The following is a 288,358-nucleotide window of genomic DNA, read 5'->3' on the forward strand; positions in this document are numbered from 1 at the left end:
CAATGAGTCAAATTCTGACCCCGTCTAACCAATAACGAGGTTAATGACTGTACACTAAATATTTTTAAATTTACACTTTTTAGATTGGAACAGGAGACGTACTTTCGCAAAATAATTTTAAGTCGATTATTTTGCACTCAAGTGTATATATATATATATATATATATATATATATATATATATATATATATACATATATATATATATATATATATATATATATATATATATATATATATATATATATACATATATATATATATATATATATATATATATATATATATATATATATATATATATATATGTATATATATATATATATATATATATATATATATATATATATATATATATATATATATATATATATATATATATATATATATATATATATATATATATATATATATATATATATATATATATATTATTTATCTATGGGAAACACTTTGGGAGACTCCCACGATCTCAGCTACGTCAATTTGCCGTATGCAGTTATAAAGAAGGCCTAGAACCCGATTCATTTCGTCCCTTTGGAAGTTAAATGGTAAAGCACAGTATTTTATCGCACATTCTTAACAAGAACTATATAATGTGAATAAAATCGAAACTACCTGACATTTATTAAAGCATAAAAATTTATCTCTTGTAAATAAATTGGTAAAACTTTTGTTGTGAGTTCTGTGTTTTTTCAACCTATAAAAATATATAGGATCAGTATAACAATAGAATATTAATTAGACATCCGTGAAAATTCATTTTTAGTAATTTTATAAAAATATCACTAGACTTTTCCAATATGTACTAACATTATTCATATAGGATAACAATAAATTATTAAAGATGAATTTTAGAAAAAAGTTGATATGTTAAATGTGTTGTCTGCTGTCCTCCAATTGAATTTATCAATCTTAAAATGTCAAATGTCAACTAAATCGTGAACTAAATGACATATAAGTGACAGTGAAGTGACATTTACGTTCAAAATTAAATAACAAATCAAAACTCAAAACATCTAAATATTCCATATAGGAATGGAAAAACAAAGAGATGGAAAGATCTAATAGAAATGGATTTCATCGAAATGATAAAGACGCCGAAATTGGACGGTGTGATCTTACATAGCCCCTTTCAAGATCCCGTGGATGGGAGGATATGCATAACAGGACATCATTTGATAGTTTCTTCTATGAAAGAGGATGTACAAGAACTGTGGGTAAGTTTATAACTATACTAAACTAATAAAAATGTAACTACATTTAATATTGGTTTCAGTTGTTACATCAATGTATTGATGCTGTAGAGAAGAAAGTATCCAGCAACAACAATGCTCAAAGCGGGGGCTCAATACTTCTCAAATGTAAAGATTTTAGGATTCTACAGTTGGACATAGCTCACCCAGAACATTTCCAAAACGTATACTTGTCCATTCAGCGTTTGTCTAACTTGGAAAAACCGGAATTACTGTATCCTTTCTTCTACAGGCCTATGTATACCATTTTAGAAGATGGTTATACTCTCTTTGATTTAGAAGTAGAATTTACTAAGCTTATTGCCAGTGATGAATGGAGGGTCTCAAATGTGAATAAGAATTTTAGTGTTTGCAGTACTTATGGAAGCACATTGGTAGTTCCAAAGGCAATAGATGATGAAACCATTGTGGCATCTGCTCATTTTAGAGATGGGGGGCGTTTCCCATGTCTCAGTTACAGGTATGTAATTTCAAGTATTGCTGTAATTATCACAATTAAGTGATAAAAATTTTTGATCTTAACATTTTTCTAGAAAAAAATATTGTTTTAATAGCTTGTAAAACTACAGAGATAAAACTCATTCTTTAGTATTAAAAATGTTAGAAATATCTCTTATATAAGATTTGTGTTTTATGCTTAAAAATAAAATTGTGGTTTGTGGTTTCAAATTTGTTATAGAATGACTACCAGATGAGATAAAATGAGACATATTCATTATAATATTTTGAAATTGTCGAAATAATTATCTGATTTTACTTTAAACAAATAAAATATCAATGTTAATATGGGGTTACAGAACCTCTTAAAATAATTTTTTGGGTAAAGATAAGGAGAAATGTCATTGAATTCTGATACTAAATAAATTGGGAAAGATAATGTTAATTTCAAGATTTCTTTAATAGTTTGTTCTTAAACTAAACCAACCATGAAACCAAATATTTTTTTAAACGATATTTCCCCAATCACATATTTCTATATTTAAAACTTATGCCTACATTGCTTTTAATTGTGGTTTGTTCTAAAATACCAAAAAAATCATCAACAGCTTTTGCTTAAAGATTTTAACTGTTAGATATATTTACATGAAACAATATAAAAAAAATCTGTATTGTAAAACTAACAAATATGATCAAGAATAGCTTAACAGATCTTTCAGAGTGAATATTTTCTACAGCATATGAGAAAAAACTAATACAATATAGAAAAGACAATTAGAAAGGAAAATGTACTATTAATGACATCCTTTAGTTAAAAATAGAATAAAGTAGCAATTTTTTTAAAGTCTCCAGTTTTTTGAAATAATCAATTTATTCCTTTCATATGCACCACATTGTATATAGTCTGTAAATTGTGAAAACCAGGTAAATGTCGGAACACCAAAATCGAGAAAAAATGTTTTTAAAGTTTAGTTTTTTATTGTGAATCAAGCAGTCAGCTTGTTTTTGATATTAGGTATTCTAGTGAAAGTTGCATATATCTGAATTGATATTCTATCATTAGTCTGAAAAAGTTGAGACACTTATCTGACTAATCCTAAATTTAAGTTGGAAATGCTATCACTTACCTGGTTTTACCTGTAAATCTAAATAAATCAGTTACTCATATTTACAATACATATTTACAATGACATATTTAACACAAATATAATAAACCAAGTATAATATTTCAAAGTAGACGAAAGAAGCTCTGATTTTCTAAACATTTTGTCAGGGTACGTCAGGGCTCAATTTTAGGTCCAATCTTTATACACCAATTTACTTTATACACCACCAATATTGGTACTTCCTTGAATACCTGTAAATTTCATCTCTATGCAGATGATACACAAATTTACTACTCATTTTACCCAGTTGACAGAGCAAGTGCTATTGAGATTGTTAATCAAGATATTAAATCATTGATTGCTTGGGCAAGAAATCATGCATTAAATATAAACTCTAAAAAAACTAATCTGGTGGTTTTTGTTCCAAACGGGTGTGTTTGGAGATGAGTAACATCATTCAAATAGTTGTTGATAATGAAATCATTAAACCTGTAACTAGTGCAAAAAATCTAGGTTTAACTTTAGATAATCACCTCAAATTTACAAAACATATTAACATCTGTGTGAGTAAAGCATTTCTCAGTCTAAGAACAATTTACCATAATCACCACTGTATGTCATACAAAGTAAAAAGAATATTGTGCGAAAGTTTAGTATTATCAAAATTTAACTATGGAGATGTTGTGTATGGGCCTTGTATTAGTTCAGATTGATAGGAGAAGAATTCAGGTGGTTCAAAATTCGTGTCTTCGTCTGATCTGTGGTGTAAGAAGACACCAGCCTATTTCTGCTTGTCTTTTCCACAAAATTATCAAAAATTGTCTACCAGCATATCTTTTTAAAAAAATTATATACAGAACTGACATACATAATGTCAATACAAGATACAAAAATACAATTACAGCTCCGCCACATTGTACAGAACAATTCAAAAATTCATTTACATATCAAATATTAAAAGTATATAATGGATTAACTAAAGAATTAAAATTAAAATCGATTATATCTTTTAAGAAATCTCTTAAATCTAAATTGCTAAGTGAGTAACACATGTGCAACTATTTGATGACCTGTTATGAAGTATGTATAAACTGTGTGATAGTTTTTGGACAATATTTAAATGTTAAATGTTTCTATTGGTTATGGTTTTTAATTGATTGTTACAGAACATGCAAAAAAATATATTACATATATTTTTATTCTCTTGCTTAAGATGAAAAGCAGAGGTACTGATTTCTTGAAATCAGTACCAACTGATCTTCGGCATTTCTTATTGTATTTTATGCATATATAATTTATATATTTTGTGTATTATATGAATTTGAAGGAAAAATAAAGACCTTTATTATTATTATTATTTTCCAGTTTTGTGATCGAGATATGAGGCTATTACTAGGTAGTAGCAATGTTTTAAGGTATTAGTCAATATTTATGACATTTAACTGGTTTTCCCTGAAAATTTTATTAACAGCTGTTTGTAGTTATAGCTATTATTTATATGAATGATATGCAGTTTTATAGAAAAACAAATTTATTTCGAATATAATAATAACAATATTACATATTATAATAATAACAATATTATTATTATGAGTCTTCCTCGTCTGATTCTTCACTGAAAGCAGGCTCTGGCAAGATGTCTGTTACATCATTTCTCTGGTATCTTTCTCTATGATGTCTATTACTGGTATCACTCCCTTATCACATAGCTGTACCAAATCTCTCTTTTTTACTATGCTAATTGGCAAATGTGCATCATAAAGTTGCTTAAGTTCTTCAAGATTGTTTGTATTAGTTGATAACTGGATATGTTTTTTCTTGTTAACTGCCATGCAGTATCAGTAAGGAAATAATTGAAGCTTGTTAACATGTCATAATTAAAATAGATTCTGTTTGTCTCTCCTTTCACGAATCTCATTCTTTTTATCTCCAACCACATTATTTTTTCGTTGTTTTGGTCTTTTGTCCGGTTTTTAATTAAAGTGTGTGACAAATTTTTTAAATCATAAAAGTTGTAGTATTTAAATTCTTTATATTTGTATGGTTCTATACATACTTTTTTATCATCAATGTTGATATTTTTAGTTCCTCTTGCATTTTGAAAAACAGACAAGTAATCTGGCATCCCATAGATAGATCTGTGCTTTTTAGCAGATTCGATACTACTATGCACACAGTCAACTTCCATATAGGAATGTCCAGACTCTAAAAATTTGTGTTCAATAATTTTTAAATGGTGTATGTTTTGAACAGCCCATAACAGTAAGACTGCAATATGCTGATTAAGATTCTGTCCTCCGCAGGTATCAGAAGATAAACTTATTTCACTTACATATTCTAGAACACATTTTGATAAGTATATATATATATATATATAATTTAGCTCTCCAGGCCTAGAAGGCCCATGGCTTGGGTTACTATTCTTTTCCATTCTTTTCTGTTTGTTGCTTTATTTTTCCAGTTTGGTATTTTAAGTTTTTCTATGTCTTTTTCAACATCCTTCTTCCACCTGGTTTTCGGTCTGCCTTTCTTCCTTTTCCCTCCTATTCCTCCCATTAGCATTCTTTTTGGCAGTCTCGTGTTTTCCATCCTTTGGATGTGTCCCAACCATCTCAGTCTTTGTGACTTTATGATCCCTACGATATTCGGCTCTCCATACATCTCCTCTAATTCCATATTTGGTCTTTTTATCCATATACCATTCCATAATTTACCTCCAAATATTTTCCTGAGGACTTTTCTTTCCCAGACTTGCAGCAAGACTTGCTCGGATTTGTTCATTGTCCATGTTTCACTGGCATATAATACAATAGGTCTTATTACTGTCTTATATATTCTTATCTTAGCCCTTCTAGATATGTTTTTGCTTCTTAATAAATTGTTTAGTGCAAAAATACAACGGTTACCGGCCATAATTCTCGCTTGGATTTCTTCCTTCATATTTGGTCTTCTCGTGAATGTCGCTCCTAAATACTGGAATATTTCTACTTCTTCGAATTTATATGTTTTTTCATCTGTTATTACTGTCAGATATTGTTCTTGTAGGTAATCTCTTTCTGTCCATTCCATATATTTGGTCTTTTCTTCATTTATGTACATCCCTTTCTTTCTCGCTTTCATTTCTAATCTTTTTATTATTTCTTTTAATTCTTGCTTACTTCTGGCTATCAGTACAATGTCGTCAGCGAATGCTAAGCATTGGTGTTTTCTTTGATATATAAGTCCTGACCTGTTGATTCCAGCTTCTCTGATGGTAACTTCGAGGACGATACTTAACAACAGCGATGACAGTGGGTCTCCTTGTCGCACCCCCTCACTAACCTCAAACTTATCTGTTTCTTCGCCATTTATTTTAACCCTATTCTCTGTTTTTCGGAGTGTCATTTTTACCATTCTTATCAGTTTTTCACTAATTCCCATTTCACGTAGTGCTTTGTATATTTCTTTGCGCTTTATCCTATCGAACGCTTGTTTAAAGTCGATGAATAGGGCCATTGTATCTTTCCCATATTCGTAGCTTTCTGCTTGTATTTCGCGCAGTAGGAAAATTTGATCCACTGTGCTGCGCCCTCTTCTGAATCCACATTGATATTCCCCTATGTCATTATCTATATTTTGAGATAGCTTGTCTTTTATATATACTGCAAGTATTTTATATGCAACATTTAGTAGGGCTATTCCCCTGTAATTGTAGCATAAACTTTTGTCGCCTTTTTTGTGAAAAGGGCACAGTGTCGCTTCGGTCCATTCCTTCGGTAATTTTTCTTGTTCCCATATGTCTTTTAGCAACTTTGCCAAATGCTTAATTAGTACTGGTCCTCCATATTTAAACATTTCAGCTGTTACTTCATCTCTTCCTGGGCTCTTATTATTCTTTAGTTTCTCTATTATTTCTTTTATTTCTTTTTCGTTAGGTGGTCTTTCCTCTATTCGTTCTTGATCGACATTTTCATACACTTCTTCTTCCTCTTCATATTCTGTTGTGGGAATTTCATTTAAAAGTTCTTCAAAGTATTCTTTCCATCTGCTCAATATTTCTTCGTCACTTACTAAATTTCTTCTATTTTTGTTTTTGTAGTGTACAGGTTTTCCTTGGTACCCCTTTCTCTCATTTTTCACCCCTTGATATAAGTTTCTAATTTCTCTATTTTTATAGCTCTGTTCTATACATTTTAATTTATCTTCATTGTATTTTCTTTTCTTAGATCTTATTATTCTTTTGGCTCTTTTCCTTTGTTCATTGTATTTTCTCTCTATCTCTGTTGTTTTTTCTTGCATCATTTTCATTCTTAATTTATTTCGTTCATCTAGTTCTATTTTACATTCATCGTCGAACCATTCTTTGTATTCGTGTTTTATATTTCTATTACTGGCCTGAGCTGCTTTGGTCATACATACTTTTATTTGCATCCATGTTTGTTCAATATCCCCACTTTCTGCAATATTATCTAATCCTCTACTGACTATTCTTTCATATTTATTTTGTTCCTCTTCTGTCAGTAGTCTCACAGGTTTAGTTGCTTTATACTTTTTCTTCCGCTGGTTTCTAAGCACTGGAATAAGTTGTTTCATTTGTATTCCAACTATAAAGTGATCTGAATCTGCATCTGGACCTCTATATGTTCTTATGTTCTTTATACATTTTTGCATATCTTTTTCGACAAGCACATGATCAATTTGGTTTATGGTTTTCCCATCCGGTGATCTCCACGTTCCTTGGTGTATTCTTTTGTGTTGGAAGTATGTGCTCGTAATGATCATATTTCTTTCTTTCGCGAAATCAATTATTAAGTGACCATTTTCGTTCGTTGTTTCATGCAAGCTGTATTTTCCTATGGTGGGTACATATATTTCTTCTTTTCCTATTTTTGCATTACTATCACCTAGCACTATTTTTACATCGTATTTGGGGATATTTTCGAATACTGTATCTATTTGATTATAAAAGTCTTCTTTTATTTCTATACTTTTGTCTTCAGTCGGTGCATGTATATTTATAAATGTTATTTTTTGGTATTTTCCTCTTATTCTTAATACACATATTCTCTCTGAAATTGGTTTGAAGTCAACGATTAGATCTTTCAGCTTTTTATTTACCACAAAGCCTGTGCCTAACATTCTATTTTCTCCCCCGCTGTTGAAAAATAAATAGTCGTTTATTTCCATTGAGTTTTGCTCTAATTGTTTTGTTTCTTGTAGTGCTACTATTTCGAACTTGTATTTTTTGCATTCGTCGATTATGTGTTTTAGTTTTCCTTCCTCGTATGTTCCTCTTACATTCCATGTCCCTACTAATATGCATTCGTTTATTACTTTGTTTCCAGTAATGATCTCTACATTTTGTTCATCTCTTGTACCTTTATCTTGCCAAGTCGTCTTCGTTATTTTAGCCTGTTTAAATTTTGCTGTTAGTTTTTTGGTTTTACATTTTTATCTTTTACTAATTGTCGTTGGCTGTTATTCCATGTCCATATTTCTCCATCTATGATTAGCTTCTGGAATCCTATTTTTACATTTTTTCCATTATATCTCTCTGCCATAGCCTTACTTCTAATTTCTTTCTGGATAATTCTTTCCTCCTTTGACATATCATCATTTATGTAGATTCGCTCGTCTGTTTTGTTTTTTAGTTTATTTTTATTTTTCATTACTTCAATTTTGTTCTTCACGCTGTTAAGTTCTACTAAGGTAGTATTTTCTCCTATTTTTCTCGCTCCATTTACATCTACTGACACTTGTAGTTCTTTTTCTAGAAAGTTCTCTACGGCCTCTTGCAATAGTTTTTGATCATTTGTGTCAATGTTTAGTCCTTGTATTACTACATTTTTCCTCTTTTTTCCTCTCCAGTTTCTCTATTTTTTCGTTTGCTGCGGTAATTTCTTTCTCTAATTGGCCTATTTGTTTAATAGCTTTTTCGTTTGTTTCTCGCATCTTTCTTATTTTATCTTTGTAGTCGCTTTGTTGATCTTTTAGTTCTGTAATTTCCCTCTTTAGTTGCGTAATTTCGTCTCGTGATCTATATTGTTCTTTTTTTATGTCTTTTACATCCATTGCTAATTCTTTCATCATTTTCATCATTTGGTCGATTCCACTTGTGTTTTCTTCTTCTCTTTTTTGTGGGGTTCTCGGTGTTTTTTTTGATCTCCTGGAGTAATATTCATCATCTTCTCTCCTCCTTTTTCCTTCATCAGTTAACTCCTCATCTGAATTCATTGTTCTTTATTTATAGTAATTTTCTGTGCTAGGGTTATTAGTCACTGCGTCACGGGTGCAGTTGTGCGAAAACTCTACTCAATTCAAATTTCCGCCCACACCCGCGCTGGCTGCGTCCAATACTCCAACACTTTTATTCCTAAAACTCAGAAGCCGGCCCTGACTATATGTTTATATTGTTTGTATCAAAGCTACTATTATTACTATTAAAACTAAAATTCTGCTTACTTACGATATCCTGTTGTATTGTTTACTTAATTATCTGGCTAATGATCTTAAAAACCAACCGATAAATATTTCTTATCTTTTTGTCACTTTGCCGAAACCTAATTTATTTATCAATGCTACTTTCACTATTTTAATTAAATTACGTTTTTTTTTCAATGTAGACGAATCGAAAGTTCTTTTTTATAAACACTTATTATCTATATTTTACTTTAATCACTTGTATTTATTATTTGACTTCCGACACCGTGAAAAGGTCCGATCCGATATGCGAATTTATTTTCGTCGATGTCGTTGTCTGCACGTGTGTTCGCTTTGGCTGCTAAACCCAAACTCCTCCCATTTTGATAAGTAGTGGAGAATAATGCTTCCTATTTCAGAACTTCCTCGTCTACCGTTAATTTCTGACTAGGCAAAACAGTAAGCTGCATTTGGTAATGCTGCTTCATATACACACAAATTGTAGACACATAATTTTCGAGAATAATATAGTTGTCCAGTCAATCCACTTGGAATCTGTAGTATGGCCTGTAGATCGAAAGTAATTGAAACAAAATCCTGTTATTTATTAGATCTTTTTTTATCATTTTGTTTTTCAAGATTACATACTTCTTTTCTTTTCTGATGTTCTCTGTAACTGTCTTCTAAATCAGATTTGTCAGTTGGATTAGTTAGATTAGGATCATATTTATTATAAACTTAACATTGATCTTTTTTAGGAACAAAAAAGCTTAAATTATAGTCATTAGAAAATATTCTTCGATATGTAATTTCGCTACTACCTTCAAAGTTTCTTCTGCTCACAGCCATTTATGTAAAGTTGGTACATTTTTCTTATATCTAAATTTTTGTCCAAATATGTACGCTTTGAACTTTGGCGAATATAATGTGGGCCCATGGTTGGAAAAGACTCAATATGAGCCTTCAAAATTTTTCGGGTTTCACTGCTTGTTTTATTTGGCGGTGTATGCTTGCCTCTTTTATCCGTATCTACATAACAGCCTAGAATATCAGTTTTTCTTACATCTTGTATTAACGACGCTGATATACAAAGTGTTTACAAAAAAATTTCTCACATACCTGTATGTCTTGACCATTCAAAGAAAAGTAACACTTTTTGATAAATGCATGTGGTATTTTTAAACTTCGACGAACTGCAACGACTTTCTTTGGTGGCTTCGTTTTAATAGGCGCAATAAAAATTTTTTTCTAGCCTATATATTCTAACTTCCAATAATCACGACATACAGTCTTTGTCTGTAATCTTCGCTGAAATAACGGGAACATTTTTAAAAGCACTCTGAACAATTAACTGGTTTTGGCAATTTTGCTGGTCTATTCTTTTTTTTTATCTCATGAGGCAAACCCTCAGCTCCTTTTTGCGACATCTATTACCCAATCTTTAGAGTTAACTTTTCTCCAACGTTGTAGTAGAGTTTTCCATACTTTGTCAAGAAGTAGATTTAATATCCAATTAGCTATTTCCTATCTTTTTACGCATAAATTTTATTAAAAATAGGTGCAAATACATGTTGCATATTCAATTGTGCTAATAATAGCATAAAATAGTAAGTCTAGTTTTTATAGGTTTCCAAAGATTACATATAAATTAGAGAAAAGAAAAATATGGATTCGTGCTATTCATATGAAAAAGTAAATATGAAATGGCAAAAATTTAAATAATATACCTTAAATGATTTTTCATAACGCTTCAAGCTAACTGTAGCATGCCTGATGACTTTAGCTTTTATATAATAACTTTTAACTATTATTATTTTTAATTACATGCTCTTCCACATGACAAACATCATTTGCCAGTACTAGATTTTTTCCTTTCTTTTCCGTTTGGGATTGAAAAGATAAATTATGATGAATTTCTAGAAACCCAGTTCTTAATACTACATTCATTTTGTACATAAACGGAAAAAATATAATTTAAAAACTAATTATTAATAATTATTGTCAATTTCGTGTGTATTTAACATATGTTAAATTGGGAGGTCCAAAACTGTCAGCTAAAGGCGGTAGGTGTCGCGTCAGTCACGCACGGAGCGGATACAAACACGTATCTGTTGAATCCTAAAATAAATCTGCACAGCAGATATTAGCAGATAAATTATATCATAAACACCATTAAGATCATTTATGGTTTTAGCTTAGTAATTATGTCTAAATTTTAACTCAACTTGTTTTCAGGTGGAATGAAGTAAGTGTACTTAAGGTTTTTACTAGTCGATATGAAAGAGAAATTTTAATAAATTATACACGTAAAATGTATTAATGTATTCTATGAATAACTTTTTAATGAAAATGGAACGAGAACTTAATAGAGCAAGTCATAGAAAACAACAGAGGCTTAAAATATCTCTAAACTAAAATTCGATATTCGAAAAATTATCAAAATCAAAGACACCAATAATAAGAAAGAGAAGGATAAATATAAAATAACAAAGATATTTGAAGACTTCTACAAATTCTTGTACATCCCGCGAAGCCAGTCTAATGAAACAACAAAAGAGAACATAAAAAAATAAAAAACGTCGATGCAAAACAAACAATTATATACTACACCTGCATAAATTAGACCCTTTTTTTATTTACGCAATACCCAAAGTGCAAACTCTAGTCGTTACTTAATTTGAGTCAAGTTTTATAAAAAAGACAATCAATTGACCCTCCATGTACACACCTGCATCTTGTATTGTCACTAAAAGATTTTAATAGCTAGTCATAAAATATTTTATTGCTTTGAATTTACCAAAAATAATTTAAACCACACACCTGTATTTTTTGTCGTTCTATTTTTATTAAAAGGTTTTAATAGTCGATCATAAAAAACATTTGATTGCTTTGAATTTAAAAATTAGAAGGCCATAAAAAATCGTTAATTTTCCCCTTGTTAAGAAACCCTATAAATTGCTGGTTCTTTGCCGGTAAAAATACACTCTCTAGTCATCAGTCTGACAATACATCACGCGCTCTACGTACAATTATTCAACATACAAGTTCATATTCATACAAGTTCAAAGTCAGACGATTACCTCGACTCTCAGGCATAGCAAAATGGTCAGTTTAAACTTAGTTATTTTCAACACAAATTGTAAAATAACAGTGTTTGTAAAATTAACTGTGCGCGAATAAAATAAAAATATTTAAACTCACAATCTACTATTACTTCAACGTCGAATTGTACCTGTTTCGACGAAGACTAATTAATCAGAATCGTTTATTTCACTTAGAAGGTCTCGTCTTATGTTGAGAGCAAGGGACATCCAGAACAGAAAGTATTTTGAGAAATATAAAGTTAATTTTCTAAAAAACAAATAAGTATTCCCTATTTAAAAGAGGATAAATATCTATTTGTTTATATTTGAATTTCTCAAAAATTAAATACAACCTTTTGTATTGTTAAGCGATCGTACTGAAACACAAATTAATGATGTAAAATCTATTTTTTAAAGTTTGCTTCTGTAGTATTATTCTCACTAGAAATTGTGATTTACTTATTTTGCCTGTGTTTAGTAATTTTAGATCTAAAGTAGATTATATCAATAGTTGCTCCATCTTTCTGTTGCCTTTTTCACAATTGATGATATTGTTAATAAAATATTTCCTTTTCAGGCATGAAAATGGCACAGTACTTCTCCGCAGCAGTCAACCTATGCTGAACAACGCCAACAGAAGGTGTAAGGCCGACGAAAAGATATTGAACTCAGTTTTGGGACCCTACAAGAAAGGTTACATTATAGATATGAGAAGTGCAAACTATATCAATTATTGCAAGAGTAAAGGTGGGGGTACTGAACCAGGCGGGTATTACAATCAATGGAAGAAAGTTTTCAAACCTTTGGATAAGATATCTAAATGTGACGGATCTGTTTTGGATCATTTAGCTAAGTTTATTGAAGGTAATTGTATGTTTACGGAAAGAGTTACCAGACAGTTAAATAGAGCTATATTTGTTTTTGTTTGGGCGGATACAACACTTGGATTCTTTTGGCATGCTCTGTTTGTTCGTCTCTCTTTTCACCATACGTGCCTTTCATCTTGAAAACATCAACTTTTAAAACGAAAATTTAAATTTAAAAAATTACGGCACAATTTTAGCGTTTTATTCCATAGCTTATTGACGAGTGTGAAACATTGTAGATTGTACAAACAATCTAATATATGGATAAAGAGGTCGTTTTTTTTTATTCCCCGTTTGCCGAAAGAAGACTAATGCAACTGTATGTCGTCTGATACCAAGAGTTAAGCCGTTCTTAGCTTCTAATCTCTTGTGCTGATTTCACAGACTGGGCAAACATAATATTCTTCTTCTTATTCTTCTTTTTATATAGACATGACTCTGTCTGTTTTTCAATGTGCCTCCAGTAAGTTGTCGTTCCATCGTTTTCGTGGTCTTCCTACTGATTGTTTTCTTATTGGGGAACCGACCCTTGACGTCTTTACTACTCTATTTGTTGTCATTCGGCTTATATGATCGTTCCCTTCTACTCTTTTATTTCTTAACCAGTTCTTGATGTTCGCCACCTTGCATCTACGTCGTATATCTGTACTAGCTCTGTCCCATAGTGTCTTACCATAAATTTTTTTAAGTGTTTTTATCTTTGCTGTTTCTAACATCCTTTTTGTCTTCTCTGTGTCAGGTCTTGTTTCTGCCGCGTATGTCATTGTTGGTTTGATGACTGTTTTGTAAATTCTGCCTTTTGTTTCTTTCCCGATACGTTTATATCTCCATATTGTTTCATTTAGGCAGCCTGCGGCTCTGTTTGCTCTATTCACTTGATCTTCCACTTTATTTTCAAGCTTTCCGTAGCTAGATAATGCGATGCCTAGATATTTAAACTCCATCACTTGTTCTATTATCTGATCTTCCAGCTCCAATTTACATCATAGTAAATTTGCTGTTGTAACCATACATTTTGTCTTTTTTGGGGAAATTAACATGTTAAATTTTCTGGCGGTTATATTAAATTGGTACAGCATACGTTGTAAATCATCTTCACTTTGAGAGAGTACTATCGCGTCGTCTGCATCGCAGATTATTTTAAGTTGTTTTTCTCCCATTTGGTATTCTTTTTTAATTCTTACTTTTTGTATTATTTCATCCATAATCAGGTTGAACAATAAAGGACTCAGGGAGTCTCCCTGTCTTATACCGTTGCCAGCTTCAACAGGAGCAGTTAGTTCTTCTACTTTTACTTTTATTGTGTTGTTTTGGTAGATATTTTCGATCGTTTTGATTATTCCTAGAGGTATCTCCCTTGTGTACAGTAAGTGGATAACGTCTTTTAATTTGACCCGGTCAAATGCCTTCTTAAGGTCCACGAAACATAGATATGCCGGTTTGTTGTATTCTAATGATTTCTCTTGTACTTGCCTCATTATAAATAAAGCGCCTTTGCATGATCTTCCCAAACTAATACCTTGTTGTTCTTCTGCTAGTGTTATAATTTCATTCAGTTTATTTGTTATCACTTTGGTTGTTAATTTTTCAGTGTTGTGTTTAATAAATTAATTCCTTTGTAATTTTCCGGGCCCGATTTGTTTCCCTTTTTGAAGAGAGGTATTAGGATGCTTGATCTCCATTCTTGAGGAATTCTGTTTTGTTCTATTATTTTTTGGATTAGTCTTAATAGTTGTTTGGTCAGATCTGGTCCTCCGTACTCATAATCAAGTATGACAATACTTTCCCCCTAGGTTACGGTGGTTACTTAAGTGATGGACGATTTTGTATAAGCAAAACCATTTACTTTATATTAATATGACCCCATGATAATAAGATTTTTTTGGAGAATCTTTTATTTTTCTAAACTAGTAAAGCAACATAACTAACTGACTGGGTTACTATTTTGTTACGTGTCTAAGCGTGACCAGTATCGGGCACAGTTTATTACCTTGGTGTTGGCCTTCTACACTGGCATTTGTTGCACTGGAGCAGGTGGTCCATGTCCTTTCGTTGGCCGAATGTACATAAGAAGTCGTTTTTATTGAGCTGGCTCCATCTTTATTCTTTTGGTCTTCACTGCAGCCACTGAGGTTACGCCAGCGGCTTTTCTTCCCCTCAAAAGAGACATACAGTCTCCTGTTTTCAAGCAATGATTTTACGACGCTTATGAATTTTTTATCTCCTGTTAATACTCTAACTTTTTCAAGGAGTAGTCTATGGCCGATAGTGTTATACGCTGCGGTTAGGTCTACGAATGGCACACCTGTAATTAGTTTGTCTTGATGTCCCTGTTCTATGTGTTCAGTGAGCTGTAGGACTTAGTTAGTACAGTTCTTTCCCAGTCTAAACCCAGCCTGTTCGGGAATCAGACGAGGCTCGAACATTGACTTCACCCTCTCTAGTAGAATTCTTTCCTAAAGTTTGTACAGGTGGCATAATAAAGAGATTGGTCTGTAACTACTGACAACATCGGCAGATTTACCTGGTTTCAGCAAGGTAATCATTTTTGTTGTCCTTCAGATAGGTTGTCCTCGTCTGCTGCCTTACCGTTCTTCATGCATCCGATACCAACGTTTAGTTCTTTCAATGGGAAAAAAGCACACTTTGGGGTTAGTTGTCAGCACGGCACCATTTTTTGGTCTTTCTGGATGTGATCTCCGGCTGGTTTTCCATTGACTAGTATTTGATGGGCTATTTGGTCTGGTATAACTTGACTAGAGGTTGTCACAGCTTTTTCATCGCAGTTTCATTTCTTGACAAGGTTTCATGAGATCTTACTGCTAAGTGTCATATCCATATTATCCAGCACCTCTATTAACGTTCGCTGCCTCCCCTAATGTCACATTTAGAAGTTTTACACATGCGCGAAAGTAGAACTTCTTTGTCATCAGTAATTCCCTCGATATTGATCGAGATTATTATCAGAAATGGCTCTGAATAAAACCGTGTTTGATGCGGATCGTTCATTTTGAGCTCTTTCTTTCTGGTTCACGCTTGGTATTGGGAGGATTGGCCGTTATTTTTATAACGTTCCCAGGAACTGCCGGACTGCTTTATTGCTTATGATGAATGGCAAAAAAAGCAGTACTCAAGAAGACTCCTTCCGTGTCCACTATTTTGTTAGAGATAAGTATCTAGAAGTAATAAGTACGTACAGTTGTTTGCTATAAATTACACTTCTTGACCTTTTTTTAGCTTGCAATGATCCATCTTCAACATCGGATAAATGGATATCTCGAAGCAGTAACTGGATGGGACACATTCAAAACACATTAAATGCTTCTTGTTTGGTGGCCCAATGCTTGGATAAAGATGGAGCTTCAGTACTTGTCCACGGTACTAATGGACAAGACAGTACCTTAATTGTAAGTTCGATAGCTCAGGTGATTCTGAATCCAGATTGCAGGACAGTTAGAGGTAAATAAAAATGAATTTTGTTCTTTTAGTTTCGTAATATTGCTACAAAAGCTGGGAAAATCAAGAGGAACAAGAGAGGGAGTAGGTCAAATCAATGATTAAAATGTATTTCTGAAGTTTTAAAATTTATGTTAAAGAACAATTTGACAAGTGAGAAGTGAGAACTGGCACTTTATGTGCTCACAAATAGGAAAGAAAGAAACCCTTCAGGGAAAAGTCAAACTATATTTTCTCAAGTTTATTACCGCTTAATTATTTATAAACATATAAGCTTATGAATAAATAATATCGTGTACGTGAGAACATTATGAATTATTGTTCTAGGTCTTCAAGCCCTAATAGAGCGTGAGTGGATTCAGGCAGGTCATCCTTTTCAAACGAGACACCAGAAGTTTTGTTTTACAAACTCTAGATCGAAGGGTATCCAGCCGACATTTTTGATATTTTTAGACTGTATCCATCAATTGCATTATCAATTTCCAAGTAGTTTCGAATTCAAGACTGATATGCTATTCTTGCTTTTTGAGCATTCCTATTTTAGTCAATTTGGTAAGTTTGTAGTATCCACATCATAGAATTATATATTATTTTAAAAAGAGATAAATAAAAGCCATTCTTTGGTAATTTATGCGGAATATATAAACTGGCGGTGGCCTTATAAATATAAAAGAAGTATTCTAATCTAATCTGTACTTCTTTCTACCAGTGCAGATTGTAAAGCATAGATAGATATATTTTGCAAAAAAAAATGTACAAGCTAGTAGTAGGCAAAATCAACGAAATATTTGTTGATTTTAACAACTCACATATCAACCCTCTCAACGAAAATAGTCGTAACTCAAAATCAGTCATGCCGAGATAATTGAGTTTAAAAATTGTAATGAAATTTATTTAACTGCTATGTCTTTATTTAATTTATAATGTCTTTATTAAAAGGTTCTTATTTTAATTTATTAAAAAGCACAATAATTTATATAAGTTTATTCACCACTAAGAATACATAATTTATTTTAGGCGAACGTAACAATTAAAATCGCGAGCGCGTCCTCTTCAAAATTAACCGATCCCCTTCAATTACAGTTCCGTTATTATATATGAAGTCCTGTTATTCGAGAACGGCGGCGATCTCCCCAGAAGCTCAGACCGGTTTTATTTCGGTCTACCTGGACACCTCGAATCGGATGATTCATCATAATTTGGGTCTAGATCCTTCGCCGAAATTTCTACAACAAAACAGAATTAGTCATAATATATTTACAGTTATTTTAGGCCATGATATTTATCGTAACAAAATTATTGTGAAAATTGATGTTCTGTAATCTTCTAATTATCACTACCACGTTTCTCATTTTTTCACCTAGTAAATATGTGTGCAATTAGAATTATTGTAAATGAATAAAGATTTTGGATTTTGAATGAGTTACTACAGTCTTCGTTGACAAAAATTTCATTTATAAACAACATACTATAATAATTAGAGAATTAAAACTAATAAATATTTTATTTTTTTCAATTTTTTATAATTGTATTATGTAACTTATAATAAGAATTAGCAACTAATTGCTTAGTAAAATAAATCGCTAATATTCAGATTCGGAACCAGTTTCGTGATCTATAGAACACTGCAGGTCGCAGCGAGTTCACCATCATCCCATGGTACATTGCTGGTATAAATTGGGTTTACATAAACTTAACAGACCATTTAATTTTTTAATATCAATTGGTAAAAGTCCTTAGTATAAACGGGCTACTTTTTATTCTTTGGGTTTACGTAACTTTGATGTTGTGATGTCGAGCTCTGTGTAATATTCTACAAAACTGTAGGTAAAATAAACTTTATAAGGATTCTTTAGATCAAAGTGAAGTTCCCTAATTTTGCCTATCTTTAACACCTCCGTAGTTTTAGTTTTCTTCCAGTTCTGTTTCTGAACTATTGGTTTAAAACTAAAAAAGTCTTCATCAAAATCCACAAGGAAAATAATTCCTGCAGCTGGCTGTATACCACGTATAACAAAAAGAGGTTAGTCTTTGTATGTGGGTATATTTTGTTTTATAAAAACCCTTAAAAGGGCAACATTAAAAGCACGAACGTTTTCGGAACAACTGTTCCATCATCAGGTTAAAATACCTAAAATAAGTATAAACCATTTAATTACAGCAATTTTAAACCACGTTTGCTGTAATTAAATGGTTTATACTTATTTTAGGTATTTTATCCTGATGATGGAACAGTTGTTCCGAAAACGTTCGTGCTTTTAATGTTGCCCTTTTAAGGGTTTTTATAAAACAAAATATACCCACATACAAAGACTAACCTCTTTTTCATCAAAATGGCAAAAGTAACTTCTGCCATTTTGATGAGGCTAATCCACTGGTCAGGAGTATAAATAGTCGAATGTCGTTCATTTTAATTTCTATCTCAGCGTGCATGCTGTCATTTTCGTTCTGAGTGTGGTCAATCTCAAGGAAACGGTGTGATATTTCCAGATCCAAAGTCACCGATGCATGATCAAACATCGAAAACATAAAACAATTATGGTTTTGCCCTCCGCAATTGTCAAAATATAATAGGACTTTTCGAATGCCATCTTGTTTTGCACTTTTTAAAAAATTCCATAAACAGCTTGCAATTTCATTTGGTGTTCTTTTTGATATTTGTTCAGGCCATACGTAGCAATATCCTTGATTATTGCCCAAGTCGTAAATAGTAAAATTATACATTGCCATCTCACTGTTGTAATAAAAGTTACTTACTTTTGACTTGGACATTACTAATGCCTTCTTTAATCATTACCTTCTGCAAATCAATGAATATTGTTAAAAACGATATATTACTTTTTGACAGTTCTTTATTAGTATCTTTTAGATATATAACAAGTCATATAAAACATGGCTACTGTAAATTTCTTTTATTGTTTTAGTTCTTTTCTCGGGTTCTGTATTGTCATAAGCAGTATATACTGAATACTGATCTTTCTTATGTTGAATTTTTGTGAGTTTAGAGTATCTCTGTATTATCAAACTGTAGCTACGGCCTTCCATTTTTTGATGCAATGCTAACAAAAGATTCAGAAATTGCAAGCGTAATCAAGAACATTTTCTTGCAAATTGTTTACGACAGTTTTCGTTGGGAGGGTCGATATCAATCTTTAAATTTCCCAGAGGACAGTGGTTTGCATTGGCACGCAATTTGACTTCCGCATTTTTGTAAAACTAGCGCTGTTGTCATTGTTCATTTGCTGCATACTATGTATTTCATAACTATGGCTCAGTAATGCTAGGAACAATGCATTATTTGTGAGCAGGTGCGTTCTTTTCAATGTTAAGTAGTTAAGGGAGAATAACGATACACCTTTACTCGTTTATTCTGATTTGTTAATCGAATGTTAAATGGATTATTCAAATCACCCTACTGCTTATCCAGTAGAAGCGTGGCTTTAATAATCAGTACACTGTAGTGTAATCTTGACTCAAATAAGTATTAAATATTTTATATTATTTAATTCTAATCTACTATTTACTGACTTTTCCAATATTATGTAAGACTCGAAATACTACTCCTCATCACACTAATATTAATATTTGAAAACGTTTTTATAGTCAATAAAACGTTAAAGTGTTACAAACACAAAACGTTCTTAAATATTATACACGTCAGAATTGTTAAAACTCTGGAATATAATATTTTCTTCTTTTGGTACCGTGTCCGATTATCAAACGTTCGATCAAATTGGCTATAATAATTTAATATGATATTAGTAGCATACAGTTCAGGTTTAGACACGTTATGGATACAAGAGAAAGATAGTAGACACGAATACCCTAAATGAGATACAACATGGTGTTCCTATCTGAAAATATCTTAGAAAATGTCGCCCGTTTGCCATTTTTAAGAAATATACCTAGCCCAAGACAACGAAGAGCCGCGAAGTGCACAGATGATATAAAAGGAAGTACATGTCGGAGATGCACATATTTATCAAATTAATAACATTTTTGTCAAGTGTTGTCCGATAGTTTGTTGCAATAATTTTATTTTCAATTAGAATACAGTTTCTGATTACTCATTGTTTGTTATGAACTTTTAACTTTCATTTTATAAAGTACATTGAAGGAAAAGATGGACCCAAAGACAATTGGAAAATGAAAAAAAAAAAAATCGGTCTTTCACCATCTTTTATTCTAATCTTTTCTTTAAATCACTGATTTTCTCATGTAATTATCGTTAAAATTCACGTTAAACAAAGTACCTACCTGACCCACGAAATTCAACTAATTCAAATATTAAATTGCATTGAATAATATAAAGTTTTGAATTTTTCAGCCGATTTTGTCCTTGTCGTTATCAATTTTATGAACTCCTTAATGGCACTTAATGATATGAGTATTGACCGCTTCGGTAATCAGGTAATAATAAAAATATTGATTTTGTAGAATGCTTTTATTAAATTACAGAAAATATGTAAGAAATTTTGTACATATGTATCAATCAGGTTCTTTATCCGTTGTTTCATTGTAAGGTTCATTATCAGTTATCGGAATCTTCATCAAGATTTATTAATATCTGATAAAAGACTTCATCAAACAAAGATTGTTTATTGATAAATTCGTCTACAATTTGGATTGTTTTCTCACATAAATTTTTCATTCTTCAGATGAAAATTTATAAAAAAGTTAATCACGTAGTCCCATCACATCGTTTAATTTAAACGTTACATTTCTTGATCTCAAATAATTTTTTAATGCAGCCTAAAGCAATATTTATTAAAATTCAAAAAAATAAACAAATACATACTAATATAAAAAAAAATGTATAGACACATATTGTCGTCAATAAACTTATACTTACACAGATTACTGTCTTAAAACAACTGAAATAAAAGATTATAAACTCTGCAAGCAAATGATAAATAAAATACTTAAGACTAATCTTTTGTGAAACCAAAAACTTCTAGTTTCTTTTAAGATACAATACATCAAAGAATGACGAAAAACATTCTTTTAATAACATAAAAAAAAATGCTTTACTTTTCAATTTATATAAAATGAACCCTATAATTTAACTAATTAAGTCACAAGACGTAATATATAAATACGTCTGTAATAAACGGTGAAAAGACAAATAGTCAATAAAATTTATTTACACTCACTGTGTTACGTGTTGACGACCTCTGGAGGTCAGAATCGACGAAGTGTTACAAGCAGATACAAGGCTCAGATGAAGACAGAAATTAAGGATACATTTACCCCGTCAGCAGAAATGAAATGGTAGAACAGAAGGTGTGAAGAAGTAATGACTGGGATGGTTCGGTTCGGTATGGAGCCTAGCCTTGAAACTCTAGGATGATAAAAATCTTTTTGTATAACTAGTTCAGCTAAATTAACAAGGAATAATTAAACTTACCTAAGAAAATACGGGTTTCACCATAACTAAACTTACGTCTGCTGCCATATCGGAACTAAAAGTGAACGAATTTGTTGCGTTCGCTTCCTTATATAACCTCTCAGTCTAATTAGAACTTTGAGCGACGATATAGATATCTTTATTAGGTTCTTGAGGGAAGGAATAAACAGCTGTGTTCATAATAACAATTGGTTTAGTGAGAAAATCCTAATTTTTATTTTAATTACATCCAGAAATAATGTATTACATAGGGAGGTTGAAATACAGCATACTAGACGTATTCAGAGCCATAAAATAGGCTTATTAATTTGGGATTTAACCTTGGAAATACGCATGCCCGAAAAAAGTGAAGCCTAAAAACATTAACTACTTTAATCTCAGACTGAATTCAATATAAAATATTAAAAACAACTGTTAGAAGAAAAACTATACATACTGAAACTATTTACTAATGAGTGTTTTGCTATGATAATGCACTGAAGACAATTAAATGTTTTCAGTAATGTCGGATTTCATAGTTTCGTTCTTAAATTGTCGTCACCAAATGACTGAATCAAGTTCATGAAATTTAAGACCAATAAATTTACATGTTTCTATCAACCTCTTCTTATGAGTTTTCAGAATTTATTTCATCGTAATAATCTCCAATTTTCGTTTTGTTTGTGAATTGTTGGTGCTGTTTTCTCCGTTATGTGAAAATTCACGACACTGAAACCTTAAAATTAGTTTAGGTTAAAACTAATAATTATTGAGTGATACCTACACAAATACCTGTCATAGCAGCAACACGTTCCTGCACTTTCCTGAAATTTATTAACAATTGCCCATTTTCTGCTTGATTCTTTGTATATTTTAAAACGTTATGAATTACTTCTTGCGTCTGATGATTTAGAACTTTTCCGCAAATTTTCCATATTTATATCATAACATTACAACACTGCACACATCGTTTAGAATTTTGCCACAGCGTACCCAGAACTCGCTTCTCTTCACTATTTTGGGCTAGTGTACGGGAAAACAACGGACAGGTGCCTTAGTCTAGTTACTCAAAAATTTATCAATTTAAGTATTACGGTTTAGGAAATATGTTAAAGGGAATATACCTTAAGCGAGCTCCATATTTATACGGGGTTTGTTTAAAAAAGGCGACTTTTCAAATTTGGCGGGCTGCGTAATTCAATTTTCTCTATATTTTTTGTTATGTTGCTACACATGTTCTCAATTTATGTAGATATTGTTAGCCATTCTGCATTTTTATTTTGTTTTTGACAGATACATATTAATTATAACTTAGTGTTAATAATTATTAATTTGATTAATATTAATTTGTATGAAATTTTGTGTGACAATTAAAATTGTGTGCTCCGAAAAATTTAAAATGTCGACTGTGGTATTTTGCGAGACTACTTTGAGTAAAAAAAATGTATTTAAGTGATACAAGGTCCCAGCACGCCAATAACCGATAAAAACCGAAGAAGTGGAGAGTTGCTGAGGATGTCTGCATATCGGTTGGTTGATGCCATGCAATTTTGTCGGATGTTTTTGGTGTGAAACGTGTCAGTTAAGCTTATTCTGAAATTATTAAATTTTGACCTTCGCAAAAGTGTCACTGAGTTTTTAAATTGAAAACAGTATCGTCATTGTGCCACAGCCAGCATATTTACCGTACTTGGTTTCCTGCTACTTTTGCATGAGTTACGTCCCTGGATTATCCAATGTGTGACGACATATAGAAAGACTATATATACCAGTGTTTAATTAGATTAAGAGCTTTTTGTTTTGTAGTTGTTACCATACCTGTACGTTCTCTTCTTCTTCATGTACCTTGTCCGTTCCGAACGTTGGCAATCAACATGGCTATTCTGACTTTGTTTACGGCAGATCTGAATAGTTCAGCAGATGATAATCCGAACCATTGCCGCAAGTTTTGGAGCCACGAGTGTCTTCTCCTCCCTGGACCCCTTCTGCTGTCTATTTTCCCTTGAACGATCAGTTGTAGTACTCTATATTTATTATGTCTCATAACGTGACCCAAGTATTCCAACTTTCTTTTCTTTATACTTATTCCTACCTCTCTCTCTTTACATATCCGGCGTAGTACCTCTTCGTTGGTCACGTGCTCAGTCCAGGATATACGTAATATACGTCGGTAAGCCCACATTTCGAAGGCCTCTACTTTTTTCATCAATGTTGCGGTCATTGTCCACGCCTCCATTCCATATAACAAAACCGGGAATACATAACATTTCAGAAGTCGAATTTTGAGAGGTAGGGTGAGGCTTTTAGAGGTGAAAATTTGCTTCATGCTAGTGAACGATGCTCTTGCCTTTTCTACTCTTATACGTATTTCCTTCGCTTGATCCCAATTTGAGTTAACTGTTGTTCCCAAGTAGATGTACGAATCCACGTGTTCAATTCTTTCATTGTCTAATATCAGTTGCTGTGGTGGTTGTTGGGTTTTGCTTACTAACATCCATTTGGTTTTTGTGATATTTAGTCTGAGTCCGTATTGTGCACTTGTTTTTTGTATCTTACTCATTAGGCAACTCAGTTCCTCCATGCTATTTGCTAGAATCACAGTGTCATCAGCATACCTTATGTTATTAATTATTTCTCCATTTATCTTTGTACGTTCTCAATAAATAAATTTTGTTACGAAAATTAATTTTTTAAAAAACCGTTTTCGGCTTTGAACTTCGTAACTGGCGCAGTCATTCGGATTTTTCGAAATTGTACAGTGTTCGTGTTAACCTTGCCGAATTTCGTGTGCAATTTTTCTTTTTAAAGATTAACGGAAAAATCTACATTTCGGGTACGGTAACAGCCAAACGTCCAGGGCTAGGAACAAACATTGTCCACAACCCATTGGAGAAGCCAAGACCAGGGAGAAGGAACCAGCACCGTCCAGAATCCTATTGGTGCAGACGGAAGAACAAAAATAGTCTGAAGTCTATAGAAAATGAAAATATTCATGTAAGTGTTTCCTATTTTACCAAAATCCATATTTTTACCTATATATTATATATTTTTTGATTCACTGTGGAGGACATTTTAGATAATTTAGTAAATTTAACATTTAACGAGATGGCTCAACCTAATTTTCAATTAATCAAATATCAAGCAGATAATATTCCTACTTTTGATGGCAATCCGAAACAATTAAATAGATTTATTAAATCATGTGAAAATTTTTTGAATAATCATAGCAATAGAGATGCAAATAATCCTATAAATGTTTGTCTTTTTGATACTGTTTTAAGTAAATTAACTGACAGAGCAGCAGACCTTATTGCATCAAGAACAGAACTTGATTCTTGGGCAAAAATTAAAGATTCTCGTATAGTAACATTTTCTGATCAGAGATCAATTGATTGTTTAATACAAGATATAATTTCAATGAAACCAGAAAGAAACGAAAATGCACAAAATTTTGGTTTAAGAATCCAGGATGCTAGAAGCATTCTTTGTTCAAAAATAAATATGTCTAATGACCAATTAAATGTAAAAATATTAAAAATTCAACAATATGAAGATCTTTGTCTTAAAACTTTTATAAATGGCCTTAATTATCACATGCAGTTAGTAGTCAGATTAAAGAATCCTGATTCAATAGAACAAGCAATGGCTTTTGCTAAAGAAGAAGAAAATTTTATTACTTTTAAAAATCGAAGTAATAATACGAAACCCTCAAATTTTAATAATTCTCGATCCTATAATAATTCCAATAGAAATTCAAATAATAATTCACAACACTCTTCATTTCCAAATAGAAATAATTTTTCTCGAAATAATAATTTTTCGAATTATAATAATTTTCCAAATCGACATTCTTCCCAAAGTTCTAGTCAATTCAGAAATAATAATTTTTTCAGAAATCCAAATAATAATTTTCAAAATCGTCCAAAGTTTTCGAACAATGGTTTTAATAATAATAATGGTAACCAATTTCAAAGACAATTTCCAAATATACCTAGATATCAGCCATCTATTCCTACCCAAAATCAAAGCAGAAATTCAATGCGACCTGAGCCAATGGATACAAGTTCCAATAACTTTAGTTTACGAAGTAATTTTAGAAATGATAGACGTTCTCCAAATAATTTATTTCATCATAAAATAACGAGTTATAATGACATAAGAGAACGACATAATAATAATTTAAGATACAATGATAGAATTTATAATACTTATGATGTAAGATATAATAAAAATAAAAAAAGGAGATATAACGATAATAGAAGACTATATAATAATTATGATAGAAGATATAATGGGAATAAAAGAAGAATGTATAGAAGATACAATAACAATAAAAGAAGAATATATACAAGATATAATGAAAGAAAAAGATATAACGATGAAACATTTCCAGTTCACACTTTAAGAAACTCAGACTTAATTATTTCGACGACAAAGAATACCAAGCCATAAGTAAATTATGTCATCAATAGACAGATATTTTTTATATAGACGGAACGCCCCTTAGTTTTACGAATGAAATAAAGCATAAAATAGATTTAGTTAATGATACTTCGGTTTACACGAGGAATTATAGATATCCGGAAGTTTATAAAAAAGAAGTTAGTACACAAATAAATGATATGTTAAAAAATGGAATAATACAAGATTCAAACTCGCCTTTTAATTCATCCATCTGGGTAATAGAGAAGAAAATGGATGCAAGTAACCAAAAGAAATATAGAATAGTTATAGATTACCGCAAACTGAATGAAAATACAATAGAAAATAAATTTCCCTTGCCATTAATAGATAATATTCTAGATGGTCTAGGAAGAGCTCAATATTTTACTACTTTAGATTTAGCAAATGGTTTCCACCAGATAGAAATGGAACCAGCCGATGTACCAAAAACAGCATTTTCCACAGAGACAGGACATTATGAATTTTTACGTATGCCGTTTGGATTGAAAAATGCCCCAGCTACTTTTCAGAAAGTTATGAATAATGTATTAAGAGGATCATCATCATAAGTGGCTCGACAATCCGTTGTGGATCTTGGCCTGCTCACAAAGAAGTCGCCACTCCTGTCGATTCCTGGCAACTTCCCTCCATCTTCTAACCCCTAGAATCTGTAGGTCTTCTTCCACATCATCAATCCATCTCATTCGTGGTCGTCCTCTGCTTCTTGTGCCCTCTGGTTGTGAAAATGTATTAAGAGGATATCAGAATGAAATATGCTATATATATTTAGATGATATAATTGTTTTTTCCTCATCATTGCAAGAACATGTTAAAAGACTGAAAGCAATTTTTGAAAGACTAAGAAAATCTAATTTAAAAATACAGCTAGATAAATCAGAATTTTTACGAACAGAAGTGGCATATTTAGGTCGTATTATACCAAAAGACGGAGTACGACCAAATCCAGAAAAAATAAATGCAGTCAAAAACTTTCCTATTCCTACTACACAAAAAGAAATAAAGTCATTTTTAGGATTAGCAGGATATTACAGAAGATTTATCCAAAATTTCGCCAAAATAGCTAAACCTTTAACTATGTGTCTAAAGAAACATGCAAAAGTTATACACACTCCAGAATTTAAGAAATCTTTTAATCATCTTAAAGAACTTTTAATTAATGCTCCAATTTTAAAATATCCAGATTTTTCAAAACCATTTATATTAACTACAGACGCTTCAAATATAGCCTTAGGTGCAATTTTGTCACAAGGAAAAGTCCCAAATGATTTACCCGTAGCATATGCCTCAAGAACTCTTAATCAAACAGAGCAAAAATATTCTACGATAGAAAAAGAACTTTTAGCAATTGTATGGGCTTGTAAAACATTTAGACCTTATTTATACGGCAGATCTTTTGAAATTTTATGCGACCATAGACCCCTAATATGGTTATTTAATTTAAAGGAACCCAACTCCAAATTATTACGATGGAGATTAAAATTAGAAGAATTTAACTATACTATAAAATATAAACCCGGTAAAATGAATATTGCCGATTCTTTAAGTCGAATAAATATTAATGCAATTGAAACAGAATCAAATATAAATAATCCCGGTGACATAGATTTTGATATCGACCAATTTTTAGCTGAATTTAACCCAGACATAGTTGATGAAAATGTAATAAATGAAACTTTGCAAATTCTCGATAACAATGAGGTTACAGAAAACCCACAAGTAAATAAAATTATATCAACAGGAAATAAGAACAATGAAAACGTTGAAATGGATAACTCAGACACAGATACAGCCCATAGTGCTGAATCTTCAAATGAAAATAGATTCTCATTGTTGGATGAAATAATAAACAATAAAGCCTATCAACTTATCGTTAAAAGAGCGCCTTTTGCAAATTATTTAAAACGGGAATGCGAGAATTTTGAAGGACATAAAATAATAAGAGCTACTATTTCAGCTGACGAAGAAAGTGTGACACAATTCCTAAAAGAAAATGCGTGCAAAAATACTTTATACATTTATTTCTTATCTCAAGAATTACGACCAATATTTCAGAATGTATGGCGTAAATATTTTACAAAATTAAAATTGATTGAATGTACAAAATTAGTTAACAATGTATTGCCAGAAGAAAGAAATCAACTAATAAAATATAAGCACGACGGCAAAACAAATCATCGAGGAATTTCAGAGACTCTTAGAGCTTTAAAAATAAATTACTACTGGAAATCAATGAAAAAAGATATAGAAAAATATATAAACGAATGTGAAATATGCCAAAGATCAAAATATAATAGAAATCCACATAAAGAACCTTTAATATTAACCCACACACCCTCCAAGCCTTTTGAGATAATACATATAGATACTTATAAAGTTGGCAATCAAAGATTTTTAACAATTATAGATACATTTTCAAAATATGGCCAAGCTTTACCATATTTTGGCACAGCGATATCAGCGTGTCAACAATTAGTACATTTCTTTTCATTTTTCGGAATACCGAAACAAATTGTTGCAGATAGTGGCGGAGAATTCAAAAATGACGTTGTAGACGAATTACTAAAAACGCATCAAATAAAAATACATTTTACTACTCCATATCATCACGAATCTAATTCTCCGGTAGAAATATTCCATTCTACCTTAACTGAGCACTCAAGATTACTAAAAGAAAAAGATAAAGATGCAGATAATATTTCCATTATGCCTTATGCTCTTATTGCCTATAATAGTACTATACACTCAGCAACTGGCCATACACCTTTCGAATTAGTATCGGGACATACAGACAGTAAAGATCCCATGAGACTTATTCCAGCACAAGCTTATACTCAATATGTTAATGCACATCAAAATAATACTCAAGCTCTATATACAAGTATACAAGAAGAAAATCAAAAACTTAAAGAGAATATAATTGGAAAAAGAAATAAAGATAGAAACTCAAAAGATCCTCGTTTAGGATCACAAGTTTATAGAAAAACAGAAACTCGTGGAGGAAAATTAAGTAGAAAATATACTGGACCTTATATACTTACACAAATATTAGAAAATGGGAAAATAGAAATTGAAAATTCCAAGAATAAAAAGAAAATAATAGTCCACATAAACGAAACTAAAATAATGCCTAATATTTCAGATTTATCGTCGGAATCTTCGGAGCAGTCAACTATATCAACGCAAGAGACAACTTAGTCAAGTTTGAAGATGTAACTACATATCCAGGACTCCTACCTTTTAGATTAGGTACCTCCAAAATAATTTCTACACACTGGACATTTATACAAATTTACAATTTAACTTCTGTCATACAAGAATTTTATTTATTGAAAAATGAAGCTCAAAGACTACATACAAGTTTCAAAAATCAAACAAGTTATTATCCAGAATTAGAAAACTCATTTATCCCTTTGATTACGTTACAAAGTAAAATAGAAGAACAAATATATCAAATTAATCCACCTTTGTATAAGGAAGAAAAAAGAATAAAAAGAGGACTTCTAAATCCTCTAGGAACAATAATAAAATGTATTACAGGAAATATGGACCAAGAAGACGCACAAAGAATAGAAAACGAAATAAAACAATTAAAAGATAATCAAAGTAACTTAAAAGTAAATTCCCTAAGACAAATATCTTTATTGCAAGATTCTATAAATACTTTTAATAATGCTATAAATAATATTTCACATAATCAATTGATTTTGAAATCAAAAATTGAAGCTATAGAGAATAAATTAGCTTTATTTGAAAAAAGTATGTATACACATATTCAGTCATTTATAGTAATAAATCAAATTACTTTACTTTATCAAACAATTTATGATATTTTTGAGAAAGTAGAAACTGCAATCTCATTTGCCAAAATAAATACCTTGCACAATTCTATAGTAAATCCAATTGAACTTTTAAATGAAATAAAGAAAGCAAAATCTCAGACAAAGTCAAAATTAATGCCTTTTGATTCTACACTAGGAAAAATAATTCAGTATGAGAAAATAATAAATATTAAGAGCTATTCAGTAAATTCTATAATTACATTTGTATTAGAGATTCCATTAGTTGAATCGGATATATATAATTATTACCAACTATTCCCTATTCCTATTCCCATGAATAACTCAAATTATCTTATTCATTTACCTTACAAACCTTTCCTTGCACTCAATGAATTTAGCTATATCTACATGGAAGATATATGCACAGAAATAGACTCAGAAGAATACATATGTAAAGGAAGTAATAAACTAACGATAACCGAGGAAGCCCCTTGTGCAGTCCAATTAATAAATTTCAAGAAAAAGGCATTGTCATGTGAATATTTCGAAGTAAAGATAAAGAAGATAGAATCTACAAGAATCAGCGACGGAAAATGGATAGTTACAGTTCCAGAAGAAGAATTAGCAATTATCGAGTGCCCAAACTCAAAAGAAAATTTACCAATACATGGAAGCTACGTTTTAGAATCAGTTCCTGAATGTACCGTGAAAATCAAGAATGAAGTCTTCCAAACAGAAAAAATTAGTAAAAATCACTTTGCTCATATAAATCTTCCAAAAGTTATTCCTTCTATTAATATTTTTCAAAATGAAAGTTCAAATTTTTCACCAATAAATCTTAATACAATTAACCTTAGAAAGACTAAAGATATTTTAGAAAAGTTAACACAAAAATATAATTTAAAAGATAATAATTCAATTTATTTTAAGCAAACAAGTTTTTGGACAATCTGTATATATATATAATAATTTTCATTTTAATTTTATATTATTTAACTAAATATTGTAAAACTGTGCGCCAAAGAAAACAAGAAGAAAGAAAACAAAAAGAAACAAGAAAAGAAGAAACCCAAGGATTTATTGTGTAAAGAAGCACACCCCAAGGATATGCTTCTTTCTAAGGGCGGAGGAGTTACGTCCCTGGATTATCCAATGTGTGACGACATATAGAAAGACTATATATACCAGTGTTTAATTAGATTAAGAGCTTTTTGTTTTGTAGTTGTTACCATACCTGTACGTTCTCAATAAATAAATTTTGTTACGAAAATTAATTTTTTAAAAAACCGTTTTCGGCTTTGAACTTCGTAACTCATGTTCCCAAAACTGAAAAAAAAAAACATGAGGTTCGGAGGTTCAAGGCCATCCCAATATATATCACATGGTCATATCAATATGTACATCACAAGTATATTGCTATTAAGGGGATTTCTTCCCTACATTCCTTTCCCATTGATTAATTGCCTATTTTAATGTATTTCGTTTTAATTAAATAAAATGTTTTTTTTTAATTAATAGGTACTTTTTTGGGTAATTCCGAATTGGAAAGAACCAATATAGAATTATCAAAGAACACAACAAGTCTTTGGTCATATCTAAACCGACCGGATGTCCTAACTTCACTTTTAAACCCCACTTACGAGCCTAATAAAGCACCTATTTGGCCTAGCGTAGCCCCAGTGAGTATTATTGTATGGGCGGATTTATACTTTAGGTAAGTAAATCTATTTATTTATAACAGTTTAGCCATTCGAAGTTTTTTTTTTAATTGGTACTGTTTATAGTAGTAAGATTATACCTGGTCACAAGAGAGGTATGAATCACCTAGATATTCCTATAACCATAAAGTTTTTTATCTCTAGAGTATTAGAAATCTATACCGCAACTATCAATTCTATAAGAAAATACGTTTTTATACTAACTGTTTAATATTATTATATATTTAATTACTTAACAGTTTTATGATGTCATGTTGGTTACACTTTTAATAACAAATTTGAAAATTCAATTTTAAATATGTTTTACCCCAATATTTGTATACTTCTGCAAGATTTTTTTATTTAAACACAAAATCACATCAACCACGTAGGGTTATTAGTGGATATAATAAACACAAGATATATTAAATTAAATAGAACTAAGTAAATTGTGTCTTTTCAATAGGTTAACACTGTTGAGATTTTTTGGTGAGAACTGTTTTGAGGTTATCATCTGTGATTCCGTGCGATCTTCTTTCTTCCATGAATCACGGGTAATTAAGCGGGATATATTTAACGGTCAGTGGATCAGATTGGTAGTGGTTCCTTTGTTATTAAGTATTGGTGTGTTAAGGCAGCATGGCCAATTCTTAGACGGTTAATAACTTCTCACGGTTTCTTCTGTTTGAAGGAGTCGCCAGGACAGCATTTATTTTTGGGCAAATTACGTTTAATTTTGTACCTGATTTTTCCCAATGATTTTGCCCTGTATTAGTACAGTGGATTTTAACCAGGTTCTTTAGATCGGTGTACAGATATAGATCATCTTTATCGTTCGTAAGGATGTAGTGACGTTTTGAAATTGCTGAAGTAAAGTTTTGCTTCAGAAAATAAATAACCAGTTATGTTCTTTATTTGGTCTAAACATTACGATGTAGATCTGCTCCAATCTTTTGAAAGCTTCATTCACTTAAACTATCATTATTTCCAAACCATCACTTCCACTAATGTGTTCAAAGTGTTTCAATATAGTTGGATTAATAATTGTAATGAGCCTATTGGTAAGTGCTAATAGTATTGATTTCTTGATGCGGTGTGCTGTCCACGATAAACACATCAAGAGTCCCACAGTTCAAAAAAGTCATTAGGCGTTTAGAATCTAATTTGATAATGGCAGGCGTAATTTTAAGTTTTTGTAATGTTTTTTTTCTTTTTTTTTTCTATGGATCCCGTCTGTTGATAACTAGTCGTACCAGTTGGCTTACCACTTGGGTTATTGTACATCTTCCGTTCATTCATGATAGCTTATACAGGTCTAGATGATGGTTACCATATGTTTCTGGAGTCATTAGCGACCTAAAGATTCGCCGTCATTTAAGTACGATTGACTGTTTCAGATTCTCTGCTACAAGTCTGCAGTTAAAGTCTCCATGAAACAGCACCATATACATATTGGACAGGTTGGCCCTGAATCAAAGTATCTTATAGCTGATGCTCATTTATCAGCTCTTTCATTGCCGTGTATTCACCGGTTACCAGAAACCGATACCAGTGTGACACTCTTCCGACAATCTGTTTAGTTCCTCTCGGCATACACACTAGCCTAGAGTCCACCTTAGGGCTCATAAGAGCCCCCATGGCTGTTTGACTATCTGTGCATATATTAATCCGCTTCAGTTTAAAAGACTTAATTTTTCCGCACACTGCAGTATTGCAAAAATCTCTGCCTGAAATACAGAGGTATATTCCCCTAGTGGAACAGAAATGAAAATGAATAGAATTGGTTTCTACCACCTCTGAATATTCCTGCATCCGACCCTTTTGCAGTTTTGGACCCGTCTGTGTACCAGTTGTAATACTTTAATTCTGTATCTGGCTACCATATGGTCAGAAATCATCATCCATTCGGTATCGCTTACTTCAATTTATAATGTTACTATGTTACGTCGGATATCTCAGGGGGTATAGTGTCTGACTTTAACGCAGAAGGCCAGGGATCGATCCCCAGCGCCGGCGAAAATAACTAAATATTTTTAAAATATCTAGAGGTCCCAGGTCGACTTTGCCTGAATAAAATGAAGTACCTTGGGTAAAACCAGGGCTAATACTAGGCGGTTGAAGCGTAGCGCCAACCCTGTTATCTTCCTTGCATACCGTAGGCCCAAGAGATAGCCTACTTCTTCTTCTTGTTTCAGTCCTCTGTCCGATTATCGAACGTTGGCGATCATATTTCCAATAATAACTTTGTTTACGGCGGCTCTAAACTTGCCTTGAAATGTGATTTCAAGGCAAGCCAGTCTTTGTACCTTGATTAGTTTGAGAATGGCGCTTTTTGCTGCACCTTTGGCCACCATCCCACTGATACATATGTAATTGTTGGTTTTACCACAATCCTGTATAACATGTCTGGTTTTAAACCCCACATTTTTCATGAGTGCGTGTGGCTACCAGTAACGTAATTATCGCTCCCTTGGGTATTCGTTCTATCTGCTGATTAAAAGTAAACCTCGAGTTAATATTACTCCAAGCTACTTTACTTCACTCACAATATTTAGACCATCACAATATTTGTACCATTTAGACTTAGAGGACCCAATCTCAATAAATTACATCTTGTGATAAATTTCATGATTTTGGACTTCTGTGAGCTTTTATTAAGCTCTTCATATGAAGTCGATTCTGTAGCTAAAGTTAGAGCTTGTTGCATTATATCGCTCACTGTGCCATTAAATTTGCCGTGGGCCAAGATGACCAGGTCGCTCGCATAGCACAGGATGTGATGCCTGTTTTTGCTGAATCTGGCCATCAGCCCATAAATGACCAGGTTACACAAGACAGGTAAAACTCCCGTCTGCGAACAGCCTCTGGCTACTTGTAATGACACTGTATCACTATAACACAGCTTGTTTCCTCTACTTGGTTTAGATGAATCGCCCTTGTCGTTGCTTCGTAGGAGATGTTGTCAAATGCTCCGTCTTTATCTAGAAATGCATCCAACATCACCTCTTGGTTTTTCAGAACGTGCTACACCTTTTGTACGGATGGTGCAGTGCCGTTGCCGTAGGGAGTCTTGCTCGATACGCATACTGTTCCTGATGTATCGGACTTTCAACCAATACACCACCTCTAATATGCCTATAATTTACGAGACTTATTAGCCTCAGGGTCTTAGTGCCATGACACATACGGCGGTTTTGACCGAAGCATTTACCGAAAATAAAATCGAATAGGGAGGTTGTCTATGTTGAGTGAATGGGTAGTGACAGTCCGAGCGGTGTGCGCCTTCTGGCGGTTTTGAAACTGAGTCGGTTGATGGTTAGGACGACTCTCCGGCTCGTTTTTCAAAACAGCCTGACTAGTAGTAGTTGCGATTTATTGCATCACCCGTGCCACACGCTTCGATTTTTTGAAAGCGGTTTGCTAACAATTGTTGGATTTTTATTTGTTTTTTCTTCAATATTTATGTCTGAAAATGACAAAAGTAGCTGTTGATAAATTGATTGGGGAGGTAGAAAAGCTTCCCGCTTTGTGGGACATGAGAACATCAGAATACAGTGATAGAATTATCAAAAAACAATGTTGGAAGGAAATTTGCGACATGTTTGCTTCTGAAGGGATGACGACAGCAGTAAAATTAAAAAATTGCTCCTGATGACTCCTCAACTCAAAGAACAAATTATTGAAGTGTGAAAACTTCTATCATGGTCTCTTCACTATTGTCAGTACATTCACCTGGCTCCTTTTGGAGTGAGGGAATACTTATATGAGGGTCCCTTGGGAGAACTTTATGGAACCTTGACATTTCTACACTTTGTTCTATCTCCTTGCAGTGCCTTCTCCACGATTCTCTTTTTACCCTCCTCAGTTCCTTATTATATTTAGTCAGAGCTTCGGGATAATCACCTGATCTTTTGGCGAAATTAAACTTTCATCTAACTTCTGTCCTTTGATTTGCAAGGTTTTCATTCCACTAGGGTACTTTCCTGTTGGAATTTCTCGCTGTCTCCGGACAGTCGTTTTCAAACGCTGATATAACAACATAACTATCTAAATCATGTTCCATAACAAGCTGTAGTAATGACTCACCTTACAGCTAATGATCGTTTGCAGTCCATTTTTCCGGCAATCTCTTACTGGATGTTCCATTACTCCCTTGGTAATGGTTGTTCGCGATCATCATATGGAAGGTATGCTGATCCGACAATTATCTTCTTCATACTTCCTCCCTCTACTTTCATCTTTACCGTCGTTAAATCCCTGTGATAAATCCACAGTATTTTTAGATGTCGTTTGACTATTATAAAGGTCCTCGGAACTTTCTCAGTCCTCACCAGTACCCGATAGACCTCCTATTTTGTCCTTATACAACCAGGGCTCCTTTTCATAGCAACATTTAAATGTGTGATCTTCTGGCTAAGGTCAGGTTTTCTTAGCGCAAGCGCTCCTAACATGATTTAACGACCACTTACATCACCGGGACCGACGGCTTTACGCGCCTTCTAAAGAACGGATGGCTATTAAAATTTTTAGAAATTGCAAATTTCGTTGTCGGTTCCGAGGATCGAATTCTTGTTCATCATTGTTGATCATTTTCTATTACAACCCAATATTATAGACTACATTGATCTGGTATAAAACGAAAATCTGAAATTGTGAAATTGCCACATTGTAGTTAAAATAATTAAAAAGCAGGACAAATTGTTCATTATGATATTAAAATTGGTCATTGTTAAAAAGATTCGTCGACTCGTTAAATTTGTTTACAAGACTATATTAATATAAATTATAATGATTGTTTCAGGTGGATAATCGACCAACAACATCAAAAAACCGCCTTAACGAAAGTACAAAACATAATTCAGCGGAGCAAAGATCTCAGAAGCACTGCCATCAAGTTAAGGAAGCAGCTCTTGGATAAAATTAAAGAATTCAAATGCATGCAAGAGGAATTGAAGGAAGAAGAAGATGACGATGACTGACACATATTTAGCTCTCTCCTTTTAGATAAACACCAATTTATATCCGAATATTTTTCATATCACTTAAATTAGTCAATTCTTTGATATCGTATGGGTAACAAGAGATGGATGCTACAATTATATCATCGTTCATATTTTTTTACTATAATTATTTTTATTATTCAATAAAATGTGCATAAATGTCATTTTCAAAGAAAAACTATACATTTTGGAGATTATTTTATAAGAATTCAACGACTACATATTCTTATTACGGTATATCGTTTTCGGGCTTATAGACTGTGGTATGCAATTAATTCTTCCAGGCGTTTCGACATTATTAGAGGTATACGGTATACGTCATCAGTGGTATACGGTATATGTTATCAGAGGCAATGCGGCAATGGTCGATGCTGTCATCGCATTTAACAATGTCTTCATCATTCTCGGACGAAATGTCAGGAATAAATGATTACTGACTACAATGTATAAGCCAGGAAAACACTGTATCATGATAAAACACCAACAATGACAGCCTACACTCATTTATAAGTATCCATATTAAAAAATTATTTCGGAAGGTGCTAAAGCTCTGTAAAGATGGCGCGCTAAAATATGTTTATTCAAATATTCTTAAAACATTATTTCAGTGCAGTGTACCTGATCATACCTAAGAGTATTATTTAAGAGGTATGCTTATTTTTTTATTCTCCAAGAACCACTTCAATTGATTTTGATATTAGCTATTAAATTTTCATTATCAGAATGTCGTAGATGGTTCAGATATTGTTCATTTATCTTCACGCGTGCTTCCTCCATTGCAGTTTCTTAAAGATAGCCTCGACTCATAATAGAACAATGTTGAATGTCGTCTCCTTGCCAAACCCCTCATCTCCATTTAACTGGTTCCATGAAAATAGTTTCCTACCAAAATTTTCGTCAGTATTGCCTTACATTATTAATTTTAATAAGGAATAACCTTTACGCTTGGATATATGACTGAATCATTTTGTGGTGGTTTTTGTTATCGATGTTCACAATATATTCATTGAAATTAGAACACACATCTCTTCGAAATATATCCGATTACGAAAAACAACGATACACTCAATAATAGCCATAGTACATATACAGAATAAACTTACTGAAAACTTATTATTAATTTTAAAGAGCTAGAACAAGGGTGTTCGGTTTGCTTCGATATTGTCCAACGTGAGACTCTTGAATATGTCGTAGGGGCCCATTTTGTAATATAAAATGAGTACAACTTGTCGCCTGTGCTGATAACATTAATATCATCGACTTAGTGTGGAAGATGCGATGGAAACATATTCATAACTGTAAAGAGCGGCCAATAAGATTGTGTTCGAAAACATAAAAAAGCCAAAAACACTATCCTACATAAGAACAAGGAAATATAGAAACCAAATTGAGTATAGGACAAAAGATAGTAGTGAAGAGGAGTATCTAGGAGTCGAATTAAATATTGAGATAATGGAAGAATCAGAAATTAACAACAAAGCGTATTTGTCACTGACTCCAAAATAATACATCGAACATCCAAGATTAAGATTTATATTTCATTATGTATTTCACTAGAATCAAGGTCTGGTCATCTATTGAAGATGGATGATGAAAAATCTGCAAAAAGAGCCTAGATAGTAAAATGCGGGGCATAAGACTAAAAGGTAGCGCAAAACTTGGATGCAAGCGCATGGTACCAACAATGTTAGAAGCAGAAATTGCAGGACACCAAAGCTTAATTTAGTCTGTCGAAGGAAAATTTGTCTTTCCCGTTTATTCTACATGTTACTTCCATTTTGTAAGTTCTATCTAGGTAATTTTTACTATAGAAAACCCATCCAATGTGTTTTAAAAGTAAAATCTCGACAAGCAAGACGTAATCTACGTGTCCCTCCATATCAGGAACACAGAATTGTAAAATATGTTATGAAAATAATATATGTACCTATACGTATTTATAAATAATATATATGTATTTATCGAGGTGGTTTTCTAGATCAGTGACACACGTAACGATTTAACTGAAGCTGTTTTCCACTTAGTTTAATCAAGACGGTATTTTCAGTTATTTCAGAAAGAAATAGAAATATTTCACTTTCAAAATTATTGTGATTTATTGAAACGAGTGAAGAAGAAGTATTAATGTTGACTCCTCTGTACTATCGCTGGAAAAGACGAAGGAAAACTTGGATGATATGGATACAAGGAAGAAAAGCGGGATTCTTTTGTACCTTCCCAATCAATGTATCATCTATTTTTGGCATTTTCAGACAAAAATATTGAAGAAAAAAAAATCCAACAATTGTTAGTAAACCGCTTTTAGAAAACTGATACGTGTGGCACGGGAGATACAATAAAACGCAACTACTACTAACTAGTCAGGCTGTTTTGAAAAACGAGCCGGCAAGTCGTCCCAACCATCAACCGACTCGTTTTCAAAACCGCTAGGCGGCGAGCACCTACTTCTCGTCACTACCCATTCACTCAACATTACAACCTCCCGATTCAATTTTACTTTCGGTAAACGTTTCGATCAAAACCGCTATGTGTGTCATGGCACTTACTTACAAAATTTAAAAAACATTGCTTGTGACATTTATTTATATCATTATACATCAGCCCTGTTTATTAAATCAATGTCACGTATTGCAAAGTTCTTATTTTACAATTTTTTTTTTAATTATGTTAGTAAGTCTTCATGTGTACATGTATTATTTTCAAAACATATTTACAACAGTGATGTGCACTTACATTTCACACATATGCCACTGAGTAAATAACTCGAGACTAAAATAGACCATTTCGCGCATCTTTCCATAATTAGAGTTTCTTGTATATTATTGCAAATAATGTTCCTTAAATCTTTTAAACCTATCAAATTATTAATTGATGAGCGGATAACAAAAATTCCTTTTGAAGTTTGAATACATTTGAATGAACATATTGGTGATAATAGCATCCACCTTGGTACACATATAGAGTTTTACATGACAAATATATTAAGATAGAGTTCTTTGTCTATTCTGGTCACGAATCATCGTGATTTCAGACGTTGTTTTGACTGTCAATTGTCATAATATTGTTCTGTCAAGTTTTGTTATTCGTCAATTGTTTCGGGTGGCTCATAACAGTTTGCAATTCAATTTTAATATTTATTTAGATTCAAATAACGAAATGATCGTGGAAAGACTGATCCTTTAAATTGAATAGATACTTCCTTGTTAAAAATCTCCAAAAGAGGTACATATATGGGTTATTTGTCTTTTCTTCCTATATCCGGTTCACAAATGTGATTTCTTTTGGAAGTAGAAGAATGCATTTCTTCGCTATATACTATTTCGAAGAATTGTCTGCACTAATGCCGGGCGGACAGGGACTTGCTAGGAGCAATATTAAAGGATCAATATTTTTTTATTTTTATTTTATTTTAACATTACTGATTTTGGAACTATGTAATAAAAAAATATTTGTCCTTTATAATTGTCCTCGTCGGTATATTTTAAGAGTTTTTGATTTTCACAACACCTTTAGTGGCACTAATTTAACATTTCAATATGTACTGAAAAATTACTGGATTTTAATACCTAAATTCTGACGAAATTGTAATGATGCAACATTTGTTTTTTTAAAAACGTGTTTGATTACTTCAAAATGGCTTAGCTAAAAATATCGTTGTCTACAAATACACCGTTAGAAATTGAAGAAGTGTATTATGTAATATTTAACACGGGATTAGTAAATCAACAAAATGGAAATCTGTGTATATAATCCGTGGTACGTATTATAGAGTATTCAATATTTGCTGTGTTGCAAAATGTATTCACTGTATGTGCATATCTTGCTAACCATTTATATTTTGAATTATTATTAGAAACATAATGAACTTTCTGGTCAATTATTAAAGTGTGTATCTTAGAATTTATTCTTTTTAATAATTACTATTGTATTTTACCGTTTTGAGTCACCGATTTAAAATTTATTCAATTATTTAGAGACCATTGGCATTGTCATTTTGGTAAAAAAAACTATATATAAGTCTGAAAAAAAATGACCCAATTTGTCATTAGGTACTATTAAAGAGTTTTTGTTATTGTGTAGTGTAGACCACTAATATTGTGTTATATTCATCCTGTAATATTACAGCAAACTTACCTCAGAAACTAATATAAACTTCATTAAAATATCATTCCATTGAAAAATTTAATAAATGAAAACAGTGAATATTAGTGCAATTGAGTTTTTTCATTTATTTTTTCATATTCTGTTTCTTTTTACTTTATTTATCATATAATGTCATATAAACTGTATTATTTCTTTTTTCGAGATTATTTTTCTCTATTTCGAAGATTTTTTTATGCGGAAAACGTCAATTATGGTGAAGTTTAATGCAGGTTTTAAAAGAACAGTTTTTGGTGACATAGGTTCAGTAAATCATGGAAATGAGTTGCGGTACAAGTTTGTATGCATAACTCTAACACTTAGCACTAGCAAACACCTCGCAGATACGCACCTCTGAAAATACGGCTTTTCACGTACCTCACGGAACCTTACTATAATTGGCGATTCCTGTAACTACCATCAAATGTCCATCTGAATGTTTTTTGTTATAACTTTTTAAAAGTGTGCTTGGTTTTACGACACTCGGGATCGGAATTGTTATTTCCATAATTTCCATTACAACTGGATAGCACGTAAATTTTATCTTACTGTGTTATACAACCTTTTCCAAGGGGCTGTGTTAAGAATCAAACTTTAACTGTTTAATTATGTTTATCGTACCATTTACACACCTTAAGCTTGGTTCACACGTATCCAGTGATTTGGAAGAGTAAAGTTAAAGAGTAGAGTTTCTAAATCAAGTCGAATACAACAATAGTTTAGAAGTGACTAGCGTTTTGTTAAAATCCTTAGTTACTATCTATAGTAACTTTTACATCAAAATAGAATTTAGGGACTACCGCATTGTGTAACAATGAGCCAAAAAAAAGAACTAGCTAATCGAGTTCTCTTAATTATTTAACTTCTCGTTAACTTAAGAATGGCAAAAAATTAAACGGGTTTGGGCAAAGAAATGAAGCTGAAATAATATTGACTATCAAAAGAAGAAAACTTGAGTACTTATTACACGTAATGAGAGGGCAAAAATACTCATTATTGCAACTTATTATGTAAGGCAAAATTCGAGGAAAGCGAAATGTGGTTAGACGAAGAATATCGTGGCTTAAGAACTTGAGGGAATGGTTTGAATGCAGAAGTGCAGAACTATTTAGAGCGGCAGTCAACAGGGTCCGCATAGCCATGATGATTTCCAACCTTCGATAGAAGATGGAACTTGGAAGAAGAAGAAGGGCAAAGAAATGGATAAATAAAAGAAATTTTCTGAGAGCTGGGTCGTAGATAAGTGAATGAAACAAGGGGACTGGAATGGGGTAACCACAAAAATGAATCAAAAAGGGGTACTTACATGGATCTCCTGGACAAACAAAACAAGGATGTTCTTAAGCTATTTGAAATGGACCCCGCTTACAAGAATCTTCCTACTGGATGAAAGAAAGGCTTTTCTTTCCTAAAAAATTAAAAAAAAAGGTTAGAAACTTTTTAAAAGAAATAATACTCTTTTTTTAGGGAGAAAAAATTACATATTTATTGTTATCTCACCACAAACAGTTACAAATATTTGAAATGAGATGCATCTCACACTGCGAAAATAGTCTGGAATGACTTGGGACAAAAAAAATGAGGGTGGAAGCTGGGCACTGGGACGCAATCTTTAAAACTTGGCTTTTAGAACACTCGAGCATTTGCCTGGAACCATGTGGACATTCATAAAGTTGTTTGGAATGCCGTTTTACAAATCCCTCGGATGAGAGACGGCACGAAACAAAACAGTGATTACTCTGACAGAAATTGACACATTACACTCAAGTATAATTCACTTTTTTATCAACAAAATTTGCCGGTTGTTTTTGATGATTACATATAACCTCTTTTCCCGTCAAGATCTCAATCCCAACTTGAATTCACTTCGATCTGACGCTCTGTCGTACCGGCTTCCTCTGTTGCCTCTCACCCGTCTATCAGTCTTCGCAGCGGGCCAATCACAATTCTTCCAAACAACGGTTTGCAAGGGAGATTCAACCTTAACATGGCTTGGGTTTAAAATTCGCAGAATTTTTAAAACGCAAAATATGAATTAGTTTACTACGCAGTAAAATTCTTTCTTCGATGATGAAATATAAACAAGGACACATGAAATTTTATACATAGCCAGGAGCGTACCAAAAAAATTTTATACATTGAATATTCGATGGTTATAAGGTATTTATACATGCTGCAATTTTATGTACTTGACTCTACAGGACAGCTCGACTTAAATTAATGTGTTCTAACGGTAGCAGTAATAAATGGATGTGTGTAAACCAAGCTTTATTATAGTCTCAAATCGCTTAAGTATTCTTAATGGTAGATATTTTTAAATATGTTGCATAAGTTAAATTATATTATCGTCCTTTTCAGTGCAAAACCTCGTATCTACATAAACGGATATTCACAAAACTAAAAAACAACTACTTTTACAAAACACGTGATTTGTTGTGTTAAAAGTACGTAGTAGGCTGAAAAGTTGTTGGCCTGCTAGTGAAAAAGACAATTTATACTTTCTACTATCATACATATTCCCGTAAAAACAGTCACCACTGGAAACATGGAATTCTTGATATTCCCTTTGTGATTAAAATTGGAATAAATATTATTTTCTAAGTTTAAATTACTTTCATAAGTTTAAATTTACCACTTCTCTTAGTCAATTAACTGACACCTTCAAATCTTTCATCTGATGAGTGCTTTAGAGTTCAAAAGTACTAAAGCACTTTGTTACCAGTCTCAAACTTTCGAAGCAACTACTCTAAAGAGGTGTTTGGTACCATTCTCTTATGTTCTTCAGCTAAGATCTTCCGACATTCCTTCTGCCGTTTATTTTGCCTTGGATTATAACCGCAAGTTGTCGTATTTTTCTTCACGTATTATATGTCCAATGACTTGTGTTGTATTGTCCTTTTTATATGCGTTCTTCTTCATACTTCAACGTTCGTAACGTGATACACCCATAATTTAACTTTTATTGATGACAGTTTATACAGTTCATTGTTCTTTCTAGGCTTTCTATATTATCAGTTACTATTACTGTTTTTATGTATATTACGGTATCATCAGCATACCTAATATTGTTAATTAAAAACCCATTTCGAATTAATGACTTTAATTTGCACTTGAAATAATTTGTCTATAAACTTAAATTAGGAACGTTACTGGTGGATGTTATTCGTAGTTATCCTATTGTCTGGGTTTTAAACTGTTCTTAAAATTCTTTGCCACTCGATTTTAATTTAAAAGCGTCGTCATTCGTCTGCAAATCGGAGATAATTGAGAATATTATATGTTTTTGCATATTTGTCCTAAACTTATTATTTAAAAGCATATTCCAATAGTGCCCTGAACAGCTTTTGATGTATAGTTATTTCTGTGCTGTTTCACTCTCTCTTTTTTATTTGTTGGTTAGTCAGAGTTACAGACATGCCTTTTCAATTGTTGTGAGATAAAAATAGAAGTAAAGCTACATTTCGTTGGTAAAACTGAGACTGGACTACTTTTCATTAAGAGAGTTGACGCCAGACTAGGCACTCGTACACATTTCTTCAGTAGAGAGGAGAATAATGTGATTGTGATTTATTGATTTGGGTGAATACATGACCAAGCTTCAGTATGATATTTCACTGAAATTTTGATATGTGAAAGTAGGAGGAAATTAGGGACCCGATTTTGGTGTCCGCATTTTTAACATATTTTCGACTATAATAATAAACAATAATTCTCGTTAAATACAGGAGCATATACGAAAAGGAAGAAGGTAAAAAACCACCTTAAAGAAAAATGTAGGTATATATGAGTATTGGCACTGACGACGACGTTTTATTTAATGTTTAATATATGTATTAAAGAAATTAATTAAGTATTCAAGAAATTATTTTATGTTATACTTTAAAAAAATATATATTTATTTTAAATGATCAGTTCTGTTGAATTTATTAGTTCTGAAAATAAAATTTTAGAAGAATGCTTCTATATTAATTAAATCTTTGTACCTATAGAACATGAAGACTGACATGCTTTTGATGTGAGTAGTTTAGTAGATTAATAGTTAGTCATCATGTCTTAACAAATTGTAAACACAACTTTACTGATTATGGCGATCGGTGGCCAAGATCCGGCAAGAAAAGTGACAACTTTCCGGCTTTTCGGGTAATCAACCAGCATCTTGTTAAAATATTACTAATCAAATAATGAAAATTGGAACATTTAATGCTACCAGCATGTATGAGTCAGGAAAATGAATATCAGTAGTTTGGTTATAAGCGAAACTTGTTGGACGGGAAATGGAAGTTGTCATATTAAAGACCATATGATATATTACTCCGGTAACCAAGATCCCCCAACATTAAAACAGAGTGGGCATAATGTTAAACAAATCTGTCTCTCGACAAGTCTTGAACTTACTCACTCAAATAGAAAAATTGGTTGAGTTTACGGAAAGTACACGCTGATTATAGCCGCAAATGTCAAACATGGAACAAAACATTTCGGTATAGCAGTGTTGGCATGTTTTTATAATGTAGATGCTGTATGGTTCAAATATAAAAAGAAAAACTGATTTTTTGATTTATTTAACTGAAAATATTTGTTTCTTTGGAGATTAATTGCAGTTAATTATTAGAAATTTTTTTTTGGCAATTACCCTTTGATATACTAGCGGATAGATTTGGCAATCGTCAAATCAGCAGTTGCCAGATTGCAACAGATGTTTGCAATTAATCTAGAAAGAGACAAATATTTACTCGTTATAGCTTCATATATATTAAAAATTGCAGAATTCATAAAATAGTATAATAAAACTGTACTTTTCTCTCTTTATATTTGAAGCATACAACATATGCATAATAAAAACATCCCAACACTGCCAAACCCAAATATTTTTGACATTTGCGGCTATATTCAGCTTGTACTTTCGGTAAACTCAACCGAAAAATTTTATGAACAAATCGACACGGGATTGAATCTGATCAAAACTAATAATGGATGATCAAAAAAGAAAGCCTAGTTAGTTACTGATTGAAAAAGTTTCCAGATATACCTTGAAGACAAGATTAACAGTTCCATTAAGGAGCGTTTTTCAATTAGAGGCAAAAGTAGAATTACTCTTTAAAAACGTATAAGTTGCTTGGAAAACAGCACGAAAAATGTAAAAATAAAAGGAAATAAATACCCAAAAGAAACCAGGAAAATAATAATGGAAAAAGAAAACTTAAGACCCAAATGGCAACATTGTGTGAGTCTAGAGCACCAGTGGAGTAAACTAGATAATGCCACATAACAATTTAAGATGAGTCGGTTAGCATCTAACTAAGTGCACAGTCAAACAATAGTACTACTGAGTACTCACTGTGGAAGGCTACCAAACGATTAAAAAGGCAAATTTTAAAGAATCCACCGAATACAAATACTAATGGTAGCTGGGCAAGAAGCAACAACGAAAGACTAACAGTCTAACAGATCACCTATAAAATGCTCTGAACCAAATTAAAAATATTAAATACTAAACTGGGAACTCCCTGAACAAAATGAAATGAAGATTGGACCTGTAACTTCAAAAGAAGTGTATATGGAAATAAAAGAAAATATAAACCCAAAAGAAAGCTCCTGAATTTGATCTCATCACTGAAGAAGTGTTAAAGCAACTTCCAAGGAAAGCTATAATAAAACTAACACATCTTATGAATATATCCTTTAGACTAAGGTACGTAACAAAGATATGGAGGGTAGCAGAAATCATAATAATACTAAAACTAGGAAAACTACAGAAGCTTCTTCATATAGGCCTATTTTAGTATTACCTGGCATATCGAAATTATATGAAAAATTACTCGGAAGAGACTAAAACCGATTCTCTCTCTTCAGTCCTGATCCCCCGGAGGCAGTATAGTGGTCATCCTGATGTATACTTCATCTAATTTACTTACCGTTGCACGTCATTATCATGTCTGTATATTGTCCTTCTCCCAAAGATGTCTGTCTCTAGTCATTTCTTTTAACTCATGCATATTCCTGTAATTCGTTCAGGAAGCAGTCCTGTAAGAAGTTGACCTCAGAATGCATACACAATTTGGCTTTAGAAACAAAATAGAAACCAAATATGCATTTTAACACAACTTTTAATACCTTAACACAACGATGCTTAGACGTAAACAAAGACATTGCCGAAAATATCGTTGACCTACAGCGATCACTGGGTAAAATAGTAGAAGCAAGTGAAGAATTTGGTCTATCACTGAATACAAAGAAAACCAAATTTATAATAATTACAAAGAAACATATCAATTTATATGTGAGACATGAACGAATAAAACGAGTACAAAATTACAATTACCCAGAAAAAAATGTTTAACAACATGAAATAAATACTATGTAGTCGAAATCTAAGCCTAAAACTGAAAATACGTATGCTTATGCTATGTTTTCTCAGTCTTCTTGTTATATGGTATAGAGTGTGGAGTATCCCACACGGGTTTATTCTAAGGATGGGTGCTTCAGGGATCGCACTAGGAGCTACTCTTTCGAAGAGTAGTGACAAGCCTGTAGCATATGCTATAAAAACTAGTAATAGTAAAAAATGATAAGACTCAGCCAATTATTGATGAAATACAAAAGGATTCTCAAATGTTAAATGTTCTCAAAAAATATGTAGGTATAGTACAAGATAAACAGAACATAGCAGATTGGAAGTTAAGAAGAATTATAATTAACGATTTACACATGTTACCTACGGATGCGCAAGCAGGAATAAATAGAGGAATTATAAAAACATAAAAAAAACTATTTCTGATATCATTTGACTCAATCATGACTAAAGAACCGACTATCTAATCGACAGCCACCAGCGCATTTTACATAAGATTTATAGATCTAGTAGGCCCATTTGAGATGGAAGACAATGGGAACAGATATATATCTGGAGACCTGCGCATTGCTGCAAATAAAGCATTTAAATGCGTATCTTAGGATCCAACTGTCAAAATTTCCGACAAATTAGAGAAAGTGGGTATAATTTTTCTGGTTTTAATCCAACATTTCGGTGCACTCAGCAACAGGTTACTCACAAGTCGAGTTAGTGTTCGGAAAAACCAGTAGACTGCCTACAAATGTACAAAACACAATGGAACCTCTGTACAACTTTGATGATTATGTCCTAGAACTTAAATACAGATTACAAGTAGCCACTAAAGGGGCCAGAGAAATATTAACATGGTCAAAGCACATTAGAAAGAAAGCATAAATATGATGCCAAAATGGGTAAAGTGACATATAAACCCGGAAACAAAATATTAGTCACGAGTCGAATTCAAAACTAAACGCTTTGTTTTCAGGTCCATGTCCATATAGCGCCATTGAGGAGAAAACACTCTAAAATATTCTAAACAAAAACGATAAAAAGGTTGTAATGACAAAACTTTGTTGTGACATATAAGAGTAGTTAATTGTGTAAAGAAAATAAAAAGGGAACTATTATTTAGTACTAAGAAATAATATTAATTACCATTGTAAGTTCTTTTTCGTTTGAAAGATAATTATGTAAGGCTTTTAGCATTTCCTTTCATCTTTTCATGTTCCCGGTAAGATGTAGGGTATCCCATACGGGATTTTTTTGAATATATAGGGCATTCTTCTTCTTCTTCATGTGCGTTATCCTTTAAGGATATTGGCGAATGGCGATCATCACGGCCCATTTTACCCTGTCTGCAGCAGTTCTATTGTTGTTGTTACACTCCACTGCTTTAAATTTTTCATCCAGGACGTGCGTCGTCTCTCCGGTCCTCCTTTTCCTTCCACTTTCCCTTCTATAACCAATCGCATCAACTCATATTTTTTTTTCTTAGTATGTGATCAAAGTAGCTCATTTTGCTTTCCTTCATAGTGTTGAGTATTTTTTTTCTTTTTTCATCTTTCTTAATGTTTCCGTGTTTTGTCCATGACATTTTCCATATTCTTCGATAACACCTTAAAGTTGGCAATTCCTTTTTCAGCTGCATCCGTAATTTTCCAGGCTTTAACTCCATATAATAGGGCAGAGAATCTCCATTGCATAATACTGTTTTTATCTTATTGAAAGCGCTTCTGACTATCTCATTGTTCATTTAGCTCACATCCCAAGATTGTATCTGGATATTTTTTCTAAGCTTTTCCTTTAACCTTTTATTAATAGGGAATTGTATCCTATGAGATACATTGATATATAAAAATGTTTACGAGAAATTCATTAAATTTGCGGCAAATCTAGCATTATGTACTGTGAGATACACAAGCAGACCAACGTATTATACGGTATGGTAACGGGTAGGGAAATCCATTATTTGTCAGTGTGTTTTTAGCTGTGTAGTTATACGGTCGACAAAATGGAGACAAGTTTTGCAAAGCAATAAAAGGCCTTCTACTCAGAAAAATGGTTTTTCTTTAGTTTGAAAAGTCAGAAGCAAAATGATAGTAAATCTTTATTTTATAGTTATAATTTGTATAAAGTAGGTACCAACAACTTGTTTACACTTGTTTGTATCCCTCGAGATACAACGCCCATAAAAATGTACGGGAAATCCAAATCTTATATAACTTTCTTTACAGCTTCTTACGGTCCCATGTGGCGTTTTTATAGAAAAAAGGTCTTACCTTCTCTACTCCTACCGAAACAATCGAGCAACATCAAAATGAAGATGATGAGATACCATTATCCAATAGAATTTCAAATCTGAAGGAAAGTTACCAAAAAATAGAAAAAAAGAGGGGAGCAACTACAATTGGGTGGAAGAAGAATTTCAACGCAACAAAATCCCATCGAAAGTGATTATAAAACTCCACCACCTAATCTACTTATACCTTTGCAATATTTTTAAACGTTTTGGGATTATTCTATTATATTATTTCTATTTTATTATATATTATATTCTATTATATATTGCAGAACAAACGAATCTCTACTATACTTTTACAACCGAAACATCAATCAATACTTTATCAGAAATTAAAACATGGAGTAGAAATTTTAATGGGTATAATAAGGATGCCATCAATCGAAGACTACTGGTCAATCAACATACGCTACAGTATTATAGCAGATGTGATGACCATAAAAAAATTCTGGATTGAGGATAAATGCTTTTTTAGTTTTTTGAACATAATTATTAGTTTGCAATTTTCAACCCTCTCAAGAGAATATTCATTGCATATCCCTTTGAACAAAGTCATCTCTATAAGCATCTTTGTGTGTACTATGGGCAATGTATCCCACAAGATAAATACTGCTTTTTGCAAACGTGTATAAAAATTTATAATTTTTTTTGTATTGCTTAATGTATATTTAATAAATGGGATGTCAAAATTTGAATATTTTACTTCAAATAAAAGATTGCTCGTTAAGGGTCAAAGTAGATTTTTTCCTCTTCAACCTTGTTCTTACTGACAATCATGATTTTTGCAAAATTTGCAGCTCGTCTCTGCTGCCCGCAAGTATTGTATCGTCTACACATCTGAAATTATTCACTAGTGTTCCGTTAACTGATATGCCTTCATTGATGTCTTCTAGTGCCTCTTTAAAAATCTCTTCTAAGCCCATATTAAAAAATAGAGGAGATAGTACACATCCTTGTCGTACTCCTCTTATAGGTATCTCTTTATATTTTTGTTAGTTTACTCGTATTATGGCTTTCTGATATCGGGATAGTAATGATTCTCACATTCTGATCATCTATTTCTCTGATCCATAATATGTTTGCAAGCCTTCTGTGTTGTATTTTATCAAAGGCTTTCTCAAAGTCAACTAGACATATGAAAACGTCACAGTTGACATCTCGAGACCGTTCTATGAGTGTTTGTCTAGTAAATAATGATTCTCTACTGCCTAAGCCTTTTCTAAATCCCAGTTGGTTTCCTGTTGTTCTATCGTCTATTTTTTTGTAGACACGTTTATATATCACTCGCAAGAAGACTTTTAAAATATGGTTCATCAGGCTGATGATTCTATATTTTTCACATTTCATTGCATTGAGTTTTTTGGGTATTGGGATGAACTCAGATATTAGCCATTCTTTCGGAATTACGCCGGTATAGTAAATTTCATTGAATAGTTCTACTAATATATCAATGTGGTTCTCTGTTAGTAGTCTTAAGATTTCTATAGGTATTTTATCCGGTCTCGTGGCTTTATCATTTTTTATGTTTTAGTGCTGCTTTTTCAATTTCCCGTTTAGTAATTATAGGTCTATTTCTACTTCTTCGATTCTATTGCCTCCATTCTTGCGTCTTCTTCAAATAGCTCTTTTATATATTATTCCCATCTATTTATTTTCCCTGCTCTTTCAATTAATTTGTTGTTTTTGTCCAGTATGTTTCTAATACCTGTTTTTTTTTTAAATGCATGCTGTTACTTTAATTTTTCTTTATATGTTAAAGCTGTCCTGTTGTTTTTCCAATCTTTTTATTTCTGCACATTTTTCTGTAGCAACACTTCACTCGCTTCTTTGATTTTTTTGTTTTATTTACGTTTTTGTATTGTTGTTCGTTTTTCTTCTTGTATTTCCTCCTCTAGAGTGTTATCTCCAGAGTAATAAAACACGTAGTTGTCGATTACCGCTGTCGCTGTTAGGCCATCGAACTTCAGTACATCCAAGGATGTCTACCTTTAAACGTTGCATTCATCAGGTTATGAGCTCTTCGTTTTTTGGTATAGACTTCTAGAAATCTAATAGCCATTCAGGGTCGAAAGAAACAAGAGTTAGCTAAGAGAGGCTGATAGGAAAGATTAAAGACATTTCACTCAAGACAAGTTGAAAAAGAGTAAAATGTGAAGGCCTTTCTGATGCTCCAGGTAAGTTCCATAAGCGCATGAGTATTAATACACTTTGCATTCCCGCTCATACCTCGGGGTGTTGCCTACAGACTCTAAGGCTCGTCCAGCATGCCATAGCATGGAGAATAGGGTGCACGTCATTTTTTTACAATGCAGATACCCCAACTTGGGGCATTTCATTTAACTATTAAAAGATAAAACTTGGGAATAACATCTTAATAACCAAAACATTGCGTGATTTAATTCAATTTCAAAAAAGCAAAACGTGAGTTAACATTCGGTAAATCTCTTGCGCGACCCTATAAAGTCAGCAGAAATCATGTGTCGTAGATTTCGTTATTTAAAAGCAACATTTGGTATTAATATATTATTAGTATTTTGAAACGTGCGTAGAGTTTAGACACTGTCTCTTCAACTCTTCACTATCAACAAATAATAAAGAAAAACTACAATCTTTATTTTTTCGAAGTGCAACATGGATAATCGGTTAGGCTAGCCGGGTGAGGCATGGGCGCTAAATAAGCAATGCATGAGTAAGCTAGTGGCATTTAAGATGTGGGAATATAGTAGGACGTTGAAAATCTTAAAGTACTGGACAGGATTGACTATTAAAACGAGAAAATTACAATACTTAGAACATATTAAACGGGGAGAGTAGATAGACTACGGGTCTTTGAGCACAACCCCTAAATCTCAACCCCTAAAATCGCAACCCCCGGTCGTAAGTTCCAAACGGCTTAACGTAGGATGACGTACGAGGGCTCGTTGGAAAGGGGATGAAAAATGGGGTTGAACGCAGTATGTGCCGTGCGCATCGGAGCATGCCGAAAGGGCATTATTAGGTATTTTCGTTTCTATTGGTCCGATCGTGACGTACGAGGGCTCGTTGGAACGGGGAGGAGACGGGGAATACTTTGACACAAAAAAAAACAAAGATGGCAGCATTGCCAAATGGGCGCTAAAACGTATCTTCGTTGCTATTGGCCTGATTTTGACGTATGAGGTGTCAAATGAAAGCGTTGGTGACACAGAAGCCATGTCAACGTTCAGTAGGAACATTCTTCTTCTTCTTTTCCGTACAGTGCCTAAGAAAACGTGATATCTGACGTAGAACGTGACATTCGACGCAGAACGTGAAATGACGTGACACTCGACGCAGAACGTGACAGTTATGTGACAACGCAAGACGTCGCTTGACATAAAACGTGACATTCTACATAGGATATAGTCAGTGAGCCATTTGGACGTTAGCCGATAGCTTGTGACGTCAGAAAACGTATTTCGTCATTCGAAATCCTGTAATTTGAGGTGTCATATGATAAGATTCGACAATATTAATGCTAATAATAAATGATAGGGTGTCAAAGAGATCCTATACATAGAATTTTATTAAATCATACATCACAATGTAATTCATCATTCAAAATCCTTTAATTTGATGGGTCATACGTCGATTTCCGCTTATCCGTTCAAAAGATATATGGTAAGGTGTCATAACGGCCGTTGTGATAACTTGGTGGAACTATAAATGCTTATTTATTGTTATTAACATTAAAACAAAACCATTGGCATAGAAAAATCTCTTATCGCAGTTTGATCTCTAGCAAACCCTAACTCGCTCAATTTTGCACCAAGTGCTCCGTGCAGTATACCATTAGAAAGGTCTTTTCATGTATATTACGAAAATTACCGACCAAGTGCGATACGATCATTATTTATGGCTAAAAACATCATAAAACGAACCAACGTCAAATTCCCAATTCTCTTGTACTAATATAAATTATATTTTTATAAAATTTATCTAGAAATGTGGAGGCCTAGACGCTGACTGAGACGCTCACGAAAAATTCGAGATGCGGGTGTACCGACGCATTTTTCGTATATCCTAGACTGAACATGGTACTAACATAGAGGTAATCTATAGAATCGGAAAAGATAAAGAAATCATGAACACAATTAAACAAAGAACACTTGAATACCTAAGTCTATTGAGACACGATAAATATCGTATACTGCAATTAATTATTTAGGATAAAAATAGACACTAAGGGAGGGTTAGGCAAGAGAAGACACTTATGGGTCCAAAATCCTTGAAAATGGATAGGGTTCACATCGGTCGAGGTATTCAGAAGTTCCGAAAGCAAGATCAGAATTGCCATGTTAATAGCTAACCTGGCAACGGAGAGGGGTACATAAAGAAGAAGAAATGTGAAACCAATATTAGTGTATACTGACCATATAGATAATTACTAAATTCAAAGACATAACAATTCTTGTCCTAAAAAAATATAATATTTGTATAAATTAATTAATAATCACAGACTTGGAATTTGTACAGAAATATAAAATATGTTTAAAATAGTGCATTTGTTAGCAAACCGGATGAACCCTCATGATAACGTGACCCCGCATAATTCAAAACACGTAATTATCTGATAACAAAATTTATTTTTCATTTCGAAACGCCGGAAAAAAAAACCACAGTTGCTACATTTTGTAAAATGTATGATGATAGTGGTAAGCACATTTAGAAGTTTAAAAATTGATAAAAACCGCATTCTTAATTTTGCATGAAATATTTTATCATGGGGTTTTTACTAATAAAACCAGAAAAATATAACATTTTCAGAACATTGTACATCGCTTATCTTTGTAACGGATCTATCGATGTAACCGTACGCGCATTAGGTTGACGCAACTTGGGCTCGCGTGGAATGATGTGCAGTTCGGACCTTTAAAAGACCGAGGAGCGGATACGTTATCACAGTGTGCATCTGAAACTTACTACAACAATTTCGCAGTATTAGTACGTTGTGCAGTGACTTACATATTTGATAAAGGTAAGCGTTTTTTTTTCTTTTTATATTTTTATGTATTTATTACGCCCTTTTTATCAATGTATTTTATGAGAATTGTACATCTTTGTTGGTATTTCATGCATTATTTTATGAAAAATGTATACTTTTTGTATTTATTATGCCCATTTTATCGTGGTTGCTCTAAAACATTTCACGACCGCTAGTTTGTTTTTATAAGAAGTGTTCTCTTCTTTTCGTATTTCGATTTCTTGTAATATATGGTTCTTCTCTATTCCAAAGTATGTAATGCTTCTCTCCATTCATGTTAAGCAGAAAAACTATAGTTTTTTATTATTATTGTAGACGGATCTATCAAAAATAAACGCAGTTTCTTTGGTTGCAGAACAAAAACCTGCAATAAAATTAAACCAAGTGCCCATAGACGAACCGAAGAAAATTCTAGCCGCCAAGCTGGTAAATGCTAAATTTATCTCTCTGCATTCATCTCAGACTTCGCAACTAAGAAGTATTCCATCGTATTCTGAGGACTAGTCAACACTGGAGGTGTTCATCCAGCAGCAAAATTTGAAATAATAGAATAAAGAAAAAACGGTAAGTGATTTTTTCTTCTTATTTTGTGTGTGAGTAGCCATGCATAAACAAATAATTAAACAGTCTGATGATTTGATGCACATTATTAAAAAGCTTCGTAAAATAATTTTTGATAAATTCACTGAAAGGGATCGTAAAGTTTGGACAAGACGGTTAAATAGTCAAATTTGGAGATGTAGTAATGTAAATAAAAACAGTAAACTATCCGTAGGAACAGTTAGAAAATTGCAAACTTACATAGGACATTTTAAGCATTTTAGGCAAATTATTTTAAAGTTTAATAATAAGTACGTTGGGTTGGGGCTTAGTTCAAAATTACGCAATAGAGTTAAATGGGAAAATATCATTTCGTGTTTCGCTAGTCGAATTAAAACCGGGGTAATAGTAAATTTATGTCATAAGGATGTAGGAATGTTTTTGGATGATGCATTTACAGTTTTTAGTAGAAAAATTAAAATTATATTGAAAACAAATAGAACACTTAAAGTCAATACTGCATTTTGTGGTGAATTTATTAAAAAATCGAGTGATAGTGAAAGTTTAGATTTAAAATATTTCAATACGAAAAATGCTGTTATAGATACATCGACCGATTTACATCTTTGGTTTGTTGAATACGTTAAAGATAAAATTTTTACAAAGTTGTCTGAATTTGCTGAAAAAGATTCGGGGGCCGCTCTATCTAAAGTAATTTCATTGGAGGTTAATATTAATAAAGTGGAAATAGGAAACGGCTCATCCTTCATTGAATTACCAATAGAGATTCAGAAAAAACGAGCGTGCATTAATGTGCATAATTTCGATCAGGCATGCTTTTATTGGTCAATAGTTAGCGCTTTGTGTCCTGTTACTACAAATCCACAGAGGGTATCAAAATATCCACATTATTCTACTATTTTGCAAACGGATAAATTAGAAAGCCCAATGCCATTAAACCAAATTTCAAAATTCGAAAAATTAAACGCCATATCAGTTATGTTTTTGTATTAGAATTAAACGTAGTTACCGACAAACAATTTTACGAAGTAGTACCTGCCAGACTGAAACCGCAAAAGATGGAAAAGCATGTGAATTTGCTTCTTGTACAAGATAAATATTTTCCTAAATTAAACGATTACGTTGTTCTTCCAGAAGATGACGATCAGACTGAAATACACCTTCATTATTGTTGGATTAAAGATTTAGGAAAATTAGTGAGGTCACAAGTAAACAAGCACCACAATAAAAAATATATTTGCGATCGTTGTTTAAACTATTTTAGCAGTGACAGCAAACTAGCAGAGCACGAAGAAATGTGTTCAGATGTGAATAAATGCAAAATTACTGTTCCTAAATATGACCATGTGGCTTTTCGCAATTTTACATACAAACAAACAACTCCGTTTATAGTTTATGCCGATTTTGAATGTCAATTACATAATTTTACGAATTCCAATGTCACAGTGAGTAAAACAGCAAAATATCAGAAAATGTACCTTTTAGTGCAGGTTATTATTTGAAATGTGCTTACGATGACAGCTTATCTTATTTTAAGAGCTATAGAGGTGAAAATTGCATGGAGTGGTTCGCAAAAGAAATGTCCGAAATTTCCACATTTGTAAATTCCAAAATAAAGACAATTGTACCTATCGTCGAAAAGCCTGGCTCAAATGGAGCAACTGTGTGTCATATTTGTGAGAAACGCTTTTTGGCTACAGATACAATTGTTGTAGATCACGACCATTTTACGGGACAAGTACGAGGATTTGCACACCAAGCATGTAATTTGAACTTTAAAAAATTGTTTGTCGTTCCCATTGTATTTCACAATTTTAATGGTTACGACTCGCATTTCATGATTATAGATCTTTGCAAACATGGGCACTTGAGCTTACTTCCCATAAACAAAGAAAAATACATTTAATTTACATTACAAATTAATCAAGATCAAATTAAATTACGATTTATTGATTCACTAAGATTTATGGGAGCTTCACTCGACGAATTGGCATCAATTTTAGATACATCGGAAAAGAAGATTTTAAGACGAGAATTTAGTCAATTAGATGATGATACATTCAATTTGCTAACGTGTAAAGGAGTATTTTACTATGATTATATTGACAGTACAGATAAATTAGAGGAAACTTCTTTGCCTTCAAGTGATCATTTCTATAACGAATTGAATGATGAATATATTAGTGATGAGAAGTATGCTCATGCGCAAAATGTTTGGAAGAAATTTAATTCGTCATCGTATTGTAAAATTATGTAAAAAATGGCATGGAAGGTACGGAGCCAAAAATCTGATTGCAAGTAGTCGGTTTCATAGTCGTACAATCTTTAGCGAAAATTTGGTGGCCATTGAACTAAAGAAAGCAGAGGTATGTTTTAATAAACCCCTGTATATAGGCGCAGCAATCCTCGATATATCCAAATTATGTATGTATGATTTTCACTACAACTTTATGCTTCCAACGATGGGAGAAAAAAACTGTTCATTGCTCTATATGGATACAGACAGCTTTATTTATGAATTGCAATGTTCAGATGCATATAGAGAGGTTTTAAAGGCGCATCCGAGTAAATTTGATACCTCCGACTATGCCGAAAACAACCCATACGAGATAGAACGGTTAAATAAAAAAACCCCCGGATTAATGAAGGACGAGGCAAATGGGAAAATAATTACACATTTTATTGGATTAAGATCAAAAATGTACACATTTAAACTGCAAATAACCGACGAGGAGAGGGAAAAAGAGAGACAGCGTCTAGAAAGTAAACAACTAAACAAAGAGAGAATTGAATGTGACATAGGAAATTTAGGAATAACGAAAAAGGCAAAAGGAGTGAAATATAACGTCGTTCGAAATAAAATTACGTACGAAGACTATGAAAAATGTCTTAAAGAATTCAAAATTCAAACCGCGAGCCAAAGATGTATTCGGTCGTACCAACACTCAGTATTCAGCATCGAGCAATCCAAAACGGCTCTAAGTCCTTATGACGATAAGAGGTACTTAATACCAAAATCATTTAATACGCTTCCGTGGGGACATTATCTTGTTGAATAATATGTATTTGTTGTTGCAGAAGAACAGATAATTGGTGTCAAAATTCGTTTGATCATGTCTTGTTTGATACTACTTGGTCCTTTCAATGTAGATGCACTATGCATAAATAATTTTCTTCTTTTAGTATATGGCTACTCATAAGAACAAAAAGAGAAAAGATCACTTATCGCAAAGTTTTTGTAAATTGTAGTTTTGTAAATATAAAAAATAGTATTAATTTTATAATGTAAGTTTTAATAATAAATTTGTGTAATCTTATATTTTTTGGTTTTATTTATATTAGATTACAAATAAAAGACAACATATTTATTAATATTATTTATTCAGTTAAATCATTTACAACTTTAATTTTATAATAATATACATATTCCTTTAAAGCTAAACTTAACAAAGTGTTTGGACAAATATTGCAATATGCTGCGAAGGCTTCAACTGGTCCATGTAAAGAGTCTATAGCACCAAAATTGTTCTTGATGAAAGTTGAAATGTTTATATAGTATTCGTGAAATTGTTGCTTTAACAGCACCACTCTATGCGACATCATGCTCTTGTCTGCTTCTATAATTTGGTTGACTTCATCTTCCCACAAATAATATGCGACCCCAAATTTCTCGATTGTCAGCAACTTTACATTTTCCATCACCAATTGTCTTAGTTTGCAAAAATCACCACACATAAATTCGATGGGATCATACTCATCCGCATAAGTCGGTAGATCTGCATGGAAAAAATCACTCATTTTTTCTTTAAACCACTCAATTATGGCTTCCCACTCGAATGAGCTTAAACTGATTCTTTTAAAATTACCATGTTGACACAGAATGATGGATGGTGAAAAATCTCGAGCTGGAGATAGACCAATTTTTATATGGAGAGAGCTCATTGGATATGTAGTTTCCAATAAACAATATGGCTCATTTTTGGCTGCTTCTTAAAATTTTGCCAATATTCGATCTAATTCGGCGCCAGGACTAGGCGGTTGACTATCTTCATCGTAGTCAAATTCTATACTAAATTCACTGCTATCATCATCATCGAAATTAACAGGCTGACTGTCATAACCACTATCTTGAGAGCTCATCTTCTTGCTTCGAACACCGTTGGCGAAATGGGTGTAAACTGAACATCGTAGTTCGTCTTAAATTTATACTTTTGTCATTCCCCACTCCTTGTGGTTAATTGTAAGCCTTTTTTAGAAAAGTGTATGTCTACGCGGCGAATCAAAATATAGATTCTCAAACTATATTCGATTTATTTATCCAGCTGTTGTGTTTGCTATCCATTCCTAATCATTTCACATACATCTTATTGCCTTTTCGTCTGAGTACTTTTTCGACCAGGTATATGTCAGGGCTTGATGTTTTCTGCAATTCTTCTTCGTAAAAACCGCCACTAATCGGCGCACCTTGCATGTCTTCGAGCAAATACGTTATAGGATTTGTTATCTTAACTTGTACAATTTTAAATAATTCAGTAGTCCAATTGGGCGTGTATGCCTTTTCGAAGAAATGTTTTGCCTTTGATACACGTACAATGTCGCCAACTTTAAACTTTCGTGGACCGGCAATCTTTAAATGAGTATAACTTTTGTTTAAAATGGCTTTTTCGTTGGATTTGTTAACCTGAGACGGTTTGTATCCTGTTTTACTGTGTTTTGTGTTGTTGTATTCCTCGGTAATTATGGGTAGAACATCTAACCATTTGTACGATCCATGTAAACTGAAATACTTGTACAACTTTGCTTTCAACGTTCTAATAACTCTTTCGCAAATAGCAGCTTTTTTGATCGTGTAGGTGCTGTAATGATTAATTTCATGTTTTTTCATTAAATTTTGAAATTTTCTGTTGTAAAATTCAGTTCCGTGATCAGATTGTAAGTTTTTTGGGACTCGTCGAGTATGAGCGAGAATATCCGAAAATGCCCGAGTAATTTCCTCACCAGTCTTCGTTTTAAGAGGACGTGTCCACACAAATTTTGAAAAACAATCAATTACAACTAGTATTAGTTTGTAATTTTTATTTTGGTGGGCATAAGGACGCATTTCAGCCAAATCCATTTGCCACAAGTCATCGTCGATTCCTTTGATTATTGTTCGTCGACGAGGATAGTTTTTTCGTGCTGGTTTATGCAATTCGTTCACCAGCTGTTCCTTTTCTTTAGACATTATTTTTTTAACGCACCTTCCACTACCTTATGACGTTTGTCTATATCCCATGAATGAATGCTATCTACTATGCTTTTTAATGATTGTTCCACTTGTTTTATCCTCTGTTCCATCTTTATATCGTACATCGTATGCTTTGCAACTGTTTCTGCAGCAGATTTTAGATTGTTCTCCGTATTCTTTTTCAGTGTATTCAAATCATTTTTGATTATTTTGTTTAACTTATTTATACTGTTCTCCGTATCGTTTGTTATTGTATTCTGAGTATCTTTGATTATGTTTTGTAACTTGCTCGAGAAGTGGAACTGTAGTTTTATGAAGCTCTTCTCGTACTGTATTCATATCCCTTTTTAGAGTATTTAAATCATTTGCCAGTATGTTTTTTGACTTATTTATACTGTTCTCCGTATCCTTTTTTAGTGTATTCAGATCATCTTTGAGTATTTTTTGTAACTTTTGCTCGAGAAGTGGGACCGTAGTTTCATGAAGCTCCTTTCTTGCATCGTTTAGACCGATGGTTAAATTTTGTATGTCATTAGTTTTTTGCTGAAACAGCACACTATGTGTTTGGTGCAGATTACGTAACTCATTGATTTGTCCATCAACGTATTTTTTCGTTGCAGCATCGTCATTGTCTGATGGCTCCTTGACATTGCAAATTTTCACATTTTCGGCATTAATATTTCCGTCAGACGTATGTGGAAATGTAACTCGTGCCACCTTTTGAGCATTACTACTACTACGAGAGTGATGACCGAACTTCTCGACACTCATAGTGGAAATGATACTGACATTCCCAGTTACTCTATTATATTAGCTTCTCTTAGTTCATTGATGATTGCTACGATTTCGTTGTCGAGAGATGTGTTGCCGGCGTCTTTCGAAGCCACCAAGAGTTTAAGACGTTCAACTAACTCATTTGGATCATCCCAATAAATATACTCTATGGGTGCAGTGTTGTATGTTAAACGAGAATCATCCAATCCCGTTCCTTTGGCCGTAGATGAAGATGATCGTGTTGTTGTTGTTTTCGTTCTGTGTTCGAGTTCTTTTTTGGATCGAGTTGCATGCTTTTTCATTGCTGCATCAGATGGTTTGAATAGAGGTTTAATAATAGAATGGTATTTTTCTCCGCTGGAACCTTTAAGACGCCCTAAGGTATCCAGATGAATCTCTGTGTTTTTCAACAGTGTTTTATACTTTTGTAAATCCTCATCATTATACTGTTCAGGGTTTGCATAAAATAAAAGTTGATATAGACCTGGCATACCACCTAACCTATTCTAAATCACGTTCTCGAATTATTATTATGTCTCCATTGCGTTTGTCAAAGTTTATTCGACGTTTTCCCATTATCCAACCACTAATAGAATCGTAAAATGGACCATAGTTTTTATCAATTTTATCGTCTTTTATTAAATATTCTTTTATGTACTTGTGACTCATTGAAGGATATTGATCGATATATTCGTCTGTGGCATCCATCGGAATCTCGATTGGTTCTTGAATAATGTTTTCATCAGGTATCGCTAGATCAGGTGCATCAAAAAATACATCATTATCACCATTCTCCTCCTCCTTTTTCACTTCTTCTTTTTTAACCTTTTCAAACTTGTTAGTGATAGTATGATGTAACGTTTTTGATAATTGTGCAATATCTTTGAGAGGTTTCGAGAGTGGTTTAAACAGTTTATTTAGGGACTCATCTTGTTCTGTTCGACCTAATTTTAATGCCAAATATTTTTTGCGAATTGATCTAGCCAATTCGGCGACTTTCTTCTTGCGAAGGGCAATGGCAACCGTATCATCTGACATTGTGTTGACAAATAAACAATTATCTTACAATTTTATATATTTATCAAATCCTTTACGATATCGGCCATTATTGAGAGCAAAATCTTTTATAATTACCAGAGTACCATACCTATCACACCAACATTCAGAACAAATTTTTTTAAATTCATCAAATGACATGTCTGGTGATACGTGCTCATAAAATACATGCTTTAAATTTATCTCATCTTGCTTAAATAGTACAATCATGTTACAGTTGTCTCTAATTAACTGCTTCGGTATTTTTGAATATGTTTGGCATAAATAAGCGGCATCGATATCTTTATGTCTGCACATGGAATAATACTCGCGAATCTTCTGTTGACCATCGCATGCAACATCGTCAAATAAGAACACAGAGTGAGGTTTAGCTTCGCTGGGACTAATAATTTCTTCGTTGTCTTTAAATGGGTAATATCCTACACCTTTAACTTGCGCTATTACATCTTGCAGTAGTTGGTATTTCGGTTGAAAGAGGGATTTCGAATAAACATAGACATTTTTAAACTTGGCGCCATTCGGATTGAATAGAAGAGAGCATGACATTCGTTTTCCCGCATCCACTTGGACCGCAAATAATGGCTCTAAACGAGTTTGGTAGTAATTTACCATGTTTACTGTTGGTTGTTTTCTGGACAATGTCCAAATTATCAATTGGTAGCGTCTGCTCTTGCTGAACGACCTTCATCTAGTGACAAGTGTAGTACATATGTACGGCAATATATTATAGATGTCACCACTTGCATGGTATCAGTCCAATGTTGGTCGTTGAAGGAGGAGGTCTCGTAAACTCTCTAATTAATAAACTTCCAGTTGAACTACATATTCCTGGTTATCAGTATTGTGGGCCTGGAACAAAACTAAAAAAACGTCTTGCACGTGGAGATCCAGGAATTAATCCATTAGACGCAGCTTGCAAACGACACGATATCGCTTATTCGCAGCATTCATCTCTCGAAGAACGCCACAAGGCCGATAAAGAATTGGAAGATAGAGCTTGGGAGCGCTTCAAGTCGAAAGACGCTAGCTTTGGTGAAAAAAGTGCTGCTTTAATTGTAACTGGCGGAATGAAAACCAAAAGAAAGTTAGAGATGGGATGCTCTCGTCGTCGTGGACGTTACTCTTTCAATCGAGATGTTGTCTCAAAAATTGCAAAGTCCATGAAAAGAGGAGCATCGTTAACAGATACTGCTTTGACGGCTGTACGAATAGCAAAATCCATAATCAAAAGACTTGGTGGTCGTAAAGAAGTTGATGTTCCTCGAGTACTACCACTAAAATCTGGAGGTTTCCTACCCCTCATACCTCTATTTGCGGGCCTTTCCGCTTTGGGGGCTTTAGCGGGGGGTGCAGCTGGGGTGGCGAAGACAGTAGTCGACGCTAAGAATGCTCAAAAGAAATTGGAGGAGGATATTCGCCATAACAGGGCAATGGAACACATCGGTTCGGGTCTGTACCTACGTAAGAAACCGAGAGGTGGATTCGGCTTGTATTTGAAAAAAAAAACTTCCAATAAAGCTACCCAATCGTCCGCTATATGATGTTGAGATTGCACATTATGCGAGGATCCTTAAAATACCACATTTTCGAGGTGTTTTCATGAATGACGCTCTGCTTAGAGACGGTCCTCGACAACGAGAATGTGCAATAGTAAACTTGGATGTGTCCACACATAACGGAACACATTGGGTAGCATACAGAAAGATAAACAACAACGTAGAGTATTTCGATTCATTTGGTAATTTGAAGCCGACCAAAGAACTTGTTAAGTATCTGGGTGGTGCACGTGCCAACGTTTCCTATAATAACCATCAGTATCAAACCTACAATCAAATTATTTGTGGACATTTATGCTTAAAGTTTTTATATAATGGAGCCTACTAAAAGTACAGAACTGCTTATGGACCATATGTTTCACCAAAAATGTTTTACAGACTTCAGTGAAGAAGAACTAAAATACATACCGCTAGATTATATTATACAAACTGTACGACCTACAGAATTGTTAAAAATATGGCATAAATTGCCTGAAGAATATCGAGGAGAATTTAACCTGAAGATACTACTTCCCTGCTTCGTACATTATAACAGACCGGATTGGAGGACTCACTGGGATGGCCCACCTGATTCTCAAGCTTCATGTCATTTATGTAAACTTGCTTTGGAACAAATAAAACTATTAAAGTAAATATTGTTGTTTTTCTAATATAATAACCTATTAATACATTGACGTGAGTCAGTCATCATGTCGCAGTTGTTGAGAGTAGACAGCACCAATTACATATTCTCATTTCAACCTCCCACACCGATCGTGTTGGATCCGAATAAAGATTATGAGATAGCTCTTCGATTTTTCCATTCCTACAACAGTATACCAAACATTGAAAATACCAAGTTTTATTACTACAATGACAAAAACAAATTGCAACAATTTGATTTCCCCGATGGATGTTATGAAATTGCCGATATTGAAGAATACATACAACAGAAATTGGGTGCTGATAATGTGCTTAAACCAGAAACGATATTTAGTCTAAAACCTAACCATAACACGTTGCAGTGTCAAATTTTCAGCAAATATAAGATTTCGTTTAAGCAACCTGACAGTCTTGGTACAGTATTGGGATTTTCTCCTGCAATACTAAATCCAGGACAGACGCATTCTTCAGATCGACCTGTTAGGATTATTAAAGTATCTAGCATACGCTTTGAATGCAACATTAGTACCGGAACCTTCGATGGTAACAGACCTGCTCACACGATCTACGAATTTGTCATACAATCAAATCCTGGGTACGCAATTGACGAAACTCCACACAATTTGTTGTATTTACCTGTTGTACCGCAACGAGAAATTACCAATATCACAGTGTTGGCTGTCGATCAAGAAGGACGACCTGTAAACTTTAGAGGAGAACAGAGCACATTGGTGCTGGAACTTAGATCAAAAGGGAAATGGGATTATTAATAAGGCAATCTACTGCCCATAGTACACCATTAGTTGAGCAACCGTCTAAGCGGCAACATCTTACGTCCTCATCTAAGCGGCAACATCTTACGTTTGCAAACAAATTATTTTTGCAATCACTTGAGTTTAAACTGAAAACATGACAACTATGTATGGAAAACGATCACGTTCAAACAGCATAATGCCTCCAATATTTGATATTTATCGTAAGCCGATGTTTGACGAGTCGATTCGAAAGGCCGAATACCGAACATATGCACCATTCATCAAATCATTCAATTGCAATGACATTGTAGAATTTAGCATCAATCAAGTCGACTCGTTCTTTGCAATGAGCGAAACCTTGTTATGCATTAAAGGATCGCTCGCAATTAACGGAACTGGTGACGTTAAACTAGCAAATAATGTTGGTGCTTTTCTTTTCGATTCGTGTACGTACAGCGAAAGCGCAAGGGAGATGGAAACAGTCCGGGATCCTGGTATCCTAAGCGCTGTACGTGCTATGACATGTTATACACAAGAAGATTCCAGTCATATGGCAATGACAGGCTGGAATTACCCTAGGGACTAGGGATCCAATTCTACACGCTGCTGATCATTCATTCAACATACAGATGCCTCTTAAGCACGTGTTCAACATTTTTAATGATTATCCTTTGATTACGTGTGGTCGTCAAACAATACGCCTGGTTCGAGCTCGAAACGACAACGATTGCATAATTGTCAAAGAAAAAACTCAAGGCCAAGTTACAACTGTTAAGATTAACATCACTAACATTGAGCTTAGAGTCAAGCACATATTTCCCAATGATGATATTAAATTGGAACTTATGAAATCCATTCAACAAGATCAACCTATAGTTATTCCATTTAGAAAGTGGGAATTACATGAATTACCTGCCATTACCAAAGGAGCTAGACGTGAAGTTTGGGCTGTTAAAACTAGCACATCAGTTGAAAGACCACGTTATGTCATTGTTTTCTTTCAAACCAACAAACGTGACAAGAATTCAGCTGATCCCACCTTCTTTGACAATGTCGATATTCAAAGTATCAGATTATCTTTAAATGGAGAATATTGGCCGAACGAAAGAATGCAGTTGGATTTTAGCAAAACTGACTACAACGAGGCCTATTCCAATTATACTGAATTCTATCCTAGCTACATACATTCCCAACAAAAGCGTCCTCTGCTCGATTTCTCAGCTTTCAAGAATCACGCATTGTTTGTCATCGATTGTTCGAAACAAGAAGAAAGCATGAAAGCATCCACTGTTGACGTAAAACTCGATATTGAAGCGAATAATGGTTTTCCCGAAAATACCAAAGTCTACTGCATTATAATTCACGATTGCGTAATGGAGTACTTCCCTCTCACCGAAATGTAAAGTCTAAATTAGATGCATAAAGTGCCAGTAGTACACGAGCAGTCATCATGAGAGTAGCATTCGTAGATATTCAGGGATTCGTTGTGGACGGGTGGTTTGTTCCCAAAGAACTTACCATTGAAATTGGCATGAAACGAAGTCATTACATCTTTTTGCCTCAGAAACCATTTAATGCGCTAAGTAATGGGGATAGGAAGACTACATCATACGTGGAGAAAAAACTGCTTGGAATTCGGTACTCTGATGGGGAAGTTGAACTATCCAAAATAAATGAAATACTAGAGACCAAGTTGTTGTATGCAGCTGACTGTATCTACGTTCGAGGGAAACAAAAAGCAGAATATTTGGATAGGAAACGCCACGTTTTTGGAGTTTTTCCGCATATTATTGATGTTTGCAAATTTGATGGTACGCCTTGTGCTACTGGAAACGTTGGTCCTACTCCAAACCCATGCCATGCCACTGGAATATTTTCATGCACCGAAAGAACTGTGGATCGTCTACGTCACTGGTTTGCCAATAACATAATACCATTGTAATTTTTTTATATGTATAAATAAATATATTAGAAATTAAACGCTTTTTTATTTAAAACATCTTTATTGATCGAGTCTTATATTACATGAAGATTCAAATTTTCTCTTTACAATTTCAAAAATAATTTTTAAAATTAAGATAAATACAGATGCTAATATTACACAGGATATTGCAAAGACATTGTCTATTTCACTTTTCATATACTCGCTGGTGTTGTTGCTGCTGACACCCGTGGTGTTGTTGCTGACAAACATGGTGTTGGTTGAATACGTCTTAATGGATATGTAGCTGGTGGCAGTTTTCTACAGGACCAGGTGTCTTGCTGCTGCTGCTGTCGATTCAACTCTTCGGGTTTCCACGTGTTGTTGTCAAAATGCAGGTTATCTAATTGTCTTTTAATTTGTTTTATATCCTTATATGATTTAATGTCTTTCTTTAACTGGTCAAGTTTTCTTTGAAATTCTATTACTCTATGTATGTACTCGATGGGATTCATATTACTACTGAATATGTCCTATGTAGAATGTCACATTTTATGTCAAGCGACGCGTTGTCACATAAATGTCACGTTCTGCGTCGAATGTCACGTCATTTCACGTTCTACGTCGAATGTCACGTTCTACGTCGAATGTCACGTGACATTTCACGTCCTGCGTCGAATGTCACGTCATTTCACGTTCTGCGTCGAATGTCACGTTCTACGTCGGATATCACGTTTTCTTAGGCACTGTACGGAAAAGAAGAAGAAGAATGTTCCTACTGAACGTTGACATGGCTTCTGTGTCACCAACGCTTTCATTTGACACCTCATACGTCAAAATCAGGCCAATAGCAACGAAGATACGTTTTAGCGCCCATTTGGCAATGCTGCCATCTTTGTTTTTTGTGTCAAAGTATTCCCCGTCTCCTCCCCGTTCCAACGAGCCCTCGTACGTCACGATCGGACCAATAGAAACGAAAATACCTAATAATGCCCTTTCGGCATGCTCCGATGCGCACGGCACATACTGCGTTCAAACCCATTTTTCATCCCCTTTCCAACGAGCCCTCGTACGTCACGATCGGACCAATAGAAACAAAGATATGACGTAATGACCTTTTGGCATGCTCCGATGCGCACGGCACATATTTCATTCAACCCCATTTTTCATCCCCTTTCCAACGAGCCTCGTACGTCATCCTACGTTAAGCCGTTTGGAACTTACGACCGGGGGTTGCGATTTAGGGGTTGTGCTCAAAGACCCGTAGTCTATCTACTGCGGAGATAAATAATATCAACTGTTATAAGCATAATTATGCAGGGAAATATTGAAAATAAGAGCAGTATAGGAAGGAGAAGAATGTTTTGGTTAAGAAACCTCAGGGAATGGTTCGCTTACAGTTCTATTCAACTGTTCCAAGCAGAAGCCTCCAGGGTCACAATTGCCATAATGATGACCAACCTTTGTAACGCAGATGGCAAATGAAGATGAAGAATATAGTTAGAGTCACACTTCAGACTGAAATGTTTTAAACGCAGCAGTATAAAAATTGAAGTTGAGCTGCGGCTTTGAAATCTTCTGAGGAATGCTTAAAGTTAGATCAGGACATGGAAAGAAAAAACAACCACTAAATTTATTTAAAAATATTTTTAAAGATATATTACTCTTCCTCATAACATAACATAACCACTTATTCGGCTACTCTTCCTAATATGTCACTTGTTTTTCAGTAGTCTGTATTTCCTCTTCGAGAAACGCCCTAGGAACACACCAACGAAGAATATTGAACCTATTATCATAAATAATACTATCACAAAGTAATTTTTTGATGGTGATGCAGACACTGTTCGGTATAAACCTTGAAAATCTGCCGGAACTTCGACCTGAAACAATATTTATATTGTTAGTACAAATTTTCATACTTATAAGAGAGTAGTTTAACCTTGATCTAGCTTTCGATAGATGAAAACGAATTGCTTTCTTTTATCTGTCATCTACACAACATTTCAACCAAACACATTAAACAGTTTGGTTTTAAATAGTCGTCGAAAAATTCCAATATTTTTCATTTTTTAAGGATATTTATTTGAAAGGGCATGGCAACTCAGAAATCTAAGCTAAACTGTATGCTGTTTATCGTGAGTTTGAACCGTCATCAGCAATAGTGAAGTTTTGGGAAAATTAATTTTTTTCTGGATACAATGATGTAAGTAATAGCGTATTATGATCATGGCAGATTGTACAATCAAAATTCGTGATATAAAAGAGGCTGTAAACATGTTAATATGTGTAAATAAATCATACCCGAACATTTTAACAATTATCTGCATGATAGGTGTCTGGTTTGTTCATTGTCACCTAAAAACGTGCACAAGTGTCGCAATGATAAAACGCAGTAATTTTTTTTACTAAAGCATGACTACTGATGAATCATGAGTTGATTTCTACATGTCAGAGACAAAGGAATAGTCAAAACAGTGGAGAAAAGCAGCGAAGGTTTACCGAAAAAGACCAGCCGAAGTTGTGATGGCGACTGTTTTTTGGGAAAAGATATTCCCTATGGTTTTGTCATCGAATGCCATAGTCTGTGGAGTACGCATTTCGATGCGCATCGCCCCGCCTCGAATTTTCCCATTGGCTCTTGACCTGGAAATCCCTATTTATCGCTCGAACAGCGCATATAAATGTTGGCGATTTTCAGGTCAGCCAAGTCAGTTCCTCACGGGCTCTCCGAGAGCTTAGTGCTCTCGGGGCTCTGCTTCCTGCATTTATTTTCCATACTCTGTGGCTGAGAATTGTTTCGACTTAACTTGGTGTTTTATTTCGACGAAGAAATTGTCATGTAAAAAATATCTTGCCTTTTTCAAGGCAAGACCCCGAAGATAAATATTTTCCAAGTCCATAACGCGAAAATGGACTTAAGTAGAGGAGCTCTCGACAGTATATTCGAAGCCCTCTACAGAGCACCCGGAGACAACAGAAGGTGGTTAGACCCTTATTTGTTCCCCCGAGGTGACATGGCGCCCGACAACGTGGTTAAAATCCGAACCCACGACCCAGCTCGAATTCACAGAAGGCAACACGCCATTGACTTCAACATGGGTTGAAGTCAAGAGAAGAATGGGGAGAACCACGTAGTGTTAGAAAGCAATACTCTAACACTCCGACATCGAGGCCTTCTGCAGACCTGATGCCTTCGACGTGCAGACACCTTTGACGAGCCAGGCTTATTCGAAGTTAGAAGCCCCAGATGCCGATGGAAGTCCCGGAGTAGACCCAGTCATCGCCCCCCTACCGAAAGTGGTTGGACGACCACGTAGGCTTCGGCACACTGGTACCCTACGAAACCCCGTTGGATATGGCAGATGGGATCCAGACGACCGAGAAGAAGACGAACCCGTTGGAGGAGTTGGCACGCCGACCGAGGATGGACCTGTAGGAGCTTGAGATGCCGTCATCACTACCGATCTCCCCCTGTAAGTAGTGTTGTGTGAATTTCTTTTTGAACATTTTACTTGTATTTTTATGCATATTTTCTTGTGTATTTTCACATTTGTATTTTTTAATTAATAAATATTTTTCCCAGCCGCAGAGTCTCCAGAGGAGGGGGGATGGGATGCCATAGTCTGTGGAGTACGCATTTCGATGCGCATCGCCCCGCCTCGAATTTTCCCATTGGCTCTTGACCTGGAAATCCCTATTTATCGCTTGAACAGCGCATATAAATATTGGCGATTTTCAGGTCAGCCAAGTCAGTCCCTCATGGGCTCTCCGAGAGCTTACTGCTCTCGTGGTTCTGCTTCCTGCATTTATTTTCCATACTCTGTGGCTGAGAATTGTTTCAACTTAGCTTGGTGTTTTATTTCGACGAAGAAATTGTCATGTAAAAAATATCTTGCCTTTTTCAAGGCAAGACCCCGAAGATAAATATTTTCCAAGTCCATAACGCGAAAATGGACTTAAGTAGAGGAGCTCTCGACAGTATATTCGAAGCCCTCTACAGAGCACCCGGAGACAACAGAAGGTGGTTAGACCCTTATTTGTTCCCCCGAGGTGACAGTTTTTATAAAGGGAATACTAAAACTGAAATAGATTTCTTTATGATCGGTTGAAGACGAAATGTAACGGATGTTGCAGTTTTCAACACATTTAAAATTGAAAGTTAACATTTAAACTAGTAGTAATTCATCCCCCTCTCCATTTTGACAGCTTCCATGTCTGTCACAATTTGGTCTTCTAGACGTTTATTATTCTTCATTTCTTTTAAAGCGTTCCTTACTTCTTCAGTTGTTATATCCGGCATTTCTTCAGAGCACACATTTACTACTTTACTCCTTTTACCTTTACCTTTTAACTGTTCCTCTTATTATTTATTTACTAAATAAAATTTTATGGCAACGTAAGACTCCCTGGAGGTTGCTAGTCCTGAGACAAAGTCTCTACGAGGACTTGTTGATAGCAACTCTATCCTATTGTAACTTAAACATTCTAGTATATAAAATCAAATAATGTAACTCAAATTTAATTTAACAACATTTAAAGGGTTTTTACCCATGTATTTAGTGGCTCAGATAGCACTGATGATGGAATATTAATTCCGAAAACGTTCTGTGATGTAGCCCGATAGGGTGTTTTAATATATATACCTTTTATAAAGGAATTTTTAAATAAATTTTTTGTGATACATGGTATACAGCCAGCTACAGGAATTTAGTTTCCTTGTGGATTTTTTAAAGGATCGCAATATTTTTGTTTCAACAGACAACTAATAAACATTTGTAAGAGAACATCTTTGGCATTTGACGGCAATTTGTCCAATATCTCATAAGTGAAACCGTCTAAACCGTATTTCTGCTTTTTTAGTGCAAAATCTAGTTCTGAAGAAGTAAAAGGTTTTGAATCTATATCAATATTGTGATTTGATATCAAATTTCTTTGTTCCTACGAACAACATTACCAGGGGTAGATGGTGCAAGTTGGTCTAGTATCTATTTACTGATATCTTCGGAAGTTGAGATTTTTTGTTGTACTGATAATTATTGGGAATCGATTTTACGGTTGTCCATATTTTTGACAGAGGAGCGCTTTTGTTCAGACTATTTAAAAAATTTATCCAACTTATTTTTTTTTATTTTAAATAATTTTCTGGTTTGGGCTGCAATATCTTTATAGTTTATGTAATTATCATGGTTACTTTGCTTTCGATACACTTTCAAGGATTCTGGTCGTTTTTTTTTATTTTATATGTACATTCCTCTCCTCGTCCCGTCAATAAGGCCTTGGAGTTGAAGGAGTAAAAGGTTTTTTATGTGCATGGATTTGGAAGCGACTAGAGAGGTAGTATGAAAAAGTTGGGACTGTCTTCTCATCGTTAGAAAGCTTTACCAGTTGATAAACATGTAATAATTTTTTCTCTACGTCTTTCTGAAATACTGACTGACTGGCTGACTTCCAGTCAGCGCGGCAATCATTCCATAAAAGTTATATTTTCTGTCCATCATGAAAGTTATATTTTCTGTTGCCATTATTGCTTTGATTTTCTTCTGCTTCTCGTATATTGGACATTTTCTAGACAACCAGGTGTGCTCGTTGGTTTTACAATATATGCAATGATTATTTTCATTATAAGTTTCTATTGCATGCTTCCATTGTATTGTTTGTACATTTTTTACATCTACTGTCCTTAGATTTACATTGCTTTGAAGAGTGAGCATACCTGAGACATTTATAGCATTGCACCACCGGATGTATGTATGGATCTACTGAGCAATGACATAAATTATTATTATGTTTTGTGAAACCTCGTTGCCCAAAAATTCTACAATTATCATTTATCTTGGTGCTAATTATCAACCATACGAACTATGCTCTTTCTATGTGTATACAATTTTGGTATATAAGCTATAAGATCATTTTTATTTATTAAATCATGTGTAGTTATTTTATTATAGAATAAGTTTTAAAAATGACTTTTATCATACTAATACCAACTGTTTTTATGTCAACTACGTCGTTTTTTATTAATGAATCATTTAATAAAAAATGACCGACCTTCATAGGAAATAACCTATCGATATTTTTATGTTCAATATAAACAAAGAATGACCGTTTTACTTACCACTTGTGCTGCATTTTTGTACATCTCAAGCCTTTCCTTCAATTTAATTTTACAATCTTGTGACAAAGCTTGTTCTGCGTTAGCCATTACACTCTTAAGACAATTTATTTCTAAAATTAATGAAGCATTAGAAATCAATTTAAAAATCAGAAAATTTTTTATGTAAATAACAATAACAACATATAAGGTGTAAGATTATATATGCAAGCTGTAGCTCTGTTCACTTATTTTTTTTTTGTGGAAATCAGCACACTCTAGTTTGAGTATATTATACTATACTTGTAGTAAACTATAAATAATCATTAGTCCAACATAAGATATGTGTAAATTAAGTTCCATAACTAGAGTGATAAATTTCAGAGTATTGTTACGATAAATAATGACGCATAATATCTAAACTGTAAACATACTTTCTCATTCAAGTCTTTTCTAGATCAAACACTAGCCGGCAGAATCCCCAGGTAATAACCGACGGGTCTCCTACGATTCGAAGTTTGCAGAAGAAGGTCGAATGAAAAACCAGTCTGGGTGACCTTCTCGTCTGTTCGAAGGGAATCGCCGGAATTCTAGTCTAACGGTTGTTTAGTATAAATATAGAAAAACCTTTTATTTAAGGGACAGTTAGTTTTGAATATGAAGTCGAGTCTTTTAGTCCGAAATAAATATTGTAAATAAATGATATAAATTAAAGTAGTTGTGTTCTAGTTCTTAGTGATAAGTGTAAAACTGTAATAAATATAAATAAATATTGTTAAATAAATTAGTGAATATTGTAATAAAGACTTTACTAAACCTGTAAGTGTTATAAATGTAGAACCTTTTATAATAAATAAGGACAATAAATTAGATTAATAAAAATACTACAGTGGTGTCCAGAAGTGAATATATAAAATAAATTGTGAAAATGACTACGATTTATGAGCTCACAGTTACGAATTTAAGAAGACATCTCGAGGATAGAGAATTAGCTTGTACCGGAAAAAAGGCTGAGTTAGTCCAACGACTAAAGAACGCTTTGGAGGAAGAGGGTTTAGACCCGGAAACTTATATATTTGAAGATGCTGTCATCTCGTCGATTTCGAAATTAGAGAACAAAGTTTCTGACGATATTTCGAAAGTTTCTTCTGATGTAGCCAAAGTTTCTGGTGACATCGCATCATTAGAGAACAAAGTTTCTGATGACATCGCATCATTAGAGAACAAAGTTTCTGACGATATTTCGAAAGTTTCCGGCGACATCGCTTCTTTAGAAAACAAAGTTTCTAACGAGATTTCTTCTCTGGAAAGCAAAGTTTCTGCTAACATCTCTAAAGTCACTTCTGAGATGTCTGCCCTCGACGATAGAATGTCTTCGTTAAAAGACCAAGTTGCTGCCGATATGTTGGCCTTCGAAGAAAAGAGATGGAAAGTAAGATGGAGAAAACAGGGAGAGCAGAGAGAGGAAACAATCAAATTACAGTAGAGACAAGAGAAGAAGAGACTAAATGTAAGTTGGAAACACGGCCGAAATTTGAAGGAAGTGGAGGTTCTATTCATGTTAAAGTCCCAACTTCAGTCCCCAATCCCCAAGTCCTGACTATCGCTCTTCGAGGATATGCCTTAGATGTGCTTCAGACCATAGCCGTAGAGGAGACGGATGATTTCGAACAACTGAAGAAGAGGTTAAATACGCGATATGGCCACGAACATTTGGAGCATGTATATCAGTGGCAGCTTAAAAATCGAAGACAGAAGAAAGATGAGGCTCTTCAAGAATATGAGGTAGATATTGCCAGATTAGTACGATATGCTTATCCAACAGCTCCCGAAGACATGATGGAAAAATTGGCCGTTCAAACGTTTATTGATGGTTTTCGTAATCATGAAATGCAGAGAACACTGCGATTAGCTCATCACAAGAAGCTGGTTGATGTCTTATCCGCCGCTCTCGAATACGAGTCAGCTACGCAGGCCTCTGGCGGGTACAGTAAAGTTAGGACTGTAAAATAGGAAGGATATGAAGATAAACTTGACCAGCTCGTTAATATGATGAAAAGTATAACATACAAGAAAACGAAGACCATAAAATCAAGAAACTCACCATCAGGAAAACTAGAACGATTCAGCCTTAGGGGGGCAGCTTCGACCCGGAATTTTTCCAAAGAACCTCTCATACTAATAGCTTCTTTGAAATGTCGTGAAGATAGTGTATATGTAGATGGAGAAATAAATGGTAAAAGGCATACGTTGTTGGTGGATACCGGAGCGACCAGAACCATTATACACCCGACAGTTATAAACAGTTGTAAGAAACTATTACCAACGAGGTTGCGACTTCGGACCGCTACAGGTGAAAATGCCAACATTTATGGAGAAATCCAGGTACAATTGGGAATTGGAGCAGAAAAGTTCGTCCATACTGTTATAGTTGCTGACATCGAAGAGGATGTTATATTAGGAATGGACGTAATGAATATGCATGGATTCCAATTGGATTTTAAGAATAAGGTAATCAAAGTTGGCAACGAGGAGGTATTTCTTCATCCACATGATGACAACATTGTGCAAGCAGCCAATAAAGAAGATACAGTCGTGCCTGCGAGAAGTGAAACGATCATAGTAGCGCGGCTACAGGGAATTGTGGACGAAGGAACACCTGTTATGATGGAGCCTTGGAACCATGACGACGAGGTTGGCAGTGGAATCATAATTGGAAAGGAATTGGTGACTTCCTTTTTTGGTGGTAAAGAAATTCCTGTGAGACTTATCAATGTAATCAAGAAAGAGACGAAAGTAGGAACTTGTGTACCTGTGACATCCATAATCCGTCAGGCGACAACATCTGATAATGCCAACGACAAATTCGACCAAATGGTTGCAGTTGCGGGACAGTCTCTAAATCAGATGGAGAAAAGTAAATTAAGGGAATTTCTTCGGCAGTATCGTGATATTTTCGTACCGAAAGAAGGAAAGACGGGAAGAACAACCGTTGTTAAGCATAAAATTGATACTGGTAATGCTAAGCCAATTCGTCAAACAGCTCGACGATTACCACAGGCGAAAAGAGAGGAAGCTGAAACGATTCCGGTGGTCCTGGTTAAGAAGAAAGACGGAACGACGAGGTTCTGTGTGGATTACCATTTGCTGAACAACGTTACCAAGAAAGATAGTTATCCTCTGCCTCAGATCGACGACACATTGGACACATTGGCTGGAAGTCAATTCTACTTTGTAGAGTCAAGGATTTCTACTTTGGATTTGAAGTCTGGATACTGGCAGGTAGAAATGGACCCAGTAGATAAAGAGAAGACAGCCTTCACCACAGGATCTGGATCGTGGCAATTCAGCGTTATGCCATTTGGACACTGTAATGCTCCTGCGACATTTGAGAGGCTTATGGAAAATGTGTTGAGAGGGTTATCTTGGAAAACATGCCTGGTTTATCTAGATGACACAATCGTCTTGGGAATTTGAAGATCATCTGAAGAATTTAGAAAACGTTTTTAATCGGCTTAAAGCTGCCCAATTGATGTTAAACCCCAAGAAGTGCCAGTTATTTCAAGGTAAAGTCAATTATCTGGGTCATATAGTCAGTAAAGAAGGAGTGGCCGTGGATAAGGGAAAAATCGATCCCATTAAGGAATCAGTACCAACGGACAAACATCAAGTGAGAAGTTTTCTTGGACTATGTACTTACTACCGGAGGTTTATTAAGAAGTTTGAAGATATCGCTAAGCCACTAACGCGACTTACAGAGGAAGCAAGAGACTACCGCTGGGATACAGACTGCCAAAATGCCCTTGAGACCTTGAAAAAGCATTTAATCACAGCACCAATTTTAGGGTATCCACTGCCAGAAGGAGAGTATATCTTAGATACAGATGCAAGTAATGTGGGAATTGGAGGAGCGCTATCTCAGATTCAAGGAGGACAGGAACGAGTCCTTGGATATTTTAGTAAAGTTTTTTCAAAACCTGAGCGGAATTATTGCGTCACGAGAAGAGAACTTCTAGCAGTAGTGAAATCAGTAGAGCACTTCTATCAATACCTCTATGGAAGGAAGTTTTTAATCCGAACCGACCATGTCGCCCTTAAGTGGTTAATGCAGTTTAAGAATCCAGTGGGTCAGATAGCCAGATGGATCGAACGACTCCAAGAATAAGATTTCAAGATTGAACACCGGATAGCCACAGAAACGCTGATTCTCTTTCCAGAAGGCCATGCCCAGCAGAGTGTTTTGCAACAAAACAGAATCCAAGGAAGCAGCAGTGTTAAGAACAACGATGGTAAACGCCGACTGGGCGCCTACTAAGATAAGGGAAGAACAAGAGAGAGATCCAGTTAAACAAAAAATTCGAAAATGGAAAGAGGAAAACCGTCGACCACCTTGGCAAGAAATATCAAACCTATGCTCAGTAGTTACGTATTGGGCCCAGTGGGACTCATTTATCATGGAAGATAGCTTGCTCAAACGAGTACTGGAACATGATGACAGTTCAGAGAAGAGAAGACAGTTGGTAATCCCAAAGAGCAGAATAGCCGAAGTACTTCGACAGTTACACGACAGTCCATCACGAGGACATTTCGGTGTAAAGAAAACCATTCAGCGAATTCGGGAACGGTTTTATTGGATGAACAGTTCCGACGACGTAAAGGACTGGTGTAAGAAATGTACTATTTGTGCTACGAGTAACGGGCCTCACCGAGAAAGGAGAGCTCCTATGAGACAATATAATGTTGGAAGCCCGTTTGACAGAACAGCTTTGGACATCGCTGGGCCATTTCCAGAAAGTGAAAATGGAGGCAAGTACATGTTGGTAGTAATGGATTACTTCACTAAGTGGGTTGAGACTTACGCACTTCCAGACCAGAAGGCTGCCACCGTTGCAGATAAGTTGATCCAAGAATATATCAGCCGATTTGGAGTGCTTTTGGAGATCCATAGTGACCAAGGAAGGAACTTCGAAAGCGATCTATTCCAAGGAATATGTGATAGACTAGGCATGAAGAAAACAAGAACTACAGCGTATCATCCGCAATCGGATAGTATGGTAGAATGGATGAATAGGACAGTTGGCAAGTATTTGACAAAGATGGTGTCCGATTATCAGCGAGACTGGGACCAATATCTTCCGTTCTTCACAATGGCCTACAGATCTGCTGTTAACGAATCAACACGCCAGACACCAGCCAGGGTCCTATTCGGACGCGAGATGCGACTACCTTGTGATTTAGAGTTTTTGTGTCGACTTGGAAAAGATGTAGCAGGTGAAGATTATGTGATTGAATTATGAAGAAGAATGGACGATGTACACGAGTTGGTCCGTTCCCATCTTCAGATCGCTAGCGACCGAATGAAGAAACGGTACGAAGTCATCTACCGAATAAGCAAGATTCCGAGGGGAAAGCCGATGATAGTACACCATAACCGGCAGGCGTTTTTCGAAGATGACCACGACGTAGATGAAGAAGTGGAAGTAAACCAAGTCCAAGATGTGTCTGACCTTACGTTTGAGGAATTCATGGGGGCCTATGCAGGTACCGTTAAAGCAAGACATGGTGTTACCACTGAAGAAAAGCAAGATCTACTCGCGCTTCCCGATGACTACTCGCTGACCCTTACCATCCCGGCCAGTATCAAAGACGCACCAGGGTTGGCATCCGACTTTCAAAGGAAGTTCGAATAGAAGATCAACGTTGCCATCCGATAGAGAGAGATAAATTGCTCGTTGAATCCTTAGTGTAGTATTCAGTAGCGTATCGTTCACACTGTTGCAGTGAATACTTCTTATCACAAAAAAAAACACCTCAAAAAACTACTTTCAAATTCCATTATTTTAATTTATATTTAAATGGGAATAAGCCACAATTAAAGGTTAAAATACGTTTATTGACGTTTCAATTTCCACTTCGGAAATCGTTCTCAAAATATAAACATTAGTAATTACTAATGTTTATATTTTGAGAACGATTTCCGAAGTGGAAATTGAAACGTCAATAAACGTATTTTAACCTTTAATTGTGGCTTATTCCCATTTAAATATAAATTAATTTAAAATGCCACAAGAAAATAGCTTCAGAACAATATTAAGAATCCATTATTTTGTATAAAATATACGAGACAAAGAAACTTTCTATCCTTAATGACATTTTTTGTTTGTTACAAAAATTAGTCATCAAAAAGGTAGATGTACCCTGCTGTTATGTCAATGAAAGGTTTTTTTTATTGGAATTACTTATATCTTAAATAATTTACATATTTTGGGAAGTCCAAATTCACAATAATTCAGTTTTTGTTTCTGAACTTGCAAATTATATAAAGTTAATTTTTACTTTTAGTGAACATATAAACATACGTATAACTGACAGGTACTTACACGCAGACTCACACCATCATCCTGCACAATTAAATTCGGTAATAAAAACCTTAATAACAAGATCGGAGAAACTGGCAGATGAGGATCATAAGAACGAAGAAAGGTACAAAGTCAAAACAGCTCTAAGAAAAAATGGCTTCTCCATGTCTACGATTGAAAAGGCACAGAAATCTCGAAACAAAAGCAAAGATCCAGAAAAAGAGGAAAAACCATTCGGAAAAACTATCCTGCTCTATGTAAAGGTTACGACAGACAAAATCAGCAGAGTGCTAAGAAAAAACAAAAATAGAGACTATTTTTAACACCGACAGAAAAATCGCAACCATATTACCATCGGCAAAAACAAAAGTTGCATTAGAAAATCAAGGTGTATACAGAATTCCGTGTGAGGACTGCGATAAATCATACATCGGACAGACAAATCGAAGGATTCGCGAAGAACTTCGAAACGCCATCAAAAGAAAAGAGAAGACTTCATCCCTAGCACAACATGCCATAAACACAGGACACAAAATAAACTTGAATGGAACAACAATGCTAACCAAACATCGAAAATAAGGCCAAACGTATAATCAGGGAAGCCATAGAGATGAAAAACATCTACTAAAAAATTTAAATACCAGAGATGATGCTCAAATACTTATAGTATAATGTACAGAACAAATTCTTGCAGTGAGCACATTGAATTTGTCAGACCAGCGACAAAAATGAACCCATTTATTACATACAACATTATCTTTGGGAAACCGAAAAAATCTACTTTCACCAGCAAAACCTTTATTTTGATTATCGTTATTATAATTGAAAACAGCACACCTCATTTTTATACTTTTTAGTAAAGTAAATCTCACTTTTACACAGATAAAATATAAAATAATCTTAGCTAACAATCGCGAATCATTCAAACTAAACGGACATTACGAACTTGCAACTCTCCAATTACGTCATAACCTCAACCTCCCCTCTCTTCAGTATGCGTAATATCTTATCTTGTTAGTCACAGTATCATGATGTCTATCTTCCACCTTCAGTATTTCACATGACTCATAACTGGTGATCTGTGTTTTTATGAAAGTTCTTATCGTGTTAGTCTTAGTCTTGTTTGCGGCGCATTTCTGATTTTTGACCTCACCTTGTGGTTAATATAACAAGGTTTGTATGGGTAAGCTTTTCTAAATATTAATAATTTATGGCGTCTTAAGTTTAGTACCACTATGGATCAAAATAAATTTCATGTTACGCAAGAAGAATTGTGGAAAACCCTTTATGAGGATGATTATAGTGGCAAAGAAGAATGTTCTGTAGGTGAAAGTAAATATTAAAGTGTACTATCGGACGACCATTTTAAATATATATTGATGATTTGGTAAAATTTCAACAGGGGGTGATGTTAATTTGTATCAAAACGCGACGGACCAAGATTTAGAAGGAGAAGACTGCTCCAAAGTATTAGGTTGAAATAATTATGCTTTATAAACATATAACATAAAAAATACAACCAACATAAAAGAATTATAACAACTGTTTTTCCCGATTCGCTGATAGAAATCATTTTGAATAACACAAATAAAGAAATAGAAATTATCAAAACAAAATTTACCGTAGAACATTATACTCAGGAAACGAACAAAAGTGAGTAGCTAGCCCTTTACGGCTTATTATATTTTGCTGGAGTTTTAAAAGATGCCCATCTTTCAGTAGTAGATATGCGGTCTGAAAAGTTTGGTGTTTCCATATTTAGATGCTCTATGTCCAAAGACAGTTTTGAATTTATTTTAATGTGTTTATGCTTTGACGATAAGACCACTCGTGCAGAACGTAAGGCTTTAGACAAGTTTGCACCTATTGTGCAATTTAGGTTGTGATTATTTAGAATATCCAGCCGAAAAACCCGCAGTTCACATCATCAGAACGGAATTCATCGATGTTATTTCTGTCCAAGACGTAACGATAGAAAAGCCATAGTTGTGTTTACTTTGAACAAAAAATGTGTGCAGAACATCAATTTGGTATTTGTGGAGAATAATATAAGAATAAACTATTCAACTCTTAACTTGTTGTTGAATTGCTTTTGACATCCTAAAAAGTATATGTTAAATATAAGTGCTTTTACATTTTGACTCACTCTGTATATTAGTTTTGCTTATTGTTATCTTAAAATACATTTTCTGATTAGAAATCGAATAATTTAGTAAATTTTTTGATAAATAATATTAAAAAAACATTGAAATGTGTGAACCGTGAAACCTTGTGATTCTAGGGTTAAGTTTAAGTAAAATATAAATAAAATGTAATAAAGTTATGTTTAAACAAAAACACTTAGAACGTCGCTTTTAAAGTTGTCCAAATATCTCCCTTAAATTTTTAATGATATTTTAAATCTTGTTTTTACTAGATAGGATTATTATTGTGGCGAATTAAACAAACAATGAACTATTACGAGAATTAATAATAATTAAATTAACATCAACTATATTTCCTTCGATAGCCCTGGCGAGATGAATGAACTTTAACTCATAGGTGCAAATAATTATCAAAATTTAAATGGTTGCAATAAACAATCAAAACAATGTATATGTTCAGGTAAAACTAGGTATGGCTTACCGCTAATAAAAACTAATTACCATGGTTTACACTACTTTAAGAAACAACTAACAAAACGAATTCAATGTGAATGCATTGGTTTACTGTCGAGTTGCGTCTGTCCCTCTTAACGACTAACACTCTTGTGGCGAGATGCATTCCCCGCGCCATACTATATAGGGCTCGTAGGAATACAGGGAGGACAAATGTATTGATTAATTTACACAACCATATTTGAATTTAAACAATTATATAACTTAAATACTATGTTTTTATGGGATTACGCCACAATTATTGGTTGTGATTGTGATGATAATCACATTTTTAAATAACTAATGTTTGACGTTTAGATTTCCACTCCGGAAATCGTTCTCAAAAAAGGTTTTTATCAGAATTTGTATAAAATAATAATCGATTTCCACCTCATATTTCAATTCTTGAAATTGTCTTTAAACCCCATTAAAGATAGTAAATAATATTAAACTGACACAAGAAAACAGCTTCCGAACAATATTAAGAAACGGGTATGGACCTATCGTTATTTAAAATTTTAAACTTTTTTTTTTAATTTTAAACAGTTTTGGAAAAACTGGCGAAGATTTAATTTGTAACTTGAGAATGATTTCAGATGGAAATGTAAATGTCAAAATAAACATATTTTCAACTGAAATTTTGGTAAATTCCCATTAAACAACAAGTAATCAATTTTTTTAAACATAACAAACCAAGATAGTAATAGAATCAAAATTCTACTCACTTCTGCCGTTTCCCTGTTCTATATCTTTGCAGTGGGTCAAAAGGTCCAAGGCGCAAGCTCTTTGCAATAGAGGATCGGCCTGAATGTCGGCTTCAGAACCTTCGATTAAAGCTGCCACTTCCACCTGACATTCCCGAGTTGGGATACGTTTCGATATAAAAGCGTTCTTCAGACATTCGACTGTAGAGCCAGAATCGTCTTCGTCAAGTTTGCAAATACTTTCTATCTCATTTTTACACATCAGCTAAAACGATTAAATGATTGGAATTACTACAACATGGCATAAGAAATTAGTGCTAATTTATTGATTATTTTTTGTTAATAATAGGAATTGTTCGGGAAGAAGTTTGAGACAAACGATTAAGAGCACTTTCCAAGAAAAACAATCAGAGTTTGGACCAGGTACTGACAGTCGCTCCTAGCTCACGTTCTCGTTTGTTAGGTAGGTATACAATCATATTCCTGTTCTAATTTTACAAAGATATATAATTATAGTCCAGGATATGACGGTACAAATTAGGGATGGTCACAAGCTCGAGATTAGCTCGGCTTGGCCGAGCAATTAGCAATTTTTTTTCGAGCCGAGCCGAGCTCTCCTTAACGAGCTTGTCAATATTTTACCTAATACTTCTTCTAATTCATTTCTATCCGCTACGACTGATACTTTTGTTTGTGAATAACTAATTCAGACTACAAATATGGATTTTCAATAAATATACAGTGTGTCCGTAAAGTATGGAATAAATTGGATATTTCCTAAACTAAAAGCCTTTTGAAAAAAATCTAAATATGTCGATTTTTAATTTTAATAACCTACATTTTACAGCCCCCTAGTGGGGTATAGTCCCCCATCGGGCGCGTCCCAGGGTGGAGGATAGGGGAATGCCTCCCAGATATGGGTGGTACCGGGGAAATGAAATACCCAGCGTGTACCAAAAACTAGCAAGTAGCGTCTGATCCAGAGTGGACGGCTACGAACAGCGTCTGACCCAGAGTGGGCGGCTGATACAGAACTCATCAACCCGTCTGGCTAGCGAGGTGTTTTAATGCCAAAAAACCCTCTTCAGGAAACATGTCGAATTATGAAACAAACGGAATAGGACCCCAGGTGGGTAGAGTTACTAACTCGGAATCCCACACCGGGAAACCGGTCCGCCTCAAGGATTCTGGGGGAGGCAAATATTCGACAAAAATAAATGTAGGAACATATAACATCAGATCCATAAACGATGACACTAAAATCCACGAACTAGAAGAAGAACTGACTAAAATACAGTGGGACATTATCGGTATATCCGAAGTAAGAAGAAAACGAGAACAAAAAATACAGCTAAAATCAGGAAATTTGCTATACTATAAAGGTAATGAAGAAAACACCAACAATGAAGTAGGATTTATAATAAATAAAAAAGTAGTTAAACACATACAATCTACCAAGGGCATATCAGATAGAGCAGCATACACGACGCTTAAATTAAAAAGAACGTCCTTAAAAATCATACAGGTGTACGCTCCAACAAGTACCTACAGCGATGAAGAAATTGAACATTTCTACGACATAACGGCTATGGAAGAAAAGAAATCAAAATTAACGCTAATAATCGGGAACTTCAATGCCAAAATAGGAGAACAACTATATAAAGAAGACGACAAAGTAGGACCCCATGGATACGGCAAAAGAAATGATAGAGGACACACATTGATGAATTACTTGGAGGAGAAGCAACTATATGCAATGAATACATTCTTTAAGAAAAAATCCCAAAGAAAATGGACATGGATCAGTCCCAATGGTAAAACTAAAAACGAAATTTATTATATTCTTTCAACGCAAAAATCCATGGTTAAAGACGTAACAGCCCTAAATCGCTTCTCAACTGGTAGCGACCATAGACTAGTCCGAGCCAAGCTGATCATTGATAGTAGATTTGAAATAAGAAAGAAAATGGAAAATAATCAGAAATTAGACATGGAAAAACTAAAACAAGAAAAACAGACGTGCGAAGAGAGCATAAAGGAAATATTGCCGACCCAGGAAGCTATAGAACACAAAAATATCGATGAAATAAACATATTTACTGAAACTCTAACGAAAGTGGGTAAAGAAATAGCACAGACAACAACAAAAAAAGAAAGTTTCATATCCCAGGAAACAAAGATTCTTATGAACACAAGAAGAACATTACTAGAACAAGGGGACAGAAATAAAATGGAATACAAAGAAATAAACAAAACGATTAGAAAAAATATCAAGGAGTGTAAACGGAGAGTACAGGAAGAAAAGATAGAGAAAACAATTGAAAAAATAGAAACATGAAGTGCTTAAAGCAGAACCTGGGAAACATACAAATTAATAGCATAAAGAACAAAGAAGGAGTGGAGACCAACAATATAAAAGAAATTTTACAGATAATGGACGAATATTATACAAATGTCTATAAAAGAGAACAAAAACCAACCCAAGAAATCCATAATCAGTTTCAACTGAAAATAAAGAACGTTAACTCTTTCCTACAACCAGAAATCAGTAAAAATGAAATAAAAAAGGCACTCAAAAAAATGAAGAATAACAAATCTCCTGGGAAAGATGGAATAACTGTGGAAATGCTAAAAAATGGGGAAGTCCTTTATGTACTAATGAATAAAATATTGAACACAAAACAAATACCCAACTCATGGAACGAGGTAATAACACTATTACTATTTAAGAAAGGCGATAGAAAAGATCTGAAAAACTATAGCCCATAACGCTACTGAATGTAATGTACAAACTGTTAACTAAACTACCAACAAACAGATTAACAACTAAGTTAGATAATTACAAGTCAAGAGAGCAAGCCGGTTTTAGAAAAGGATTCAGTACAAGCGACCATCTGCCCACCTGCTTACGATAAAAATATTAATTGAAAAGGCCAACGAATATCAAATCCCAATGTATATGGCATTTGTAGACTTTGAAAAAGCATTCGATAAGGTGGAACATTGGGCAGTAAAGAAATCTTTACAAAATGGGAGAATAGACTATATATACACGGACTTAATTTTCAATATATATGATCAAGCAACAACATCCATTAAAATAGTTGAACAAACGGAGCCATTAAGATACGACGAGGAGTCAGACAGGGTGACACTATATCACCCAAACTATTCAATCAACCTTTGGTGGAAGACGTTGTGAGGAAATTACAATGGGAAAAACGGGGTATTAACATAAATGGCCAATACTTGAATCACTTGAGATATGCAGACGACATTGTATTAATAACAGATAAAAGGGAAGAATTACAAAATATGATGGATGAATTAAATAGCGAATCAACAAAAATAGGTCTACAAATGAATTATAATAAAACGAAAATTATGACCAACCAACCAACCAGAAGAATTAATAATTACAATGGCACAAACAACTATAGAACAAGTAAAAGAATATGTATATTTGGGACAACTAGTTAAATTAAATAAAGAAAATCAGACCGGAGAAATAAAGAGAAGGATACGGTTGGCTTGGGTATCCTTCGGAAAACTTTCCTATATACTAAAAATACAAAATAGCCCCAATATTTAAAAACAAGAGTCTTCAACCAATGTATACTTCCTGTTCTCACCTATGGTTCTCAAACTTGAACGTTTACAAAGGATAACATGGAAAAAATAGCAAAGACTCAAAGAGCCCTGGAAAGACAAATGCTGAACATCAGGCTATCAGACAAGAAAAGAAATACTTGGATCCGCAACAAAACAAAAGTGACCGATGTATTAACGCAGATAGCAAAACTTAAGTGGAAGTTCGCTGGACATACCATAAGACAGAAAGACGACAGATGGAATAAGATGATTATACATTGGAGACCATATAGTTACAAACGAAAAAGAGGAAGGCCACAAATGAGATGGTCAGATGACTTGAAGAAACACGCAGGCCCGAAGTGGATACAAACTGCCTACAATAGAGAGACGTGGAAGAAGGAAGAGGAGGTCTATGTCCAAAATTGGACAGCAAGGGCTGTATAGATAGATAGATAAACATTTTACAACCAAATTTAAGTATACACAGTGATACACATTAAGATGATGACGCCATCGGATTTCTTGTAATTGTAACAACCTGTATCTTGTGACATTTTTAGATCAATCAAAATGAGCTAATTCCAAAAAGGTCTAATAGTTGGGGTCTAGCGGACAGAAATTGAAATATATGCGCTTAGAAAATAAATTATTTATCAATTGCAAAAAAGTAGCCTACTAGTTTTTAGTGAAATGTCATTATTTTATTACGTTTAGTAACAATTAAGTAATACAATAAATTGTATTAGTTCATGAATGTTCTGTATTTTTATTGCTTAGAATTAATTTGAAGCAGAAATGAATTTTATTTAAGTGTGAAGCAAAGAATTTAAATACTCATGATGATTGGGTATGGAGACAGATCGGGAACTTAGATGGTAGTGTGTAATTTATTTAGCCACGAGCCACGAGCTCAACCTGCGGCTCTAAGTTCAACCCGAGCTTCTATCTCGAACTCGGCTCCAAATTTCGAGCCGACTCAAGTTTATCAAAAGCTAGGCTCGGCTAGAGTCCATCCATAGTAAAAATACAAGAAATCCTCTGATTTTTTTATATGTATCGATTTACTTGAAATTTTGAGAGTAGTTAAAAAATAGCCCAAAGGTCTACCCTAAGGCAATATGTGCTTTTCTTCTGGGGGTAGTTACTACCTCAACTCGGGAGTGAGAAAAGTTAAGACAAAAATGTTTTTTAGAAAAGTCAATATTTTTGGAGTTATTCGTGACTGAAAGTTCACAAATTACATAACTCCAAAAATTTAGATTTTATCAGGAAAACTGTTTGGATATAAAATGAAGCTTATAAAACAAAGATATTAGTTTTGTATTATTACCGTAAACTTATTATTAACAAAATTATGGCTGTTCTAAAGTAGACTTTCATCATTGAATAGAAAAATCCAAACATATAATGTTAAATAACCGGAAAACTATATTTTTTTCATGGAAAGGGGAGTTTTTAAAGATCTTAAAAAAACCTCAAAAATGACCGCATATATTTTTTGAGATTAACAAACTCATTCCCGCTAAAACCACCCTGGTTGAAACTATTCGTTGTTCATTTACAATTTCATATTCTTCATTTATATGCAAACATTACATTCTGGAATTTTAACTGGTTTAGCAGGTATCATTTTGAAAAAAATCCGAGTTTAAAGTGAAGACACTTTTTTCAGATAGCTTCAGAACAATATTTTCGGAATTTCTCAAAAAAATCCACGTTTTTCAAAATAGCTCAACAACTAAAGAAGATACCGAAAAAGTGCTACAATACAAAAAACAGCTTTTTGTTACTGATGATTTTGATTTTTTTTTATTTCTATAGACTAAAAATTAAACGATATATTATGTTCGTTTAAAGTTTTTATTTGCATGCGTTTAGCACCATCTTCAAGCCCTTTCAGCGCAACTCTTTTTAAAACGAATTACTTAAAAAAATTTAATATACATCATTTTGCACGTTTTAAAATAAACTAATTTAGGTTACTTGTTCTTTTAATAATTTTTACTTCAATTTAACATTAAAACATAGTTGAACCTTAATCTGCACGATCTAGAAAAACATCATTTACTTCCCGATAGAAGCTCGGTAACTATGCTTATATATAATTGTCCTTTTTGACTGTTTCTATACATTTTTTTTCATTCTGTTAGTAGTAATGGCATTACAGCAGCTTATAAAAGAAATATTGACACAGAAATCCCTCCCCAATGATTGGAATATTGGAATACTTTGCACCATTCACAAAAAAGGAGATATCTTTGAACGCTCTAACTACAGAGGAATTACGCTTCTAAATGCAGCATATAAAGTATTTTCCACAGTACTATGTCACCGTATGGCACCATATGCAGAACGGATAGTAGGAAAATACCAGGCTGGTTTCAGAGGTAGTAAATCGACATTTAATCAGATTGCAACTCTGAAACAAATTTTAGAAAAAACACTGGAATATGGCATTGATACTCACCACATATTTATTTACTACAAAGCAGCCTACAAATCTGTGAATAGAAGAGAAATGTTCAAAGCAATGAAAGAGCTAGGAATACCAAATCAGTTGGTAAATTTAACAAAACTAACTCTTGAAAAAGTTGAATGTAGAGTACGAATTCAGGGGGAACTGTCTGAACCTTTTAAAACAAATAACGGGCTGCGCCAGGGAGACCCTCTCTCCTGTATACTGTTCAATCTGGCTCTGGAAAAAGTAATACGTATGTCACAAATCACAACCATTTCTTCAATATATAATAAATCAGTGCAAATCCTTGCCTATGCTATCAATATTGTTGGTAGAACGGAAAACGCTGTACGAGAGGCATATGTAGCATTAAAAGAATCAGCTACAAAAATGGTTTTAATAATAAACACCAACAAAACGAAGTATATGAAAATAAGCACGCAACCACAAATCCTACGAACACTTGTTATAGAAAACGACGTCATCGAAGCAGTGAACGAAATTGTATACCTGGGAATGCTCCTTAACACTGACAATAATACTACCGCAGAGATAAACCGCAGAATTTGAACGGTCAGCAGATGCTATTTTGGGCTCAATCTCCTCATTAAATCCAATTATATCGAGAAATACAAAAATAAAACGACAAAATAATAATACGCCCAGTCCTAACATATGGTTCAGAGACCTGGACTCCAACAAAAAGTAATGTAAACATGTTAGGATGTTTCGAAAGAAAAGTACTAAGGCGAATCTATGGGGCAGTGAATGACAATGGTGTGTGGAGAAGACGATACAACTTCGAACTTTATAATAATATACCAGGAACTAGATATCGTAAAACATATTAAGATAGGACGTCTGAGGTGGATAGGGCATGTAATGCGGATGGAACAAAATGACCCAGCTAGAAAAATCTTCTTGATAGACCCATTGGTCAGAGAAGAAGAGGAAGACCCAGAACAAGGTTCCTTGATAACATCGATAAAGACATGAGAAATATGGGAATACGTGGCGGAGGAAGGCGATGGATAGGGGACGACTGGAGAGAAATTCTTGAGGAGGCTAGGACCCACGCAGGGTTTTAAAGTCAGAATCATGATGATAGTAGTATGGGCCTTACATGGCAAGCAGTTTCAGTGTAAGGACATTTGTATCTTAAATACTTTCCTCTTCTACTTCCTTTTTTAGCTTCTTGGTAAACTTCTTTATTCTCTTTTATTCCACAATGACCTTTAATCCAAACTAGAGATATCTTGATTTGTTGACTTTGCAGTTCTTGAAATTTAGTTAGTACCTATATTGGTTAAAATATCATTACTATTGACCTAGTGAATATTTTTTATTTTTATAACAGCGCTGTTACTATTTGAACAAATTGCAAAAGATTCTGATGGAACTTTTATATTAAATTTATTATATATATTCTACTTTAAATTAAATAAATAACGACTCACCCCCAATAAGGGATCCAAGTTAACATTCAAGGCTCTCTCTCTAAGAATTCCCGCCATCTCCTGCTCACAATTATTAGACAATTTGGACATCTTAAATTGATTTTTTAAACATTTTATTACCAAATCTTCGGGTTTTTTGTCGTTCCTGGGCCCGAGCAATTCCTTTTTACAAAACTTATTGATATCCAACTGACAGTTTTTCTGTAGAGAAGGATTAAGAAGGGCATTTGAGTTTTGTTCCATCAGTCGATGGGTTACAATAACTCGACATCGTTTGCTGAATCCTTTTTCGTCTTTATTCGTCTAAAATAAAAGATAATTGAGCTACAGTCAAATTAAAATCCAGTAGTGAAGAATTAAAAAAAATTGTTTATGGATAAGACAAAAGAATATCTATTATATGCCATAGCATTGACGTAACAAAAAATATTAAGTTTCAAGCCAAATGATATCAAATAGAGATGACTATATTCTTTGATTTATGTAGAAATAATGTAAAAACAAAAGCAATCTGTTTTCTGATCTCTTGTTTGTTTGTGCTTCACATTTATAGTCCTCGTTTTTCAGCACATTATTAGGCAAAGTGCGAAATACATTAACGTCTCCTAAAATAGATATCTATGTCTCAAAAGACAGACGGATCATTAAGTGCCTGTACTGTGATTGTCGCTTAAAATAATCACGTGATAGCTTACAAACTCTTACATTAAAAAAACCTATTTATTGAACAACGAATTATTGAACAACGTACCTTAAGGCATTCATAGACGTTTTCTTTGGGAACTCTAGGACAATATTGGTCAATGGCTCCAGCACAATTGGTCAAGAGGGCGTAATCCACACTGTTGTCGAAAATTTCTAGTTTCTGGATTTTGAAGATATGTTTACCGCATGCAGGTGTTAGTTGATCTTGGGGTACCATTTGGAGACATTCCAATACCTATTGAAACAGATGTATTTAATATGTTGAGCTGTACTAAGTGATCCCAAAAAATGCAAAACAAAAATAAGATTTAACATATCACCGTTTATACTCCATTCGCTTAGCTCGGGCATATTTTGACATATTCATTGTCTGAAACCTACAACACAACAATTCCTACTTCTCAGTATTAATAGCTCAGGTATACTACTATTGCAGACTTCTTTCTTTGAATAATATTTTGTGTAGTATATATTTAAAAGATATATTTTAGTTGTTATAATTTAACATACATAACTATTTATTATATATGGTGCTAATAAATAAATATTGATTGTCGGTAATTTGTAAAGTTCTATTTTATATACTATTTAGTTTGTTTACTATTATATTGGCTATAAATACGTGTGCTTGGTTGTATAGTAATGTCCAGCCACTTCGAGTCTGTCAAAAGTAACTAACAAAAAAATAATTACTAAATACACTAGACAGTTCTGACTGGAGATAGCGAACCGAGTATAACCGTATCAATATAACATGAAAAGTGGCTGCAGTATAATGGAGATTCTTTCTCAGATAAAACAATAGAACTTGGCGACCAGTTATTAAGAAAAATATCCAAGTCCACACGCTAAAATGGGGTAACATACTGGTGGAATTCCTAAGGAAGATTCCAAATTAGTCAAGAGATATTAAACATAAAAAATCCATTTGATTAAAGTTGAAATCCATTCATATTTGAAGAACTCACCTAAGCGAGAACAAGCTGTATTCAGGATAAAAAAAGTCGTGTTGTGGCCAAATATTAAATTTGATACAGCATATAGCAATTGGTTTCAGCAAAGTTTAGCAATTTCGCTTCAGAGGAAGCAAATTACCGATGTGACTTATATTGACCTTACTGCGGCATATGACACTGAACAAAAATTATTGATAAAGGTGCAAATGAGACAATATCACTAGAGATTTTAATCTAGGTAATTTACCTAAATACATACAGCAAAACATACATACAACTATCTGAGCGTACAAGAAAGGAAATGCCGTTGTAGAATCCAGAATAACGGTTTATACCAAGCGAATGTACTCCCTCCTGTCTTGTACATAACATACACGCCAATAACATACCATATAATACAGACACGAAATATTTTATATATGCAGATGATGTTGTAACTCCCTGATAGCTTAAAAGGCCTGGATGAATTTAATATCAAGAATTGTCTGAAGCAAGGAATTCTCCACAAGGACTTATCATAATTTGGAGAAGTTGTTCCCTTTGTAATATTGCTGTGAACCAAATACTTGGCAGACACTTGGCAAAATTGGTCACAGGGCTCTACTATGCCGAATTATTGGGCCGATTCGACGCCGAATTGCAGATAAACGGCCCTATTTGACGAAGAAAAAGTGCTCTTCTACTACAACAACGCACAGGTTCACATTACCGCCTTCGCCACGGTCAAATTGGGCTACGAAATCCTCCCCCAGCCACGGTATTCTCCAGATTTGGCCTCTTGCGACTTTCTTTTGTTTCCAAACTTGAAAAAGGCTCTCGCCGAGCAGAGATTTGAGTCAAATGAGGAGGTCATCGCCGCCACGGTGACCTACTTTGCATACCTCGAGAAAACGTATTTTTTAGACGCGTTAAAGTTGCACGATGGCTGGGTCAAATGTATCGAACCAAAAAGTGACTATATTGAAAAATAAATCGTCAATTTTCCAAAATTTTCTTTTCGCTTTTATAGGCTTAGTACTTATCAGACTTCCAACGTTTATATTAAATCTTTGCAAGCTTATTAAAAAAATGAATTGAAATATACGCAGAAAATGCAATCGGCAATTACCAGGCAACAGACAAGAAAGATCGATTGTTGATCAAATGTTTGTGAAAAAACAAGTATTACATAATAGTTATGAAGACAACCTAACTTCACATGAACTATTTTTAGATTTTAAGCAGGCGTAATATGAGTTGCATGAAGAACAAAAGTAAAAAAATAAAAGTTTACATAAAAAGTAAAGTATGCGTAAAGAACCAAACATCAGACCTACTTAAAACAAACAGAGGTGTAAGACAGGGACACCTCTTCCCAGTAAGAGGTGGTAAAATCCGTAGGAAGTGAACGATACTGCATTTAAAACATCAGTACTTAGCGTATGCTAACAATCTGACTATAATAACACAACTAAAAAGAAGTTAGAGGTAACAATAAGGCTCATAACCGCTGGATAGAAATACAACTTAGAAATAAATGATGAAGACCTAAAAATTAATAACGGCGTTGAAAAAAAAACTCTACACATTTGAGAGTAAAGACAATTTTATCTATCTGGGAGTGAATATAAGGAACAAAAACGAAGAAAGCGTACAAATCAATTACAGAATAAATAAAGGTAATAGAAATACCGGAGCCATGATGAAAATGATAAAACCAACAACGTTATAAAGAAGAGCAAAAGAAATATGTTATGATCAGTGATTTATGGGTGTGAAACATTGATACTAAATAAATCAGAAATACGAAAGCTAGAAGTGGGAGAGTAGAATATTCCGCACAATATATGGAGGAAAGAGAATTAAAGAGCAGATGGGTAAGAAGGACCAATATGGAGTCGGAATTGTACCGGTAGTCGGGTAACAATAATATCACTAATTAAAGCCCAAAGAATAAGATGACTAGGACGTATAAAAAGACTTCCTGAAACAGCAAGTAACAAAATGCTAAGAATGGGCCAATTGAGAACAAGTCGAAAAAGGCGTAAGAAGAAAATTCGGAAAAAGAAGAAATTCGGAAACTAAAGCTCTTAATATAAAAGTTTGGGGAGGAATTTCCAAACAAGTCTTGGGCTTTCATGGCCTGTAGAGCTGATTTATCATATATATATATATATATATATATATATATATATATATATATATATATATATATATATATATATATATATATATATATATATATATATATATATATATATATATCTGCAGGAAAGTACAAGACAATCACTACTCACTACCACATTAATTTCCAGAATCTTGGAGAAAGCCGGGTTCACAGACCTCATTCTGGCCTATGAAAGAACCATTCATGTGATGGAGTATTGGAAAAAAATAATTTAGAAGATTCATGTGATTCAGATACGGAAAATAAGTATCTAATATAACTCACCTGGGCTTCTCCCGACTGTACATTCTTACAAAACTTCTTGATGTCCGCCTTGCATTCATTGTTTAACACTGGATCATAATCGATCTTTTCCCTCTGTTGAAAGATCTGAGCTTTAAGCTGCTGTTTGCAGTCCTTTGGTATGACGCCTTTATCTCCCTTTATAGTAGCGTTTAGGATATGTTCGCTGAGACATTCTATAACGGCACTTTTGGTACTGGCTTTGGCACACAATCGTTGCGCGTGACTTTTACAAGCTAACTTGAACTTGTACGTGAATTTGTAGTCCTTCAGTGAGATGATCTGGAAATGTTCGATGCTGGCTCGACAGTTTGGTATTGACTTTACTTGAGGATTGTTTTTGTTTTCTGAAAATAAATATTTTAAAATGTAAAAATAAAAAAAAATACATGATTCATACAGTTAGTTCCTGAGCTTTAATGACTCTGTTGTCCAACAGACAATTTACCGAAAATGTTTTATTACAGGAATCAGCTTTGGGCTCAATTATGTAATTCTTAAGTGAAATTGACAAAAGTTGGTACTCTTCTTATAGTTCCAGGATATGATGGTAGAAATAGTAGACCACCTCAGAATTTTTTTATACGCATCGATTTGCATGAAAATTTGTAGGTAAGCATCTCAATATACCTACCACTTCAAAATCTACCCTATGCCAATATGTGCTAATTATTTTTAGGGTTAAAACTACCTCTTATTGTCCAAATTTATATAAGCTAAAATTAAACCTTATAACAGATAGGAATAACTAATATGTCAGACAAAGATTGTTTGATAATCTGAAATATTATTCACTAATTTTATTAATGTGCCAATCCTTCAAAACCACCCTTTATTATAACTAACATGGGAAAAAATATTTTACTCATATTTTTAATTAATTTGATATAACCATGCAATATAATTAATATTAATGAAACATAATTAATTGTGTATTAGTTTTCAACCCTTAGTTTTATTATTGCAATCCTTAGAAGCCTCTGTTATTGCATAATATCCATATTTTATGGATGTGCATACACTTATAAGAAAATTTGTAGTTAAGCTCCTTCAACATCTACCCTGTGTCAATAGATTTATATTATATTATAGGGGTGAAAACTACCCCTACTGTCAAAAATTACAAAACAGTACCTTAAATTATACAGCAAGTTGTATAATGATGCATTAATTTTCTGGAATATCACATGTGATTTTGTATAATTGATCAACCCTTACAACCATCCCCTATTATGACTTAAAAATAGAAAAAAAGTATTCAATGGCATATTTAAATAATTTATTATATTGCTAAAACATTTACATTAAAAATAATTGTACAATGAATCCACAAAAATGTTTTCATAAACATTTACAAATACAAAATCAGAAATCATCGTGAGTACTGACGTCACCATCAATATCTTCCTCTGCTTGATCCACAATTAGAGCACTATTGTAATAATTTTCTCCCGAACATCCACTAAAAGTTGGATTGCAAGAAAGCTCAACATTTCGGTAGCTGCATGACGCACCACAACCTTTTGTGCAATTACAAAAAATCATTGTTGAAAAGTTATTCTGGTACAGGTGCAGCCTTGTTGCCTGATTGGTTGCAAAGATCCTTCAATAATTTGCCACCCCCAATCAGTTGAACGCATGTTCTTGTTGCCAAGCCAAACTTGCATTTGATAAGTTCTCTTAATGTCTTCATTTAGGGCATCTACAGTGGGAACAAGGGATGCTAGTTTGAGGCACTCACGATATATGCATATCGCATCTGCTCAAAATACAACTCTAGTCAGTATACGGGTACTGTTCGCCCCGACAGTACCCAAGTGGATCAAGTGGGTGGATTCTGCCCTTCATAAGGACATAGTCTCTCCAGGCGGATGACCTTCGGCTTCGTGGCGTCTGTTGCACCCTATATACAAGGTCATTTATCTTCTAAGTAACCAGGTACGGTCCCTCCCAGGACCGTCAACTTGGGACTTTAACCTTTTCTTCTGGTTGGTTTTTAGAGCCAAACTGCATCATCTTTCCTGAAACTAACATGAGTTGATTTCTGATCGAATCTAACTTTCATCCGATCACGGGTGAGTTGTAGCTTATTCCTGGCGAAATAGTGGACCTTAATCAGTCGATTCTTTAGGTCGCTGATATATTCGGGTAATTCCTCTTGGTCCGCCTCTTCGCCTGGTAGCTTCATCTCGACCAGTCAAGAACATTTCATGTACAAAAAGGAACAGGTAGTTGTTGATGGTCCGGCTATGTCTTTCTACCATGCCGTCGGACTGAGGATGAAGGGGTGTCATTCGGGTCAAAACCATCATGGTCTTCCAAAACTTCTGATTCGAAGTTGCGGCCCTGGTCAGAATGAAGCAGAAGTGGAATCTCACGGTCTCACAGTCTCACCAACTGTGATTGCTTCTTGGTTGGGTAGTTCAACTACTTCTGGCCATTTGGAAAAATAGTCTATAGCAACCATCAAATACTTGTTTCCTGAAGTTGTTACTGGAAATAGTCCCAGAATGTTAATAGAAACTCGTTCTCATTGAGTCCCGGTGATGTATTGTTGAAGTTTTCCCATAAGTCTCGTTTTTTGTCCCTTCTTGGACGCACACAGGTCACATCGTTTGCATAATTCTTCCACATCTTGCCGACAATTAAACCAATAATACCTCACAGGGACTCTGGCCAGAATGATCTCAAAATGTCCCCTGGAGCGGCTATCATGGAGTGCTACATGCAGGTCCTTAACACATGACCATGGTAGACAAACTTATGGCACTGTGCTTGTTTCATCTGGACTCTCCCATTTACGACGTCATGCGTCATCTCGCAGACACAAGAAGTCCCACTGAAGCCAATAGCCCTTCACTGGTTGCCCATATTTGACAATCTCCTGCCATTGTGGCCTAGTTCCGTTGTGCAGCCACTCGGACTATTTTTAGATCTGGATCTTTATTCTGTCCAGCATGGAGGATTTCTTGGGCTAGAGCTTCTTCGTCACTTCAATCCTCTATGGTTTTCAACTATAGAATCTGGACCTCTCGTCCTTCTTGGCGCTTGCAAAATCGGCAATTCCTCTCTTTGCTCGGATAGATGACTTCTTTAGGTTCAGTGGAAAGTTGGTGTGTAACGTTTTCTTCTATTCTAATCACTCTTACAACTGGCTCGCACGTTTCAAGTAATTGGCCCTTTTTGAAAGTGGTCTTGTTGTCATTTGGGTTGACCACCCTTACTGGAACAGTCTTCTTTTGCCCATCTACCAAACATCTGGCCACAATGATGCCTTCATTGTCCTGTCCTTCTAGTGCTAATAACGCCACCAGATGCATAAATTTGTGCGACCACTATCTTTTCGCTGTTGGGAGAGATCTTCGTGTCTTCTACTACTAATATCTTTAGTCCATTTTGCTGATTTCTAGAGACGGACAGTAGAATTTCTTCATTGCTGGCGACTAAGGTCCTGTTTCTGACATCTACAATAAACCCATCGACGTGTCCCAGTTCGATTTTTACACATCTCTCCCCATCAACAGTTATATTTTCACCTGTCGCTGTCTTCAGTATGGGAGGTTTCTTATAAATGATTGGTCCAGGAAACGTTTACTCATCACTGAATTAGTTGTCCCTTACTTACCCCTGACTTAGTAGAGAATCTGGGGGCTTATGGCAGAGCAGTCAACGTGCGCTCCTTGACGTTGGCTTCTTTTAGTTTTCCGAATAGCGTTGCTGTTGTGTAGATTGCCTGCCGGTCGATTTTTGTACTCTGATTTTGTACGTTTCTGAAATCACGTTGAAGGTGGCCTACAAAACCACAATTATAACACTTTGGACGCCCTTGACGTTTTTGTTTCAAAAAATCAGCTATTGGGCCCCAACACCTGGGGCAGCGTATTTAGATCACCTTTTTCCACTTCGGCAACACATCTTACTTGATGAGGTTTGCGTTGATGACGGGACACATTCTTCCCGGTTTCATACTCCAATGCTGCCACAATAGCGTCCTTCAATATTTGGTAATATGCTAGAGTAATGTATGCTAGAGATCATCTACATCGCGCAGGCCATCAAGGAAATATTGAATTGGTGTAGGAACTTTTCCGGGGCTACCTACCATCTTTTTTACTCCCGCTCCGTATTCTTGCACAGATTCCTTGGAGCCTTGGATACGCACTTTTAGGTGACTGGTACACTTGTTTCAAACATTGGATGCCATCTTAGTTCTAGAGCCGATAAGATGGTCTCATAGTTCTTTCTCATAGTACGTCCTCTGGGACGTTTTGGAAGATTTCGACAGCCTTACCTCGAAGTGCTAATATGAGAGTTGTTGCCCTCTGTTCATTGGTCCATCCATTATTTTGTACTCGCCGTCAAATTTAAGAGGAGTAATTATTCCGTTGACAGGGCGACAAATCACTTCTGGTTTACCTTCAACTTTCAGTTTCTGGGTCTATTCAATTTCTAGGCTGATATTGTTTCATGTCTTCTTTTTTTCTCTTCGATTTCTCTTTTTATATCCCCCTTACTCATTTTTGAAGTTTCTATTGATATAACACTCACGAGCAACTCTCTGTCTTCTTGACGACGTTTCTCTTCAACTTTCTTTTCTTCCAGACAACGTTTTTCTTTAGCATCTTTTTCTTCCTGACGACGTTTGTCTCCAGATTTTTTTCTCCCTGACGACGTCTATCTTCAGCTTTTTTTCTTCCTGACGGAAGTTTCTCTTCAGCTTCTTTTTCCTCGAGACGACGTTTCTCATCAGCTTCTTTTTCTTCTCATCGACGTTGTTCCATTGCGGCTATCATATCTCGAATTGCCTCCATCTTGGTCTCACTTCTTTTTTTGACCATACAAATTCTCGATAATATCTTCTTTCACTCAATCCCACTTTTTATGACACAAATTGTTACGTTCTTCTGTGGGTTACACTGTGGGTACTAAATAACAAATATCTCATTAATAATTATATAAATACACTAATAAATATCGCCTAAAATAATATGGGTATGGCTTACAAAAACACTTGTCTAACTACTGTCTATTCAAAGACAGCCGAGTAGTTTATATACACGAACATCTATTCTAGAGAAGGCACGAATGTCGAATCAGCACTTTAATACGAGATTTCAGAAAAATACCGATAAAGAAGTTCGTGCTGGCTTCTTGAATTACTATTACGCCAGGCTGCAATTAGAGCGTTGTGACTGTGTAACTCATAACAATGTTATTAAGGTTTAAATTTTACATTCGTATTTTCTATATTTTCATCATTTCTATATTTCTATATTTTTCTATCATTCCTTAGAACTATGCTTAGAACGTATGTGTATGTTAATTTTAGAATTATAAACGGATATACAATTTACCTTGAAGCCAGAGATGACAGGATAATTTTTGATGGTAAATTTAACTGATATCCCAATATTGCTACCAATCTATGATAGTTCTTTGTTTGGATGATGCCGTGTGGATTCTTATCATCCCAGATGTGCATATTATGCGAATTACTGACTACATCTCTTGTGAAACCGGATTCGTCAATGAAAAGAACTTTTATAAAAAATGTTTTGTCTACGTGCTATTGTCGCAGAAACTGTCCAACATAGATAATCAGCCGCTGTTATGATTTTTTGTGTATACTCTACATCTATGTTTGTTCCAACAGATCTAGGTTTCTAAGAAAGCCTATTATAGGTTTCAGAAAAACGTTTGTTACATGATCAGGTTATGAAAACACCTATTCCAGGTATTTATAGCGTTGGCGAACAAAAAATTTGCATGTTGCTCTGTCTACTTTACCCATTTTACAGAGATGATATCTGAGTGAGCAGTATTCAGTGGGAACACCTTTGATTACCAAAGTTCTTTCTTCTCCCCAAGCTCATGTTCTTGCTAGAATGGCTCTGGCAAGAATATGAGCTCAATCTCATTCCAAAATGTGCACAATCAAAATAAATTAGTTTATTTCTTATAACTGTCTCTCGTAACATAGCATCAATAGTCTCAACCATTCGCCTATATATATATATATATATATATATATATATATATATATATATATATATATATATATATATATATATATATATACTGTATTTGGAAATTTTTCAGCATAAAGCCCTCTAACCTCTAAATAGTCTCCAGACGTACTAAAGATGAAATCTTCCATAGTCAGTAAAAGCCATTTAGTAATTAATTATTGACAAGTACTGACAATTATTCTATGGAAACTATTGCAAACTATAAATAAGCCACTGGAGAAAATTTATCAACAAAGTTTATACCAGCTCTCTAAGGTGTATTTAATAAGTTTTGTTTAACCCGTCTGTTTTAAACCGGTTGCAACCAATTGGCTTAATGTACATTTTCGATTCATTTAAGATACACATTGTAGAATTCTGGACCCTGCACCAGCTTGTACAGATCTAATGGACGGGTACCATATGTTTTTGGAATCACTTGGTATCCTCAGAATATCCTGTTTCAGAATCCCTGCTACACCAAACAGCTCCATTATATCTAGGTGTCCCTTGACTGGCGCATATCCAGTAAGGAATCCTGATATGATGCACACCTGACTCCTGCTTGTCACCCAGACACTCTTGAACTCAGGCTTTGTTCCGATCACGGACAGTGCTTTTTGGTATTCCTAAGACCGGTTCCTGGTCGAAGTATGTTGCAGCTGATCCTCTTCTGCCAAGTTCATTAACTCTTTCATTGCCGTGTATTTGCCAATGACCTGGCACCCACATTTTAGGGCTCCTGAGGGCCCCACAGTCACTTGACTATGGTGGTCCTATATCGATTCGCTTAAGTTCAAACACCCCTATGTTAATTTCCTTCTGGAATCGCTATTATTTTTAGATAAATCTTTGGCATTATCTTATTAAATTACTTTTTCTCAGAACCAATTAATAACAATTGGGATGGATTATTCTTATAATAAAATTATTGCAAATAAACTTTCATAAATAAATATAATAAAACTTTCTTTTTTATCGAATTTTACTTTTCGAAGTAAGTTTTCGTTAGCTTAAGGTATGGGAAAACCATTTTTATTTCATCTCTGCAAAAATGTTGAAGCCATTAACCCTACGATTCAGTCTCACTACGTCTCTGGTTTCAGGACAATAGATCTGTTTACCCTTCTAAAATGAAGTATAGGTTCTAAGCTTACTGAAAATTTTATACAAATAAAATTAACAGTAATACAATTAAAAATACAAAACGAATACAAAACGATAATTCCAACTTTGGATGTCTAGAACTCGAAAAGGAGTGCCTGTATATGAAGTACTAACATATTTTTCTCTCAACCTATACAGGTCCGGATTTTTCGTATTGGTCCTCGGAGATGAAATATTCCGAAAGGCGATGTAACACATCCATAATAATAAAAAACGTTTAGAACGGTAATAAAGCTTTAAAAAATCGGTTAGACAATGAAAAAGAACTTACCAATAAGACAGTCCACTACGTCATCGTCCTTTCCACAAAGCGGCTCGATAATTTTACTGCAGTACTTTGAAATATAAGGATTCAATTCAACTCGTTCAGCTTCCATCTCGGTAAAAGATTCAACGATATCCTGACATTTGTCCTCTAAATCTTCTAGATGGTCTTGAAGGCACTGTATTTCCTCACCTTTCTTTAACTTGTCTTGACAGTAGAAACTCAAATCCTTGACACAAGCTTCTTCTATTTCGGGCTGCAGGTTCACGCTTACGGCTCTTTGTCGCATCACGCGCCTGATTTGCTGGATACACGTCTTGTCGATTTGTAGAGATTCTTGGGATTGATAAGCGTGTCTAAGAGAAGAAAATAGCACACGGATAAAAGTTAAATGGGCTCCAAAATATAAAAACAGAACTACTACACCAGCGCCTTTTTACTGATGTTTAAACGCAATATACGCAACTCTAAACGGATATCTTTTTCTACTTGCAGTGCCGAATTCTTGCCATCATGACTATTTTTATTTTAGCCATAAAGAATGGGTCCAATCGACATTTATTCTGCTTTCCAAAAAAAGCCAATGTAAAGGAGTGCAATGAACATCGCACCATAGCCTTAATGAGTCATGTCTTGAAATTATTTTTAAAAGTAATTCACAACAGAATACATAAGAAATTAGACGAATGCATAAGTAATACGCAAATGGGATTTAAGAAAGGTTTGGGAACATGGGATGCACTGTTTGCAGTCAGTGTTCTTTCGCAGAGATGCCTAGATATGATTAAGGAAGTATGTACCTGTTTCATTGATTTTGAGAAGGAATTTCACAGTGCAGCATAATCGTTTTAAAGAATTCTTTTAAATAAAAATATAGACACTAGAGGTATTAGAATTATATGTAACCTCTATTTGGAATCAAACAGCGAAAGCGAAAGTTGAAAATGAACTGACTGGGGATATTCAGAATCGCCGTGGGGTGCGCCAAGGGTGTATTTTATCACCATTATTGTTTAATTTATACAGTGAAGCCATCTCAGAATTAGCGTTGACCGAAGTCAATGAGGGCCTAATAATAAACAGTAAGCCAATTAATAACAAGATATGCTGACAATACCTTCCTTCTGGCGGGAACAGTAGAAGAACTGCAACACCTTTGGTGAATTAGGGACTAAAAATAAATTTGAATGAAGAAAACCAAGTTCATGGTATTTACAAAAGCACAAAACATCAAAGTTAAGCTGATACTAGATAATACAAAAATTAAGCAAATATCTTCATATGAATACCTTGAAGTATAGATCATAGAAGATACTGATCATACAAAACAAATAAGATGCCACATTGAAATTGCACGGTCAACTTTTAACAAAAAGAGAAAACTTTTCTGTAATCGCAATATCAATATAACGCTCCGGATAAGAATGCGTCGATGTTATATTTTCTCTATCCTTTTGTATGGAAGGATGTCAATATTAAAAACCTGGAAGCATTAGAAATGTGGTGTTACCGACGTATTCTGTCCTAGCGGGAACACTAGAAGAACTGCAACACCTTGTTCAACAACTAAATATACATTACAACGATTATAGACTAAAAATAAAATTGAAGAAAACCAAGTTCATGATATTTACAGAGGCACAAAACATCAAAGTTTAGTTAGTTACTAGATAATACAGAAATAAATTCACAGAAGATATTGATCAGACAAAAGAAACAAGATGCAGCATTGAAATTGCACGATTAGCTTTTAACAGAATGAGAAAACTTGTCTGTAATCGCAATATCAATATAATGTTCCGGACAAGAATGATTTGCTATATTTTCTCCACTGTTTTGTATGAGGTTGAGACCTGGATACTAATACAATCCAACATTAAAAACCTGGAACCATTCGAAATGTGGTGTTAATGACGTATTCTGAAAATATCATGGACGGATCACAAAACAAACACACGAGTTCTCGAACAACTAGGAAAACAATGCGAAGTTTTAAATTCCATAAAAATCAGGAAGTTGGAATACTTGGGGCACATCATGAGAGGTAAAAAATACGAACTATTAAGGAATATAATGCAGGGCAAAATCAAAGGCAGAAGAGGCATAGGAAGACGTAAAATCTCGTGGCTACGCGATCTCCGTGAATGGTTTGGATGCAGTTCAATAAATTGAACTATTCAGACATGTAACCAACAAAATTATAATTGCCAGAATGATTTCCAATCTCCGATAGGAGAGGAACTTGAAGAAGAATACTAATACGCGAATGTTCGGCACTTTGATCGGAAACGAGACCATCATCATTCACTTAAGTTTAAATGCGATATTTGGCCTTTTGGTCGAAAAACGAGAATCACCAACATTTACTACTATAGATGCATTCTGGTGTGAATTCTCGTCAGCGTCACAAGAAGTGACGCTGTTAAATGCCACCGTGGGTGACCAAAGATGAATGATGTCCTGCTGAGCGCATTTCCTTGCTAGGGTAATTAAAATTTCTACAACCGAACAGAGAAAGTTTAAAAAGTTAGCCTACACAAAACGACTTTGCTGTCAATATATTCCAGGGGTGTATCTAAATGAAGGAGGCCAAGATTATCTAATAAATGAATTTAAATTGAAGCGTTTTTCAACAAAAAGAGTTGTTTCATTTTAATGAAACCGTTAAGTGCTATTTCAAGTCGTTATTTTAACTCTATTGAGTAATCATTGTTGTCGTTGATTAGAGTTCCCAGGTATTTATATTTATACACTGATGGTCTACTGTAAGCTGTATGTTGTGGTTTGGTTTTTCGATAAAGATCAGAAATTTTGTCTTGTTAAGGTTCATATTCAAACTATATTGGATACTAGTTTCTTTTCCACTGGAGCAGTAATCTTTCTTAACTAATCTTTGTAGGCTATTTATACTTTCTGCTAGTAGTACGGTGTCATATGCATATGTTTCGTTGAATATTGAACAGTACGTATACCGGGTGGTCCAATAAGCCGATCTCTCGGCTATATATCAGAAACTAGTCATGTTATAACTTTAGGAGAAAAAATTCCTTAGTAAAAGTGGCCAAGAGAAATCGCTGGAAATAACTTTCAAGTCTCTGGGTTAACCGCCAGGGGGCGTAAACTGCGAAGAAAAATTTGAAAACCAGCTTTTTGTGAAATATGCCCAATTATACCAGGTGTTCAATAAGGAAACTAGAAATAGGCCTAAATTCCGCACAAAGTTGTTTGAGTACTTTTTTTTTTTATTTTTTCAAATAAAGGGTGGGGGAGAGTGGGAAAGTATTTGTGGATAAATACCTATAACTTTGGTTTGGATCAACCGATTTTAACGAAATTAGTGTCATTAGAAAGAGTGTGGATGATTGAATTTACATCTACTATAAAACAATTGCATTTAGTTTTAATTGTCATGGGTAGAGGGTACTTTCAAATAGAAAAAATTAAAATTTGTTTTACTTCAAAATGTTTAATGGAAACACCTATTTATTGTAAATAATAATGGAACAGGATTGAATTCGTAACAAAGTGGCGCAAACCGCATGTTGATAGCTTTTGTCGAACTCGAGATATGAATAAAAATGCATAAACATAAGTAAGTATAGTATTGACTCACCCTTTATTATAACTTAAAATTAAATTAATTAATATTTAAATGGGAATAAGCCACAATTAAAGGTTAAATACATTTATTGACGTTTCAATTTCCACTTCGGAAATCGTTCTCAAAATACAAACATTAGTAAATTAAACAAATTTTGTTTTTGTTACTTAGTGAAAAATTCTTCTATGAATTTATAATTATTTAGAAGAATTTTTCACTAAGTAACAAAAACAAAATTTGTTTAATTTACTAATGTTTGTATTTTGAGAACGATTTCCGAAGTGGAAATTGAAACGTCAATAAATGTATTTAACCTTTAATTGTGGCTTATTCCCATTTAAATATTAATTAATTTAAAATGCCACAAGAAAATAGCTTCAGAACAATATTAAAATTAAATATGTGAAATATACAAATATCTCGATCATTAAAACTTAATGTCCAATTAAATGTTTAAATCGTTTTCCATCGTTGTCCACACAAAGATGTAATCTTTCGCGAGTATACATAACAGCTACTTCAATCTCAGCTGTTGATATACTATTTATTGCGTTTATAATGCGCTGTTTGTCGCCTCGCGTGGTTGGTCGAGTTTGGTACACTAAGTCCTTCAATCTTCCCCACAGATAAAAGTCCAGACATGTTAAGTCTGGAGATCTAGCTGGCCATGAAAATATACTTCCCCTTCCAATTCATTTATTTGGATAACTTGCATACACATAATCTCGAACTCGTCTGGAAAAGTGCACAGGACACCCGTCATGTTGTAATATCATATCTTTTCTTGTTTGTAAGGAAATATCTTCCAATAAAACAGGCAGCTGATTTTCCAGAAAATCCAAATATGTTTCGCCATTTAAAGTTCTATCAAAGAAATATGGACCTACGATCTTTCTATCAAGTGTACCACATCAAACATTAAGACTCCATCTACCTTGAACCTGCACCTCATGTATCCAGTGCAGATTTTCTTCAGCCCAATAATGCATGTTATGCAGATTAACAACCTGTGATGTTTTAAAATCCTTAGAACAGTAGTTTTGGGTATGTTTAATTCTATAGAGATTTGCCGACTACTTATATGTGGATTCTGTTGAACTAAAGCAAGAACATTGATTGAATTATCTTCGGTCATACCTCTACTACGTCGTTTAAAACAAGGACGATGAAAACTACCAGTTTCTCTTAATCTTCTTGCCTTTCTTTCAAATACTTCTTTGCCATAATGTCTCCTGTCAGGATATCTTACAGAATATATACATGAGGCAATAGCGGTATTTTGGTGACATTCGAAATAAACTCCAATCATATCATACAATTCTTCATTTGATATACTCATTACGAATTATTAGTACTTATAATTAATTACCAATATTACCAATATTAATATCTATGGAAAAAAGTGTAATCTCCAATTCGAATTATAATATAACACTTCTTTACAATGTTTTGACTGCTGTCAATAAATAAACAATATGAACTCACCGTCAAATTCATTGTCGTAGCCTACTTAGTTTCGAAAAAACTATTTTTAATCATATGAAATAACAGCTGTCAAAATAGGTATCAACATTAAGATTCTTCTGCTATAAAAAAATTTGAAAGTAACTACTGACTTATTTTTAATTTAATTTATAATACAGGGTGAGTCAATACTATAATTACTTATGTTTATGCGTTTTTATTCATATCTCGAGTTCGACAAAAGCTATTAACATGCGGTTTGCGTCATTTTGTTACGAATTTAATCCAGTTCTATTATAATTTACAATAAATAGGTGTTTCCATTAAACATTTTGAAGAAAAACAAATTTTAATTTTTTCCATTCGAAAGTACCCTCTACATATGATAATCAAAACTAAATACAATTATTTTATAGTAGATGTAAATTAATTTATCTACACTCTTTCTAATGACACTAATTTCGTTAAAATCGGTTGATCCAAACCAAAGTTATAGCTATTTATCCACAAATACTTTCCCACTCTACCCCACCCTTTATTTGAAAAAATAAAAAAAAAATACTTAAACAACTTTGTGCAAAATTTAGGCCTCTTTTTAGTTTACTTATTTAACACTTGGTATAATTGGGCATATTTCCCAAAAAACTGGTTTTCAAAGTTTTCTTCACAGGTTACGCCCCCTAGCGGTTAACCCAGAAACTTGAAAGTTATTTCCAGCGATTTCTCTTAACCACTTTTACTAAGGAATTTTTTCTCCTAAAGCTATAACATGAATAGTTTCTGATATATAGCCGAGAGATCGGCTTATTGGACCACCCGGTATATATATATATATATATATATATATATATATATATATATATATATATATATATATATATATATATATATATATATATATATATAATCAATATGTATTCATTCAGCCCCGGGGAGAGCGGCATTGTGACAGAGAACTTAAAATATGGAGGAAAGGCTTTACGAAACCAACTTCGTGAGCTAATAGTAGAAGTGTGGGATGCCGAAGAAATGCCCCAAGAATGGAACAAGTCCATTATAATTCCTATACACAAAAAGAGAGGAATTCCTATAGAGCAAATATACAAAGTGTTCGCCATACTAATTAAAAAACGATTAGAAATATATGTGGAGAAGAATCTAGGAGAATACCAGGGAGGATTTCGCATACCAGAGAAGATCAACAACCGATCAAATTTTTATTCTAAAAGAAATCCTGATCAATTGCTATGAATACAATATTTCAGCACATGTACTTTTCTTTGATTACAAAACCGCCTAAGATACAATAGACAGAAACAAAATAATAAAAACGCTAAAAGAATTCCAAGTGCCAGAAAAAATAGTAAAATTGGTAAAAATGACAATTAGAAAAACCATTTGTGCTGTGAAATGTAACGGAACAGTCTCAGAAGAATTCGAAGTGAAAAAAGATGTTCACCAAGGAGACCCGTTGTCTTCCTTACTATTCAAAAAAGTTCTAGAAAAAATTTTAAGGGCTAGTGAGATAAATAGGCCCGGCACTCTTATATACAAAGAGCACCAATGCTTAGCGTATGCTGATGATGTGGTTCTCATTGCAAGAAATGGAAAAGAACTGGCAAGTATAACAAAAATACAGATTCGGTAAAGCTCTAAAATGTGACTGAAAGTTAATAAATCCAAGTACATGGAAATCTCAAGCAAAAAAGAAATAAACAACAGGGGCTCCTTTAAATAAGAGGTGGAGGATGGATCAGTTGTAGAATTCGAGAAGGTGGATGAATATATATATATATATATATATATATATATATATATATATTTTGGCACCCTTATTGATCAGATATATAAGGAAGAAACAGAAATCAAAATGAGACTGACCAAAAACAACAGATGTGCTGAGGCCATGAACAAAATAATTAATTCCAAAGATATATCTCGAATACAAAAATAAGAGTATACAGAACTAAATTAGACCCACAATGCTATCCGCTGCTGACACATGGACTATGAACAAAACTAGAAGACGAACTAATGTAGAAGTGTACCAATTGTTTGCTGAGATTAGAAGTTGACAGCTAAGAACAGAAAACGATGGAAATTATCCATCCAACAATAGGCCTAAAATGCTATACATGCATACATGTATTCATTCTGAATTCATATTGAACAGTAGTGGTAAAAGTTTACAGCCCAGTGGTACTCCACGTTTGATCTACATTTTTGGTATTTTGGTTGTCTATCTCGACGTTGGCCGTAAGACAAGTTTTCTATACTCCTGATATCTCTAGTATCGAGTTTTTTTTTCTATCAGAATTTTCATTAGTTGTTCATGTGGAATTCTGTCAAACGCTTTTTCGTAATCCGCAAAACAGTCGTAGACACATTTGTTAACATATAGGCAGCGCTGAATTAGCACGTTTATACTAAATAATGGAACTCTTCTGCCAACTCCATTGCGTAATCCAAACCGTGCCTCACTAATGTCATTATCCAATTTTTTGTACATACAGTCATATATTATTTTTAGGAATACTTTTTGCGTATGGCTCCCTAAGCTTATAGTTCTGTGATTTTTACATAATATTGTATCATTTTCTTGGGAATTGTGACAAAGGTTAATATTAACCAGTCACTGTATAATTTTTTCCACATAAACGAATATACATACCTGTAAAGACAAGGCAAAACTTGTCTGGAATAACTGGGACCTACAGAATTATCAGGCTCCGCTACAAAGTGGCAAAATTTGGTCGCATCTTGACTGCACGCTCGATACAACTGTGGATCGAGAACGAAATCTCTGGCAACGAAATACTGTATTTCTAGGAGGGCACTTTCGCAATCCTCCGTCATAACGTCCGATCGCATGTTGTCCATCAGGCAGGAGATAACGCGACCATTGCCTCCGCGTATGTTTTTGCACGCTAGATTGACAACTGGGTCACAAGCTTGACGTAGAACCGGGTCAACGTTCCAATTTTCGCCAGCGTCCGTATTATGAATTAAATCTTCAAGCTAAAAAGGGATGTCAATATTATAATAAGTGATAATACTACTACTAACATAGTATACAGACTGTTCCAGAAATATAATACTGTATAAAGTGATATATTTTCTAAAACTATGTTAATGTGACATTTTTATAATAACTACTATTTTTATGAGAATAACCAACAGTTACAATTAAAAATATTTATATTTAAAGTTTCGATTTTCAACTTGGAAATCGTTCTCAAAATAGAAAATACAAAAAAAAATTTTAGAGGACTTTAAAATGGTATTATCAGTATTTTGGGATGGATTTCTGATACGATTTCATTGGAGAATCGTTCATTTGATTGATATGAAAGTGGGCATTCATACATGGAATGCGATAGATCTTTGGGCCAAATTGAAAAAAAAAAGAAGAAGAGATACCCTCATGTATTTGTACCTGATGATTGGGTTGACATTATTAAAAAGACAAGCAAAATTTTCATTGTCACATGCATGAGTAATGACGACTTTTTGTCATTAAAATATCTTCATGACAACATAAAAGATCCAAAAAAAGGCGAGGAAAACCGGGTATTTAGATGGCGTGAAAATCTCTGGTTTATTTATACAAATACTGACTTTTTGAAATTTTCTTTTAGGATCTCCAGAAATGAAAGTTGGACTCCAATTTACACCGAAAGTTGCTCTAAGCTAACAAGGAGAAGACCAACCTTCACATTGGAAAACCTCGATAAAAAACTCTATAAAGACGCATTAAAAATTTCATATGAAAAGTATGATAATTTAAGGACATTATATACCGCCTTGCCATCTATTAATTTCCCTCATGAAGATAAAAAGGAAAGAAAGCAAGAGCTAGTCCAAACCAGCTAGATATTACCGTCGACTCCTGACATAGATGTAAATATACCATTAACTCAGGCATTAGAAATCGAAGGTGATATAGACAACGATGTTCCAGACCTGTTGGACTAAGATTATGATGATTAATTAATTAATGTTCATGTTATTATGTTTATTATCTAAGCTATAAATAAGTTTGCTATTTTCACTAATAGAACATTGCGAAATACAAAAGTTTTATAAATTTATTTGCAGGCAAAACGGTACAAGTGTACAAAAGACAAAAACCGGTAAATTTCTGCAAATGTGCCTTATGCTAACAAAATTTACGACAGTGCAACATATAAGTTGCTGAAAAAACGAAGAATGCAATACCTCTCTGGATTTTACAATAACACAAAAACTTTAACATTGAATAACTCTATTTCTATTTTTTGTCACTTGTACCCTTTTTCTTCTAACCCCTTTATATGCATTGCAAAATGTATGTGCACATTTTTTTTATGTTTTTCAACATATGCATTTAAAACCTATGTAGCAGACATAAAATATAACACGTTGGCAACATCGCAATAGCCGGATGTGAACGGGGATGCATCTTTATAGTTCGACATCTCTTCCAATATTAATTTCACCGAAATTGAAGTAGTACAGCTGTGTACAGTGTTGTTAGTTGATATAATATGAGCATTTACTTCAAAAATACAAACAAAAATTTTATAATGAATATATGTGTCCAAGTTTATGACATATGGGATAAGAAAAACATTTATTGTCGACTTTGTAAGTGCATTGAGTCAAAAACGACATAGTATTTAAAAATATATATTCATAAATAAATCACTTAATTTTCGCAATACAGATCTAAAGAAGGAGGAGAAAGCACTAAACAGCAGCCAATTAAAATATTTATAACCCTATATATTTACTTGTTTACTGGGGCTATCGCTTCTCGTTGGATAGAGTATAATAAACTATCTCCCTATAATTAACACACTTAACTGACTCTATAAGTAGATTTATCTCTTCTAATTAAGGAATATAATTCATATTTTGCCTGGGATTTACAAACAGGATATTATTTCTTTTCAGTCAGTCCTTATCATTTTTACTATAATCCTTAAATATTCAATATATTATTTGTCAAATAATATATTCATATTTCTCATGAAATAGATTATCAACAAGGAATAAATGATAGAAAAACTATAATATAAAGAATTATAAAAAAAATTACAAGCTGGCAAAAGCTTTTAGAAAAGAAATATTAGATATAAAAGGGATATTACAATAAAAGAAATTGTAAATTATGCGCCAATAATATAAGGAGCCATTAAATATTATCAAAACTTTCTAAATTTGAAGAATATGATATCTGTTAGCATGTAAATAAAGTTAAGATCATTCCACTATCAATTCCACAAATTATAGACATGTTCCAAAATGTTTAAATATGGGAGTGGATGTAAACAACTGCCTTTTTTGTATACACTATCTCAAGATATTCATGCCTTATCAGTGGTTTGGTTTATTTACATTATTGTATAAATGTTTTTCTAAATGGTATATGAGTAAAAGAATATATAAGGTATATAAGTTTGTTTAACATATTTTTAATAGTACATATTTTTAAACATGGGGGACCAAAAATATGCATATATGAAGAAAAAAAAACTAATACAAGACATGCAATGTTAAAATCTGTAGTCTACTACCGATATTTTTTACTGTTTTATATACCCACATATAATAAATGTTGTGCTGTTAGGAAATTTTTATAAATGTTAGGCCCGTGTATGGTGGTACTACACTAAAATTATATTTTGTACTTACTGCTCTCATACACAGATGTCCAACTTTTACTGTATCCTTTTCTCCTATGTTCATAGCATGACCCATCAGACAGTGTAAAGTCTTTCCCCCAACTCCGTACCCTTCACAGAATATAGCTGTTTCATTCTTACATTTATCCACAACCTCAGGAGACAAGCTAAACAATCAAAAAAAATTCTACTTAAATATTTATGTGTATAGAGTGAGTTTTAAGTATGGAACGCCTCAATTATCTTGGAAATTTATATCAATTTTGGTTTTTGTAATATAGCCAATCTTATGTTAATATTTACGTGAGTTCTTGATGTGCCAGTGGCAAAATTCAAAAAAGTGGAGACAGTTTGTCAGTTACTTTTGTGCAGCTTTGTAACATGATATAAATATGATAGGTTCTAAATAAAAAAATGCAAGAAGTAATTTATAACGTTTTAAAATGTAAAAAATTAAGCAGAAAATGAACAATCGTTAATAGATTTAAGAAAAGTGCAGGAACATGTTGCTGTAATAACAGGTATTTATGTAGGTACCACTAAATAATTATTATTTTTAATTTAATCTAATTTTAAGGTTTAAGTCTCTTAACTATAACAAGAATTGCTGGTAAAAGTCGTCAAATTGATTCTGAAGAAAAAATATTTTTTGATCCTCCAAAAGTAACGAGAGTCTCAAAAATAAAATGAATACATTTAATCAGAGTTTACTTCGTAACAATAATTTTCAGATAACGGTGACAATAGCACCAACAGTTGATCACTTAAATACAAAATTTTCAGATCAATGTGGGTATTTTGGAAAGTATTGAAACATTAGGAAAAAATGGTATTTTAGGTTTTTTTGGAGAAAATCAGAAACACTCCTTGCATTTTACTGGAAAAGCAGATATACAAAAATTGTGACCAGATTATTTATGTAGAATTAAAAGATACCGAGCTGAAAACAGGACAATTGTCTTCAGCAATGAAACCTATTTGCATTCTAGTTACAATAAAGAGTATAATTGGAGTGAAGGTCTTCAAAAACTTATAGTTATTGGTGCTGGCAATGAGAATGGTTTTATGAAAGGTTGCTACCTAAAAGGTGGAAATTATAAACAAAAATATGGAGACTATCACGATGAAATAATTTCTGAAAACTATAAGAAGTGGTTGACAGAAAAATTACTTGTAAATTACCACCCAATAGTGTTATCATTGTTGACAACACACCATATCATAATAAACAGGCAGACAAAACTCCTACTTCAAGTATTAAAAAAGAAGATATGAAAACAGGGTTAAGAGATAAAAATATTTCCTTTGATGATAATATGCTCTGACCTGACTGCCACCTTATTATCCTGATCATAATCCAATCGAATTGGTTTTTACTGCATTAAAAAATTATGTGGGATCAAGAAATGTAACATTTAAATTAATTGATGCAATGATTTTTTGAAGTTATACTTCTATACGAGTGTTCGACGTTAGACATTTGTAGAGGAGTGAATCAGTAAAATCATTACATATTTACGATATAGGTAAGAGAGAGACAGAAGATATATTTTCTCTCTCTTTCTCTCTCGAGAATGTATGACCGAGAACTGTCAATTTTAAAATACATTACTGTTATGTCTAATTGGCAAATATTTTGCGTGTTTTGTTGATACGCTGGTATATGTGAGTTCGAATCCCTATACGAATTTCCTTTTTTATTTTTGAAATATTTAAAAATCCCATGTTAATCTTAGTAAATATATGTAATATACGCAAAAATGCGAAATTTTAAAATAAAATGAAAATTTACAACATAATCCGAGTTGTTGGTTTTTTATTTTTATCTACCACAAACATTTTTTGATACGCGCCTTCGACGTTGGAAATTTGTACGGGAGTGAATCGGCAAAATCATTACATATGTAAGATATAGGTACGAGAGAGACAGAAGATATATTTTCTCTCTCGAGAATAAAAATATTCCCTTTGTAAATATATTTAATATTTATTAATATCCAGATTTAGCCATACGGTTCACACCCCCCTTTAAGGGGAAAATTCACTCATCCCAGATACCTACGGTATCAAAAGGATTGAGCTCTGGTGGGACTCTTTCCATGTTATCGAGTCCTAGGTGACTTGGTACGTTGGTGTATCTCCCAAAAATTTCCGCACGCATCTGGACGTCGAAAGTAGCACAGCTTTCTGCATGATCTTATATAGATGTTCATTTAGACCCAGCTTTTTTATGTTTTCTAGGAGGTTCTTCGGGATGACTCCAGTGGTAGAAAGAATAATAGGTATCGTCTGGGTACTTTCTATTCTCCATTATTATTATTATTATATATATATATATATATATATATATATATATATATATATATATATATATTATATACATATTATATATATATATATATATATATATATATATATATATATATATATATATATATATATGTATATATATATATAAATATATATATATATATATATATATATATATATATATATATATATGTATATATATATATAAATATATATATATATATATATATATATATATGTATATATATATATATAAATATATATATATATATATATATATATATATATATATATATATATATATATATATATTATTATCCAGATTTAGCCATACGGCTCACACTTCCTATAAGGGGAACATTCGCTCATCCGTATCAAAAGAATTGAGCTCTGGTGGGACTCTCTCCATGTTATCGAGTCCTAGGTGACTTGGTACGTCGGTGTATCTCCCAAAAATTTTCGCACGCATCTGGACGTCGAAAGTAGCACAGCTATTATTATTATTAATCAGATTTAGAAATACGGCTCACACTCCCTCTAAGGGGAAAATTCACTCATGCCAGATACCTACGGTATCAAAAGGATTGAGCTCTGGTGGGACTCTTTCCGTGTTATCGAGCCCTAGGTGACTTGGTATGTTGGAGTATCTCCTAAAAATTTTCGTACACATCTGGACGTCGCGAGGAGTACAGCTTTCTGCATGGCCTTATAGAGATGTTCATTTAGACCCAGCTGTTTTATGTTCTCTAGGAGATTTTTGGGAATAACACCAGTAGTAGATAGAATAATGGGTACTGTCTGGGTACTTTCCATTCTCCATTGTCTCCTGATTTGTATTTCTAGATCTCTGTACTTGGCGATCTTTTCGTTGTATTTAACACGTAAATTATTGGTGTTGGGTATCGCCACATCAATAAGTGTTGTTTTCCTAGTAAGTTTATTAACTAGTATGAGATCCGGTCTATTATGCGCCACTGGTTGGTCTGTGAGCACAGTGCGGTCCCAGTATAGCTTGTAGATGTCATTTTCAAGCTTTCTGTCAGGGACGTATTGATAATAAGGAAGATGCTCGGTTTGGAGAAGTCCCAGTTTGTCAGCTAGTTCTTGGTGGATAATCTTTCCTCCAGAGTCATGGTGCTCTTTATAATCAGAACCGACAAATGCCTGACAGCCACCGGTAAGATGTTGGATGGTTTCTTGGGCTTGACATCCATATCGGCATTTGTCATTTTGGACTTGAGGATCTGTAATAATGTATTTCAGGTAATTTTTTGTTGGAAAAACCTAATCCTGAATGGCAAGTAGGAAACCCTCAGTCTCGGGAAACATCTTTCCTGATGTCAACCAATAGTTCGACGCTGTATTGTCGACATATTCTTGGCTGATCTCATTGAGATGTAGCCCATGCAGAGGTTTACTCATCCAGGTGTGCAATTTTTCTTGCTTAGTCAGATGGTTTATGCGCATTTCTTGTTCCCTCAGTTTAAGTGGCGTTCTCCATCTTGTACTGCCTTTTCTATTATCTGCACACCTCACGGCTCATTGCTATCTTGGGCTAGGATATATCCTAACAAAAAACATCTTAAGTGGTAAACAAATAGGAAACTTTAGAAAACATAAAGTAAACAAAGCAAGTGGTCTTAAAAACTTTTCATCAACAAATGTTTAAGTAGTCATTTTTGCAGCTATAGCCATCTGAATGTATTATTTTAACTTGGGCAGATATAATATAAATTTAGTGTATATTCTGAAATTATGGCAACCAGTTTTAGGGAATATCACATAAAACATATTCAGTATTTTTTTTAAATTTCAAAAAGAAAAAATATATGGTATGAGGCATATGAATTAATAAAGTGCATTATATTTCCAGAATAAAAAACGGGTGTGGCAGTCCAGTGGGACTGCCGGTAGAAGTTATACTTCTATACACGCGTTCGTCGTTACAAATTTATATGTGAGTCAATCTGCACAATCATTTCATATCGACGGCGAAGGATCAATATGTCCTATCTTCCTTTTTTTCAAAATTGAGATTTTTGGCGCAAAGTTATTAAAAAGGATAATGATGTCTTACAAAGTTTATATTTTTTCGAGAAATAGGCAACATCGCATCGTACCATCTAATTTCAAGTTGTACTATCTCTAGCGTCAACAGATCTGCAAGTAAATAATCCTATCTAAGCATTTAGTGTCTTCTCTCCTTAAACTAAAGTACATGCTGGTGATTTGTCGAAGTTTTCTGTAGAAAAACGTTTATTTTTACGTTTATTTTTGTTCGCGATATTGGTAAGTTGTTAATAAAAATAGTATGAAGCAAATAGTATACTTGTAGTATTAATTTACCGTTAAAATTCTAAATATTAGCTATATTAAGAGATAGATTAGGTTAGGTTAGAGATAGATAGGACATTTCGTTTTATCAGAAACTATAACTGCTAATAATTCACTCATAAGAACATTGCCAGATAGGACTTTATGCTTTTTGTCCATATAAAATTTAATTATGTATTGTAATCTTATAAAACAAACCTAGGTAAAATTAATCTGTGACAAATCTGGCTGTATGTATATTACAGTTAAAAAATACTCTACTGTAAATTAATAAATAATTACCACTCTATTTGTTGTACAATAGTACGTAAGGGTTTTTGATTTATAATAAGTAATTATTTACAGGGTGATTACTAAAAGAATGCATCCATCAGGGAGAGGAAAAAAAATTATTGAAATGGCAAGAGAGTTACAGATAGCATCAAGCGATCAATTAGCCAAAACTGTGACTAAGGTACTAATACTCTTCAAAGCAATTCTTGATTATATCTTAATTAATTTTTTAGGCAACTGATGAAATCAACGTTACTGAAACGATCACTTTAATAACTATTTTGGGGGAATCTGTAACAAGTCGGGATGTACCTATTACAGTTGATCCGATTATAACAGGACACAATATTATCCTTCAAGACGTTACTAACAGTCCTAAAGTCGGAAAAGATTTAGATCAGTATTCAGTTATTGTAGAACCATTAACTTCAAAAACAGATTCGTCAAACAAAGCTACAGACGGTGCAGAAAATAATCCAGCTCTTGACCAACTTGATGAAACTACTACTGACAATCAAAAAGCAGGTCTCGCAACTGATCAACATTTAAGTGCAGTAAAACCATCAAGTACAAATACTGATTTGTCAAATGACGTTCAAGGTCCCATAGCTGATCAGCAGTTAAGTATTGAAGGACCGTCAACTTCAAATACAAATCTAAGGGATAATCAAATATTTGTAAACAGAAGTTCATCAAATGATGGTTCAGAATATGATCCTGTTTATAATAGCCATAGCGAAGGATCTGATGAAAATTCTACAGACAGTTCTGAAGCAGAACTTGATCCCAATAATCACAATATTAATGAAGGGCGTAAAAGAAGAAATGCTGCTGATCCTAGCCAATGGAAAAGAAACAAAAATAAGAAACTCCGAATGGAAGGGAAACCTTATTTGGGATTCATGAAAGGGCAAACAGGAAAGTATGAACAGTTGAAACAAAAAGATGCTCGTCACATGCAACCCACTTGTGACAAAGAAGTGTGTAGAAAATCAAAATTTAGGTATTGTTCCGAGTTTTCAGAAGACGTTAGAAAAAGAATTTTCGAGCATTTTTGGAAAATAACTTGGGAACAAAGACATGCTTTTGTTGCAGCACATGTAAAGCATATTAATAAAATAAAAAATACTGTTCATCGAGATGACTCCAGACGTACCAAAACTTTACAGTACCGTTTAAATAATGGACAAGAACAGTTACAGGTTTGCCGACAAATGTTTTTAGACACGCTTGGAATTAAGTATCGGATGGTACAATATTGGGTTAAACAAAGTTCTTTTGAAATGCCTCATGCTCCAGGTGGTAAACGGTACAAAACTGATCAGAAACTACTAGACAACATAGACTTTCTAGACAATTTTTTAAATGCCCTCTCAAAAATGCCTTCACACTATGCTAGAAAATGCTCCTCCAAATTGTATTTGGAACCTACCTTCCATATAATGGATGTCTATAAATTCTACCTTAGTAAGTGTGAACAAGAAACAGTTGGATGTGTAAGCAGGACGACCTTTAGTGCAATGATTGTCAAGAAAAATATTTCAATTTTGCCCACGAAAAAGGATCAATGTAATACGTGTGCAAGCTACAGAAGTGGAAATATTATGGAGAATATTTGGCAGGATCATATTAACAAAAAGGATACAGCTAGAGCTGCAAAAGACAAAGATAAAAACGAAGCAGCAATTGGCAGTCAAATCACCCTGGAACTCGATGTTCTGTAAAACTTGCACCATTCACCCAGGCAAATGCCTTTTATTATAAAACAAAATTGTGCTGCCATAACATCACAGCATATAACGTAGCTACAAAACACGCTACTTGTTACTGGTTTTCTGAGGACCAGAACAATCAACTGGTAGCCTCTACATTCACGTCTTGCCTTATAGACTACCTTACCAAATACTGTCTCACTGATGATAGAAAACCGATAATCATATATTCGGACGGATGTACGGCGCAAAATAGAAATTGTGTTATGTCCAACGCTTTGCTAAACTTTAGCATAATGCATAATGTACAAATTATTCAAAAGTTTTTGGAAGTTGGGCATACCCAGATGGAAGTCGATTCAGTGCATGCCTGTATTGAACGAAAATTAAAAAACCGGGAAATTAAGCTTCCAAGCGATTATATTGGTATTACTAGAGAAGCCAGAAAAAACTCATCTCCGTATGAAGCAATAAACTGTAAGTTCAGTTTCTTTAAAAATTATACAAACCCTCTGAGATATTCATCGATACGACCAGGTAGAGTAGCAAAAGATCCGGTAGTTATGGATATCAGGGTTATCAATTATGATCCACAGGGCGTTATCAAGGTAAAACTGGATCATTCTAGCTCAGAATTCACTGAATTACCAATAAGGTCTAAAAAGTATCCTCCAATTGAAAATTATCCTCCGCTGTACACGCAAAGGTGTAAAATTCCTAAATCGAAATGGCAACACCTGCAGGAATTAAAATCGGTAATTCCAGAAGATTGTCACAGTTTTTACGACAATTTGTCATATTCAGAGTAAAACTTTCGTAACAAAGATGGATTCCGTATTGGCCGTGAAGTGTCATAATACTGAAATTTACAATTCTGCCTATGTGAAATTTCTATTTTATTTTTGACTTGTACCTATTTAGTTTAAAAAATACAATGTTATGTTTTAGTTTTTCGTTATTTACTGCAAAATGTTGAGTTTTTTTAATAGGTAGATAGATTCTGTTCTTAATATAAGAACAATTAGATACAAGAATATGCGCCAAATATCCTATGCGCCAAATAGTTTCACTCTGTAACTATTTTTTATAATATTAGATGGTACAATTATGAATTGTAATATGTCCTATGTATCACAAACTTTTATTTCAATTTATCCTATCTTTTAAAAGTATTACAAGAAATATTTTTTTTAAACTGTCCTTTTTACAAAAAAACCATATTAAAAAAATAAAAGTGACGTGTTTTTTTTCGTACCTCGTCCATTAAAACTATATCTATAAAATAATTTTTTCGCTCTCCTGAAAAGTAGCGTTTTTTTAGATAGGACATATTGATCCTTCACCATCGATATGTAATACTATAGGTAAGAGAGCAGAAAGAGAAAAAGAATTAAGTATACAGGTATATGATGCATCATTTGCTGTATATAAACATTTAACCTGTAATAGGAGTATAGTAAGTAAATGAAGGATTGAATCAATATTTTAATGAAAATATATATTTTTATTTTCATATATGTATAAAAGGAGTTGAATGCAAAAAAAATTTTTTAGACATACTCTGCAGTAAAATTCATTGTTAATTTTGTTATTAATATAAAAATACAATACAATACACTGCCACATAATTCAATATTATAATACAATACAAATTAAAATGCAATATTCATAAGTATTTAAAAATGACAATATACATAAACATAACTTACGCATATGTTTAATTTACCATGATAATAATATTAATAAAAAAATAGTAATATTAATAAAAAAATAGTAATATTAATAAATATTAAATATGTTTACAAAAGGAACATTTTTATTCTCGAGAAAGAAAGATAGAGAAAATATATCTTTTGTCTCTCTCTTACCTATATCTTACATATGTAATGATTTTGCCGATTCACTCAATATATACGAATACACACAAATTTCCAACGTCGAACGCGCGTATAGAAGTATAACTTCAAAAAATGTTTGTGGAAGATAAAAATAAAAAACCAACAACTCGGATTATGTTGCAAATTTTCATTTTATTTTAAAATTTAGCATTTTTGCTTATATTACATATATTTAATAAGACTAACGTGGGGTTTTTAAATATTTCAAAAATAAAAAATAAAATTCAAATTGGGATTCGAACTCACATATACCAGCGTATAAACCAAACACGTAAGAAATTTGCCAATTAGACATGACACTAACGTCATACAGTGATTTATTGTAATTATTATTTTGAAATACAAAAGCCTAAAATAATTATGAACATTTAATAAATAATACAAAACATATCACATAAATAATATATATAATATTAAATATATATACAAAAGGAACATTTTTATTCCCGATACAGAAAGAAAGAGAGAGAAAATATATCTTCTGTCTCTCTCTTACTCATATCTTACATATGTAATGATTTCACCGATTCACTCCCGTGCAAATTTCCAACGTCGACCGCGCGTATAGAAGTATAACTTCAAAAAACGGAAAATCTGACAACAATGTAAATACAACCATAAGATCGGCCATATAAAAAACACTGAAAAACCAAAATTTCTATAAACCATACAAGCCACCTATAAGATAATTAAGGCATTCCATACTTAAAACTCACTCTTAATATTGATGACTAGTCCTGAAACATTACACAAAAGTATCTACATATTATGCAATAGATCATCTTATAAGACAGGATAGAGTCTTTTCAGAATATGTGTAAAGATCTTGGTTATGAATGTCAAAAACTGACAGAATTTTTATCTATTATTAGTAAAATATTACCTGTAATCATTCAGCAACATTTTCCTATGTTCTTGGATCTCACTCTCACACTCAGGATTTATGTGAATTCTGGGATTATTTGAATCACTTCTTATGAAGTCTTCCAGACAAAGCAATATTTGTGCCAAACGCACAGTCTTATCACTAGACACTCTTTTTTTGCATTGGGTCTTTTTAATATCATCTTTACAAGCTTTCAACAGCCCTTTACTAACTTTAAAGTCTTGTGATATCAATTTTTCTCTCCTACGTAAGTGTTGTCTACAAGTTGAAGCTAATTTTGAATCATCCAAATGAAGCTGCTTAATTAAACAGGGAAATACTCTTCCTGTACCTGTAAACAAAATTATTTTAAAACCAGTGTCATGTCATTAAAAAGTGTCATAAAAATTTAAACAGATGATTCAATATTGTTATTAATTGGATGATATTCACATTGATGAATCAATGTGAAGAATCTCGTGACTCTACCCATGATGCTTGCCTCAGCATTTTACCAAAGAATACAGACGCATATAGAAGGATCTTTTCTCTGTCATTTTTTAGCATTGGCAAAGGTTATACACATGTTATAGAAAAGAAGCAGAAGTTGATCAAGATTTTAGTTCCTTATTTGTTGTAAAATATGAAAGCTGAAAGCTAAAATACAGTTGCGAACCCAGAATTTGTCTGAGGGGGGGGGGTTGAAATTTTTTTATTTTTTTATGCTACCTCCATTTTGAGTCCCTAAAATTTGGGTTTTAGTTTAATTTAAATTAGTAAAGTTAGCAGTGCCAAAGATTCAGGTATCTATTGTCCCGCCTACCAACTAAAACGACCCTCTCTTAGTTATGCGCAGTTGACTGTCGCATGTACCGTACTCCGAAAGTGGGGTGACATCTGTAAGGCGGACGACATTTTTGGAACACTCCCTTCTCTTATCTAGATCTTATCTAATGTTCTGAAGCTATTTTCTTGTGGCATTTTAAAGTAATAAGGTGGGAATAAGCCACAATTGAAGGTTAAAATAAGTTTATTGATGTTTGACATTAATCCAACTTGTTAATACAATACATTTTGGAGACGGCTATCGCCGTATTCCCGCTCTCCTCCGCTAATCCTCCCGGTCCAAGGCATGCTAATCCTCCAAACCTTTCGATTCCATCGCTCTTCTAATTCCTTCATTCCATGAGCGTCGAGGTCTACCTCTTTTTCTTCTTCCAGGGGGCTTCCATTTGTGAAAATTTTGGGGCCAACTTTCGTCAGGCATTATCTATAGGTGTCCAAACCATTTTGAATCTCTTCTTTTTATTCTGTCAATGACCGTTTCTGTAGCATTCATATTATTTCTTATAGATTCGTTAATCTTTCTTTCCTGCCTTGATGTTCTAGCACTTCTTCTCAAATAATCCATTTCAACTGCCAACAATCTTCTCTTCAGGTCTGCATTAATTGTCCATACTTCAGAGCCATAACAAAGAATTGAATCAACCATGGTTTGCTCTATTCTTTTTTTGTTCCTTTTGGAAATGTTGGGATCCCACCATAAGGAGTTCAGACATCCTACAATTTTACGTCCCTAATTAATTCGGTGTTTAATTTCGGTTCCTCCCAAGTCGTTCTTAGCAATGAGTGCACCTAAATATTTAAATTTTTCCACCTGTTGGATTTCCACGCCCTTGTCTATCAACACTTCAAACCTTGCATCTGAATTGATAACTAAATATTCTGTTTTCTTCATGCTGACTTGTAATCCCAATTTTAAATATTCTTTGTATAGACACTTTATCATAACTTCTAGATCATAAGAATCATGAGCTAGGACGACTTGGTCATCTGCAAAATACAGGGACAACAGTATATCATTTCCTATGGGGATTCCCATTTCCTGGCTGTGGTTTTTCCAATTTTGGAGGGCTGCCTCAATATATAAATTAAACAGTAAGGGTGACATACCGCATCCTTGTTTTAGTCCTTTAGTTACTTTTATTGGCTCTGATAGTCTATTTCCGATTTTTAGGTAAGTAGTAGACTAATGTCGAATTGTTGTATTGCTTGCTACAATTTAAGTCTTGGAACTGTATCATACGCCTTTTCTAAGTCGATGAAGGCTAGATGTACTTCGGTACCAACCGCTCTTCTTTTTTCTATAAATTGTTGGAGTATAAACAAGTTATCAGTGCAAGATCAAAGATCAAAAATTCAAACATCAATACAACTTATTTTAACCTTCAATTGCGACTTATTCCCATTAAAATAGTAATTAGATCTTATCTCTGTCGTTGGCACGGTTGGTGTTTCTCTTCTTCTTCTTTATTTTTAATGACTGCTCGGATTTTATTGTGAACACTATTCCATCCCTCCATACTTTCCATCATCTTCATGATCATCTCTCTTACAGTGACAGGGTTCATACATATTTCTTTATACATTCTGTTTCTCTCCACTGTACATCTATTACACTCCAGTATTGTGAGTAACAATGTCGGAATATTCGCAATATAGACATTTATCTCTATCTGTTTTTCTACAGACTAGGTCATAAAGCACCATGACAAAAGTATTCAGAACAGTGGTAGTACACAGACACCATCCTGATACTCAACTAGATTCAGCTCAAGCAAATTTGATCATTAACAAACTGGAGCAAGCACTTGATGAGGCTCCTATCGGAGGTCAAAATGAACTACTGCAGTTTCATAAAACATCATTTAGCGAATTGGCCCTGTGGGTGAACTGTGTTAACAAGTATACAAAAAAAATGGACGACTGAAGTGGTGAAGACTATGGAGAGTCTGTGGGATGGAGCAAACTTAAATATAGTTAAGTAATCCAAATAATATGCCTAAGCGTCCCATGGTCCTCACCTGTGTACCTGAGAAAGAGCTTGATGAAGAAACCATCAGGACTCATCAAATGAGGCAAAATCAAGACCTTAAGACAGAAGACTGGTTGTTATCTCTGTTCCAAGGACTTAACGGCAGTAAAGATAAAGGTTATAGAGGGAGGAGGCCTGAAGGAGATAGTTCTTGGATCAGCATATCTCCCATATGATGATTCCAAACAACCATCAAGGGAGTTGGAACAGCTAGTGAGAGATTGCATGAAAAATAAACTGTAATTAATCATTGGCTATGATGCGAAAGCGTACCATCTGACCTGGGGCAGAACAAACACCAAACTGTTAAAAAATGGCATGTTTTATATGAGGTGTCTTGTTCAGACCATAGAGACAGGCAATGAGCATATCAAGGAAACTTATCGTAATCCTCGTAAAACAAATTGGGAAGCATATCAAGCAGACCTAGAATATTGTTTAGGTAAGATTAAAGGGACTATAAGACATACATTGAAAGTAGACATGGCCTCCGAACAATTTCAAGAGGTTGTCATGTCAGCGTTTGAAGATAACTGTCCAGAGATAGTGAGGAATTTCAACAGGAAAGTACTCTGGTGGCATGACACTCTTGCAAATCAAAGAACAGAAGTCAGACGAAAATTTAATTGCTCCAAGAAATCAGGTGAGCAGGGGGATTATAGCAAAGCACGGACTGAATATAAAAAAAACTTACACTTAACTCTGTACAGAAGGAAAATGACCTCTACAAAAAAAAATATATGTAAGATACTGCAGGCTAGCCTAGGACTAAGGTACATACACATACTATTGGTTGAAAATTATTTGAAAATTTTTTAAATTGTTTCGTAAATTTTTGTACAGGAAAACAGTATAATAAAAAGTTATGTGATGGTTTTTTGTTGTGTTGAAACAAACCTATTTTTAATTCAATGTTATAAAAATTTATTTACATGAAATAAAAAAAATAAATACTTTCATACCTTTTTAAGTTTTAAAAGTAAAAAATTAAACAATTTATTATATTAAAAATAAAGATTTTATTGTGAAAAAAACAAAAAAAAAGACAGTTTGCAAATCAATGGCATCGAAATTTTATTAAGCTTAGATGCATAAGTTAAATAGCTCCATAGGTACCCATTTCCCACTTCCCCCTAACTATATTTTTCATTTTTCATTATGGTTTTAAGCCGGCAGCTACAGTTTGAGTTTATGCTATGCTATGCTTATGGTTTATGCCTTCAGGAGTATTTCGAAGTATAATAGCCATGACCAAATTGTCCCTTTTAAATGTCCTTCTATATGCGTCTATATTCTTTGAAGCTTCGCTTCAAAAATTGTTAGTATTTGTTTGAATATAATTGTTACCAATAGTTGTTAATGCTATAGGTGTATTACTAATGTTTATTTTTTGTGAACAATTCCACCTCTTACACTTCTGATGAAGCCAACAATAATTGTTCACAAAAAATAAAAATTAGTAATACACCTTTACCATTAGACTGTCTAATGTCTAGGCAGTCTAATGGTAAAGGTGTATTAAAAGGTTGCACTGATTCAGTCAGTGTTTTCCCAAAGGTACTATATATACAAATTTAAATACAAAGCAACAAAAACTAGTACAGTAAGAACTGTACTCTTTGTTGTCTTAAAATAAAAAAGGAAACATGGCAGAAGAAAATATTGCTGACAAGTTACAAAAAATATTGTAAAAAGGGGGATACAAACCTTCTTTAAACTGGGAACAATATCTCTGGTAGTCCTCTCTACATTCCAAATATAACTGAGCATCAAGTTTAATATTATTTGATTGTAATTCTGATAAATGAAACACTTCCTTCCTACATTCTTCTGTGACTTCTATAATTTTATTTTGTAAACATGCTACTGTTCTGATTTGCGAAAAGTTGTCTCCATCGATAATCCCACATTGAAATTTTTTAATATCTTGATCACATTCATGTAAAAAGTCTGCTATCCACTTGTAGTCAGTAAAGGCGATGCTTTCTAGGCGATTTATGGTATTGTAACAATTTTGATCTTGTATATTATTTACATTTTTCACTATACATTGTAAATAATTATTTTCTTGGCACTGCAACTTATCTAATTCCTTGCCGCATTCCGGCAACAGGCGTTCTTTTACACCACTGGAACTGGTGAGGTTATTAACTCTACTCCATACAATATTCATGCATTCCCTATTTAAACGATTAACTTGGTGTGGATTTGAGGATAATAAACATTCGAGAATAAGTAAATCGTCTTTTTCACTTAAGTTGTGGCAAATAATTGCAACATCTTGGCATGCTTTCTCGTCCACTATAGAGCTTGATACCTCCCGGTGACTAATTACTGAACATTTTAGAAAGCATAATACGTTAAATATTAAGAATAATGAAAAATAATACATGCTTATATTAGCTTGTCACAACACTGCAATATTAAGTCGTCTTAAAATAATAGATAAAATTTCAAAAGTAAACACTACATGACACTTCTTATACTTGTTTTGTTACTCACATAAATGACAATTTTAGCTCAAGCTCATTTAGCTTGTCAATATGTCAATTTTATGTTTGTGACTTTTGATCCTATTTTAGTCACTTTACAAACTTCCGGTGTTGTCACGTTTTGAGCGTATATTAGTCGCATCTATCTAAATCTAAATATTGGAACAAACTTTTGGTTTTGATGATGTGAAAACTTTAGAGAAAACGTTGGCAAGTATGAAAATTAATGTAAAGTTAAGAAAATTTATTGTTAGGATGATATTTCTAGACTAATATCTGCTACCATCAATCTTGGAATATAAAACTACAAAAAAGTAGTTGAAAATGAGATTGTGCAACGGAAGTAGTCATATTAAACGAAGTTTTGTGACTCATATTTTAATTTTTAGTCAATAAAAACAAGAAGCAACGCAAGTTACGTCGGGTGCAGGCAAGAGTAAAAAAATTATGAAGATAGCCTATACGACTCCAATCGGGGGAGAGGCATTAAGAGTCTTAAAGCCTCAAAAGACCCGACAGAAGCCATAAAGGAAGTAACGGAGAAAGACGAGAAGGACCAAAACGCGTGCTGGAAGAAAACTCGACAATAGCCAGATAGAGTAAAAAGCACTATAAGCACTTAGAGAGTGTTCTCTCAGGAATTTAAAAATTAACATAAAACTGGTGACCCAAACTCCAAAAGGAGGACAAAGAAGGACAATATATTTATAAAAGAAGGGAGGGAATATATGCTGAGCTGGTCCAGGAGATAAGGAAGAAAGTTGAATGATTGACATAAGGAATTTGAAGAAGACCAGCACAGGGGACTTAAAATTATAATGGCTTCTCGGATACTTCTTGGTTTATAGAAGCTGGACTTTTCAAAATAAATTTTGTGATCTGTATAAAGATGGTGTTAGAGCAGAAATTGAGTCGGAATTGAATCGAACAGAAATGTAATGTTCATAAATCCTATTTTGGATTCTACGATTTGTTTGGCCTATATAGGATCGGGGGCAGTCTGCACAAGAAATTTCATAAACTTGGTGTTTTTCATTTTGAATTTTGTCTTTAATTGATCGGACAAGAGATGAAAGTTTTTGTTGGGGGGTAAATATTGTCTTTATTCCTCTTGATTTAAGAATTTTGTCGATTTTGTCAGTGGCACCTTTGATATAATGAAGAAAGGCTTTCGTATGATGAGGATCTGAGTCTTTGGGTTGAGAGTGAGTTTAGTAACCGTTTTGGATGAGGGCTTGTGTTAAACTAGAGAGCTCAGCGGGTCTACTTGCATCCTCGCAAAGGCGTATTGATCTGAAGACAAGCTTATTAATGGCTTAATTAATTTGTGAAGTGGGATGATGAGAGTTGGTATGCAAATAACGATTGTTATGGGTGGGTTTTCGATAAACAGAGTGATGAAAACCTTAAGATCGGTTTTTCTTTATGAAACCTCGAGGAACGGTAGGATGAATCAGTTTCCACCTCCATCGTAAAATGGATGCTAGGATGTATACCATTCAGATGGGTTTGAAAAGACACCAAAGAATCCCTACCATGGGGCCAAATGACGAATATATCGTCAACATATCGTAGTCAACATGTGAGTTTGAGCATTGATGTGGATCGTGTTCGGGACTCGAACTCTTCCATGAAGATATTGGCAATTACTGGAGATAGTAGGGAGCTCATTGGGGCACCATTTATTTGTCTGTAGAATTGATTTTGGAAGATGAAATAAGTGTTAGACATACAATGTTTAATGAGGGATAAGTGGTCTTGCTGGATACTGTATTTAGTTTTCAGAATGTTTACGAGTTTCGTCTATAGGAATGTTTGTAAAGAATGAAACGATATCGAAATTTAATAGAAAGTCTGACGGTTTGATAGGATATTGTTTAAGAAATTCGATGAAATGAAAAGCATTTTTGACGAAGTATGAAGCATTTTCGGCAAGAGGTTGTAGAGTTTTGGCCAATGGCTGTGCAGGGCAGTTGTATGTACTGACAATGAGATAAAGGAATTTTGGGTTTCTGAATTTTGGGTAGGCCATATATCCGAGGTATTCTGGAAGACTTTTCACAAGGAATTAGAGATTGTTTTATGTAAATAGGAAGAGAGGTTTTAATGATAATGGCATTTGTTGTTTTCTCCAGATAGGTTGTTGTTATTCTTTCAATGTACATCCTATATCATGGGATAGTTTCAAGGGTATCAACACACAGACAGCCTTGAACACTTTCGAATACTAAAGACGATATCGACCAATTCGTCATCGACTTATATTCGACAAATTAGAATCTGATAACTCATAAAAGGACATATAACATTGCTTCTTTTCTCAATTTCTTTTTTGTGCCTTTTATTGTACTTTTATTGGATGTGTCATTATGCAGCAGAGTTCTTGATCAAGATAAAACTAAAACGTATACGTATCAATCATCTTTTACAGTAAAATTGTTTATTTTATTAGCAGAAACAAAATCTTCTTTAAAATTATCTGAATCTAACGGATAAATTCCTGAAGAAAGGTATCTAAACACTGCTTTTTCCAAAGTAGCAACTTTCATAAATGTCTTATTAAAAAGTTCAGCCACATCATATTTTGAAGTTAAATGTGTCAAAACGCAACCGTCTTCGTATACATCACATTTTATTGTAGCGAGATTAAATAAAACGAGCGGTTCGAATTTATATAAATATATTTATTTATAAGTTTACAGTACGGTAGTATCTTAACAACTAACTTTAATTCCTAGAAGGTATGCTTATATACAAAAGTTATTATGTACTAGAATGTTCTGGAGTATCCCACCTCTAATTCGCCTATTTGACGGGTCCATACATCGCTGGAAACTTCTAGTCTCTTTCGAGATGCAACCGTTAAACGAGCCACGCCGAATGCATGTTTGTAACACTGCTCCCCTCTTAGATCTGAGCGTCCCGATCAGCAACTCTATATGTAGGCCCAGGATGGCGGAATCTACAGTACTCTCCAGCTCTGCATGAACCCCTCAAGGAGAAATAACAGTCTGCTGACTTTGAAGGACACGATCTCTTCGGGTTAATGCAACACACAGTAATTCGTTCGCCGGTTTCTCGGAAGATCAATTCAAGCATGCTTCTGACAATCTTCCAGTCCAGATTTTCTAGTGCATGGCCTATCTTGGGTAAGGCTAAATTCTTGATTTCATAATTGCACACCATTTTCTTCAAATTAGTTAGAGCACGCCATATATCCTCGTAGGTTGCCCTGTCTGTATACGACTTCCTGGTCACCACATACAGCAAAGATCGAGGACCATCTTCTAATCTCAGTACTCTTCTAACTTTGGGCTGCTGATTTTTTAACTCGTCTAAACGACCGAACTTCTTATAAAATACGGATGAGATTCCTTTAGTCGTCTCAATATCTTGGGCAACACAGTGGGCTAGATAGACGTAATGCGGAACACTAAAAAGATCCTGCTGAACTTCTGAGGTCACGCCGAATCTAGCACTCTTTCTCTCTGCGTAATTTGACATAAATTCATTAAAGCTTGGTCGCCGGTCATCTTTGATCTCATGTTGAAAGGTTCGGGCTTGTTCTGTTTCATTTGAGCCAGCATAAGGTGCAAGACGATTTATGTGAACTACTTTTGGTTTACCTTTCGGCAACTTCTTAATTCGATATATTACGTCATTTATTTATACGTCGATATATTATAGTCATACGGACCTTCTCATTGTCTTTGCAGTTTAGGGGACAAGCCACGACGACGTTGTGGATTATAAAGTCAAACAAGATTACCTACTTCATAGCTTTAATTCCTGCATCGAGAATCATATTGATCTTTCATTCTGTCACTGGCTAACTGGATGTGTTGTTGGGCCAGTTCATGTGTGTTGTTCATTCTTACCTTCAGGCGGTCGACATAATCTTCACTTGCAACATGTTCTTCGGAAGGTCTGCAGCCAAACTCTAGGTCGCAGGGCAAACGAACTTCACGACCCAACATCAAGCAGGTTGGAGTCTGGCCTGTAGTTTCAACCACGGCCGAGCGGTAGGCCATTAGGAATAAATGAATGTGCTGGTCCCAATCTCTTTGATGTTCTGATACAACTTTGAACAGATGTTTACCCATCGTTCGGTTCATTCTCTCGACCATTCCATCTGATTGAGGAAGCAGGAGTGTCGTTCTGGTCTTAATGACACCAATCAATTTACAAACGTTTTGTAAAAGGGTTGACTCGAAGTTTTGCCCTTGGTCGTAGTGAATCTCCAAGGGAACACCAAATCGGCTAAAGAATTCTTAAACAAGTACCTCTGCAACGGTAGCAGCTTCTTGATTTGGTATCGCATAGGCCTCAGTCCATTTCGTAGAATAATCCATGGCTACCAGGATATATTTATTTCCATCATTTGTCTCTGGAAGTGGACCTGCAATGTCGATTGCTACTCTTTCCATAGGACTACCAACATTGTACTGTTTCATGGATGCCCTCTTTTTACCAACTGGACCATTACTGGTTGCACATAGTTCACATTTCCGGCACCATCTTCTTACATCATCTTTACAGTTCACCCAATAGAACCGTTCTCGAACCTTTTGCAAAGTCTTCGTAATACCAAAGTGTCCACCTGATGCACCGTCATGTAACTGACACAATACTTCTGACACTTTACTTTTAGGTACAATCAACTGAAGCTTAGATTCTGTACCATCATCGTTCTTAAAGGTTCTATACAGAAGATCATCTTTTAGCACTAGGCAATTCCATTGGCTCCAGTAACACTTGACTTCGGGACTACATGCACTAATCTCTTGCCAAGAAGGTCTTTCACTTCGACGCATCCAATCCAATACTCTTTTTATACATGGATCATCTGCTTGAGCGTCTTGTAGCTGTTGAGGCTGCCATTGATCATCAATGACGGTGGTTCGTCTCACGGGTCTCGTTCTTCTAATTTAAGACAGTGATTACAATTTGCACTGCACGGCCGTCTCGAAAGGGCATCAGCATTTAAATGAACTCTTCCAGCCCTGTGTTCGATCTCGTAATCATATTCTTGTAATCGTTCTAACCATCTTACCATCTGGCCCTCTGGATTACGGAATAGTAGCAGCATTTTAGAGCGGCGTGATCCGTGCGAAGAAGAAACTTTCTGCCATACAAGTATTTATGGAAATGCTCGCAAGCCTTCACTACGCCTAGCAATTCTCTCCTGATAACGCAATAGTTTCTTTCTGGTTTCGACAAGACTTTGCTAAAGTAAGCGATGAGTTTCTCCTGTCAATCTTGGATTTGGAAGAGAACAGCTCCTATTGCACTGTTGCTGGCATCGGTGTCCAACACAAATTTTCCTGCCTGTCTAGGGTAGCTTAAAATCGGTGCACTGATCAGAGCCATTTGTAATTGTTCGAAAGCTTTTTGACACTCTTTGCTCCATGTATATTCTTTGCCTTCTTCTGTCAACTTTGTTAATGGCTTGGAGATGTTGGCAAATCCTTTGACAAAACGTCGGTCTTCTTCTTCTTGTAGTTCCTTCTCCTATCGGAGGTTGGCTATCATCACAGCTATCCGTACCTTATTGGCGGCTGCTCTAAAAAGATCTACTGAGCTGCAACTATACCACTCTCTTAGGTTTATCAGCCAGGAAATCCTTCGTCTTCCTATGGATCTTTTACCCTTGATTTTACCTTGCATTATGGGCCTTAATATCTCATATTTCGCACCTCTGGTAATGTGGCCTAAATATTCCATCTTTCTTGTTTTGATGTGCTTTATGACCACGCAATCCTTTTGTAGCCTTCTTAACACTTCTGCATTTGTAACTCGTTGGGTCCATGGTATTTTCAAAATCCTTCTATAGCACCACAACTCAAATGATTCCAACTTCTTTATATTATCCACTTTTAGCGTCCAGCTTTCCATTCCATACAACAAAGTCGAGAACACGTAGCATCTTAAGGCTCTTATCCTCAGATCCAGAGGAAGGTCTCGATTGACAAACATTGTTTTCATTTTTATAAATGCTTGTCTTGCAATATCAATACGTGTCCTTATTTCTCTACCTTGGTCATTGTTTTCATTTGCCCAGTTTCCCAGATATTTGTAGTTATTCACTCTTTCTACTCGTTTTCCCTCGATATCTAGCCTTCCTACTGTATGTTGCTTAGAAATAATCATGAACTTGGTTTTCTTAACGTTCATTTGTAGTCCATATTTGATACTGACTTGATGTAATCTATTTACTAAGCGTTGCAATGCTTCTAGTCTGTCTGCAAAAACAGCGGTGTCGTCTGCAAATCTTATGTTGTTTAAGATTTTTCCGTTTATTGATATACCCTGTTGTTCCTCTGATATTGCTTCCTTAAAAATAGCTTCGCTGTACAGATTGAATAACAATGGGGACAGCACGCAACCCTGTCTAACACCTCTTTTGATTTCTATTGTTTCTGTTTCGACATTTTCGATTCTAACCTTTGCTTTTTGATTTCAGTACAGATTGACAATAACCCGTATATCTCCACTATCCACATTCTTTTCTTTTAACAGTTTTACGAGTTTCTGATGTCGTACTCTATCAAAAGCCTTTTGATAATCTATAAAGCAGATATAGAGATCCTGGTTCATATCTAGTCGTCTTTGCGCGAGAACGTTAAAAGCGAACAGTGCCTCTCTCGTTCCTAATCCTCCTCTGAATCCAAACTGGGTGTCATCTATATCTTCTTCTATTTTTTTGTATAGTCTTCCATGTATTATTTTGAGAAATATCTTAAGTGTGTGGCTTATTAAGGAAATTGTTTTGTACTGGGAGCATTCTGTCGCATGTACTGACTTTGGTAGTGTTACAAACGTGGACAGCAACCAATCTTGGGGTATTACTGCTGTTGTATATACTTTGTTGAACAGATCTAAAAGTATATGCAGTGTTTTTTCGTCAATGCATTTAATTAGCTCAGTGGATATCTGATCTGGGCCTACTGATTTTGCGGTCTTTGCATTTCTAATTGCCTGTTCTAATTCGCACATAATTATTTTCGGTCCTGTTTGTTCCTGTGGTTCTTCTTGTATCAATCTATCATCGTCGAATAGTTTCATTATGTATTCTTGCCAAAATCTTAGTTTATCTTTGATGTCTGTAATGAGTTTACCATTATCATCTTTGAGTATCCCATAGTGTGCTCGCTTTTTGGTATTTGTTAGTTCTTTTATTTTTTTATCCATATTAAAGCTGTCGTTTTCTGTCATACTCTTCTATTTCTATGCATTGATCTGTTAACCACTTTTCCTTGGCCTTTTTTATCTCTATTTTAATTCTAGTTTGTAGTTCTTGATATTTTGGCTCATTTCTCTCTTTGGCTTTTCTCCTCTCTTCCATTAATGCTAGAATTTCTGAAGTCATCCACTTCTGTTTTTTATTTGTCTTTTCAGGCTTTAAATTTTCTTCAGCTGCCTTTAGTAATGCCTCCTGAATATTGCTCCACTTTTCATTGACATCTTCTGATGTTAAGATTTCTTCTCCCACTTCTGTTAGATTTGAGTTGACTTGTTGGATCACTTTTTGATGTATTTCTCTTTTTCTTAATTGTGTGTAATCAAACGTTGGTTTATTTTTAGGTATTACAATCTTTTTGAGTTTCACGTGAATTCTAGCTATCAGCGGGTTATGGTCAGAGTTGACATCTGCTCCGGGGTATGCTTTTACTGCTTTAATTGAGTTTTTGTATTTTTGATTAATATATAGTCTATTTGATTTCTGTCTGCAGGATATCTCCAAGTGTACAATCTTCTGTCGGGTAGTTGGGACATTGTGTTCATTATTGCAAAATTTCATTTTGACAAAAATCTACAAGTCTATCCCCTCTTTCGTTTTTGTCACCTAGTCCAAATTCCCCAACATATTCGTCAACTTTTCCTCTCCCGACTTTAGCATTAAAGTCCCCCATTACTACTGTAATGTCTTCTTTTTTAATAGATCTTAAAATTGTGTCTAACTCCATATAAAAATGTTCTATCTCCTCTTCATCTTTATCCGCTGTTGGTGCGTATACTTGAATTAAGTTAACTTGTATGTTTGTCTTCAGCTGAACCATTATCACTCTGTCTGAGTAAGGAGTGAAGCTTATAACTGATTTATTAGTTTCTGTGTCTAACAAGATTGCGACATGCCATTTTTGGTTATAATTTTGCCGGTGTCTGGCCATTGTACGTCACTTATGCCCAGTATATTTATTTCCATTCTGGTCATTTCTTGTATTAAATTGTCTAATTTTCCTGGCTGGTATAAGCTTCTTACATTCCATGTTGCAAGTTTTATTGGTCTACATTTGTGTATTCTTAGACGTGGAAATTCATTATCTAAACGAGGATTTTGCTTGTTATCGACCTGGAAGGCCTCGTCTTTTACATGATCTTTTCCTTCCCTGCCGGATCTTGGTTTCCGGATTCCATGATCAGTAACGGTTTGATTTTTATGCGTATTTGCCATGATGAATGACTAGGGATGTTCTGTTGAACCTTTAATGCAGTGGTTTCCCGTTGCCTTCTGCATTCTTCTGCCGTTGACCAATTTATTGGTTCTTCCGCCTTTGGAGTCGATTTCTCAGCTCCAGGACAAAAGAGTGTCCTACTACCTACCGACTCATCCGCCCGAAGCCGTTGGTCGGTAAGCAGGGGTTTGCTTATACCGGCAATCACTCGGTTCCTATCTGCGTTAGCCATCAACATTGATGTTGCCCACCTTCTACCACGTGGAGGTGCAGATTCGGATTTTTTCTTCATCGAGATTAAGACCTTTCGGCATTCCCTAATCTCTCCAGAGCTTTAGAAAGTAAAACGTCGGTAATATGTACATAAACCAAGAAAACTTCTAATTTCGTGTTTATCTCTTGGTACTGGCCAATCCTTAATAGCTGCAAGTTTTTCAGGATCAGCTGTTACACCATTACTTGCTACAATATGTCCCAAGTACTTCACTTCTTGTCGAAACATGTGACATTTCTTTGGACTTAAATTCAAATTCGCTGCCCGCAATCATTGAAAGACTTCTTTCAGATTGTTGGCATGTTCATCGAAGGATCTTCCAACCACAATTACATCATCCAAATAAACTAGGCATGTTTTCCATGTTAGACCTCTTCAAACTGCCTCCATTAATCTTTCATATGTGGCAGGGGCATTACATAAACCAAAGGGCATAACTGTGAACTGCCAAAGCCCTGATCCTATCGAGAATGCGGTTTTTTCCAGGTCAGCTGGCTTCATGTCTACTTGCCAATATCCACTTTTTAGATCGAGTGTGGAGAACCAACGAGAACCAGAAAGAGTATCCAAAGTAGCGTTTATTCTGGGCAAAGAGTAACTATCTTTTTTTTAGTTACCGCATTGAGCTGTCGGTAGTCAATACAAAAACGCGTTGAACCATCTTTCTTATTTACTAGCACTACTGGTGATGTCCATGGACTGTTTGATGGTTCAATTACCCCTTGTTTGTTCATATCTTTGATGATGTCTTCGGCTTCATCTCTTTTCGCAAATGGAAGTCGTCTAGATTATTGTCTGATTGGTTGAGCGTCTCCGGTATTAATTTTATGCTTTACTATGCATGTTTTGCCCTTATCCTTCTTATCGATGGCAAAAACATCTTGAAATTCTATCAGCATAGACTTCACTTTTTTAGCTCGTTCATCATCAAGATCTTGGCACGTTTTAATCACAATCTCAACAAGCTCCTTTTGATACTTAGATTTCGATGGTTTCTCATTCGTATTCATAGAACAAATCGAAGCCACGGGAACGCACTGTCCGATCAAAGTTCTTTTACTTAACTTAATAGCAGTTCCCTTTAAATTCATAACTCTTACAGGAACGATATCTCAAATTCTCACCAAAGCTTTTGCCGTTAGGAACTCGGCATTGTTCACATCTTCGACCATCCTTAAACTTCCCTCTCGGCAGTAACCATCAGGTCTGGTCATCAAAATGTTCTCACTATTACCGGGTATTGTTACGTCATAAGTAGTTATTAAGCTGATAACATCTTCTTTGTCTTCATGAAACAGCAACTCTTTACCACTGATCTCGAGAACTCCATCTTTGACATTCAATACAGCCCCAACTTTCCTTAGTAAATCCATCCCCAATATGAACTCGTCGGAGATATCTGCAATTAATACTCTATGTTTCACTGTGGTCTGGCCAATGGATACTGACATATTAGCCTCGCCATATGTATTAATTATCTCACCAGTTGCTGTTCTAAGCTTTACTGTTGCAGGCGATAATTTTAGATGGCCTCGTACAACTTCTGGACGTGCAATAGTTCTTGTTGCACCTATATCTACCGAAAACGATCTACATATATTATTGATACGACCCTCGATGTACAAGCTATGAATTCCACCGGAGGACGTGATGTTAACAGTTACTATGGGAGCTGTGTTTCTCGAGGTCGGCAGTTGCCCCTTGGTGTCGACCCGTTCTAGTTTTCCGACTGTTGTATAATTTTCTTGCAATTACGGCGAATGTGACCTACGTCACCACAATTCCAACATCTGGGCTCGTGTCTCTTCGACATCGTGTTACGAACTACTTTTCGTACCATTTATTCCAGACGTTTATCGTTTGGTTCGTCGCCTTCTTCAATGGATCTTACTCAATGGCTCCGTGAAGGTTGACTAGCTGTTTCATGTTCCAAGGCAATAGTGAGCGCTTTATCTAGAACTTTCGGTTTGCTAGTCATTTTGTCTAGCTGCTTCTTTAATAATTTGAGACTTTTCATCGAATCTTTTTCCATCAATTATTTTCGTTAAAACTGCTTCTTCTGCTAATTGAAATTGGAATGTCTCTGGGTCGTCTCCATTCTTGATGAGAACAGTCTTCAGTCGTTCTTGGAGGATCTTCTTGGACCCGCTGCAGTCTTCATCGCGTTCTTCTAGTTGCTCACGCAACTATTTTACTGACAGTTCTACTAGCAGCATCTTTGGTCAGGCACACACGTAGTTTTGTAAATGTTCTTACAAAGATCACTACCGAACTACTCGGATATTCCCGACGAACAATACTTTTTAAAAGTCCAAAAGTCTTTTTCAAAAGTCACTGCTGAATTTATTTTTTAAATAAATTAGTTAACCTCACACCGGACACCAACTATAGCGACAATAAATAAAACGAGCGGTTCGAATTCATATAAATATATTTATTTATAAGTTTACAGTATTAAGTAAACAACAATTATACCACTGTATAAATCAATTGACTCACTTATCTACATAAACAATTAACACTAGTTTTTTGTTTCTTTTTATTCAAAGAAATAAATAATTAAATTATTAAAGTTGTTTATAGTTTATTATCCCATGAAACGAAGCCGAAAAATCACTTGAAAAATAGAAAAATTACTGACCGCTATTTTATAACTGGAATATCTGGGGGAGGTCAATAGAAAAGGCCTATTATGTCGTGGTTATCGAAACTTTTACTGCGTCATGACATTTAAGCAAAAAAGCGACTTTTTTCATTCATTTCAATATTGTGAAAAAACTACGCAGTCTAGATAAAAAGGTTCAACAGACGACTTTCTTAAAAATACTTGTTCTTTAAAATGAGATTTTCTAAATTAAAAAATGTTTATGACCAAAAAAGTTATCGCAAATTAAACCCGAAAGTAAGAATGTTGTTCAATTATAATAATTTTTAAATGTGTACTTACAAATAATTGATGCAAAATTAAGTAGCATTAAAATTATATTGGCAATATCCCTAATTTATTCCGCGCAGTATATTTAATCGTTCATTTGTCATCGTTGATTTTAAAAATGTTTTAATAAGTTTAAATTTACTAAAACTACGTCCGCAAGCTGCAACGGTTATAGGAATTGTTAGCAATATTATTAAAGTTGTCCACAAATTTAGCATAATTGTATTATAGGTTATTTTTATAAAATTTATGCTACATTTATGCAAACACTCATTAGTTTGTTCAAGACATTCTACCAATGAAGACATAATTTGATGTACTATGTTGAATACATTTATTTTGAAACGTTCTTTGGCATCAATAACATCATCAATAGCTTCATAATCATGCTGTCTCTTTATACGGCGGATGCGTTTTTGTATAAAGATCGGTTCAGTACCTAATAACTCTCACGTCTACCGTCTACCAAGCATTGTTCAAAACCATTGGAATTATAATTTTCGAGATATTTTACTGCTCTTCATTACTTTGTACATAGTCCGAATCTATGTCAATGTTTTCCACTCAAAGAGATAAATTCAGCAAATAAAAAAAATCACAAAAGTACTTTAAAAATGATGATATAAAACATTGTAAATCTAGGCTTGATGTTTTGTTTACACTGTCTACCAATAATGTTGATTATAAAGATATGTACAGGACAGAAAAACGCAAATACAATTCTTTACTCACTCAATCTCGAAAAAATTGTTATAAAGAACGAATTGAAAATAGCGAAAATAAAACTAAAATGGCTTGGCAATTGGTAAAAGAGATTAAGGGTAATTCCAAAAATCAAGGTAATTTCTGTTTAGAGGGTGACCCTCAGGTGCTTTCTAACGAAATAAATCAATTTATGGCAAATGCAGCACCAGAAGCTGTAAAGAAAATAAAGCATGTAAAAAATTTTCAAATTAATATCGAACAAACTAATCATTGCATGTTTTTAACTCCTGTTTCAGAGAAAGAAATAAGTCACATAATAAATAACTTAAAAAACAAGCATAGCTCTGGTTATGATGAAATATCAACCAACTTAATTAAATATGTTTCATCAGAGATTTCTCTTCCTCTTTCTTTTATAGTTAATGCTTCTTTCAGGCAAGGTAAATTTCCTCAAAGTTTAAAACTGGCAATTGTGAAGCCACTACATAAAAAAGGTGATGTTACTAAGATGGAGAACTATAGACCAATAAGCCTTCTTCCATCATTCTCAAAAATATTCGAAAAAGCAATATATTTCAGATTACAAAACTTTTTCACTACAAAAAACTTATTTAGAAGTTCACAGCATGGTTTTCTCGCAGGGAGATCTATTGAGACAGCTACCTATGATTTTATATCAAAAATTTTAGAAAAACTGGAGGCAAAGATGAAAACACTAGGTGCTTTTTTGGACCTATCTAAGGCTTTCGATAGCCTAGATCATGTTCTTTTATTACAAAAATTACATCTTTATGGAATACAGGGACCGGCATTAAACTGGATAAAATCATTTCTCACAGATAGGTCGCAAAAGGTATGCCTGGAGAAAAGGGGATGTAAGGTTTACTCTGATCCTATCAATTTAAAATTAGGCATACCACAGGGGAGTGTCCTGGGGGCCTTTCCTCTTTTTGGTCTACATAAACGACCTTCCAAATGCGGTGGTTAGTAGTTCCTCAAACCTTGTAAATTTCGCTGATGACTCAAATGTGCTTTTCTGGGAAAAAACTTTAGAAACACTCCTCACAGTGGCAGAACAAATTCTAAGCAAGGCTGAACAGTGGTTCAGTGGAAATCGGTTGTTGCTTAATACTGATAAGACAGTTTTTGTCTACTTTAGAACCAGCCAGTCACGAGAGCAGTTTCCAGATACAATTAATTTCCTATCACAAAACACAGAACCTGCTAGATCAGTTAAATTTCTTGGTATTCATATTGACCAGAATCTGTATTGGGGGGAACAAATACAAAATACGACAAAAAAACTGAATAGAGCCTGCTACTCATTAAGGGTGTTAAAGAGCTATCTAGACCAGGGGATTTTACTATCAGTATATTATGCAAACTTTTATTCTATTATGCGATATGGGGTAATCTTCTGGGGTGCTGCAGTAGATAGCTCAACTGTCTATAGTCCAAAAAAAGGCAGTCCGTGTGATCTTAGGATTGAAGGCAGGAGAATCCTGTAGAGGCCGATTCAAATCACTCAATATACTCACTTTCTCAGCCATCTATATATTTGAATGTATTATGTTCCTTTTTAAAAAATTTTCTTTGTATTGTCACCTGCTTCCCAATCATGAATATAATAGAAGAAGCCTTAATTTGAATTTGCCACTTCACAGATTGTCTATAACAGAGAGAAGTCCTTTGTATGCGTGTGTTAAATTTTATAATAGTCTACCATCTGACATTCAACAGGAAACGCACTATAGAGCTTTTAAAAGAAAGGTTTTTCAACACCTAGTTGACATTGAGCCCTACATTGTGGCGGAGTACCTGGCCTATCCTTCTCCTTGATCAGCATATTTAATTTGTAATGTTAATATATTTTAAATGTGTAATGTCAATATATATATATATATATATATATATATATATATATATATATATATATATATATATATATATATATATATATATATATATTTTAATCTGTAATGAATAATGTGACGTTATTTGCTCAATTATGTTTAAAAATTTATGCAAATAAAAATTTACTCTACTCTACTCTATATCAAAGTCATCAACCTCCTCGTACTCATCAGGTTCATCGTCGTTCTCCAAATACCACTCGTTGCTCAAATAACTCATTGCTCAAAATCTTTGTATCCGAACTTAACTCTTTGCCTGGTTAGATGTCTTACGTACCTGTATGATTACCGGCGTAATGCGAAATACACGGCCTGTGAAATTGTAGCACTTTCAAACACCAACTTGTACCTTATGCTTGCAGAACATACATTAATACTTTTTTGTACTATTATGACTAATACTAATCGTGGTTGCGCGCGTAAGTGTACTTTCATAACGAGGCGCCGACCCTCGATCGGACCATAGGATGGTATTATATTATCATCGCCACGTAAAAAAATGCATTATTTTAAATGCGAGCGTTCACTGTCAGTGCTATGCTCTAGGCGAGGATACCATGCCATGGTCTTCGTAATCAACGGTAGTTGATGGAAGCGTATTTGGGAGGGGAGAACCGCAGCTCAAACAGGGTTGCCAAAGTTGAGCATAATGTGACACTAAAGGTCTCAGAGACCGGTGTGTCCGTTTAAGGGTTAAAATTACGATTATCCAAATCTCGAGGATAGGTGGAATTAGAAACAATTTATTTTCTTATTGAAAAGTCAAATGCAAGGATATGATCTCTGTCTGCAGAATTTAGTTCAAGTGGCCAAGTACCCAGATCATTATATTTAAAATTTTCGTTAAAATTTTGTTTGCTAACAGTAGTCAGTTCCATATTTGTTTTCGGTTGTTGATTCTTTAGGTTTGAGGTTGAGGGTATTTCTTCGAAACCATATGCAGAATTCTAGCCGGAATTGGTTTCAGTTAATTGGATCTCGGTTTCTTCTGTTTTAAAGAACACAGTAATTTTTTGCGTTTTTTGACTCTTCTACTTATTGAAGCTTATACTTATTATTTTACTTTAAAGCACGCACGCATCCACGCTTTATTTAATGCAAAGTTTACAGAAAGACAATATTATTTACAAAATTAAGTTTCATTATTTTTATTAGTAAATTTTTGTTTTTGTCTATTAATCTTTTTTGAGGTATTAGAATTCTGGTCATAAAAATAGTTTCCTTATAAGTAATATTGCAATTATTATTTAATCAATCTCTTACTAAAAATCAAAGTTATTCTATAAAACCTAAAAAAGTAATAAATGTAAAAAAAAAACGGGTGTGGCAGTCCAGTGGGACTGCCGGTAGAAGTTATACTTCTATACACGCGTTCGTCGTTACAAATTTATATGGGAGTCAATCTGCACAATCATTACATATGTAATGCTATAGGTAAGAGAGAGCAGAAAGAGAAAAATAATTAGGTATACAGGTATATGGTGCAGCGTTTGCTGTATATAAACATTTGACCTGTAATAAGAGTATAGTAAGTAAATAAACGATTGAATTAATATTTTGATGAAAATATATATTTTTATTTTCATATATTTCATATGTATAAAAGGAATTGAATTAAAAAAAAATTTTACACGTACTCTGCAGTAATATTCATTGTTTATTTTGTTATTATTATAAAAATACAATACACTGCAACATAATTCAATATAATAATACAATACAAATTAAAATGCAATATTCATAAGTATTTAAAAATGACAATATATATATATATATATATATATATATATATATATATATATATATATATATATATATATATATATATATATATATATATATATATATATATATATATATATATATATATATATATATAACTTATTTACGCATATGTTTAATTTACCACGATAACAATATTAATAAAAAATATTGTTTGGTGATAAAACTGTCAATTTCCGATTCACTCCCGTGCAAATTTCCAAAGTCGAACGCGCGTATAGAAGTATAACTTCAAAAACCAATAACTCGGATTATGTTGTAAATTTTCATTTTATTTTAAAATTTAGCATTTTTGCGTATATTACATATATTTATTAAAATAAACGTGGGGTTTTTAAATATTTCAAAAATAAAAAAGTAAATTCATATTGGGATTCGAACTCATATACACCAGCGTATGAACCAAACACGTAAAACATTTGCCAATTAGACATGACACAAACGTATTTCTTCTTCTTCTTCTTCTTCGTTTCTTTTTGGGTTTCGATTATATAATCATTTACCCAGTACATGTAAGGTTATGCTCGTCTTGCTCTAGGCAATGCACAACCAGGGATAAATTTCTACTTCTGTTTACTTTCTGCTGAAAGATCAGCTTTTTTATTTGTTTATCTTCTTCATTTAAGGTTACTTTTTACTGCTAATTGACAACTGGGTGATACTGAAAGATGAGCTTCTCCATTTATTTATTTTCTTCATTTAAGGTTACTGTTTACTGCTAATTGACAACTGGGTGATACTGAAAGATCAGCTTTTCCATTATTTGTTTATCTTCTTCATTTAAGGTTACTGTTTACTGCTAATTGACAACTGGGTGATACTGAAAGATTAGCTTTTCCATTTGTTTATCTTCTTCATTTAAGGTTAGATTAGACTTTTCTCGTTTGGGGGTAGCTTCCAAACATTGTCACATTAGGTATATGGGTAATGCTACCTTCGGTTAGGATTAAGGATTTTAAGGACGTACATTTTTGTATGTTAGGATATTTCCAGTATTTTCTAGATTTATTTTGTTATTTTGACAAGTATAAAAAAAAAAATTTTTTATAGATCGATTTGAAAAAATTTGATGAATTTAATAATTATTTTTATAACTTTCTCAGAGGGTTTATATAGAATACTATGTAAAGATATTGGACTCTCTATTCCTGCTTTTATTAGTTCTAAATACAGATCCATATTTTTGTGTTTGTTTATGGGACATTCAAAGAAGATATGGATCACTGTTCCAATGGTTCCGCATTCACATATCGGTGTTTCCGTTTTACCTATTTTGTAGAGATAGCAAGGAGTTTTGCAATGTCCACTACGTAAACGATTAATATTTGTTATGGTATTTCTGCCCATATACCCACATTTGGCATACCATGGTTTTATGGGGAAATCACACTGCAATCTGCAATAGTTTGGATCTTTATGTTTAATTTGGGAATGCCATTCATTGTAGAACTGTGTTAAAATGTCTTTTTTTGTAACGCAAAAGATATCTGTACTAACATTTTTTATATTATATGGTACTCTTAATTCTCTCCCAATATTCGCCAGCCTATCAGCTACCTCATTACCTTTAATCCCCTGATGTCCAGGTACCCATTCTATTCCTATCGAGAATCCCATATTATTAGCTTCTACCAATAGTTTTTTGGTCATTATGGTTACGTAATCCATTTGATCCCATTTGAGACTGGAAATTTTGGATAAAGCACTTTTTGAATCCGCAAAGATAACTGCTTTCATGATCCCCTTCTCAATGCACACAGAGATAGCTTTATATATAGCTATCATTTCAGTTGTACAGATTTGTGTGTAATTATGGAGCCTTGATGAAAATTTGTAATTAATCTGTGGTATATAAATTCCAAATCCAGATTGGTTTGTTTGTGGGTCGATAGATCCATCTGTATATACATAGGTATGATTACTATATATTCCACCATATTTTGCTAAAAACATTTCATTAGATTCAATTTCATATTTTTCATATTCTAGGCTATTAATTGTAATAGGATACAAAAGAATTTTTCTTTCTACTTCATATATGGGATTAATTTTGTATCGGATTATATTTTTTGATTTTTTGAGTATGTCCGTATATGCTAATGAGTAGTCTGGTATAGCTTTATTCTTCCAAAATTGGTTATTTGCGTTTATAGCTTCATTTAACTTATTTAAACTTCTTATTACTATGTTATTTTTTTCAGACATTTGTTTCAATATATACCTACTTATGAGCCAATATTTCCCTTCTAACTTTTAGTGTGGATACTGAACATTCCGCTTGTAATATTAAAATTGGTGTAGAACGTAGACAACCTGTTATAATCCTTAAGGCCACATTTTGTACTTGTTCCAACTTCATCATCAGACTTTTACTGCAAGGATTTAAAAGATTGGCTGCATAATCTAAATGAGATCTTACTATCCCTTTGTATAAGCTTAAAAGAATGTTTGGGTCAGATCCCCATTTTGTACCACAAATTGCTCTCATAACATTAATTCCTTTGTTTGCTTTAGCTATCATATCATTTATTTGAATTGTCATATTCAAGTTACACTGTAGATGGAACCCCAGATACTTTATTTCATTTTTCCATGGGATTTCCATGTTTTGGTACATAAGGTGGGGGAAGTTATAAGCTTGAGCTCTTTTTCTAAATATTATTGCTTTTGATTTATGTGCTGAGATTTTAAAGTTGTGTGTTTCAAACCACTCCTGTAATTTTTGTAAGTAAGTATTTAAGCAATTAATTGATTTATATATATCTGACCCTTGTACCAGAATTACAAAATCATCTGCATATTGGAAGCACTCCATTTCAGGTTTGATTAAATCATGTAAAGACTTATAGTACAAATTAAACAATATTGGACTGAGAGGAGACCCTTGTGGCAATCCAGTTGATGCTTGGATTGGGCCTAGTATATTGTTTGATTTATCTTTAATATAAATATTTCTATTGAGCAAGAATTGCATAATTAGGTTTGTATAGGTTGTTGGAATACCATACTTTATTAGATATTTATATAGCAAAAACGTATTGACAGTATCATATGCCCTACTAATATCCAAAAAAATTGCGATTGTATTTAAATTTTTACTAAATCCTGTTCTAATATAATTTATTGTTAAAGCTAAATTATCGTTACACCCTTTATTTCTTCTAAATCCTAACTGTTTTGGATTCAATATACAATTTTTTTCAATTATTTGTTCAATTCTTAATTTAATTATATTTTGGAGTATTTTGCCCACACATGACTCTAGGGCAATATTTCTATAGTTGTCTGCACATAATGGATCTTTATAGGGTTTTAAGAAAGTGTTTTTCCATTCTTGTGGAAATCCAGCTTTTCTGTTCATTATTTGATTAAATATTATTGACAGTGATTCTAATGCTACCTGAGGAAGTCTGCCAATCATACTATATGTTATTAGATCTAAGCCAGTAGCCTTATCCTTTTTTTTAATGACACTTATTATTTCCTCTCTGGAAATGTCCTCCACATTGTCATTGGATTGGATAACAGTAAATTCTGGATCTGTTATATCAATTCCCAATTTATTTAATATATCCAAAGCTATGTGTTTGCTGGGAAGTTTGGCAGGAATTATTGCATTTTGATATGTGGAGAACTGTTTAACAGTTCGCCATATTTCTGCTAGAGGAGTGTCCCTGTTTAGTCCATTACAAAAGCATCTAAAACTATTTCTTTTTTTATTTTTAAATATTTTTTTACTATAGGCAAAGATTTTTTTGATTTCTATATAATTATCTGTACTTGCATCTTCTTTGTATTTTTTGATTTTTTCTTTCCTCATTTTAATTAAATTTGAGCATTCCGTGTCCCACCATGGAGGACTTTTCTTTTTTCCTGTGTGCTTTTTTGTTTCCAAAAAGGGTATTTCTTCATCACTCACCTTCTCCATAATTTGCGTAAAGGTGCTATATTCTTTACACCCACTTTTCATTAGTTCTTCTATTTTTGAACAGTATTTTTCCCAATTGGCATTTTTAATGTTTCTTTTGTAACTTTTTTGGATAGATGTATGTTGAATTTGTGTCTGGATTTTACACATCGTTGGGAAATGATCACTACCACCCGAGTCCTCTAACACATCCCATTGACATCTGTTCACTATTTCCGAAGAGATTAGTGTTAGATCTACTGCTAAAGCATTCTGACCTGGGAGTGTAATCCGTGTGGATCTTCACATTGCAACAAACTAGATCCAAATCCTCTAGAGAGTCAGCAATTATTCTTCCATTAGCATTAGTAGTTACCTGACTTCCCCAAAGTGCATTATGTGCATTCAGATCACCCATTATAATTTTATTGCCTCTGATTTTTTCTATTCGCCCAACCCATCCATTTAAATCTATTGTTGCCCCAGGATGAATATAAATATTAATTATTGTTATGTCCCAATCAATTATTTTAACTGCTAAAATTTGAATTTTACTATTATTATTGTTATAAGTATATACTACTTTATGATCCAAACTATTATCAACAGCAGTAGCAATACCATCATAACCATCTAATCTATCCAATCGATGTATTTTATACCCTCTTAAATAAAAATGATGATTTATTTTTAACCATGTTTCATTTAATAATATTACTTTAGGGTTAAAATCGTGTATAAAAATCTTTAAACTATTATAATTACTGTTTAAACTTTTTATGTTCCATTGTAGGATGTATGGATTCTTGGGATCCATCTAGATCTAATAATTTTCTATTTGTTGAAGTTTCATGTGTAATTAGCTTGTTCAAGTAGGTGATTAGGTCTTCCTTATGTCTCCAATTCAGTTTTTTTAGTATTTCATTCAATATTTTTTCCGTTTCCCTCTCTAATTGTTCTGTACGTGAACATCCAGGGATAGGAATTTTAGAACTAACAGAGAAGGTTCCCTCTTCAAATCTGCCATTTGGAGATATTAAATTCTGATTGTGAAGCTCTCTGTCATAAGTTTTATTTGACTCGTTAATTTTTCTTTTATTTTTGTTCCCGCTATTTTCTGTTTTTTTGCTAAACCACTGTTCTGGGTTACTTCGAATATTTTCTATCCATCGCTCATTAATTGGAATTCTGTCAGGTATATTAACCTGATTTGATAGAGGTGGAAATTCGTCCTGGCTTACTCTAAATGTATTTTCTTTTGATAACTTTTTATTGGAGACATATGGATACCTTTCACTTGCCTCAAAATAAGAGAGATTATCTAATGACATAACAGCTTTAATATTCTGTTGTCTGACATATTCAGGACACTCTTTAAAAGTACTTACATGAAAATTACTACTACAATGGAGACATTTCATCATACATTCACCTTCATGTGCTTTATCAGCACAATTTTTACATTTTTTATCCCCTCTGCATTGATTTTTTGTATTGCCAAAACGAAAACAATGATAGCATTGAACCACCGGAATCATATATGGCTTTACCCTAAAGGGAATCCTATATATAGAAACCTCTTTTGGAATTTGTTTTCCTGAAAAGGTAAAAGCAACTGTCTCTGTATTTATGTATTTGCCTGAATCATATTTTGATTTTCTTTTAAAACGTCTTACCTCCAAAATTTTAATATTTACTGAGGATGTACCCGAAAAACTAATTAATTTAACATCAGAAATACTTGCATCAACATTATTTACTACACCCCTACAAGTTACTTTATTAGCAGGAATAAAGAGTTCATATCCATCATTTTTAATCTCTATATTTGAAACAAATTTATTAGCACATTCCCATTTCTTAAAAATAACGCTAATTCGGTTTTTATCCTTTTTATGAATTTTTTGTATATTCTCAATTTTCTTATCATGTTTATATTTTGCTAGCTTTAAAAAACTATAATTTCCGACGTTATTGTTTTTTGATTCCATATAGACCTCAAATGGGCCAGTGTCGGTATACTGATAAGAATACTGTTTTTTGTCTTTTTTACTCTCATGTTGATTAGTGGTCTCCGAATTATCATTATTTCCTACAAATGTTTTGTCTAAATTTATATTACATTCTATATCTGAATCATCTCTCTTACTTATTACCATCTCAACACTAGGAGGACCAACCCCCCCTGTGCTATCCCCCATTATTAAACCTCTTTAAATCTTTTTTTTTCCAATTGATTTTAAACAATAAAAATTATTTATATACAACTAAAAATTAAATTAAAGTTTATAAAGATAGGAACAGAACTATTATAATACAACATCTCTCCACAAAAGCCAATCACGGAAACCGAAGATAGCCTCAACCCTCAACCTCAAATGAGTTTGACAGAACCTCTCTCCTACTTTCGATGGACAAAATCGACAAATTGTTAAGATTTTCTTCAAAAAACCGTGCTTCAAGTTTGACAGTTTTTTGAACCAAACGTATTTCAAAACGTATTTCAAAATTGACAGTTCTCGGTCTTACAGTGATATTTATTGAGATTATTATTTAGAAATACAAAAGACTAAAATAATTATGAACATTTAATAAATAATACAAAACATATCACATAAATAATATTAATAAATATTATGTTATATATATATATCTGGACCTCAGAGCCAAACAGTATTAAGTCCACTTTTTTCCTATTTTTAGGTTATTATTGTTCCTGTAGTATTTTTTTCCGCCCTATCCAATGGCAATGCGTATTAAGTCCAATTTCTTTTCGTTTTCGAGATAGGTGTGGATTATATATGTTAAGTCCTCTATTAAATAGAACCAAACAGTATTAAAGGTTTTCGATACTGTTTGGCCCTAAATGATATCCAATATGTAGGTATTAAGTCCAGTGTGAGGTTAGTTAACTGCATAGCACACTACCACCTAGCATTGAAACTTCCGTATTAAGGAATAAAACAATGATTGGCGCATCACCTAGTGATCGGGCGCGTAACTATATATACATGGCGCTAAATTCAAAAGTTTAGTAATATTACCTAAGACTGTGAACTCATTTTAAAGTAAAGGAAAATCGATATAATCCTAAAATAACAAGAAAAATCCTTATCCTATACGGTAATAAATATTTGTCGTATACTTTTTGGGTTTTCTTGTTATGTTGGGACTATATTTATTTTCCATTACATTAAAATGCCAAAGTGGTTAAAAAAATTAAAGAATAAAATATAGAATAAAATCTTTATTTATAAAATGTTAAAAGAAATGTTATATGTGTTACAAGAAATATTAATAATACAAGCCACGTGTAGTATAATTTAGTTTTCTTAATGTTGTGACAAGAACTGGTCAGTATTTAAATAATTGTTTTGTCATTCTTATCAAGTTTTATGTGAATAAAAGTCTAATTCTGCAAAAGACATTTTACTACAATTTTATTCGCATAAATTTACAATGGGGAAGTACTTTAGACCAGATAAACTAGAGGCTGATCCAAACTGTCAAACTTTCACCAAAGAATTCAAACATTGGTAAGTATATAACATTCAAGAATTTTTTAGAAAGCAATGAATCTAAAGATAAATCCCTAGAAGATAAAGATAAGTACATGCTTTTAAAAAATTAATCTACGATTACATAAGCGAAGCAATCAATCTGGAAAACCAATTGCTTTTTTCACACATACCCTCACAGATTCTGAATGAAAACATTATGCAATTGAAAAAAAAAGCAAATGAGTTGAAGTATTAAAAAAAATGCAGACATTATCTGGTAGAAAAGCAATTCTAACCAATTACAGATTAAATCACTATTTGGTTTATATAGAATGACGGTATATATCAAATCTAACAAGGAGAACTAGCTTTACTTCACAAGAATTTATTAATTATCTACACTCTAAAGGAATATATTCAAGTAGAACAACACCATATAATCATGAAGGAAATGGTTAAGTCGAAAAATACAATGAGTTATATGGAAATTGGTGAATCTAGCATAGAAAACCAAAAATTTAGAATTCACTTAATGGAAAACTGCTTTACCATGTGCTCTGCACTATATACGAAGTTTACTGTTGAATTGTTATATTATTGAATCAAGATAATGATGAAGGTCCAAATAACACACTAGAGAATTCCACTACTAAATAAATACCAGATGAGACAGAAAATTTATCTTACAATCATAATATAAGTTCCAGAAAAATATTCTGGTTATCAACAAAATTATGATTTTGATTAGATTAGCAAAGTATTGCTTCTTGCAAAAAGAAAACCCAAGAATGAGGAATAACCGAATGATAGCAAATAGAAAAAAACGAACAAAAAAAAAGAACAATCGATAAGGTAAATAATTTATTTCTAAGGTATGCTTAAAGTTTTCACCCAGAATGTAAGCTTTGCTAAAACCTGATATAGTAACTTTATTTGCTCAGTATAAACTCCAAACAACAGAGGATAATAATGTTTTTATGCCTGAAATGACAAACACAATTACAATCAACAGATTTTTTCACCAGTATGTCATCTTAAGATCAGTCATCCCATCCCTATCATCAACAGAATAGGAAAGATCCCTGTCGACACATTCAAATTTATTTATTCATAACTCTGAACGCCTTACCACTGTCTGTGTGGATGCAGGCTAATATACGGGACAAGCCGATTAAATGTTACAACTTACAATATACAAAATAGTGGTTAAGTACACAGTATTTTACGATAATAAAATTAAATAATGTGAAATAAAAATATATTATGTACACAAACACATGCATGTACACACATACACACACACACACACACACACACACACACACACACACACACACACACATATATATATATATATATATATATATATATATATATATATATATATATAAAATTAAACATGTAATTACATTTTAAAACCTATAAACCCAACAGTTAGTTCTATGATTCTAAAATCCAGCACAATAAAGGTGGAAAAATAACATAACAAAAATAAAAAAATATGTAAAGTATTACCTAGTTACAATAAAAACATGAAGTATTTTACACAGTTAAGTTTCCAAACTCTATGGTACCAGTAACTCTTCTACTAATATTTATATATTTATTGAGGGACATATTAAATATTTACATTTAGGTTGTTTAACAAAGATAAGTATCTATTCAGTGGGCTATTAGCACCATAGGTTGTTCTACAAAATGGAACATTAAAAGTACATAGATGAGGCAAACCATGGTAATATGGTACTCTAAGACCAATCTCACTCACAAGAGAGGGACAGATCCCTCCTCACACTTAAAGCAGGCAAGCTCATATACCTCTCCATGATAGTGTAGTCATGGTCTGCTAATCTAATCCAACTTTGAAAGGCGCACACCTGTAGAAATTTATGCCGAACCCTCTCTAAGGTGATGCTTTTTAAGATAGTTGTTGAACCACTACCTACAAATAATTCAAATACTAAGCTAAGTAAGACTGGTTTTATAATATATAATTTTAGGTTAAATTTATAAACTAATTTGTAAAAGGTCAGATATAATGTGAATAAAAATATAGGTCAGTGGTATAATAGTTCTTACCTGGTCCTGGTAAAAACAAACTCGGAACGGCTGGTCTCGTAATACCGCTATTTCCAACATTGACTATATCTTCCTCTTTAAAATGACTAGCGCATACACGAAATTTGTTATAAATAGTTTCTTTTGCAGCATTCTCTAATTAGGGCTCTTAACAGCATTCACCCATTTATCAAACATATCCATATAATGTCCTGGACTTAAAAAACGGTATCGCTTGCCAGTAGTATCCATGCAATCTGGAACACATCTTTTTTTGTTCAGTTCTTCGTCTCTACATTGTTATTCCATGTAATGTGTTCGATTCCATAATAAAAAATAGTCGAAAATTGTACGATTTTGCACTATTTATATAAAAAAATTTAAATTATAAAATAAATTATAAGAAATAAAACAAATACAAATATGGCGCCGTATTTGTCTAAACTCAACTTTGACTTGATCACAGCACACTCCCTCCGCGCAGGAACGAGACTAGCAGCGCCACCAAACGAATGGGCGCCTAATCCGAACATGATTTGACCTTGGCTATCCCTGTTACCAATCTAGGTGTAATTTTATCTATGGTTAACTGGAGTTAATACTGTGTTGTTTTAGTGCACATCAGTTGTCATAATATTAAGTCACATTATTTTGTTCCTTCAGTTAACAGAAAAAACGTGATAAAGGCGCTGTTTTAATATTTAATAAGTGTATATGGACAATATGATGACATCGAGGGGCCAAAAAATATTACAAATTACACTAGCACAAGCCCAGTGCAACGAAATATCTGAAAAACCTGTTATAACCTCACATTTGCAATAGCGTGAAGGACATCCCTCATGAAAATTTGAAAGTTCTTGCAACTGGATGTGACAATGCTACAGAGGATATTATTGCTTTGAATGATGATGTGTACAATACTATATTTTTTAGTAAAAATAATGTGCCTTCTTCCAATAGCGAAGAAATTCTGAGAGAAAATATAGACGGGTGTGAACTACCAGAAAATTCACTAGAACATTTTGTTCAAAGCAGTGAAAAGGATAAAAATAACGAATTCGAAACAACTTCAAAAATTATTGTTCAACATGATGACGACAGACCTTATTATAGAGCAGCTGAAGTAGGTGCAAGTGTGTTACATAAAGTCTATACTGAAGCTGAGGATCCATCTTATCTACCTAATGAAAGCAGTGATACAAATGAACTACAAGAACAAGAGGAAGAAGCAGAAATACGAGACAATAAAGGAAAGAAAAGAAAAAGAAATACTACCAATTGGAAGAAAAACATTAGAAAGCAGAAGAAAGCTGCTGGTGAAGAATATCTGTCAGCCACCAATAAGCTTATTGGAAAAAATGAAATGAGACCACCTTGTCGTGATAAATGTAGAAAGCAGTGCAAACAGAATATATCAGTTGAGAGTCGTGCTCTAATTCACTCACAATTTTGGAATGGTACCATCGAACTTGACCAAAAAAGACAATTTATAGCTAGCTGTATCGAAGAAGTTCCAGTTGAGCGTGTACGTGCTAGAACGGGATCTCGTGCTGGAAAAAGAATAACGTCGTTGAAGTATTTTTTTAGTGTAAATGGTAAGAGGCTAAGTGTGTGTCGTACTTATTTTCTTAACACCTTAAATATTTCACAAACTACTGTACGTAATGCATTAACGAAAAGACAACTTGGGGGAATTGTAATACCTGATCAAAGGGGTAAACATGAACCCTGTAATAAAATATCCGCGAACATAAGAAACATTATCAGGGAGCACATAGAGAAGTTCCCGTGTATAGAATCACATTACTCCAGGAATAAATCCCAGAGGATGTATTTAGGGAGCCATCTCAATATTTCTATAATGTATCGGTGCTTCTATGAGGATAATGTAGAACGTCAAATTCCTAAAGAACATATTCCCAAGCAGTGGTTATATAATAAAATTTTCAATTCTGAATTTAATTTAGCCTTCAAAGAGCCAGGAAATGATGGGTATGTTATCAAACTCAAAGATTCTGTATCCTTGGAAGAACGCCTTGAATTACAAACTAACTATGACTCTCATCTTTTTGATGCAGATCATCGGTACAAACTAAAGCGACAGGATAAAGAGACTTTTAAAACCGAAGCGAACACCAAAATACTTTCGGTGGATTTACAAAAATGTTTACCCACTCCTCTACTAACGAATGCTCAGAGCTTCTATTCTCTAAAGCTATGGACTTTCAATTATACTGTATATGATGCAATAGAGAAATTAGGATATTGTTTCGCCTGGGATGAATCTATAGCCGGACGTGGTGGAAATGAAATGGCTTCATGCCTTCTGAAATACATTAATTTAAATGTAAAAGAATCAGTAGAAAGGATTGTTATCTGGAGTGACAACTGTCCATCACAAAATAGAAATATTCAGATGATTATGTGCTATCTTTCGATTCTTAAGCTGAAACCGTCAATAAAATGCATTGAACATAAGTACCTTTTAAGAGGACATACTCACATGGAGGTGGATACAATTCATGCACAAATAGAAAGACAGAAGAAGGCTTCCAGTCAATTTTCGTTAATAACTCCGTGGGATTGGCAACAGCTTTTCAGACTTTGTGACAATAAATTGGAGATAGCGGAAATGGAAACCATGAACTTTAAGAACTTTACCCAGTTATCTGAAGAATCCAGATCTTATTTTCAAAATAACAAAAAAACGATAACTAATCAAAACTTTTTAATATCTAAAGTTGTTCATATGAAGTTTTTAGCAGAAACACCTGGAGTTTTGCATTTTAAAACAAATTTTAATCAAGAGAATTTTGAACAAGTTGATTTCAAAAGAGCAGCCAAAAGACTACCACGCAAAGGAAAATGTAATGATCATTCTAAGGAAGTTGTTCTCCATGCCAATTTAATTTTGAAACCAATAAGAGACGCACTTAAGCCTATTTCAACTAAAAAATATAACGACTTGCAGAACTTATTACAATGGGTACCTAAAAGATTCCATGAATACTTTAAAAATCTTCCACATGGTAACCTCAAGGAGGACGACTAAAAAATACAATGATATTTATTATGAATTTTCTGTTTTAAGTTAGTTATAATTATTCCTTTGTAACATTTAGGTCTGATTTCATTTATTTTAAAAAATAAATATTTTTGGTGTCTTTTTGCGTTTTATTATTTAATTGGAATTGATATAATGCTGTTTGTACTTTGCATTGTTCTACTGTGAGTTTCTTAATTAATAATAGTATCTAGTCCATCGTATCTACAGATTAGTATGAGCCAAACAGTATTAAGTCACCAAATATGGTATTAAGTCACAAGATATTAAGTCCATTGTTAGAACCAAAGAGTATTAAGTCCCAATATTAATTTAAAATTATTAAAATAAATTAAAGGAAGAGGTTAGTTATTATCAGCTTTGTTTATCTTTAAAAAACATAACTGGGAAAATAATAATCCGTGTACTCCTATTTACAATAGGAATTTGTTCGAAAAATACCATTTTTCAAAATCTTCGAATTGTTCTCCTGTAAAATTTAAAATACAGGACTTAATACCGTTTGGCTCTGAGGTCCAGATATATATATATATATATATATATATATATATATATATATATATATATATATATATATATATATATATATATATATATATATATATATATATATATATATATATATATATATATATATATATATATATATATATATATACATATATAATATTAAATATATACACAAAAGGAACATTTTTATTCTCGAGAGAATAAGAGAGAGAAAATATATTCTTCTGTCTCTCTCGTACTCATTATCTTACATATGTAATGATTTCACCGATCCACTCCCGTACAAATTTCCAACTTTTTATTTATTTCAACTTATTATTTTTATATTGGCGCCCCTCAAAATTTGGCGCTCCTTTATACAGCACTGGATGATGGTCCAGGACTGGACCGAAAACGTTTTGAAGATTTGTAATCTTTTGGATTAATTTTAAATAGTTTAATAAAATACACCATCATACACAAGAAGTGTTACTTTTATGTAAGTTTCTTTTAAACTATGGTATTTTAGCCAACCACTTTGATTTTTCCCTTTTACTTTGGAAATTAAAAACTTTAGCTTTATTTCAGGGCAAAATGAAAAATTGGCAACACCGCAGAATTTATTTAAATTTATAAATCTATGACTATGTTTTGTTGCCTATGTTCTATGTTTATATCAAAATTACTCTAGATAAATATTATATATTTTTATCTTCAGTATATTTGGTACACTTTAATCAATTGATAAGTATTTTTTAGTACTATCAAAAAATTTAGACTCATTTTTAAAATAATGGACAATTAAAGAATACTTGTCTAACCGAAATTACGCAACTCTATATACACAAGTGGTGGCTGAATACAAATATCAATAATAAAATCTTTGAGAAGAAGGAAAACGTCACGTAGCAATCTAAACTCTTTGACGTATATTGGTAAATACCTTGGCCTATTCCAGCGTTTTTTTAATAAGTTTTTAAATCAGTTTTTGTTCATACTTTAATCGGTTTGTGTGGTGATGTACATAAAACCATTTGATATTTTTTACAGTTCCAGAAGAACTTTTTATTATCTTGAAGTGATTTGACGTTCATGTTAAATGTACTGTTTCCGTTTCAGTATCTATTTGTAAATTTAAATGGCCTCTCCAATTTTAAATCTCCCGCTTCTAAACTTTGACAGTTATTGGTAAAACAGTTTATGGGTATGTTGATTGTTGTTGAGTTTAGTTGTGCGAAGTATCAGAAAAAAATAGTAAAAGAGCCGTTATTGCACATCGAATTAGTGCGGAAATAATAGAGAAAATGTGGTAAATGTGCTGGTAAATAAGAAAACTGGTGGTGACAAGCAAATGTTTAAATGGAAGCATCCTCCATCATCACCCAGGTGTCAAGAGACGAGGAACATCTGAATAATTATGCTACTGAAAAAGGTAAACATTTATCCCGAATTGAAAGTAGTTTATATTTGTATCTACATATTTCTTTATATAAAAAGAATGTCTTAAGCGATTGAAGAATAATTCTAGAATCAGTAGGCGTGTAAGGTGTAAACAGAGGTGAGGTAAACACTTGAAAACGAGATTCAGATTTTTAATCCAAGGTCTGTTACAAGCTATTATTCAAGCTGGACAATCACATTGTTGACAATATATAATGTTGAGAATATCGTTTTCTATTTTCGTAGTTTGATTGTTTAGTCTAGGAAAAATGGGATTGGTGTTCATTTTAATATGTAAATTGTTCACATTCCTTTTCCATAGAGTGACCTCTTTAAAAGGAAGAAACTCTACTACATTTTTACTTTCACATTTGATAGTACAATATAATGCTAAATAACAACCGAAATACTCTTGAACTTAGTGTTTAAATCCTTATCCAAATATTTAATAAGTGTAGGTATTTTATATCCAATACATCATTTACAGGGTCACCCAAAAATAATTTTTTTGGCTAAGTATGAAATTATTAAATTCCAAAAATAAATGTTGATTTCCAAAAATAGGTTGGTATTACTGACATAGGGTTACTGACGTCATGGACATGTGATTCCATAAAAACAGTGAATAATTTATCTAAAATTATTTCTCCCAATCCCAAATAACAAATAAAACTATTAGTTGTTATGACAGAATTTTATTATCTGGAATAGGAAGTTCTATTATCTCATAAGTTATGCCAGAATTTTTTATTTGATACTGTTGAAGGAATTGTGAACACAAGAAATGAATACAAATCTATTTTTAGAAGCTCTAATATCTGATTTTAGTAAAAAAGTGATAAAAATAATTCCTTACAAAATAACAACAGATGGTTTTTGTTAATATTAAGTTTATCTTTAAAATTATTTTTGAGTGTTATAACAGAATATAAAATTAGTTTCATTATTATAATTTACAGAAACATGATTGATTTCAGAGCTGCCATAGATTGTTAAAACATAATAAAAACATTTTGTTTTTGTATTTCATGATAAATATTTCTATAGTATCAAAAAGTATGTTATTCGATTTTCACACATATGAATGTGCAGTAGTCTTAAAAAAATGTTTCCCTGTTATGTAGTGCTCTGTATGTGAATAATAACTCTTAAATATTGAAAATAAAACCTTTCTTGTTTTAACTTCAGGTTACGAGCCTTGTAATAACAAAACATTTCTGTTGGATTTATAATAACGTCGTCGTGGATGTGAAGAGAGCTAACCCACATTTTCTTAAAAATGAGCTAACTGCAGCATTGCAATCAGAAAGAAAGATTTCATATTGTAGTGAAGAGATCTAAGTGAATATGTTGTTTCAAATGGTTTATATTCTAAAGTGTGAAAGGACGCTAAGCCCAGTATTTATAGTCGGTACTCAAGCTCGTGCTTGAGCATGTGCTCCGCCAAGTCGAACTTACGTCAAAGTCATGCTCAAGTATTTGTTGTGTTCTATAAACGATACTTCGGGTATTCTCGTACAAGATTGATCTCAAGCACGAAAATTAGGGATTTTAAGTAAATTTGATAGATGGCATCCAATAAAAAGAAGATTCTGTCAATTATTATCATTGTCACCAAACTTTATTTAAATATTTTTAGCGCCAAATTTAGCTTTATTGAAGAAGAGGCATGTTGTGTATTAAAAAAATTAATTTTTAATAAATCATTTTAAGGTATGTAATATATTATAAAAAAATATGCATTCGAGGGAATAAATTTCAATTATGTCGATTTTTAGATGAGCGGACATTGTACTAAATATGCAGTGTATTCAACAAAAGGAAAGGTGTTTTTAATCCAGCTGGTAAAGGAAAATAATACTGTAGAAAATAAAAGGACAAACGATGCTTCCTTAATGAAAAAAGAAGGGTTGGGAGTACAATACAGCGTATTATATAACTGCCAGCCTGAGGTAGATATATTAAGGACTTCAGAACAGCTACGAAAATTGTAAAACAAATTGAAACAGAGGTAAAATACTTTTATTTATTCAAGCAAAATTTTTATAGTAGAAAATTCAGAGAAACAACAGCATGCTGGCTACAGGTGATGGCCCTTTAAAAAAGCCAAAGCCTGATGTAGGTATGGAGTTTGTGAAAGTTGCTGTTCCCGACATATATGTAAGCATCGTCTGTCCTTGGGACAACACAGAAGTATTTGGAAGAGGTAAATTTACTATATTTTCATACTTAGATAATTGTAGAACAAAAGGAGGCCCACCAGATAGGAGGACATATAAGTTTAATTACTGTAACATCAGAATTATCTGACTCCATCCATTGCTTCTCCAGTTCAAAATAAAGAGTTGTTATGTATGATAATTTTGAGAAATCTTATCTGTACATATAATAAGAATTTCAAGTAATACTTGTAATATGACACCTGTTGTTCCTATAGAATATGTCAATGTGCTTCAAATGGTAAGTAATCTTAAATATACTTATGGCAATATGTAACAGTAATAACAAATACTACTACTAATGGAGTAGTAGCTATTATAATTGCAAATAAAAAACATTCGCCAAAAAAAGGTTTGAATTATTCCAAAGTTTAATAGTAATCTATAGTTATGGATTTTTAAAACAATCATTTATATAATAACTATTCTTATTTTGTACTTAATGTATTATATTGAAAACTGTTAAAAATTCTAAATGTAAATACTAGTACTAGTATGTATGTAGTATTTTGTACTTAATGTATTATATTGAAAACTGTTAAAAATTCTAAATGTAAATACTAGTTTTGGTTATTTTTTTTTTGTGATTTTGTTTTTAATGTATACTATGGTGGTTGTAAAGCGATTATTATATTATTTTATATTTAACAAACCTGATATTATTCCATTTTTTAGTTTTATAAATTGTTACTTTCAAATTTACTTATCGTGAAGGTTTATAAATATATTTTTAAATAAAGAATACTAATATTTTAAACGTGTAATTAATTTTATATTTGATAAGGAAAGGTTTTGTGAAAGGAATAAATACTTATTTAAAAGGAGAGAGACAACTCGAACTCAATAAAGATATACTTGCTTAAGTTGTCTGAGTATAGTATAACCCTCATTTATTTTAAATTAAAATATAAAAAATACATTTCAACATATAAAATAAAAAAGAATATATTTAACATAGGTATTCAATAATATATTCACATTCTCATGCATAACATTGTTGAATAAAATGTCTTCTAAAATTTAAACCTTGTTCCACATCATTAACATTTCTATTTTCTGGCACATCAGTATTTTCTAGAAAATCATCATCACTATTTATAATTATTTTCCTGTAAACACATATTGCAGAGTACTGCTGTAGCACTTATTATTGCAAGATATGTATTTAATTTGATTTGTAGGCTTCATTGCAGACAGGGAAACCATATTTTCCAGGTTCTAAATAGCCTTTTGGCAACATTTCTTACATGTGCACTTTTATATTACATGTGCACATGTGCGTATATTACATGTGCACTATTTTGTTGATCATTACCTAAAAAGATATATCTATCAAATAACCTATTTTTTGTTTAGCCCATTATCAATAAATACCTTGCTTTAATGCTGGAGTAAGTAGATAGTGCCTGTGCTGCATGTATATTCACTATTCATAATAATTCACCTATTAATAATTCTGGAATTTGTCCTCTTTCCTTTCTAACTCTTAATCAACTTTGATCAAATATTAAGCTGCCATGACTTAATCCTGGATGTTGAACAAAAATATCCATAATCTCAAAAAACAAAAAAAAATATATTGTATTGAAGCGAATTGGAAAAAAATATAAATATAAACAAACAAGTTAGGTTAGGAACCCGTGCTCAAGGCAGGTCGATCCGATGCTTGAGCACGAGCTGTCATTTTTGTGTACTCAAGCTCGATTTCGTGCCCGAGATCCGTTTATAAAACACAAAAACGACTCAAGGTCGACCTCAAGCATCGACCGATACTTGAGTACCGACTATAAATATGGGCCTAAGTGAATTCACAATCCTTATTTTTTGGAGTGAAGTGATCTATGCCACTTACCACCACCGGGTACTGAACATATTTTCAGTGGTGAACAGAGCTATCAGACGCTTGAGCTTAGTCTGCAAATAACAACAGACAGATACATTATTATTATACAGTCGATTAGTCACCTTATCGTTAACTGGGGTTTGCTGTTACAGCAAAGTCTCACGGTACTCAATATTGTAACAAGTATTAAATTTATTTTATAGTAGTAGGAGTAGTTATAATCGTAAGATAATTTATATACAATGTTTATGGAATTGAGCTTAGGTTTAAGACAAGTAGCTGCAGGAGAAGAGGCAAAAATTATTTGATGATTTTCACTCCATTCAAGATGAAAGAGGAAGATGGAGCTTTATCAGCAGTAGAATTACGAAAAAAATACCTAATCAGCGATATAAATCAAATAATTTAAAGTAGGACGACGAGAACATCCAAGTATGTAAAAAGTTTTTTCTGGGTACATTTGATATATCTGGAAAAAAAGTTGAAACAGCATTAAAAAATTCAAAGTCGTCAGGTATCATAGAGGAGGACAAGAGAGGTCGAAAAGTTCCCCCTAACAAAATCCCAGATAATCAAAAGGAGGTAGTACGTAATCACATCAAATCACTACCGGTGATTGATTCTCACTATTGTCAAAGTTCAACCAAGAGGAAATACTTACCTTCTGGTTTGTCTGAAAAACGACTTTACCAGGATTATTTAAAATACTGCGAAGAGTATCAGGAAGATTCAGTGTCGTTTTATTATTATAAACATATATTCAGCACTGAATTTAACTATGGTTTCCACAAACCAAAAAAAGACCAATGTAGCTTTTGCACGCAATTCGCAAATAAAACCGAAGACGAAAAAGAAAAACATGAAGATGCACACAATCTACATCAACTTCGAAAGAAGGAGGCTAGAGAGCATAAGAAAATTGCCAAAGATCGTGCTAAAATTGATAATACTTTCAGCACCTTCACTATGGATATGGAAAAGCATTTACTGACTCCCCAATTAGAAGTGGGGCAATTATATTATAAACAGAAACTAAAAACCTACAATTTTACTGTGTATAATCTCAAAACTACTGTTGCTATTAACTACATGTGGCATGAATTCATTGGTAAAAAAGGATCATCAGAAGTAGCTACATGCTTATGAAACATGCTTTCTGAGCTACCATCTGAAGTGAGTGAAGTAAACTCCATTCGCTTAGCTCGGGCATATTTTGACAGATTCATTGTCGGAAATCTACAACACAACAATTCCTACTTCTCAGTATTAATAGCTAAAGTATTTTACTATTGCATACTACTTTGTTTAAAAAAAGAAGAATTATTCTAAATAGTGGAAGTGTATACTAAACACATCAAATTTTGGGTAGTATATATTTAAAAAATATATTTTAGTTGTTATAATTTAACATAAATATTTATTATATGGTGCAGATAAATAAATATTTATTGTCGGTAATTCGCAAAGTTTTATTTTATTTACTATTTAGTTTGTTTACTATTAATATTGGCTATGAGTATGTGTGCTTGGATGTATAGTAATTTTAGTCTGTCAAAAAGTAACTAACTTCACAAAAAAATAATTACTAAATTCACTAGACAGTTCGGACTGGGAATAGCCAACCAAGTATAACATTTTATTCTGATACTGCAACAGGTCAAAATAGAAATTCTATTTTATCTGCAATGTTTATAAAAGCTTTGTCTTCTTTTGATAATTTACACATTATTAATCAAAAGTTCATGGAATCCGGACATTCCGAAATTAAATGCGACAGCATTCATTATGGGATTGAAAGTAGGGGACGAAAAATAAATATATATGTGCCTGACGGGTGCTACACAGTGGCAAGAACAGCCAAAGTAAATCACCCTCTATAAGTCGTTAAGGAATTAGATTACAGTCATTTTTTAGATTTTAAAACTTACAGCGAAAAATTAATTATTAACAAAACGAAGACAGTTGATGGCGATGTTATGAAGTGGCTAAATATCAAATGGCTACAATATAGAAAAGAACACCTTGATATAATCTTCTATAAAACACAACTTAGTCATTTAGACTTCAAACAATTGTGCATTCGTAGAAACACTCGAGTTGACAACAATGTTTTCAGTGAGGTTCTGAAACGTTATCCTTCTGGTCTAGGAATAGAGCCTAAGAAACTAAAAGATCTACAAGATCTTTGTAGGTCAGGTACTATCCCAACCACTTACCATGATTACTACCTCCGACTTTTAAAACCAATAGAGAGAATTGCTACAGACGATTCGGAATCCGAGTAGCGATAAAATAATAGGATTTCTGTATAATATTCAATGTTAAAGACTAAAACCTAAATTGAATTTCTCATACTTTTGTGTTATTTTTGTATCCAAAATTAAACATTTTAAGCATAATATCACCTTGTATTAATTAATTTCGTAGAATTACATCTTTTCACACAACAAAAAACAGTATGACTCGTGAAAAGTTATCTAGTGGTGAATGGAGCTAAGTGAACGAAACCCTTCTACCATCATATAAATCAATGTTTTATCAGTGTTTGGTTTAGTGCAAAGTAGGTAACACTTTGTTTGATAAATCCTAAAAAAATTTTAGGAATAGTTCAATGAACAGGAAACTTATAAGCTAAAATGTATTTTTTCCTGGACATGGTAATCTAAAATGCTCATTATCTCGAAACTGACTTTTGTTGGTTAGCTCTCTTCACATCCACGGCGACGATATATTATTACCTTGGATCTCATTTTAGTTTTTTCTCTACCTTCATTTTTAATCTTCTATCTTTGTGATACTCATGACCTATTACAAATAGTTATTGAAGGTAGGTACCTTTTTATTTGAGATTGCTAATATATTTTTTTTCAGACAAAAAATCTCTCATTGAACCTTTGTATTGGCTTTAATTCTTTCTTTTTTATTATTTTCGAAATTAAAATAAACTAAACTTGGTTTCATTCCTCATTGCATATTTGTATTTAGATATGTTTATAAAGCTATATTATGTTTAATGTATAATTTATAAATTTGTGTTGTCTTACTTTCTTTGCCATTTCTGTTCTTGCTTTGTGTTTTCATTTCTCCTTTCATTTTTCCTTTTTATGGAACATGTTATTAAAAGTATTTTTGTTATTCTTTTCTTTTTTCCATGACTTCTTCCTTAGTTAACACATCATGTGAAGATGTATGAGCTAGGACATACTCTGAACTGAAACTTTTCGTCTTAGAAATGCATATATCCAATGGCAAATATGTGAGCTGTCTGCATCTTAGAAGAAGCACTATGTGGCTCACATGTATGCCATCTGCTTGTTAAGTGTTACAGAAATATATCCAAATTATGGATATCCAAGTTTGTCCAGAAAATACACTGTAAATGTTGCCTTTTGCAAACAAAGCACTAAGTAATAAATATCACACCCAATCATTGTGATCTTAGGTTTAACCTACCTTTATTTTTGTAATTCATAAAGTTTTGGGATTGCAGTCCATAACTTTAGTTGGTTACATTTCTCACCTAAGTACCAAGAAGAATCCATAATGTATATTATGTCCAAATTTCTGGATTAGTCTTATATTTATTTCCTTTAACATCTTAGTAGGTTATTATAAGTACATACTGGTTTAGAAGAATTGAAGCTTGAGGTGCTTAGAGTTATCAGAGTGTGCTGCAATAATAGTATCTAATACATTTTTTGCTTTCTAATCCAAAGTCCCTTCTCTTTTTATATTCACATGCTATTTCCCTGTTTTGTGACTTGTTGATTTTTGGCATATAGTAAAACTATCCAAAGAAAGAAAACTTAAGTCAAAAAAATTAAGACCATAAAGCTATAGACCCTTTGTAAAAAAATTATTCTTGGAATAAAATCTGTATCATAATGATGCCCATTATGATACAAGTATTGAAATTGTAATTGATACACTATGGCAGCATCACGTTATGTGTTGTTTGTTATGCAGTTTCATTGTATTCACCCGAATATTTGTTATTCGTCAGAGAATAGTTTCTGGAAGTAGTAGGTGAGGAAGGTCAAAAAAGCATTGGATAGAAATAGACAGGATCCCTGTTTCTAATGAGAATATTCAAACTTTATTCTAGTTTCAATGGTGGCTTAATTCCTATTAAGCCAAAAGGCCACACTCCTGTCTCAAACAAAATATGCCTTACTTAAACTATTGGAAATTTTTTTATAAATATTTAACATTTAATTAATCATATCACATACCTAAATAAATGCCTCCCTAAATATTTAATATTTAGGTTTTCATATTAATAATATTTTTGATGACTATAAGGCAAGTGAAACTTACGAATGTGATAATCTAAATGAGATAAACTTTTTTGACAATTATTTACAAGATATTAACGTAATACATATTAATATAAGAAGCATATACCAAAACTTCAATCAGTTTTTGGTTTTTTTAGAATCTACAGAGAAAAACTTTGATGTGATAGTGATGTCTGAGTCCCATAAATTGTATAATTTAACAGATTTTAATATTCCAGGATACAATATATATTTCAATGATAGCACACTAAATAGATGCGATGGGTGTGTTGTTTATGTTAAGCAGGAGTATATTGTAGATTGTCAAATAATTAAAGAAAACAACCTTAAAATGTTAAAAACCACAATAGAAAAGAATAACAAAAACCTAGTGATTTTTGCAACTTATAGATGTTTTTCAACAGAGAAAGAAGAGTTTATAAAGAACCTAAATAGAATTATGTTAAAAACAACTTTTGAACAAAATAAAATGTATGTGATGGTGGGTGACATGAACATTAACTTACTTACAACAGAAGAAGATACTACAAATAACTATTTAACAACAATGCAAGGGTTTGGTTTCTCTAGTGTGATAAATAAAGCAACTAGAAAAATAGGAGACTCTAAGACATGTTTGGATCATTATTTTCTAAGGTGTAATAATGAAATCTTTCAAAAAATGCATGCTGTGATATTAGAACATAATCTTACGGATCATGATCCCATTCTGCTTAATATACCAATTCCAGGTCATGTTAATTCTAAAAATAACAAAAAATCTTACAATCTAATTAATTATGAGAAACTTGATGGATTTTTGGAAGCAGAGGAATGGGATGATGTTCTCGGAACACATGATGTGAATGTAAGTACAAAGCTTTTTCTTGATAAAACTAAAAATATGATTGTAAGGTCAACAAAAACTATTAATGTAGGTTGTAAAAAAGAAAGATTGAAACCATGGGTTACGGGGGACTAATAGTTTCAATAAGAAAAAGGGATAGGTTAAAAAAAGAGTGTACTTTAAATAATAATAATTTATTTCTTATAAATAAATATAGAATGTATAGAAAAACTCTATCTAAACTAATACAAAATGCAAAATACTTTTACTATAAAAAGCTAGTACAAAATAATGCAAATGATCCCAAAAAACTATGGAAGGTAATAAAACAAGCTACTAATGATGAAGTATGTAAGACAGAAATTAGAACAATTGTAAATAGTGATAATGTAGAGCTAAATGATAAAAAAGATGTTGCAAATGAATTTAATACATATTTTACTAGTATAGGAAAAACATTAGCTGATAAAATCATGCAGTGTCCTGACAGGAGAGATAGCGGGGGTAAAAAAAGGGTGTTAAATTCATTCTTATTAACTCCATGCAATGAAAAAGAAATATTGAGAGTGATACAAAGCCTAAAAAATGGGGTGAAGGGAGGTGAAGATAACATTTGTTCAAATTTAATTAATAAAAAAAGAAAAGTTAATAAAGCCACTTCAGCATATTATTAATATAGTATTTGGTACTGGAGTCTTTCCAGAAATTTTAAAAACGACAATAGTACTGCCATTATATAAGCAAGGTGACAGAAAGTCTACAAACAACTATAGACCGATTGCGTTAACTAGTACTGTAAGTAAAATAATTGAAAAATGCTTTAAAACAAAACTACTAAAATATCTAGAAAAAAATAAAATTCTACACTCAAATCAGTTTGCGTTCAGGGAAGGCTGTAGCACCGAAAATGCACTTTGTAAAGTTACAGAAAAAATACAAAAAAAACTTGATGAAGGTAAGAAAGTAATAGGTATATTCATGGATCTTCGCAAAGCATTTGACACTGTAGCACACCCAATTCTTTTAAAGCGTTTAGATATGATAGGCATAAGAGGTATTCCTAATAATTTAGTAAAATCTTATTTAACAGGCAGGAAACAAAGTGTCTCTTTCTGTCTCTGAAAGTGAAAGACTGGAACTAGAGGTAGGGGTGCCACAGGGTACTGTATTGTCAGCTCTGTTATTCAATGTATATATAAATGAAATTATGTCATTGCTAGATAAAGATGACATCTTTTGTTATGCAGATGATTCTGTGGCTGTAATTAGTGGAGATGATTGGGACGCGGTAAAAAGAAATGCTGAATTGGCTTTTCAAAAAATTAATGAGTGGTTAGAAGATAGCTTACTCTCACTAAATGTTGATAAAACTAAGATTATCACTTTCTCGATGTCTACTTGTTCATTGCCAGATTTTCAAAACATTAAATTACATAAAGTGGGCTGTAAATTAGATAATAATGATAGTTGTAATAAAGTAGTTGAAAGGACACCATTTTTAAAGTACTTGGGAATATACATTGATGAAACTTTTCAATGGAAAGAACATATAAATTATGTAACTAATAAAGTTAGAAAGCTTATTTTTAAATTCTACGAACTAAGAAACATACTAAATTTTAAAGTAATTAAGCAGGTATATTATGCATTTATAGAATCGGTAATTGGTTATGGCATAGTAGTTTGGGGAAATGCGGGTACAACAATTCTTTCAAAACTCAGAATAGCACAAAAATGGGTCATAAAAATTATGCTGTTCAAAAATAGAAGGTATGCAACTAACTTATTATATAGAGAAAGTGAAATATTAAATATTGATCAACTGTATAATAAGTGTGTAATTAGATTTATGTTAAAAAATACATATTATAAAGTAAACATAGAACACAGTATAAATACAAGAAATGTAACCCTAAATAACGTAAAAGTGAGCAGTCCTAAACATACACTATGTCAGAACCATATATATATATATACTGTAGGACCAAAATTATTTAATAAGTTACCACAGAATATTAGGGCAAAACCTTACCATAAAGTAAAAAAAGAAATCTTTAAATGGATTAGAGACAACATAAAATAGGGAATTATTTAAAACAAAAAAATTACTTTTAGTTTAATTTTATTAGAAAAATTGTATGTTTAATTTATATTGTTTTTATTATTTTTTGTTAAATAATTGATAAAAACCTCATTAGTTAATTGTAAATGATATGGGAAATGACACACTCACAATATCCTAGATATCATTGGGTGTCAAAAACGGTTAGCAGTAGGATTTAGTGTTAAGGAGGTGTAAAAGAAACTAAATTATTGTTAATTTTTACTACTATTCTATTACTGAAATGTGATTTATTGTCTAGTATTTGTATTTACACTGTACTATTGCTAATAATAAATAATAATTATACTAAACACTGACTAGATAAACCACCTGCAAATAGTGTGGTGCAAAATTGTTGCTCCTGGATGGGTTGATACCAATTAGCTAGATTGATATATATATATATATATATATATATATATATATATATATATATATATATATGTATATATATGTATATATATATATATATATATATATATATATATATATATATATATATATATATATATATATATATAATTATAATACTTGTGAGGTATTCTATAATTTGTTTATGCAAGGTATTAATTAGTGAGGTGTGTAACTAAATATTTACAAAGGTATGGAGACCAAATTTCTGTTTAAGATTAATATTGCCAAGGAGGTGATAATTAGTTCAATAAAACGAAGTGTGACACTGGAAAATAGCCTTAAATTATGTATTATTGGCACTTGATGTTTACACAATACATCTAAATATATCAATTTTGTTTTAAATTCAGCTTTTTGTTCTCTGTTGATAATATTAATCTTTTATTTAATTATTTATTTTTGTTGGGTAACACTATTTGCCTCTCTTATTGGCAGTTAGGAGAGCAATATCTGTATTTGGTAATTAGTAAATGTTTAAAAGTGTTTTTTTTTTGTTTAAACTAGTACTAGTTAAATATAGGCTTATCATTCATTGTTATGAGCTTATGTATGTCCTAGTCTCTGACAAGCGCATATTCCCATGTTCCACGTGTCTTTGTACACGTTATCAAATAATAATCTTGTTCTAGGTATTTCTTTTCTCCTGTGCCCAATGGGTCTCTCAAGGAGTGTTTTTTTACTGGCTCATTTTACTCTATCTGCATTACATGTCTTGCTCACCTCAGATGTCATATTTTGGTGTATGTGATGATATCTGGTGGCTGGTATATTTTGTATAGTTCGAAGTTGTATTGGCTCCTCCATACACCATGGTGATTTACTGCTTCCTAAATTCCCAGGGTATGCTAAGATTCTTGAATTATTGTTTTTTAGTTTCTTATTTATCATTATCGAAATAATTGAGGTTTTAAAAGGGAATGGAGCCCAAAATACTAACTATTATTGGCAGTGCAAGTTCTCCATGTTACTGCTATTTCCAGTGTTTACAAGTATTTCCAAGTATACAAATTCGTTAACTGCTGTTATGACGTCGCATTTTATAATGAGTCCCCGCTGGATGCGTGGTTGCCTGCTTACCTTCATATGGTGGACCGCCGTAGCTCAGCAGCAAGATAATGGGCTTCTAAGCCATAGCACACGAGTTCGAATCACGGCACCAACAACGACATTTTCATTCCTAAAATGATACCGTCCACCGTGCTTCAGAGAGCACATAAAACCGTCGGTCCCCCCTGGGCTAGTGGGTATCGACAATAGCTACTTAAAACAGGGTTAAAGATGTAATTGGCGCCGGAACCTGTCCGAAAAGATCTCCGTGGTAAAAGTGTCATCAACGTAGCCAAGAGTGTTCTGATTTTTTATATATTGAACCTCTCATTTTGATTTGTGGCGTGGGTATAACTTTCTCCAGTGCTAGTTTGAACATTATACCTGGTGCAGTAAATATATCTTGTTAGTTTTAAAATGTTCACACTCTCAACTTTTCATACACTTACCTTTTTCAAGTGTGAGGTGGCGGCCACAACGGCGCACCGCACATCGCATAGTACAACGCACAGCACAATACCCCGCACCTAGCTTAGCCTTTGCTTTGCACATTAGTGGCCGTATTGAAGCACCATGCACCGCACATTTATTTTATTTTCTTTAATCATGTCGTCGTCATTCTCTTCATCGGACGATTGTTTTAAATTCAAATTTTAAGACATACTGTTTATGCAAAGCACAATCAAAAATGGCGGTGCATCCTCTAAATAAAAAGCTAATTTACTATTGCGAATTTCACCACCCCTATAAAGACCTTAGAAAAGATTCCCAATACTTTTTTGAATACATAAGAAAGAGTTCAAATATGTTTGATTATATTTTAAACAAATTTAAAGGAAAAATAAATATTATTTGGAAAAATTGCCATGCTCAACCCACAACAGCTGAAGAAAGACTTATCTTAATATTACGGTAAGTTAAAAAAAGTTTTAAATAACCATTTTATTAAAAATGATGTAATACAAATTAGTGTAAAAGGTGCATGTCATCAAAAATATTTGGCATACTTGGGCGCTGAAAATACAGGTGTTCTGGCGGAGCAAATTGGTTCATGCATAAACACATAACTAATTAATTTGTCTTTATTCATCCTTAGAATAATTGCTGTGCGAAGATTAGAAAATACTAAGCTCAATTTACGTAGGCGAGGCATTGGTATCCAGCGATGTGCAAAGCAAGGAGCGGTGCGTCGTTGTGGCCACACGCATTTACGGTAATGCTTGTATTTACTTTGCTTCAGCGAGGCTTTGGTCAAGGCTAGGTGCGGTCATCTCTGGGACATCTTCTGTAGACTTGTTACACATCTTCGAAGAACTGTTCTTTTTCATCTTCTGGTTTGTCGTCAGACAAAATATATGCGTTAATTGTAACATAAAAATAATAACAAACTGTAATTAAAAAATGTGGACCATAAAATCAATCAAGAACTTTTGTTCTCTGATTTACAATGAATCTCACTTCATTTATGTGTTGACTTTCATGTCATAGGTTCTTTTTTAAGTTAAACATAATCTTAACTTTAAATTCATAACAAATTACTTGGAATTCACTGATATTTTTCAGATCAGGCTCCAGGCACTATTTGCTCTTTGCAGGCCTAAAAAATGCCCAAAAGAAAGAAAATTGCATCAAATATTTTATTGTGGAAAAAGGCATCAAATTCTTAGAGAACGTTTAGAATTATTTTATCACCTTACTTGGAGAATATATATTATGAGTAAGGTCGATTTTTTAAAAATAAAATGTTCCTCCTTTAAAAATAAAATGTGTATCCTTTTTTAAAAATAAAATGAATTTTGCATCAGGCTCGAGTTTTAATTATATTCAAAGATTGTATTAAATCTATTTTGTTAGTATTTAAGTATTGAAGTTGAGTAAATTTGAAATTTGAATTTCATATTGGAGAATATTTTTGTGAAAGAACTAACTGGCTGAATTAGTAAAATAACAAATTGTTGTTTAAACTTGAATATTAATTGTTAATCTTACACTTTTTGAGAATACTAAAACTAAACTTCAAAACTGATAGGAGACCATGGTCCTCAATGAAACGAAGTTTGGTAAGTCTTTTCTTATATTTAGGTTCACTTTATAATTTTTTTTTAAATTCTTGCCTGTATTTGTTGGTTCTGGGCTTTCTAACCGTCTTCATAAACCTTCCGAACCATCGCGTTAAATTTAACTTCGCTTTTATTGAATTATTTTAGCGATGTGCGGTCCATGACATGCGCATCATTTTACGGTAGGCCCACATTTCAAATGCCATTGTACACTTCGAATTGGCTTTTTTCGTGGTCCACGTTTCTGAAGCGTGAGTGGAAATATTAATGCTCGAACAAGGCGTAATTTTGTGTTTTTTGTAATATCGAGTGTTCTTCCATATTTTTGTGAGTTTGACTGTTGCCGATATGGCCATTGTGACGGGTCGACGGATCTCATCTTTCCACCACCCAACACTGTTAGTGATGACGGAGCCTAAGTACACAAATTATCTGACCACTTCGTATCCTGCCATGTTTCTTATCTCTATTTAGTTGTTTTTGTTTCTATCAATGATCATTACTTGTGGTTTTTTGTATATTTATTTTTAAACTGTATTCTGTACTCACTGTTCCCAACTTATTGATAATTTCTTGCAGTTCTTCGGCTGAAGACGCTATTCGCATTCTCTTATCGCCCTATAAATCATTGATAGACTAATATGACCAAAAAATGCAACAGTTTGTATACAGTTATTTATTTGAATCAAAAGTATTTCTTTGTAAGTAAATCTAAAAATATATATTGTGATAAAGTTTTTACCTCGCTATCTTTTATTTAACTGAATTTTTTTTCGCAAAAACAAAAAAGGTACTTAATGTTTATTTCTGTGTACTTATTTAATTTTAGTTTATTTGTAATTTTATTAATTTTGGATTGTTTTTGATTTACCTAAAACATTTAAAATGCCAAGAGTCGTCGACGCGGTCGTCGGCTATTTCGTCTTTTAAGCCACTTCGAAAAAAGTCGCATTGTAGGAATGAAAGAGACTGGTTTTGGTTTACGGGAAATTTTAAGAAAGAATTAAGGCTAATCCATAAACGATGTTAACGAGTTTGGAGGAGGTGGTCCAATGATGAGACTTATCGGCGTCGTGGAGAGTCTGGACATCCTAGAATATTGCAGGGCCGTGATTTGCACCATCTTAAACTTCTTGCTCTCAGAAACAGACGGGACAGTGTACAGTAAGTAAGAGATGATTTAGTTGCAGCTACAGGAAGGGTAGTCTGAAGAAGAACAGTTAATGAAAGATTACTTCGAATGGGACTGAGAGCTTACCGTCCGCTTTTGGTGTTACCTTTGATATCACAGTCTAAGGTTTGACGCTTTAAATGGCCAATGGAATTTTGTCTGCTTCAGTGATGAATCTAGGTTTTGTTTGGGTGGCCTTGATGGGCGCATAAGGGTAAGACGCTTTCGAGGTGAGAGAGGAAATATAAACTTGGCTGTTAAACATCATACAGCAAGACAACCAAGCATTATGGTATGGAGTGCTATATGTTTGGGAAGCAGTTCATCTCTAGTTCTTAATAACGCCACTCTGACAACTCGACGATATATTGGTGAAGTACTGCAACCAGTTTTACATCCATACCTACAAACTATTCCAAATGCGGTCTTTCAACAGAATAACGCAAGACCTCATATTGCCCGTGAAAACAAGAGTCTGGTATAGAGACTGGAGGGACCATCAAGATCAGATGATTTGTCACCTACCGAACATGTGTGATTGCCACATCCTCCAGCAAACTAAGAAGACCTGTGGCATGCCATAAGTAGAATCTGGATAAATATTCATCAATATGATATAGACCACTTAATTTGATCAATGCCCCATAGAGTAACTGAGGGTAAAGAAAATCAAGGAAGAGCCACTCATTACTCATTTTTTGATGAAAATGACGTTTAAATTTGTTTATAATGTTATCAAATAATAAGAATATTAGAATGTATACTTCCATAAATAAATATTTAAAAAAATATTTGTCCTTCTATCTATATTTCTAAGTATATTTATGTATACCTCTGAACAAGTTAGAATACACTTATTGAAGCATTTATCAATACATTTATCAATAAAGCAAATCATAATTTTTGTTGTTGTTTTCGCGGTCAGTAGATAAGATATCAAAATCGAATAAGGACTGTTCTATACGTTACGAGGACTGTTATTTAGAATAATAAAGGGGACTTAGGACTTAATAGGACTTAAATCTGAACTGTACGGAGGATGGAATAGTAATTTCAAGTTTTCAGTGATTAAAAATTCGGTGTCTGTTGGGCTGTATGGAATCTTGAATTATTTTGCAGAGTTATTTGAATTTGTTTCTTTTCCGCATTTCTGAGAAAAAGTTATAAATCTGGTATAAACATATGGAAACATTAAAGCTACACTTTTTGAATAATGAAGTGATACATAGTCAGGTCTAATGTTTTGCCATGCTAATGTCTTAATGCCTGGTTAAATAATGAACACAACTTGTTTAGCTACTACAATAATAATTTCTTTTAAACGTTAAAATGGAATTTTAAAGCGTTTTAATTTGTTTATAATTTTTTTTAACATATCACGGCGAATAAATATTTTATAATGTAGTGTTATTCACGTTCCTGATATTTTGTCACGGGGATAAAAATAGGATCATTTTCAGCAGATATAGCTTTTCCGATTTTAAAAATTCACCGTCTGTTTATTTATAACATTAAGATTTTAAAACTGAGTGAATACATCAATCACCTCTTCAACTTCAATGGCATTTATAGTTATTGAAAAAAGTTTAATTTATTCGTATATAATATCATAAGAGAGATAATTTTGCCGGCAATATTTTCGACTGGTATGAAAGTTTGTTGCCTGGCAATTTTCGCTAATTAAATTTTGACAGTTAAATCACGAGACGTCAGATAAATAAAACCAGAAGAAAATATTGCCGGTAAATAATTTTCTCTCGAATGATATTCGACAAGACTACATATTTCACGAGACAATGCACCATATCAACGAAACATAATCTTTATTTATTTGTTAATAATATTAAATGACATTTGCCCGTTCTTTTCCACCAAAGCATGATTTTGTGTATTATTGACCTGTAGCATTTGGGAACTCGAAGGTCCGCTTCTTTTGTTGTTCGATCGAGATTTTCGATCAACTTCTGTGACTGGAATCCGGCTGCAGATATGGTTTTAGAGAGCTTGCATTTGAGTGACCCGTTAATTTAATTAACTCCTGTTCAGAAACACCTTGCTTGAACAAGGCTGACACAGCTGTAGATCGATGAGAATGGTTTGTTATTTTATGTTTTTTTGTGTCTATTCCAATTTTTTTAGCTGACATTTTTATCCACTTGTTGATTCCATGTGGATAGTTTTTGAACCATCCAACCAAGATCCATCCTTCCAGTTGGGGTGAACGGTAAGAAAGAGTCTGCCTGATAAAATCTTTGGTCCCCTTTTTTCCATTAATTTCAAAAATAATCTAACTGGGTATACATTTTCGTTTGATGAATTTCTTACCAGCCATTTGCTGCTTGCCAAACTTTTCGAACCGCCTTGATTTGTTTTGGAAAAAATGCTGTTCTATTCAATTCGGCCCGTAAATTTTCCCATAACATCAAATTCCTTCTGGAAAAAGTGAATCTTTCAGTTTACGGCCTCATTGCCTCTCCAAGCAAATTTAAATGAGCAAAGGTGAAAAAACTTTTTGTGCTCCATCGGGGGTTTCCTAGTCGTGGCTTTGGATGATTTTTAATAGTTCTTCGGTGGATAATGCTTTTGAACTGAGTTTTCTTTTTTCTTGAACACTTTGAAGCTGCCTCCGCTTGGTATCTCTGGAAATCTTGCACATTTGAAAGATATATAATAAAAAATCTACCTATGTACACACAACACCTCCTACGTACATTGTATATATGCACTCTAAACTATTATAGTTCATATACTATATATATATATATATATATATATATATATATATATATATATATATATATATATATATATATATAACCTTTATACTATAGATTATAAAATACAATATATGACAGAGGAATATTTTTAATGTATACTCAAATTTAAAATTTTTGAAAAATTTTATTTAAAAATTCCTTTATAAAAGGTATAATAATAAAAACTCGATCGGGCTACATCACAGCAACTCAGAGTTACTATCAACAAGTCCTCACAGACACTTGGCCCCGTATTTATAGTCGGTACTCAAGCTCGTGCTTGAGCACGTGCTGCGCCAAGTCGAACTTACGTCAAAGTCATGCTCAAGTATTTGTTGTGTTCTATAAACGATACTTCGGGTATTCTCGTACAAGATTGATCTCAAGCACGAAAATTAGAGATTTTAAGTAAATTTGATAAATGGCATCCAATAAAAAGAAGATCTGTCAATTATTATCATTGTCACCAAACTTTATTTAAATATTTTTAGCGCCAAATTTAGCTTTATTGAAGAAGAGACATGTTGTGTATTAAAAAAATTAATTTTTAATAAATCATTTTAAGGTATGTAATATATTATAAAAAAATATGCATTCGAGGGAATAAATTTCAATTATGTCGATTTTTAGATGAGCGGACATTGTACTAAATATGCAGTGTATTCAACAAAAGGAAAGGTGTTTTTAATCCAGCTGGTAAAGGAAAATAATACTGTAGAGAATAAAAGGACAAACGGTGCTTCCTTAATGAAAAAAGAAGGGTTGAGAGTACAATACAGCGTATTATATAACTGCCAGCCTGAGGTAGATATGTTAAGGACTTCAGAACAGCTACGAAAATTGTAAAACAAATTGAAACAGAGGTAAAATACTTTTATTTATTCAAGCAAAATTTTTATAGTAGAAAATGCAGAGAAACAACAGCATGCTGGCTACAGGTGATGGCCCTTTAAAAAAGCCAAAGCCTGATGTAGGTATGGAGTTTGTGAAAGTTGCTGTTCCCGACATATATGTAAGCATCGTCTGTCCTTGGGACAACACAGAAGTATTTGGAAGAGGTAAATTTACTATATTTTCATACTTAGATAATTGTAGAACAAAAGGAGGCCCACCAGATAGGAGGACATATAAGTTTAATTACTGTAACATCAGAATTATCTGACTCCATCCATTGCTTCTCCAGTTCAAAATAAAGAGTTGTTATGTATGATAATTTTGAGAAATCTTATCTGTACATATAATAAGAATTTCAAGTAATACTTGTAATATGACACCTGTTGTTCCTATAGAATATGTCAATGTGCTTCAAATGGTAAGTAATCTTAAATATACTTATGGCAATATGTAACAGTAATAACAAACACTACTACTAATGGAGTAGTAGCTATTATAATTGCAAATAAAAAACATTCGCCAAAAAAAGGTTTGAATTATTCCAAAGTTTAATAGTAATCTATAGTTATGGATTTTTAAAACAATCATTTATATAATAACTATTCTTATTTTGTACTTAATGTATTATATTGAAAACTGTTAAAAATTCTAAATGTAAATACTAGTACTAGTATGTATGTAGTATTTTGTACTTAATGTATTATATTGAAAACTGTTAAAAATTCTAAATGTAAAAATACTAGTTTTGGTTATTTTTTTTTTGGTGATTTTGTTTTTAATGTATACTATGGTGGTTGTAAAGCGATTATTATACAGTAGACTCCCTCTATAACGAGAACTGAAATGGCAAACTAATTACCTCGTTATAAGCCGATCTCGTTATATCAGACAACAATAATACTGTGAATATATATGAATATGCAGTTTTCTAAAACATTAACTTGCTATAGCGAAGCCATTCGGAGCAAATAAGATGCTAATAAATATTGTTTGAATGGCGTTTTCGAAAAAAAGTTGTTTACTTTTATTGTCAATAAATTACGTTAAAACAAAAAAGAGTTGTTTATTTTTATTGTCAGTGATATACGTTAAAACAAAAAATCTGTACCTACATTTTTTTCCAACTACATAATGTATAAAGCCTATTTTAAAGGAGAATAATAAACTATTGCTTCTGCAATTGGAAGAAGTCTGTCACTTTTGACTGCTTTAAATTGTCCAGTAACATTATATCTATCATATTTTCTAAAGATGTGAAACAGTTGTATTTACTGTAAAGAAGTTTATTGCGAGCAGCAGTTAAGTTTGTTGCGGTGCAGTTAAAAAGGGTATTTATTTATATCCACGGCTGGGTCAAAAACGTAAAAAAACACGTTTTTCTATCTTATTTTCTCTCGTTATAACCAAATTTGCCTCGCTATAGAGAGTTATAGTTCAATAGAAATTTCACAGGACATCTAATGTACCTCGTTATAAGCGAAACCTCGTAATAACCGTGTTCGTTATAGAGGGAGTATACTGTATTATTTTATATTTAACAAGCCTGATATTATTCCATTTTTTAGTTTTATAAATTGTTACTTTCAAATTTACTTATCGCGAAGGTTTATAAATATATTTTTAAATAAAGAATACTAATATTTTAAACGTGTAATTAATTTTATATTTGATAAGGAAAGGTTTTGTGAAAGGAATAAACACTTATTTAAAAGGAGAGAGACAACTCGAACTCAATAAAGATATACTTGCTTAAGTTGTCTGAGTATAGTATAACCCTCATTTATTTTAAATTAAAATATAAAAAATACATTTCGACATATAAAATAAAAAAGAATATATTTAACATAGGGTAAACCATACAGTTATTGGACACTTAAGAAAATTTCAACTTTAAAAATTCGTAATTCACTTTGTTCTCTGCAGATTGAATTGAAATTTATACAAAAGGTAGTCTAAACAGTTTATTACAATATGGATAAAAGGATTTAAAGAAGGTGTTAAATATTTTTTGTCAATATATATTTATTAAAAATAGTTACAAAAATTATAGTTATTGGACAGTTTATTTAGTTACAGGACACTCAAAATTAGTTATTGGACGACTGCTTTAACACAATAAAAAACTAGAAACAAATGAAAATTACAGGAAAAACCTAAGATTTCTGTGCGGTATGGGGTACCTATATACAGTTGACACAATTAAATTTTATAAATGCTTTTGTGCTTCTTTGTATTGAGTGAAAAGTTCGTCAATGTCTTCATCCTCACTGTCTTGGTTACTGTTATTAGCATCAGAATCACTATCCTGGAGATTGAAGCAGTTGTGACATATAAATAGATCACCATCGTTAGGTATATGATGTCTATGATTAACAGGAATACAAGATTCGTGATAATAAAGATTACAGTCATCGCATTTTAATTTGTTCAATTGAATATCATTTGAACAAATAAAACATTTGACTTTTTTTGAATTCTTTTTCTTGCTACACTGGTTTATGGTTAATTTTTCTTCTCTTTTCCGTTTCCTTTCTTGTTTTTGTTTTTCCTGCTCTTCTTTTATCTCCTCCTTTTGTCGTAACATTTCTTGATATCGTGCAGATGTAATAGCAAAAGGAAGTCGTTTCGTGTTACGTTTATTTTTTCTTTCCGGTACAGTAGGAGAAGTTAAAAAGTTACCCAACAATTCGTGTTTAACAATAATTTTACTTGTAGAAGGTAAGTCATAAACATTAGTTTTATATTGTTGAAAATGGATATCATTGGTACTGCTACTCTCAGAAATATTTACATTTTCAATACCACTCTGTTCTGATGTTTTTATTTCAGTATTTTTAACGGGAGATGTGATAACCACATTTTGAATAATATTAATGTTGGTGTCTCTATTTTTTAGAACCATTGGGTTATCCGAATGTTTTGGATCATGTTCAAAAAAATTCCAAATTTTGAACAACAAATTCAAATTATCATCGCTAGGTAGATTATTCTTTGGATTTTCTTTTAAATTCTCTAAGCTATGAACTTTTTCAGGACCTAAGATATTTACAAAAGTATTATAGTCCATCTTGGGTTTCTTTTGATGATCTGAAATGATTAAATTTTTTACTACTCCTTTGCTAAAACATTTTGTGTAGTCAATAGCATCTGCATTAAATGGAAACAATCCGCAAGCCTTGAAACCATTTACTACTGTTTCAGTTTTACAGCTTTTTTTTATAGCTTGCTCCAATATAGAAGCAAATACAACCTTATTCACTACCCCTCCTGGATGCTGTTCTTCCCATTCTCTCACTGATTGCCGCCAAGCTTCTTTTAATGGACGGAAAATAGAAACGTCACAGGGTTGTAAAATCCTTGTGGCGTTAGGATAAAGTGCAATCACTTCAATCTGCAGTTCATTACACAATAGACTTAATTGGTAACTTAAGTGACTCTTGTGCCCATCTACAAAAAGAATAACTGGAAGCTTAATATTATTTTCAATTAAGTGTGGGTAAAAAACATTCGCAATATACTGATAGAATGTCTCTGCCGTCATCCAACCATTATCGCTTCTGCCCACACCCCATTTAGGATTAATACCTTTAGCAACCTTTTCAGGAATACGTTGATAAGGATAAATAACCATAGGCACGCAAATTTTACCGTCTGCTGAAAACGTAAACATCACAGTGACGTTTTCTTTTGAAGAGCTTTTTTCAACGTTATAAACATTTTTGAAACCTTTCATAGCAAATACTTTTTCAGTAGATGGACATATTTGAAATCCTGACTCATCTCCATTAAAAATTCTTGATGGATCAGTTAGAACTTCTTCTAAATGTTTTTCTTTAACATAGGTTTCAATATTTTTAAACCAGTTTTTGATGTCTCGTTCAGATACACAAGCGCTAGCTGCCGTCACACCTTCACTTGTCCTTCTAGAAAGCCCTGGATGTCGCTTCAAAAATCCCTAAAAAAAATCAAACGATGAATACAGATTAAAATATATTTTTTTGGTGACTTACTTTTAACCATCCATCTCCAGGTCGATTATCTTTAAAGTTATTGGGGCGCGGATTTTCGATTAAAAATTTTTGCACGCTGCTTTTTAAATCGTTAGCCTTTTTGGGGAAACCTTTTGAAGCAGTTTCTTGTATCCATCTGGAATATTGAATGTAAAATAAAATAATGCTATGGGTTAAGATAAATTAAATGAATTTACCTAACCAGAGTATTCTTCTCCTCGCAAGTTAAAATAGGAGACGGTCCAAGTGTATCTTTATGTTCCGGATGTTTTAATTTAAATTCTATAGTTGACTTCGGAATTCCATATTTTTTTTCAGCTGTTCTATATGATTCAGTGCCATTTTGGACATCCTTAACAGCTTCTATAAGTTTCATCTTATCATATTTTCTAAGTTTAGGCATTTTACTACAATCCTAAAAAATCCATTTTTAGTGATTGGACGGTCAAATTTAGTTATTGGACAGCTGTCCAATAACTGTCAAATCGATTACTAAATTAATTTTACTGCTATCTCCAGTTAATTATACGTAAATCCGTTGAAAATTGTAGAAATATGTGGTAAGTGTAGTTCTCTAGTGATTGGACAGGTGTCCCATAATAGAATTAAGCAAGTTTTCTAGTTTAGTTATTGGACAGATGTAATTAAAGCCGAATTAAAATCCCTATTACTGTACCAGATCTACCTTAGGGACTATAAGTGCCTTTACTACACCCTTTTAAATAAAAATACAATCTTACCTTAAAAATACCACGTAGTTTTAAAAAAAAAAGTCAGAGCAGATGCTTAACACAATGCTTAAATGTCACTTCACTCACATAACCTAAAAATATTTACCGCCAAAATCACAGAACCCGTTAAAGGCAGAACATAGACATAAGAATGAACGTAATATAGAAACGAGTAGTGCCACCTAGTGAAATATACTCTTGTTGGCACTTGCAGAAATCTTATTCTCGTAAGTTAACACTGTAATGTCCAATAACTGTCTCGTGTCCAATAACTGGCGTTTTACCCTAGGTATTCAATAATATATTCACATTCTCATGCATAACATTGTTGAATAAAATGTCTCCTAAAATTTAAACCTTGTTCCACATCATTAACATTTCTATTTTCTGGCACATCAGTATTTTCTAGAAAATCATCATCACTATTTATAATTATTTTCCTGTAAACACATATTGCAGAGTACTGCTGTAGCACTTATTATTGTAAGATATGTATTTAATTTGATTTGTAGGCTTCATTGCAGACAGGAAAACCATATTTTCCAGGTTCTAAATAGCCTTTTGGCAACATTTCTTACATGTGCAATTGTATATCTATTTTGTTGATCATTACCTAAAAAGATATATCTATCAAATAACCTATTTTTTGTTTAGCCCATTATCAATAAATACCTTGCTTTAATGCTGGAGTAAGTAGATAGTGCCTGTGCTGCATGCATATTCACTATTCATAATAATTCACCTATTAATAATTCTGGAATTTGTCCTCTTTCCTTTCTAACTCTTAATCAACTTTGATCAAATATTAAGCTGCCATGACTTAATCCTGGATGTTGAACCAAAATATCCATAATCTCAAAAAACAAAAAAAAAATATATTGTATTGAAGCGAATTGAAAAAAAATATAAATATAAACAAACAAGTTAGGTTAGGAACCCGTGCTCAAGGCAGGTCGATCCGATGCTTGAGCACGAGCTGTCATTTTTGTGTACTCAAGCTCGATTTCGTGCTCGAGATCCGTTTATAAAACACAAAAACGACTCAAGGCCGACCTCAAGCATCGACCGATACTTGAGTACCGACTATAAATATGGGCCTTGGTCTGCAGGACTAACAACCCCAGTGGAGTCTTACGTTGCCATGTTGTAACCAATTCCTTTTGTAACTTAAACATCATAGTTTTTAATTATCATAAATGTAACTCAAAGTTAATCAAACAACATTTAAAGGGTTTTGACCCATATATTTAGTGGCTTCAAACATGTACATCCAGATAGCACTGATAACGGAATAGTTATTCCGAAAACGTTCTGTGATGTAGCCCGATAGGGTTTTTATTATTATACCTTTTATAAAGGAATTATTTAAATAAAAATTTTTGTGATACATGGTATACAGCCAACTACAGGAATTTAGTTTCCTTGTGGATAATAAAATTTTTGCTTAAGTCGCCATAGTAGATGACTTGAGCTTGAGCAAAAATATTTGTACTCAAGTAAATATTTTTAGCTAGTGAGAAAAATTATTTCTTGAGATCAAATGTTCACTTAAATCACATTGGTGGAACCGGCTGTAAGTAAATTAATCATATTTTGTTTTTGTTATTTTGTAAAAAATTCTTCTAATAATTTAATTTTATCTTACTCATTCATATTGACAATTCAGTCATATATGATACATTTTAAAGTAGACGACTTTAAAATGATGTTGCCAATATTGTTGAGTTGAGTTCTTGGTACGACTTTATTGTAAGATAGTTCCTTAGATTACCTGAAATCAACTTTGTCTTGAGAATAGCCGTCAGAAATAAATCATAGCATGTGATTTGTCTTTAAAAGGACAGCCACGTGATGACAGTAAAATTCTCCTGTTAGTGATTCCATAGTAAATCTTGAGGAAAAAACCAGGAAAAGAACTTCATGATAGCTTCTTTCCATAATAAATTATTCTTCCTGTTTTCTGATTAATTTTTTTTGTAGAGGTTGAGTGTATCATGTTTATTGTTTAGGTATTCTTTGACACATTTCATTTATCCACTTTTTCTTTGGTTCTCTTATTTTTGAATCTATCATTCTTTGGATTTTTAGATGTGAATTATTTTTTTCCGTTTCTTACTTTTCATATTGCCTAAACCACTCTGGAGTATAATGGAAAATATGGCAGTACCCAACAACCTAGTCAATCTAATAAGAAATCTGTCATTAAAAACTCAGCCAAAGTTAAAATACACGGAATATATTCAGATGCGTTCAAAACAAACAAAAGGAACTAGATAGGGCTGCATACTATCACCATTATTGTACAACATATATTCTGAATATATAATGAGAAAAGTACTAGACAAATGGGATGGAGGAATTACTATAGGAGGTAGAAAAATCAGCATCCTGGGATATACAGATGATACACTTATACTATAAGCGAATGAAGTCGAAATGATTACTATCACTAAACGGCTAAGCCAGATAAGCGAAGAATTCGGACATCAGATCAACAACGGAAAAACGAAAATAATGATTATAGACAGTGATATGTATACTACTTGATGAAATAATAAATAAATGTTGTGGGTTCGGTTAAACAACTATATTGACATATTACCAATACAGTGCTACAATTAACCCCTAGCTTAGATAACCCCCCAACAAAAGTGACACTGTCAGTCCTGCCAATTGTTATATTCCCGTGTTACAAATCGTCTCCGGCTATAACTAACTTAACACTAAACAAATATATAACAGACAGAGCAAATAATAATCTACCGCACATACACGAAGTGGCGAATTTTGGCGTATACTTGGGCTCCCTGATAACCAACAAAGGCGATTACTCAGAAATCAAGCATAGACTAGCAATGGCCCGAACTGCAACAGCTAAACTGATTAAAATATGAAAAGACCGAACAACAATAACAAGGAATACTAAGCTTAGGTTGGTCAATGATCTTATTTTTCACATTACTACATACTCAGCTGAAACATGAATCCTCAAAAAACTCGTTAGGAATCAGATCGAAGTCTTCGAAATGTGGGTCTGTAGAAGAATTCTACGCGTGTCTTGGACAGAACGTAGAATCAACCTGTCAATTCTGGAATAGATTCATATAAAAGACAGGCTATTAAAAAAAGTAAAACGAGCATATCTAATTTACTTCGGCCACATAGCTAGAAGAACGGGGACCATGCAACTATTGGTAGTAGAAGGCCGAAGACCAAGACGAAGATCTTTAACACGATGGGCAGACCAAATGAAGACTCTGGTGGGAAAATCCATATGGCACAGGATCGTAGACAATGAAGGCAACAAGCCAGTAATATTTAGAGTATCACCACGCCCTGACAAGGGCTCAATGAATGAGGAGAACTTTTCACTTGTTGTCTCTTGTTCCCAAGGCCTTTCTAACTTCTTCACTTTGTATTCAAGTACAAAACTATCGAAGATAGGTAAAATTTGCTATATAACAGTATTTTCTGTAAAAAAATTCTAACTTTTTGTTATGTAGCATATTTTACTTATCTTTGATAGTTTTGTACTTAGTTAAAAAAAGAAGGTATTTTTAAAAATGTCAAAAATATTTTTTTCACAATATTTTTTACCATATATAAGTACTTTAAAAAATATTAAAAATGTTTCGTTAAATACGAAATTGTCACCTTCAATGAGCTATAACTTGGTTTGTGTTATGCTTACCGCAAAAACAAAAAAAAGCAACCTCCTTGATTTTTTATAAACTACATTTTATCCATTAACAGTTTTTCCGATAAAATGTAGTAAAAAAAAAGTTTCGATTGAAAAAAAAAATCGATTGAAAACATAAGAACGGTCCAAACTATTAATTGTCGAAAAAACTATATAACTTCTAAGATATAACCTCACTTCTGCATAAGGTAGATTTTGAAGTAAGGTTAAAGAGAGGTTAATTCCAAATGTGTGTGTTCATTTCATATTTTTACCGTGCTACACTGGATTACAAAAAATAATCTCTAATAAAAAAAAAGTCAAAGCAAATAATGAGATACGTATTAGTATAAATTATTTACAAAAAAAATTATGATAGTCAATAATAAATACATATGTAATACATAGGTATTGTCATACAAACAAGCTTTATTATTCATACATTTTTCAAGATTAAAAATGAATCATTTTATTTACTTCATGCACAACAATAATATATAAATATTACGGATATTAGCATTGCTGAAACCCATTTATGTCGTATGTTTTCAACAGAGTTTTATTAATACCACAAGATGAATAAGGATTGTGGACTTTGCTGAAGAAATGGGCAAAAGCATTAACAATTGATCAAAATTATTTCTCTTGGAAGTAATTAACTTCCAATTTTCTTCGTACTACACTTTTAAATTGTTCAAGCAGTAATTAAAAAAATTAGGATTCAAATTTAATATTTAATATTCAAAAAGGATGTTAGAACCAGCAGAGATAACCCCCATAAGTCCTGATTTTAATTCACTCGGTTTTTATTTTTGGGAATATATGAAGACGAGACGAACTTATTTTGATGAACTATATATATTATATCTCAATAGTTATAATTCACTTCCTATAAGGTTTGAAAAACACGTCTAAAATTACTTGTTAATTTTTGTTATCCTTTTTTAAGTTCTGGTGACATTTCTAAACAATGTATTGTATGTTTTTCCGGAAATTGCGTTTGATAAGCAGCAAGAAATTTCTTGTTATAGTGTTAATTTTAACAGCCATCTCAACTTTGGGGGAAAATTAGATGCTTAGTGGTAAAATTAGTTTTGTATCTTTAATTTAATTTTAATAAAATTGCTTTAGCACCGATCTTAGGAACACCGTGACTGCTTTGTGCTGTTCAAAGATCCATTCAATGATTTAATGAAAGCGATATCTATATGTACTAGAAGGTCAGAATCGGGCCGTAAAAGGGCAGTCACAATGAACGGTATTTGTTCTATTGATGTTTGAATAATAGGTGTCCAACTTCAGTTAGGCAGGAAAATCGTCTGCATCAATTTTAGACGTATTTTTCAAACCTTATAGGAAGTGAATTGTAACTATTGGAATATAATATAAATAGTTCATCAAAATAAGTTCGTCTCGTCTTCATATATTCCCAAAAATAAAAACCAAGTGAATTAAACTCAGGACTTATGGGGGTTATCTCTGCTGTTTCTAACATCCTTTTTGCCTTTTCTGTGTCAGGTCGTGTTTCTGCCGCGTATGTTATGAGTAAATATGTAAGTTTTATTATGCTGTATATTAAATTTAAATCATATTTTTTTTATCACTGATTGAACAATTTAAAAGTGTACGAAGAAGATTGGAAGTTAATTACTTCCAAGAGAAATAATTTTGATTAATTGTTAATGCTTTTGCCCATTTCTTCATCAAGGTCCACAATCTTTATTCGTCTTGTGGTATCAATTAATAAAACTCTGTTGAAAACATACGACATAAATGGGTTTCAGCAATGCTAAAATCTGTAATATTATTAACTATTTCAATCACGACAGGTTTTGAATTATCGGTACTATTTATCTGAATGTGAAATTTCAACTCCACAAGAAGTCTCTTTCAAGTTCTAAGAAATTCGATCTTCCAGTCGATTAATACAGTTTTTCAAACTTAAATTTTCGTTACGCAGTTCCTTTAAATCATCAAAAAATTTACGGTTATCTTGAAGCAATTCTTCAAATCTGCGAGACATAAAGTCAATAGAAGATTTTAAGTAATTAAAGGTACTTAACATGTTTGAAATATTTGAATTTTAATCCTCTTCGGCGACCTTAACCTCACATCCTCTACATTTACTACATTTGATTATCATTCATTATTTCACATATATAATTTATTACAGTTTTATTGCAATAATTGTGAGGTCATTTTAGTAGGACATGTGGTTAACTTCAAACTTCTTCTGTTAAGTGATCGTCTCACGGTTTATGGTTGTATATCCAAAGTCCGTTAAGCGCGAGTTCAATGGAGGAACTGAACAGTTTCTAAGCACGTTTTCGAAATAATCCATGTGAGGTTTGCAACCAGACGGATTTATTTGCGTCTGAATTATCCCTAAAGGATAGGGATCCGAAAATGATTGGAGATGGAACTAAAAGAAGGAATGGTTAGGCAGTGACACCACTTCAATAGAGTAGCGTGGAAGATTCGGAATATATCGGTATATGTTTATAGAAAAATAAGTTACATCCATCATCAACCTTTCCATACACCTGTAGTTGCAGTGGTTAAAATTCATGAATTTCGTTTTGGATTAGTGCCTCAGTCGCTTTATTCTCCAGATTTTCTTCCATCGATTATCTTCCGTTTCCAAAACTGAACAGTTAATCAATAATATGACAATTGTGTCTAATTTTGAGATAATTGCTATTGTAAGTAGTTATTTCCAGGATTTGGATTTATCGACGTATCAGGAAGGCATTGCTAACTTGGATATTGAAAAATAAAATGGTTTTGGTCAAAACGTTTTCTTTGTTAGGACGTATAGTAATCGGACAAGCTTGAAGATTGTAAAATAATTAACAATAACAATGTACTGAATAGTTATCCTTGTGGTGAATTTTATTATCTACATTTTATGTATTATTAATTTAGTTTATTATCTACAATTGTCTCTAGCTAGATGGTAATCTCTATTGATCACATATCAACGTAATTGCAGCCACATATGATTATATAATTAAAGTAATCAGTGATTCATATTATCATGTTCGTCATGCATTTCGGTCAGATTGTGTAAAAATTTATCTGTTTTTAGTTAAAGCATAAGTACAATAAAAACTCTACCAGGAACAACCGACTGCTAAAAATAATCATCGAATGAAATGTATAAACTTATCAATGTTGTCACTGACAAACAGTTTTAAGAATGTACCTCGCATAATTAGGTTTGGAATTCTAAGAATTTATGCAGTCGCCCCATTAAACTGGCGTTGGATTGTGCACTTTGAGTAGGTAAAGAACCACTCATCATACGACATAGCGCTGTACTACCATTATGAAGTAGGTAGTTATATTTTCGAGACTCAAGAAAGCAAATTTTGCGAAAGTACGTTTGTATAAAAAGGGATAATACACTTACGAGAAAAAAAATCGACTTAAAAGTAAAATAAGTTATATTTCTGCACTACGCTGTTTGACCAGTGTATATCCACATGTAATGTAAAATTAAAAGTAAAATAACGTGAACAGAAGTAATTTTTATTGCAATGACACCAATATTTATAAAGTTAGTAAGTAAGGAACATAACAAAGATAACTTAATATTGTATGTGAGAAAACATGTTATGAATGAAAGTCATTGTCATTATGAAATGAAAATTAAATTAAATTAACGTAAAACATAAAAAATAATACTGAGTATTCCCTGCTTTGAGTTGTATTACACTTTCCATGCCATTACTTATTATTAAGTTTCTGACTGATTCTTGAGGAATCGCTTTCCACTCTTCATCTAATGCAGTTTTTAGCTCCGCCACTGTCGCTGGTGCTGGATTACGGACCCAAACCCTGCCTTTAAGTTCATCCCATAGGTGCTCGATGGGATTAATATCCGAACTCAATGGAGGACAGTCCATTGTTGTTATATTGGTGTTGGCCATTTAATCTTTCGTAATCCGCGCTGTGTGACATCAAGCGTTATCATGCATTAACATGAAACCATCGTCTATGTAGCAGGCATAGGGAACAACATGGACAAGCTCTGTTTTACGTTCTAAAGATATACCACCCCAAACCATATAAGAACCACCTCCATAGCTCACTGTTTCGACACTGCACTGAGCAAATCGTTTTCCGGGCCTCCGATAGACGCGTCGATTTCTGTCATTGTTATACACGCACATTTGACCCTCAACAGAGAATAAAACTCTGCTCCATTGGGCCAAGGTCCCAATTGATGTGTTCGCGGGCAAACTAAAGTCGAGCTTGTTTGTCTGCCGTGCGTTCAATTTGGGCCCTGTGTTAGCTCGACTGGGAGTCAAGACCCCTAGTCGTCTTCCAACTGACAACTGAATGACAGTAACACCTCGTACATTCCTCAAGGATTGTTGAAGCTCAACTCATATCGCGTGCCGATTCCTAAAGGCACTCAGGCCAATGAAACGATCATCCCTATCTGTCGTTACACGTCGCCGACCCGAACCTGGTCGTCGACTGTAGCTACCGGTCTCTTGGTATCGACGGTAAGGCCGTGAGAATGCAGACTGCGTCATAAGTAGGCGACAGTCTTTTGACTATAGTCCTCTCGTAATAATGCAATTACCTGGGCCGCCTTCACTGGTGAAGTATCCATTTATAAAATATTCACTTACTGTACTTTGAACTGTACACACACACGTCAACGTTTTAAAAGCGACTGGGACGACCATCGGCAAACTCATAGAGGTCTACATTGCATAGAATATGCCCGTTACAATGTTGGCTGCATTCCCTGTGCCATACAGAAGTAAGCAAATTTAAAACACGTTGTTAATTTGCATAAAACAATTATTTTTTGGAAGCTCTATAATAAACAATATTTTTTTGCATTAGTTGTTTAATTCAAAGTAACACAACATAAATTACTAAGCATAAAATCCAATTCATCGAGTGATCGATTTTTTTGCTCGCAAGTGTAGTACAACTTTTTCTTTTCGGTCTTTCGGTAACTCCTGATAGCAATGTGTCATTTATTATAGCCAATTATAAATGTCTAGGAATTATACAGGTTGTCTTGTTATCTCTTGCTGCATTTCTCGCTAACTCCAAAATTTCAGCAACTAGATATTTCATAACAGCTGTCAAGTATACAGGAGCTCCAGGACCAACTCTTTCGGCATAATGTTCTTTACTCGATAAACGATGAATACGACATACGGAAAACTGTAAACCAGCATGATTTGCTTGCTATTTTGCTTTTCCCTTAACTTTGCCCCCCTAATTTCCTTTCCTCAATAAACGACGAATACGACATACCGGTAACTGTAAACCAGCACAATTTGATCGGGATTTTGCTTTTCCTTTAACTTCGCATCCTTTACCACTTGCAAACATGTTCTAGATTTCTCTTCTTCTTCTTCTTTTTATGTAGACATGACTCTGACTCTTTCTGTTTTTCAGTGTGCCTCCAGTAAGTTGTCGTTTACGTGGTCTTCCTACTGACCGTCTTCCTATTGGGGAACCATCTCTTGCCGTCATTACTACTTAGCCATTTTATTAACAAATTTCCATCTTTTATTGAGCTGTGTATTTTTATTGATAGTATTTACAAAGTTGATCTATGATGTTTTTTGTTTTTTCGTAAAAACAACTTTGCATTTAGCTTGGACGTGTTTAAATTTTAGATAATTTTCAAGATTTGAGACAATTATACTCTCGAAAAGCTTTTTTTCGACATAATATTAAATTTTTACATTCGTCGTCCACCATACGGGAAGACCGGATTTTGGTTGGCATGGCAGTATCTGCAGCTTCCCTAATTGTTTTTATTGATATTAAACATTTCCCAAAATGTAGATATTTAAACTCCATCACTTGTTCTATTATCTGACCTTCCAGCTCCAATTTACATCTTAGTAAATTTGCTGTTCTAACCATGCATTTTGTCTTTTTTGGGAAAATTAACATGTTAAATTTTCTGGCGGTTGTATTAAATTGGTGCAGCATACGTTGTAAATCGTCTTCACTTTGAGAGAGTAGTATTGCGTCGTCTGCATAGCCGATTATTCTAAGTTCTTTTTCTCCCATTTGGTATCCTTTTTTAGTTTCTAGATTTCTAGTTTTTAATTTTTAGATTTCTGCGTTAAAACAAAGTGTGTGTAAGATATTGACATCTTTTATTCGTTTGAAAGGACTCCTGATGACATTATTTATGGAATATTGTTCAAATTTTCCATGAGTCTAGCGCATAAATCAGGCTGAATTTGGTCGATGACATGAGCTATGTTGGCTTTAAGGGGCTGCTGTGGTTTGTGCCCCTAACAGGGTCAAATCTCACAATATCGATAGACTGATGACATCAACTCTACGTGAAATGACCACGCCCTAAAATCGCTGGTGCAGAATTTCCAATGTGACATGAGCCGTGCGGCACATAACAGTGCCCTGTTGAAACCTCATGTCGGTGCCCATATCATCCAATTCAGGACAAAAAAAGTTAGCTGTAGCGCTCGCCGTGGACGGTGATGGCCTGCCCAACGTCTTTCTCAAATAGAGCAAATTCGGCAGTCCAAATTCCATACCAAACAGTAACTTTTTCGAAATGCATTAGACGCTTTTGGATCTCATCTGAATTGGTAACATCCCAAATTCGGCAATTCTGTTTATTGATGTACTCATTCATCCAAAGATGGGCCTCATCGCTGAATATGATTTTTCGATTAAAATTAGGGTCACTCCAACTGCTCCAGAGCCCATTCAGCGAATGCACGTCGTTGTCTGTGGTCGTTTACCTTTAGCTTCTGGACCAGTAGAATTTTTACGGGTGCGTGTCATGACGCAAAATTTGCCAAGTTGTGCTGAGTGCCAAGGCTGAGTACTTGTGAGCGACGTGAAATCGACTGCCTTGGATTCTCCTGCACACTCTTATGGATAGCGGCGGCGGCGATGTTTTTGGCAGATCGTGTGTTTTATCAACGTACGGTTATCGTCTGATTGTTTACGGAGCCAGTGGACTCAATTTATCCACCATACTGCGAATAGTTTTATCGGTAAGACGATTAAAGCGACCATAAAATAGGCGAAGCGCGCAGAACGTTGCCCGAAGAAAACACATAATTTGACAAAACAGTTTTATCATTTGTACGTGTTCTTGTACGTTAAGTCCAGTCATGGTGATTTGGTAAAAAATACAACCAATTTGAAAGACGTAGCTTCAGCAATATGGCCGCTGCCGACTGTCAAAATTCGGAAGTCCCTATTGGAAGACCCTGTATGAGGTGATTTCAAATTTTACCGACCTGCAAGTAAAATATTTTTGAACCATTTTTCAGATATATAACTAACCAACAGCCTGTTAGCCTTGAGAGTATTAGGGACATATCAATCTTCATTTCGAATATGGTTGCTCTTTTCTTTTCCTTGATAGATTTTTTATCTATCCATATCAGCACTATAAATCTATTGGTCCTTAGCACAACTGCCTACAACTAGCATTTGCCTTTACTTTAGTACTTTAATAACTTCCTCATTTGTTAGTTTGATAACCATTGCTGTTACTCTTTCTGCTGCATTGGATTTCTGCCAAACTCTTCACGTAATGATATTAACACATTCCTTGCTGGACATTTTTATGTCTTTTTCGTCGTTATTGAGTTATTAGTTAGTTTTATGTGAAAATTAAGGGTATTAGGTCTACTGAAAATTATTATTATAATATAAAACAAATGCACGAATACCCTATTGTCGTTATCTTAAAGTTAATTGGTGTGGAAATTGATAAAAACAGAATAATATATTTTGATATTATAAGTATTTGATACTGATTTTTTGTTTCTGTAATACTTCAATTCAGTTTTTTTCCTAAAGACAAGATATTATTTATTACGTTAAGTTTTTAGTTTATGATTTTCTGTATAAATTACGAATTGTGTATATGTTATAAATAAATAAATATTGTTCTGAAGCTATTTTCTTGTGGCATCTTAATGCAATTTAGTATTTTTCTTAGTAATAAGCCTCAATTTTACTTTAAAATAAGTTTATTTGACGTTTCGATTTCCAATTCGGAAATTGTTCTCATTTGAGAAACGTTAAATAAACTTATTTTGAAGTAAAATTGTGACTTATTCCTAAAAAAATAGTTTATTGCCATAAATAAATAAACAACTGACTTTACTATCTTTATTACGTTTTATTTAACTTAACTAAATAAAAAAAAAATAAGTAAAAAGTAATAACTAAGTATAAAATTGTCACAAAATAGAATAATGATTGTAAACAAAGCAGATGAATGCCTCTCGAAGATCTAAAATTAAATAAAAAAAAATGTATCAGAGAATTTGTTTTTATACTAAACCTATCACTTCAATCAAAACTTTTTATTTTAGATTTAGTCAGAGCTTCAGCTACTATAAAACTTCAATTTGCAAATAAATTGTAAAATTAAATAACACTAGTTCGCCTAACTTCTGTAGAATTCATTCATGTACTAAATGTAGATCTTCTATATCAGCAATTGTCGGTTGTATGTCTATGTTCACTGCTATATTAGAACATTTTCTTCATTGAACTATTTCGAATAGTTCCATCCATATTAGCACATTTTAAAGTATGAGAAGCGTCAATCTAACGAGAGTACCTGACGCTCCAAAACTACCAGTCGTATAGTCTTTCTTGGAAAAAGACTATGGACTTCTTCACACTTCTAAAATATAGATCAAATCGACAACAGGTGTATGTTCTCAAAACACTTAATAATGTGTAATTTTTTTATTAAAATCAGCTAAGTACTTTCAGCATGTCACATGCCATCTTCAGAGCTTCGTCTTATTGGAGGTTGTAAATACCTCATGGAAAAGTTATTGTTAACACAAAACACAACACAAACATTAAAGGCCAACATCTCTGTTATAGGGGTGAAAACCCTTTAAAAAGTTGTAAAAATCACATTTAAAAAATTTTTGGTATACCAATGGCTGCTTCGTTAAAACGAGGGAAACAGCTGTGAAAGAGTAAGTACTCTTCTACAGCTGTTTCACAGAGGCGTTGGCCTGTTAATGTTTTTTATTGTATTTTGTGTTGACAATAACTCTTCCATGAGGTATTTATATCCTATAAGACGAAGCTCTGAAGATGACATGTGACATACTGAAAGTAATTAGCTGATTTTAATAAAAATTTCCACACTATCGGGCTTTTGAGAACATACACCGGTTACCGGGTTGACCTATATATAATATCGTCTTTCAGTTAATTATTTATTCTCTTTTGACGAAAAAATATTTCGATTCAGGTATCTGACATATGACATATCAAAATGTCAAACAATGGCTGTATATGATCATCAATCATTTGCTATTTGCCATGCTTTTAAATGCGGAAATTATCTTTCAATAAAAATCAAGTTCATTTTAACACTAACTTAGTAGTCTTTTCTTATTCCATATTTTTTATTTCAGGTTCTATCTCAACACAAGATGGCACCATCGACCAACTCACACAGCTTCAGCCCTCAACTATCACCACCTCGAAGAAAAGCTCTACTAAGAGCTTCTTCCGTTCACTACTATGTTGCCTGCGCCCGAAGAAATCAAAAACCCCCATTTCGGATCAATGTCTCGACGGGACCCAGTGCGTCGACCATAGCAGATGCAGTTATCTCCTCAGCCCGCCACGACAAGAGGATATACACAAGAAGTGTATGGTTATAGATCTGGATGAAACATTGGTACATAGCAGCTTTAAAGTAAGTATTGTTACAATGTAAATTAATTTAGACTATATTTTCGCTTTGTTTAAATACAAAAAAATTCACATAGTTCACACGTTTGCAGACTAATAGATGATCTAAAGTCTGAATTCTTCACAGTCAAAATGGCCATCTGCAGATTGGCCCCAATTGATTCTGTTTCTCCTGTAGTTTGTCACCCCACCCTCAGCCTGTTGTGAATGGATCTACCTCGTACTTAGCCTGGTACTCCTTAGCATGTTCGTAGTTAGAGCTAATTAGAAGTGCGGCCAGCAACATGCTGCTTCTACGTTGACCGCACCTCCGGCCAGACTTTCTGCATTCATTCTTCTTTTCAATTATGAGATGGATGTCACGGAGGTAGCCGTCGTTGTGTAGGTATAATCATATAATAAAACGGAAGGAAAAAAACTGGGCAAATCCCATTTTTAAACTTTCCTATATGTACAGATATCTGGCTGTCCGTCGTGCGCGCTGTTCTCTAGGCCGGTTAGTCCTCAAAACGAACCGAGTGCGGCAGCTTCGAAGTATCTACCTCCGTGACACTCTTTTCACGATGTTGACGAATTTTTCATAGCTGCGTAGGTCAGTTTGCATCTTGCTGTTGGTCAAAGTTGTCAGGTTTCCCAACTGTAAATCTCCGGTTAGGAGTTTTATACACTCCGTCGCGGTACACGAATGAAACTCGATTGTTAATATCTCAATATTATTATTTAGTGAGGATTTCATTCATAAACGCTGCGCTATCATATTGATTATGTGGTACTTCGAGTTTCATAATAAGCTTCACTTGGGACGCTTATCGTTAGGCGCTCTATCTCCCTTGTAAAGCTAATACTTTACATGAATGCATATTTCTGCTAGTAAAGTCTCCTTGTCTATTGTTAGTCCTTCAATATTAATTGCAACCGTTACAAATTATGTTAAAAAAATTGTGAAATTCACACTTAATTTCACTCTTCTTAAAGTCAAATTTCAACTTGCATACCATCATAGTTGTATTAATTTATTCCACACTGTATATTGATTCTCAATTGGTCTAGTTTGACATACAGATTCATGTTTTAAATAAATTTCTGTAATATATAACTTTTATCACATATATATTTATTTATTTTAATCCAATTTACTATATCCACTTGAAACTAGCTAATAGCACCCACATAGGCAAACAACCTCACGAGAAATGTCATTAAATGAATTTTATTTATTCAATCTCCTTTCTCCTTTATTCATTAGCGTACAAACATAATTATTACCAATATGTAATAGTTTATTTTACTATTAATTTTATCACATTACACTCTCTTACCAAAGTTGGTAACGTCATTCCTCAAATGCAGGATCACACATTGACTCTATTCATGCAATTAACTTGTATTTGTTAGCTAATAATGTAACTTCACAGTTAAATTTCATTTGATTCACCTCATTAACTTAATTTTCATTCTTTTAAATTTTAATTAAGTTTAACAATATATTTCTTTAAAACAATTTTCACACACAATATCCTTATTGGACTATTGTTTGAGTGGTCGCCAAAAATTCACTCTCCGCTGTTTTCAGGAACTACTGTCAATTTTAATAAAAAATTTTAGTTCCTCCCCGGCCTAATCAGTCGGCTGTTTCCACTAGTTTAACAAAGTTGTCCCATCTTTCGAGCAGGGAAGATGAATGTTCCCTTCATGTTAGATATTATAACATCGACCTAGTGTCATTAAAATATTAAAATTAACCATGATTTTTATGTAAGATAAGTGTTTCTACGTCTGTTTACGTAGCTAGTATTTTCCACATGTTTTGTAATTCAACAGTCAAAATTTTACCTTATATTTTTTGTGAAAATATACTTCTGGGTTTTTTTACTGATAATAGTCCGACCGGATCGAAAACGTTTTGAAGATTGGTAATCCTTTTGGATAAATTTTTAAATTATTTTTTAATAAAAAATATATCATTATGTACACAAGAAGTTCTTACTTCTATGTAAGTTTTTCTTATTATATAATTTCTTTCAGCCTATCAGCAATGCAGACTTCGTCGTACCAGTAGAAATAGACGGCACGTTACATCAAGTGTATGTTTTAAAGAGGCCACACGTAGACGAATTCCTCCAGAGGATGGGAGAATTGTATGAATGCGTCCTCTTCACTGCATCACTGGCGAAGTACGCCGATCCCGTCGCTGACCTTCTAGACAAATGGGACGTGTTCAAGGCGAGATTATTTAGAGACAGTTGCGTCTTCTATAGAGGAAATTATGTTAAAGACTTGAACAAGCTGGGACGAGAGTTGCAGCAAATTGTTATTGTTGATAATTCACCTGCTTCCTACATATTCCATCCAGATAATGCTGTAAGTGTTTTATGTACATTCATATTCATACATATTGATACAGTAGTGACATAATCTTCTACTCACCTAGGTTCTCTTCTAATCTGCTTTTTAGGTAGGTATTATCTGTTAGTCAATGTCCCGGTCAACGGTCTCAAGAGCAGAGGATGGCTGGAAAAGTCACAATGGTCGAGAAGGCGGAAGAAACAACAGTGTCTGATTCAGAAGTGGGAATACTAATCAAAAATAAGTGGAAGAACAGGGTTAGAACATGGGAGCCAATCAACGAGAGGATAATTAAAATGCATATAGACATATGTGGTAAAGAAACAGTGATACTCAGAATATATGCACCAACAGACGATTTCCCGAGAGTAGAAAAAGAAAATTTCACGAAACAACCTTAATACCAAATAGAGCTAATAAAAAAGAACATGGAGATAATTATAACAGGAGACCTTAACGGCAGAACCAGAAGGAAAGAAAGTGATAAATTAATGGAGATATTTGGAGAGGATGAACAAAACGATAATGGAGAACCTCTGATTGAATTATGCGAACTAAACAACCTAAAAATCACCAACGGATTCTTCAGACATAAAAATATTCATAAATATACATGGACGCAAGAAACACGAAAGCTGAAATCGATAGTAGACTACGTAATAGTCAAACAAGATACCACAATAAAGATAAAATATGTGAGAGTCAGAAGAGGAGCAGAATGTAGAACTGACCATAAACTACTGACAGCAAAAATGGGCATTAATTGGAAACAGACTAAATATAATATAGAACTACTCCAAGAACAATCAATAAGAGAACTATACAAACAACGTCTAGACCAAAAATTAATAGAATTCAGATACAGCAACATCAAAGAAATATACGAGAATATAAAGGCGAGTATAAAACAAGCAGCATTCGAAGCCCTTGGAGATAAAGAACATAATGTATAACAAATAAACAGCACTATTATGAAATAAATGAACTAACAAAAAGAATAATTGAAGAAAAAACCAACTATACAGAAAATGGCTGACTACAAACAACGATGAAGTTAATAAAGAATATAGATAAAAAGATATAGAAGTGAAAAAACAAACAACACAACAAAAAAATGAAGAATGGGAAAGAACCTGCTTAAATATTAAACATACATAGAAGGTACAAGAACTTCGGGGTCATGGAAAGTACTGAGAGGATTGAAACAAAACTCAAAAGAAAAAATTAAATTGGGAAATATACAGAACAAAGAATGGAAAGACTATTACAAGGAACTTTTAACAGAACAAATACCACAATTCATTGAAAAAAGAAAACAGGCGAAGACGAAGCAGATCCCCACAACAAGAAATAGAAATAACAGATAGGGAAATGAGAACGGCCATAAAAGCAATCAAAAATAAGAAAGCACCGGTACCTGGAGGTATCTCACATGAGCTTATGAAGTACGCCTAAAAAAAATTACACCGGATGATAAAATGGATATTTCAGAAAGCCATAAATGGAGAACAGCTCCCAAAGGAATGGACGGAGGCATATATGACATCTATATGTAAGGAAGGAGATAGAAAACGATGCGAAAACTACATGGGAAGATACTCCGAGAAAAGATAGAGCAAGCGATCAAAGGCAAAAAAGCTTCACAGCAGGAAGATCATGCATAGACCATATATACACACTGGAGCAACTGTTGGAAAAGAAAAAAGCAAAAAATAGAGATATACATTTGTCATTTGTGGACCTGAGAAAGGCGTATGACTCGGTAAAAAGTTCAGAACTATGGGAAGCAGTGTACAAATAAGAAATACAGACGAAACTCATAAGAGCTACAAAAGCTCTGTATAAAGAAAATAAAGTGTGCATTAAAATGGGAACAAGAATCTTAGGAGACTTCACCACAATAAAAGGGCTCCTGCAGGGTTGTTCCACATCTCCAACCCTATTCAAAATATACTTGAGAGAAAGCCTTGACTACATGAAAAAAAATGCGAAGGCATGGGAGTACCGGTACGAAACGAATACCTATATACGCTAAGCTTTGCAGACGATCAAGTAGTGATTGCACAAGACCAAGAAGACCTCAGTTACATGATGAAGAAACTACAAGAAGAATATACCAAGACTGGCCTAGATATTAACCTCGCGAAAACAGAGTACCTATCTACAAGTGAAGAAGACGTAGAAAATCTACAGGTTGACGACAACGTAACAATCAAAGGAAAGAATAAATTTAAATACAGCAACCCGGCAACTTAACTCAGTATGGTGGGATAGACACCTAAATATGAAGACAACAACACAGATTTATAAAACATTAGTGCGAAGTATTATGACATATGGGGCTGAAAATTTGATTATAAACAAGAAAAACAGCAGTAAAATAGTAGCAACAGAGATGGAATGCCTGCGAAGATGCTGCAGAGTAACAAGAATGGAAAGGACAAGTAATGACGAAATAAAGCAAAGAACATCAATAGAAACGGACATACTACCATATATAGAACAAAAAAGACTAAAGTGGTATGTTAGTTATTATCTGTTAGTTGGAAAAAGTTTCTTAAGAAATAAAGCTTCATTACAACTAGAAAATAAGAATTACTACTCTCAAAAATTAACTGATTACCACTACGTTTAGATTTAACAGCTGTAATTAAAATCTGATTAACCAATTTATGCAAGACAAGTGTCAAGTGAAAGAAGGGTGGTCTTAGGGCCCATATATGTATTATGGATGTTACATTATGAATGTTACATAGGTACATATGTTACATTATGAATGTTACATAGGTATAGATGTAACATATATATTATGACAGTGTTTACAGTAAACAATCTTAATATTAAAGATTGCTTAAAGAAGCAAACTTCTATTTTACCTCTCGTGCAAAATTATAATAAATTAAAAATATTTTCAAAAACGTGGTTTTGGCGATAAATTGGTGTAATTAACACAAAAATGAAAAAAAAAAGAAGAATGGAATGGAATTTTTTTATATTTAAAACAATATTTCAATATTTAATTTTATTAATTTTTCTATGGTGCGAAAATCCACCGCTGGCAAAATACGTATTTTTAAATAACTACAGTTCATGAAATTGTTTGAAGCAAAATACATGTAGATGAACATTAGACTAGATGAACATGTGAATTGTATGTTTGTGACAAACTCTGCACCACCCTCTTGGTTTTGATGGATGATTCACAGGTAAATGGACGAAAGTATCGAATTAGCCCAGTCTGGCTATGCAAAAATCATCGATTTCACGGCAAATTTTTTCGCATATATCTGAAGCTTTTAAGACATAGGTAGGGGTTACTAGATGACGAATAGATGAAAAAGTACTCGTATTTTTACCTTGCGTTTTTTTTTAAACAATAATTTATGGTAACAATTTGATTTTTTGACCAAAGTTTATTCTCTTATATTTTACATGAACAATATTTATATCATTTTTTTTTATCAAGAATATCTTTATTTTTCCGTTTTTTTTTAATTAAAATTGATAAATAATTTACGGAGATATTTGCAAAAAACAGTTTTTTTGCACTAATTTATAAATTTTAATAATTTTTTTATTAACAAAAAAAAATGTTATTAATAAATTTGAACATCGAGGAATTACCGTCTTTTAAATTTGTGGTAAATTTCCCCCGATCGGTCAAATAGTTTAAAAGTTATTTAATTTATTTATCCCTGAGGCTAAATATTTAAACTATTGAACTTGCTCTATTAATGATGCTAGATACATTTAGCAAATTTCATAGGATTCTTTAAGACTTAAACTATCTCAGAAGTTAAATGCATATTGCGTTTTCATCGAAATTATTTACAAAATAAACGTTGGAAAAAGGTTTATGTTTTTTACTTATAAACAATTGTAATAACTTCTATATTTTTCAAGCTACATTAGCTTGTACATACAACCATTGGATAGCTGGTAAAAAAACTCACATTTAAAAAAAAACCTTCTATGGCCAATAGGAACGAAGTTAGGGACTATTTTTAAAAAAATCATATCTCCACTGTTTATAAACATTAAGAAGTAAAATTTGCACAAATTTTGAATAAAAATCTAAACTTTATATTGAAACATAGCTATAAAATTCATTCAATTTTTCGAAACTTACAGCCCTTCGAAACGAAGGTACTTTCGAAAGATCGATATAGGAAAGTGGAGAGGATAACTGTTTCCGCTCCGTTTTTTTTTTTCGAGATCGGAACTTCAAATTGAAACACATAGGGAAAATTTACATTATCTCGGCTTCCATTGCAGCTAGAAGCCTCTTTTTTTTTAATCTGGGGTAGCTCGTCGAAATATGAATAACTACATACTTAGTTTTCACTGGCCGGGAAATATGGGAAACCTCGGAAAAATTGTGTTCATTTGAAATTCACCGTAAAAACTTACTTTTTTTAAATTTGGCTGGAATAGTCTGTCGCAGTATTAATAATGATGACATAATTTTCACCCCTCTGAAAATCCCTGAAAATCAACATATATTTTTTTTTCATTTTATATCAATGATGTAATAATACTTACATATTTTATAAATTAAATTTCAGGTAATTTTTTAAACATTATATTCCTTATATTAATTATAATTATTTACTACTTTGACGATCTATATGTTTATATATGTGTATAGGTATATGTACAGTACGAGGACGGTAAACACATTTATTTATGTTTTTAGATTTAAATACTTATTTAAATTTAGATCTATTGTAAAACCCTACAGTTAATATGTATTCATGTGAATAGGAGAAAGGTCATCTATATAATAGAAAACTGGTAATATATCTTAGTATGCGTAAAAAAGGCGGGATAAGTAGCAGCTGCCATGCTCCAAAATTTCGTCAAAATAGTCCCTAACTTCGTTCCTATTGGTCATAGAAGGTTTTTTTTAATGTGACTTTTTTACCAGCTATCCAATGGTTGTACGTACAAGTCTGTAGCTTGAAAAATATAGAAGTTATTACAATTGTTTATAAGTAAAAAACATAAACCTTTTTCCAACGTTTATTTTGTAAATAATTTCGATGAAATCGCAATATGCATTTAACTTCTGAGATAGTTAAGTCTTAAAGAATCCTATGAGATTTGCTAAATGTGTCTAGCATCATTAATAGAGCAAGTTCAATAGTTTAAATATTTAGCCTCAGGGATAAATAAATTAAATAACTTTTAAACCATTTGACCGATCGGGGGAAATTTACCACAAATTTAAAAGACGGTAATTCCTCGATGTTCAAATGTATTAATAACATTTTATCTTGTTAATAAAAAAATTATTAAAATTTATAAATTTGTGCAAAAAAACTGCTTTTTTGCAAATATCTCCGTAAAATTATTTATCAATTTTTATTTGAAAAACCGGAAAATAAAAATATTCTTGATATAAAAAAATGATATAAATATTGTTTATGTAAAATATAAGAGAAAAAACTTTAGTCAAAAAATCAAATTGTGACCATAAATTATTGTTTAAAAAAAACACAAGGTAAAAATACGAGTAATTTCTCATCTATTCGTCATCTAGTAACCCCCACCTATGTCTTAAAAGCTTTAAATATCTGCGAAAAATTTTTCGATCTTTTTTTTTAACCAGACTGGGCTAAATCAAACTTCTTCGAGTTCGAGTGCCGTCTTTTCCATAAGATCATATAATGTTCTCTTATTTTCGCCAGAATATCAAATCGGTGCATGAGTATATTCAATTTCTCCTTTTGTCCACTGTGCATGTCGTCTTAGATGTCGCGAGTTGTTTCTGGATTTCGATAATAAAAGCTGTCTTTTCTAACAAAAACTCTTCGTCTGATGAGTTGAAAGAGTTGTACTTCTGTATACCGCAAAAGTTCCTGCAATATTCTGGTCTCTTTAAAATTGGTCGATGTCCTCTTATCGGTAATTTTGTCTACTCAATTACATCTATAAAAAAAATCAATTAATATAGAACTACTTATAACATAAATATCATGAATATATAGATGATATAAAAAAATATATTTACCGTTCACATTGTTTTGAATTTCGTCAACAGCTTTTTCCGAAGTACCTTCCAATTTTTGCCGGTGTAAGAATCTTTTGAAAACCATAATCACTAATTAAAACTTGTTGATATCACTTCAAACTAACTAACCTGCTTTTAAAAGTGGAAATTCACAACTGTGTCAGATTATTTATCTAATTATCTCGAGATGGGGGATGAATAAATTCAGAAAAATTGGGCAGTAAAATTTCCCGACAAACTCGAGCAGATTTATTTAGATGAAGGCTTAGAAACATTTATTTGTTTATACCTTGACAAAAGGTTCGTCCTATGTTCGATTGTAAATTCCAGGAAAATATGTATCTAAAATTCCAGAACCACTTGGATTATAACTTAGTCTGTAATGGAGCAAAAACCAGATTAAAATTATAATTTCCGGAAACGAAAGGATTTATAGACCTCCCGTAAACCAGGTGAACTCCGGCAATCATGTACATGGTTCTTCCCAGTGGTGCAAAAACGCACCAGTTCATTTAAATCGTAATTAGATAAAAGCCAAAGTTATTTAAAAAGCATTATATAACTATATACAATGTGTAGGGGTACGGAATTTTCGTAAATAAAAAACATGGATTTCGCATTTTTACCTTTTTTAATATTAAAAATTTCGCATTTATTTTTAACTACGAGTAAAACAACAAAAACATTAATTAAAAGCTTACATCGTTGTAATTTCGGCATTCGATTCTTTAAAAACTGTTCTTTGATCTGTCACTACAATATTATATTTGCTGAAGAATCGTTCTGCGTCTACGCTGTTCGTTGGACTCCAGATGCTCTGTAATGCTGCTTCAAATGACGGAAAACTGGCCCCATACTGTAGCTATACATGGGTTAAATAACTGTCCAATGTGTAAAAAAGCCTCGTTTGTGTCTTTTAAAGTCATATGGAGAGTTATTTTATTAAAGGCTTTGTCGTTTGCTTTCATAAGCATTTCCTTCAGTGTAACGTCAATTTCTTCGTTTTCAGTGAGTAATCGAGATGTTTTTACATCCAAATAACCTTGTCGATGGTGTTCAAGCGACGATTTTAAGTCCTCTAATTTGTTCCATAAAAGATTGGCCAATGGATAACTGGCTCCTTCCAAATCGTCTATTAATTTCATTAATTTTGGACAGAACTCGGAGGTGAAGGTCATTTGAATTTCTAGTTTACGTCTGAAAGTTTCATCGGCGTAATTGTCTTTGAGAAATTTAGTACTGGAATTTTTAATTCTCCCACACATAAAAAAAATGATGTAAGATATTCACTTAGATACGACACTGCTGAGAACCAAGAGTTCCATCCAGTTACAACTGGTGCTGGATAAAGTTTTGCTGGGAGATTGTGCACGTCTTCTTTCAAATAATTCAAGTAAGAGTTCTTCATTTTTCTTGAAAAACAAAAGGCTGACTTGACTTTTGCTGTAACATGTTTAACTCCTTGAACTCTCCTACAAAAGCATCACCAACAAGATTAACTTTATGAGCACAACACTGGTAATGTAAGATATTATGTGGCCTTATTAGAATTGTTAATAGGTTGAAACAAGCAGACATGTATCTTGCTGAATAACATTTGCTAAAAAACATTCATGGTGTAGTACAGAATCTATAGTTCTGAAGAGAATATCAAAAACACCTTCCTTGTCCATCCGAGGTTTCGTCTGCTACTATTACAATGGGCTTGTCTTTCAGCTGTTGCTTTTTATTGGCTTTGTCAGACAGTCCACACCGTGGCACTACCTTTCTCCTTAAAGTGTCCGCACATGGAAGAGCACCCGACCTCGGTACATATTTAGCAATATATTCACGCACAGCTAGATGATCCAATTTATAAAGTGAAATGTTGGCTTTCAGACACTAACTGTATCCTCCACAAAAGTATTATTTTCTTCTTTTGCTCTTTCTGTCTGCAAACGAGTATTACAATACTTACACATCACAATATTTGTGTCATACAGATATAGGCCATCCAAATTCTTTGACTCGATCACTGAAAATTGTTTTAGGGCGTCCCATTTTAGGGGATACTTTAAGTAACTTAATTCTACTATGAAAACTTTTTTGATAGACTATGTTCTCACTCATTAAAAATTGACGGAATGAGCACTGATTGTCCTGGTTGACTAATTTATATGTTTAGAAAATAAGAATTAGCCGACTTTTATCCCTACTTAGATTTTTACCAATACAAAAGACCGAAATGCAGATAACAACAGTGGGCTTATTTATATTTCTCAAAGAATCAACATTGAAAAATATCAATTCGTTATCTTATCTTTATCTATTTAATGATGAATAATGAAAGATCCTTCTGTTTCAACAACAATAAACAATCCTCTCAAAAATTAGAATAGAAAACTTTTCGTAAAATCTTTCCATACCTTCCTAAACACCTACTTATTTAGGGGTGAGTTGAGCACCTGCAGATATTTCGCGGAAATTAACAAAAACGCCATATTTCACATTTATCGCATTTATGTTCAAAATTTCGCCGAAATTCGCATCTATTTCATAAAAACGAATATTCCGTACCCCTAACAATGTGTCATTATTTTAGATTATGATTTTCACAAAATAGTAAAGTATAATATTCTCATTACTCTGTATTTCGTCTTGAAACAACTATGAAGTTATAACTCAATTTTTTTTATGTTCATTAATGCTTTTTTATTGTAAGAAGAAGATAACAAGAAACCAAAAATGGAGTTAACATGTGATATTTATACTTTAGATCTGTGTTTGTAGATGTAGAATATATTCTATACTTTCGAATTGTCTTTAATTTCTCTTTTCTTAGTTTCACCGTACCGAATGGAGGCTGAGAATTCGCCATATTGTTTTGTATTCTTTTATATTCTCATTGATCGAGTAGATATTCAGTTCTTGTCTCAAAAATTTCATTTCGCCAGCTTGGATTCTAGAGTTATGTCTACGTAACTACACAACTAAATCGTGCTCAATCAACAAATCACCAGACAGCCAAACCACAGCTGACTCGTACGATGAGACTTGTGCTGCGACTACTGCACTTCCCTATCGTGAGATTTAACACCATAATGCCCAGGGTATGCATTGTGTAGGGGAAAAAATGTTGCCTAATCGATGCCAAAGGGAGCTGGCGAATTCTGGGGGATTATAGCCTTGGCACGGTATGGTTGATTCTGTCTTAATAGATTAAGAGTAATCAATAAAGAGGGTCTAAAAGGAGAACATGGTGGCATTTTTGTGAAGAGATCAAAGGGAAGTTATCCCAAAAAACACGTCCAATGGCATTGGACTACTTAAAAATGCTTTTTGGACTTCCTGCAGGACCACGTATTCAAGGAGAATTCTAATGAAATCTAGATGTAGCCTGATCCTCTGAGTTACTAGACGTCTTTAGCCTCCACTCAGCCGTGATCACCTCACATCATTGGTGAACACATAGTGCACTTCCAACACGGTTTTCTGAGGGGACCTTAATTTGCATACTCTTCTTGTTTGTAACATAAAAATATTCTGTTAAGGGATTATAAATTATACCTGTATTACAATAATGATCTTACTGACGTCTTTTGTAATATCATAGGACATAATTGGTGATCAAAAAACATGAATAGACTTTAATTTAGATACATGTATTAATCAGGATTTTTTAATCTTCAGGTGCCGGTAGCGTCGTGGTTCGACGACATGAACGATTCAGAGCTGCTAGACTTGATCCCGTTCTTCGAGAAGCTCAGCAACATGGACAATGTATACACAGTGCTGTGCAACTCCAATCATCCGTACAATAACAGCGCACCTGCGCAACTCAATGGTCCTCAAAACATTAACCATGCCCTGAGAGGACCGCAGACCAATCATTCTCCGGCAAAAACGTAGCGATCACTTATCATCTTTCAGTTGGTGGTTTGTTATTGATTTTGTTTAATAATTAAAGGTCGTAAGCAGGGTGAATGACAAAATGGTGGAAAAATGGTATTAGGCAACCGGGCTGTACAGTAGATAAATTTTCATTTCCCTTTGTGAAAGTCGGGTACCGCTACGTATTTGACAAAACGAACGTCATCTGCCAACGTCACTTGCAGCAGTCTTCTAGAAACTACTCGAAATAAACAAAAAGTACTTCTCAATAGGTCATAGATCAAATGCATTTTTTTATATTTCTATATATAGCTTCTTTATAAGCAAATACATTATTGTGATGTTGGTGTATGAAGTTTTTTAATACAATATAAATTTATGTGTGATAGATTAGTGATTTTGTGCCAAGCTGCATTCTTTGTGCGTAAAAATCAAAAATATTTTATTTATATGACGTACTTATATGCAGATTACTTTTAATTCATAATTATTTGACAACCAGTGATACCAATTTGTTATTATTCTAGAGGTGGACGGCGTTATTTTGGAACTATGTTACAAATAGCATATTTTCGGTATGGGTCTTGAAAATAGTCTGTATATTCTGTATATAGTTGATATCTGTTAGAAGAATCCAATAAACCGATATTTTTCTATTCCACTATTAGAAAAAGAGCTAAATACCATTTTTCCCCCGATCGTATTTAAAAACTTTAGTCTTACCGACTGTAGACCTGTTTTTATTTTTTTTTATATAACAAAATTGTGTGGACGTGAAATTGTTTGACATTGTGTAACAATCATTTGTATAATTATGAACAAAAACGTAAAATGAAATTGAGGATTCTCATTTTAATTGTTACTTTTTTCATATTGGGACAGTTGAGGCGAGGACGTATTTTTCTATGGAAGAACTATTGATATTTTTAATACTTAGTAATGATACAGCTTACAATGAGGATTTTATTCCACAAATAGACCTATGAATTCGTGTTAGGATATGTAAGTTTAGACAAATGTAACTGATCTGTTTTAAAAAGCAGTCAAGAAATTACTTCATAGTCATCAGCAACCAACGATTAGGATGAAAGTTACCTTCAAAATGTATTACTTTGTAGTTTTTTTACTTGTTCCATTGATTGTGAGACAAATGTATCAAATGGTTTAATTATTGCAGCGATCTCCATATGGTATTCCGTTGTTCTCAGATCTTCCGTGTATCTTTGTTTTTTAAATGACCATAAAAAATAATCCAACTGATTCATACCAGGTGAATGTGGCGGCCATTTGATTAAACCATGTCGTCCAATCCACAATTTAGTAAACATTTAAATTTCAATTCAACAGCATAGTGAGGAGGAGCTCCATCCTGTTGACATTAAACTTCATCGTTGGAGATATTGCTATTGACTAAAAACTATAGAGAATTAAATGTCTAAATTAAAAGATACGAAAATACTTACTTGGGTTGGAAAATACATGAGCCAGCTCTCTAATTATACTGTTTTGTAGCAACTCCAAATTAGTTTGACAATTTAGATTCCTTTAAGTGCATAAGGGACCAATTATTTTGTTAGTATAAACCAAGTGTTCCTGCAATCATACTTATCGGAATATATTGTTAAAGGATCGGGGAACATATCAAAATATAAACTGGAAACGGTTAGATGTAGGTAAGCCGTTTGAAAACACAAAAGTTCGGGTCGGAAAAACGAAAGGTAACAACGCAAATACCATATAAAGACATATCATATTACACAACCCTTAAAAACAAATTCCATAATTATCCAATTAGCCACTTCTGAAGTAATTCAAGCATTCATGCATTTGTCTGTTATTGTGTACCGAGGCCATTTGTTGATGAGTTTTTGGGGGGCATTCCCTTTAACAATAACAACAGTTATACTTAAGATATATAGGGCCAGTGATTAATTATATTTTACGTTACTGTATGACATTATTAATTTCGATTATAGGTACCTCCGTACTTTGGACTTTAAGCCATAAATGCAAATATTTATATTAACTTTATAATTATGTAATAAGACGGATATAAATATCCGCCTGTAGTCTTTCAATCTTAGATATGTATTCAGTTGCAAACATCCTTATTTTGTTCAGGTTAAGGATCTCTATCACTTGTTAAGACCAGTTTATTACAGTCTAGACCAGTTTAAAAATTAGGGTACTAGGTTGGGTGATTGGACTATACTACACATTTTTGAAAAGATCATTTTGAATACTTGTGTCTTTTATTAAATAAATTATTTACAAGTAATGATCAACCTGTTAACAATAATATAGCTGCTACTTGGTGCTTATTTATATATTACTCGTGTTTGTATTTTGATTGTACAAACCTCCAAGTAATTGTTATAAGAGTATCAGCTTATGTATTGTTTAACCGAGTCGACAAAGATGTCTATTGAAAGCAAATTTCTTAAGATTTACGTCATTACTCACTCATAGGATCTATTTGTTGTGAATCTAATTGTTAGCTGTCAGTAGTCGATAACTGTCAAAGGTTATATCATTTTCGATGGACTGAACAACATTAAAAAGGTTTTCACGTCAGAACTCTCAAGATTTTTGATATAGTACCAATGTTTGTAAAATTAGTGGCCTTTGTGTTGTCAAGACGCTGATCATATTGAATTTTATACGAGTTTTTTTCGAAAGATGACGCCACGACGCAGGAGAGGTGGCGCCATCTGACGACATATCAATTGAAACAATTTTGATATTCTATTGAATGGCAAAAAAGTAACTGAATCAATTTTAAGAGACTTTGACAATGGTAGGTGGGGGTTTTCTGCCTACATGAGAATGTAGTAGATTTGTATACAAGTTTTTTGTTATTTTGTTATATTGATTATGCACAGGTGATGCCATAGTAAAGGGAACATTTTTATTTGAAGGTAGTGATCGGTTTTTGCACTAGCTTTTGTATAATTTTATCCCAATGAAGTTTGAATACCAGTTGTAGTCTTTTATTTTTGACGTACTAGCAAATATTTTATATATGATAGATTAATTAGTAGTATTATAGAATTTATACTTTTTTACAAAACGTTGTGTTCATAACACAGAAAAAAAGTTTACTTTGACCTCATAAAACAAGGTTTTCGAAAAGCAATTTTTATTTTATCAATTATTTGTGTCTTGTCATCTGCGCTCTACTACCAGTGAGTAAAATTGTCAAAAGAATTTCAACAATAATTCTTATATTACATTTATGAAGTTTAGTAATGCATTTATGTATCTGATTCAATTGCAAAGAACCGGAGGAAATTCTTCAAGGCGAAAAAGAGGATTAAGATATAGGGACTTGTGACATCGTTAAATACATTAATTTCTGTCTTTTTTTTGACTTTATGATTCGATCTGAATTTTAGTCTCTACGGCATCGAGTTTTCATTCTTTCCATTAGTTGCAAGGCCTTTTTAATGTTTTTAGGTCATTAGTAAGAATATGTTTACAGATATCCTCCATTCATCTCTTTTGGAATTTTGGAGTCTTCTACGATATGTTTCTTATATTTATATGTATATTTGTACTTTGTATATTTTCACGGAAGTGTTCGATAACTGATGAATGCTAGGGAATCACCACATGCATTTTCTCTTTTCATGTCAGGTTTTGAGTATTTTGAGATCATTTTCATGTGTTTTACTTTTCAAATCTGTTCTCATCTGCATATCTTCAAAATGTTCCCACCACACGTTTCATATTTTTTTTTCACGAAACCAGCAGGTTTATTATGACGGCATCGAGCTTTTAAACTATTTCTGGAGTAATCTTTAGGACTTGGTCTTCTCAGTTTCCACAAGCTCAATTTTTTATCCTTCAATTTATATCTCAAGCACTACTATGACTGAGGTGAGATGGAGAATTAGTAAGACAGCAAGAATCTTGAGTATAATATAAGTAAGTTTATAAATATCCATAGTTTTCGAGTCTTTGCGTGAGTTTTATAAAAGTTCTTGGCGTATAGTGAAAACAATAATTTATGTTTTCAAAGAAGTGTTGTTTCCCATCATAAAAATATCTGTGGGTAGGTGCATTATCCTGTTGGAAAAGGTTTTTTTTTTCTTTAAGCTGAGTCCGCTTTTACGAATGCTTGCGATCAGTTTTATTAGAAATTGGGACTAGTATTCACCAGTTATGGTTTTACCTTTTTCAAGATACTCGAACAGCAAAATTTATTGTGTGTCCCAAAAACACCAACGACTTGGTTTCTAGACTGCTGTTTCTGGTACGTAGTGGTGCATCCATATTTCATCCATTATACCACTGCTTTAAACGACTGCATACAGTTAATTGTCACATATAATGAGTTGCAATATTACATGAAGTCTGCAAATGTGAGGAAAACAATTACGGGACGCGGAGAATCTTAGTAGTATATAATGTTTTTAATTCGAATAAAGATGTTCTCATTTATTGTGCTGTTAATCTGACATTCTAATATACCGGGCATTTAAAGAATATACTGTTTTATGTACATTTTTTGAATGTTCATTAATCAAAGGTTTGTTCAAGAGTTTAGTTAAAAAGTAGATTACACCAATTTTATAAAGGAAGGTACCCCGGATAGTAAGTAGTTGTATCTAATTTTTGTATGTGTAATATTTGATTGTATGGTATAGGTCCCAAAATATGTCATTGTATTGCTCAGTGTTTTTTCGACGAACCGAAAGAAGATATGTACCTTTTACTCTTAGTATATAATAAAAAATAATGAGTTCGGGGTATTTTCCTTCGAATTATTTTAGTCAATTCACAAGACAAGACATAATTAAATTATTCTTTTTAAGTTTGCTAAAAGTTAACAACATGCTGTAAACTAATGAAATTATTATTGTATTGTATATAAATATTATTGTATTATTATATTAACTATGTATAACTTACAACTGTAAATACACAGAATTTATTTATATGATTTCGTTTAATTTTGAAGCGAACCTTCTTAAGATAATTTAAGGGTGGGAAAAAAGGAAATGGCACGGTTGTTTGTAACGGAAGTTACTTTTTAGTGAATGAGCACCGCGTGTTTTCAGTTTAGTAAAAGGAGAGTGTCATTGATCAGCCCAGATAACAACATAATAAAAGGTAGAAGGAAGGTAGTAATAGATTACGTTACTTAATAATAATTAATATGACACTATCGGATAAAAAGGATAATAAAGCAACTTACGCTCATAACGTGTTAATGTATAGGACTGTACTCTGTAAACAATGGAAGATAATGTTAATAATATTGGTAGAAAATCACATTAAGGTAGTATACAAATTAGAAGGCTAAAAAATGCATAATTTAAAAAAAAATCTCAGCTACTTTATTAGATGCGAACATGAAATTTTTAAATATTATTTAAGGACCCTAGAAGTAAAGGGGTATAAGTGACTTTTTGTAAATATTGAGAAAACTGCACCGTTGAATTGGAAATCTTTCATTCTATTTGGAGGTAAAAAGATCCAAGTCATAAGTATAACAGGTGCTGCTTTCTAGCGGCAAGTTACTTAGCCTCCAAGCCAATTATGAGTAGGGCTTGGAAGAGAATATATACACGTGCACTGTTCCACTGTGTCAGACTGTTAGTTGAGTTTGTTATCATTTTGGATGGGTAGTGGTATAGTTCCTAAGTAATACTTTAATGTAAACTGCTGTGTTTTACGTTATTATAAACCGCAGTGTTTTTAACAAGAGTTCGTTTTGTTTCTTTGCGGAATACGAATAAATTCAGGTGAAGCTTACGTATAGCTAAAAAGTTATGAGTAATTGAAAATCATCATTGTTGAAATAAATGTAAAAATATTATTTCACAAGAACAAAGACTTTCCATTTTTAAAGAGCATTGGGCACTGGAATCTCCAAACAGCTTTTCTAAATCGATCCATACAGACTGAGCCTATAAAAAGAAAGAAACTAAATGCAGTTAGTAACAAAGAGGTCATAAGCTGGAAGGTTTAAGAGTATGTAAACGGTTCATAATGAACTCTTGATGTCTCCAACAAACGTTTACAAAATGTCGTTTAAAGCAAAAAAGGTCTCCTCAGGCGTGTCATCAATAGACAAAAGAGGAAAGAAATCACCTCTCGGCAAAATTTCTGAAAGAGCAATTAAAATCATAAATTTTTATTTATCGTATGGCACTGGACACATTTACATTTAAATTTACATATATTTTGTATAAAACATTACATATATGTTACAAACGAACATCTAACTGATTTATATATTCTATCGACTCTAGAGTCGCCATTAGGAAATCCTCTGACCTGCCTTGATAGGATCTTGTGGGACACTGTTCTGTAATGTGACAGATGGTTTGGGGTTGTCCGCAGTCACAGAGTGGGGATGGTCGTTTACCCCATTTGTGCATCATGTAACCGCATCTGCCGTGTTGGGTTCTGATTCGGTTCAGCATAGTCCATGTGTTGCGTGGTAAGTCAAAACCTGGTGTTTTTTGTGTGATGCAGGGTAAGCTGCTATTTTGTTGTTCCATCCATTCTCGAGTCCAAGTGGTCGTTAAGTTGAACTCATTTTCTACAGCAATCTGTGCTGTTTTCATTGGCGGTCGTCTGGAGTGTAAGCGGTTACCGTTGGCAGCATCTATATCTTGATGAATTGGCAGGAACTCGTTACTAAGTATCTTTTTGTACTCACTAGTGAGGGAGTGTATGCGCCGTAGTTTGGGTAGTGGAATGTGGCTCAGTACTGGGAGCCATTGCGTAGGGGTGGATTTGATAACACCAGCAATCATTCTCATTGTACTATTCAATTGGGCATCTACCTTGTGTATATGTGGGCTGTTAAGCCAGGCTGAAGGGCAGTATTCTGCGGTTGAGAAAACAAGGCCCAGAGCGGATGATCGCAAGGTGGAAGCCGATGCTCCCCATGTTGTACCGCACAGCTTCTGGATGATGTTGTTTCTGGATTCAAGTATTTCCACTGTTTTTAACAGATGTTCCTTGAAAGATAGGGTTCTGTCAAGAGTCACCCCAAGGTACTTTGGTGTTTTATTGTAAGCGAGTGTGGTGTTTTCGAATTGGATGTTCAGTGTTCTTCCTGCAAGCTTGTTATTTAGATGAAAACTGGAAACCTCTGTTTTGGTAGCGTTTGTTTGGAGCCTCCATTTACGGAAATACTTTCCCACTATGTGTAAGTCTGCCGTAAGGATTTCTTCTGTTTGTTCAAATGACTTACACCTTGTTGCAAGGACCCAGTCGTCAGCATAACCAAACTTCCTTGATCTGGTTTCTGGTATATCAGCGATGTACAGGCTAAAGAGAAGAGGAGCTAAGACAGATCCCTGAGGCAGTCCATTCTTCAGTTTTCTTGGAGTGCTGATGTCGGTTCCCATGACTACTTGAATCGTTTGGTCGGCTAACATGCTGTTGATTATTCGAGCGGTGGATTTGCAGGAGATTGTAAGGAGGAGCTTGTATATTATGCCTTCTCTCCACACTGTATCGTAGGCCGCTGTTAGATCTATGAATGCGGCTGCAGTTTTAAGTTTACTCTGGAACCCTGCCTCAATAAATGTGGTAAGTGAAAGAACCTGATCTGCGCAGTTTCTTTTCGGTCGGAAACCTGCCTGATCAACCGGTATTGATTCAAGTAGCTTTGGACTAATTCTGTTATAGATAAGTCGTTCTAGTAGCTTGAACGTTGCCGATAGTAGGGCTATTGGTGTGTAGTTCTTAGGGTTGTTATCATTTGGCTTCCCTGGTTTTAATATGGCAATAATCTTTGAGCGTTTGAGTTCCTTTGGTATGCCGGTCTTCATAATATCTGTGAAAAAGTGGGCCATCCATTCTCTCGCATATTTGCCGCTGTTAATTAAGAATTCGGATGAATATTGTCAAAACCTGGGGCTTTACCTGGCTTTACATCCTTGAGAGCTATAGTGACTTCTTCGCAAGTGAAAGGGCGAGAGTATTCGGTTTCTGCAGATTGGAATTTTAAAGTTTTGAGCTCTCGTTTTACCTTGATTGTGTGTGGCTTGTCTTTCGGGGCCCTAGATGTCGATACCAGATGTGAGGCAATAGTGTTTGGGTTAATTGTTGTTTTGTTCCTTGTTATGGGAGTTCCGCTTCCTAATTTTCTTAGTAGTGTCCATGCTTGCCTACTTGATGTTTGAAAATTAAGACTTTCTACAATTTCCGTCCATTTTTGTTGTCTCGCTGCATCTAGGCTATGGGGCAGTTCATCGGCTAATTCTTGATCGCCGCTTTCAAGGAAATTTTGGTACAGTTCTTCGCTATTATGGGACCAACCAGGAATGTATTCTTTTCGGTAGCCTCTTGGTATATAATTTTTGGCCGTGCTTATTACGGCTCCAACGAATCTTTTGTAATTTCTGATGGTAGGGGGTATCCAGTCTAGAGTCTTGTCCAGTTCCGCAGAAAAGCTACCCCAAATGGCTTTCTTTAGATTCGAACGTGGGCGAGGGATGGATGTGATTATAGGAATCTGGGTTCCTGCCTCTAAGATCACTGGGCGGTGTTGGCTGTGTGGGAAGTCGTCCATTACTTTTCGAGAGACTGCTAGAGGTTGCTTGTTTTTATTAGTAGAGACAAAATATAGATCAGGATTGTACTCCTTCCATGCTGCTGACATGAATGTAGGTCGGTCTTTAGCGTCAAACTTTAGTGATAGGTGTTCGTCCTCTGCCCATTTTACTAGTGCATTCCCATTGCTGTTGCATTGTTTATATTTCCACTGCTCATGGTGACTGTTCCCCCCGTATATTGACGGGTGCGGATGTGTGTCGATGACTTGAGCTGGCCAGGATATAGCCGGTGGTTCGTAGGTGTTGGTAACGGTGATGCTTCCAATTTTTACAACCACATTGTGAATTTCATCATCAGTACACGTGGAAACAATGACGGCGTTTTCTATGATTTGTTTAATGTATGTTGCCGTGCCGTATGATCGATGGTACGTAGCACCCAGTAGTTTGAAGCCAGGTATTTTTTCCCTTTTTCGCAGTTGTTCTTCCGTTTCGCAGTGTGTTTCCTGTAGAGCAACCAGGTCGATGTCGTTATCTTTTAGAAATTTTGATAAGTACTGGCTCTTTGAATAGCATATGCTTTCTACATAAGTGACAAATTCGGATCATAGGTCCGAGTTTTCTAGTCATTGGGTCCTGAGAAGGGCCATTTATATTATTGTTAATTTGCCTTCTGATAACGTTTAATGGCATTGTTTGCAATGTATCTCTGGTCAGGAGATCCTGAGATTATCTGACCGCCAGTATTTGCTAGTTCATTTAGCGTTACCCAGGGTACACGTGTAGTATTCTACTACGGACGCGAACTAGCTCTACACCCCTAAAATCATAAAAGAGCATATTAATAAGTTTCCTAGGTACAAAAGCCACTACACTAGAAGACTCCGAATAGGAGGTATATTGCACTCCTAAGGAAAGGAGTGCAATTTGAAAATAATGTACAAATGTGTACAACTGTGATAATTGTGACAAATGTCAGATAAAAATAAATCATGCTTCGGCAGAAGAATATGCTTTAGCTCAGACAAAAAGACTTTCACTTGCGTAAGGCGGAAGCTGTAAGAACAGTAAAAGAGGAGTGTCATGACCTAAAACATGCTAGCGAAGTTACGATCATCTTCGACTTGCAAAAAACTATGCCAACTCCTAACGTGTCAACTTTAAAGCATATTATTTAAGGCAACTATGGACGTATGGCTTAGGAGTCCATAAACTACAAACTGGAATGACCCATTTATTTATGTGACACAAAGGTCAGGCGTCACGTAAATGTCAGGAAGTAATCATCTTGTCTCCTAAAATATATCAGAAGCCTTCCCCCATGTGTGAAACACATAACTGCGTTTAGCGACAAATGGGTAGGCCAAAATAAGAGTCATCTGACCGTCAAATTTTGACTCTACATTGTCAGAAACACTAATATTAAAACAGTAGATCATCGCCTTTTTTTATAAGTGGCCATTCTTATAACGAGTGTGACCAAGACTTTGGTTTTATACAAAAGAACCTGTATGTACCTCAACGTTGGAGGAGCTGGTAACTTCTACCAGTAGAAAATCCTTTACAGTATAGATGAAAAATGACGATTTTTTAGACTTTCAAACACTTATGCCATACTCCAAGAAGAGCGTAAGTGGAATACAGAGCATGCAATGGTTACATTTTCAACAGGACAAAGCAAGCAACAGGACAATCAGTCTTAGTGTTATGGTGAAGAATAAATTTGTACAAAAACTTAAGGATCTTCTTACATTTTTTACCTTTATGTTGCATTTCTTAGAAGTAAAAGTGTACAAGTGCTACTAAGCACTCTAAAAATAGCTCCAAAATAAGTAAAGTCAATAAAATTATGATTTTTTGTTACAAATAATAATAATGCCTACAGTTACCAAACCGGAGAAAAACTAGCATTAAAAAATCATGGCAATTACAGCGAAGGCTCAACTGTGAACGGCATTTACTTATACTTCTTGTCACTTGTACCCCTTTACTTCTAGGGTCCTTATTTTATCTTTGAGTTAAACAAAACAAAATTTTTTTAGTTCCCATAAATAGCCCGTTTTATAGAGGACGCCTAGTTTAACGTCTCAAAAAAAAGGTATCGGATCGCGGACACTAATTCTCAGGATTCGCATATCTAAAACACAAAATTCGTGGAAAAAATCGTAGATTTTTTTTCGAAATAATTAATTGTCTTGTAAGGGCGCTTTCTTTAAGTAGTCCCGGTGGAATTGTTTCTTTCAGATGTGCCAATCCTGAGAATTAGTGTTTGCCATCGGATACCTTTTTTGAGACATTAAGTTAGGCGCCCTCCAGAAAACGTACTACTCATTAAACACTACAACTACCTTGAAACCTATTGACTGTAATTTTGCGAGATTCATATGAATCATATCTGCAAGAGAAACTCAGCATCATATCACCTAGTTATTAAAACTGCACATATGCGCACAGTATTCGAAATAGTGTATATTGTGCCCGTCTCAAGCAAGCTCTCTCTCACAGGTCCACTACTTTCTGAACTATAAAACTTTATGCGAATTATGTAAAACTTTTAATTTTTGCATAACTAAAGTCAGACACCTGGACATTATTTTTATGATATTTTAGTGACGTAGGTAATAATTCTAAATTAATTTAAATTGGATCATATGGCAAGTAATACCTTGTTTGAATTATCTTGTTTCACTCTCGTTCAGTGACGCCAATATTATTAATATAAGTATTACTTGCCACGCGATATCATTTAAAATAATTTTACCAAATAACGCCCATCCGCTATTTTGAATGATTATGTCATTAATACATAATAAATACAATATACATTTGCCTTAGTTCAGGTTTCCAAAATTTATTAAAATAAATTAAGTATTATTAACATTACGAATGATGATGATGATAGTGTATTTGGTATGGAAACTAGTCCATTTGTCACAGATTTTTGAATGATTTTTGTTATATTTATGAATTGAAACTTGATTGTAACAAATTTGTATTATATATCCGGATGCATATAACTGATTAAATACGAGTTCGTATATTATTTCTGATTCAGTGACAGTAGGTGGGTTATGTTTACTGGAGGTTGACATTACTTTTAACCAGGTTTTTATAAAATGTAACTGGCAGTGCTTTATTTTTAATAAATCCAAACATAAAACATAAAACATAACATAAAACTGTAATCCAAAATTGATCGCAACCTAGTAAAGTACAGTAGTAGGTCCTGTAAAACATCAATGCAACTTTGGGACCAGCACCCCATCTCCTGCAAGTAACACAATTAAGGAGATTGATGCCTTTCTCATAAGTGAATACTTCTTATCGCTCGGTATGATGTTTTGCATGCACGAGCCTAAAATCCTATTTAGCGGGACTCGAAACATCGGGACGGGTGTAGTAACCTTGCGGTATACCGTAATATACATACATACACACTTATTATAATTTTATATAATATATATATATATATATATATATATATATATATATATATATATATAATTATATTATAGCAAAAGTGATAATAATTTAAACAAAAGATCAGAAATTCAAAATCTAAGCAAAATTTATAATTATATTATTTCTTTATAATTTATGTATAAAACTTCACATTTTGATTTAATTTTCCATATATCTGTTACATTTTTTCAGACATCTATCAATGGTGAAAAAATCTTGTTACTAAACAAAAAAGAATTTTTAAACAACATTTTATTTTTGGCAATATAATTGTCAAAAATAAAAATTTTAAGTTGGCATTTATGACATTGAGGCTTATTTGTAATTGGTCGCTATTTTAACTTATTTATAAATTCAATTGTTTTTGTGTTAAGAAAATGTTTTCAAAATTATACTAAATTTCAGAGAAGCATTTATTAGATTAGAACATTTTTGTATTAATTCTTTTTGAGATGTATTAGCAGCAATTTTATTTACCAAACTAATTTTATTTGATGAGTTAACAAAAATTTCTTTCTTTCTAGTTCAACTTTGTAAAATATTTTGTCTTTTTTAGCAGCTCTTGATAATAATTGTAAACACAATTGAAAGCTCGAGATAATAAATAGTTAACCAATAGCCCCTTTTATTGACTCCAACCCATCCAACACATTTATATATTTTTTCCAAACGAGTCAAAAGTACTTATTTTTTCTTATATATATATATATATATATATATATATATATATATATATATATATATATATATATATATATATTTGATTTTAAAATATTTTTATGAAATAAAATAAATAAAATATAATTAAATACAATTAAATAAAATTAATGAAATTACTATTTTTATTGGGGATAAGCCACAATTAAAGTTTAAAATAAGTTTATTTTTGACGTTTCAATTTATACTGCGAAAATCGTTCTCAAAGTACAAAACATTAATAAAAGGCAATTACTATTTTTATTGGGAATAAAATTGGTAATTGCATTAAAATGCCACAAGAGAATAGCTTTAGAACAATATAAATTAAATTACTTAACTAAAATTATATAAAATTCTTCAAAATTATCAGAAATTATAAAAATTAAAAAAAATTAAATGAATTTAAAGAAATTTAAAAAAAAGTAAATAAAATATAAAAATTATAAGAAATTATAAAAAACTATAAAACATTCAACTGAACTCCCCATTCAAAATACTACTATCTTCAACGCTAGTTCCAGATTTTAACAGATTTTCGTTCGGTATAATTGTGGTGGAATCTTGAACCAAATCTGACTTATCGCAGTTGTCGCTCTTTGTACTGGAAAAAATAATTTGGTCTATCATGCTCGTCGAAATATTCATGTTCTCTTCAGGATCTGGAGTGTCGAACTAGCTGCTTGGAGACACAGTTATACCATGCACCTAGTAGTTCTATTTCCTGCATACATATTACTAAATCTGCAACAAAAAAAATTAGCAATATATCGTATGTCAAATTAGTGCACTTTAAGTTAGATAACAATTCATCTTATGTCAATAACTTTGATCAAATAATGAATATTTATTATTGTTATATATAGATTTTCACATAGAAAATCATCTGTTGATATGTAAAAATGATTTTTCTATATAATTGATATATTTAAGTAAAAACATTAGGCTAGAATTTTTAGGTTAGGATGTAACGATGAGTCCAAGCCATCACCGTTAAACCAGCGTGCGCGCGAACCAACCCATGAAGTAGGAATGTATCGACAGTAGAAAGGGCAAAACTAATTACCAAGCTCCGCTATATAAACCGCAACATTTCCTCATAGAGAGAGAATCGACAGGTGTTGACTGAAGGTTCTCTTCTTCCCTACCCCGGCTTGTGGACGTGTTGAGTTCACAAGTTGTTCCGTCCCATACCGCCGTTACCCGAAGAGCGTGTTGAGCTCTTCACTACCCGTACTCTGAAGCAGTCGTGTTGAGACTGTCGAGGAGTGTCCTATTAACCCGAATCACTTAAGGGACGTGTTGAGTTCCTTTCCTTTCTTTGTACCTATCGTCCGCTGTTATTGAATCGATACAACGTTCCCGTAAAATTTCAAATACACACTCGCTTGCCAATAAGACTAATTTCATATGACAAGGTCAAACTTAATTTGAATAAATAGGCCAGGTACTGAGAAGACTAAACCAAATTGTAAATATGTACATAAGATTTTTGTCAATTTAATTTAAGGAAGACAATAAAGTTTATTTTTATTTTGAACTCTGTCTCTGACTGTCTAAAAGCTACCCGGATAGTGACTCCCACGAGAGGACATCACAAATGGCGCCCGAGCAGAAAAATACGTTTTAAACAATAATACCGACCGAATTCCGAATTTTATTTTCATGAGACAGTACTACATTTCAAATTTTAATCAAATACAGGGTGATTCACAGTTCAAAAATGACAGACGCTCCGGAAACGTCGAAGGTTAGTTGGGTGTACCTATTAAAGAAAGACGAACTTATAGCCGAATTAACAAACAGAGAACAGCCGACGGAAGGGAATTTCAGCGAGCTAAGAGCGAGATTAGTTGCGATCATCAAGGCACCAACTCAAAAAGGCCAAAACCCAGAGGAAATAGAAGAAAACCAGATGGAAGACAGACAAAGAAAGATGGAAATAGTACGCAAATGGGGGTTACACTTTGACGGTTCAAGAGACCCAATAGAATTCATAGAACGGTTGAAAGAACTCCAGACAGCTTACGACCTACAAGACACCCACGTTTTACAAGCTCTACCAGAAACATTAAACGGGAAAGCATTACTATGGTACAGAAACAATAATAAATATTGGAACGAATTAAAAGACTTCGAACAAGATTTCCGCAATTTCTTCGTTTCCTCCGTTCTCACGCAATCTCTGGAAGCTCAAATCCGGAACCGACTCCAACGAAACAACGAAGGTGTAAAAGACTACATCATTGATATTCAAACAATGATCAGAAGACATGGTGAATTCAATCACCAAGAAGAACTAAACAGGATATACACCAATATGAACCCGAAATACAAGTTGTATATAAAGAGGCAAGACGTATCGTCAACACAGGACATCATCAGACTAGCGGAAGAATATGATATGGTCCAAAAAGAAATATATAACAGAAACAATACAAGGTGTGACTGGACACAGGCAAATAGTCGTAATAACAAAATACAGAATTTCGACAGACAGACTTGTTGTTGGAGATGCGGCCGCAGAGGCCACAATAGAAGAAACTGCAGAGCTATCGCTGTACTCTTCTGCAGCCATTGCGGAACCCGAGGAACAACTTCCAATAACTGCCAATGTAGAAGCCGACCGGAAAACTCCAACAGGACTGGACAAGAAGGAGGCAACCCAGTCAGCATTTAGAGTCCTCCCTAACAACCTCCAGCTACGCACACTATACAGATCAACGACCCCACACAACGATAACGTTCAGCAACGGTAAAAAGTTAAGAGCACTAATAGACACAGGAGCCCAAAATTCGTTTATAGGACAAAAAGGTAAAAAAATATTGGAACAAAAAGCGACAGAAAAGCTTTAAAGATCACGCTGGCAAATGGAAAAACCAGCAATATAGAAATCTGTTTTACAGCAAAATGTTCCATAGACAACGTTTGGAGAAAAGCCAAGCTACATTTTTTACCAAACCTAGCTTCAGAAGTAGTACTGGGAATGCATGAAATAACAAGATGGGGCCTTGATTTATCAAACATCTTAAATAGAAATCGCGTAAGGAGAGAACAATACCCAACCAGGACAGAACACGGATCCAGATCGTACAATGCAGACAATAACCGAATACCGACCAATTCCAGGGTCAACGAAACACCAACCGCAAGATATCCGCTCCAACAGAGAAGCAAAATATATAACAAAACGACCTACCGACTACCGACCGATACCGCGGTCGAAGACCAGACCGAAAATATACCTAATACCGACCGATACCGCGGTCGACAACCAGACCGAAGATATACCGAACTACCGACCGATACCGCGGCCGACGACCAGACCGAAGATATTCCGTCATACATACCGGAATTCACGAACAGTCCGAAACGAGAGCAGCTCGACATCAGTACTACACTAAACAATACCGAAAAAAAACAATTACAGGAATTGTTACTAACAGAATTGGAGAAATTTAAACAAATTAAAGGAACAACACATCTAAACGAACATACAATAAAACTCAAACATAATACACCGATAAAACAAAGATACAGGCCCCGAAACCCGGCAATGCAGAAGATCATAAACGATGAGATAGATAAGATGCTAGAAGAGAACGTGATAGAAAAATCTAATAGCCCGTACAGTTCCCCCATCGTCCTAGTAAAAAAGAAGGATAACAACGGATACAGATTTTGCATCGATTTTAGGAAAATCAACGACATCTCAGAAAAAGATGCCTACCCATTACCGTACATCAATCATATCCTAGAAAAGTTAAAATCTGCAAAATATTTTACCACGTTAGATCTAAAAAATGGATATTGGCAAGTCCGAAGCAAGCAAACCCTTGACCGCTTTCATAGCACCAGGAAAAGGACTATTCCAGTTCAAAGTACTTCCATTCGGATTACACGCCGCCTCCGCTACTTTTCAACGATTACTAGATACAATAATCGGCCCAGAAATGGAACCACATGCATTCGCCTATTTAGACGACATAATAGTACTGGGGAAAACGTTCGAGGAACATATGGAAAACTTAAAAGAAGTACTTCACAGACTACAGCAGGCCAAACTACGAATTAATATAGACAAATGTAAATTCTGCAAAGAAGAGACAAATAAATTTTTACAACAACATTGTGAATTTCATCATCAGTACACGTGGAAACAATGACGGCGTTTTCTATGATTTGTTTAATGTATGTTGTCGTGCCGTATGATCGATGGTACGTAGCACCCAGTAGTTTGAAGCCAGGTATTTTTTCCCTTTTTCGCAGTTGTTCTTCCGTTTCGCAGTGTGTTTCCTGTAGAGCAACCAGGTCGATGTCGTTATCTTTTAGAAATTTTGATAAGTACTGGCTCTTTGAATAGCATATGCTTTCTACATAAGTGACAAATTCGGATTATAGGTCCGAGTTTTCTAGTCATTGGGTCCTGAGAAGGGCCATTTATATTATTGTTAATTTGCCTTCTGATAACGTTTAATGGCATTGTTTGCAATGTGTCTCTGGTCAGGAGATCCTGAGATTATCTGACCGCCAGTATTTGCTAGTTCATTTAGCGTTACCCGAATAGGAGGTATATTGCACTCCTAAGGAAAGGAGTGCAATTTGAAAATAATGTACAAATGTGTACAACTGTGATAATTGTGACAAATGTCAGATAAAAATAAATCATGCTTCGGCAGAAGAATATGCTTTAGCTCAGACAAAAAGACTTTCACTTGCGTAAGGCGGAAGCTGTAAGAACAGTAAAAGAGGAGTGTCATGACCTAAAACATGCTAGCGAAGTTACGATCATCTTCGACTTGCAAAAAACTATGCCAACTCCTAACGTGTCAACTTTAAAGCATATTATTTAAGGCAACTATGGACGTATGGCTTAGGAGTCCATAAACTATAAACTGGAATGACCCATTTATTTATGTGACACGAAGGTCAGGCGTCACGTAAATGTCAGGAAGTAATCATCTTGTCTCCTAAAATATATCAGAAGCCTTCCCCCATGTGTGAAACACATAACTGCGTTTAGCGACAAATGGGTAGGCCAAAATAAGAGTCATCTGACAGTCAAATTTTGACTCTACATTGTCAGAAACACTAATATTAAAACAGTAGATCATCGCCTTTTTTTATAAGTGGCCATTCTTATAACGAGTGTGACCAAGACTTTGGTTTTATACAAAAGAACCTGTATGTACCTCAACGTTGGAGGAGCTGGTAACTTCTACCAGTAGAAAATCCTTTACAGTATAGATGAAAAATGACGATTTTTTAGACTTTCAAACACTTACGCCATACTCCAAGAAGAGCGTAAGTGGAATACAGAGCATGCAATGGTTACATTTTCGACATGACAAAGCAAGCAACAGGACAATCAGTCTTAGTGTTATGGTGAAGAATAAATTTGTACAAAAACTTTAGGATCTTCTTACATTTTTTACCTTTATGTTGCATTTCTTAGAAGTAAAAGTGTACAAGTGCTACTAAGCACTCTAAAAATAGCTCCAAAATAAGTAAAGTCAATAAAATTATGATTTTTTGTTACAAATAATAATAATGCCTACAGTTACCAAACCGGAGAAAAACTAGCATTAAAAAATCATGGCAATTACAGTGAAGGCTCAACTGTTAACGGCATTTACTTATACTTCTTGTCACTTGTACCCCTTTACTTCTAGGGTCCTTATTTTATCTTTGAGTTAAACAAAACAAAATTTTTTTAGTTCCCATAAATAGCCCGTTTTATAGAGGACGCCTAGTTTAACGTCTCAAAAAAAAGGTATCGGATCGCGGACACTAATTCTCAGGATTCGCATATCTAAAACACAAAATTCGTGGAAAAAATCGTAGATTTTTTTTCGAAATAATTAATTGTCTTGTAAGGGCGCTTTCTTTAAGTAGTCCCGGTGGAATTGTTTCTTTCAGATGTGCCAATCCTGAGAATTAGTGTTTGCCATCGGATACCTTTTTTGAGACATTAAGTTAGGCGCCCTCCAGAAAACGTACTACTCATTAAACACTACAACTACCTTGAAACCTATTGACTGTAATTTTGCGAGATTCATATGAATCATATCTGCAAGAGAAACTCAGCATCATATCACCTAGTTATTAAAACTGCACATATGCGCACAGTATTCGAAATAGTGTATATTGTGCCCGTCTCAAGCAAGCTCTCTCTCACAGGTCCACTACTTTCTGAACTATAAAACTTTATGCGAATTATGTAAAACTTTTAATTTTTGCATAACTAAAGTCAGACACCTGGACATTATTTTTATGATATTTTAGTGACGTAGGTAATAATTCTAAATTAATTTAAATTGGATCATATGGCAAGTAATACCTTGTTTGAATTATCTTGTTTCACTCTCGTTCAGTGACGCCAATATTATTAATATAAGTATTACTTGCCACGCGATATCATTTAAAATAATTTTACCAAATAACGCCCATCCGCTATTTTGAATGATTATGTCATTAATACATAATAAATACAATATACATTTGCCTTAGTTCAGGTTTCCAAAATTTATTAAAATAAATTAAGTATTATTAACATTACGAATGATGATGATGATAGTGTGTTTGGTATGGAAACTAGTCCATTTGTCACAGATTTTTGAATGATTTTTGTTATATTTATGAATTGAAACTTGATTGTAACAAATTTGTATTATATATCCGGATGCATATAACTGATTAAATACGAGTTCGTATATTATTTCTGATTCAGTGACAGTAGGTGGGTTATGTTTACTGGAGGTTGACATTACTTTTAACCAGGTTTTTATAAAATGTAACTGGGAGTGCTTTATTTTTAATAAATCCAAACATAAATATCACACTGGGAAATATGAATTACGCATGAGCACTTTCCTTATTCTATAATGTTTAGAATAGAACAGAAATATGTTTTTGTCACTGAATATTGTACAATTTTATAAAAAAGCTTCCAAAAAGTCAAAATAATAACAATAACAATTAAAATTTACTAAAATTACATAAATCGTCAATATCACAAAATAAAACAATAAAATATAATCCATTGCAAAATTTCACTAAATTGCAAATTGCATAATAAAACCTTACGTTATAGTTTACGATTTAGCCATGTGTGGTAATTATAGTTTTATTAGTATATTCACTCAGTATGTTCAACATTCACAACGTGTTAATTATTTTATGTGAATCTGAGTATTTCGGAAATATAATATTTGGCTTTTTGAAGATCGTATTAAATTCTAATCGATAGAGTGGTATAACAAAATTGATTTTCTACGATTTTCTAATGGCATTTCATTACTTTCAGCAAGTAACAGAGGGCAAGGTGTGGATTTCATAACATCCAGAGTTAATCTCAACCTTTAAAACTGAATACGATCTATTTTTAGTAAATGTGTATTGTTGGCTGATCCGTATAACATAAAACTGTAGTCCAAAATTGATCTCAACCTAGTAAAGTACAGTAGTAGGTCCTGTAAAACATCAATGCAACTTTGGGACCAGCACCCCATCTCCTGCAAGTAACACAATTAAGGAGATTGATGCCTTTCTCATAAGTGAATACTTCTTATCGCTCGGTATGATGTTTTGCATGCACGAGCCTAAAATCCTATTTAGCGTGACTCGAAACATCGGGACGGGTGTAGTAACCTTGCGGTATACCGTAATATACATACATACACACTTATTATAATTTTATATATAATATATATATATATATATATATATATATATATATATATATATATATATATATATATATAATTATATTATAGCAAAAGTGATAATAATTTAAACAAAAGATCAGAAATTCAAAATCTAAGCAAAATTTATAATTATATTATTTCTTTATAATTTATGTATAAAACTTCACATTTTGATTTAATTTTCCATATATCTGTTACATTTTTTCAGACATCTATCAATGGTGAAAAAATCTTCTTCTTTTTTGTTACTAAACAAAAAAGAATTTTTAAACAACATTTTATTTTTGGCAATATAATTGTCAAAAATAAAAATTTTAAGTTGGCATTTATGACATTGAGGCTTATTTGTAATTGGTCGCTATTTTAACTTATTTATAAATTCAATTGTTTTTGTGTTAAGAAAATGTTTTCAAAATTATACTAAATTTCAGAGAAGCATTTATTAGATTAGGACATTTTTGTATTAATTCTTTTTGAGATGTATTAGCAGCAATTTTATTTACCAAACTAATTTTATTTGATGAGTTAACAAAAATTTCTTTCTTTCTAGTTCAACTTTGTAAAATATTTTGTCTTTTTTAGCAGCTCTTGATAATAATTGTAAACACAATTGAAAGCTCGAGATAATAAATAGTTAACCAATAGCCCCTTTTATTGACTCCAACACATTTATATATTTTTTCCAAACGAGTCAAAAGTACTTATTTTTTCTTATATATATATATATATATATATATATATATATATATATATATATATATATATATATATATATATATATATATATATATATATATATATATATATATATATATTTGATTTTAAAATATTTTTATGAAATAAAATAAATAAAATATAATTAAATACAATTAAATAAAATTAATGAAATTACTATTTTTATTGGGGATAAGCCACAATTAAAGTTTAAAATAAGTTTATTTTTGACGTTTCAATTTATACTGCGAAAATCGTTCTCAAAGTACAAAACATTAATAAAAGGCAATTAATATTTTTATTGGGAATAAAATTGGTAATTGCATTAAAATGCCACAAGAGAATAGCTTTAGAACAATATAAATTAAATTACTTAACTAAAATTATATAAAATTCTTCAAAATTATCAGAAATTATAAAAATTAAATAAAATTAAATGAATTTAAAGAAATTTAAATAAAAGTAAATAAAATATAAAAATTATAAGAAATTATAAAAAACTATAAAACATTCAACTGAACTCCCCATTCAAAATACTACTATCTTCAACGCTAGTTCCAGATTTTAACAGATTTTCGTTCGGTATAATTGTGGTGGAATCTTGAACAAAATCTGACTTATCGCAGTTGTCGCTCTTTGTACTGGAAAAAATAATTTGGTCTATCATGCTCGTCGAAATATTCATGTTCTCTTCAGGATCTGGAGTGTCGAACTAGCTGCTTGGAGACACAGTTATACCATGCACCTAGTAGTTCTATTTTCTGCATACATATTACTAAATCTGCAACAAAAAAAATTAGCAATATATCGTATGTCAAATTAGTGCACTTTAAGTTAGATAACAATTCATCTTATGTCAATAACTTTGATCAAATAATGAATATTTATTATTGTTATATATAGATTTTCACATAGAAAATCATCTGTTGATATGTAAAAATGATTTTTCTATATAATTGATATATTTAAGTAAAAACATTAGGCTAGAATTTTTAGGTTAGGATGTAACGATGAGTCCAAGCCATCACCGTTAAACCAGCGTGCGCGCGAACCAACCCATGAAGTAGGAATGTATCGACAGTAGAAAGGGCAAAACTAATTACCAAGCTCCGCTATATAAACCGCAACATTTCCTCATAGAGAGAGAATCGACAGGTGTTGACTGAAGGTTCTCTTCTTCCCTACCCCGGCTTGTGGACGTGTTGAGTTCACAAGTTGTTCCGTCCCATACCGCCGTTACCCGAAGAGCGTGTTGAGCTCTTCACTACCCGTACTCTGAAGCAGTCGTGTTGAGACTGTCGAGGAGTGTCCTATTAACCCGAATCACTTAAGGGACGTGTTGAGTTCCTTTCCTTTCTTTGTACCTATCGTCCGCTGTTATTGAATCGATACAACGTTCCCGTAAAATTTCAAATACACACTCGCTTGCCGATAAGACTAATTTCATATGACAAGGTCAAACTTAATTTGAATAAATAGGCCAGGTACTGAGAAGACTAAACCAAATTGTAAATATGTACATAAGATTTTTGTCAATTTAATTTAAGGAAGACAATAAAGTTTTATTTTTATTTTGAACTCTGTCTCTGACTGTCTAAAAGCTACCCGGATAGTGACTCCCACGAGAGGACATCGCAAATGGCGCCCGAGCAGAAAAATACGTTTTAAACAATAATACCGACCGAATTCCGAATTTTATTTTCATGAGACAGTACTACATTTCAAATTTTAATCAAATACAGGGTGATTCACAGTTCAAAAATGACAGACGCTCCGGAAACGTCGAAGGTTAGTTGGGTGTACCTATTAAAGAAAGACGAACTTATAGCCGAATTAACAAACAGAGAACAGCCGACGGAAGGGAATTTCAGCGAGCTAAGAGCGAGATTAGTTGCGATCATCAAGGCACCAACTCAAAAACGCCAAAACCCAGAGGAAATAGAAGAAAACCAGATGGAAGACAGACAAAGAAAGATGGAAATAGTACGCAAATGGGGGTTACACTTTGACGGTTCAAGAGACCCAATAGAATTCATAGAACGGTTGAAAGAACTCCAGACAGCTTACGGCCTACAAGACACCCACGTTTTACAAGCTCTACCAGAAACATTAAACGGGAAAGCATTACTATGGTACAGAAACAATAATAAATATTGGAACGAATTAAAAGACTTCGAACAAGATTTCCGCAATTTCTTCGTTTCCTCGGTTCTCACGCAATCTCTGGAAGCTCAAATCCGGAACCGACTCCAACGAAACAACGAAGGTGTAAAAGACTACATCATTGATATTCAAACAATGATCAGAAGACATGGTGAATTCAATCACCAAGAAGAACTAAACAGGATATACACCAATATGAACCCGAAATACAAGTTGTATATAAAGAGGCAAGACGTATCGTCAACACAGGACATCATCAGACTAGCGGAAGAATATGATATGGTCCAAAAAGAAATATATAACAGAAACAATACAAGGTGTGACTGGACACAGGCAAATAGTCGTAATAACAAAATACAGAATTTCGACAGACAGACTTGTTGTTGGAGATGCGGCCGCAGAGGCCACAATAGAAGAAACTGCAGAGCTATCGCTGTACTCTTCTGCAGCCATTGCGGAACCCGAGGAACAACTTCCAATAACTGCCAATGTAGAAGCCGACCGGAAAACTCCAACAGGACTGGACAAGAAGGAGGCAACCCAGTCAGCATTTAGAGTCCTCCCTAACAACCTCCAGCTACGCACACTATACAGATCAACGACCCCACACAACGATAACATTCAGCAACGGTAAAAAGTTAAGAGCACTAATAGACACAGGAGCCCAAAATTCGTTTATAGGACAAAAAGGTAAAAAAATATTGGAACAAAAAGCGACAGAAAAGCTTTAAAGATCACGCTGGCAAATGGAAAAACCAGCAATATAGAAATCTGTTTTACAGCAAAATGTTCCATAGACAACGTTTGGAGAAAAGCCAAGCTACATTTTTTACCAAACCTAGCTTCAGAAATAGTACTGGGAATGCATAAAATAACAAGATGGGGCCTTGATTTATCAAACATCTTAAATAGAAATCGCGTAAGGAGAGAACAATACCCAACCAGGACAGAACACGGATCCAGATCGTACAATGCAGACAATAACCGAATACCGACCAATTCCAGGGTCAACGAAACACCAACCGCAAGATATCCGCTCCAACAGAGAAGCAAAATATATAACAAAACGACCTACCGACTACCGACCGATACCGCGGTCGAAGACCAGACCGAAAATATACCTAATACCGACCGATACCGCGGTCGACAACAAGACCGAAGATATACCGAACTACCGACCGATACCGCGGCCGACGACCAGACCGAAGATATTCCGTCATACATACCGGAATTCACGAACAGTCCGAAACGAGAGCAGCTCGACATCAGTACTACACTAAACAATACCGAAAAAAAACAATTACAGGAATTGTTACTAACAGAATTGGAGAAATTTAAACAAATTAAAGGAACAACACATCTAAACGAACATACAATAAAACTCAAACATAATACACCGATAAAACAAAGATACAGGCCCCGAAACCCGGCAATGCAGAAGATCATAAACGATGAGATAGATAAGATGCTAGAAGAGAACGTGATAGAAAAATCTAATAGCCCGTACAGTTCCCCCATCGTCCTAGTAAAAAAGAAGGATAACAACGGATACAGATTTTGCATCGATTTTAGGAAAATCAACGACATCTCAGAAAAAGATGCCTACCCATTACCGTACATCAATCATATCCTAGAAAAGTTAAAATCTTTAGATCTAACCACGTTAGATCTAAAAAATGGATATTGGCAAGTCCGAAGCAAGCAAACCCTTGACCGCTTTCATAGCACCAGGAAAAGGACTATTCCAGTTCAAAGTACTTCCATTCGGATTACACGCCGCCTCCGCTACTTTTCAACGATTACTAGATACAATAATCGGCCCAGAAATGGAACCACATGCATTCGCCTATTTAGACGACATAATAGTACTGGGGAAAACGTTCGAGGAACATATGGAAAACTTAAAAGAAGTACTTCACAGACTACAGCAGGCCAAACTACGAATTAATATAGACAAATGTAAATTCTGCAAAGAAGAGATAAATTATTTAGGCCATGTAGTAAACAAAACGGGAATAAAAGTGGACGACAACAAGACAAAAGCTATAGTCGAATATCCCGCGCCAAAAACCGTTAAACAACTACGCCGATTTTTGGGCATCATCTCATGGTATAGGAGATTTATAAAAGATTTTTCACGAACTACAGCCCCTTTAACAAAGCTACTAAAGAAAAAACAACATTGGACTTGGGACAGAGACCAAGAGGAAGCATTTAACAAAATAAAATTACTACTGACACAAGCTCCAATACTGATCTGCCCGGACTTCCAGAAAAGATTTTTTTTACAATCGGACGCTTCGAACCACGGTTTAGGAGTAGCTTTAGTACAAACAAACGACGAAGGACAGGAACAAGTCATCGCTTACGCAAGTCGAACCCTAACAAATGCCGAAAAAAATTACAGCGTGACAGAAAAAGAACTACTAGCGATCATCTTCGGTGTAGAAAAGATGAAACCCTACATCGAAGGATACCCATTTTCAATTATCACAGATCATCAAAGTCTACGATACTTACAAACAATGGAAAACCCTACAGGTAGAATAGCTAGATGGGCAATGCTGCTGCAACAATTTGACTTCGATGTCATTTACAGAAAGGGCTCCCAGAACGTCCTGGCCGACGCGCTCTCTAGAGAACCAGTAGATCTGGTTTGCATAATAAACGTAGAAGATGTAGAACCCGACGAATGGTACAATAAAGCTTTAAATAAAATCCAGACAAATCCGCAACTATTTCCAGACTACTCTATCAAAGATGGACTTCTCTATCGACACTTCTGGGACAAATACGATTTAAAAGAGACAGAGGTATCCAACCCCTGGAAACTATGCATCCCAAACCACAAGAGACAACAACTCCTGGCAGAAAACCACGAGCAACCGACCGCAGGACATCTAGGAATAGCCAAAACAATAACCCGCCTAGCTAGAAAATACTATACTGGCCAGGGATGTTTAAAGACGCCGCAAAGTTGTCTAATTCTTAATCAGGCAAAATGTTATGTAAAATATTCGTAAATTAGTGACTTACCTTCTATAACAAAATGATAAGAACTTTTAAAGTACTAAATGCAAATAGTACTAGTATATTTCTGTTTTACAATTAACAAAAACACTTAAAAACAAACCAAAGTGACTTTTTGCTCTCAGAATATTATCTAAAATTATAAAAAATTACTTAAATAAAAGTATAAATAATTATAAAACATATAGATAGGATGTAAATGTATATGGTGAATTAATTCTATATTATATTTAACAAGTTTGGAAAATTACTAAAATCATTAAAAAAAAATTTTAAAGAAAAGATTAAGATTTTTTAAATTTTAGAGAACTTAATATGCAGTGTTATTATAAAAAATATTAATAATTCAGTAATAAGCAGACATAAAACTTAAATAAACCTACGTATAGTAATAATGCGCTATAAGAAGTATTCACTTCTGTCGGCACTCCCTTTTTTATATATTGGATATGTTTGGACCATAGTAATTTGGGGTCTAGGATTATTTTAAATATTATTATTCTAAGATATTTATTTTCACTAACAACAGGTATATCATATCCTGACAGGTTTAGACTATCAGTGGTCCAAATGTAAAGTGGCCTATATCTTGTAAATATGACAATGCTAGATTTTTCTGGGGATATAATTAGTTCATTGTTTTTAGTCAAATTATCCACTAGTTTCACTATGTGTTCCAGAACCTTCGTGCAATCGTCATATGAATCACGGATGGAATAAATACATATATCATCGGCATACTGAGAAGAGAATCTGACTGAATACAGATCCCTATATGAGTTATTCTTGGACCATGTAACTGATTCCTATTGTCTCTGCTATACAAAAGTTCGGTTGCTAAAAGCATTTACTATATTAGCGGATAATTTTGAATGCATTACTGTTAAATTAACACAGTCGTAAGAGCCTTTGAGGTCTAGAAAAAAACATGCTAAATATTTATTTTTAGTAAAATTTATTTGGGTATCTGTTGTTAAGTGACTTATTGCATCTAGTGTACCAAGACCAAATCGAAATCGATACCGAGTGCATGGCACAAGATTATACTGTTTGACTGTCAAGTTAAGACGATAATTCTTTCGACAGTTTTTGTTGTTCTTATTCTTCTTTTTATGTAGACATGACTATTTTTGTTTTTCAATATGCTTCCAGTAAGTTGTCGTTTACGTGGTCTTCCTACTGGCCGTCTTCCTATTGGGGAACCATCTCTTGCCGTCATTACTACTTAGCCATTTTATTAACAAATTTCCATTTTTTATTGAGCGGTGTATTTTTATTGATAGTATTTACAAAGTTGATCTATGATGTTTGTTGTTTTTTCGTAAAAACAACTTTGAATTTAGCTTGGACGTGTTTAAATTTTAGATAATTTTTAAGATTTGAGACAATTATACTCTCGAAAAGCTTTTTTTCGACAAAATATTAAATTTTTACATTCGTCGTCCCACTATACGGGAAGACCGGATTTTGGTTGGCATGACAGTATCTGCAGCTTCAATAATTGTTTTTATTGATATTAAATATTTCCCAAAATGTACCATTTATAGAATAAGTGTCGGGAAGGCATTTTTCTAAGTAATTTTCAAATATAGACCAGTCCGATGAAGACTCCCATTTTGTAGAGGTATGAATTGTTATTGGAGAATATTTCAAATCTATGCTGATTTAGATGGGGTGTCGATTGTACCTAGTGAGTCATTTAGAGGATTCCAGGTAGTCAAGCCTATTAAATGAGAAGATACTAATGTTAAGTCTATCAGACTTAACATTAGTATTATAATTGAAGGACGCGCATTCGGTCTGGATATTGTGGTTGGTCTTTCGTCATTGAGTAAAATTATTTTGCCAATCTTTGGATGAGACATATACGAGGCGTGTTTTTTAAGTAAGTACCGTTTTGGAATTAAAAAAAGACGTGCAAAAATATGGCAATAATTTTATTTTTACATGAAAGCCTGTACCTTAATCTACTTTTCTACATAATTTCCGTAAATATTGAGGCACTTGTCATAACGTGGCACCAGCTTTTGAATACCCTCCTGATAAAATTCTACCGCTTGACTTGTTAACCACTGCATCACAAATGTTTTGACTTCGTTATCGTCGACTTGAAGACGCTGATCGCACATGTGTTTCTTCAAGTGCTGGAACAAATGGTAGTCGCTGGGCGCCAGATCAGGGGTGTATGGAGGATTATCTAGAGTTTCCCATTTAAATGATTTGATGAGATCTTTGGTCTGATTAGCCACATGTGGACGGGCATTGTCATGCAGCAAAACGATACCCTTACTCAACTTGCCACATCTTTTGTTCTGGATTGCACGACGCAGATTTTTCAATGTCTCACAATAAGACGCTGCATTGATTGTCTCATTACGAGGCAGAAACTCCACTAGCAATACTCTGTATGATACCCAGTTAAGTGACAATCATATTATTATTCATGTTGGTAACAAGATGGCATGACAGAGAGTAACAAGACAGGTTATTAGGTTAGACACAGTTGTTAGGTTAAGTTACTGGCATGTGAAGTTAATATACTTGTTACTTATACAATTACTCAATCTAGTATTTGTTTTATTTATTACACCTTCCATCAGGCTTATACATGGTGTCAGGTGTGATAATCTTTGCGTGGTGTAACCATTTGGATAGGTACTCAACTGTAACCTTGTATTGTAACACGTGAGTATCATTTTTTGGTATCATCATGGAATCCACGTTTAAGCCACCTGAATCTCTAGTATTAAATGGGAATATATCTGAAAACTGGCGCAAATTTAGCCAAAAGTTTGATCTATTTATGATAGCTACGGACCTAACCTCCAAACCAGAAAGTAAAAAGCTGGCAGTTTTCTTAAGTCTGGTGGGTGACGAGGCATTAGAGCCGTACAATACCTTCACATTTGACGAAAATGAAGACAGAACAGTAACTTGCGTAAAAAAGAAGTTTGAAGAGTATTGTTCACCAAAGAAAAATGTCATATTTGAAAGATTTAAGTTTAATAGTATTAGCCAGCAAGAAGGGCAACCATTTGACTCGTTTGTTACAGAACTACGGAAAGCCATTAAAACAACAGAGTATAGCCAACAAGACCAGATGATCAGAGATAGAATAGTAATGGGCATACACAACAAAGCAACACAAGAAAAACTGCTCAGAGAATCAGACTTAACGTTAATGAAAGCAGTTGACATATGTCGAGCGATAGAAATAAGTAAAGACCAGTCTAAAATGTTACAAAATGAGTCATTAATAAATGCAGTTCAACGAAGAGAACCAAGATGTGATCGTGTGTGTACCAGATGTGGATATAATCATTTGAGAGACAATCGATGTCCTGCTTGGGGTAAAACATGTGCTAAGTGTCAAGGCCATAACCATTTTGCAAAAGTTTGTAGAGAAGACCATAAAACTAGTGGGAGCAATGTGAGAATCAAACCAGAAATTCCAAGAAAGGCGATGAAAGAGCAGAAGAAGAAAGTGCATCAAGTAACAGAAGCTAGTGTAAGTGATGTGCACAGTTCAGGAAGTGAGAGTGAAGGTAGTGAGTATCAGTATTTTGTCAGGTCAGTAAACTCTAAATGTAAACATGAGGTTGGACAAGATATGTGGTCAGCTGATATTTATGTTAACAATAAGCCTGTGTCATTTAAATTAGATACTGGAGCTGAGGTAAGCACATTGCCTTTAAGTATTCTCAAAGAAATAGCCCCAACAGCACATATCCATAAATCTAATATATCATTAGTATCATATGGGGATTCAAAGTTCAAAATTAAAACTGTAGGTAGAGTTACATTAACTTGTGTTATTAAAAATGATAAAAAAAAAGATATATCTTTTGTAGTTGTAGATACAAAAAATCAGGTTCCTTTGCTGGGGTTTAAGGAATGTATAGAATTAAATTTAGTCAAACGGGTAGATTCATTAGTAAGTTCTAAATTTAAAAATTTAAATGATTTAGTAAAAAAATATGCACATGTGTTTGAAGCTCTAGGAAAATTTCCAACAAAATACCATATAACCTTGAGAGAAGATACCAAACCTCGAATAAGCACCATAAGACGGGTTCCACATGCTTTACGAAAACGTTTAAAAAATAAACTGCGTGATCTTGAAGCGCAAGGAGTCATAACAAAGGTAGATAAACCAACAGAGTGGGTTCACCCACTTGTCATTGTGGAAAAGCCAAATGGTGACTTAAGGCTATGTCTTGATCCAAAAGAACTTAATGGGGCCATCAAGAGAGAACATTTTCAAATTTCTTCTGTTGATGAAATTGTAACTCTACTTGGTAGAGGACAGTTCTTCACTGTTTTAGACATGAAGGATGGTTATTGGCAAGTGGAGCTGGATGATGAAAGTGCAGATTTAATGACTTTCGGCACACCATTTGGTAGATATCAATTTAATAGACTGGCGTTCGGTATCTGCTCAGCCCCAGAAGTATTCCAGAAAAAGAATTTTGAAATATTTGGAGATCTTGAAGGCGTAGGCCTTTACTTTGATGATTTAATTGTCACTGGTGCCTCAGAAGCAGAACATGACAGGAACTTAAAAAGGGTTCTTGACTGTGCTACCAAATACAATATAAAGTTCAATAAGTCCAAGGTACAGTTCAAACAAAGTAGTGTTAAATACATGGGTCAGATATTTTCAAAGGATGGTGTGAAAACAAGTGATAAATATATCAAAGCAATCTTAGACATGCCCACACCAGAGTGCAAACAAGATGTTGCAAGATTTTTAGGAATGGTAAAATATGTAGCCAAGTTCGTACCAAGGCTATCAAAAATATCTGCCCCGTTAAGAAACTTGACAAGATTGGATGTAGATTGGCAATGGTCAAGTGAGCATCAAGAGTCACTGGATCAACTAAAGCATCTGTTGACTAACTCGCCAATCTTGGCAGTATTTGACCCAAAGAAACCAACAGAAATTGAAACAAATGCATCAAAAGATGGATTGGGGGCATGTTTGTTGCAAGAAGGTAGACCTGTGGCCTTTGCATCAAGGAGCCTTACAAAAACTGAGCAGCAGTATGCTCAAATAGAAAAAGAAACTCTAGCTATTTTATTTGCTGTAAAGAGGTTTCACTACTTTGTCTATGGAGCTTGTGTAAAAGTCCACAGTGATCACAAACCACTGGAATCAATTTTTAAAAAAGATTTACAGTCAATTTCACCAAGAATCCTGAGAATGAGATTAAAATTATTAGATTATGATTTAGTTGTGTCATACAAACCAGGAAAAAGCATGTACATATCTGACACACTATCAAGGGCATTTCTAAAAAACAACAAAAAATCTGTTGATACGGAGATAGAGTTTGCTGTTCATTCAATTGTCAATGATTTACCGCTATCTGAGGAACGAAAAAATCAGTTTCGACAACAGACAATAGCAGACCCCCAACTACAAGTTGTTTTTGATTTTATCATCAGTGGTTGGCCAGAGCAAAAATATAAAATTCCAGAAAATGTCAGACACTTTGCCAAACTTAAGGAGAACCTATTGATAACTAATGACCTTCTTTTTCTAGACAATAAATTAGTTGTTCCTTTTTCATTAAGAAAAGAAGTTCTAGGATTACTTCATGAGGGACATTTAGGCATAGAAAAAACAAAAACACTAGCACGCCAAATTTATTATTGGCCTGTTATGGCGATGGATATTGAATCATATATAAGGGCATGTAAGAGTTGTGAAAAATTTGCTAGAAAAAACCCAAAACAAACTCTTTTATCATATCCACTACCTAAAAGACCATGGGAGAGGGTTGGGTCCGACATTTTCACATATGCTGGAAAAAGTTACGTAGTTTTATTTGGCTCATATTCTAACTGGTTAGAGGTATTACCCATTAAAGATAAAAGTGCTGATTCAGTAATTACTGAAATTAAGACAGTTTTTGCACTATTTGGATCACCTGATTTTCTTGTAACTGACAAGGTACCATATAATAGTGAAAAATTTAGAAAGTTTAGCAGAAATTGGAACTTTACTTTAATCTTTCGTAGTCCTAATTATCCACGTTCAAATGGATTAGCAGAAAAAGCAGTGTCAATTGCAAAAAACATGTTAAGGAAAACTATAGATGAAAGAAAGCATGCTGACCTTCAGTCAGCATTAATAAATTATAGAAATTATCCATTAAAAGGTATGGGATACTCCCCATCATAACTTCTTAATAGCAGAAGATGTAAAACAAAAGTTCCAATTTCAGTTGATTTGTTGCATCCATGTTTGTGTAAAAATGTGGAAATGAAAATGAAAGCTAAAAAAGAATTAAATGAGACAACTTTTAATAAAAATGCAACAATATTGAAGCCATTAAACAGGGACATGGATGTAACAGTCCTTGATCACTGTAATAACACCTGGAAGTCTGCAAAAATCTTGAATCAACATGAATCGCCTAGATCATACATCCTGCAAGATGACAGTGGAAACATTATCAGAAGAAACAGACCTCACATAAGATCATCAGTAAATAAACATGTTGTAGACTGTGGTGATGATCATCATATGGGTGGCAATGGTGGTGTATATCATGAATTGCCAGACAGTGAGGGTATTGAAACACATCAGGAACATCAAGCAACAGAAGTTTTAATCCCTGATAACAATCATATACTTGAAACATCAAATCATAATAATACTTACTGTACAAGGTCAGGGAGACAAATTAAAAAACGGTAAAAGAAATAATAAGTTAGACTTACTCACAATCAATTTAATTTAACTAATCGGACGACCGGTTTCGCTTTCTATAATATGCAAAGCATCTTCAGGTCACGATACAAAGTTAAAATGCTGAAAATAATAATCCCATATTAGGGTGTTGTCTAATAAAGGTAAAACATAGGTAGGTGATATAAATTATATAAATTACAGTAATTATGCCAATATTACATGTCTGTGGTTTTATAAATGAATAAAATGTTTAAGCAGACAAGGTAAGACCCACAAATTGGTAACATAGTCTATTAAACTGTAATGAATTAATAAACAAATAAATAAACATTACTTACATGCCGGTACTCTATTAATTGATGGTTGAAAAAACATGGTTCAAACTATCTTGTATTGTTGATTGGAGAATTCAGGTCAACTATTGTAATTGTTTAACAGTAAACGGGGAAGTTCTTGAGGAGACAGATTTTATCCAATGAAGTAGAGATAGGTGAAATGTATTGTTAGTTTGATGAAAGTAATGTTCTATACCATTAAGTTCTTTAAAGTTATTTATATTTATTCTGGAGATATATTTATGAAATGTGTGTTATTTATTGAGATTTTATGTTTTGTTTTGGAAGGTGACAGTTGTAAGACAACTGTCACCTTCCAAAACAAAACATAAAATCTCAAAAAAAAAATCTCAAAAAATCTCAATAAATAACACACATTTCATAAATATATCTCCAGATTAAATATAAATAACTTTAAAGAACTTAATGGTATAGAACATTACTTTCATCAAACTAACAATACATTTCACCTATCTCTACTTCATTGGATAAAATCTGTCTCCTCAAGAACTTCCCCGTTTACTGTTAAACAATTACAATAGTTGACCTGAATTCTCCAATCAACAATACAAGATAGTTTGAACCATGTTTTTTCAACCATCAATTAATAGAGTACCGGCATGTAAGTAATGTTTATTTATTTGTTTATTAATTCATTACAGTTTAATAGACTATGTTACCAATTTGTGGGTCTTACCTTGTCTGCTTAAACATTTTATTCATTTATAAAACCACAGACATGTAATATTGGCATAATTACTGTAATTTATATAATTTATATCACCTACCTATGTTTTACCTTTATTAGACAACACCCTAATATGGGATTATTATTTTCAGCATTTTAACTTTGTATCGTGACCTGAAGATGCTTTGCATATTATAGAAAGCGAAACCGGTCGTCCGATTAGTTAAATTAAATTGATTGTGAGTAAGTCTAACTTATTATTTCTTTTACCTTTTGAAATGGACTCACACAAGCAACACATTCATGATTTAAATTAAAAAACCTTGTAAGCTGAACTTATAAGGAAAAGGAAAAGAGGATGTATGATACCCAGTTAAGTGACAATCATATTATTATTCATGTTGGTAACAAGATGGCATGACAGAGAGTGACAAGACAGGTTATTAGGTTAGACACAGTTGTTAGGTTAAGTTACTGGCATGTGAAGTTAATATACTTGTTACTTATACAATTACTCAATCTAGTATTTGTTTTATTTATTACACCTTCCATCAGGCTTATACAATACTCCTTTTCTGTCCCAAAAAACTGTGCACATGATTTTCCAGGTAGAAATTGTTTGCTTAAACTTCACTCTTTTGGGTGATGATGAATTGTTGAATTGTTGTTTCGATTCTGCTGTGACGTAGGCCACCCACGTTTCGTCACCAGTAACAATTTGGTCTAAAAAATTTTCACCTTCACTGTGGTACCGCTCAAGGAAAGTCAATGCACTGCCTAAACGTTGGGTTTTGTGCAAATCCGTCAACATTTTTGGAACCCAACGTGAACGCAATTTCCGGTAATTCAAGTTCTCTGTAACAATGCGATACAAAACACTACGAGAATACTGAGGAAAGCAGTCGGACAATGATGAAATTGTAAAGCGTCTGTTTTCACTCACCTTTTCGTCCACTTTCTGCACCAGATTTTCATTAACGATCGGAGGGCGCTCACTCCGTTCTTCATCATGCACATTTGTGCGGCCATCTTTAAATGCTCTCACCCATTTCCTTACCATTCCATCACTCATAATGTTTTGTCCGTAAACTTCAACGATCTCACAATGAATATCGATCGGTTTTACGCCTTTAGCACTAAGAAATCGTATAACAGCCCGTACTTCACAATCAGCGTGACTCACGATTGTTGGAGGCATCTTAAACACTGGAGTAAACAAGTATACAATGAAGAATCAGACTGTAATGGCGTCAGTGCGTAGACAAGAGATGTAGGTAACCAGCGGACATGCGCGGAACGCCGACCGTAGCGCTGCGGCGGCGGAATCGCAAAACGGTACTTACTTAAAAAACATGCCTCGTATTTTAGGAGGTTTGTAAACACATAGTATTGATAAATTTATTGTTCTAGAAAAACACCGCAAACCTCTATATTTGGATTAAAATTTGTTTTGAATTTTATATTTGAAAAGAAAATGCTGTTTGCAACTAAAACATCAACGCCTCCATAGCTGTCACGTCGATCAACTCATAACATTATTAAAACCTTTAATATATAAATTTTTATTTTGTGACACCCAAGTTTCATTTCGTGTAATAGATTGACAGTTCTACTAAAGAATTTTAATTAATCTATGATTCCCTATCACTACCGTTGTCTGATAAACAAGAAAGTACATATGTTTCTGATTTCATTTTGAGTGTCTTTTTGTAATTCAACCGAGACTATTTTGGGGCCAATTTGTTTAATTATTCTTTCTAAAGCAAATAGAATTTCTTGTAGAATTTGTAATTGCATGTTTTCTTTATATTGTACCGTTTTTAAATAAAACGAGCGGTTCGGATTTATATAAATATATTTATTTATAAGTTTACAGTTCGATAGTATCTTAACAACTAAACTAAACTCATAGAAGGTAGGCTTATATATAAAAGTAATTATGTACTAGAACATTCTGGAGTATCCCACCTCTAATTCGCCTATTTGACGGGTCGATCCCTCCCGCGCTCCATTCATCGCTCGAAAGTTCTCGGCGCTTTCGAGATGCAACCGCTACATGTGCCACGCCGAATGCATGTTCGTAACACTGTTCCCCTCTTAGATCTGAGCGTCCCGATCAGCAACTCTATTTGCAGGCCCAGGATGGCGGAATCTACAGGACTCTCTAGCTCTGCATGAACCTCTCAAGAAGAAATAATAGTCTACTGTCTACTGTCTACTTGAAGGACACGATCTCTTCGGATTAATGCAACACACAGTAATTCTTACGCTGGTTTCTCGGAAGATCACTTCAAGCATGCTTCTGACAATCTTCCAATCCAGATTATCTAGTGCATAGCCTGTCTTCGGTAAGGCCAAATTCTTGATGTCATAATTGCAGACGATTTTCTTCAAATTAGTTAGAGCATGCCATATATCCTCATAGCTTGCCCTGTCTGTATACGACTTCCTGGTCACCATATACAGCAAAGATCGAGAACCATCTTCTAATCTCAGTACTCTTCCAACTTTAGGCTGCTGATTTTTTAACTCGTCTAAACGACCGAACTTCTTATAAAATACGGATGAGATTCCTTTAGTCATCTCAAAATCTTGGGCAACACAATGGGCTAGAGAGACGTTATGAGGAACACTAAAAAGATCCTGCTGAACTTCTGTAGTCACGCTGAATCTAGCACTCTTTCTCTCTGCGTAATTTGACATAAATTCATTAAAGCTTGGTCGCCGGTCATCTTTTGACTCATGTTGAAGGGTTCAGGCTTCTTCTGTTTCATTTGAGCCAGCATAAGGTACAAGACGATTTATGTGAACTACTTTTGGTTTACCTTTCGGCAACTTCTTAATTCGGTATATTACGTCATTTATTCTCTTTTTAATTTCATACGGACCCTCCCATTGTCTTTGCAGTTTAGGGGACAAGCCACGACGACGTTGTGGATTATAAAGCCAAACAAGATTACCTACTTCATAGCTTTAATTCCTGCATCGAGAATCATATTGATCTTTCATTCTGTCACTGGCTAACTGGATGTGTTGTTGGGCCAGTTCATGTGTGTTGTTCATTCTTACCTTCAGGCGGTCGACATAATCTTCACTTGCAACATGTTCTTCGGAAGGTCTGCAGCCAAACTCTAGATTGCAGGGCAAACGAACTTCACGACCTAACATCAGGCAGGTTGGAGTCTGGCCTGTAGTTTCATTCACGGCCGAGCGGTAGGCCATTAGGAATAAATGAATGTGCTGGTCCCAATCTCTTTGATGTTCTGATACAACTTTGGACAGGTGTTTACCCATCGTTCGGTTCATTCTCTCGACCATTCCATCTGATTGAGGATACAGGGGTGTCATTCTGGTCTTATTGACACCAATAAATTTACAAACGTTTTGGAAAAGGGTTGACTCGAAGTTTCGCCCTTGGTCGGAGTGGATCTCCAGAGGAACAGCAAATCGACTAAAGAATTCTTTAACAAGTGCCTCTTAAACGGTAGCAGCATCTTGATTTGGTATCGCATAGGCCTCAGTCCATTTCGTAAAATAATCCATGGCTACCAGGATATATTTATTTCCATCATTTGTCTCTGGAAGTGGACCTGCAATGTCGATTGCTACTCTTACTCTTCCATAGGACTACCAACATTGTATTGTTTCATGGGTGCCCTATTTATATCAACTAGACCATTACTGATAGCACACAGTTCACATTTCCGGCACCATCTTCTTACATCATCTTTACAGTTCACCCAATAGAACTGTTCTCGGATCTTTTGTAGAGTCTTCGTAATACCAAAGTGTCCACCTGATGCACCGTCATGTAACTGACGCAATACTTCTGACACTTTACTTTTAGGTACAATCAACTGAAGCTTGGATTCTGTACCATCATCGTTCTCAAAGGTTTGATACAGAAGATCATCTTTTAGCACTGGGCAATTCCATTGACTCCAGTAACACTTGACTTCGGGACTACATGCACGAATGTCTTGCCAAGAAGGTATTTCACTCCGACGCATCCAATCCAATACTCTTTTTATACATGGATCATCTGGTTGAGGGTCTTGTAGCTGTTGAGGCTACCATTGATCATCAATGACGGTGGTTCTTCTCACGGGGCAAAGTCGTTCTTCTAATTTAAGACAGTGATTACAATTTACACTGCACGGCCGTCTCGAAAGGGCATCAGCATTTAAATGAACTCTTCCAGCCCTGTGTTCGATCTCGTAATCATATTCTTGTAATCGTTCTAACCATCTTGCCATATGGCCCTCTGGATTACGGAACTGTAGGAGTCATTTTAGGGCGGCGTGATCCGTGCGAAGAAGAAACTTTCTGCCATACAAGTACTTATGGAAATGCTCGCAAGCCTTCACTACGCCTAGAAATTCTCTCCTGGTAACGCAATAGTTTCTTTCTGGTTTCGACAAGACTTTGCTAAAGTAAGCGATGACTTTCTCCTGTCCATCTTGGATTTGGGAGAGAATAGCTCCTATTGCACTGTTGCTGGCATCGGTGTCCAACACAAATTTTCCTGCCTGTCCAGGGTAGCTTAAAATCGGTGCACTGATCAGAGCCATTTGTAATTGTTCGAAAGCTTTTTGACACTCTTCGCTCCATGTATATTCTTTGCCTTCTTCTGTCAACTTTGTTAATGGCTTTGAGATGTTGGTAAATCATTTGACAAAACGTCAGTAATATGTACATAAACCAAGAAAACTTCTAATTTCGTGTTTATCTCTTGGTACTAGCCAATTCTTAATGGCTGCAAGATTTTCAGGATCAGCTGTTACACCATTACTTGCTACAATATGTCCCAAGTACTTTACTTCTCGTCGAAACATGTGACATTTCTTCGGACTTACCTTCAAATTCGCTGCCCGCAATCATTGAAAGACTTCTTTCAGATTGTTGGCATGTTCATCGAAGGATCTTCCAACCACAATTACATCATCCAAATAAACCAGGCATGTTTTCCATGTTAGACCTCTTAAAACTGTCTCCATTAATCTTTCATAGCCTCGTTCGAACCTTCGTGTTGGAAACAAGCATCGAAGAAGTACTTGTGTACAATTATCTTATCTTTTTGTAATTAGTACCTATAATTAGTATAAGCCATTTGTTATCAAGAAAGTTAAAAACAACCGAAAAAGTGATTGTGTTCAATGTTATTATAATTATCCAACAAAGAACTAATACAAGTTTAATTACTACATTTATTAACATAAATACAAATAAAATAGTCCGGTATATTAACAAAATATGCCGGAATGTCTTAACAATTCCTAGTTGTAATTAGTGGAAAACTATGGATCACCAACTAGATAACCAAGAACCAACTAGCTACCAATGCACTGAGGACATAAATCCAGCCATTAGAAAATCCTGCCTAGCCCGCACTCCTCCACCTGGAAGAAATCGAAAAGACAGTTACAACTCTCTAGATGAACAGCAGAAAAAATCTAAAATACGCAACATCGATCTACAAACAAAATTATCAAACTTTCAAATAGAGAAACCACAAAAAAATCTCACAGATGCAGAAGAGGTAAAAAGTGGTAGTGAATGGGTATCAGTCCACCATAAGAAACGTCAACGCAACGATGATAGTCCTAAATTGAAAAACACCAAACAAGCTACACTCAAAGATTATTGGCTAAGTAAAACTGTTCTTACATCTAACAGATACGAGGCACTTGAAAATGATAAATCTAATGAAGAGGATGAAATGCTGGAAGAAAAAAAAGATGAACAGCCACCACCTATATTTATCCAAAATGTTGAGTGTATCAAACCACTACAGGAATTACTACAGCAGATAACTCCAGGTAAATATACTTTAAAATGTCTTGCTAACAACCAAATTAAAGTTCAAGCTGACTCATCCAAAAACTATTCATTAATTGTAAAATCTTTAGCAGAAAAAAATACTCAGTACCATACATACCAACTGAAACAAAACCGTGGATTCCGAGTCGTTATACGTAATTTACATCCTTCAACAGATCCAGATGACATTAAAAAAGCGTTGCTAGCGCACGGACATACAGCACTGAACATCTCCAACATTAAGCAAAGAGGCACAAAGAAAGATCTGCCACTATTTAATATAGAACTGGCTATCCAAAGTAACAATAAAGATATATATAATATTACAAAATTACTAAACTCTATTGTCACAGTTGAGCCACCGCATCCGAAAAGGGAACTACCCCAATGTCAAAGATGTCAAAATTTTGGCCACACCCACAATTATTGCCACAGGAGTCCGCGCTGTGTAAAATGTGTGGGCGATCACCTATCATCTCAATGCCCAAAACCAAAAAATATAAAAGATGTTCAATGTGTAAATTGTCTAGAAAATCATCCTGCCAGCTATAAGGGATGCTCAATATACAAAGAGCTACAGAAAAAAAAATTTCCAACACTTGGAGATAAAAACGCAAGTCAACCACCTCGTGCAGAATTTCCTTCAAGCACTCAACCAACTACAAGCTATGCGAAAATTGTTGCAGGAAGAGATAATAGAAATACATCTACCATAGATGAGACTCCTCATATAATAGAAACAACAACTCCTCAACATATACAAAATAATCTAGAACTACTAGTACATAAGTTAATGGAAAGAATGGATAAGATGTTTGATCTCATAATTTCTCTGATATCTAAGCTTAACCTTCAACACTAAACTAAAGATGTGCTGTTGGAATGCCAATGGCTTAACCACTCATTTCCACGAAGTTAAAGTATTTATTTATTGTCATAATCTAGATGTTATGTTTATTTCCGAAGCACACATGACTAATAAGAGCCATTTCCATATTCCCAAATATTCAACATATGTAACTCAACATCCATTAGGTAAAGCCCACGGAGGTACGGCAATTATTATAAGAAATAACATTAAGCATCATGAAACAAATAAAATTAGTAAAGTTAACATCCAAGCCACATCAGTGTCGGTCGAAGATTCACAAGGCTCGATTATTCTATCTGCTGTTTACTGTCCACCGAATAAAATAATTAAAGCTGATCATTTTACTGAATACTTTAAGATGCTAGGACACCGTTTCATTTCTGCTGGAGATTATAATACCAAACATCATAAATGGAGTTCCAGAATCGTAACCTCACGTGGACGAGAATTATTAAAAAGTATTAATGAGAATCATTTAATTCCTTTCTCTACTGGAGAGCCTACGTATTGGCCTACTGATAGACAAAAAATTCCTGATCTTATTGATTTTGCTATAGTAAAAGGAATATCACATACCTACCTCCAAATTTCTCCTTCATTTGACCTCTCATCAGATCATTCCCCTTTCTTCATAGATCTACAAAGCCAAATTCATAACTGTTCTAAACATTTAACACTCTCTAATAAAAGAACAAACTGGAACAGATATAGAGAAGAAATAAAAACATCCATCAATCTAAACTTGCCTCTTAAAAGTGATAGTGACATAGAAAACGCAGTTGCTCACTTAACTACAGTTATTCAGCAAGCTGCTTGGACGTCCACCCCAGAAATTTATTACAAACACAATTCCGAGTCCTATCCTGCACACATAAATACACTCATATTGGAAAAAAGAAAACTGCGAAAGATATAGCAGCTCACTAGGCATCCAGAAGATAAAACAAATCTGAATAGAGCTTGCAGACTACTCAAAAGAAAACTGATCCAACATAAAGACAGTGGAATCAACAAATATTTAAAGAACCTCTCACCTGCAGATGATACAAACTATTCGCTGTGGAAACTAACAAAAAAACTTAAACACAACGAACAAATGAATATGCCAATCAGGAAACAAAATGGCACTTGGGCTAAAACTGACATAGATAAAGCATATACTTTTGCAAATCATCTATGCGAGGTATTTCAACCGCATCAGAGGGAAGTCTCAGGTGAAGAAGAACAAGCTATCCATGAAGTCATAAATGCACCATATCAAATGGCTCCACCTATTAAACTTGTTAAGAAATCTGAAATCAAAGAAATAATTGATAATCTGGAAATTAAAAAGTCACCTGGATATGACTTAATATCTAGTTTAGTACTAAAAAATCTACCCAATGAAGGCGTAAGTTTAATTACTTATATATTTAATTCAATATTAAAAACAGGTTATTTTCCACTCCAATGGAAAGTTGCTCAAATTGTTCTGATTCCAAAACCTAATAAGGATCACACGGAAGTATCTTCATACCGTCCTATTAGCTTGTTGCCTATTATATCTAAAGTATTTGAACGGCTTTTTCTGAGAAGACTGGAGCTTATTTTATATGACAGTAATGTTTTACCGAATTATCAGTTTGGGTTTAGGAAACAACATGGTACTATCGAACAAATTCATAGGGTGGTAAAGACTATCAGAAATTCGCTTGAACAAAAAAATTACTGTACTGCTGCATTTCTAGATGTCTCTCAAGCATTCGACAAAGTTTGGCATGTAGGTCTTATCTCCAAAATTAAATCTATATTTCCTCATCCCATAAGTTCACTTTTAAGATCCTACCTGACAGATCGATTCTTTCAAGTCAAAAGAGGTGGGGAAATCACTAACCTGTTTCCAATTTGTTCCGGAGTTCCACAAGGAAGCATACTAGGACCCACCCTCTACTTAATATTCACATCAGATCTCCCAACGACGACCAATACAACAATCGCTACATATGCCGATGACACAGTTATCATGGCTTCAAATTCTACAGCAGCTGAAGCAGCCCAGGTATTACAAAATCACCTACTTAAACTAGAGAGCTGGCTTAAGCTGTGGCGGGTCCAAGTTAACAGTTTAAAATCAACACAAATAACGTTTACTTTAAAAAAAGGTGTCGCGCCACCGGTTTCTATAAACAACACTCCACTACCAGTTAATAACGTCGTTAAATACTTAGGAATCCATTTGGATAGCAAACTTAATTGGGGCATCCACATCTGGAAGAAACGCCTTCAACTCAGCTTAATCTACAGGAAAATGTATTGGTACATGAGTCGAAAATCAAATCTTAGCCTGGAGAACAAACTTCTGATATATAAATGTATTTTAAAACCGGTATGGCAATATGCAGCACAAATCTGGGGTACAGCAAGTAATACCAACATACAAAAACTTCAACGTTTCCAATCGAAAGTACTGCGCCAGATCTGTAATGCCCCTTGGTATATCACGAACCACAGATTACACCACGATTTACAGCTACCAACAGTTTGCGAAGCAATATCTGCTGTAAACTCTGTATACAAGAACAGACTATCCTGCCATCCAAATCCGCTGGCCACGGATCTGCTCAACATTTCACACGTAAGAAGATTAAAACGACCAGACCCTTTGGACCTCTAGTAAATCAGGAAAAATAGAACATAGTGTCATGGTGCGGTGAAATAACAAGTTTCTATTCAGGTGTTTTCTCAATCTTTCCTTAATTTGTGTTTTTGCCTTGTAATTCTCATATGTGTGTCAGTGATGTTTACCTGTATTAAACTCTGTTTGTTAAGTGAAAGTTTAAATTAGTTGATATATCATAGATTATATTTATTTTATCTTTTACCTGGGTGCTCGCCACTGGGCAGCTTCCCACTATGTTATTGTACATATATTATACATATTGCTTATTGTTTATAATGAGACAGATTGCAATAAACATTGGATGTTAAAAAAAAAAAAATTAATCTTTCATATGTGGCAGGGGCATTACATAAACCAAAGGGCATAACTGTAAAGTGCCAAAGCCCTGATCCTATCGAGAATGCGATTTTTTCCCCATCAGCTGGCTCCATGTCTACTTGCCAATATCCACTTTTTAGATCGAGTGTGGAGAACCAACGAGGACCAGAAATAGTATCCAAAGTATCGTCTATTCTGGGCAAAGGGTAACTATCTTTTTTAGTTACCGCATTGAGCTGTCGGTAGTCAATACAAAAACGCGTTGAACCATCTTTCTTCTTTACTAGCACTACTGGTGATGTCCATGGACTGTTTGATGGTTCAATTACCCCTTGTTTGTTCATATCTTTGATGATGATTTCGGCTTCATATCTTTTCGCAAATGGAAGTCGTCTAGGTTGTTGTCTGAGCGCCTCCGGTATTAATTTTATGCTTTACTATGCTTGTTTTGCGCTTATCATTCTTATCAATGGCAAAAACATCTTGAAATTCTATCAGCATAGACTTCACTTTTTTAGTTCGTTCATCATCAAGATCTTGGCACGTTTTAATCACAATCTCAACAAGCTCCCTTTGATACTTAGATTTCGATGGTTTCTCATTCGTATTCATAGAACAAATCGAAGCTACGGGAACACACTGTCCGATCAAAGTTCTTTTACTTAACCTAATAGCAGTTCCCTTTAAATTCATAACTCTTACAGGAATGACATCTCGAATTCTCACCAAAGCTTTTGCCGTCAGGCACTCGGCATTGTTCACATCTTCGACCATCCTTAAACTTTTCTCTTGGCAGTAACCATCAGGTCTGGTCATCAAAATTTTCTCACTATTACCGGGTATTGTTACGTCACAAGTAGTTATTAAGCTGATAACATCTTCTTTGTCTTCATGAAACGGCAACTCTTCACCACTGATCTCGAGAACTCCATCTTCGATATTCAATTTAGCCCCAACTTTCCTTAGTAAATCCATCTCCAATATGAACTTGTCGGAGATCTCTGCAATTAATACTCTATGTTTCACTGTGGTCTGGCCAATGGATACTGACATATTAGCCTCGCCATATGTATTAATTATCTCACCAGTTGCTGTTCTAAGCTTTACTGTTGCAGGCGATAATTTAAGATGGCCTCGTACTACTTCTGGACGTGCAATAGTTCTTGTTGCACCTGTATCTACCAAAAATGATCTACATTTATTATTGATACGACCCTCGATGTACAAGCTATGAATTCCACCGGAGGACGTAATGTTAACAGTTACTATGGGGGCTGTGTTTCTCGAGGTCGGCAGTTGCCCCTTGGTGTCGACCCGTTCTAGTTTTCCGACTGTTGTATTGTTTTCTTGCAATTACGGCGAATGTGACCTACGTCACCATAATTCCAACATCTGGGCTCGCGTCTCTTCGGCATCGTGTTACTAACTACTTTTCGTACCATTTCTTCCAGACGTTTATCGTTTGGTTCGTCGCCTTCTTCAGTGGTTCTTACTCGATGGCTCCGTGAAGTTTGACTAGCTGTTTCATGTTCCAATGCAATAACGAGCACTTCATCTAGAACTTTTGTTCTTGCTAGTCGTAAAGCTTTCTGTAATTCACTTTCGTTTAACCCATTGACAAATGTATCTACAGCAACTTCTTCCAAAATGTTATCTGGTACCTCCGGATAAGCTAACCGCATATATACGAGCAACATCTGCTTCAAACTCTTGCAAATTTTCATTTGCTCGTTGAATTCTACTTCTTAGCCTTGTAGACTTGTTGTAGATGGGCATCTCCGTAACGTTTGTCTAGTCGAGTGAAGACGGTCTGGTAACATTTTTCTTGACCCTTAGGAATCGATCTTAGGATATCCGCAGCATCATCTCGTAAAGCAGCAGTCAAGGAAACAGCTTTTTCTTGTTCTGACCAATGATTGGCTGTCGCAATAGCTTCAAATTGTCTAAGGTATATGGACCAAGAAGATTTTCCATCATGGTGGAATTCCAAATGGTGGCAATTTGAATCTCATATGATGTGTCGTTTCGTCTCTAGGTGATTCTTCTTTCACTACCGGATCTAAATTCTTCAAATCTTCAAATTTCTCATTGTTCTTTCTAGAAGTTTCTTCCATCATTTGAGAAACCTTTTCAAATTTCTTGTCGAATCTCCTAGAAACATTTTCGAGTTTCTCGTCGTTTTGTCTAGCTACTTCTTTAATAATTTGCGAGACGTTTTCGAATTTATTATCATTTTTTTAAGAAGTTTCTTCAATCATTTGAAACGTTTCATCGAATCTTTTGGAAACATTCTCGAATTTTCCATCAATTATTTTAGTTAAAAAGGCTTCTTCTGCTGATTCAAACTGGAATGTCTCTGGGTCGTCTCCATTCTTGCTAAGAACAGTCTTCAGTCGTTGTTAGGGTATCTTCTTGGACCCGCTGCAGTCTTCATCGCGTTCTTCTAGTTGCTCACACAACTGTTTTACTGAAAGTTCTACTAGCAGCATCTTTGGTCAGGCACACACGTACTTTTTTTTTAAATGTTCTTTCGTACAAAGATCACTACCGAACTACGCGGATATTCCCGACGAACAATACTAAGTCTTTTTCAAAAGTCACTGCTGATTTTATTTTTTAAATAAATCAATTAACCCGACACCTGACACCAACTGTACTGTTTTTAAATAAAACGAGCGGTTCGAATTTATATAAATATATTTATTTATAAGTTTACAGTTCGATAGTATCTTAACAACTAAACTTAACTCATAGAAGGTAGGCTTATATATAAAAGTAATTATGTACTAGAACATTCTGGAGTATCCCACCTCTAATTCGCCTATTTGAGGGGTCGATCCCTCCCGCGCTCCCTCAAAAAGTTCTCGGCGCTTTCGAGATGCAACCGTTACATGGGCCACGCCGAATGCATGTTCGTAACAATATGCCATAAATTCATTCCGATATGGGTTACGAATTATATTATGTGACACTGATTTTTTTGTTTGAGAAATTGTAGGAAATTGTAAGGCAGTTTTACATTGAGTGGGAGATATGGCTTTTCTAAAAAGATTAGAACTTTGTTTAGGTTTAGAACGCAAGAATTATTTGCGGTAGACGAGATTTGGGGAAAATTATTTAAGTTGCTAAGCAGTTCAAATTCATTATGCGTCGTAATTTTGGCAAAAGATGAATTTGATCGTTTATTTTACAGTGAAGACAATATTGTGAGTTACTACAGCGGGAGTCTTCGTGGTCTTTGCCACAATTTTTGCATAAGCTGGAAGTGGACTTACACTGTCTGAGCGTACGACCCAATTTAAAACAATTTAAACAATGTATTACGGGGTATATGTATTATTCAACTTGAAACCTTACCAAATCTAAAGTGATATTTCAAATGTTAAAATTACCATTTATTCATGAATAAAAATAGTTATTATTATATATATTATTATCTGAATCGATAAGCTTTCTTTTCATACGTCTTACCTCGGTTATTTTTTGGTCGGAAATATTATTCATCATATATTTTTCGTCCAAGAAAGTATCTACCTGCTCAATTATTCCTTTTTTGTGATTAAATAAATTCGAAATATAGGCAAAAATTTTGTACAGTAATTATATCGTGATTAACTAGACTATTTGCATAAGTCTAAGAATTAAAAATAACGTTCACTTTATTCCTGCCAACGAGTTTAATATAGACAACATTAATAATAATTGGGTCGATAGACTCTACCAAAATAGAATACGGGCCTTTATCAGAAGATTTTTACCTATTATTTAAATCTATAATCCTAACCTATTATTTAAATCTAAATGGGTATTTATAGTTTTCATATTTTCATCTTTATCACGGGATGGCTTTTCGCTACCCGAAGAATCATCCTATTTAAAATATAAAGAACAATCCTACCTTTATTTAGTATTTCCTACTATCTGAACAACTTGTTTAACCGTTTTGAAACTAAAAATTAATGAGCACTTAAACGATGTGGACACTATCAATGCTAGCACACAACTCTGGGTAAGGATATGGAGAACAGATTGACCTAAAAACCCAAAAAATACTAAATACAACTAAACTGCAAGATGGGCGCCAACAAAATCCCAGACTCAAATTTGTCAAAAAACATCAAATTACATAAGAAAAACTATTAAAATTGACATGCTTACCTATACACTGCAAAAAATATATATTGTCATTAGTATTAAAAAAAATACGTATTGACATTAATAATCTTAGATTGTAGTCCTCGCTCAAATCAAAACAAATGATTGTTCAAAAGGTAAATTGATTAATACTTTTTTTTAATGGCATAGACATTAGTCATTCATCTATGTAGTTGCAATAGATTCTCTAATCAAAAAATGCACAATCCTATACCTAATAAAATATTAACGGATAATTAATAGCATGAGGAAACATACGGGGCCACTTGCTCCTCGTCTGGGGCTCATCAAGACATTTTTAATAGACAAACAAAACTGGACCACGGATAAGGTGTTATAACATTTAGGATAAACGAAGGATGCAAATCTAACTTCCACACGATTATGAAAAATGTCACGCTCGCGTTCAAACCTTATAGAACCGTGCGTGTGTCTAATTACTATTTAAAACTTCAAAATTAAGGTTTAAGGACCACAATCTGTCAAACAGTAAAAAGCTTTTTGGTTCTATTATAATATTAGTAAATTACACATCATATTCTCTAACAAGAACCATACCATAAAACTAAATAGTCTATATAAAAATATTTACATACTTACTTTTGAGAGTCGTTAACCTCTGGGGGCCATATATTAACGCAAAAAGGGCAGGTAAGACTCCAGAACGGTTGAAATTCCTTCTTCTCTAGTCGATGAAATGAAAATATAGTGCGCAAATTGACGAAATAATTAACAAGGGCGGCTCGGTAGCCTAACATTAATACTTGATATTAGGCTACATTGATGTGATTGAAAGAAAGCCGTACATTGATGAGTACGGCTACTGAATGCCAGCCCCAGCAAAAGAACTTTAAGAATATAAGAAAATCACATAAATGCTAGTTCTCGATCACACAACTTTATTTAAAAAAAACTGAATATTTAACGGTAGACTTAGATTTAACGGTAACCAGACGGTAGAAGATCAATAGGCCGTCCTAGAAAAAGATCAAAAGATGATGATGAAGCTGATTTATCTAGGATTGGGGTACAACAATGGGAAATGGTAGCACAAGATCGTAGAAGATGGAGGGCTATAGTGGATGCGGCGAAGACTCACCCCGATGTGTAAAGCCAGTCAAGAAGAAGATTATTTAACGTCCAGCCATCGCAACAACAAAACTAATAATACCCTAAAACTCGGCGTGTGGGTTTTATTTATACTCTATTTCCAAACAACTTGAAAATGTCCATATAAACATTTTTTATGGATAAGTGAGTTTATGTTTATAATACACAACGGTTTGGCGGGCTAAGTAGTTTTAACTTAGTCTAGACGTAAGCGTCTAATGACCAAAATTTTAAGGGCTACGAAAATGAAACCATAAAACGTGTGTATTTAAGCTCGCTGTTCAGTTTTTATTTAACCGAAATACAATTTGGGTTCAGAAATGTAATGGGGATTTTCCGTAAATGTACTTTACTATGTACCTACTATGTAATTAGACATAATCGCCTTATTAAGTTACCCGAAAAAAAGAACGCTTAGATATTATTTGAGATGTTAGAATCATCAGTGACCCCCATCATAATGAAAAAGTTGTAGTAAAATACTTTAGAAATAATTGAAATTGAAAAGGATGCCAGACAGCCTTGTGTGCTTTTTTCCATGTTTAACATGTATTCAGAATAATCAATCAAGGAAAGGACTAACGGAGGGTGTAAAAGTAAATGATTGGCCCATCAACAATAAATTATTTCCAGACGAGACGATTCTCATAACTTAGCACCTGCTATTGCATCCTATCTCTCACTGATAAGCCTTATAAACCTTATAAACCACGGAAACAATGTACTATTGCGGAACAGCGGCCGCGAAATCTATTCTCAAGAACAAATAGCAAATACTGACTCCACCGAAACATCGATGAGAACATTTTAACATTATTTTCGTGAACTAGTATATTTTTTAAATCGTCTCAGATACATCTAATCTGATTAAAATCTTTTGCTTTTTTTTTGTTCTGTAGTTGACTACTTTATATATCCCTGACTGGCTATTTGCTTCACCCTCCCTGGTATTAAGTTAATCGTATAGTCAGTTTATTGTACTTTAAGATACCAGGTTTCGATTTCTAAACTTTGCTGATCATCGTCAGGTCTCCGGAAAGGTAACTATTATATATATATATATATATATATATATATATATATATATATATATATATATATATATATATATATAAATATATACAGTAGGCTCCCTCTATAACAAGAACTAAAATGGCAGACTAACTACCTCTGTTGTACTATCGGACAACAATAGTAATGTGCATACATATGATTATGTAGTTTTCTAAAACATTAACTTCTTATAGTGAAGCCATTCGGAGCAATATAAGATGCTAATAAATGTTGTTATTGAAAAAAAGTTGTTTACTTTTATTGTCAATGAAATACATTAACACAAAAAATAGTTGTTTACTATTATTGTCAATGATACATGTTAAAACAAAAATTCTGTACTTACATTTTTTTCCAACTACATAATGTATAAAGCGTATTTTCAAGGATAACATAAACTATTGCTTCTGCAATTCGACGAAGTCTGTAATTTTTGACTGCTTTAAAATTGTCCAGTATTATTCTGTCTATTATATTTTCTAAAGATGTGAAACAGTTGTATTTATTGTAAAGATGTTTATTGCGGGGCAGTTAAAAAGGGTATTTATTTATAACCACGGCCAGCCCAAAAACATAAAAAACATGTTTTTCGATCTTATTTTCTCTCGTTATAACCAAATTTGCGTCGCTATAGAGGGTTATAGTTCAGTAGAAATTTCACGGGACATCTGATGTACCTCGCTATAAGCGAAACCTCGTAATAACCGTGTTCGTTATAGAGGGAGTATACTGTATATATATATATATATATATATATATATATATATATATATATATATATATATATATATATATATATGCAAGAAATACAGGATATTCGTGACTGTCGATATAAACAAAACCACCAGTTTATTAGGGCTGCAGTTAGAAGGTTATCCGAGATGTTAGAGAAACACTCTTTTGACTTTTTGTCAAGCTTTCGGAATTGTTTTATTCCTTTTTCAAGACACTGTAATATAGATAAAAAAATGTGTAAATGTTTACAAAATATCACAATACGCCAGTGCAATATTAACAACATTAATCAACATTAACAACACAAATATAAAATTATTAATGGACAATACATTTTGAAAATTTTGGTCAGGATAGTAAAACTTAGTTTATTTCATGACATCTTCTGATAGTGTGTTTTAACTCTGATACATAGAGAACAGAAAGAAAAAACAGTGTGATTAAAATGTAATTAGTTGTTCTTTATATTGTATTAATTTTCAAGAAACAAGAGGCCCATATTGGGTAGATTTTATTTTTAATTATTAAACATGTATTAATGGTATGCAACCAGTTATGTATACAAGAATATGTAGAAGTAAGATATTTATTTTATTTTTGATGTTTTTTCCAGTAAATAACAATAAATGTTGCTCAATTTATCTATGTCAGACTTTTTATTTATGCAAGATGTACTAGATTTTATGAAACACATTTCCAAGAAAACACTTTTGCATGGTTTTTTTCTTTTGCCAAAATACAGGAATCCTCGAAGTTGAACTCATGTTTCCGAGTTATTGCATGTTTTGTGAGTGCACATGCATTTATTTTGTTGGTTTTTATATCACTACGATGTGAGATCACTCTATTGTGGAAATTACGAGATGATTCTCCGATGTATACGTTGTTGCAATTGCCAAATGGTATAGAATAAACAACATTCGATGACTCCTGTATTGTGAAAGGATCTTTTGTCTTTGTGTATAATTTTATATTTGTGTTGTTAATGTTGAGTGTCAAAGTTTATTTTAAATAATCTCAACGACTAGTAAGTTGCACTGACGTATTGTGATATTTTGTAAACATTTACACACATTTTTTATCTATATTACAGTGTCTTGAAAAAGGAATAAAACAATTCCGAAAGCTTGACAAAAAGTCAAAAAAATGTTTCTCTAACATCTCGGCCAACCTTCTGACTGCAGCCCTAATAAACTGGAGGTTTTGTATATACAGATTGAACGAATTTAAAACGGAACATACGAAATCAATGTATTTCGGCTCAACTCCGCTCTAGGTGGTTGGCCAACAAAAGGTTGTCAAATAATTATATTATAAAAATCCAATACTTCAGCGGGCTGCTGGATTCTGAATTCATTCAAGAACAAGTCAAAACTCCACCCAAATAGGTTGCATAGAATCACTGTGAAAACTAGACTACACAAGCGGTTATTATGCTGTCAAACCACTTATCGCTTCCTTATAGTCCAAGAGATAGAGCCGAAATTTTGAACTGATCAGTAATATGACATTTCTCTATTGGAATATATTCATTGTAACTGGGTTAAGACTTTGCCTTACAGGCGGACGCCCCTCGTGGTACAGGGGGTGGCTATACAGGGATGAAGTTGTAATTTTTTTCAGAAAAATTAACGATCGATAATATGGCTGAAAATTTGCCCAGAGTAAGATCTTGGTATAACCAGACGAAATCCCAAAGGGCGGACTAGAGAGTGGATACATAAGGGGTGGCGGACAGGGGTGAAATTGCAATTTTTTGTGGAAAAATTAACGATAAGTAATATGTCCGCCATTTTCATGGCTCATTATTTAGCCCCTAAAAACTCTAAATCCAAAAGGGCGGACAGCTGGGTTGGTACAGAGAGCCATAAAACGGGGTCAAATGTACCACTTGCCTGCGCATTTTAGGTCTCGGTAACAATTTTCAAACTGATTTTATTATGATATTTTTATACCGATTGATTTGAAAATTTGTATGCTCACTTCTGTTACTATTCTGAGAAGCGTCAAGTAGAGTTTTCCTCAAAATTTTCCAAAAAAATTTCCGTAAATGAAAATTTTCGTAATTTTTTGAGGTAAAATCTAATTTATAGAATCCTTTCGATTTTCTGTAAGTTATACCATGATTTTTTTCCAAAAATTTTCAAACGATTTTTACGATAAGAAAAAAAAATAGAAAAACTTTTCTAAAACATTTGATAAAACTCTACGTCATCGTCTGAATCTTTTATAGAATATTTTGTAGATTTAAAATGATATTATGATAATGTTTTTTTTTTAAACTAAAGTCATATTTACTTTACAAATCACATTTTTTTCTTAAGTATAAATATTTTACGAATTAATTTTTAATTGAATAAATGTTTGATATTTGATATTTTATTAAATTAAAGTAATTTTATAATGTTAACTATTAAATATTTTTGATATAACAAATAGTAATTTTACTTATTTTTTATTACAATAAAAAGGTTTTTAAATTTATATTGCATAAATAATGGTTGTTCAGATATAAGAAAAATTTGATTTATTATTACATTAATAATCAAATACAAAATATATTATTTCTATTTATCAATAGGTAAAATTCAATTTGTAGAATTCCTTTAACATTTTACAAATAATTATTAATAAAAATCAATTTAATAGTGGAATTATCAATTTTTTAAGTTTTGAAATTTACTTTGTACTTAGATATTTTCAATATTTTTTTTAACTTTCAAATTGATTGAATTTTTTTTTCATTAGTTAATTATAATTTTACAAATTCTGTTTGGACATTAATTTTGCATCATTATTATTTTAAAATATTAAAATAATAATGATGCGCGTTCCATTTAGATCAGTAATTCTGGACGCATGCGCTAAATGTAATAAGTATCAAGATGCTTTTATCCAACTTGGTGAAACTGACTTCGATTGTAATGAAGTTTTTGAAACCTTAGAAACTTTCATATGTCACTTATATGGAACAGGACTGACGAGAACAATTCCAAAAAGAAAAGTAAACGATGTCAGATTTTCACTATTTAACCGGCAGTATAAGTTGCATGATATGAACGAGCCTTTTTAAAAAAAAAAAAACTAAAAAATTTCGATGCTTCAAGCTTATCACCATGTCAAGATGAATTACACCAACATCTACTGCGAGCCCATTATATTTCAAATATTTGGACAAATGCTCATAAAAAAGTACCAACAGAATTGATTGTTGAAGAACATGGTTGGGAGTTTGAAGATGAAACATATAAATGCAAATGGTTTAGTGGACTTCAGACGCCAGAATCAATTCGAGAAGTAGTGATTGAAAATGAAGCAGATAATGAATGTGTCCAATATCAAATCTTCATAATTCATATCCGAAATTGGACAGTATAATTTTATCACCCAGTAGACCGAATGAATCTATTTGTTATTAAATACACACACGTAGTTAATTAGGTTACATACACATTTGGTCAATTATAAATAATAATTTGGACATCAGTCAAAAGTACTGACAAAGTTAAACAATTTACATAAATTAAATACACATATCACGCTAGGTACGCAAAAAATATTGACCCAAATAGAATTTATATAAAACTAATATCTCTTGACTAGAGAAGCATTCAATCAATATTCACTCAACGAACATATAGTCTTCAACGATCAACTTCATCAGTCTCTACTCAAAGTAATCCCGGGTCTACACCCATAGTGTACGTCTCAACAATAAACTCTGCTACTATTATTTGGTGTTTCCATTACAACAGAACGAACATCTTCACTGAGCCAACGAAGGGAATTTGTTCATGGTCCTATCGAGAAACAGAATACTTCAAGGAAGTTTGAGAGAGCCTATACAGTCCACGCCAGCAACACCCTCAGTAGCAGAGAGAGACCACTAGACCCGGGAGAACGAGAGCAGTACCAAAGCCGAGAGCCAGACTAGAACGAGAGCAGTACCAAAGCCAAGAGCCATACTAGAGCCAAGAGCAGTACCAGAGCCGAGAGCAGTACCAAAGCCGAGAGCCATACTAGAGCCGAGAGCGGTACTAGAGCCGAGAGCGGTACCAAAGCCGAGAGCCATACTAGAGCCGAGAGCGGTACCAAAGCCGAGAGCCATACTAGAGCCGAGAGCGGTACCAGAGCCGAGAGCAGTACCAAAGCCGAGAGCCATACTAGAGCCGAGAGCAGTACCAAAGCCGAGAGCCATACTAGAGCCGAGAGCAGTACCAAAGCCGAGAGCCAGACTAGAGCCGAGAGCAGTACCAAAGCCGAGAGCCATACTAGAGCCGAGAGCAGTACCAAAGCCGAGAGCCATACTAGAGCCGAGAGCAGTACCAAAGCCGAGAGCCATACTAGAGCCGCAGAGCAGCCAAAGGACAGGACCGATTGCAGAACCCACCAGAAGCGAGGGATCCTCAACGTCTAAGAACACAAAAAACCGTAAGTTTTTGAATAATTACAAAATCTTCCAACTTTTACAATCTTACAATTTAACAAGTTTTTCTTTTATTACAATTTAACAATTTAGAACAACAATCTCCACTCTATCAATCGTATAATAATGTACTTTAGAATGCATACCATTTAAATAATACAGAGAATTGATAAAACAAAAATAAACGTCATTCACAACTATAATTAACTAAACAGTAATTTTGTATGACAATTTGAAAAAAGAAACGTTCATACATATAGCTTGCTTTTAATTACAATTAAATATTTTATTTCGAAAAATTAAAATAATTACGTAGCAAATAATTTCATTTATTTTGATAACAATATATATATATGTATATATATCATTATAAGAGTGTGTGGATTACATCTTGACCTACCTCAATGCAAAGAATAGCACAGCAGGCAAGGTCAAACTCATATTTTGCTAAATTGCACATTCCGATAGAAAAGAAAGTGTTATAATACAGGTATACTTATTTAATACATAACGTACATTTAGTATTGTCTAATATATTTACCGCTGAATGTAAAAATTTTAAAATAATCATGGAGAGTCTATACCTTAAGCAAGCGGAAATAGGAACAGAAATAGTGAAACTCGTTTCAAATACAAAAAAGGATTCCCAATCTCGGAAAAATCAACAATACATCCGGGATAGACAGGAAAAATTAGAAGAATATTGGGCAAAATTTTTAAATAACCACGAAAAGCTGCTAGAAGGGGGTATAACGAAAGAAAAATATTTTGAAACAAAATACTATGATCAGGTATTTAAGACATACACTGAGGGGAAAACCCTGTTGGAAGAATATGGAAGGGTGCTGAAAAAAGGAAAAGCACCGAAAGTAAAGGAGATACAGATAAGAAAACAAAGAATCGAGGAATTATTACGGCCAGAAAATGAACAAGACTTGCAGGAGGATGAAGAATTGCAGTCAGAGTTAAGAGAATACATGGAAAAGGTGAATACACTAATGATTGAAGCAGCAGTAAATGAGGAACTGGACGCTACAGATATTGGAGAAGTAGAGAGAATAAATCATCTAAAGAGGAAAGTCAGGGAAGTTTTAAAGAAAATAAGGCCAGGAATGCAACGGCCAGAAAGCACACAGAGGAGGGACGGTGTGACATTGCCGCAGGTAAAAATCCCTGTGTATGAAGGCAGATATGAAACGTGGAGAACTTTCCACGATCTGTTTACTAAAGTAATACATGAAAACGACCAGTTATCAAACGCAGAAAAAATGCAGTACCTAAAAACTCAAGTAAGAGGGGAAGCCAACAGAATGATACAACACTTAAACATATCCGAGGCCAACTACGAAGTGGCCTGGAACATGCTAAAAGATAGGTATGAGAACCCAAGGATGATATTGTTTAAATTAATAGACAGGATGCTACTAGCGCAGGAAGTAAAGGAATCTTCTGCTAGAGCATTGAAATCACTACATGACACCTTCCACGAAAGTCTGGAAGCCATAGGAGGGTTAGGAACAGACACGGAAGCGTGGAGCCCATTGATAGCCCGAATTATCATAACGAAATGGGACAATGAAACTAGGAGGCTGTACGAAAACCACATTGGAGACAGTAGAGAGATACCGACGTACAAATCGACACAAACATTCCTACAGCGAAGATTTCAGACACTGGAACTGCTGGAGTCAGAAAAAAGACAAGAGAAGCAAGGAGGATCTCTTAGGAAACCAAGAACACATTGCGTGATATGCAACGGAGATCACGGAGTACCGAACTGCAGAGAATTTCAGGAACTCAATGTAAGAGACCGGAACAGGATGATAAAAGAAAAAGGATTGTGTACAAACTGCCTAGCACATAAAAAAGAAAAACAATGTTATTCACAATATAGGTGCAGACACTGTGGCGGAGACCACCACCATATGTTGCATTATGAAAAAGGAAACACAAGCAACAAAAGAAACTCCAATGAAACGAAACGAGAACAAACACAAGAAAGAAATGGAAGAGATTCAAACAATAGAAGAAACGGGTACCAAGCTGATAGGTACAGAGGAGGAAATAATAATCCATACAACGCCAGAGAACAAAATAACGGAAGGCGAGAAAATACACAAGATACCAATGGGCCTAGGAATAGCAACGACCAGCAAAGAGGGCAGAATTCAGTAAACTGTGCAAGCCATAAGGAAGGTGAAGCATTACTAGCGACAGCTGTGGTACGCATAAGAGATGCGAAAGGAGATTCACACATAATGAGAGCACTAATCGACCAAGGGTCACAATGCGCATTTATAACGGAACAAGCTGCGACGACGCTAGGAACAACAAGGAAGCCCATACAGGCGACCATATCCGGGATAGGCTCGTCAGGAGAAAAAACAGCCAACTGGAGTATGAAACTTTTAATCGAAACTCATTACGAAAGTGACTTCGAGATGGAAATAGAAGCACTAGTACTACCGAAGATAACAAGGAATTTACCGGAAAAGGATATAATTCTACCGGACTATAACGAGAAAAATGCAATACTGGCAGATCCAAGATATTACAAGGTAGGGAAGATAGACTTACTACTAGGAGTAAAAGAATACAGTTACATATTGACAGAAGGGATGCACAGAATAAGTAATGGACTCCTGAGTCAAAACACCAAACTAGGATGGATCGTTTCGGGAATAGCACGAGAAAGGGAGAATATAAAAGCAGAAGTAAGCTGTATGATATCAAGACAAGAAATGGACGTACAAATAAAGAACTTCTGGGAATTAGAAGAAGTAAATCAGGATACAAGTTTCTCAGTGGAAGAACAAGAATGTGAAGAACTGTATCGACAGACTGTAAAAAGGAATGAAGAAGGGAGATACGAAGTAAAAATTCCGTTTAGGGAAGACGTCGCAAAGTTAGGAGAATCTAAACAGCAAGCATTCGCCAGATTGATGCAACTAGAAAGGAAGTTTGCAAAAGACAAACAGTTAGAAGCGAATTACAGACAATTCATGGAAGATTATGAAAACCAAGGTCATATGGTAATAGCAGAAAACCAGGGAGATGGGTACTACTTACCTCATCATCCAGTGAGAAAAGAGGACAGTACTACAACGAAAATAAGAGCCGTGTTTGACGCATCAAGCAAAAGCTCATCGGCAGTAAGCCTGAATGATGTTATGCACACAGGGCCGAAATTACAACAAGACTTGACAAATATACTATTACGATGGAGATCCAATAAGGTAGCATACTCAGCGGATCTGGAAAAAATGTTTAGACAAATCAGAATGGCAGAAGAAGACCAAAAATATCAAAAAATTTTGTGGAGAAAGGACACAAAGGACCACATACAAGAGTATAACTTAACGACGGTGACATACGGCACGGCCGCAGCACCCTTTTTAGCGTTAAGAACAATACAACAATTACAAGAAGACGAAGGAGCGAGGTTCCCGTTGGCATCGAAAATTGTAAAAGAAAACATGTATGTAGACGATATACTAGGAGGAGCTGAGACAGTGCAGGAAGCAGAAACAGCCCAAAAGGAATTAATACAACTGTTCAGAAAAGGAGGTTTCACTCTTAGAAAATGGTTGAGCAACGAAGAAAAAATAATGGAGAACGTACCGGAGGATATGAGGAACGTAGACTCGAAGGCATTCAAACAAGAAGAAGTACGGAAAACGTTAAGAATACACTGGTCACCTAAAGAGGATATAATCACATTCAAAATAGGGATAACGACGGCACGAAAATAACGAAAAGACACGTACTGTCAGAAGTAGCAAAACTATACGACCCACTGGGATGGATAGCACCTGTAGTAATTCAGGCGAAAATGTTCATACAGGAATTATGGGAGCAAAAGACCAGTTGGGATAAAGAATTAACTAGCAACCAACAAAGCAGGTGGAATACATACCAGGCGCAATTAGTAAATCTGGAGAAAATAACATTGCCCAGGTAGAACAACTTAAGCAAGATAAACAGAGTAGAACTGCATGGATTTGCAGATGCGTCTATGAAAGGATATGGAGCGGTAATCTACTCAAGGGTATTAGGCCCAGAAATTAAAACGAATCTAATGATAGCAAAATCGAAAGTCGCACCATTGAAAGGGAAAACGACGTTACCGAGGCTCGAGCTGTGTGCCGCGGTACTACTAGCAAATTTAATGAAGAAAACCCTACAAGCATTGAACAGGGAAAACATTGAGGTATATGCATGGTCGGACTCAACGATAACCCTGGCTTGGATAAGGGGATCATCAAAAAGGTGGAAAATGTTCGTCGCCAACAGAGTAGAGGAAATAAGACGCGTTATAGGACCGAAAAATTGGCATAAGGTAGATACAAAGGAAAATCCAGCGGACATCCTCTCACGTGGAAGTACCGCATCAGAATTATTAGAAGCAGAGCTATGGTGGAAGGGACCAACTTGGCTGACTAGTAACAAAACTTTAACTCAGGAATCAGAAGAAATACCAGAGACAAATGAGGAGGAAGTCAAAACGAAAATAACGGTGCACACGACAACGATAAAGGAGGACATATGCGAGAGATTCTCAAATTTAGAAAGAATGAGAAGAGTACTTTCATATTGTAGGAGATTTGCAGACAAATGCAGAAAAAAGAAGGACAATGGACAAAGTCAGCTTACAGTCCAAGAATTAGAGGAAACGCTATTAAAGGTGATAAAGCACACACAGCACGCCTACTTCAAACCAGAAATAAATAAGCTGGAGAAGAAACAGCAATTAGACAAGAAAAATAAATTAGCGTCATTGGTACCACTCCTGGATAGACAAGGAATTCTAAGAGTCACCGGAAGACTGAGACACACGAATCTAAAGTACGGAGAAAAACATCCGACAATTTTGCCAAAGGATAGTGCATTAACAAAGTTACTTATAACAGATAGTCACGCAAGAAATCTACATAGCGGATTACAACAAACACTACAGTACATAAAAAGGAAATACTGGATAATCAACGGCAGAAGAACCGTGAAAGATCATCTAGCAAAATGTTTAAGGTGCAGGAGGTATAAAAGCCAAGCAGCACAACAATTAATGGGAGATCTACCGAAAGACAGAGTGAACCCGAGTCATCCCTTTACTAACACAGGGATAGATTATGCCGGGCCAATAAAAATAAGTACCACGAGAGGCAGAGGACAGAGGAGCTATAAGGGCTACATCTCAGTATTTGTGTGTCTGTCAACGAAGGCAGTACACCTTGAGGTAGTAAGCGATATGTCTACGGATGCTTTCATCGCAGCGTTCAAGAGATTTACGGCACGCAGAGGACAGTGCAACAACGTATACAGCGATAACGGAACCACATTCGTAGGAACAGCAAATTTGTTGAAAAAAGAAAATCAAAAAATAGATGACGAGATAAAACAAGGATTACTGGCACTAGGTACCCAGTGGCATGTCATACCTGCATATGCACCACATTTCGGAGGATTATGGGAGAGCGCAGTGCGAATAATGAAATATCACTTGAAAAGAATCATCGGGGAAACAGTTCTAACATATGAAGAATTGAGTACGGTGCTGGCACAAATAGAAGCATGTATGAACTCGAGACCATTATGTGGGTCATCAGAAGACCCTGAAGGGAAAATAGCCCTGACACCAGCTCACTTCCTTATAGGGAGAGAAATTATATCACCAAATCGGGAAGAAGAGCTTACGACTTATTTGAAGATGCCGACGAGGTGGAGATTAGTGGAGAAAATAAAAAGAGACTTCTGGAAAATTTGGAAACAGGAATACCTGCACCAATTACAACAGAGAAATAGATGGCATAAGGCGCACCCTAACATAAAAGAAGAAGAAATAGTTATAATTAAAGAAGAGGATACACCTCCAGGCAGATGGCCATTAGCGAGGGTAACAGAAACACACCCTGGAGCGGAGGGATTAACCAGAGTAGTAACAGTGAGAAAGGCAAACGGGAAACTGACTAAAAGACCCATACATAAGCTAATACGACTGGAAGAAGAGAAACAGGAAAAGCCGAAAAAGGCAGCAGCACTAAGATGGAAGAAAATACTAGTAGCTATAATGTTTTTAACGATGTTAAAACCCATAAAGGCAGAACCGTATAAAATATATAATCCGGTACCAGGATTTTTCACAGAAGACCTTGGAGAGGTCGTCATAGACCGGGGAACATTTCGAATAAAGGTGTTACTCGAAAAAGGAAGAATTCGAACAGAGCACCAACTAATAGGAAATATGATACAAGGCGTACGAGAACTGTGTCATGAGATAAAAATCGTGAATTGTAAGGATATAATAGAGAAGTTAGAGGAAGGACAAAGAAAGGCGGAGTCAGTAAGCGAGGGGTTGACAGTAGAAATAAAAGGAAGGGAAAGAAGAGGAATATTAGGAACAATATTAACCTCAGTATTTGGAGTCAATGACGAAGCCTACAGTAACATTGAAGCATTAGATAATAACCAAAAGGAGCTAATAAAGGAATCACAGCACCAGGCGAAGATAATGTTAGAAACAATAACATTAATCAATCACACAGAGAACAGGATAAACGAGCAAATGAACAAGTTTAACAAAGCACTAATCACAGGTCTACAAGAAATATCTAAAGGACTTAACGAAGTAGAAGACAAAGCACAAAAACTAGAAACCGAATATAGCACGTTACGAATACAAACGATAGCATTACAAGTTATGGACTTCATAAACGAATATACTCAATTTTACGAGGGAATATTAAACCTTCACTATAACCACGGACACTTCATTGATATAGTGAAACCGGGTGAAATAACCAAATTAATAGGGAAAGCAGGGCAGATACTGCCTCAAGGGGTCGAAATACGACGACAACACATTATAGAAACAGAAGTCAGTCATGACGACAGATATATAACAGTCATCGGCTACTTCATAGTGACAGGGAAAAATAAGTACAGCATGCTCAAAGTCACGGCCATACCACTTAACGTTGAGGGGTCGGTGTTGCGCACATTTGTCGCCCCAAGGAATCTACTGGTCGTAGATTATAACACACTGCACTACTTCGAATTGACCACGGAAGATAGAGAAAGGTGCTTACTGTTGACAAAGGCGCAGATAGCGTGCTCACCAACGGCTATAAGAAACATGGATACCCAACCAAACTGCATACTAGAAGAAATTTATGAGCGATCTAAGAATAGCACATGTCCAGTGGTAGCCAGGACAATACAGACAGCTCAATGGAGTAAGATGGGTACTCCCAACCTCTGGCTAGTTATCACGCCAGTCACGATACACATATCCATTATTTGCGATGGAAATCGGAGCGAAAGAGTACTGGAACGAGTCACATTCCTGAAGCTTTCACCCAAATGTATCGCCCAAACGAAAAATATTACATTACTCCCCACTAGCAGTGGGGTGGACAGAGCAGTGACGAGTTACCTGAAGTCGCCAATCACTCCCGTGGCCCAACTGGTGGCGAGGACACCCCGCAAGTTTAACACGCCTCTAAACACCTACCTTGACATACCAGGAGGAGAGCTACGTCATGTGTTACTTGAGGAGGAGAGTCTGGAACAAGAAATGACGCATACGCAGTGGCGATCGATTCACGAATCTAATTGGCATTATTTTGTGGCCACCGGGATCATTACTATAATGGTAATAATTGGGATACTCACGTTATGGAAGTACCGTCCTGTTGCACGACTATGTCGTTCAGGGAATCCACAAACTCAGACTAACGAACAGGAAGTACCTGTATTAGTTAGTAATCGGCACAACAATGTACGGTCGACTTCCCAAGTTGACATCCCACTTTCCACATTTTCATCCAATTGCCCTAATTTTAATCTAGAGATAGAGTCGGACATTGATAGCTAGGGTACGGTTGGAAGATTATTGATTATTCTTAAACTATTTATAATTTATCATGTTTGAATTTTACTATGTTATGTAATACTTATATGTAAACTTTGAGTATTAACACTTGGGCCAGATTGCCCGATTCCGCAGTATGTCCAATATCAAATCTTCATAATTCATATCCGAAATTGGACAGTATAATTTTATCACCCAGTAGACCGAATGAATCTATTTGTTATTAAATACACACACGTAGTTAATTAGGTTACATACACATTTGGTCAATTATAAATAATAATTTGGACATCAGTCAAAAGTACTGACAAAGTTAAACAATTTACATAACTTAAATACACATATCACGCTAGGTACGCAAAAAATATTGACCCAAATAGAATTTATATAAAACTAATATCTCTTGACTAGAGAAGCATTCAATCAATATTCACTCAACGAACATATAGTCTTCAACGATCAACTTCATCAGTCTCTACTCAAAGTAATCCCGGGTTTACACCCATAGTGTACGTCTCAACAATAAACTCTGCTACTATTATTTGGTGTTTCCATTACAACAGAACGAACATCTTCACTGAGCCAACGAAGGGAATTTGTTCAGAATGTGATATTATTGAAAGTGAAAGTGACAAAGATGATGAATGTGATGACATCAGTGAGAGTGAGAAAAATGACGAAATTTTTAAAGTTTTTCTAAATTTTTTTTTCTTATCGGAAAAATCGTTTGAAAATTTTTGGAAAAATTCATGGTATAACTGACAGAAAATCGAAAGGATTCTACAAATTAGATTTTACCTCAAAAAATTACGAAAATTTTCATTTACGGAAATTTTTTTGGAAAATTTTGAGGAAAACTCTTCTTGACGCTTTTCAGAATAGTAACAGAAGTGAGCATACAAATTTTCAAATCAATCGGTATAAAAATATCATAATGCGCAGGCAAGTGGTACATTTGACCCCGTTTTATGGCTCTCTGTACCAACCCAGCTGTCCGCTCTTTTGGATTTAGAGTTTTTAGGGGCTAAATAATGAGTCATGAAAATGGCGGACATATTACTTATCATTAATTTTTCCCCAAAAAATTGCAATTTCATCCCTGTCCGCCACCCCTTATGTATCCACTCTCGCGTCTGCCCTTTGGGATTTCGTCTAGTTATACCAAGATCTTACCCTGGGCAAATTTTCAGCCATATTATCGATCGTTAATTTTTCCAAAAAAAATTACAACTTCATCCCTGTATAGCCACCCCCTGTACCACGAGGGGCGTCCGCCTGTAAGACAAAGTCTTAACCCAGTTACAATGAATATATTCCAATAGAGAAATGTCATATTACTGATCAGTTCAAAATTTCGGCTCTATCTCTCCGACTATTAGGCAAGCTCCTCTTTCCTTTAAAGGAGACAGATAGTTGAACGATATTTTATACAATGTCTATCACCGGGTGTGGATTTATTTTTGTCCAAGTTTTATATTGGTCCACTATTTCAAATGCAGTTCAAACAGACATATATTAAATTGTATGTTCCGTTTTAAATTCGTTCAATCTGTATATATATATATATATATATATATATATATATATATATATATATATGTATATATATATGTATATATAGAGAAAAGGAGTACGACCGTCAATCCAAAATAAACTAAGGTACACTCGAAGAGTGGTGGGTTTATCGGTCAAAGTGGAGAAATAAAAGACAAAGAAGGTGGCTACTTCATCTATTTATTGAAGACGTTTCGCTTTCTGCTCAGAAAGCATCATCAGTTCATCTAAAAAGAACAATATAAAACCAAACATCCATAGAGAAGTTACAATAAAAGTGTATTACCTTACAAAGACATGTAGCAGTCAAAGATGTTAAAAATATGAAAAAGCTTACGAAACTGGACATTTAGAGTAAAGTTGTATAAAACAATTAATTGAAACTAGGTATAGTTTGCAATTTAACAAAATTAGCACAGCAAAAGAACATGTGATAAACATACATGTATATAAAAAGGTTATTATAAAAACTTAAGTAAAAAACATTAAGGTTTATTTTATTGTGTAAAGAACTAGAAAGATCATGAGAATGCACTTCCAACAATTTATTTATAATCAATTAGATTTTAATTTTAACTTTAGGTAACATTATTGAATTATTTAAAATTAATATAGTAATAAAGATAAAAAATGAAGTTACCAGTCTTAAGCTTACTGAATCTCGCAGGTAAATGAATTTACAGGTTTAACACCCACGCAAACAACGTGAATAGATATGGCCTTGAGGTCAAAATGACAGAACAGTAAGGCAAAATACCAACCTCTAATATAATAGAGCGGTACATTCATAGAATGTGATAAATTTGGTTGACAACTTGTCGTTAAAAAGCCAAAAAATGAAAGGAAAAGGTGGTTAAGATCACCATTTACCCCCCAGTGATTGATTTGTTAACAAAGAACAAAGCATGCGAGGTTAATCCAAAATATCGTATATTATAATATTTATGACGTCACTGGTTAGCCAGCCAACAGGTGAAGATTAATTCAACTTCCACAGTCCAAGGTTCATAGCATTTGGAACTGTAATGAAAAAGATTCTATGAATCAATTTCAGTATAAAATTTTACCAAACAAGTTAATCAAAAGGAACAATTACTTTAAGTATGTAAAAGTGATATTGACCAAATAGTTAATAAAATGTAAGTTGATAAATCTAAGTTAATAAGGAAAGAATAATTTATTTTATTTTATTTTTATTTAAATTTATTATATATGAAAATGTGATAAAAAACCCCTTAAGGGACGAATTTAAAGTAAACAACATATTAAATTAATGGATGTTTTAATATTGTATTTGGATGTTTTAATATTGAACACATTTCTAAAAACTGTATTTTAACGAGATGCGTTCAGTGCCAAGAATTTTAACTTCATTAAAGTTCACTTCGTGCTTATTGTTAATAGCATGCTGGGCAAGAGCACAAGTATGCTTAGATAAGTTAATATCACTGCGGTGTGACGTAAGACACCCTCTCAGTGATCTCCCTGTCTGGCGGATGTAACATGAGTCACACTCAGCACAAGGTATATGATATATATCAATCGTGACGTACGATACCTCAAATGATAGCACTTAACCAATAGAATACAATCACATAGAAATCAAATACAGCATCAGTCAAAAGGGCCTTAGTTACGTATCTTCGTTTTTAGTGGCCCAATCGTGACGTACAGTACCTCAAATGATAGGACTTAACCAATCGAATACAATAAGATAGAATAATAAAATTGTCAAAAGGGCCTTAGTTATGTATCTGCGGTCCTATTAGTCCAATCGTGACGTTTCGTACCTCAAATGATAGAATTTAACTAATAGAATACAATGAGATATAAAAATTAAATAGAGTAGCCTGGCAAAAGGGCCTTAGTTATGTATCTTCGATCCTATTAGTCCAATCGTGACGTACAGTACCTCAAATCGTACCATTTAACCAATAGAATACTACGACGTAGAAATCAAATACATCAACACGTCAAAAGGACCTTAGGTATATATCTTTGCTCCTATATATGTTATGTCAAAAGAGCCTTATTTGCGTATCTCCGGTCCTATAGGTCTAATCATGACATATGGAGCCTAAAATGATAGGATTTCACGGAGATAATACGATGGTGGAGAGAAATTAAACATGGCGGCATCTAATAACACCTTAAACTGGCAGCAATAAAACGAATTAACGCACAGAGGTGTGTGGCATATTACGTGACAGGATTGAGCGAATACCATACGATTACGTCATACATCTCTTTGCATATGTCCACTTTTAGTTTACTACTTAGTATGTATTCAGTACTTTGCTTTACGGTGTTGAGGCATGGACTCTTAAACAGAAGAATGTTAAAAATCTTGAAAGCTTTGAGATGTTGTGCTACCGCCGTATACTAAAAATAAGTTGGGTGGATAAAATTACAAATGAAGAGGTAATACGCAGAATAAATAACGATCCAGAAGTTATACTGAATATAAAAAAGAGAAAACTTGAATACTTTGGCCACCTGATGAGAGGACAAAAGTACACATTCCTACAAAATATAATGCAAGGAAAAATCCAAGGACGCAGAAATCCAGGCCGTAGAAGATTGTCCTAGATGAGAAATTTAAGACAGTGGTTTGGCTGTACCACTAACGAATTATTCAAAATAGCAGTAAATAAAATTAGAATCGCCCTAATGATATCCAATCTCCGATAGGAGAGGCACTCAAAGAAGAAGATATGATAAACTCGAAAAAGCTCCAACGTTCACTGTTAGACATATGCCTCCCGTTCACTGCACACATTTACTGCTCCTTGACGCTGTGACGAGAATGAGATAGGATTTAACAAATAGAATGACAGAAAACTAAACAAGACAGTGTGTCAAACGTGGAATGCGTCGTAGAACGTAAAATATTAGCGTAAAATTATGTGATGGTCATAGACGGTTCTTTAATACCCAGCAAACGACTCGCTTTGTAAAGTTACATAGGCAGGATCTGTGCGAGAAAAAGTCTATCATTCGTTTTATAACCCAAAGGGTACCATAAAATATTCAACGTTAAAATGTGACATAATGTAACGGTATGACAAATCTTTTTTCTCCCGCTCGGGTGCATGCCTGTGTACCTATACAAGGGAAGTCGTGCATAGCCTTTAAGTTGATCGTAATACATAACTACAACAACAAGTATGTTGACGACTTGGGTTAGTATATACAGTGCATTCCGTACGTTTTTTAAACATGATTAGGAAATTGTTGACTGGAGGCTATTAAAGAAGTTCGTAAAATGTTTGCGGGTCACCGCCTTTTCTGTAAATGGAGTGAATATTGTTATCCATTTAATTTTTTTCCTCAGTTGAATAATTCCTGCTGGTATTTGGTCTAAGCTTACTTCTTTTCCCCATTCAAGCTATTTCATAGCTAATTCTACTTCCTCTTTATAGTGCCCTGTTCACCTGTTTTGGTAATTTCGGACTATTTCAAATCTTATAACAGTAGATAGATAGTGTTCCTTCTGGAGCGGAAGTGACGTCACACGTCGATCGTCAAGCGTACGTATCCTCATGGATCAAGGCCACGCCCCCCTCGTGACGTAGGAACGTGCCTAGGGTCTCGAGGCCACGCCCCTCGACCAATGGTGACGTAGGAACGTACCTCGTGTCTCTAGACCACGCCCCTCGGCCAATGGTGGCGTAGGAACGTCCCCCCATGTCTTGCTGACCAATGGTGGACGTCCTCGTGACATCGGAACGTGTCGTCGACCAATGGCAGCATAGCAGCGTCAGTGGTGGGAATAGCAACACCCCCAGCGACCAATGACAGCTCAGAATTTGAATAAACATCATAGAAATGGCGGTATAGCGATGGGGGACCAATGGTGACATAGTAACGTACTCCTCGTGACGTCGGAACGTATCGTCGACCAATGACAGCATAGCAGCGTCAGTGGTGGGAATAGCAGGCCAATGGTGACATAGTAACGCCCTCCTCGTGACGTCGGAACGTGTCGTCGACCAATGACAGCATAGCAGCGTCAGTGGTGGGAATAGCAGGCCAATGGTGGCATAGTAACGCCCTCCTCGTGACGTCGGAACGTGTCGTCGACCAATGACAGCATAGCAGCGTCAGTGGTGGGAATAGCAGGCCAATGGTGGCATAGGAACGTCCCCCAATGTCTTGCTGGCCAATGGAGGACGTCCTCGTGACGTCGGAACGTGTCGTCGACCAATGACAGCATAGCAGCGTCAGTGGTGGGAATAGCAGGCCAATGGTGGCATAGGAACGTCCCCCAATGTCTTGCTGACCAATGGTGAACGTCCTCGTGACGTCGGAACGTGTCGTTGACCAATGGCAGCATAGCAGCGTCAGTGGTGGGAATAGCAACACCCCCAGCGACTAATGACAGCTTAGAATTTGAATAAACAACATAGAAATGGCGGTATAGCGATGAGGGACCAATGGTGACATAGTAACACCCTCCTCGTGACGTTAGAACGTTTTCCTCGACCAATGATGCCACAGAAACGTGTCCTCGACCAATGGTGGACATCCTCGTGACGTCGGAGGCCAATGGTGTGCATCAACGGCCAATGAGAAAGACGTGCATCGACTAATGGTGGAGTCGTACCACAATATTAACGAAAAGACGCCCCCAGTCCCCCCATTCCCCCTAAAAGACGCCCCCAGTCCCCCCGAAAAGACGCCCCCCAATAATAACGAAGCTACACGTCAACGTAACCAATGAGAACGATGTTCAATCGCTGGTCGGTGACTGCGTTCTATGAATTGACAAAGAGAAGAAGACGAATGACAGACAAAGAGAGCAATTTTTCCTCGTATTTTTTTTGTAATTAAAACCTACAACCATTAGCGTAAAACTTCTAAATTTTTTCAATTTATATTTTACGAGTTACCTCGTATATATTTTATCGATTACCATAATAACAAAAATTCGTTTATTTTTCAATTTATACTTTACATGATCAGTTGAAATCTTTATAAAATAGATCTTGCTACTGAGAATAATGACATCATCGGATACGCCGGCTATTAAAAATTTCTCACGCGATCACGATATATAGCCGGAAAACACGTGCACATTCCAATTCCATTATTTAATGTCAGATAAAATATATTCGCATAGAGGCAGGAAACAGGTGCACATTCCGTTCTATTTAATAATTAAGCCCGTCATGTGATGCATAAATGAATAGTCTTACGAAATATTGCGCAACATAGTTTTAGCGTGGGAGAGGCAGTTAGATAAAGAGCAGATGCTCTACATATCATCAGTTCAATTCTGATCATCCTTCAGACAAGTTGTGTGTTTTGTGCAGCGTCACCAATTATACAAAGTACCGTTCGGAGAAGTTCTGTGTTTGTGAAGTGCCGGCAATTATATATACAAAAGTAAGTTTTATAATACTTAACCTTTTTTATATCATTTAGAATTCATCATTATCTTTACTAATTTCCAATTCTTAATAATTTTTCTGATTTAAAAATTTTATTCAAATTACTTGGTTATATTCTCTGTTCTAAAAAAAAATGTTTGTAAATAGTGCGGTATTTGTAATTTTTTGTTTCTATGAAAGTTTTGTTAGTTAAAACTATTTCATTGTTAAATTAAAAAATATACATATTATAATAGATAGAATTTTTGTAAAATAATATTGCTAGTCAAAGATATTTCACTGTTAAATTAAGAAATTGCTAGTCAAAGATATGTTACTGTTAAATTAAGAAAATACATATTGTTGCAGACGGACCTAAAAAAGATTAATGCATCCTCTCTGCTTACAGAGAAGAAAATCAAGACAATTAGAAAGCTGAACAGCCTACCCGTAGGAGTACCCCAGAAGATAATTGCGGCAAGAGAAGTCGATACGAAATTTGGGGAATCCATCCTTATTGAATTAGAAAAGGAGGTGACGTTCTTGCCGCAAAGGGTGGTTGAACTCTACAGGCCGCATTTGGGACATTTCAGCGAGGGAAAGTACAGCTTGGGGTTCCGAGGAAACGTTGCCACTGGAAAGGTGCAGCCAGCCGCCTCGTTTGAAATAATAGAAAATTAGAGGATTAAGAAAATATTAGTGAGTTTTTCATTTATTGATTTATTGCTTTTTACTTAATCATGAGTAACATTGGTGATCTTAGTAGTGACATTGTACAACATTTAATTCAAGCGCGTGATGTTTTGTTTCGAAATTATACACCGCGAGAAGCGAATATTTGGTTAAATCACATTAAAAGGCATTTGACTTTGTTTACTAAAGCGATTCGGTGTGGGGACTTGGAATTAGCTAAATTACGGCAACTACAGACAAACGCGGGGCATTTAAAGACAATTAAATCGGAAATTCAAAATTTCGATCTTCGCGTGGGTGGTGGAATTACTAAACATCGTCGGGTTAAATGGGAAGATGTAAATTCCGCATTCAAGCATTCAAGAGTAGAATCAGAACAGGTATAATTATTAATCTAGGACACAAAGATTTAATGCAATTTTTCGGGGATTGTTTTAAGTTATTTAGAATTCGAATTAAAAAGATTTTAAAAAAATTAAATATGATAAAATGTAATATGACATTATGTGGAGAATTTATTAGAAAATCAAATCAAGGAGGTGATATTAACCAATTTAAATATTTTAATACCAAAAACGAAGCCATAGACGCAGGAACGGACTTGGTTTTATGGTTTCACACAAACATAGTCGATAAATTAATGTCTAAGCTATCGGAATTTGAAGAAACGGGATCAGGGTGGGCTTTGAAAAAAATAGTTTCTTTAGAAGTCAATATAAATAAATATGAAGTGAGAAATGGAGCTTCGTCATTCATTAGACTACCAGAACAAATCCAAAAGAAGCACGCATGTATTAATATCAAAAACGATGATGAAGCATGCTTTTTTTGGAGCATAGTTTCAGCGATTTATCCAGCTAAATGCAGTTCAGATCGTACATCTTCATATCCACATTATGCGACTGTCTTAAATATCGATGGGCTAGAGACACCTATGACTATAAAGGGTATTTCAAAATTTGAAAAGTTAAATAATATTTCTGTAAACGTGTACGGGTTAGAAATGAATGTTGCTAAAGAGAGAACATTTTACGTAACAACGCCGGTAAGGCTATGTAAAACCAAATTAACTAAACATGTAAATTTATTGATTGTACAAGATAAATATTTTCCAAAATTGAATGACTACGAAGCACATATGGCTCACGATGAATCTGTAGAAATTAAGTATCATTATTGCATGATTAAAGATATGTCTCGACTTATGTCCAGGCAGTTAAGTAAGAACCGTAATAAAATTTTTTTATGTGATAGGTGTTTGAATTATTTTAGTAGTTTTGACAGATTAAATGATCATGCAAAATACTGTGAGAATATTAATGAATGTAAAGTTTCTTTTCCATCATATCAGAATATTGAATTTAAAAATCATATTTATAAACAAACAACTCCTTTTGTAGTCTATGCCGATTTTGAGTCAATGTTGAACAAAGTTAAAAACAGTCCATTAAAATGCAAAACAATTAAGTATCAGCAGCATAAAGCCTTTAGTGCAGGTTATTACGTAAAATGCTCTTACGATGAATCTCTGTCGTTTTACCGAAGTTACGCAGGTGAAGATTGCATGGAGTGGTTTGCCAAGGAAATGACGTTGTTGGCGGCATTTGTGCAAGGGAAAATTAAAGATATTGTACCTATGAATGTCACGCCCAGTTTTAATGCATCTAATTGTCACATTTGCGAAAAAACGTTTTCAGATAAGGATGTAATTGTTCGTGATCATGACCATTTTACCGGAGATTTTCGAGGATTCGCACACCAAGTGTGTAACTTAAATTTCAAAAAACTTTTCGTTGTCCCAATTTTTTTTCATAATCTTAGCGGTTACGATTCGCATATGATGATTAGAGATCTTGCGAAAAATGGTAATATCAGCTTACTACCAATAAATAAGGAAAAGTATATTTCATTTACAATATACGATTCTGAGGTCAGTATTAGGTTGAGGTTCGTTGATTCACTGAGATTTTTAAATTCATCATTGGACAAGTTGGCTGCCACATTGCAACCTGAGGATTTAAGATATTTAGCTAGCGAATTTCCAAATACCACTCCCGAACAAATGGAATTATTGAAACGAAAAGGCATATTCCCATACGAATATATTGAGTCTTTCAATAAATTGAATGAAACGCGACTACCATCAATTGATAAATTTTACAGCTCATTATCGGGTGAACACATCTCCAAAAATATGTATCATCATGCTCAGAATGTTTGGCAGTCATTCGGTATGAAAAATATTTTGGAATATAGTATGTTGTACATGAAAACTGATATTATGTTACTGACTTGCATTTTTGAAAATTTTCGACAAAAATGTCGAAGTACATACAGTCTTGATCCTGCATGGTACTATACCATGCCTGGATTTTCTTGGGATGCAATGCTTAAATATACTGGATGTAAACTTGAACTGCTGAATGATATCGATAAAATCATGTTTATTGAGAAAGCTATCCGAGGTGGTATAAGTCAAGTAAGTAATCGGTATTCTGAGGCAAATAACAAATACATGCATAATTATGATCCATCAAAGCCATATAGTATATCCATATAGTAAATATGTGCTATATTTAGATGTCAACAATTTGTATGGTTGGGCAATGTCTCAATTCTTACCATATGGGGGTTTCGAGTGGGTTGATACCAATATTGATGTCTTGTCTATTCCTGACGATGGAGATACAGGATACATACTACAAGTGGATTTGGAATACCCAGAACACTTGCATGACTTACATCGAGATTTACCGTTTTGTTGCGAACATCGTGTGCCACCAAGAAGTAAGCTTCCAAAACTTATGACCACCTTGTACCATAAAAAAGAGTACACTTTGCATTATCGCAATCTAAAACAAGCTCTGAATGCAGGACTCAAACTAACAAAAATCCATAAAGTGTTGAAATTCAAACAGAGCGCTTGGCTTAAGCCATATATCGATCTTAATACAAAATTGCGAACTGCAGCAACTACAGCATTTGAAAAAGACTTGTACAAGTTAGCCAACAACGCCATATTTGGTAAAACGATGGAAAACATTAGAAAACATCGCATTGTAAAACTTGTATCAAAATGGGATGGAAGATATGGATCGAAAAATTTGATTGCTAGTCCAAGATTTCATAATAGAACTGTGTTTAATGAAAATTTAATGGCAATCGAACTTAACAAAACAGAGCTCATTTTCAACAAACCATTGTACATCGGCATGTCAATTTTAGATATATCCAAAGTGTGTATGTACGATTTTCATTATAACTTTATGCTGCCATATATGGGAGTTGAAAATTGTAAGCTAATGTATGGGGACACTGATAGTTTTATCTATGAATTAAAATGTGATGACGTTTACAGAGATGTTATTAAAGCAAATTTATCCAAATTCGATACATCACACTATTCTGAGAATAATATTTATGGAATACCTCAAGTCAACAAAAAAGTTCTCGGAATGATGAAAGATGAGGCAAACGGTCGCATTATGACTCATTTTGTCGGACTTAGATCTAAAATGTATTCGTTTAAGATTAGTACGACGGATGAGGATCGAAATGCATTGTGGGATAAATACAAGAATAATATGGATGATGCAAATATTGAAAGACTTGCAAATAATTTAGGCGTCACAAAAAAATCTAAGGGTGTAAAATATTCAACGGTAAAAAATGACATTACTTTCGATGATTATGTTAAGTGTTTAAACGAATTTACAACTAAAAGTGTTTCCCAATCAACGTTTCGTTCCTACGCCCATGATCTTTTTACAATAACACAAGAAAAAATTGCATTAAGTCCGTATGACGATAAACGTTATTTGCAACAAAATTCTCATAACACTTTACCTTGGGGTCATTATGAAACCACAATGATTGAGTAAAAACAAAAATTAATAAATGAAAACATAACCAATTTTTTTTATAGCTTTATCAATCTCCACACGAAAATGGACCGGCTATTTTTAAATGAATATGTAGGTCGATAATTGTAATTTTGTTAAAAATCAATTTGTAATCATAAGTAGAAAATAAAAGCTTTAAAAAATTCACATTATTTTCCTGTAATTTTAAGTCTCAGCTTATCTTTTCCAGCGTTGTGAGACATTCAACGTGAAAATAAAAAAGACATGTTTGCATAAATAGCATTTATTTTGATTATTACATAAAATCATTTACAACTTTAATTTTATAATAATATAAATATTCTCTTAAAGCATGACTTAACAAAGTGTCTGTGGAAATTTCGCAAAACGCAGTTAAAGCTTCAAGTGGTCCATATAAACTGCTTCTGCTGCAAAAGTTTGATTTTATCAAATCGATAACATTTCTATAATAAGCATGAAAGTTTAAATTATCCAATAACGATACACGATGACACACCAGACTGCTGTTTAGTTCTAGGATTTGGTTGACATCACTTTCATCTAGATAGCATTCCAGACCATGCTTTTCAATAACAAGGAACTTGGTTGAATCATACACTATTTGTTTAATTTTACAATAGTCTCCACACTGAAACTCGATAGGATTGTAATCATCTTGAGAGGTGCTGTTAAAGAAATCGCTAATCTTCTGCTTAAAAACTCCGATTATATCATCCCACTCGAACGTGTTTAAACTAATTCTTGCATTCTTGTTGTGCTGACACAAAATAATGGCTGATGATAAATGACGAGCTGGAGAAAGGCCAACTTTGATTATACAGTTGTCAAGCGGAAAGGATGCTTCTAGTAAATAATATGGTTCATTGTTGGCTGCTTCTTCGAATTTCGCCAAAACTCTATCTAATTCAGCATCATAATCGATATCATCTGATGGTGAATCAGCAGCTACCACCATATCGTCTGATGAACTATAACCACTATCTTGAGAACTCATATTGATGAACTGGCAGGAACAACTGGGCATGAGCTTGCAGCATTTATGAAATTTATACTTTTTGTCACCCCCCACTCATTTAGTGTATATCTACGCGGTGTATGTAAAAGTAGATCCTAAATGATATCTTTAACGTTAATCCAACTATTATGGCTACTATCGAATCCCAACCATTGAACATACATCTTATTTCCACGTCTGCGCAGTACTTTCTCTACTAAATATATGTCTTTATTTTTTGTTTTCTGTAATTCTTCTTCGTAGAATGCTCCTTTGATAGGCGCTCCAGTCATATCTTCAATCAAGTATGTTGTGGGATTCGTTATTTTAATTTCAGTAATTTTAAACAGTTCTGTTGTCCAATTCGGTTTATATCCCTTATCGAAAATGTGTTTATTTTTACTAATGCGAACCACGTCACCAACTTTCAATTTTCTTGGACCGGCAATTTTCAAGTGAGTATAATATTTTCGTAAAATTTCATTTTCGTTAGATTTATTAACATCAATAGGTCTAAGTCGAATTTTGCTGTGTTTCGTGTTGTTGTACTCTTTTGTAATTTGAGGCAAGATATCAATCCATTTGTAAGTTCCATTAAGACTGAAATACTTGTAAAGTTTTTCCTTCAATGTTCGAATAACTCGTTCACATATGGCTGCTTTTTTAACACTAAAGGTATTATAGTGATTAATACTATGCTTTTTCATGAGATTTTGAAACTTGGAATTGAAAAATTCTGTGCCTTGGTCTGTTTGTAAATTTTTCGGACATCGTCGAGTATGAGCGAGAATATCCGAAAATGTTCGAGTAATTTCCTCCCCTGTTTTCGTCTTTAATGGTCGAGTCCACACAAACTTTGAAAAATAATCAATTACAACAAGAATGAGCTTGTAAGATTTATTTTGACTGGCATAAGGTCTCATCTCACCAAGGTCCATTTGCCACAAATCGTCTAGTCCTTTAATGATTGTTCGTCGACGAGGATAATTTTTTCGTGCAGGCTTGTGTAGCTCGTTAACTAGTTGTATCTTCTCCTCGGTAAATGCCATGTCTAGCTTCCAACGATTCGATTCTTTGAACTAACGCTAATTCGTTGTTCTGTCGGCTTTATTATGTAAGAGGTAATCTTCCATTACATTAAGACGCTCATCTAAATCATATGAATTAAGATCCGCCGTTTTAATCTTTTTTTCTATTTCCAACGTTTTCATCATAATTTGTGCATTTTGGTTGGCGGCATCTGTAATATTCTTCGTCATTTCTTGTTTAAATATATCAAGATCATTTTTAAATTCATGCATTTGTTTTGATAAATCAGATATTTTCGAAGCAGTCATTTTATTCTCATCAGACAACTCGTTAACTTTTTTACTTAAATTAACTTCTATTTTACTAATGGAGTTTGAGATTTTTTGTTCGAGTTGAGTATCTTTTTGAATTCTATTTTTTTGTATCAAATTAATCTCTTTTCTTAGAAAAGTTTTCGCACGAACAATGCTGTCATCTACATATTTCTTATTGGAAAGATGATTACCTGCTACAGGAGGATCTCGTGTAATGTCTTTATGTACTTCATGTATCTGGTTTTGTAAATCCAAAATGGATTGCTTTAATCCTTCACGTAGCTTTTTAACAACTTGTTCATTAGAACGGTAATGATGACGACCAAACTTGTCAACACTCATGTTGGAAATGATGTTCCAATAATCCAAACATTAATATATAATATCTGCTTCACGTAATTCGTTGATAATGGCAACAATTTCGTTATTGTGGGATGTGTTTCCTGCTTCTTGGGAAGCAACCAGCAATTTGAGTCTGTCGCATAGTTCGTTTGGATCATCCCAATATACATATTCAATAGGATTATCGTTGTAGATCAAATGAGAATTATCGACGAGCCCTGACCCTTTGGAGCTAGATGGTGAAGATAACGATGTTCGAGGAGACGTTGTCATCGATGATGAACGAGTCGTTTTTGCTAAACGAACAAGACCTTCGAAAGGTTGTCTCTTTAATGCAGTAGATCGAGTTTTCGGTAGCGATTTCTTTGTTGTTTCATCGGTAGGTTTAAATAGCGGTTTGATAATATGATGATATTTTTTCCCAGTTGCACCTTTAAGACGACCTTTGGAATCCAGATGAACTTCTGTACTATTTAATAAACTTTTATAGTGCTTTAAATCTGTATCATTATAATCTTCAGGGTTATCATAGAAAATTAGTTGGTATAGACCTGGCGTTCCCGGCACCCATCCTCCTTCCCCACTACCATCACTGATGACTTGTATACTACCTTTGTTTTTGTTAAAGTTTATTCGTCGTTTACCCAACATCCAGCCAATTTCATCATTGTAAATAGGTCCGTAGTTTTTATCAATTTTATTATCTTTCATCCAAAATTCTTTTATATACTTATGGCTCATTGGAGGATATTGCTCGATATATTCATCAATAGCCTCTTTCGAAACATTATTAGGATCAAATATGTCATGTTCGTTAACTTGATCGATTGATACTGCATCGGAAAATACATCGTCATCTCTGGCTTCTTTTTTTATCTCTTCCTCCGTTTTCACCTCTTCTTTTTTAACGTGTCTAAGCTTGTTATTAATAGCATGATGCAACGTTTTTGACGATTGCGCAATATCTGTTAGAGGTTTAGCTATGGGCTTAAAGAGTTTATTTAGCGACTCATCTTGTTCTGTTTTACCTCACTTTAATGCCAAATACTTTTTGCGAATGACACGAGCTAGTTCGGCAACTTTACGCGTGCGCGCAGCTACCTCTTTGTCTGACATATTGTTATACAATGCGTGTTTTTCGATCATACCTACAGTTTTATAAACTTGTCGAAACCTTTACGATATCGTCCGTTAGAAATATCGAAATCCTTAACAATGACGAATGTACCGTATTTGTCCTTCCAACATTCGGAACAAAATTGTTTAAATTGCTCAAATGTCATATCAGGTGATACGTGGTCATCAAAGACGTGTTTCAAATTGAGCTCATCTTGCTTAAACAATACAATAAGATTCGCATTATCACGTAAAAGTTGTTTGCCTGCTCGACTGTATGATTGACATAGGTATGCACAATCAATGTCTTTATGTCTACCCATACAGTAATATTCACGTATTGTTTGTTGTGGATCCGTTGATACGTCATCAAATATGAATATTGAGTTTGGTTTAGCTTTACTTGGGCTTATAACATCATCATTATCTTTAAATGGAAAATAACCTACTTCTTTCACAGACTCCAACACTTCCTTCAAAAATTGATACTTGGGCTGAAACAACGACTTTGAATAAACGTAAACATTTTTGAATTTAGCGCCATTCAGGTCAAAAAGTAATGCCACCATAACATTAGTTTTTCCACATCCGCTTGGACCACATATGATAGCACGAAATGAATGTGGTAGCAATGCACCATGTTTGCTGGTTCTTGTCACGTTGTCGACAAAATCCAAGTTTTCCACTGCTAGTGTCTTGTCTTGTTGAATGACCTTCATCTTGTGATTGAGATGTATTTTGTACACATGGTTATATAAAGACATTTTGCAAAAAGCGATTCATTTCAATGTTGATCGTTCAAGGTGAAGGAGTGTTGAATTCTCTGATCAATAGTCTACCGTTTGAATTGCATGCTCCTGGTTACCAATATCTAGGACCTGGAACTAAATTACAGAAACGTCTAGCTCGTGGAGATCCGGGGATAAATCCGTTAGATCGAGCTGCGAGAGATCACGATCTCGCATATTCCCAAAGTAATTCATTGAAAGATCGACATAAAGCAGATTGGGTGTTGGAAAATAAAGCGTGGGAACGAGTTAAAGTAAAAGACGCATCTTTGGGTGAAAAAACCGCTGCCTGGTTAACTACTACAGCAATGAAAGCTAAACGAAAACTGGGTATGGGTATGAAACGTGGTAAAGGTGTTGGTTCATTTAAGCGACATGTGTTACAGCCAATTATCAAAACATTGAAACGTGCTCCTCCGTCACCAAATCTGCGTAAATCCGCTCTACTTGCACTTGCAGCAGCTAGAACAGCCGTTAAGAATGTAGGTGGAAAGAAAAATGTACGTGTTCCAAGAATTATTCCATTTGAACCAAAATCTGGTGGGATTTTACCTTTAATCCCAATCTTTGCAGGCCTATCAGCTCTCGGAAGCCTCGCTGGGGGCGCAAGCGCGATAGCGAAAACTGTTATCGATTTAAAGAATGCTCAAAAGAAACTAGAAGAAGATAAACGTCACAACAATGCAATGGAACATCTAGGCAAAGGATTATACCTGCGAAAAAACGCTAAAGGTGGCTTTGGATTATATTTAAAAAAGGCAAAAAACTTCCGCTGAAGCTACCTAATAGGCCTTTAACCAATGTGGATTTAAATAGATTTGTTAAACTACTTAAAATTTTAAATTTCCGCGGCGTGTTCATGCGAGATAATTTACCACGTAGCCCTCGTAAACATGAATGTGCTATTATTAATCTCGACATTTCCACAAACCCCGGTACACATTGGGTAGCTTACAGAAAGATAAACAACGATATAGAGTACTTTGATTCATATGGTTGCTTGAAACCACCGCGAGAACTAGTATCCTACTTGAACGGTGGAAGAATTTTCTACAATAACGACCAATATCAAAGTTATAACCAAATTAACTGTGGACATCTTTGTTTAAAGTTTCCCTACAATGGAACCATCTAACGATATATTGAGAAGTGCCATTTGCATTTTTATGAAAAATATAACGA

The 288,358-nt window shown here is 33.9% G+C and overlaps 4 protein-coding genes and 1 long non-coding RNA gene across 5 annotated transcripts; 4 read left to right on the top strand and 1 right to left on the bottom strand.

Annotated features, from left to right (window-relative positions):
- Positions 1–955: 955 nt before the first annotated feature.
- LOC140436969 (myotubularin-related protein 9) lies at positions 956–45,024 on the top strand. The gene is made up of 7 exons (XM_072526158.1): positions 956–1,219; positions 1,279–1,715; positions 12,859–13,145; positions 16,385–16,606; positions 16,931–17,155; positions 31,751–31,946; positions 36,731–45,024. The coding sequence occupies exons 1-7, from the start codon at positions 1,073–1,075 to the stop codon at positions 36,906–36,908; spliced, it is 1,692 nt and encodes a 563-aa protein (XP_072382259.1). The 5' UTR covers positions 956–1,072; the 3' UTR covers positions 36,909–45,024.
- A 23,816-nt stretch (positions 45,025–68,840) lies between these two features.
- Glg1 (Golgi apparatus protein 1) lies at positions 68,841–127,592 on the bottom strand. The gene is made up of 11 exons (XM_072526159.1): positions 126,754–127,592; positions 122,190–122,523; positions 112,790–112,946; positions 109,785–110,131; positions 102,055–102,404; positions 94,591–94,955; positions 91,250–91,438; positions 90,499–90,801; positions 83,011–83,254; positions 73,315–73,424; positions 68,841–69,079 (listed from the first exon to the last, which is right to left on the bottom strand). Exons 1-11 carry the CDS (start codon positions 127,436–127,438, stop codon positions 68,912–68,914), a joined length of 3,252 nt encoding a protein of 1,083 aa, XP_072382260.1. The 5' UTR covers positions 127,439–127,592; the 3' UTR covers positions 68,841–68,911.
- Positions 117,443–120,467, top strand: LOC140436971 (uncharacterized). The gene is made up of 2 exons (XM_072526160.1): positions 117,443–117,877; positions 117,930–120,467. Exons 1-2 carry the CDS (start codon positions 117,785–117,787, stop codon positions 119,418–119,420), a joined length of 1,584 nt encoding a protein of 527 aa, XP_072382261.1. The 5' UTR covers positions 117,443–117,784; the 3' UTR covers positions 119,421–120,467.
- Positions 127,593–157,575: 29,983 nt separating the features above from the next.
- On the top strand, positions 157,576–212,998 carry LOC140436972 (carboxy-terminal domain RNA polymerase II polypeptide A small phosphatase 1-like). The gene is made up of 4 exons (XM_072526161.1): positions 157,576–158,056; positions 195,545–195,831; positions 197,853–198,188; positions 207,856–212,998. Exons 1-4 carry the CDS (start codon positions 157,984–157,986, stop codon positions 208,072–208,074), a joined length of 915 nt encoding a protein of 304 aa, XP_072382262.1. The 5' UTR covers positions 157,576–157,983; the 3' UTR covers positions 208,075–212,998.
- LOC140436973 (uncharacterized) lies at positions 158,075–160,224 on the top strand. The gene is made up of 2 exons (XR_011950337.1): positions 158,075–159,777; positions 159,843–160,224. It is a non-coding gene; the product is annotated as an uncharacterized lncRNA (long non-coding RNA).
- Positions 212,999–288,358: the final 75,360 nt, after the last annotated feature.

Source organism: Diabrotica undecimpunctata, chromosome 3 (assembly GCF_040954645.1).
Source record: "Diabrotica undecimpunctata isolate CICGRU chromosome 3, icDiaUnde3, whole genome shotgun sequence".
Taxonomy (NCBI): domain Eukaryota; kingdom Metazoa; phylum Arthropoda; class Insecta; order Coleoptera; family Chrysomelidae; genus Diabrotica; species Diabrotica undecimpunctata.

Excerpts from the sequence above, each read along its gene's own strand:
- LOC140436969 (XM_072526158.1), top strand. The coding sequence starts at position 1,073 with ATGGATTTCATCGAAATGATAAAGACGCCGAAATTGGACGGTGTGATC. Across the intron at positions 1,716-12,858 it reads TTCCCATGTCTCAGTTACAG|GCATGAAAATGGCACAGTAC; the intron begins GTATGTAATTTC and ends TTTCCTTTTCAG. Across the intron at positions 17,156-31,750 it reads TTCCTATTTTAGTCAATTTG|GTACTTTTTTGGGTAATTCC; the intron begins GTAAGTTTGTAG and ends TTTAATTAATAG.
- LOC140436971 (XM_072526160.1), top strand. The coding sequence starts at position 117,785 with ATGCATCCATCAGGGAGAGGAAAAAAAATTATTGAAATGGCAAGAGAG. Across the intron at positions 117,878-117,929 it reads TAGCCAAAACTGTGACTAAG|GCAACTGATGAAATCAACGT; the intron begins GTACTAATACTC and ends TTAATTTTTTAG.
- Glg1 (XM_072526159.1), bottom strand. The coding sequence starts at position 127,438 with ATGTATTATTTTTCATTATTCTTAATATTTAACGTATTATGCTTTCTA. Across the intron at positions 110,132-112,789 it reads GACATCTGTGTATGAGAGCA|CTTGAAGATTTAATTCATAA; the intron begins GTAAGTACAAAA and ends ATCCCTTTTTAG. Across the intron at positions 69,080-73,314 it reads ACAAAAATGCAGCACAAGTG|GTCGAAGTTCCGGCAGATTT; the intron begins GTAAGTAAAACG and ends ATATTGTTTCAG.
- LOC140436972 (XM_072526161.1), top strand. The coding sequence starts at position 157,984 with ATGGAAGCATCCTCCATCATCACCCAGGTGTCAAGAGACGAGGAACAT. Across the intron at positions 158,057-195,544 it reads TAATTATGCTACTGAAAAAG|GTTCTATCTCAACACAAGAT; the intron begins GTAAACATTTAT and ends TTTTTATTTCAG. Across the intron at positions 198,189-207,855 it reads TATTCCATCCAGATAATGCT|GTGCCGGTAGCGTCGTGGTT; the intron begins GTAAGTGTTTTA and ends TTTAATCTTCAG.